Source organism: Accipiter gentilis, chromosome 8, assembly GCF_929443795.1.
Source record: "Accipiter gentilis chromosome 8, bAccGen1.1, whole genome shotgun sequence".
NCBI lineage: Eukaryota > Metazoa > Chordata > Aves > Accipitriformes > Accipitridae > Astur > Astur gentilis.
Window position 1 is genome coordinate 33,674,561 of NC_064887.1, and position 216,748 is coordinate 33,891,308.

General features: G+C 42.2%; 1 protein-coding gene across 7 annotated transcripts; it reads left to right on the forward strand.

The window, feature by feature from the left end:
• The first annotated feature begins 23,993 nt into the window (after positions 1-23,993).
• Positions 23,994-215,250, forward strand: RASAL2 (RAS protein activator like 2). 7 transcript variants are annotated; one of them, XM_049808232.1, is made up of 19 exons: positions 23,994-24,255; positions 110,724-110,851; positions 119,949-120,075; positions 159,160-159,266; positions 172,408-172,517; positions 182,661-182,814; positions 184,386-184,484; positions 185,315-185,869; positions 188,248-188,392; positions 191,585-191,729; positions 192,624-192,860; positions 193,571-193,772; positions 196,475-196,674; positions 197,644-198,505; positions 202,863-202,997; positions 204,396-204,598; positions 205,101-205,188; positions 207,930-207,960; positions 209,976-215,250. In XM_049808232.1, exons 1-19 carry the CDS (start codon positions 24,090-24,092, stop codon positions 210,116-210,118), a joined length of 3,837 nt encoding a protein of 1,278 aa, XP_049664189.1. In that variant the 5' UTR covers positions 23,994-24,089; the 3' UTR covers positions 210,119-215,250. The 7 variants fall into 7 exon arrangements, with proteins under 7 accessions (XP_049664189.1, XP_049664192.1, XP_049664191.1 ...); XM_049808235.1 differs by having other exon boundaries at positions 196,496-196,674; XM_049808234.1 differs by lacking the exon at positions 207,930-207,960.
• The last annotated feature ends 1,498 nt before the right edge of the window (positions 215,251-216,748 follow it).

Below are 216,748 nucleotides of genomic sequence, written 5' to 3' on the forward strand. Positions count from 1 at the left end.
CCTGGAAACATTTGCTGGGCGAATGCTGAAAACCAAGCAAAGGTAATTCTTCCACCTGCCCCACAGCACCCCCTGCTCAACCAGGAAAAATTAATTTTTAAGTGAGATGAATTCTGAAGCTATTTTTGTGGCATTAAGCAAAAAAAAAAAAAAAAAAAAAAAACAACAGGACGTTATTCTTCCTTGTCTAAAATCTCCTTGCTATATGAAATGTTCCTCTGGATCTGTGTCTGTTGGAAGATATGGATGGGACAGAAGGCAAAGAGGGGGATGCAGATGTCAAAACAAGCCCCAGAGGAAACACCAGCATCTACAACTGCTGCACCTCACAGGGTTATGCACCATGAATAAGCAGGGGAGCAACGCTGAGCTCTTGTCTGGATCGGAACATGCAGCCAGGACTACCAGTCCTGCTTGTGCTGATACCCTCAGAGATTTCCACCTCACCTCACACACCTTCAGGCTCCTTTACCGGTGGCCACAGAGGGAGCGAGCTGGACACAGACCCTTTCCCAGGGTCTCCAGCAAGCATTGCAGCAAGGAAAGCTGATAGCTTGGAAATCTTTAGCCCCGAGATATTCCAGGGTGTCCTTTTGAAAAGATTGCCATCTTGTGTCTTTTCAGACGCTAGAATGTTGGTTGCCTTCATATTTGAGACCATGGGTCTCATTCAGGAGCTTTATTACACCCAGGGACAATAAAGACCCTTGACAGTTACAGATGGCTTCACTGTGTCCTGTTCTTAGTGCTACCTTGTAAAGTTGGACAGTAATGTTTCCCTCATTTTTTCTCATCTCAATTTATGACTCCTCTACCATGAAAAGCCACTTATGCCCTCCATGGTTACATATACCATATCCTTCAAGGCCAGTAAATCACAGTCTCAAGTCATGTCAAATTTTGCGAAATAAAACTAAATTGCAGTTGTCCTCTAAGGCAAGAAGCTGCAAAATTGAGAGAAAACAAGCTCTGTTTAAAGCCAGCAACTTGGCCGGCAGCTTCCCATGGTGTGTGGGAGTAAGGATCACCAAAAACCTCTAAATGAAAGGGAAAAGCCTGATATCAGGGAGCCCAGGGGACCCTCTGTGCCACCCCAACAAGCTGCCTCCATAGGTCTTCTGTGGTCTAATATCAAAATAGTCCAAACTCGCAGGATTTCTCTACATAAGCTGAGCCTCCACTCCCCTGCAGTCAGCTGGGACCAGGACAGAGTCAGGCTCCAGCAGCATTTATTCATTGAGGCTTGGTCCCTGGGCTGGATTTGTGCTTGGGAAGAAAACTGGGGAACCGATGGGATCATAGCTTCTTGTTTTAAGGGGGTTTTATGCACACAAAAGTTAAGGAAGTACCAACACAGCAGGGTTTTGCTTGGCTGAGCCAGTCTGGGTTCACTCAAAGTGCTGGGCACCACACCAAGAACTAGGGAAACTGAGGACAAAGAGTACCAAAAAAGAACCATTGACCCCAAACCCACCCTTTACATTTTTCAGGGGCACAGTGGCTTGTCTTTTCCCTTCTGCAGAATTAAACTTTCATGACAGCTGAATTAACTTGGAGAAGAGCCAGCTCCAGGGACAGACAGCAGCGTGCTAGAATAAGAGCAGGGAAGACCCATACCACTGCTGTTCTTGCTAATTCCCCTCCCTACATCCCATGCAACTGATTTGCAGGGGACTCAAATTGTTCCATGCATTATAGATTCACCATCACACCACAGCACAGCAACCAGTCTGGCACAGACACCAGGGTAACTCTCACCACGTATGATGATCTCTCACAAAAGCCTTGCAATAAGCACCGCTATTTTGGAAAACCCTGTTTAAAAGTTTGTCCCATGATCTAAGCTCAGGAGGCTGCTTTGCTTCACAAGGTGACCTCGTACCACATTGCATGAGCTCGGAGCATAAGGTGCATACTCTTCACGTGGAAGAACACCTCCCTAGAAGCAGGAAAGATACAAACCACAAAAAAAAAAAAAAAAAAAAAAAAAAAAAGGAAAATTACAAGCAGCCATGACAGAGACAAGGAAAAACGCAAAACATCTCATGCCAGATCCTTAGCTGATAAAAACCCAACGTGCATAACATACAGCTTCGGGCTGGGATACACTTACCCCTCTCTGAATGTTTAATGGGAGCATATGCATCAGTTAATCAGCAGCACAAGACACAAAGTGTTTTGTACCTCCTCTCCACGTATTGTGCAATTAAAAGGCTTCTCATTCAGGCACAGAGAGAAAAGTCAAGGGACTTCGGCTGTGAAACATCTATTATTCAAAAGTGTATCCATTATTCAAAGTTTTTCTTAAAATCCTACTGTCAGCTTGAAAGGAAAAAGAAAATGAGTTTTTGAAAGCTGTGTTCCGTTGATATTCCGCTCCAATTTTTGCTGATTGTAAGTACTAAAACTCCAGACATTTTGAAAAGCTGAAGAAATCCTTCACAGTTCCTGAAAAAGGCAACACCCTGTGGGTGAACACAATTTTTCCCCCCTCACTTAACTCTACCTAGCAGAGATGTGATATACCCTGGCAAACAGCATGTTCCTTTCCCAAATTGCTCAGCTACCCCAGTGTGAGGATAACAAGCATCTATTCAGGAGAAGACAAGACCAAATTACTGAGCAAACAGTAGCAGATACCCACCATCGGCCTGACCAGCTTGTTGACACCCATAAGCTCCGCTGAATGAAGGTTGGATGGGATGCACAACCTTCTCGCAGCACCTGGGAGCTTCAGTGTAGGGTGCCAGGACCAGGCTGTAGAAGGTCACGTAGGAAACAAGTCCCAGGGGTGCCACCCACCACCTAGATGTGGGTGCAGAGGGGCAACAGGCCCCACAGAGCCATTGCAAGGGAAAGCCCAGCACTACCACAGCTCCTGCTGCAAAGAGAAGACACAGGAACAACAGAACGGTGCTGCTCCAGGAAAACTGTCATTCATACAGGAACCACCTGGATGGCAGAAGATCTTCAGCAAGAGCAACAATCAACTGCTAACACTAGGGTATAAAAACAAGTAACAAAAGAGGTTTTATCTCCTCTAGGTACTGGAGAACCTAGAGGGAAGAGTGTTGAACGCCCCCAGGTCCAGGTATCAGGTACCTCTGTAGGGATTAGATGGATCTAAAGTCCAGGTAGCCAGTCAACCCACAGCTCAGAGTCAGGTTCAGAGAAAGTACCCAGGACAAACACACTTTGCTAGGTCCAGAGCAGTAGGGTCTAAAGGCTAGCCTAGCTATGTTGAGCTATAGATTAGTGCTTCTACGATACAGTTCAAAAAAGAAGTCAAGTCCCCAGACTGAGCTTCCATAGGGCTCCAGGCCCACCGGTGGGGATGCTCAGGTGAGGCCAGTCAGGGCCACTAAAGGTTATTAAGGCACTCAGAGGCCCAGTAAAGACTTATGGGGAGGTAGAGCAGGAAAGGGTGGTTCTGCTGTAGGGCTAGCTGCTGGAGAAGCCCAAGGAGCTATAGGGTGAAATAAGTTTGAAGCTGTGTATCAGATCAAGAAATAGAGACTAGAACATAAAAAATTATTCAGAGCTACAGGGTAATAAAGATGCTTATTATTTTATCAAAACCAAATATTTGTAAGAAACAACATAAGCCTTTGAAAGGCTTCCTTGTTCTTGAAGAGGCAAGGCTGTAAGGTATTGGGGTCTCTAAAGGCCTGAAGGTTCTTCTACTTGGGCAAAGGAAGATCAAGAGAAGATGTGACAGAGGTAGGCAGCACTCAGTGGTGAGGGACTTGTTGTAATTGTAATATATATTAAAAAAATACTGCTGGGTAGACTTAAAATCAGTTTCTTTAGGTTTTCTGTACGTATAGTGCATAACTAAACTGTGGAACCTCCTGTGGTGTGACCTGAAGACACCAAAGATACTATTTCAACAAAGCAAACTGATGGAAGGATAATGATTGAAGACTAATAAATGCAGTAATCTAGGTGTAATGTATTAAGGTCCTTAAATACTGCTGGAAGCCTAGTAGGTACAACAGGGTAAGGGTCGTGCTCTTCCACCATCACACTAACTACTTTATCACCATCAGACTGCTAACCTAAGGTGTTGTCAGTAACTTAGGGGATAGCTTGAACATGTAAAATGAAACCATTGTTCAGTGGTCTATGCTGACTGCTATCTTTAAGCAGTGCATTTATCGAAAGTACGCTGATGCTTCAATAGCAGATACTTGTAGAGTGCTTCCAGGACACTAAAATGAGCTGGCTGTTATCCACAGGACAGCTATGGCTCACAGCTTATTTGGATAAATTCTTTGCTGCAATAGGCCATTTTCTGCTATTACCAGTGAAATAAGCTAAAACCCCGCTTCTTTTCTTCTGCAATGAGAAGCTGTGCTTAAGGTGATGAATTTGCAAAGCTTTTAAAGGATGGATGAGAGTTAAATAACTTCCTCCAGGGTCTAAGGCACTGCAAAGCAGGATTGGAGTCACTGCCAGGAGGGTATTGCAGCAGAAGAAGCACTTTGTAATCAGAGGCAATGCTAAAGCAGCTTGTGTAGCCAGTTTACGCAAAGCTGGAACAGTAGGGCACAGCACAGACAAATTTAAGTATTGTCACATGAAATGGTTCCACTATTCTGTCTCCACAGTTCATTGTAGTTCAAGTCTCTCTCGTTAAGCTTCAAAGAGTATAGCCAGCTTGTTACCAGAGTTTCGGGTTCCTTTTGTTTGCAGTGATGCTTATGAACGTAATAGCATCTGTAATCACCCCTCCTGGGACCAAGCTGGACTGATGCAGGGTCAAGAGCACACTCCTTCTCCCCAGGCGGGCAAGGTGGAAGGCAGGCAGTAGAGCAGTCTCCCTTCCTTGCTGGTCACTGCTGGAGGCAGGATGGGTCAGTGACTTCATTCCTTGTTCAAAACATACATGCAAACCCTTATCCATGCACCCATGTCTCTCTTATTTTGGTCCTCATTTCAGATCAAACCTTTTTGTCAAGCTGCTAATTGGGTGCCTGGTAGGGCTCTGCTCTAATGTCCTACAGCAGTGGCTCCCAAATGGAGATTGGTGGGACCCTGATTAGCTTCAGCTGCTCTTTGTACAGCTCAAACTGTAAAAAGAAGCTGCAAGTGAGCTACTTTCCTCTGCTCCTGTAACCAATAACCACAGCAAACACATGACATCAGGCTGTTGTCAATAAGGGAAAAGTGGTCAATAACCTATTGTTGAAGTTGGACAAGCAGTGAGCTTAATGCATGGACTACACATGTGACTCTACCACAGCGAAATGTTGTGGGATCAGATTTTGAGTGCTGTGTAAATTTATTCAAGATTTTGGGAGGCCAGGCAACTTGGTCAAAACTACTGCTCCTGCAGCTGTGGTGATAGAGGACACTCACAAGGTATGCTTGATGGTGCGGGATCCTCTGATTTGCTATACAGTAAGAAATGCGCGACAGAACTATAGGGTCCCTGTGTGAAGGCATGAAGCAAAGCATCAGCCCCACAACCGGATGGCGGCTGCAAAAGTTTCCCCTCTGATTTGGGCTGCAGAGCTCTCAGCCTTGGCAGGAGGCTTTCCAGCTGGTGGTTAAGCCCAGAAAGGGGACAGGCTAAAAGCACACAGACATCAACAGCTACCCCAGTTCAGCTGACATGCAGCAAATTCTTAAGCCACCGTAACCAAGTTGTGTCCCTGACTCATTTGGCTTGTCCACTGTTGGGGTGGGAGCTTGGGGAGTCTCCTCTTCAGGGCAGGGAAAGAGTGGGAGGCTGAGTCCTGGGGAAACTGCACATTTACTTCATGGAGATGATGACCTTTCCTGTGGCCTTGTGCTGGAGCACACGGTTGGAGGCTTCACTTACCTGCAAACTCAAAGCTACAGGTATTTAGGTGATGGCCATCAGGGCAGGGCTCTGCAGGGAAGGGAGGGGCAGAATGAGGATGCATGGGAGAAGCCTGCATCTGAGTCTGGGCTTTCCATCCCTGGGATCAACTGCTGGGATTGAAATAACTCAGGATCAGACCAGCTCCTGGGTATTCCTCTGCCTTACATCCCTGAATGTGCTGAATGGTGGCTATGTAAATATTTCTGAGGAATTGAGCCATTACTCAAGGATTAAAATACCATCAAATGAGGGGAAAAAAAGTGTTTTGAACACCTTCAGAGGTGCTCAGGGGGAAAAATGCAAATGAAGGCACATCAGGACCCACTAATTCACTTCTAAAATATTACCCCAGCACATTATTCTTTAAGAACACTAACTCTTTGGTATGTGAGCGAGTAGTTTTTATATGACTTTGCCATTGAGCACATTGCAATCCTGGCCTTGCAGTACCAAACCAGGAGTTAACGACTCCCTGGATCAAACCCAATGAAAGAAGATTAAAAAGGGTGAGGGGAAAATGGGATTTCTTGATTTAATATTTTTGTTTCTTAGAGAAGCAGGACTCTGGAGGCTCCTGTGCCAGGGGCCTAACTGCACATAAAAATCTGTTTCTGTCTACAAAAAAAGCTTTGCAAAAATAATCCTGAGGAATCTGCTCCATGCTTACCTCTTTCAGTTTGAAGAGTGCTCCAACACGGGGATGGATATTTCCCTCCTGGCAATGCTGGGGAATGGAGGAGATAGTAGAAGAAAAAAAAATGGGGAAAACATCTTCCTGGTACAGACTCGGTGTGCTCCCATTGCAGACACATTTGTTGGAAGCTGCAGATTAGTGGGAATTGAGGGGGGTTTTCCTCCAGCAAAATCCATCCCCACAATCCTGCTCCCCATGCCAACCTGCAAGGACAGGGAGGAAAGAAGATAGATCAAGTACTCGCACCTTGTCTTGAGGCAGTCCTTGCGTTCTCAGGAGGGCTGAAGAGCTGTGGGTGCCGAGTTTTCAGGTATGAAAAGCTCTGGGCTGGGCTGTTGTTCCTTAGTATTGGTTTTCAAACAATGTACTTTAAAACTTAAGAAAAAGGGGGGGGGGGGGGGGGCAACAAGCCAAGGTCCTGTCCTACCCACACCCCCTCTTGTGTGCACAGGGGCCTTAGGCACAAGCGCTGACCCTGGGAGGTGGTTGGCTGCATCTGGACCCTAAAACAGCCTCCCCCTGGCTGTATCTCTGCAAACACAGCCCCATGTGTTTGCTTAACCTTCCCCCAAAGGTCAGCAAAACCCTTAAACAGGTCAACAGCATCACCTGTGCTTGCACAGGTTTGTTATAAGGCGGAGCAAAGCAGGGCTTTTATTTCAGTGCATCTTTGCAGAGCTTCATTGAAGATGTCCCTGCTGATGGCCTCGATGGTCACATTGTCCCCTCTGCTACTTGTGAGCTTCTTCACCTCCTCTCTGTCTGCTCTGGCTGTAGTTCATGCCATGGCTTGTGCCGCTCTTCAGAGCCAGCTCGTATTTGGGGTCGCTTCCAGTTGTCACTGTCACCTGAGACCAAAGGAAAATGCACCACCCAGTGTGAAATCTGCTCTGCTCAGAGAAGCACAGAGCATCTCAGGCTGGAGGTACATTTCTTTTTTATTTTATTTATAGCAAATAAAAAGTTGGAGCCAGTGACCCAACTCTTTCTCTGTATGTGTTTAAGATGTGTATATGTATATGGCACAGCAGAAAAACACGTCCTTGATTTCCAAAAGGGACAATATGTTTCCAGGCCACAAGAATCTCCCCACCATCAGGGATGTGCTGGGTACCACAGCCGCTCAAGGAGTACCTCTGGAAAGGAGGTCTGTCCCCTCGCCTGGCTCAGCTGAACCTAAGGTGCTGCTGGCTCTGGCCCAGCACAAAGCTTTGATGTTGCAAAGTGAAATGATCTGCTAAGCGAGGATCAGTGTTTGCCATCTGACTTTACAAGCAGAAGTACATTAACTCCAGGCTGTAGAGAAAATGTCACTCCTGTACTGTTCAGACACACCATGTAATTGCCTCCGCTGTGGGGCGGGGGGAGGAAGATTGCATGAATCAAGATGTAGGCATGATTTCTGTAGGCTGTCCTCACCTGTGGTGTTGTCTCTCTGTATGAGCATCAGGAAGTTGCTTAATCTCTATGGCTTTGTCTAGTGACGTTTCCATGTTTCAGAGGAGCAGAGAACTCAGCATTTCACCTGCTACTGAAAATCCAGTGAGTTACAGCCATCCCCCAGTACAGCTCCCCAGCCCAGGCACAGAGGTATGACCCTGCTCCTCCAAACCAGAGCTGCTGCCCTAGAGCCCCATCAGGAGAGATGCACATGGACAGCAAGCTCGCCTTTGGTGAGACAGTTATGCAATGTTGCCTGCTCAGGATACTTCCCAGTGAGGGGAATGGGGAACGGATTCACCACTGCATGTGGCCTGTGGTTTATAAAGTCTTTCAGTGCTGAATGGGTTTACCAGGGACATCAAATTCTTTGTTGAAAGTTCATGTTGAACAGTTTTAAAGCTCGTGCTGTATCTGTGTATATGTAGTTTATAAGAGTTGCTTTTCCTGCAGGCTCTGACAACTTAATGCTGTTGAAATTCAAGAGGTCAGGGCTGCTGACCACATCTCTTGCTGGCTATATCCCACCTGGATGCTGTGCATTCCTCACCTCCATCAGATCTGCACACTTCCCCCCCACTTGGAGGGAGGGAAAATCAAGGCACAAACCTGAAAGGATCTGCCCCAGCTTATACAGGTGTGTATAAGAAGAGACAAGATGCCCCAACATTTCTGACAACTGAGATGTCCAGGTTTGGCATTGTGCTTCGTGTGCTGCCCTCTGAGCTGCCCGGCTGAAGCCATGCCCTGTGGTTGAGAACCAGTGAGGTTGTGCTGTAGGTGGTTGGCAATGCCACCACGTCCTCGTACAACACCTTCAGGGATGTGCCACAGCATCTGCGTACAAAGATCTGCAACACAAGTAATGCCAAGGAAGGATGAGGCTGAAACTCTGCTGAACTGAACCCACGGTAAGGCATCATGGGGGCCTGGTATGTGAAAAGGTTTGTTTTAACAGTTTTTACATCTTTTAACAGCCTGCTGTTTGGAAAAACTCCCCCCAAGTATCCCACTCTGCCAGTGGTGCCTGGGGAAGGGAAAAAAGTAATCAGAGGGTTGCAAGGCAGTGGTTCTGGCAGAACTAAAGCCCCAAACAAAGAGACAAAAGTCTTTTGCAATTTTGGAAAACAAGTGCTCTGTATCCTTACCTTCTGATCAGTGATGCACTCTGCTGCCATAGCTTTAGTGCCAGTCACACCAATTACTCTGTATCCCTGCCAAAAAAACCCCTTATTGGATGGGTGTCAGGGGAGAAGTCACACAGTCCTGCTGTTCTCTCCAAATTAAACATTTGACTTACCCATGTTTTCAGGAAGAACCGTGAGCAGCTCAAGCTGTATCTAATAACAGTCCACTTAGCAACTGCTCTAACTGCATGTATTTACCCCCTTCATCTTTTGAATGTGATTCCTTATGCAGAGCCTATGCCTTTTCTGTCCAGCAGAGCTCAGCACCCCTCCCTCATATCGACAACCACAAAGGCTTGAAGAGGACAACCTCCATGACACGCATCTTGATGTCCACGCACAGTGACCGATGAGGGACCATGAGGCCTTTCCTAAATTCTTACATTTCTGCATTTTTCTTATCTTCTTTACCTTGCACATGGGCAGGTCCCTGGGCGGAGGGCTGGGGAAGTTTTCAGCAGCAAAACACCAGGTGGGCAGAAGATGGCAGCATCAGCTCAGCAGATAGCAAACTCTTGCTTAACTAGGTAGGGATTTCTTTTAATTGGGAATATTGGTATGTTTTTGCAGAGGAAAGGAGATATTTTCTTGCCTTTGGACTTCAGAATTATGATCAAGGCACAAGATGCAACTCTCCTGGACTGGCAAAGCCAAAGGAGATGGCTCAGCCTGAAGGGCTTAGTGTGAGAAGGACCACACAAGCATCGCCTGTGCATTGAAAGATGCAGGGCCATGAGGGCCAGAGGGGTTTTTTGGGAGGGGCGAGGATGTGCCTTCAGCAGGGGAACAGTCCCTGTGTCCACAACGGGCTGAAGGGTGCCAGGGTGGTGTGCCTACCCGCAATGCTAGGCTGTCTCACATGCTTGTGTGAATTATTATAGCACTGAGGAGCTCTAGGCTTTGGACAGAAGAACCCAGCCCTGCCCCAAACCTCTCTATGCTTTGGTTTTCTTAGCTTTCAGATAAGGTTAATATTTACTGTAGCTCTCCCCAGACTAGCATGAGTGCTCTTTGCAAGCTACCTTGAAAATGCAAAATATTTTACATTGAGTATTTTCAGAAAGGACGTTAAAATGCGGTGGTCGTCTTGGCTTTAAGATGATGCCTTAAGTGAGCCTCTGCTTTACCTGTAGCGGCCTTCATTTCCCAAGGAGAATTTAATACTTTAGTTCATTTTAGTCACACTACGCTTTCTGCACAGACCAGTCACCTTCTCACCAGGAGTGAAGGGAAGAGCATGGTTTTCCAGATACAGTCCCTGGCAGGCCAAGATACCAGCAAAATTTAACCTGCAGTAATGGACACCCACTGGGACCTGCAAGAGAGAAGGGGACAAACATTAACTCCCTCCCATCCTACAGCAGCAGAAGAGTTTTAGAGACCCTGCCCTGAGTCTACAGCAAAGTTGGAATAACCAAATGCTGATCTCTCCTGTCGTCACACTGACCACTGTGCTGTCCCATCTCTCAGAAGACACTGGTGCTCTCTAAGTCATGGGGTCACAGCCTCCAGCAGATGAAACCAGGGACAGCAACTGTTTTTGCTGTGGCTGTGGGGATTCTCCCCGGGGATGTGGTCACACGGGACCTGGTGGAAAATGGACAGTGTGCATTGAGGAGTACCTACTGTACTGGGACAGTTTTGTGCTATGCTTCAAGTTGGGATGTTTATTCTTTCAGTCTATGTCAATTATTACAGAATTCTGTGGATTTTATCTCCTTGGTGCAGGTACATGAGGTCCTGTGGATTTTAAGCTTGTCATCTCCTTTCCCCAGTGCAAATAATTGGGCAAAATAAAACCCCACACTTCTGAGACCTCTGCTCTTTCAAGGACATGGCAAATATGTAATGAACACTCTACTACCATGGTAGGGGTGTACATTGGGATGGGCTGGCAGATACTGGAAATGACATGTGAGAGGGGGATGAGAACTGACCATCATGCTGCCTTGCATCCTGGATTTAACCTTCCTCTTTCCTTCTGTCTTCCATACCTTTTGCAACCTGCGCAAAACCTTTGTCTGTTTTTATGTCCTGTTCTTAGCCAACTTCACTGGGATGGGACTTAGGAGATCTTCCAGCTCTGCTGCTGCTTCTCTGCCTGAAGATCTTGTCCAAGTCACTTGTGTAAGTTCAGCATCCACACTTGTAAAAGGGAGGTAAAGACCCCTTCTCTTTAAAGAGCCTGGGGAGATGTCAGTGAGGAGAGGTTCTTGCTAATGTAGCATTTAAGGGGCTGATTTGAAAGCAGGTCTTATGCTGTTGTAAGGTGTTGCCCAAATACTACAAAAAGAGGCAGCCTCTTGTGTTGCAGAGGGCTTCAGGGCAAATAGACAGGGCAGAGCAAGTTGGGAGGGACCGGAGATACTGCCAAACTCGCAGAGCAGGGCTTTCTCTATGAAGCTGGTGCCCCCTGCACTGGCAATAGTGCCTGCAGAGGGGAAAAGGACAGCAGGAGAGATCCAAAGAGAAGAAGGTGCTGAGGCGATGATTGGAGCTGAAAGAGGGAAGCAGAGGAACAACAGATCCTGGAGATGAGAGCAGACCCGGCAGGGCAGGTACAAGCTCCCCTGAGGAACATGACTTGACCAGGGACTTTGCCAGCCTGGTAGCCCTGAGCACCTCCTCTCCAGGAGGTTTGTCCCAGGATTCCTATCCTGAAACACAAGAGCCTGCAGGAGGTATTACCCTGTGCCATCCTCTCACCAGGGCACTGTTTCATAAAGCCCTCCCAGCTAAAGCCAAGGAGTATCTCAGGGATGCTCCAGCAAGGTGGTGTGGGAGCAAAGATCTTCAGTGCTGGGCTTGGGGGGAAGCAAAGGAAATCCTGTCCTGGGGCTGAGCTGCAAGCAGGCCTGTGGGAGACAGTGGGTGCTGAAGGGGAGAAAGGAGGGGATGGAGAAAAAGAAAGGGTGCCTCAAGGCCTTCCAGGCCACCCTGTGCCCCATCCCACCTCGGGGTGGCTGGGGAGGCAGCAGGGTCCCTGCAGTCCCTGGCAGTCAGGCAGCAACAGCTCCCTGGGGCACGGCCACCCACGTGGCTGCACATCCCAAGGGGACTGGGCGTCAAGTGCTGGCTGACGCTTTCAATATTGGATAAATATTTAAATGCTGGGTAAATATTTAAATATCTAAGTAGACCTTCGCAGCTCCAGTGAACCACACCAGCGGAAAACCTTGTGGAGGAGCATTTTAGATCCTGAAAGCTCCATTTTTTTGCAGTTGAGAGAGTGTGCCTTTGCAGGAGCACATGGTGGTTCCCAGCAGCTATAAAATGCTGCGTGCTGCCATTGCAGTGTGTCATCAAACCGGTTTTCCAGATGGGGAAACTAAAAATGCATGAACCACACAGGGCCATGGGGTGAGTCAAAGCTCACAGAGCCAGGGGATGAGAAACCCTGATCTGCTGACTCTTCATCCCATGGTTTAACCACAAGCTCTTCCCTTCCCCTCGGGGAATCTCCTGCTCCAAAGCTGCACTGCTGTTTGCTCATGATTTTCAGAGAAAAGTATTTTCAGAGAAAATAATGTGCTGCTTGGGCTGAAACATCTTATAATAAGTCTGTCTGGAAGGCAGATGGGAAGGTATGTAGGGGAGGGAGTATGAGACAAGAAAGTTGGGTTTGGAGAAATCAGTGTGGCTATTTGTTGCAGTTATGACCCTAAGAGGAAGACCATGGTATGTCCAGCAGTTACTGATCCGTGTAGCAGTTACCCTGTGAAGGCACAGGGCTGTGCTGTGCCGCACATACAACACATCTGTCCAGCCCATGTTGTGCCACACATATCCCTTGGCATGGGGTAAACTTTGCTGGCTGATCGTATCGGCGGCAGCCCCTGCTTGGCACAAGCAATCACACCACTTGCATGTCCTTGTCTTTATCTTCAAGTGAAGCAGCACATTTGTGTGTGACCACCCTTTTCTTTGGCACTTGGGATGAGAAACAGAGTTGGTTTCTTCTAATAAAATCCTGCAAGAGCTCTGAAGACCAATGTGTCGGTGATAGGACTAATGGGTGGGATCTGTGCAGGGTGCCGAGCCCTGATCGGAGGTCCAGCTGATGCTGCAAAACAGTGCCCTGCATCTGAATGGATGTGAGATTTTTCTATGCTATCCCCTTTTTCCTTCTAGTATTATCTCCAATAAATGGTATTTTAATAGCTAAGGAAGAGAGTGCCTTTCTTACTGGGGCCATGACCACTAGTCCTGGTGAGTTATAGTGACATGAAGGAGAAGGGAACAGGCTTAAGCTGAATGCTGGTACCGTTTTCAGACATGCTGGGGCATGTTGTTACGAGATGTCGTATGCAACCTGGATTGGAGTCCTGCAAAAGGATCACATACTGGCTTTTCTCTGAGGCAAGAGGATTTTTAAATACCAGCTGTGGTCATAGAAGATATGGTGCTGAGACTACACTCTTCCATGGAAAATACAGAGGAGGGAGGAAAAATATCCCACGTATCTCCCAGATGCTCGCTATTTCTCAGACAAAAATTTGCACTCATGCACAGGGAGTCCTAAACATTTTGGACTGTACCTGCAGAGATGACTGGGCAGTGCATGTATGGAGAGCAGACGCTTGCAGGAGCATTAGCTGCAGTTTGGGAGTTCAGGCTCCTGAAATTAAAGCTGTATATCTGCAGGGCAGTCACAGCATGGGTGGTCTCGATATGTACTGTCCTTTACTTCTGCCCTTCCCGGGCATCAGCCCCTACCTGTGAGATGAAGTGGATGATTTGAAAAGCCTTTTGCTGCAATTTGCCAAGGGGAGTCTGTCAGCTCATTTCATCCATCAAATAAGCATATGTCCAGTAGTAATGACTTCTTGTCTCTGCGGTACGGGGCTGGTTTAAAAACCAGGAGCACAGACATGAAGTGTTATTGTTGTATTATTATCTGGCCAGAAATACAATCACTGCTTCCCAACAGCTTCAAGCTTCCCTCCCATAAGCCACGGAAAGTCTCACGTTAATGTACTTGCTATAAAGGCAGATGCAATCAAATGAAATGTATGTAAATGACAGTGCCCCTGCCCAGGATGACTGTCTGGGGAATGGACCAGTGTTTCTTGGCTAGCAGCATAGGAAACAAGATGGTCAGTGCTGCATTTTCCTCCTTGAAGCAGTTCAGATGCAATTCAAATGAATCCCTCGTGGAACCCTCCTGGCTCCTGCTGAACTATGACACAGATGGGTCTGGCTCATTGCACGCAGCAAAAGCCGCTTAATTAGAGCAGCAGCTCAATTTGTTTGTTTTGGATCATCTTTATTAGCCATCACTTAAGCTCGTAATTAAGGGCAGAATAGGGACTGTAAAAGTGGTACCATCCTATGCTGCTTGCCTTCTCCCTGTGCTGCAGCCGCTGAGCGTTGCTCCTGTCTGCTCAAGACCTTCAGGAGTCTCTCTTCTCCTGCATGGATGGCACTGCTGTCATCTGCACTCCAAACGCATGCTTTATTCCTGGCAAAGCAGAAAGGAAATGGCAGTATTTTTATCCTGGTACACTTTTAATTGACTAAGGTAGAACATCCAATGCCCCAAATGCCACGCAGGCACAGCGTGAGCAGCAGGTATGACTTCTGGAGGGATGTTGCTGCCCATCTCTTAATAAATACCCAAGTACTAACACCCAGTGCAAGAGAGCACCAAATCCATCCAGAGACTCTGGCAGGCAAAACAAAGGCAGAGGGATTGAGACCTGAGGCTCACATGGTAACTAAGGAAGGCTAGACCTTCTCCTCAGGAGAGAATGCTGCTCAGAAATGCAAAGCTACATCATTGCTCGGATTGTGGCTGTTATTATTGTCATGTGGTTATAACCTTGTGTTCATTTCTGTTCAGGTGTTCTGAAGTGCTTGATTTGTTTTTATGGTTTTTGGTCTGCCTCTGTACTACTCCAATGTCCTGAATCTCCTCCTTGCGACCCTAAATCCTGGTTGCACTCCTTGGGCTGAAGGGCTATTGTGACCAGTGCAGCCATTTTCCACCACAAGGCAATTCTTGTTCTCAGACTCAGTTTTCTTTTGTACAACCTAACTCTGGGATTCCTACATTTTATTTTAAATGCAGCTTAAACCAGGACAAGTACAGGCATGTAGCTTTAATGATCTCTGTATTTTTAACAGGGACTGAGTCCACAACAGCTACACTGGTATCTTAGTCGTGTCACCATGATGCCTAGTCTTGGACCAGGACCCACCATGGCCATCAACCCTATGGGGCTCTGCTCCCAGGAGATTTACAGGGTGCCCTCCCTGTGGGAGACAGGGCTGGACTTGTCTTTGAGAGCTAGCAGCTACAGTCACTGCTTCCATGTGCTCCACAAGGAAATTCCTCAAACAGGCATCCAGCCCCTGTGAAACCACAAGCAACTACTGTTTGTGGTGCAAGGTAATGTGTATCAACCATCTGGGTCTGCTCACAGGACAGGGGAGAAAGACAGACACTGTATATGCGTGTACATGAGCTGTTATGAAACAGCTGCTTTGTGCTCCAGAGCAGTGTTTTTTCCTTTATTTATTCAAACATCTAAAGGAACAATAGGTTAGAGAATTGGGAGGGGAGAGGAGGAGAGCTTATACGTTTTGCTCCTCCTTTCTTCTGAAATGTCAGCATCTTATAGCGCTCTTGATCAGTTCTGCTTTGGTGGATGCTGCCACAGCCGCCGCACTCGGCTCCAATAATAAATGTTGAAGGGCAGCGTGGGGGACCGCACGGCAGTATTTTTAATGAAGTGCATCTCCAGGCTACACCAAACGTGGCTATTTGTGTCCTGGTACAGGCTTTGTTTGCAAACAGCCGCCTCTCTAGGTAACCACACAACAGAGCACAAGTGCTATTCATTTGCATCTGTCTCTGGTCACAATAGCAAAGGAAGGGAACCCGTCTGTTCAGTCAATGCAGAACAAAAATTAGCAAAAAGAAGCTGGATAAATTAATAATATAGGCAGCCCAGAAAAAGAAGCCTGTATTCCTAGAGAGGTAGATAAATTTAGAGATCATTCTTTTCTCAAAGTTCCAGCCAAGTGATCTAACCTGGAGTCTGACAAGAAAAAGAGGGACAAATAAATCATTCCTTCCTTGTTGGCCTCATTTCTTGCCCAAAGATAAAACCCAAACCTCTTTGGCTGAGCACAGTCCAGTAAATGTACCCTTTCACTGACCCCATGTCCATCCCACAGCCTCCTCTGCACTGACTCATCACAGCCTCTGCTGTCATCACCTCCCCAATGTCCTGGGGACCAGCTTTATCACAAAAAAAGGACCAGTTCAAAGGCTACATTTTTAAATGCCAGTTCTGCACTCCTGAAGATGATCCAGTCTGTGAAGAGAAAGCCAGCAGGTTTGTCACAGTCTTGCCTTCGCTTGTTAGAGTCAGTTGGAGAGTTTTACAGATCTGTTCTGAAGGTTGCTGGAGGCTGGTTATTTTGTTTTGAAGTACGGGCAGCAGCAGACTATGAAAAACACAAATTAAAAATAAAAAAATGTGAGTCATTTGGGCTTTAAAGCCAGCTGACTGCTTTTGACAAGCTGAAGGATTTTTTGCATCTGGATATTCCTGACCTGCAAGGTGAGGGAACATGTTGCCAGAGCAGAGGATTTGAGCATCTCCAGCAGACAGAGAGGAACCTCCTACCTTCTTTAACAGGGGCCCTGCACCAACTTGTGAGTGAGTGCCTTTGATCAGACTTCAAGTGCCGCAGCAAGGCCACATCCAGCCATTCCTCAAGCTTTGTGTCCAGTCCTCACACCCCAGGGCCCAAAGAAAAGATATCCAAAATCAGAACTTCATATTCCAGCACCAGCCTTTCTTCATTTCCCTCTTCCCCAAATCCCATGGTGGTGGTGGTGGGGGGGAATCAGTCCTGCGCATGCTTCCGCATTTGCTGTTCATATAGGGAATGGGATGAAGACAGACTTCATTGTAAGAGCATCCTGTTGGCAGGATAAGGTGCTGTTGTCTCAAGCTGCTCACTTAGTCCTCTTTGCATAGTTTTGCTCAGGGCGAGAGAACATTTCTCAGCAATTGGACAGAAATTGGATGGTTTGGTGCACTTCTGACACATTTTGCAAAGGTACTCAATGTGCTGCAAAGCAACTGACTTAAATGAGGGGGAAAAAAAATTCCCAAACAGAAGAGTCGTGGAAGTGAAGAGCTCACATGGGCTCAAATGGTCACCCCTCCACCCCAAAGTGTCCACAGAATCACCAGGGTTTATATTTGGACCATGTTCTCTCAAGATTGAGTCACACTTCCTTCCTCAAGAGTTGCTCCTAAAGGGTGGTGTTTTGGGAAGGGTGCACGTTTCTGCCTGGTTCGTGCAATATGCAGGAGTGGCCCTTTCTGTTGCGTTCAGGTGGATTTGGATTAACAAGCACATGTGAAAATTAGACCCGATCTGAGTAAACAAATATTGATCTACCCAACCTCAGGTCACTGCTGAGAATAGTATTTTGAAGTAGTATATTGAAGGGGCAGGATCCCATCAGACGGTACAAACACAGGGTGAAATTCAATCCTGCTCCAGGGAGTTCGCAACCTCAGTACAATCAATAGTAGCATCTGAAAATGCTGGTCTCATTGGGATTACAAAAATCTGTGTCTCTGAGTGGCTCCTCCTTTCGTAGCAGTGTTAATAAATAGTCCAGATCTCCTGAAATGAAGAGAGGGAGTGATGCCAAAATAGCTATGTTTTGGGGGTACGCAGGGCTAGAAGTAGATTGGGATGTGAGGAGAGGAACAGCCCATTTGAGGGAAAAGCAGGGCATTGGGTAGACTTTCTCAAGATGATTAATGCCAACCTACACACCATCATCATTCAGGAGATCAGAGTTCATTTCATACAGTGACTTGTGCTGCTGAACGTGCTATCTGGTAATTTTCCAGGTACTCAGCTGTTTGACTTGAGGGTTCTTTCAACATGCCGTATGAGATGTGATGTCTCGTGAGTGCTGGAGTGGAGGCAGCAGAGCGGGTTTTTCCCCCCCATGGTGAATTAAGGAGGACATACTGCCTTTCCAAGCAGAGTCTCTGACCCTCCCACATGTCTACAGGGTCACCACTTAATTTGTTAACACCTTGTAGAGAAGAGCTGGGGCCAGCCGGTCTCTTCTCAATGGTCTGAATTTTCTTCTGAAATCCACAACTTGGATTTCAGAGGAAGATTCAGACTACTGAGGTCAGCTTATTCAGACTGATGAGGTTAGTTCATTTCAGGCCTGATCCCCAACTAGCAAAATCTCCGGGATTATTGAGCAAATTGCTATTATTTTCCTAGTCGGACAGGACAGGTTTTCCCCCAGGTTTTCTCTCCACCAGGGTGGAAGGAGAGGACCAACCCCTTCCATCGAGGCACATTGACACCAGCCCAGCAGACAGCAAGCACCAAGTGTTGAGAGGACACGTTCTCACAAGTCCCCATTTTTAGGACCGTTTTTTGTTTCACGTTGCAGCAGGCTGGCCTCGACCTGCTGCCTGCCCCAACGGAATGGGACACTACGGCTTGAAAGGAGATGTCAAGTGAAGAACAGCTGAGAGCTACAACAATCCTGGTGTGTGTATAAATAGAGACAGAGCTGTTATCCTGATGAAACGAGACCAGATGTTTTTCTGAAATCCCTCTTCTCCGCTAGTGAAAATTATAGTTTAGTTACAACGGGGCTAAGCAGGCAGCAAAATATTTCAGACCTACTAACACTGGGAAGTCAAAGGAAACACTGAAGGAGCAAAACGCTTTGCTGGCACAGGGGGTGCCGGGGTAGCCACCCTGTGATGCTGCAGGGATGGATTGGGCATGGTCAGAGCGGGTGCAAGCCAGAGGAGCCCCTCGCTGCCTTTGTTCTATTTTTCTGCTTCCTATCTCGGCATTAACGGCCTGAGTTTAAAGCCCATGCTGTGGCCACTTTTGAGAGGTAGAAATTCAGTGTCAGCATATGTATCCTGGAGGCAGTTGGCATGAGATGAAGGAGGGACGGCAGCAGCAGTTAAAACTGGGCCTTGGCTCTTTAATATTTAACTTTCCCTAGCGCTGGGGTTTTTTTAATCAGTTTGTGCATTATCTGCCATCCCCGTTCAAAGAAGGTTTTAGCACAGAGATTTCAGCGCTTAATCCCAGGGGCAGGGAAAGCGGAAGAGTCTCTCCGAAGGTTTCAGGGCTCAATCTGGCCTCAATTACACCAGCCTAAATCAGCAAAGGGTGGCCACAAAGGACTTTGCTGAGACCGCGTCGGGCTGGAGGCAACAAAATTAGGGGTCAGTCCCGTATCCGGCCAGGAGAGGCCTCTGGTCCCTAATGCTCCATCCATAGGTAGTTACCAGGAGGATATAAGCATTGCCAGGCTGGCTCAGAATAAATGTTCACCTTGGGCAATAACCAGCGCCTGACCGCGGCCAGCTCCAGATGCTTAGGAAGGGATATCGGAAGAGGGAGAATATAAAGTGATCCTTCCTCCGGCATACCCTCCTGGCTCCCGGTAATCAGCAGTTGAGAGACTTCCTGAGCCGGAGGTTGCATGAATTTGTCTAATCCTTTTTTTGAATTCATTTATACTTTTGGCCTCCATGACATCCTGTGGCAATAAGTTCCACAATGTAATTGTGTGTTGTGTGAAAAAGTACTTCCTTTTGTCTGCTTTAGACCTGGCTCCTGAACATTTCTCTCCATGCTCCTTCGCTCTCGTGTTGTGAGGAACAGGGAAAAATAATTCCAGGTCTGTACCAGACCTCTCTGACCTCTTCAGACTTCTCTGCACTTGCCCCAAGGTTTTATTCTTCCAAACTGGAGTCTCTTCATTTTTCTAGTTTTTCCTCCTCATATGGTATCTATCCCATCACTTCCACTGTCCTTACCACCCTCCTCCATGTCTGTTCTCATTTTGTTATTGCTTTTTTTTGAGATAAGATTACTGAAGTGAGACTTGCTCACTCCTGAAGACATGAATTTGTTCTCCTGGAAGAAGCTCAGCTCAAAAGCTTTATTTTCTCAAGTCAGACTGATGTAGTTCAATTTCTTCTACAACACATACAGTCTTTGGCTTAATGGAAATACACATGCAGCTCTCTTCAAACACTTTGATTTAACCTATTCTGAGTAAACCTCGAGACCTAATTTAACTAGAGCCTGTGGGTTAACATGACAGCCATGAGTAGATCAACTAATGGGGCTGTTTTACATGAAGGGAATTTCATGCATGTGCTTATATTACTGCTCATTTATGCCTGCATAAATCCCCTGTGCAGTACTGGCAGAGAAGACCCCCAGCCAGAACAGCTGAGCTGATGAGCATGAAACTCAGGAGTCTCTGATTTCCAGGACATCTTTATTTATAAAATATGTCTATTTTTGCTACTGTCATGCCTGCAAAACCAGCCTTCCTATTTTAGTCATCTCAGCTCTTTATTATTGTTTATATTGCACCAAACCCCACAAATAAAGGCACAAGAATGGATTTTGTTTTGTTTTCTGCTACTGTGTGAATTTCAGAAACCTCACTATCCAGTTGTTCCAGACCTTGCTGTTTAGGCTGGCTTCATCATACTTGCAGATACAACCTGTCCTCACTTGATGGGAACCAGTTGCTTGTGTCTTGCACCGCTCCTGTGTAATTGTCGTCCCAGGATTGTGCAGCAGCTTTTTTAAAACTCCACTATTACCCTTTTGGCAGTAGCTCAGCAGCCACATCCTTCCCTCGCAACACGCCAGCTCCTCTTCTCTTTCTCAAAGCAGCTTCATCCCCCTTTCCCCCTGCAGCTGCTTGTGGAAGCTGCCTGCAGCTGCAGCAGGTAAAGACCCCAGGCTTGTGTGAGGGACGGAAAAGTCTCTGGGAGGTTGATAGCAAGAAGGGGGCTGAGGGGAGAGTAAGAGGGGAAAACCTTAAGAGTTTATTGGATTGTGGCCACTAAATGATAAGCTTGGAGAATATGTACGTCATTATATTATCAGCAGCAGTGGGAATGAGCAGGGGTAGAGAGAACGTAGGAGGGAAAAAAAGGTTTTCCTACTGCTTTATGGTATTATTACGTCAATTTACGCAGATGCCTGCTCTGGAAGGAGTAGCCTGCACGCCCTCAGCTCCTAGTCCTTTGGAAACCATGGTGCAGAGCATGTTTTGGGGCAGGAAGGAGCCAGGAGAGCTTACTGGGTATCCCAGCTGTGCTGCTTCTGTCCAGAACTATGCAGAATCACCCCGTGCCTGTCACAGTGATGGAGGGATGAATCCTTGCCAGATTTCAGCCTGGTTTAACTCTTCTTGGTTATAAGGGTAATTTAAAAATCCTCATTTCCCAGAGAATTGAGGCTGATGCCATCAAGCTCACAGGATCTCTCTTTTCCCCTGATCCTGTGCCTCAACTTCTACAGCCTCAAGAAGCGTTGATCTCGCTGGTCTGTTTCAAACAAAACAAACAGAGGGATAAAGGTCCAAGAGCTAATTAAATCCCTGCAGGAATAATGAAAACTGGCAGCAAGGTAAAGCAGGGTGATCCTACAAGCCTCTCCACTGAGGGTGTCCACCCTCTGCTAGATACCAGGGGATTGACACTGAGACATAAAACTGTAGGAAACCAGGCCACACCAGTGCTGCCGATCACAAGATCACAAAACAACCAAACATTTTGCAGGTTTCTTTGTTTTCCATCTCAGCTTGGAAATCGCAGCAGGGTGCATATTCCCACCATACAACGGAAAAACTGCCACGCGAACTCATCCCATTTCAGAAAAGAGGGCTCCCAACTGGGTAGAGAATGACCCAATTGTAGGGCAAGATTCAGGTCAAGCTCTCAGTCAAGCATGAGACAGAAACCCACAGGAAATGAGATTTCATCAATTAATCATAGGGCTGGCAGGACTTTTTCTTTCTCCATTGAAATAGTTAATACATCTTCCACCGCAGAAAGAACCATACCAGTGTGGGGGTACTCCAATCCAGTTGGATCAGGAGGGCATCGTTTGCTGCCACTTTGCAAGTCCTCAGCTCCCAACAGGAACTTTTGGGAACTCCCAAGACAAACGTTCAGGTTCAGGTTCCGGCAGCTGATCGCAACCTGCCAAGCTGCAGAGCTTAGAGAGTTATAGCCCCTTCAGAGGGAAGTTACTGCTCTTCAGCAGAGCTGCAGTAACTCACTGCATGAACCCTCTTATTCTGTTGTAGTGCAAAATAAAACAAGGTGACAGAGCACGGTTAGAAAGTGGGGGAGCCGTTTCTAGTTTAAAGCAGCTTTATGGCAGTATAACTGCTATAGGTCCATGCTAATGCAATAGCTGTTTCAATAAAGAAAAAAAACGTTAGTCCCTTTATACTAATACAGAAGTTGTGTACAGAGATGAGCCTTTAGGAACAGCCCATGCTAAGCTTTAGCTTTCAGTGAGAAATGTTGAGGAGATGGCCGATTTGCTAAATCCTCTATGCACTATGGAGATAATCACTGAATCTACGCGCTTGGATGAATTTACCCAGTTTGTATTGATCATGGACAGGCGCGAACTCAGACCAAGAAGATTACAGGGATGGAACCCAAAGCAAACTGAAGCCCCTTGCCCACCCTCCCTGAAAATTCAACTTACAAGACCGTGATTTAAAAGACACTGTGGGATGCACGCTATATTCAGCTATTTTATACGGGATTTTTAGAGAGCAAGAACCTTAAGCACTGGGAGCTTCCCCAAAAAACAAAACAGACAATGAAAACCCAGGGTACTCAGGGAGGTCAGCAAACAGGCATTCAGAACAAACCAACCCGCAAATCTCCTAAATGAAATTGTTTTAATCAAGCCAGTTGTCCTCCTTTCTCCCCAGTGCATCTCCTTCCCATGTACCTGGAAGAAACGGACAGTGTAAGCGCCTGGAACATTTAACGGTCTCGATTAGGCAAGCCCTGAAGTGCAATGTGAATGCTGACAAAGGGTCTGAACCCGGGCAACCCCCATCTCATACTGCTTTTTGAGACTAAACCCATCATCATCGCATTCCTGTGATGTTATTGGCAGGTCGGAGAAAGGCCCGCTGTGAGATGCATGCGGCACATGCCCCCCAGCAGACCCCCAGCGGCCTTATCCCCCGATTTTTGCTTCTTTGGGATGCTTCCACCATGACACAAACTCCGCTCCCGGCCGCCTTTCCCGCCCACCCCGCCACCCACCCGACAGGCCGGCTCCAGCCGGGGAGGTGAACCCCTGCGGCGGGGAGCGCCGGCAAGGAAGGTGGGCACCGGGGCGGCGGCGGCGGGGCCGGCCTGCCGGGCCTGAGGGGAAACCCCCTCGGGGGCCATTTTGAGCCCCCTCAGAGGCCGGGATGAATCCCCTCGGGGGCCAGAACGAGAAGCCCCGGGTGGGGAAGCGGTCCCGGGCAGGAGGCGGGCGCGGGGTGGCGATGCGGGGAGCGGGGGAGAGCGCTGCCCGCTCCCCTGAGGGGGAGGAAGAGCTACGGCCGGCCCAGCGCCGCCCGCCATCTCCCGCCGCCGCCCCCCTCTCCCTCAGGGCAGGGGCGGGGGGGGTCCCGGCTCATTGCCTCGGCGGCCGATTACTCTGGCCTGGCCGAGCCCCGCCGTCCACCGCCTGCCCCGTCCGCGCGGGCGCTCGGCCCGCCACTGCTCGCGCCTGTTCGCCCGGGATGCCGCCGGCGCTGAGGGCGCGGCGGGACCGGGACCGCCGCCGCCGCCGCCGGGTGCTGGAGCGGGCCGGCAGCGGCCGCCGCCTCCTCTCGCGCTGACGCAGGGGGGCGGCGGGGCCGAGGGGCGGGGAAGGGAGGGACGGACGGACGGACGGAGGGAGGGAGGGATGGAGCCGCGCCGCGGCGCGCACTGAGGCGAAGCGAGGCGCGGCGCGGCCGGGGCGCAGCGCGGGCGGGCGGGCGGGCGGCGGTGCCTCGTCCGTCCCGTCCCGTTCCCCCCCCCCCCCCCCGCCGCCTCCCCGCCTCAGCATGGAGGCCCCCCCCGTAGCGACGGGCGAGCCGGCGGCCTGGGCGGCGGAGGCGTTCGCGGAGCCGGAGCTGGGCTCGGAGGAGCTGGAGGCGGCGGCGGGCGGCGCGCTGGACCGCGTCCTGCTGGAGTCGGTCTGCCAGCAGCAGGGCTGGGTCCGCGTCTACGGTAAGGGGGCGCCGGGGGGGCGGCCCGGGCTCCGGGCCGGGGCCGGGGCCGGGGCCCGTTGCCGGCTTGCGGCGGCAGGTTGGGAGCGGCGGAAAACTTCCCGACCCTAACTTTTTTCGTTCTCCTTTTCTTTTCTTTTCTTTTCTTTTTTTTCCCCCCACTGCCGAACCTCCCGGTTCCCCGAGTCTCCCACAGGGTGTGTGTGCCCCCCTCCCCTCCCCTCCCCTCCCCCGCCCACTTTCCCGGCGGCAGGAGCCCCCTCGTTCAGCCGCAGCCCGCCCCTCGGCAGCCCCTTTCCCGCCGGTCCCCCCCGGCGGGGTTGCAGGATGCCCCGCGTTAAGCGGTGCCGAAGCCGGCGGCGGCGGGGGTAGGGGGACGAGGCCGTGTTACCGGGCGGGGATCCGCAGCCGAACCTTTTGTGTCGCCGGGAGTCAAGTACAGGATGCGAGTGCACGCAGGGCTGAGCTCTCGCCGCCTGCCAGCGCCGGCTCTGATTAGTATTAATGAGGTACTGCAGGCCTGGGAGTACTGATACGGTGGGTCCCGTCGCCCCAGACTTACTGGTGTGTCTTAAATTGGCACCTTTATTATTTACAAAAAGGATGTTAAAATCTTTAGCAGTCTGGCCCGCGGACAGGACCCGGTGTTTTTTCCTCTTCTTTCTCTAACTCTCCCTGGTATGCAACCTTTTAAAATTAACTTGATTTATGTGGCCGGGCCTCTCGTTTGTTTAGGCTACCAACTGAAATGCAGTCAGGCTTAATCTCTCGATCAGCACTGAATTGTGGAAATTCTGTTTTATCTCTTCCATATCTTTCCCTCTTGTTTGTCTTGGTAATCTAGCGATAATTACTCCAATCTTTCAGAGTGAAGATCGCTGCAGACGGTATCTTGTTTGTAACAAATTTGATGGTCCATCCTTGAAAAGGCAGGAGTTGTGGCGCTTGCACCTGCAGTTACTACATTACCGTTGCCTAATATTATGGAGAACCGCTAAAAACACGTCCTTTTATTGGTAGTTTTTTACATCAGATCCTGTCACGCTGCTGGTTGTCCCTGTTGTCTTCCTCCCCTGCTCTGAATCCCAAAGAGATTCTCCAGGTTTTCCCTGCCCTGTAAAACTAGAAGCAAATGCTCTCTGTTACCTGTATCGTTGACCTGTTACTGGTTGCGTTATTGCTGAAACACAAAGATGACATAAATAAGTCATCTGCAAGAACTCTGCTGGATTTCTTGGCTGATGGCAGTTAATTATTGTGAGTACCACCAGCGTTAGCCTTTGCACATATCAAACGAGGAAGATCGGGCTGCAGGTTTGCTGGAGAGCACAGTCTGTGCAAAGACCTTTGTGTTTATTTTGGAAGCTTGAAAAGCTGGTGCAGTGGGATGAGGTTGTCTGTCTGCTTTCTGTCTGGTGCATCAATGAGCAAAGTTATACTTAGCACAATTAATTGTAATAGAAGTTCGGGATTTTTAGTAGTTTCCACTACGTCTAGCTTGCTGCTTCTTGTATGGCTTTCTTTTGTTACTCTAATCCTAATGCTGAGACTATAAAATGCAGCCTTCTAAAAAAATATATATCTGTCTGCTATTGTCAAGGGGAGCTCCGAAGAAAGCAGATCGCCTCCAGATTGTTTGTTTGTTTAGAATACTTTCCAAAGGTAAAATGAGAATGTATTTAAGAAGAGGATGTCTGGCACCAGCCTATCTGATTGTTACCCAAGGTTATATCTCGTATGAGTGGAAGCAGGAATGCGGTTTCAAAATTAGCCACAGCGAAAAACATTGCTTGTTGATAAAGTCATATGTTGTGATGTGTTTGTAGTCTGACACTAACATGTAGATAAATGGGAAAAAATTCCCTGTGACAGAGCAGCTAGCTCACAGGCTATAAAAATCAGCATAGAATTCAAGCATGTAAAAATACATCTTGTAGCCCAAGGACAATAACTAATTATTCCTAGTCTGTGTTTAAAAACAACTCATTATCTCTCTCCCTCATAAAGGATCTGATGTGGTAGTGTCTTCTCTCCTTCCCTATGAAATTGCAATCGGATTAGCTAGTATTTATTTATTTCCTCCTCCTTATTAGCCTTTTTTTCTTGCGTGAACACATCTGGAGAAGTTTGCAGACAATGAATCAAGCTGAAACTGTGCCATGTTTGTGCCCAACTAAATATGGGTTACAAACCTATGAGTGACAAGTGTTATTTATAGGATTCAAAGTAAAGCCTTGCACAGTTGTTTGAGGAACCACAGCAGCACAGGGAAGGAAAACAGGAGCAGAAGGCTTAGCCTTATTGTCTGTATTGTCTGATAAACAATGAGAACACTAACACTAATTATTTCACCATGAATGGCTGGGGGAGGGAGGGAATATCTAGCATTTGAAAAGTAGAGAAGCATTTTCTAGCATGGCAAGAAATGCAGCTTTTGATGTCGTAGCATTTTTTTTCTCCATGACCACTGTGTTGGGGTGTTGTTCCAAATGAAAGGTGACTGTCTGAAAAGTGGCTCAAGTAGTGAAAACACTTATTTTGAAGGAAGGGAGTTCAGCGGCCTTTAAAGGCAACTTTTTATTTCTCTGCATCTCTGTTCTGCAGTGGTGTGCCATCCACTTTGTCTCTATCCAAGGAGGTAATTACTTGCATGAGGGGAGCTGGTCTGGTTGCAGAGCCTGTAAAACTTCATCTGTAAGCATGGAGAAAAGAATTTAGTAGTAAAGTACCATCATTACTGGTCTCTGTGGCTTGCCAGCAGTATGACAGTGATGTGAATGCAGTAGGACTTTACAATATCTGGGATGTGATTTCAGTGCAACATTGAGGTCTTGTCTGACTTCACTATGAGATCTAAATCATAGTCTGGCTGTTTTTGCATTTCCTCTATTAGCTGCAGTAGTTCAAGTGTAGCTTTTTCATTCTGTGTTCTGGAGGTTCGGCAGCTTCTGGTTTAATGAATTAGCAATGACATTATCAAACCATGGGAATAGAATTTCTTTACTGAAGGACAGAGTTTGTAACATAAGTAATTTCTTCTAACCTGATGTTTGAATAGTGAACAGGAACAGCAAATTTGCTTGTCGGAGTGATAGATTTAATTGCTCGTGAAACACAGATCATGTGAGTGTTGTTAGATGATGTTTCCAAGAACTAGTTTTGACACACAACTAGTGCTTCTGTAAAATATGTATCAACATGTGTTCTGGAGGATGGCTTCCTTTCAGACTCGTGGCATGTGTGTAATGGGTAGGAGGGAAGAGGTATCTTGCCTGGATTAATGCTATGGGTTTTTTTCTCTGTACAAGGGGTAACTGACTTCTAAAAGTATGCACCAGTGTTTTGAGGTCTTTTTCTCTGCTCTTTGTAACAGACTTTGGGAGGAGGAGGCAGGGGAATAACTGAATTTACGGTGTTCTCAGTGCTCACTGTGAAAACAGCAATTATATTGCCTGGTGTGGCTGACTGAACATCCATGGATTTTGTAGCCATGAATTATAAAGCCAGCACTGCAGTGTTGGTGTTAAATGTTGCATGTGATGGGGGCAGAGTCAGATTTTGCCTGACTTACAGTCTGTGTCTAAATAGGTTGTAAACTTCTGTAACAGCGGTTGTCAAATTCATTTCCAATGTGCCTGCTCTAAGGTCGCTGCAAATGCTCACGTGCTACAATTCCAACATAGGAGTTGCTGAAATACATGGAAAATACCGTAGGGAAGAGTCTGTTCTTGAATGTTCATCCTGAGAATAGACATTGTTGCTCTGGGGCCTTATCCGGACTAGGAAATGTCTTTCTCTTCTAGCAGTGGTGCTAAAAGATGATAGTAGTTGCACCAGCTCGAGTGCAGATCGGACGTGGATATTTTCATCACCTTGTCCTCTAATCCTGCCGGCAGTCTGCATACATTCCTTACTGCTAGAATAAGCCTTCTCGCTCCCCTTTCTCCTGGCAGAAAGAAGGCTCCTCAAACACAGGCTTGAAGGTCTCCATGCTTTTTCATGGATATTGATCTACAGACAGAGCTTTGCTGGCTCTGACTCCAGAAAAAGCCTTAGACTCCATGCAACCAGACAGAAACATCTCTGGGCTGCCTCAAACCTGAGTTCCAGGCTTTGAATTTATTGACCCTCAGAAAATATTAGACTCATGCTCAGGACTAAAGCCACGGTAATGCACGTAGTATCATGTGGAGATTAAAAAATAGCTGTGGCTTGAGCACTGAACAGAAGCATCTCCTAATCACATGAAATTCAGTTCAAAAGCCCAACTTCTGTGAGTTATGCATTCCAGAAATCTGTTGTCTACCTTGCTCAACCCTTGTGTCAATGACTCCAACTCTATTCTCTGGGTTTTCTGGTTCTTTACAGTCTGCCTTGCTATGGCTTTGTAGGTAGCTTGATACCTACCTTTTGTTTTCTTTCTTTTTTTTTTCCCCCTCCTTCTTTTCTTCTGCTGCTTGCAGTTGTACCTAAAAATGCAAAGATTATCCATTTCCCAACCATCTCGCTTTGGATGAGCACCAACAGGCTTTCATCATGAAGAGCACCTTCTCGTTGTCAGCAAATCCTCTCCTTACAGCCCTGCTCATGCTGCTGGCCAGCCTCTTCCGAGATGCCCATGCGAGGACGGTGAGTGTGAGCCGCGACTCTCCCCGGGGGGGGAGTCTCCCCTCCCCGGGGTCCAGCGTGCCTCCCTCCCCCCCCCCCCCCCCCGCCTCCACCCGAGGCGGTGGAGATCCCACCAGGTGGCGGCATCTTCATTGCGGTGGTGTAAGAGCTGCTGAGGACGTCCGAGGCTGCCCGAAACAAGCCGGGGGATAGCGTCCTCTCCACTTCTGAACCTTATCGCTCATCTCCAGAAGCTCAATTAAAAAGTAATCTGGAGGCTGTATAACAAGGGGTAGGTAGGAAGGGTGTATTTAATGTTAACCAAAAAAACCCCCTCGCAACAAATTGAAGCGGTGAGGCAATCTGATAGTTGAGAGACAGCTGTGATAGCTGTAGAGGGTTTTCTTCTCCTTGAGATGTGTGCAGACAGTGTAGCTGGACTGTTTTGTATACTGCTGCATTTACGAGTACGTACGGAGCTGCGATTCCTTGCAGGAGATCATTTGCTGTTAGGAAGAACTTAACAGGAGATAAGCTAAAGGTGCGGATGAGGCCCTTGGAAAGCTGAAAGGGAGCTGAAGAGCTGCATGGCATGTCTGTGCAGGCAGTCTTGTATTGGGAAGCAGAGAAGGTCAGTGTTCATAAGCATTTCTTTCCCTTCTGATCAATAGCCTTATTTTTAACTCGCCTAGAAAGTTGGTGCAAAAGCAGGCTTGGAAGATAAACCTTGTTGGGCCAGGAAATGTCATTTCCTGTGTATTTGGACAATACCTACTATAGTGATATCTGACCTTATCGTGGCCTTCAGGTACTGCTGCAGTGTATTGGGTACAGACGTTAAATAGTGAAGGCATAAAGCTTTTTTGTGTTTTGTTTTGTTGAGATGATAAATAACAATGATTTCTAGTTGTTGCCCCTTTGTAAAAGGTAGAGTTTATCAAAAACAAGGTTTCAAGTGACTGCATTTGCTACAGATTAAAAACGGGCAAGTGTGCTGTTGGCAGAGACACTGCTTTCCCTTGCCAGCCAGCAGCGGGCAATATCAAAAGATGTGACTTAAGTGCTCTTACAGGTGATCTGCTCATACCTGTTGTATGACAGCTCCTCTGATAGCTCTTTTTGACTGCAGGGAATTCTTGCAAGCAGGTAGGTGGTGAATTATGGGTCCTCTGTGCTACTGCAGCTGTTGAATCTCTGTTCGCTTTCCTTTGTATTTGCAGTGGTGATTTGGAGTGGAGCTGAGTGCTGGATATAGCCTGTTTTCTTCTTGGTTGCCTCACTCCCAAACTTTATTGCAGAATTAGCCCCTTTGATGTTAAAACTGTTTGCCCTTCCTCTTTTTAAAGAATGTTGATGCTAATTTATACACAAATGGATTTTTTCACTTTTTTTTTAGGCATTTTTAGCTAGGGTCTTTCAGCTGAATCTGTTGCTGCAAGTGTTACCTAGGTTACTAATTTATTAAGTCACTTAAATATTTGGAGGCATCAACAATACTAGAGTGTGTTGGGGAAAATGAGTATGACATTATTTTAAAACATCAATTTCCTGGCTCCTGTATTTCAGTCACACAATTTATCTCTGGCCGAACATTTTCATGTGGTGCTGTTTCCTATTTTTAAACAATAGGAAAAAAAGGGAAGATAAGAGGAGCATAACTGTGACCCATTGACTTATTATGAGATCATGGGTTCCTTTCAACTGATATTTATAGATTTTTATAAAAAATAGCTAAGATTTCAGCATTTTCTGGCATATATGCTTTCTTAGCCCCAAGGTCACAGAGTTAAGCTCTCATCTGAATTCTTTCAAAATCCTCTGTAAAGGCACATAGTAATCATGGAAATACAATTTGTATCTGCAAGGAAAGTAACCAAGTGAAAAGAAAAATTACTGTCTTTTGGTTTGTAAACTTCTCATAAAGTCCTTTGTGTGTTTTGACACTCCCCTATCTTAGAAAGCCTTTATAAAAGTGATCAGGAGGGAATAACATTTGTTAATTCTCTTTAATAGGGTTTCAAAAGGTCACAAAACTGTAGAAAGACTCTTCTTCAAGAATTGTCATTATTTTTAATTATAAAGCAAGTTGGAGTAGTGTGAGTAATGAGCTCTTGGAGGTGAAGGGGGTCTTTGCATTTAAGAAAATGTAAAACCAAGTCCTGGATTTAGATCTCTTGTTATCTAAAGGGATTTTTATTTATTTTTTTTTTAACAGCTGGGAATACCCCATTAAAAATTAGCTGTTATACTGCAAGCACTGGCAGGCACTTAAACACATTAATTCTGCAAACTGTGGGAAAACGACACCCATTTCAGCAGATGTGCAGTGAGTCTAGTGTAGATTTGCATAAGAATGCATATGCTTCTCTGGTAGTTTCTGGCTTGATTAAAACTTGCAGGCACCTTTTCCCTTCCTGTAGTGCTGTGTCTGCATTCTTGGACATTAGTGGTTTAATTGAAAATGCCCTGTTTTCTTCTGTGTTAAGATAATTCATTTTATTTATACAGTACTGCACCGTAGATGTGCTTGGCGTTTTACAGACAGCAGCTGCTTTGCTTGCCCTTTGGAATTTGTAGCCTGGACCAGAGAAAAAAAGGAAATAGCAAAGATGAAAAATGGCAGATGCTTTTGGAGGTGGATGGAGGATTACACAGTAGAGTATCAGGAGATGGGAGGGGAGTGTGTCTACTTGGTCCTTGGTTCCAAGGAGGTGTGGGAATGGAAATCAGTACTGTGGTGAGAGGAAGAGAAGTGTTTAGAAACCTGTGACTAAAAATGATCACTCATCTCTTAGACTTAATCCCTACCGACATTAGGCTTTCATGTAATAGTCCAAAAGATTCAACAGAGTCTCTTCATCTCAGTCCTGTTCCCAGTCTGGATGGCATGAGAAAAGCATAGAGAATTCTTTCAGGTAGACCATAGATACTGTAGCATTAAGTCTGAGAGAGCTTTCAGTGCTCTGGGTAGTAGGGAATTGAATCATAGAATCATAGAATCATTTAGCTTGGAAAAGACGTTCAAGATCATCGAGTCCAACCATTAACCATGCCCAGTAAACCATGTCCTGAAGCACCCTATCCACTCGCTTTTTGAATACCTCCAGGGATGGTGACTCAACCACTTCCCTGGGCAGCCCATTCCAATGTTTGACAACCCTTTCAGTAAAAATTTTTTTCCTAATAATCTAACCTAAATCTCCCTTGCCTCAACTTGAGGCCATTTCCTCTTGTCCTATCTCCAGCGACCTGACAGAAGAGACCAGCACCCACCTCACTACAACCCCCCTCAGGTAGTTGTAGAGAGCTATAAGGTCTCCCCTCAGCCTCCTCTTCTCTAGACTAAACAGCCCCAGCTCCCTCAGCTGCTCCTCACAGGACTTGTGCTCCAGGCCCCTCACCAACTTGGTTGCCCTTCTCTGGACACACTCCAGCACCTCCATGTCTTTCTCATAGTGAGGGGCCCAAAACTGAACACAGGACTCGAGGTGCGGCCTCACCAGTGCCGAGTACAGGGGAACAACCACCTCCCTGCTCCTGCTGGCCACACTGTTTCTGATACAGGCCAGGATGCCGTTGGCCTTCTTGGCCACCTGGGCACACTGCTGGCTCATATTCAGCCGGCTGTCAACCAGCACCCCCAGGTCTTTCTCTGCCGGGCAGCTTTCCAGCCACTCTTCCCCAAGCCTGTAGCGACTGCATGGGGTTGCCGTGACCGAAGTGCAGGACCCAGCACTTGGCCTTGTTGAACTTCATACGATTGGCCTCAGCCCATTGATCCAGCCTGTCCAGATCTCTTTGTAGAGCCTCCCTACCCTCAAGCAGATCGACCCTGCCTCCCAACTTGGTGTCGACTGCAAACTTACTGAGGGTGCACTCAATTCCCTCATCCAAATCATCGATAAAGATGTTAAACAGAACAGGGCCCAACACCGAGCCCTGAGGAACGTCACTTGTGACCTGCCACCAACGGGGTTTCACCCCATTCACCACAACCCTCTGGGCTCATCCATCCATCCAGTTTTTTACTGGTAGCGAAGAGTACACTTGTCTAAGCCATGAGCCGCCAGCTTCTCAAGGAGTATGCCATGAGAGACAGTGTCAAAGGCCTTGCTGAAGTCAAGGTAGACAACAACCACAGCCTTTCCCTCATCCACTAGGTGGGTCACCTGGTCATAGAAGGAGATCAGGTTGGTCAAGCAGGACCTGCCTTTCGTAAACCCATGGTGAGTGGGCCTGATCCCCTGCTTGTCCTGGACTTGCCATGTGAGCGCTCTCGAGACAAACTGTTCCATAATCTTCCCTGATACCAAGTTCAGGCTGACAGGTCTGTAGTTCCCCAGATCTTGCCTCCGACCCTTCTTGTAAATGGGAGTCATGCTGGCACGCGTCCAGTCCTCTGGGACCTCCCCTGTTGACCAGGATCGCCGATAGATGATGGAGAGTGGCTTGGCAAGGACCTCCACCAGTTCCCTCAGTACTCTTGGATGAATCCCATCAGGTCCCATAGATTTGTGAGTGTCCAGATGGCATAGTAGGTCATGAACTATTTCCTCCTGGATTAAGGGGGGTATGTTCTGCTCTTCATCCTCACCTTCCAGCTCAGGGGGCGGAGTACCCTGAGGATAACTGGTCTCCCTATTAAAGACTGAGGCAAAGAAGGCATTAAGTACCTCGGCCTTTTTCTCATCTCTGCTGGCTATGTTCCCTTCTGTATCCATTAAAGGATAGATATTCTCCTTGGGATTCTTTTTACTGTTAACATATTGGTAAAAACATTTTTTGTTGTCCCTTACAATAGTGGCCAGATTTAGTTCTAGCTGAGCTTTTGCCTTTCTAATTTTCTCTCTCTGTGATCTAACAAGATCCCTGTACTCCTCCCAAGTTGCCCGCACTTTCTTCACCTTGTACCCTTAACAGCTTCAAGCTCTCTTGCAAGAGGAATGTTCCCCAACTCTAGAGTAGCAATGTTTATGTTTAGGCTGAATAAGTTGGAAAGCCTAGAAATTTATGTTATATCCATTTTTGGGGGATATCTTTCACAAAAGAACTTAAGGTGACTACACAGAATATAACAGCATAATATAAAAATTGCATTTTCCCTCTTGGGAAACACATTTCTTTTTGCCAGTGAGGGTTTAGAGGAAATATGGATAGAATTGGTATTTCTGAAGGGATTTCTTTTCCATGGTTGGTACTTGTATGGCAGATAGAGTTAAAAACCTGCTTGCTTTCTTCAGTTTCTCATTACTTGAGATAAGTAGAAGTAATTCACACCCTCATTTAGATGACTCTTTAGTGCACTGATAACATCTCAACAGGATAGGGTACAGATGCTGCACTATTCAGCACAATGGGTAGTATTAGGGTTCCAGGTGTGGAAAGTAGCAGTGTCTGGGAGGACTGAATCCAGCCCTTGAATCTCGTTAAGGAATGAAATGGTCACTTCAGTTTTGCGTACCATTTTGTCATGGCGAATGGTGACTACTTTATTAGCAATTCTTGTGCTGCCCATTGTGGTAAAAGGAGGAAGGATCAGTTTCACTTGCTTGCACCATTCATTGCCTTGCTATGTGAGTGCATCCAAAGCATTAACGGTTTTATTTGAGAGTGGTGCTGTGAGCTGGGAAGGTGAAGAAACAAGGCACAAATAGGTCAGACAACTTGCCCAAGGACATACAAGAAACTTGGCAACAGAAGTCAGATCTCCTGAGACCTCTGCAGTGCTTGGCTTGCACACTGACTTGCACTGCTTCATGTTTGGGATACCTTTAAGCCTGCTACTTTACTTGGATCCTTTTGTAACTGTTAATAATCCTCTCAAATACCCTATTAGCTGTCGTATCTGTAGGTTAGCAGGGCAAGATGCTCTCAGAGGGGAAACTTCCATTCAGGTGGTTATGTCTGCTTACATCTGCTGCCCCCCCCCCCCAAAAAAAAACCCCCAAACAACAACAAAAAAAACCAACCAAAGCTAAACTTCTGTTGACCTTCAAAATTTAATAAACTTGTCTCATTACAGTGATAGGCTGGACTGAAGGAGTTTGGATAGTTGGCACTGGTTAACTTATCTTAATTTGTGGACAGGGCCAGGTGTTTGACTATAAATCATTATTTCCAAGTAGGTGACTCTTCACTGTAGACTGGGGGAGGAAAATATATTGCAGATTGAGACTGGAAAACCACAGAGCAATGATTAAAACACCTGAAGCTCTAACATCCTTGCCATGGCATTTGAGACCCTGTGCCACTGTCTTAACACTTTTATGTTTTGTTGGCTTTGCCAACAGTTGACTGATCCATAGTAGTTTTCCATATTAGTTAGGTGTTTTATCTTGATGTGCAGGAGTACAGTGCAGTGCAGGCACTATGAAAGAAAAAGTGACAAAAAGCTTCCTGAAAAGATGCTTATTTACATTATGACGTTATATCTCAGGCTGTGCAGCCAAACTGCTACCTTTGCTGGGTTTCCTAGCTTGCTTGAGTATAGTGGAACACGTACATCACACACCAAAAGCACAATATGCTCACACTTGCTAGGAAATCATTAGACTTCCTCATCAACTGATATTAAGCATTTGGTATTTAGAGGTACATTTCTGTATTTATTTTCCATCTTTTTGTTCAAGATGGTGAGTAGTTGATAGGTCTTTTGGAAAATAAGAAATCGGGAAAAATGGAGTGGTATCACCAAAACAGAAATAGTGAGCTATGGCAAAAGGGTATTGTGGTTTTTTTTTTAACAAAAAGTCCTTTAAAACCTGATTTGAGAAGATTTATCTTCTAGATGGCATAGGCCTGTGGGGTCTCTTTCTCTATTGCTCTCTGGCATCACTTGCATAGGACGTCAGTGAGGTGTGGGGTGATTGATTACCCGATTGAATGGATTTCATGGGGTGCTTCCTTAACTCCTTCCATTAGCTAAGGCCTGAAGTTTTCAAATAGCCTAAAATCCTCAGAGGTAACGAGGTTTATATCCCATATAGTAAGGTAGCAAAAAATTTTTATGGTCTTGCCATAAATATTTATGTTTGTTTTCTTTCACATGCCCTGGGCTGGTGACTCCTCTGCTTAAAGAAGCCCCCATGGTTGTTCATGTCAAGTTCTGTAAGTAGTGGCAGAGCAGTGTGAACCAAGGCCATTTCAAACTCAACTATCCTAATTTTCTCATTTTGATTCCAGTGGTTGCTAATTTCTCAATTTATAACCATTAAATCATTATAACCATTAAATCAAATTGAGGAAGAAAACCTCTTTTTTTTTTTTTTGTTAGCCTAGACAAGCTTTATAGACGGAAGTTAAGCATTTTCTGCTCTAATTTTTTTTTTTTGACTTACTAATAGGGAAGTCAGGAGTGTGAAGTAAACAGCCTCTGTTTGCTGAAATGATGAATGTGTAGGAGAAAGGAAGTATGATAAAAAGGAAACAAATATTTTTGATTCCAGCCCAGTGCTGGAAAGGGGGAGTTTGCATGCTGTGAAAACGAAAATATGTCTGAAACTTTGGTGGAAAAAAAATTTGAGAGGAGCGCAATAATAATACTTAAACAGCTAAGTGGTATGAAAAGGCATTAATCTTCCCTATACTGGCACAACTTGCTTTCTGCTGTTTCTTTGTCAGAACACATTGCTTTTTCTGTGTTAGAAAAGGGTGAAAATAGAAAACTTTCTGAAAATGCAGTATGGCTATCAAGGATAAATATATGTTTAGTGTAAGAGCAGCATTCACCTGAAGTCTTGTGTCTCAAGGTTATCTGGATCCTGACTTCATCGGGGTGTTAGGCCAGTTATCTCAAATTGTACATTTGGGTAATTTGGGTTTAATAGCTCTCTTGGCACCTTTAACCTGATGCTCGAAAGGAGGAGGCAGCCAGTTACATATAATTTTTACACATATGAGCCAGTAAGCAACTGTGAATTATCCATAAGCAACTAGAAGGAGGTTATCTCCTTAGTCCTATATTCCGACTTAAACATTTTTTTTAAAAATATATTATAAGCCCTATCTATATGAAGAATTTGAAGTGCAATAGCTGTTACTATCAGGAGACAGTAACTCTTTTCCTTGCAATCGTCCAACTCTCTTCTCAGAATGGGTTTGAAACCAGATCAGCCCAGGTGCCCAGTACACAGCAAGTACTCTAATAGGAGTTAAGTTGGTTTCCTATATAAGTAGGTAGGTGTTCCTATAAACAGGTGCCAAGAATTAAATCGACCTACTTCTTCCTTGCTGAGAAACTACTTGCTATGATTGCAGGTTACATTAGCTTTGACTTTTCACTAACATTTTAGGAAAAAAGGTGAGAGTGGACTGATGGACCCTAGTTTTCCATGCATTCAGGCTGACGACCTTGGATAGCCGGCTCTGCAGGATTAGCAGAGGTATCTGCTGGCCTGCTGTCCAGGACATGAGATCTCTTGGCTGACATATCTATCCAGTTGTAGAACATAACTACCACATTTGTTTACAGATCGATCTGTACCTAGATGGCTCTAAGATAACTTTGGAATGAATCTTAAATTAAACCTATGGTGAGAGAGGTGTGTTGGGGAGTTGATAACTGATAACATAAACTTTTGTTGTCAAGATTGCTATTGTTGTTGATGGAGTTTGGAAGGGTTATCATGAGTTCAGTCTAAAAAGCATGCAATTATGTTTAAAACTTATAGTAGCTTTGCAGGAGGCTTACAAAGGAAACACTGTAGTGTATCACTTACTGTGTACTTATATTTCATCCATGAAATGGCTTAGCAGTCAAAATGTTCTAGCCGTACTTTTGATGTCCATTTATAATAACCACTCAATTCTATAGCTGACAGAGTATCCCTCCCTGTTTTGTTTCCAGACTTTATTGATGTGGCTTCTTGCTGACCTACTTTCACCAGTTTAAGGTTGCTTTTTTCATTCTCTTCCAAAAGGAAGTGCCTTCCATGAGAAATGTTGGAAGCTCACCAGTCAGTTTTTAATACTGGTAGATGGAAACTTGGACCTGGCTGAGTGGCCTTCCACTTACACCCAGTGTAGATGACACAACTAACTCTTAGGTACTTTCCTTACTAAGGCCTTTTGCTAAACATTTTGAGACCCTGGAGGTGGACGTTTGGAGAATTAGGGAAGGAAATGCCTGTATTTCCTTGGAGTTCGTATTACTCATGACTGAATTGGTTAGCCCTGTGACTCTAAGGGCATTACATTTGCCTCTTGTCCTTGCAAGGGGCCAGCAATATGTCATATGCTTATTACTTAAGTACTTGCACAGCTAGAAGAAGGAACATCCCAGTTCTTACTCCTTTTACTCATTCTGGGGTATTCTTCCTTTGCATTGTTCCATGTGGTTTTTTTCTGTAATTTCCACTGGTGGTGATTCAGTTCAAGGCTTAGCTGTATCTCTCTTCAATTAGTGGTGCTTTTGCTTTTTATCTGGGGCATGAAGTATGTGCTTACTTACTTGTGGGGACACTTAAAAACCGGTTAATGTGATGCAGATGTGCAGTTTTCAGCAGATACATAGCATTTAGCTAAGTCTTATGGAGGGATTAATACCTCAAGGTATTACATATTATTGGAAAAAATAATTCACTTCTGTAATTTCACAAAGTGGACGTAGCTTAGCATTTGTAATTGTCATCTCATAAGACTTGCTGCTTTCCTCCCACTCCGTTTCACTCAGGTGTCATGTTGGTATAAACACTGGTTACCCTAAATAAAAAATCCACAGCAGTCCTTTCCTGGAACCTTGATGGCGTTTTGGTTTACAGCAAAGAGTAGCCAGATCTTTATGTGTGCTTCTGTTATAAAATGAGCATGCTATTAATTGCAACTGTGAAGTTTTTGCTTGGAACAGAACCATGAGGAAATTAGTTTGTGTGTGTGTGTATAAATGTCAAAGGAATTTCAGTAAAGATGATGTCCAGCTCCCATTAGTATCTGGAGATAAACTTCTCTTCACTCCACTGGTGTTGGGTGTGCAGTGCAGTTTAAAACCTTCAGGTTTTAAACTAACCCTCTTAGGAAAACCTTTAGCAGAAGATGAACGAAGACCTTAAACTAGCAAGAGGTGTTCACCAGTGGTGCAGATAGCAAGGCATTTGAGGAGAAAGTTCTTCTTGTAGCCCTCCATTGTAAGTAGTCATCCTCACTCCCTTCTTTGTTGCCTTGTATCACGTTTAACTGGACATGGGCATGTGCGCTGGTATAGATGTGAGGTGGAGGTATGCTTGTAAATGGAGTGCTGGAAGAGTCTGAGGGGCTAAAAACGTAGCTAAAAGTAGTTGCATTTGAGTCACTTCCCTCAAAAGACAAGCCTAGGGTATTAGACCGAGCATTACCAGGGCTCTGAGGTTAAATGAACTGCATGTCATTGGTGAGAAAATGAAGACTTCAGCAAATGTTGTGAATGCCAGCTGCACTGTGGTGGCAAGCTGTGTTGCCCAGTAGATTGCTGGATAGACCAGCTATTTCTCCACATTTCTTGCCAGCAGGATATTGGGTGAAAGGGGGGTGGTGCTGTTTTTGTTGGAAGCAAGCTCGGTACAGGGGCTGTGCTAGTTCAGAGGCATGGCATGCTAAAGCTTTTAGTGGTTTGCAGGTTTTTTAGGATGTTCCTTTTCTCTGGTTGAAAAATCCAGTAAGGCAGGTGAAACACTGGCATCCATGAGGGAAAGCTACTGAGTTTTATACTTTTTTGTTGTTTTTTTTTAATCTTACCCTTCATCGCAGATAGGAAACAATGAATGCGAATCTCTTCCCCAACATGTGCAGATGCATTTTGTTGCTTGGAAGCTGAGCAGGAGCTCTGATGAATTATCAGCATCTGATTCCAGAGCTCTGACAATCTGCAATCTCCTTAATATTCTGATGAGCCATTGTGGGTATTAATCCTCTGCATTTTTCCCCCCCTTTGTATTCTTGAAACCCATATTGTAATCTGAATGCTGTTGGCTTAAGATTGAAAATGATACTGGCTGGCTCTATACTTTGATCAATTTTCCTTTGACAACAAAGGCGGGGAGAGTAGATAGTATGATTCTTCTCTCCCCGCCCCAGCAGTACAAATGCAGCCTGAATTAGAAGCAACTTTGAAAATGAAAATTTATCTCCTGTTCTGTTCATAATTGTGTCTCTCTAATACTAAGAGTATCAAGGCACATAAATTGTTCATGCCAGGAAGAAATCCTCAATAAACTTCTCTTAAGAACTCACAGCACTTCCCGGGAAAAAAAACTTTTTGCCTCTAAAGACTTTGAGCAACTCTGCTCCAGATTCTCTGGCAAGAGTATTATTCCAGTGACAGCTTATCTTTGGAAATAACTGCAGATTAATTTACATGTGTCTTTTAAAATGTAGCTTGCTTACTCAGATGGCAATTAGATTCAAGTTAATGGTAATGTAAACCAGCAGGGTTTAGAGTAGCTCTCCAGCCTAAGGGCTGACCATTTTTGCCATCCAGCTGTTTTCCAAATGATTTATTTCATTTTCCCACTTGGTTTCTTTGCCTCACCCCTCAGTTTGTCTTACTGCTTGCAGTACAGTGTGGGTGGCAAGACAGGGGAAGAACAGCTGCACTTAGCAGCTCCAATAAATGACTTTATTAGAATTAGAATTGTGTCAGCGTTACACTAATACCAAATGTTTTAGTTCATCTTGTAGCCTCTAAAATAGATTGTCATCATTTCCACCCTGTCTGCTTACCCTGGGGAAAGACAGCTCTGACTCGGCCCCCTGGATAAATGGGGATACAGTGAATTGCATGCTGCTGCAGGGCAATTTGTTCAGGCTTTGTCAGTGTCCAGAAATGTCTTTTTTCCCTACTTCTTGTATGTTGAACGTAATATGCAGGAGGAAGTATGTGCTTTCAAACAGTTCAGGAATAAGTATGAACTACCTTGCAGTCAAAATGATGTAAAAATGTCCTTATGCTGTGTTTCTAGCTTGAGGATTTGATGTAGAAATTTAGAGGGATGGTACAAATGTTATCTTAGGACAGAGCGAAACTGATGCTAGTCCTCCATCTCAGACCTGCATGCTCTTTGGCATTCCTTTCAGAGAGAGAGAAAATAAATGCAAAACCTTATGCTTTTCAAGTTTTCCAATGAAGAACAGGCTGCCTTTTATTTGTTGTGAAGTAGCTCATGCTTTGTATGGTAAGATGAGAAACAATTTCTTGCTGTTTCTCCTAATTCTATGAGCTTTACAGAAATCGAGGTACCTGCCAGACCCAGGAAAGCCGTACCTGCAGTGTCCTGGAGATGGAGCAGAGCAAGCCTTGGAGGCCAAACTGAACTCCAGGATCCACCTTGCCACTCTGAAGTCTGCATGAAAGGTCTGGAGGTGGTGGTGCTTACTGGTGCCTGGAGAGGGTTCCCCAACAGGCTCTCTTGCTTGGGAGGAGGATTCAGTTTGAAATACTGCCTCTGGGCTTCACATTGAGGCTTCTCATCTTTTCAGATCTGCTGGTTAAATGTGAGCTGCTGTTTGCATTTGTCTGGTCTTTGGATCAAGAGTGTTGCAAGCTTGCTGCAGAGCACTGAGGAGTTGCCACTGGGAGAAGCACTGTGTCCAAGTGGTGTTACTTCTGAGGGTAGTAGGAAAAAACATTTCCTATTCTGCATTTTCTAATTTCTTATATATTTTAACTGTAGCTAGTTATTTTTCCAAATTAGTCTTTGTCTGAAGTACACCTGTGTGGGCTCTTAAGCGCAATTTTGTCTGTTTTAGAAGTACAGCCCAAACAGTGTGTTAACACCATTCTAATCTATTTTGAGAAGGAAGGGCTAAAAAGGGAGTAATTCATGTTAGATGTCTTGTCAACCTTGTTTAACATCAGTAGTTAAAATATTTCACTGGAACACTTCCACCTTTATTGTGGAACGTTTTTCTGGCTGGTAGGCACAAGGTATGTGCTTCCATTCATGCATCTTTGCCAATGCTTTTTTCCCCTCGCTTCAAATACCAGTTGTTTCTTTTGAGTAGCTTGTAGTGGCAGAGTGGGTAGAAGAAATGGGATTTAATTTCATCTTTCCTAAGGTGTGCCCCTGTCTTGAAGAAAAGAGAAGTTGGTATTTATAAGGAAAATAATGTATTTTCAAATGCAGTGTGTGGGGTTTTGTTTTGGTTTTTAAGTGGAATTCTGTGGGTGAAGTGCTAGAATGAAACGCAGCAGCTGGATGCTATACACCCACTTTAATGATAAAGCAGAAAGAAAAATACCAAGAAAGCTGGGGAAATGGGCAGCAGCCCTAAAAATCTAAACTCTTCCTAATCCCTCCCTTATTCTATTGCGTTATTGCACTCTCAGGAGTTCACAGGCAGCCTGAAAGCAGAGACCGAAGTACTTCAAGGGTGCTTTGACAAATCCACCTGTCAGTGTCACCAGACAACTGATTTATCATCTTTGACAAGTAGAAAATGGCTTTGACTTGTCTGCAGGACAAGTAGAATTTAGTACTAGTGATGGGGTATTTTAAAAATTGTCACGATCATGTAAATCCTGTTATCTCTGTAACCGAACGCTAGCAAGTTCTGAACTGTAAAATGACATTAACATTCTTGAAAAAAGAAAAAGTCTAGTATTAACAGATAACTGGACATTTTCCCCCCTCAGTTAATTTTTAAATCCTGTTGCCTTTCAAAGGCTGACACTTTTGTCTCTTAGCCCTGCTTCTCTGGTAATAGAATGTTGAAGGAGATGTCGTTTAAAGAAAAAAAAAAAAAGCAGCATGTCGCTACTTCACATCATAAAATACAAAGGAAGCAAAGTATGCTTAATCTGACAAAACATCAGTGTTTAGGCTATAAGCTCATTATAAGGCTTGTGTAGTGGGAGCTAATTTTTTTTCAAATTAATTTCTATGTATTACCATAATAAACATTTCAATAATATCCTTTCCTTCTCTCATATCCTCAGCAGCTGAGTATTTCGGTAAGTTATCTGGTCTTTCATAGCAGCCTTTATCTCCATCATTCATGCATGATCTGTTTACAAGAATGCTTATAGGTATTTCCAGTTTAATTTAATGTTCCAGGTTATGCTGCTTCAGCAGTTTCTCTAATGCATTTATGATAGTATTTGGGATGTTTCCAGAAAATACTTGGGGAATATTGAGACTTTTTTATTTCTAATTTTATTTGGTAGTAAATGCAAAGAAGTCATATCTTACTCTATTTAAATCTTTCAAGTGTCTGGAAAATGACTTGCTGTAGCCAGCATCCAGCACCTCAAAAAACAAAGCTTGCACTGTAGCATTTTGTTTGGTATGTTTATTATTTGCTTACAATAATAAGTAAAGCCTCATGTTTTGCTGGCTGCTGTAGATGAAAGGTTGGGGAATCTGGACAGTAGGAGTAGGACACTGTTTAAAACTGCAGAAGTTGGTAGGGATTAGGGATCTGTGTGTAACCCAAAGCTACTTCTAGCTTCTTAGAAGCTGGTCAAGTTTCAGGTTGTAACACCACTTGGGTTTAGTCTTGCAGATCAGTATTCTGCTATTGCTTTTTTTCACTCACAGTTCATGAGCAACTCTCCTAGAAATGTCAAAAAAATACCTTACTGACCTAGGCATGGTCATAACATACATCCACTGGGATCCTTCATTTGCATCCAAGACCTGTCTTAGTTACTGGTTCAGTCTTCCATAACAATCTCATGGTCAGTATGTCATCCATGATTATTACCCCATCTCTTTCAGTGTTTCTGCTTCCTGAGTTTCTTTCCCGTCAGTAGCTTTGAATATTTGTCTTCTTGCCTCAAGTGTCTTTTTTGTGTCTCATGCTCTACCAAGCTAGTTGCCAGCAAGTAGACGAGATGCGTCACTCTGGCTAGAGATTGGGAAAGCTGTGTATGGGAAGACTAGATGAGCATTTGAAATCAAATTAAAATATCCCAGCAAAACACTAGCTTAATCATAAATTCTAGTATGTAAAATTGATTTATCTAACCTGTCTTTTTTCCACCCTCAGTTCCGCCTGCCTCCCATCCTTCATTTGGCCCTTCTGTTGCTTGCTGTTTGGGCTTGGGGGGGGGGGGCACACCTCTTTTTAAAATAAGATGTAAGTGCAGTAGCTAAGTTTGCTGACCTAAGAAAACTGCAGAAGAGTAACTTAATTGCCAAAATGTCCTACCAAAACCTCTGTAACAGGAATATAAAGCAGGGATAAAATGTGTGACATTTTTACAGTGATTACATCCGTGAGTACTGAGGATGGACAGCAAAATCTAGATATGCTTTGATTTCTTTTTTTGTTTGTTTGTTTTTTCAGAAACTCTGCTTGGTTTCTGGTAAGTTACAGTAATACTGCTGTCTTGAGGATTTCAATGGCAGCTTTTTAAGAAGTTATGTATTCCCAGAACTACACTATTTTAAAAATGGGGGGTGGAGGATTGTGTGCGAATGAGGAAGTAAACAAAAAGGCTTTGGAATTCCAGTTAGATGCAAAGAGGAACAGGTTCATTGCTGCAGGAAGAAATTGTTTCAAAGTTCTAAGAAACTTTTGAAAAAAGTAGGAAGAAAATAGCAACGCTTAAGCCTGTGACCTGGAACACACTTTAAAAGTGTTTCAACATTAACACGGATACAAGCAGTGAAGATGGAAGATAGGAGCTAAAAGCAGCTCTAATGAAAATACTGATAAGACCAGAAGAAACAGGTTTTGCTGTAAAGATGAAATGCTTCTTGCACTTGCATTTTAAGCAAGATTATGTTTTTTTAAAAGTGTTTGAGGAAGACAAAGATAAAGCAGTTGGAGACATGATAATTACACGAAGAAACTCCTTTACTTCTGACGTGTCATGCCAACCATTAAGTCATGAGATGTGACAAAAGCATGTTTAGAAGATTGTTTTGCTAAACTTGAGCTGTCATTGTTTTTCCACTTTATTTTAGCTGTAATTTTGTCATATAAAATCAGTAAAGGCATAAATACATACAGATATTACAGCCTTTTAAACTTGACCTGTTTCCTAACGGTTGGTGTAGGAAGCAGCTACTGCCTGTTGACCCTGTCCCTCTGGATGGTGTTATGTGCCTCGATGGCTGTCATGTGGAGTTGAGGTATGTGCTTTAAAAAGTCACTTTTTGTAATACCAATAGTAATGGGATTTTTTCCCCAATCTCAAATATTAAGTTGTTGCTTTCAGTATTTTTGACCTTCATTTCCTGTTGGAATGAGATGTCCTTTTTTTCTGATGTGTAAAAGTACCAGTGGCCACTGAAGACAAAAACTGTTTGCATTTGAAAATGACCACTTGAAGCAACTTTTTTTTTTTTTTTTTTGCTTATTTTAAGCTAGGCAACACATACTCATTCCATGCTTTTTCTGTCCTCACAGTTTCAACTTGTAATATCTCACCTTCCTCCCCATTTACTCCAAATACATCCACATTAAAAAAAAAAAAAAAAAAAAAAAAGGTTGTCGTTCCTTTTTTGCAAACTATAAGCCTTTAGTAATGCTGATGCTATTGTTATCACCAGGCTGAAGTTCACAGGGTGATGCTTAAGTGAGAACTGAGAAATAGACAGAGGGTAAAGGAATTACTTTGTTATTGTGCTTAAAGCTTTTTCTCAAGGGGGAAAATAAAATGCCCTTTCAGAAGTTCAGTAAGCATCTGATCATCGATGTCTGGTTTTAAAGATATATAATTAGGGAGCAGACTGACAGTGTGGTAGAAAGAAGATACAGCACCTGCTGCCATGCCTGAAATCGTACAGCTTCTAGTCAATAAACTCTGTTACTTGGGTTAAATTTGCCACAGTTTTACTTGTCCAGTTAAGCATTTTAAGTAAGTTTTGGCAGCTGCCTTAGTTAATATACATATGATTGGTTTCTTCATGTCTTCATTTTTGCCCTGCAGCCTTGTTAATGTGTCTTGTTAATCAGCATTCTTTTAAGTAGCATCATTGATACACGCGAGCTCATTATCAAAATGCCAGTTTTTAATGTCTTTTTAATATAGCCCGTGTGCATCTACTTTCTGTAGTAATGGTGTATGCAAGCTTGCCTTTTTTTCTTTTCTCCCCCTGCAGTGTATTATCAGCTGTCGTGACTGAACCAAGAGCAGGGACCCATGCAGTTCACTGTTGGGGCTCAAGACTTTAGTACTGACTTACTTGAAGCCTTGCCTGAGTAATGGCTCTGTCAACATTTGCTGAAGTGGATAAATTTTCTTCCTTGGTCACAGGGTACCAGGTCCACTTTTCTGTTAACACCCTTGACTCTTTCTTTGCTGGCATAAAAAACCCCTAACTCATCTACAGTAACCTGTAGCCAAGTTAGAGGCAGAGATACAATATGTTTTAATCCTGTCTTCATTTAAGCAGTATTTTGATTATATTAGATGGAAAAGCTTTAATTGCTCTGCATCTGCTTAGTATAGGGGGGTCACAAATGCACTGTATTGCAATTAATATGCTAAAGAAAAATATTCTTCAAAGTAAACTGTTTGAATACTTTTTTTCTTCTTTTTCTTGTGCTTGTGATCTGAGACATTGAGGTATTTTCTCTCCCACCGTCTCCCCAAACTCTCACTGTTTCTAGGCACTGAGAGATAAACAAGATATGTCAAAAACTTGTTTCAGGTTTGCTTGCAGTGACCTGCTGGACTCTGTGGATAGTGCTTTACAGAACAAGTACCTGGAAATCTGGGTGCCCTTTTTTAGGATTGACCCACTACCTCCAAACTGTTCTGGCTCACTGACCTTGAACAGTGTATTTGTAGAGCATTCACCTTCTTTATGAAGCAAATGCAAATCTACCAGATCCCACGTTTCCCAGCAAGAGGCTTTCTGTCACTCTAATTCCCTTATCATAAACACAGCAACTTCAGTTGTTCCCAAATCCTGGCCCATCTGTCTCGGATTTACTAGAATAGTATCATGGTTTAAATAACATTCCCTCCATCTGTGGAAGCAAACATTTATTGTTTTATCTGCAGGAGGAATTGATGAATATTAGTATTTGCAAAGATAAACAGCATTTTATCATGGACTCGTACCAATAGTCCACCTGGCTGCACCTGCTGTTTGAGACAAAGTGCAGGGAACAAATGAGCAAGTTGACTTACAAGCTCAGAGGAGAGCCAGCACTGCTTCATCTCTCAAAAGGACACGTTTATAAAGGATTTTTTTTCTTAATTTGAGGTATCTGTTTCAATTTTGAGTTTTATGTTTGTGATCAAATGCTTATCCTAACTCCTTTTCCCCACTTTTCTTGAGCAGTTTTTTTTCCCCCGTGAGGATTAAGAAATGATACCATGACTCAGCTTGGGGACACATATTTGTTCAAATGCTGTACTAGTTGATTAGGTGTCCTTGATGAACCAAACCTGCTGCTTTTTTAACCTAGCTAACATGGACCTGAGCTTCATTTCAGCTTGGGAAGGATTAGAGAGTCCTTGATACTTGTGCTGATTTCACAGATGGTGAAACTTTATTTCCCAATTTTACAAGCTGGTCTTACAAATATTAGGGAAAAAAATCATCCTACTCTGTAACTACCATGAGTAAGCATGAAACCTTTTCTGTAGTTTTTCAGTATCTTTTCTGCTGACAAGTTTTTTTTTTTGTTACAGTGATTTTTGCAATACTTTTATATCTACTTTATTGCTGGCTTGTAGCAACTGTGAGGAATCTTTTAAATAAGGACAGTTGTTGGTGTGTGTGTGTGTTTGAGAAGTTATTGATGCACAGCCACTTGCATGTGCAGGGAAAAATAGCTTACCCCCCCACTCTCAGTCATAAGTCATTTCCATGGCCATTTCATAGTGCTGGATCCCTCTGCATCCTCCAGGTATGGGCTAGTGCTGTCATTCTGAGCAGTACAGCCTGTGTTGGATCCTCTGGCCAGTTTGAGAAGATTGTAGGTCACCTTTGTAAGCAAGAGTTTATGCACGCGCTCTGCTGCATTGGAAAGCTTAGTTAATTAGAATCTTCTCATTTTTCTCTGGACAATGAGACAGAGCTGTGCACCGGCACACACCTGTGCATGCTGTAGGCGGCTGCTGTGTAGAGGTGCTTTCTGAGCCAGGGACTGCTCTCGCATCCCTTCTGTCGCTTGCCAATCCTGGGAGGAGATAGTTCCCCAAAGATACCTCCCAAGGCACAGCCAGTTGTGCTAGAAGGAAGGGTACTAACCCTGGTTTTAGTGCTGGGTGTTGTAAACTTTACTCCATTTATCGATTTGCCACTCCCAAAGAAACTAGTAGTCTGTCCTTGTTGGATCACCTGTTTACTAGCCAAAATTTAGGAATAGAAGGAAAAAAGTAGTATGTGTACTGTCAAAGTAGCTGTTAAACATTTGATTATAGGGTTAGAAAGAAAATCATAAGACAAGAAAATGCAAGTGCAGATTACACATGCAAATGAGATTCTTCTTCAGCAGCTTCATATGCCAGTGACTTTGGGAGCCTGGCAGCATGGTCTCCTCGCAGGGTTCACTGGCTTTAGGATTTCTTTCAGGTTTATAATTTACTTGCTTCTATTGCTAAAATTGTTGCTGAAGGCAGTCTTCTCCTTTAGCCTAAAATAAAATGGCCTAGTACCTGTCCTCTGTCCAGGCTGAGCTTTGAGAAGTTGGGCGCAAGTGTGGGAGCAGCATATTTTCCCCTTGTGCTCTCAGCTGGGATAAAAAAACAGGATGAGAAGCTTTCCTCAATTTCTCCACTTAATTTGCACATTTCCAAGACTTCTGTTGGTTTCTTGCATGTTGCAGCATTTGTGGGGCTTCAGTCTATCTTTGTTTCTCAGGGTTTGGGACTTTTGTTGTCCGTAGACCTTACATGCTTCCTACCTTTCCATCTCACTGCGAGCATTGCATGAAGGCTAAGTGTGACAGGCACATGACAGGTTTGCCATTCCCTGTTTTATTTTTTCCCTCTAAGCTACTTTCCTTCCTTTCCCACCACTTCTTTTTAGCATTTTTAGCCACTCTAATGTTTCTGCTATAATTAGCTCTGAACATGACTGTTGTTATCTTTACGGAGTTTAATTTTTAAAAGACAGTCTGGAGGAAGTAATGCTCATTTGGCTAAAATCCTTTTATTGTTCTAGCAGAGTGGCCAGCTTGGTGATCATAGCACACAACTGACTTTTAAAAAGTTATCTGCTTGTCCTCTTCAGTCTGGGTAAAAGAACTGATATACCTTGTGATGTGTAACTTAAAAGAAAAAAATTATACACACTCCACACCCACTTCCCCAATTCATACACTGGTTTATTTTTATTTAGTCTGGATTTGTATCAATATAATTTGTCTATCATATCCAGGTCATCAGTGAAAATAAGCTCAGGATATTATGCCAAACAGCCATTGGAGCTGTGTAAAGCAAATCTGATTTTTTACTTGCTCCTTACTGAAGAAGAGTTATATGTCAGTTGTAGATTTTGCAAAGGTTGGGGCTTGAATATATGGAGGAAAGAATTTTTCCTTGCTTTGCAGTTTGTGCCAATTGAGGCTGAGATGCACTGGGGAGACAGTGTGGTGGAAGCTCTGCTGAGGTGTTTCCCTGGGCTGCCATAGCCTGTGCCCTGTTAACTCGGAGAGTACACGGATCCCGAGGGACTCAACTCTTTCTCTTTTGCCTGCAGCTGCTCGTTGCTACTCATAAGCTCTGCTACTCTCCTTTTCAGTGTTATTTTGGGTTTTAATCAGTGGCTAGTATAGGATAACTTTTTACCCCTTTCACCCTTTTAGCATACGTATGAGTGAATTTTGTCTGTGTTTTTAATAGTGTGAAATTAAAAAAATAAATTAAACAGGATGTGGGATCGTTAACTTTGACTTCACCTTGCACCATCTTGCAAACAAATCAGCGGCTATCTTAGTGCCCTTCCCAGAACTGGGTGTGGTGGCTGAAATAAAACATGTCAGGAGTACAAAGAGAACAGAGTCCTATTGTTTCGGGGCAGGCAGAAAGATGACTTCTGAAGGCTAAAGTGTGGGTTTGGGGTTTGTGTGGTTTTTTGTTGTTGTTTTTTTTTTTTTAATAAAGTATGATATTTGTGCTGCTCTTGCCATTTTTTCTCTGGTCTTACTATTTTGTTGATTATCTAAATAAAGTAATTCTACGAGGAGTCTTCAGGGCCAATTTCTATAATTTGAAGCTCATTTCAAAGTATCTGCTCCAACTTAACTGAAGAATTTCAGGGAGTGGTAGCTTAGCTTTGAAGTGTTCCTCTGCACTGAGGAGGGCTTTCACCAAAGGAGAAACTCCCTCGACAGTTGCCTCAGTATTTAGCCTCAGAGAAATGTTCTTATCCCTTTCTTCTCCTCCTTGTCCTCATTGTTTTACACTCATGCTTACAACTATCTTGAATTTGATTTTTAGTTTTCAAGCCAGGATTTTCCTTCTGCACTTTATGAACACAATGCCATGCAGGATTCAGTCTTATACATTAAAACCATTCTAGATTTAGTGCCTAAATAGCAAACAAGACAAGAAGGCCTCCTGTATACCTGATTTGATTTTCCTTGCTGCATAAAACTGTTCTTATTATCATTTCTTAAGTGGCAGTAGTCCTGAAAGGTTTGTAGACTAGATGCTCATGCATGCCCATGTTCTACTTTGTGAATTTCACCCATGTAGGGGGTCTAAAGTGTATCTAGTATAAGCGTATTATGTACGTTCATCTTAGAGAGATGCTGTGTACTGAACAAAATAGCTGGACTTGGCACACGGATGACTAGCTGAAAGCTTGAGGATTTGTGTTATGCAGGAGGAAAGCCTTATGGACTGTAAGACAGTTCTTTGGATCTCGGAGCGTGAGTCTCCCAAAGAACCCTGGATGGTGATGCAGCATAACTAAAGATAAAAGGAAAATCATGCATAATAAAAGCATAATTTATGATTGTGGCTTCCTTGTGCCAAATAACTACGTGTGGGGATGGTCATCCTCAATAACATAAGGAGTGGTCTTTGTGTTATTTTATTTACTCAAAACAGTAGTTGAGACTGTGTTTGAAAGGATTTGATTTTAGGGTGGGTTTTCCCCCCTTAAAACACAAAGGAGTGAAGCACTAGCTTCTTCCTTTGCAAGCACCTACTTCCATGGTGCATTGGGGCATACAATGAGCACAGTCCCAAGTTTGGCATTTGAGCAGATCTCTTACTGATGTCAGTTTGCATAACGTAACACTTGACAGTGTATAGCAACATTTTTATTTTTTAAACTTTTGTTTTTATTTACAAACAGCATTGCTCAATGTGGGAAATAAAAATGTTTCCCTTTAAGACCTGTTGTTACTCCTTTCAGACCTGATCTTTCAAATGTATTCTTGTGTGGCTTTTCTGTCTACTCTATGTTTTCTTTTAGAGCAAATCTGATAAAAATGGTTGATTGGAAAAAAACGATTTATAGTTCAAGTATCCTGCTTTACTACAAACTCAATGATAAAAATTTCAGAAAGTTAACATCTTGTCAGAGCAATTGTTTCAGGTTGTTTACCACGGTGGACTAATGTTTGATCCTACAATCTCTTTTGGAAATATAAAAAAAATTTTTAAAAAACTTCCTCTCTATTTCAGACTGAAAGCTTAGACTGCATAAAATATAAGTATGCCAGAGCAACATGTGCTAGTCAAATGAGATAAATATTTGATGTCCTCTAGCTCTGGTAACAAAAGGACCATAGTCTGTGGAATCCCAAATGCCAGCTGTGTTGAAAGTTGCTGACTGTTGGCCTGTGGCTGGTCGCTGCTCATACAGTATTACACTTTCATAGATACAGTCCGAGCAGTGTGCAGGTTTGTTTTTTTTAAATAAATAAAGAAAAAACAAACATATACACAAATATAAGCAAAGAGGTATGAGAAAGATGCAAAATAAAAAGCAGGCAACAAAGCATGTTTATTTATGAGAGTTTCTTTGTGAGTAATCTTTTTTTTTGACTGTTGTTTGCCGCACCTTCATTTCTTCATCCCTTTTTCCTTTTGTTCATCTTCACAAGTGCTGCAGCTTTGCCTAATTCTTTGAAGAGAGGGGTAATAAAATGATAGTATTTCCAAGGAATGTAGTGTCACATCTCTGATTGTGTAGCCTTCCTCATATTTGCTCTTTGACTTCTTGGTCTCTGCTACATGCAAATAATCCTCCTCCTTCTTAAAGGGCTTTTCCTGTGAGTTGAATTGCATGTAATATAGATACAGCAGCTCGTGATAGGTGCTTTTTTTTTCTTTCTCCCTGTTGTAATGGGGAGAGGTGAGTAATGGAGAAGCGTTTCCCTTTTTCTAACCAGTGTTACAAAAGCAGAGCAATCTCCAACATGTCCAGGATGCAAGTAGGACTGCTGTTTGTGAAAAATCAGTATGCTGTGCCATAGAGTGTTTAAACAGAGATAACAGCCATGCATGGATTTGATGCTATCTACATACTGGCTACTCACAAAAAGAAGAAATTGTGATATTCTTTAGAAAAGTTAAATTTTTCCCCAAATATTTTCTGTTTTCCAGAATGATGGTTTTTAAGTGTAGGACTAAGATAACACTAAATTCATCTGAAGTTGTAGAAAACATGCAAATATTGACTACTTTCGGCAAGCTTGACCTGAGAAGGTAAATAACCTGTTTTACAGTGTCACTTACACAAGGAAACAGTTAGGAACACATGTTTCTGTGAAGAATGATTCTTTAGACTACAACAGAATTTTATTAGGGGGCTCTTCATGTTAGTTTGCTCTAAAAAATGCACTGCGCTCCAGTAGTAATTCTCCCCATGCGGAGGAGGATGGCAGGTAGGGTTAACGGTTGAAGGGCTCTTGGTCTGAGTAATTCACTGATACATCTTCCTTACTGCAGGAGATGCTGCCTTCTGAAGTCAGACTAATTTTCGCAAGAATAAAACTCTTCAGAAGTGCAGCGCTGTGATTTTTGCTTTGCTAATGCGGTTAGGAAACCCTTCGATTTAGATGCAAGCTGAGAATTTCTATCGCTAATCTGCTGTAGAAAGGCAAATTAGAGTTAACTGATGTACTTCTAAATGTGGCCTGTGTGAAATGAAGTTCTTTGTAGTGCAATTTATTTTTTTTTAAATAGCATGATTTATTATTCTATAAGTAGGTAATTTCTTGTTGCTGATAACTGCATGGCTAGTCTTCCCTTCTGCCATTGCAGTTCCCTTGCAATAGCAACATTTCCTTTCAAAATACCATTGATTGAGTTGTAGCCCCTTGGGGGCTGTATTTAGACTCACTGTTAATAGATCAGTTCATTCATGTAATTACTGAGCTCCAACAGAGTAGCTTCTGTAGCTCAGTGCACATTATCACTTTACATTTGCTTTCTGTGAATCACAGGACAACCCTTCATGTTTGGCAAGGAGTTTACGGCTCTAGAAAACGAAGAAACTCTTTTGTAGCTCCCAACAGACCTTTTAATAAGTTGTAGCAAGTTCCGTTTATCTGTGGGATAATAGGAAAATATTTTCCTGTCTGATTCTGTGTCATGACTTCATTGGCTTGAAATGACACGTTTTGCTGTAAGCCGAAGTGCCTCTCCTGCTGGGATGCGTGTGTTGCTGTCTTTGGCACTTGGAGTAATGAGTTTATTCCTGCCTGCGTTGGGAACAGGCTTCACCAAAAATCCTTGGTGAAAGATCATACGTGAAGCTGTATCCAGCTTTGTAGCCACTCTGTTCACTCGACTGCAGGGAATACTGATGGTGTTAGAGACAGGATCGTGAGCCTTTTTCTATGATTTTAGTTTTGTTTCAGCATTACGGAGTGGTATGAATGAGGTGGTGCAGAGAACGAGAGAAAGACTTTGTGGTTTTTATTAGCAGCAACTGTGCAAGCAAACTCAATTTGGCATTCTTAAGTCCATTGGTGTTTTTTCAACTTTATCCCTCAGCTGTTGCTAACTGCATTGCAGAGGACTGTGTAATCTAGCAATTTCTCATTGTCTCCAGTCCTTGCCATTTATAAGTGAGGGTTCAGATTGCATAGCCGATTAAGTGAGCATTCCCTTTTATTTTTAATTTTAATACAAGTATTTCCTCAAGTCCTTGGAAAAATATACCTGGCACTTACTAGCCTGAGGATATGTTCTTATTAACTGAGGTGGAAAATACCTGTATGATCTTGTCCCATATAGTTTTATAGGAAAGAAACAGTTATATACACTTCACTTATTACACTTGCTGTATTTCAACTCTTCTCCCACCCCCAAAACAACCAGTCTGGCTTTATTCTTTCTCTTCTTCTTCTTGTTTCCTTATTCTATAGTTTATGGTGTATCTCACCCTGTCTTTTTTGTCTGCATGCTTCCCTTCCTTACCACTGCCCCACATGGGGTGGTGTGCCATCTTGCCGATGTTCTACCAAAATTCATATCCTTTTATTAGCGATGTTCTTTGGGATGTCTTTTAGCTGTGCTCTTTTTCAGTGTATGGGAGAACTAGAAAGGTTTTCAGCAGCTGCCACTAAGAGGCCAAGCCACCTTGTCTCTCTGTGCAGAGGGGATAATCTCTCGTGTCCCCTCACTCAGAATGATCATTTTACATAAAACCATTTTGCACAAATGATTCTAGCTGGTTATTGACATGTCAGTGGTGAATTAGCATTTGAAACCATACTTTGGGAGTCCAAAGTGCCTCCTGCCTTTCGTGAAAATGGTATCACAGAGCTGTTTTACACGTTTGTGGGGAAGGCTTCTCTCTTGGTAAGTAAATTCTTGGCTGCATATTGCTTCTACTGGTTGCGGTCCAATAGCCTGTCAAATGTCTGACTTACTCCCTCTTAGAAAAACTTCAGCAACTTCGGCATAATGCTCAGCTGCACCCTGAAGTTTTTCAGCCGACTGTTGACTCACAGTTACAGTCACAAGAAAGCAATGAGTGGCCGAGTTAACTCCGCTTCAATAAACAAGGTAGCTGTTGCTCATGCATAAAGATATTTGTAACTCCTTCAGTAAAATGAGCATCTCTTTTATAAGTACTACCCCTGTTTCATGCTTTCACTGTCTCCAGACAAACTTTTGAAGAGGAGGAAGGAGGGGAAGGTCAGTGGGTTTTCTTTTTGCTAGGTAGCCACTAACTGTAGTTCAAGTAAAAGTCCAGGATTACAAGCACATAGAAGGGGAAAATTCACTAATTTTCATTTAGCAACACAGCTGGAATCTGGTGTGAAGATGTGATTTGCTTTTTTGGGCTACAATAGGGTTTTTTTTTCTCTCACCTCTTCTAAAATACAAGTGCCTGCCTCGTGGCAGAGGTGTGCATATGCTCACGTAAAGATCTCTTTGGGAAAGCAGATGAGGAAGAGTTGTGCAAAACAATTGAAAACAACTGCCTTTCTGTCCCACTGAAGGAAAAACAATTGCTTCATTAAACTATGCATTCAGACTTTCACACAGCAAATGTATAAATCCATGATTTTTCAAAAATGACAGTTTTGATTCCCATGATGACATGGGACTGAAATGCTCATTTGAGGTTTTGTGAGGAAAAATACATTCCTTTGCACGTGGATTGCCATGGGCCTTTAGGGTTATTTTGGAGAGCAAATTACAAGATTCTCATGTGGTTCTGAACTCTTCTGTTTTCCTTATGAATGTGCTCAAGTTTAGGGATTAAGAGTGGGTTTCTGGCAGCTGTCTGCTGACTGCAAAAGTGTACGTTCTCATATGTAGTCACAGCGATTAAAAATGTCTGGTCTGCGGTGGGGGAAGAGGGAGATCCTGGGGGAAGAAGGGCAGAGACTGGCCAGTTTCTCCTGCTGTCCTGGAGGAGGACCCAAGGAGCCCAGATTCTCTCACACTGCCAAATTCCTGCTGGGAGAATCGCTCTGGGTGAAGGGTGGCTCTGCACCATCCTCTCCTGCTAGCCCATGGTCACTTTTGGGGACTGCATCCTGAGCGTGGTTCTGGTTATTATGTGCTGGAGCGGTTTTATAATACACCTAAACCAGTATCACAGCTTGCTGTCACCAGAATTTTTCCCCCTCTTATACTGGCTCCAGAGCTCAGTAGCCCTCTTCTATTGACAGTTTGGGGATGGAGGGTAGAGGGATGCTCTGGTGCTGAGGAGTGACTTGATTCAGCTGGTTGGGTGCATGGAGCGTAGGACTCTCTCTTTCTGGAGGAGGCAAGCTGTTCAGTGGCCGTGAGCTGTCTCGAGGATGCAGTTGCCTGGAAAGGTGACAAGCGTGGGAGCTGGGGAGGCAAAAGCCTTGTACCTCTTGCATTTTTAGAACTTAACCGTAAGACTTAGGGAGTATTTTAATATTTTAAGAGCCATGAGAATTACTTTAAACAGGTGAGAGGGAGACAAATTGTCATGTGTTGAGAAAGGTTTTTGAAAAATGCTTGTTTTGGTTGGCTGACCTTCTTGGTAAAGACAACCTTTATGTTAAAGATTAATATCTGCATCCTCCTCTTAAGATACTGACACCTGCAATAAACCTATTCCAGACTTCAAGAGTTATCAATAAAGCTGCAAATGACTAAGTTTGATATCAGCGGGGTGTGACTGAGAATGAGGGAGATGGATACCTTTGAGTCTCTTCTACCTTGGAGAGTAGACAAAGCTCCAATTATTGTCAGTTACTTTCATAACTGCGTGTTTTGGTATTTATAAAGATAAGGTAGTTCACTAACATAGTAATAGCACTATCTTGTTATTTTAACTTGGCAACATCCTACAATAAAACAAGTAATTTATTAGCATACTAGTGAATTACGTACTCTTTATGCGGAGCACCAATAAGTAAAGTATGTGAGGAGGCACGTGTTGGTTTGTCTTTTTAGCACCCTTTGGCTGGAGATCCTCCTCTGAAATGAGGGGCACAGGGTAAGGCGAGGTCTGATGTGTTTTTCTTTACACTGGTGCTGACAACAAAATCATTAATCTTGCCCCCCAGCAGAGCCAGTGGCAAGAACCAGGAACAGTCCTGTGGTAACAGCGATCAGAAGCGAGATGGATGTTCTGCAGGTGCAAACAGCATTTTCTCCTTGTGCTGAACATAGGGTTACAGAAATACACTTCTGTCTTCTATATGCCCCCCAAAATTACTTCTAGAGAGATGCCATGTCCATTTCCATCTTGTGTACATCTGTTTACACTGGGTTAAGAGCTGCGAAGTCCTGTGTGAGGACCAGGAGAGTATGTAAATCAAAAACCTAAGTGCGCATTTTTTCTGTTTTCTGCCCATTTAATCTGTTGTAGATATCTGATCTTTTTTTAGCTTCCCATCCTCAGTCTCCCTGACTTCCCCCTCCCCTTCTTTCCTCCCTTGCATCTTTCAAATATGTGGTTTGATTAGGAAGCTGTAATCTCTTTGTTGTTCATTTCATTTAAAAGCACCTTAACCTGCAGAATGAACTGCTGGCTGTTTCTTGTTCAGTTTCCAATAAATTTCCTTTTTGTCTGGATTCCCCGTTATTCACTCAACAGTTAACGGAGGTAATTAGGCCGCTGAAAACTCCTTGCCACTGAGATCTGCCAGGCTGGCACACATGGCTGTGTGTCAGCCACAACGACTTTCACCCTTTACTGGCAACGGCATAATTTGTGCATTTCTTTTTCATCTTTCGTTTCAGATTTCCTGTCTTCTGAATTTAGCTTCTTGTCTTTCTCTCTCTCTCTCTCTCTCTTTTTTTTTTTTTTTTTTTTTTTTTTGGTCTGGCTCAAATTGCAGCTCAAAAGCAATCTTTAGCATGTCTTTCCCTGCATGTTTATGCAGAAAATTGTCTGTCTCCCAGGGGAGGCAGGGCAGTGGGAGAGGAGAGAACAATCTGCAAATTCTTCCTTATCAAAACCTTTTGTGGACAGAATTTTAAACCTTGCTCTTCTTTATAGACTTTTTGTTCAATGCATCTTAAAATACTGGATAAACTCCAGCAAAGCTAATTTATTCATCAAGAATGTTGTGCTAGAGGTAAGAAACACTTGTCACAGTGCAGTTTATATTTTGGGGGGAATTTTTTTGCCTTATCCTTGCAGGTTTTGTGTGTAGGCAGAGCAGGCACTTGCACACAGTAGCAGACTGCCTCTTCTGTTTTGTGACTACCTGTAGCTGCTGAAATTGCCCTGGAGATTATAACAACTGCTTCTCTAAGGACAGACACGAGATCCCGTCTTCTAGACTTGCTGTACTTGACCTCCACATCCCTCTATCGGAGAACCTGGCCTTGTATTCCTGTCCTATTCTTTTTTCCTTTTTCCTTCTCCTCTTTTCTGCTGTGAAGTGTGCAAGCATGGGTAAAAGAGGCTGCAGGGAAAAGGGGACTTCTTCCAGAGGAGGTAGTTTGCTGGGGAAGAAAGGGACAACTGTTTTGGGGAAGGAGCCTGAGGTTTGAAAAAAGTAGGAGACAAAACAGCTCTTGGAAACCTCAGTGGGGACTGTACCACATGTGTTCAGACCTCCACAGTCATGGTGAACTTGATTGTTGAGGGGAGCATGAACCTCAGCCGCGTACTGAGAACTTGCTGAGCTGCTGGTGGGAAGTTCAATTTTGCAGATTTTGCAGTAAAATGTAGATAAAATAATGGCTCTATTTTAGAGAATTCATGCTGCATGCAGAAAAGGGTGACTCCATGTTTGCTGCTTTTTTACAGTGTTTTTTTGTCCTATCAAGACTTATTAGAGACATGTGTTTTTGACATCCTGGATTCAAGAAGACAGTATGTCATTTTATCAGCACATTTTTGGAAGTGTATGTGGTTCTCCCCACCCACCCCTCTTGCTATAGATGTCTTCTAAAGCATTATTGTTGTATCAGTCACAGCAGCATTAATAATGCCTGCAGTTACTGATAATTTCCCTGTGTTTCAAATTTTGCTAAAGCAAACCAGAGACATGGAGCTGCTATTGGCATTTAGGCATAGAAAATAAATATACTTTTGCTCCCAAATAAAGACTGTCTTAGGCAACAAATTTATAGCAATCTCCCATGTAGTCTCAGTGTTCTTTTCCCTGGCTGTCTTCATTCCTAGTTAATGGGCAGAGAGACGTGGTACTGAAGAGTCTTATAAAGTTGAATTTTTCAATTAGATTACTTTTTCCAGATTGGGCACAATTTTCAGAGGTGGGAGTTGGGGAATTGGTGAATATCTGTAGAGATCAACTTTTAAAAAAAGGAACATATGAATGTGAATATTTTTTTTTTCTTTTTTAAATATTCCAGCAGGTCTCTTTTTTTTTTCTTTTTTTTTTTTTTTTTTTTTTAGGAAAGTCTTTGAATGTAGACTGTGTAAATACTTTGAGAATGATCAAAACTATTAATGCTTCATTGATTTCCTCCATTGACTTGTCCTTTAGATATTTAATCTCTTCTTTCTAAAAAGTGTGTATTTTTCTGTTTCAAAAGCAGCCTCCCACTGTCCTTTGCATAGCGGGAAGCATCTCCCGCTGGTTTTCTGTTGCTTTGCCAGCCTTGAGACTTTGCTTTCAAGGGCGGTTGAACGCTTTGGACTTTTCCTGTCCTTCTGCTGGCATCAGTGGAGTTGGGGAGCGGACTCCCCATTGCACACTCAACTTTGTGCCTGGCCTTGGCCATCCAAGCCATTTATTCTGTTTTGCCTGAAGAGTGCATGCTACAATCCCATGGCTTCATTGCTGAACCCATGGCAGGAGCTCACTGAAAGGAATCATAGAGGTCTCCTGGATACTCCCTGTCCTGCATGCTTTTTTCTGTACCTCGTTTCTCTTTACTTATGCTAGTTGTAATAATGTTTTTAGATGATCACTGGTGATGAGGGTTTTTTTGAAGTAACAGTTGCTCTAAAAAATTGCTTGAACTGCATCTGTTTTACAGAGTTCTGTAATAATTCTGGTTTTAATAATACATTTCACTTTAAAAGAAAAAAAAGATATAAAAATGAGAAATCGTCAGCTGTTCTAGGATCTGCACAGGGACTGTGTTTTTGAACTTCTGAAACAACTTGTTAAGTTGAACTCCTGAGAAACAAAGTGATTTGACTCATTACTTATATTTAGTATCATTACCTACTGCATTAGGTTCCGTTTTCTTCCGAGCATTAATGTTTTTGGTCAGGAAGGTTAACAGGGAAAACGCCCCGCAGAAGGCATTTTTGTGCTTATCAGGGGGCAAATGCATGGAAAACATCGCTTTGCTGGGTGTCAACTTTCTTCTTTTTTCTTTTTTTTTTTTTTTTTTTTTTTTAAAAAAAAGTCTGTAGAAGGACGGGTATTCAAGGGTGGGGAGAGGATGTCCTTCCTTTTTGGTAAAGCCTGTAAAATTGGAGGTGCTAGTAGATCCTTAGTGAAAATGTGACCTGAAATCACAAAACCCTCTTTATGTCTTGATGCAGAATTGCGTATCATAAGCATATTACACTTATATGAGATCCCAAGCTTAAAATAATTCCTGCTATCCTAGCTACCCAATGTGATAATTTCTCTGCTTTTGAGTATATTTGTTACTGAAGCAAAACTCTAATTATATGTAATATTAAAAATATGGTTGACCATGTATTTTTGTTAGGAACAAGCTTTTACTATGACTTTGTATAATCACATGGCAAACAAAGGAGAGATACCCAGCTTTAAGGTGCTGCTTGTGAAGCTTTAGACTAAAGCATTAAAGCTGTGAAGATTATTTGAAAGTCCTAGCTGCCAAGAGAGCCATAAACCTGGGCAGGCTCAGCTGGGGAAACTGTATGACTCCTTGCATTTCTGGAACCAGGTAAGGAGATGTAATCGGGTTTCACCGTAGAAGAGTAAAACATACCATTCAGTTTGGTGTGTAAAAGATGAAAGCTCCTTATACTGGGGAAATGGGGTTGAAAGTCAAAGTGAGTGGAAGAGTGTTTTGCTGGTCTGAAGCCTGTGTGCTGCTCTTCGTTGTCCCTGTATCCCGTCTCTGTGTGGTACAGCGTTGGTTTATCCCAGAAAACCTCTTCAAGGGGTTAACTGACCAGACTCTTCTTTTTATGTGACCTTAAATAGATACCACATTCAGGACCATTTTTCTTCTCATTATGGGATGTGAGAAGCAGCAGAGCTGCTATCGTGTTTTTCCCTTTCTGAAAACGTGAAGGGCTATGACTCCTCAGAGTGCAGTTGGTGGAAGCAGCAATGTTTTCTTTCCCTCGCTCCCAAGTGGTCTCATCCTGGGGCTTGTTATTTTTATTACGTGGAACTCCCTCCATAACCAGGCTGAGGAACCCCTGTTGCCTGAAGTAATCGCTCTTTAAATTGATAGAAATTTGAGGCATCGTGCAAAGTCTTGCAGCATCTCCTGAGATTCCCCATGATAATCGTATCATCCTGCCAAGGAACCCCTGTTAATATTCATGCAGTAATTGTTTCAGTACTTGGCAGGCGCGAGGGCGTTAATGTGAAGCCTTCTTCGGCTGACGCATATTAAAGAAATGATTTGTGTTTTGTACTGTAGCAGTGATTTCATTACACTTGAACAATGACATTCTGGATGTCTTTCGGTAGATGTGCACATAAACACTTGTATTGAGGCATTTAGCTGGCATATTGGACTACATGAGCCTCACGCTGTCATGTGCACAGATCAGTTTCCCAAACGGGACTCGCACAGTGTTAGTGCTGATTACGAGTGAGCTTCCTGACCTCTCAAGGACTACTCAAGAGATTGGGGATGGTCCCACACTGTCCGTGGGTGTGCGCATGTATATGCACGTATTGTGGCATGGTATATGTCTATGTGGCTGGGCAGTCTTAAGTCCAGTCCATGTGGACTCAATATTTTGTTGTTGGAGACAGTTAAGGTTTTGGGTTTGGTTTGGTTTTTTGAATCATCATGTTATAGACAGAGGTTGATCACAGGGCCCACTTGAAAGATTAACAGGGAAGAGTTTGGCAGAATAACAGCTTGCATGACCAGTTCCGTACCTGTATCTCAGAAGCTGTCAGGAGAGAAGACTGAGAGCCAGTATCTGGATGAAAACTTCTGGCAGGGCACGGGCCAGCTGCGGCACACAGGACGGCTGCTGCTGGTCAAGTGAAGGGGAGCAAGCATGGAGGGATGCTTTCGCAGTCAAACTCTTAGGTGCTAGCATGTTGTTTCTGGTTAAATGGAAATGAAGGTTTGAAACTGTGTCCAGTTCTTTCATAATGAAGTGTTGCTTTTTAAGTTTGGATAGCAGAACAAGGAGAAGCAGCCCTTTGGCAGAAGACTGATGGGCTTGCACACTGATTGCCCTGTGCTCCCCTGCTTGTCTGTAACTGGACTTCTCTCTCTTATGTGGATGGTTGTTGTGAGACTTGTCCCTTGTACCCTAGGAAGATTCATGTGAAGTCTCTGATTTTAAGAGCAGCTCTATCTCTTTTTTGACCCCAACCCCTTGATCTCGCAGTTACATGCCTTAAGGGATAGCAGCAATTTAATTTTACTTTGCTTTTATGAGAATTTGATTTGTGTTGAAAGACAGGGTGGAAAGAGGAGGGGAGGAGGTGGACTGTGGAATCTGCTGTTGCCATATTAAGACAGTAAGAAAAAATAGGGGGATCGTTTAGTAGCCAACTTTGCAAGGTGGTAATAAAAAGGATGTTTGTTGAATAGTTGCAGATCTTCCACTGTTTCAGCTTACATGTAATAAAGCTCTTTTGTGAGATAAGTGGTCTTTGATAGAAAGATAAATAACATGCATCTGTCTGAAAAGGCATAAGATGAAAGCTCTTTCAGACAGGCACTTCTTGTCATCTTGGGGCTAAGTATTGCCAAGCTGCCAGCTCCTCTTCACTCAGCCTTTTGTGCTAGCCACTGTGCGGCTTAGTTTGAGAAACCACACAGTGGTCAGGCACTGTTTCATTAGTGTTATCAATAAAGATACTGGCTGCTGAATGTCCCAGACCAAGAACTACTATAACTTTGGCATACTTTCAGAGGCGAGGAAAAGTTTCTAGTGCTGCAAAGGCACATGCATCTCAGTCTTTCATGCCGTAAACAGTTGGGGAGAAGTCCACCAGACTTGCATTTTCCAGCAGCTGGGCTGCTGCGAGCAGAAAGGCTACTATGGCTGTGTCCCAGACAAGGGTGAGGATGGTGACTGTTTGACTGATCCTTGGTGATGGACCAAAGCTGCCCTGTCCATCCTCCCTTTTCCCTTCTTCCAAGGATGCCTGGATGCAGCAGGCCTCCCTGATGGCAAGGCTTGCAGGTTTGGAGGGCTGCTGCTGCAGCCCGTTGCAACAGGAGAGGATGGGCAGTAGTCTGGTGTCTGGCTTGCTCCCTCCGCAGACCAGGCAGGACACTCTGCAGAGCCACCTGGCTTGGCACAGTGTGCAGGAGGGCACCTGTGAGGGAAGCAGTAGGCAGAAGTGGCTTCTGCTGTCTCTCTCCTGGGCTCTGCTTGCCCTTGCTCATCCTGCCTGCCAAGTGCATGGGCCTGCTGGAGATCCGGTGGAGTGGTCAAAGCCATCGTCGTCTTCCTTTGGAGCATTTTGGATCAGGAGAGCTTGACCTGCCTGCCCTCTTATCCATCAAGAGAGCGTTTTGTTGCCAGCAATGGGTCAAATGTTAGAGCCCTCTGGGTTTGTGCAAAAGGGGTTGGTGGCATGCCTGATGCATGCTGGTGGTGTGTTCTCCAGTTTGCTCAGAGGTGTGAGTTAAATGCCTCAAAATGGTGGAGAAAACCCACTGAAGACTAAAGGAGCCTGAAGCTATGTGGGGTGAGGTGGAGATCTCTCAAAACACAAGTTGGCTGTTTATGAAACACAGTTGGAGAGGATGCAGTTGACTCCTGCCTAATCCCTGCACACACAGTTGCTCCTGCCAGGCTGACCTTGTTCCTGAGAGCTGGTGGCTGGCTTGTAGAGCAGGGCTGGTAGCCCTGGCCATGTGGTCTGACCCAGACACAAGCTAAGCATCCCTCACCTGCTTGTTCGTGGCACCTATGCTGCAAGGTGCAGCAGTTGTAGCTGGTGGTGCCTCTTCTGGGGCTTGTTTCTGCATCTGCCTCCGCCTTCTTTGCCTTCTGTCCCCTGGAGTGACACAAACACTTCTCAAGTCTTTTCGTCCAGGCACTTGGAAAGCTTAAGGGACGCTTCGTACTGGAAATCCAGGAGACCTCTCCAGAGGAGGAAGCAGGGTCTCCTGTTTGTCTTGAGTTATTCTGTCACAACAATGGCTTCAGAATTTGCCTAATTTAAAAGCTAGTTTTAATCTGATGGGAAGATGTTTGTACATTTAAAATAGTTATTCCTTGCTGGAGCCACTCCCTTCTTTTGTCCTTCTCTGCTGGACTTTTCGGCTTTGCTTAGCTAATATGCAGTGCTTGTTTACAGCAGAGATATTGGAGCATGAAGAAGGAAGTCGGTACGTTTAATACTGATTTGGTTCCAAGCTTCCTGTGCGTGCACGTGTGTGTGTGTGTGTGTATGTGTTTTCAGCCTTATTCATCCAGACGCTGTACAGCCTCGGTAGAGAAAGTCAAGGGGCTGGTGGAGGCACAGAGACTAGATGCAGGCGGTTTGTTTTTTTTTTTTAACTCTTCCACGCAGTTTGGTCCTGAGCAGGTTTAGACAACGCGGGTAAAAATTCCAGTATGGCAAGCCTGGTAAGGAAGGTGCTAGTGCAGACAAAGCCGTTGAGTGGTGAGTATGAGAAACATTTTGCCTGATGGGAAAGATAACTGATCAGAAAGTGTTGGTTTAGGTGCCTAGGAGGAGAGACGCCGTAGTCGGCAGAGACCTGCTGGGTATTGTTGTTTTCGTCTTCCATTTCCAGTGTGAGATAGCTACCTGGAAATGCCAAAACCTTTGTCCATGGAGAAGATGGTTATCCACAGGAATGCACTCGTTATGGGGCATGGTCACATTTAAAGTCTGTTCCTTAGCCGGCCCAAGGATTTCTGCCTTAGCTTGGCTAAATAACAGCAGCAGTCTGTATAAGTAAGGTGGTTTTTAATTCAGGAGGTTTTGGGGGGAGTGGGGAGCTTGCAGGAGACAGGCATCTCGGGAGCATATAAACTGTTGTGTCAGTTGTGACTGTACCAAAAGATGGGATTGAGAAGAAAAGAATGCTAATAAACTGTAGGAGAAACAATTTTACTGCTTTATTTTTATTCTTTTAATTTGGTGGTAAGTACCTAACTGGATTTCAGTAAGGTGCTCTCGTGTTGCAGCGGTTACAGAAAGCAGCAGCAGCAGTGTTGTGTATTTTGGATTTTAAAATATTCCAGTAGCTGCACCAGCCTGTGCCTGGGGTTTTTCATTTAAATTTATGGTGTTTATTCAGCTCTTAATTGTGCAAATTAGAATAATTACAGAGTGTGATTATATGTGTACCTGGTGAGTGTTTTTAAGTGGCTGGCTCAAATTTCATGAATTTATTTTATTAGCCTTGTGTCTTTCTGGTGCAAGCGTCCTTTCTTCGTGCTGCTGTTCTGCAAAGCAAACATCATAAACTGCCACAGCAGGAAACAATTTTTGCAGCGGCATATCTGAGTGAATCAATCTTTAATATGGCAGAAGGCTCTTCAATAACTCGGGCTAATTAGGACTGATTCGGTGAGTTATGGGAGACTGAAACAACCCTCCCCAAGCACAGCAACTTCTTTCTGCTCCAGGATTTGGCAAGGACAGGAGGGCACAATTTGAGCCATGTGGGGTCAGGTTTGTGCAAGTGCCAATTTTATAAATGTATAAAATTTAATGAAAGGTTGCTCTTGGAAAATAGAACTTTTGTGTGAGTTACTGGCTGCTGCTCATCTTTCCCAAGGCTGCAACTGAGCCTGTATTTGTGGAGGAGATAGTTCAGACAGATGTAAGCAGTGTCTCCTGTGTAGAAGTTATGGACTGGATGTGCAAAGTACTGGTTTGGCCTTTGCTGGGAAAGAGATCTTGTTGGCAAATGCTATTGCCTTCTAGCCCAAATTTACTAGTCTCTCTTTGCTCACTCAATACTTCCCAGAAAACATGAATTTCTGCCTCTAGGAAAAAGGGAGGTATCACTTGAAACAGAGTAATCTCCTTGATTACGTTGTGACAGACATGGCATGACAAATACAGGAAGCTGAAGAGGAGAATTCCCTGATCTCTCTGTAAATAACTTGGGACTTTGGGTAAATTAACCAGTCTTTACAAAAAGAAACTGAGTGAAAATAAATAAATATATATATTTCCTTGCTTCAGAGATGAGGAGATTGGAATGATTCTAGTTGAAATTTCACTTGGAAAAAAGGCAGTCTGAGAATTAATAAAGAGGGGTTTTCTGTAGAGAAGTCTAGCAGTTATTAAATGACTAGAGCATACATCTACCTTGCATAGATTTCTTCAGAGAAGTTTTAGCCCATCAATGTTTGAAGGCACAATTCTTTGATGAGGGAAACATAGCCAATAGGGAAACATGTAATAAGCATTGGCTTGTTAACTTTCAGCATGATTTCAGAACCTCTGGAGAGATTTTTTTAGACTTAAATCTCATGATTTATGCTGTGGGGGTGTGTGTTAAATGTGGTTTTTTAAATACCTGCAGGATGTTAGGAAGTCCAGGATGCCAGGAGAATGGTATGAAATACAGCTGGCGGGAGGGTGACCCCAGAGGAGGCATACCCATTGGAAAACTACTTGGATGGGGTGTATAAATACGAGCACTCATTCTGCCCCATGGAAGGTGTGTGCTTGAAGCCAGTTTGGTTTCTTCATTTGGGGAGGTTGGGAGCTGAGACCTCAGTTCTATAATCCCAGTTTACCGCCCAGATCTTCGTACTAGTGCGTGGATAAAAGGAACACCGCAGTGAGTGGTCAGGTGGAAAAAGAAATGGCACGGGAAGGAAACAGTATAAAGAAGCATAAAGGACACTTACAGTATTTATTTTCCAGTGTTTAAAGTATGGGGATCAGCAAGAATATAGATCTACACCTTATTCTGTGTTACAACATGTAATTCTGGCAGAAGAAGAGTCTGCAGCAAAATAGGCTGATGAACATTTTGTCTTCGCTATGTAGGTTCTGTGTCTAATTACCACTCTTTTTTATTTAACTCTTCTCTTGCCATTAAAAATAAAATCTTTTCGTTCATTCTTAGTTCCTAGTGAGAGATTTACTTACAGGATATCTGAAAGTGATCTTGGGTTTGCGTATCCTGAATTTATGCATTTGCTTAGCCACCACAACTCGCAGCAGCTTTCAGGGATTGCAGGATTAATGAACTAAATGAAAGAACATCAGTCTTTAGAATGGACTTCTAAAGGGTGAGTTATGTGTAAGAATAGACATGGTCAGAGGCTATTTCAGCAGGAGTTATATTCCACTTTCTTTAAGACAGTTGGTTTTTTAATGACCCCTCTTTATGTTTAAGGTTGGTTATGGTAGAGGACTTGTGAACACTTCATGAAGTGGTGGTGAAACTGAACATCCTAAGGTTTTGATCTTTATTTAAAACAAAAGGTTATAAAAAGTCAAGATCAAAGTAGGCAAATGGCATTTTGACAGCTTAACAAATGCTATTGTATTTACTTCTCCTCTCCTGAGATCCCTGTTACTTTGAAAATACTGTGTAATTTGCCTGTCTGCTGGTCTACAACTGCAGGAGAAAATGCAAATCGTTTTTTAGATTTGAGATAAACTGAAATGAGCTTGAGCCATGCCCTACCTAAAGAAACATTTAAGTCAACTGAAATCGGCTGTTCTTTAACATCATTGTTTGCCTTGTAAAATACATAAATACAAACTGTGTGGAAAACTCGACACATTAAAGAACAGCAAAGTAGCAAAAACTGATAAAAAAGGATGTAGCTAAGCGGTATCCTTTTTCTAACTATATGCTGCGTTTCCTTTTAGTTAACATTTAAAATGATGCTCATTATTTCAGCTGCATTGCCACAAATGATGCTGCCATATCATCTGAAGATTGTGCAAGATGATGTTGTATGCAAGAAGTTGTTAAATGAAAGTTAAAGTTGTCACATCAAAGCTCTCAAATACCAGAAAAGTAACAGCCTTAATGATTGCAGCATCTTAACATTACTTTCTTTTGGCAGGTAAATAATGGTAGTCTAACAGGAATCTCCGGTACCTCAGAGAATTTTTTTTTAAGCATGAGGAATACCTTATATCTGAGACTGCTGAGGATGATACACTGGGGACCTTTACAGTAAATGGCCACAAATAAAACAGTATAACTTTTAAAGGTGGTGGCCACTAAGCTGTCATATCAGAATGCTGTGGCTAAGGGAGCTTCAGTATTAATCACCTGAGTGCAGTGACATTCATGCTGCCAGTTCAAGTGAGCATGCTGTAGAACATATTTACTAACAAAAGCATCTCACTTAATGAAAATCTTGCAGTATAGGTGTTGGAAATATTTGAAGTCTGGTTTGGATTTAGTAATGCTGTATTCTTCTGTCATGGAGCTGTCAGAATCCTCTCTTCAGAAAGTCTTTTAGTGTTCTTTTTAAAAAAAAAAACACAAAAAAACCCTGTTTAAAAATAACGTGGCATTACCTTGTGTATTCATTGTTCTTATAAACCTTCTAGCTAAGCACAGAATGTTGTGTGTTATTTCCTCTGCAGACAGATAATTGCACTAGGGAGGGGAAATTGAGCAGTGTAAAGTACAAAATCTTAAATAGTGTATATAATTTCCTATTTCTGTTTACTGGGAATTTAATATATCTTTTCTTTCTAATTATTTGAAATAATGAAAACACTTTAGCCTCTAAAAAGCAAAGTTGTCATTTGTAATAAATCACTTAATATTGTCTCTGAAGATACCTTATATTAAAAGTAAACTTTTTCCTGTTCTTTGTATCTTGGTATCTCCTCTTCGCTGCAAATAACCAATGGACTGCAATAAGGCTACTTGTACTGTTCCACAGTCGCTTTTCTTTGTGGAAGTAAATTTTCAGTCCCTTTCTGACATGACAAAATAGGGTATTTCTTTATTCCCGGAGTGCAAGTCGTACTCTCTGACAGTTCTGCAGACCAGGCTTTCCTTTCTAGCTCTGCAATAGATTCAGGCTTAGATTCTCCACAAGATAATTAAGAGTTCCACGTTGTAGTCTTTCCAGCTTTAAAAACTGGACTAGTAATACTCTTTAGTATCCTCTCCGTGGTTTTGCTCTGAGAGTTGCAGTAGACGGAGCACTCTGTCAAGTGTATTTCTGAGTTCTGGAGATCTCTGCATTCTCCATCACACGCTGTAGATACCTGACTGTTTTGAGACAGGCTTTTTTAGTGATCAATAGAATTTTTCCAAAGAATTAATTCCAAACTGAATTAAGCCATACCAGGGGAAAGCCACTGTTATTCTGAATGGGGGAGGTTTTTTTTAAGTGTTTCGTTATCTGTGTTAAATTATTTTAATTGCTGAACACAATCAGTTTTTTGATATCCCTGTGTTTATCCACCTAAGGTTCACAGAGGGTGGTCATAATATCATCTGTGACATGAAGCTATTTTGCCTCCTGTTAACCAGCTCCACTACTACCACTATGTAAATAAACACCAATTATTGCTGATGGTATAAACACTTAAAGCATTTGGGTTCACTTGTCAGTATCTTCTGCTATTATCATGATTAAATTTGCAATCCTGAGAGTTGTTATCAGATAACAGTAAGGGAGAGAATTAGTTTTGAAAATGAGATTTCCAGTCTTAGTAGGGCCTGGGAGGAGATAACAAATTAGATGATAGTTTAGGTAGAAGGAAGAGTGAATTTAAACTTTGAGTTCATTTAATACTGAAAGTTGCTCTAGGGCTGAAAGTGGTAATTAGGCTAGTCAGAAAAAGTACAAACATGAATTTCCTGCCTGTGTCTGTAGATTTTAAAGCTTTAAAAGTCCCTGTATGAATCTTTCAACTTTACCTGTTACTTTCTGGGACAATCACAGGCAGCAACTAGTTCTTCTCTGAGCTAAATTCAACTTTTTCCTGAGTAAGTGCTCAAAAATAACTACCCTTGCTAAATTACAGCTTTCTAGCTGTCAGATTTCAAGAGCTCTACATCAATCGTCAAATTTTTATGGCCAGGTAATGGCAGCATTAGACCTATGTACGTCAGAAGAAGCTGCAGTGGAATTTCTCTGCTGCTTCTTTAGTCCTTCTGGAATCCCTCAAGTTAAGAGCTTGAGATAATAAATACATGTTTCTTCCTTCTCTTCCCTTCCCCTTCCTCTCTATGTCATGTTTCTCGTCTTACTCCTGGCTCTAAATTTCTGAGCTTTAAATATACATTTATTCCTTCTTTTTCTTTAGTGAGAAATTGTGTTGTATGCCACTAATCTCTTTTGTATTGCTGCATTGGGTTTTCATTCTGCTTAATTTTCCCAGTAGTGTAGTTTGTGGTTATTGGCTTCAGTTGTTTCACCAGGAATCCTTGCATTTAATTATATTGCATTTAATAATGGAAAAAAGAATGTGAGAACAGTGATTCACCCACCCCCACCCCCCCAGCTTTGCTGGGATTACCCAGAAATTGCCACCTTCTCATTCATTCAGAAATTCCCTTAACTATCTAGTACAAAATTTAGAGATCTTAATGGTAAAGGAGCTGAAGCTCTCATTTTAATATTTGTCTCATTGCCAACTTTAAAAAGCAATAAAAAGAGAAAAATTAGTGTTGGAATAGATATTTTTTGCATTGTTAAATCTATTGAACTGTAATTCATTTGAGAGTCTAGAGTTGTGATTATGAGAAGGACTTTCAAAAATGAACTGAAAGCAGAGGTACAGGTGGGTGAACTCTCCTGTTAACTTCAGTGACATGCAATCTGTTAAAATCCCTATAGATTGGAATGGAATGGATATGGACTATTCAGCTGTGAAAAATACAGTGAATACAACAGGAAAACTTGTGTGATTTAATCCATCTGTTGGTTGTGTTTGATAATTGTTACGTGGGAAGAGCAGAGAGGACAGTGAGTGGAACAAGTAAGTGAAAAAAAACAGTAGGGTAGAAGAATGAAGGACAGGAATAAAACCAACTATTTTGCCAGTGAATGTGACAAAAAGATTCTGAATAAGGAGCTGATGTGCAATCATCTCTGTATAAATCTTGCAGTATTTCTGGAAAACTTTTTGTAGACTTGAAATTCCGCTGTAGACTGATTTCAGTAACAAAGTCAGTTTAAGAGGTATTTGTCTGTCTTCTCCCACCTTTGCTACAGGTTCCTTGGATGTGCTGCCTTAAACTGTGGAGTTGTAAACCCACAGTCACCAAAGTGAAAGGTTTTAAACAGCTCAGGACAACGAAATGCTCCCACAAGGTCACCTCATAGCCAGAACTTCTGCAGGGTACAACAGCAGCCTGGTGTGAGCAATGAGATTTGGATTTGTTTGTGTTTGCTTGTACTTCTGTGATCCAGGATACACAAGTAAATATCAAGTTGATTCTCTCTGGACTTGATGGTCATAACCATCCTCCTTCTGTCAAGATGACCATTGCAGCTTTGCAAACTTGGTCTCTCTGTACCTGAATTTCCACCCAAACCACTAAGACATGCTAAATTGGGTGTATGTTCTAAGATTTGAATGTGGTCTAATGGATTGGCAGGAAATGTGAATTTTTGTTCGCTTGACAAAAGAAACATTTAATTTAGGCACACTGAAAGTTTGCAAAATGGTTAGGATTTGGGGGGAAAGTGTGGGAGATCCCGTACCCCGTCTTGTGAGTATACAGTGAGTCATGGTATCTGCTCTGGGAACAGAGCATTCTACTTCTTAGCTGGTTGGGGAACTTCTTTCTGTGTATGGAACAAAGCAAGTAAGAAAATACAAAAAAAGAGTTTATGCCTTCTGTGCATGAGAAATAGAGCCCATATGTCAACTTCAGTGACCCAGAAAGGAAAGGCAAGGAAGCTAAAAGAAAGCTTGTTAAAATATTTTGTATCTAAAAAGTGTATAAAGTTTATTTTAAATATCAACAATTAAACCTGTCTTAAGTGTAAGAGCGACGGTGTGTTTACTGTAGGAAAGTAAATATCTATAGCATTATGAGCTCTTTCCAACACTTTGGTATCAAGAATTTCTTGTTGATCTGTGAGAGCCCAAGTCAAAAAGTTGGATGGCAGGATACTCAACTTCCCATGGTGATGTCGCTGCGTCTGGTAGATGAATATATTGCACTCTGCAGAAGTTCAGTGAAGTTATGAATGATAGAAGGTGAGACCTGAGACTTCTTGCAAGTTTAAGAATTAAATATTCTAAACCTCTTTATTGAAAACGTTATCTCAGTGGTCCTAGAAACTAACCTGTCTTGCACACTTTCTATTCTGGCTCCCATATTCATCAGTTGTGAGAAGTTCAGAAGTAGGTTTGACAGGTCAGTTTAAAACACTAATACATGCATTAAAAAATACCCCAAACCAAACCACAACTTATTAAACTTTTAAGGTGATTTGTTAAGGATTATCTTGAGGATTGTCTTTTTATATTTAATTGCAGCAAATTATATTCCATGAGGGGTTTATATTTTAAGAAGATAAGCTCTGATTTATCCCTGTTTTTTTATTTCTTGTGTTCTAGCTTATTCCAGAGTAATACTTGGTTTTCTTCTGTCAGTTTTTTAGATGGTCAACAAGATAAAAGAAGGACTTGATAGCTTGACAGCATTTCAGAGAGGTGAAACTTGGTTATTTTGGTTTTGTTTCAGCTGTCCTCATGTCCCTATGTGTATATTTACACAGGGAGGTGATTTTTGGCCTCTGTTGCTGGCAATCATGCCAACGGTGTGATGGTAAAACCATGCGACTTCTCCCTGAGCCTCAAAATTGTGTGTCAATCCTGTGCCACCTTTTAGCGTGAAGCTATTGGTGCCTCGCTCTGCCATTGGGATACAGGAGGGCACAGCCGCTCCTAAGCAGGAGCCCAAGGTATGGTTTGGAAAGGAGACTTTTAAGTGTGCTCCGCCACCTTTCCTACTTTTCCACGTCTGGTGGGAGCAGGAGCTAACTGGGTCCCTGTCCCCCTCACCCCCTCCTACAGTGGGGTTGCAAGTGGGGAGAGAGTTGTTCTGAACTTTGGGGTCTATTCCTTCCCTTTTAACCGTCTCTACCCCAAAATTCTTCTGGCTGGTGGTGGTAAGAAGAGAGACTCGGTTTTTGCAGGAGGCCTGGCCAGTTAGTCTTTGTTTTAGAGATGAGAAGTGTAGGAGGAGCTTTACTGACCCTAAGACCTGATCTGGGTTTTCATAGTGAAAAAAATGGAGGCACTGGTACGGGATAAGAATTTGCACATTACCCAAACAAGTAGTATAGCCCCAAGCTTGCGCAGAGTCAACCTACAGGGCTTTTTTTCTGTTGTAGCATTCCTGTGAGATCTGACGTCGGCATTGTCCTGTTCCATCCTCGCTTGCTGTGAAGTGAGAAGGGAACAGGAAACGAAGGCCTTGTATTCATCTCATGTGGTGGTGTTGGGAATGCCAAATTGGGAGGATTTCCTGGCCTTTCTTGTTTTTTTGGAAAGAAGAAAACAAAACTTTAAGGCAAAAAAAAAAAAAAAAAATCCTTGTTCTGTCTGTCTCTTCCCTTGCCACTCCCCACCACTTCTGCCTCGTGCATCGCCAGCCCAGGGCGGAATGTTTCCAGGCTCCTTTTTGAAGATATTTATAAATAAGTTGAGCTCCATATGTTTGGTTTTTTCCCAGATGATTTCTTTACTGTAAGTCATTGTATTTCTGTATAATTGATCTATGCATGGCAACTTGCATCTAGGGAGGGAAGTCACAAATGGGTTTGGCCTGTGCTGTGCAAGCATGGAGAAAGGAAATAAAAAAATAGTTTGACAATAACCCTAGCAATGATAGCTGGAGAGAGAAACTTGTTAAAACAATTACAACTTAGTTTTAACTTGTTTTGAAACAGTAAGAATAAATGTGCTACGTAACTGTTATGAACTAAAACAGAGGGGGGAATAGTAGGCACAGATTTCTCCCCGCTAGCCTCAGCCTGCCCAGCAAAATTGAGCTTTACTTTTATAAATATCAATAGATCAAGAACAGCAAAGCACTTTGTCATGAGTATTTTTAGCAAGAAGGAAAAGCATTTCAGTGGTGGTCCTTCCCATACGTTATGGTTATACATTGCATTACCTTGGTATGCTTCAGAACAAATCAAGATTTCAGGTTCAGTGTCCTCAGTATGTAGATTTTGTTTCCCAACACAAAAGGGGTGAATTCTACTTGTTCCTATGTGGTTTGGGGAAAGAGGGAATGTGTGGCTGGATGTGTGCTGCAGTCAGGAATATCTGTGGTGGAAAAATATCAGCTACAGCAGGACGGGGGGAACAAATGCCCTGCCGTATCCCATGTAAGAAGATTAGGTTAATACTTCAGCATGGATTTAGCAAAAATTAGAAAGGATAATGCTGGATTAATTCACACACGTCTAGTTTCTGTAGCACAATGACAAAACAAAACTGGTAATAGTCTAAAAATTTAACCCTGAGTAAAAGAACTTTCTCCTCCTCCTTTTTAGCTCGTTCCCCCTCCTCCCCTCATTTCCTGCTCAGGCACCCGAAGTTGGAAACTTAGAGTGGGTTTTGAATGGGATGATCCCCCCCGCCCCATACCTTCATTAAAAAAAAAAATAAAAATATATATATATACACACACACACACAAAAAATCCCTGTTTCTGTAGCTGTGACTCAGTCCTGCGGTGCCTATCTGCCTTGTGTCAGGCATGGGGCTGGCTGGGGGAAGCAGAGTATGCACATACCCAAACCGTGATGCAAGCTTTGAAATTGGACCAAGTGCACTCGTAGCATCAAATGTGCCGGATCACGCTGCGTTTCCAGTAACAGCCAGAGCTCTCTTGGCTCCGAGTGGGAAAGTGGTCAGGCAGGCTGAAAAGGGGGGAGAGGCCAAATTGCACATTCATTGGATAATTAGGTAAACAGTAAATATGAGAAGTCTGTCTCCTACTCAAAGTCCATTGTTTTTTCCTAAAAGTCTATATTTAGATTTGGCAGCCAGATTTATCACAATAATTGGTGCATTGTTTAAACAAGGTCACTGATGTGTGTGTATGTTTATCTCTGCTTAACTGAATTGCTTATTTGAAGTAGAAATACCTTCAAAAATATTATGCAGACCACTTGAAAACTTGCATGCTTGACTCCTGAGGCACATGGTCTTTATTAGAAAATAGATGCAATTATTCACATTCGGTTTTGCAGCTTGAAGTCCTGAGAGATTTGTACATAAAACTGTGGAGATTTGATTACATCCTGATTTCATGTCTCACTGGTATATGAGTGTTTCACACGTGTAAAAACGTTTTTATAAGGCATATATTATAATAAGTCACTAAGTGAAGCCATACGAGCGCTGTCCTGCCTATTGGAATTGGAATACACATGTTCTTTAATTTAGTCTGGCTTCGGTGGTTGCTTATGTATTTATAAAAGCCAACGTGGCTTTGTGTTTTATATTTAGAGCAAATACTTCTGGCTTGTTGGCAGGTTGGTTTGAAACTTCAGGATACAATTTCAAAGTCGGACCTTATTGTTCACAGCAGTTCTGCACCGCTCAGTGAGGATGCAGCAGAGTTTACTAATACTGCTAGGGTGGTCAAGGTAAAAATAGCAAATAACAGCTCATTTTCCCTTTCATTGACGAAGTGAGGAAACACGAAGGCCTTGAGGAAGAATGTTTTAATCAAGTAACTTTTTTGACAATAGTTGCACATCAAGAGAGGGTGGGACAAAAGTATCTTTACTGAAACCACTGCCTCCTATGACCTTGGTCGCAGCTGGGTATGGGCAGGTCATTTCACAGGACTGGCAGTAATTTGTTTTGTGGACAATTAGTGGTTTCTTTCTGAAAGCTAGTTTATTTGTTGGTGTGATTGCTGTGATGGTAGCACCCTAAAGAGGCTTGTGCTATCTGAGGGTTTAAATAAAAAGCGTTTAAGAAATACCAACTGGAGTGGATTTTGCTCTAAGCAAGAGGATGCAGCACGGGGCTTGTTTTTTGGGGGTTTTTTTTTCCCTAGTCCTGTTAAACCTTTTGGTTAAAATTTCCACTTTTGCAATGGAAATAATTGTGAATATTCTTTTAAGGAGCTTGGTGAACAGTGGCTGTCCTCTGGAAGTGCTGCTTGTGCAGACTTACAAATGGGACTTTGCACACTTAATTTGGAAAGGATTGACCTCAGAAATAGGCAGTTTTGTCATCTGGTAATCCAGCATTCACACCTAATGAAACAAAACCAAAGTCATTTTGGAATTTGAAAGAGACGTAGTCTCTGGTACAGTAATAATGAATGAAAAGACACAAAAGAAATGAAGTGCTTGTGTCGTTGGCATGGCTCACTGTTGAGTGCAGTTTGAGGACTGGGCTTTGGTCTCCCTGCCCAGCTGCCACACAGAGAGCGGTCCTCAGAAGGACAGTTTTAATGGCTGGGGACTCTGCCTGGGATGTTATGACTCGTGCTTTGTGTAAATCCTTTTTCATGTCCAGTTCTTTCTTTTTTGTTCTGTAGTGAGAAGGTGTGTGCATGTGTCAGAAATTTGTTCCGTAAATAGTCTCTGAAAGAGAAATTCTGTTCCCTCCTTCCTCTTTCTTCAAAGGTTGAAATTATTCTGTATCTTTCTTTTTTTGGGAGAGCCTCTTTTGTATGTGTTACCATCAAACATACTTTAATACTAACTTTTAAGGGTTTAATCTAAATTCTCAGTTCAGGCTCGGTGTTAGGATGTACAGGTTCATCTCTCAGAGATCACACGGTGTTATCGCAAGCAGTGTCCTGTACTGGACATCTTTAATCACAAACACAGTTACAAACACAGACTTAGATTTAGTCAAAGAGGTTGTGCTCCTTTCTTTCCTCTAGTCTTGGGCTGTTTCAGTGCCCGCAGGTCACCTTGCTTCATCTTTTGGCTCTGCACGCTGTTGTCAGTTGTGAAATCTCCTCCAGCCCTGGCGCCAGGCTTGTAGCTGGCTTGGGCTGGCAGAAAGTATGTCTTCCTTTCAGTGCTTCATCACTGTCCCTGACGTCTGGCTTTTGCACTTATTCAAGATTGTTTCTGACAGACAACCTGCGGAGAAAGAACTCTTCTGGTTGGAAGGTCATTTAAATTTAATAACTGCTCTTTTTTCTCCCCCTCATCTCTTTTTCCTTCACTTTTGGTTGTTTCTTTTACTACTTTTCTCCATGTGGTGTGTAAGTAGTTAGTGCTACAGTAACCAGAATTTTACATAGACCCTCTTTTCAAGCTAGTGATAAATGTTTTAATTCCAGACTTTGGGTATTTTGAGATACTGGCATGTTTCATATTTTCTCCCTGTGATCCATTTCTCCATTTAGATGAAGGTTTAATATTAAACTCCTACACGTCACCGATTTATTGTCAATCATTGCACTTTAATTTGCTAATATTAATACAACATTCTGGAGGGGCTGTGAGGTGGGTGTTGGGCTAGTTCTTGTACAGCTCAAGGAATTTCCCTGCCTAAATCACTCTGGATTTGTAAATTCTTCCTCCTGGTTGGTTGTATGCCCAGCTTCCAGTGCCCATCTCCATGGCTAATGTTTTAACGCTGTTGTGTATGCAGGTTCTCAAACCATGGCTGTTTGTAGTCCGGTCTAGCAGGCAGAAACACCGCTGGATATCAAAGCTGTCATGAGCTCCTTTGCAAACTGGATGTAGAACTAACCGGCAACTCAAGTGTGTCTTTGGTGATTTAAAAAATGAAGTTTGTTTGGTCATGTTCCTTCAGTTCACACACAGATTCCATGCATGTTAAACATCCTGGCTGTTAAATACTTCAGAAGTATGTTTTGGTTGTGTGAGCTAGTTGTTCACTTTCTTGTTACAGACTGGACTTTATAACAGTCTTGCTAGTTTGGCCATGGAAACCCCCAAGTCTCCCTGCTGACATTTTCTAGCAGTAAACCAGACTCCAGAATGGGGAAGTGTTGGGCACAGGGCATTGGGAAAACCCCTCTGCTGATGTCCTGTTGCTACCCATCATTCTACCCAAGCTACCACAAAGTCTTGCTACTTAACACGAATGCAGGATAAGAGATGTGACAACAGACAGAGTATTTCTATTACTTGTGGTGTTTATATGGTAAATGCAAGGATTATAATTATGGATGTTGCTGAATTTTGTTCCTTATTTATACTGTAAGAATACACTGATACACAATGGTTTTGGAGAGTATTGTCAATTAGTTGGTGGTTATCTTTTGTTGCTAGTTGGCTTTGCAGTGGGATTTCCAGTGTTTGAGAAGCTACATTTTAAAATATATTTACAAAGCTAGTATTGGGTGAAAGAGCTGTTTGAAATAAAGATAGTTTATTCACTCTGTCATAGGGAAGAGCAGGAAAAAATAAGGCGACCACAGTTAGAGCAATTAATTTTTAAAAAAATGTACAGGATGAAATTATAAACCCAATTCCCAACATCCTTGGTGGAGACTAGAGTTGGTAGGTCTTATTTTTGCAACAGTCTGCACTGAGGATGTGCTCCTTTACAGTCACATAAAAATGAAGGCTGGACAGTTCGAATATATGCACCTGCTATTTGGGCATAGTTACCAAGACCATTTTTTAGATGTTTATCCATTAGCATACCTTTATAACTATGACTATTTTTCCTTTCTTAGTAATGTTTAAGCTGCAATAGGTTTGATGCACACAGGGTTCACATCTAGCAATAAAACTGTGTTCTGCTGGTAAACCCCTGCTTTAAGATTGCAGGAATAATGTGTCTTGTATCCCCCAGTCCCTGCCTCGTCCCTCCCCCCCACCCCCCCAAAATCCAAACCACTTCAATTGGTAAAGGAGTGGGGTGATGGAAAAGTAATTTTGCCTGCTGAAAAACAGCGTCATATTTTAGATGGTACCAAGCCCAACCTTTAATCATAAAGAAATGGATGTCAGAGTGGGGAGAAGCACTTTTTTATTTATAGAGTTGAAGGACCGTCTTGCAGAAGTTGTCAGTGAAGTAGGTCGGTGCGCTTGTCTTTCTTCAGGGGCTGAAGTTGGTGATCTGTAGCTCCAGAGGTTTCCTCCCAGCTTGAGCCCCCTGTACGTGTCAGTGGCTTCATAGCTCAGCACAGTGGTAAGCCCATGGAGGAGCCAGACCTGCGGGAGCAGTTGTGTTGCAGGTCAGGGCTGAGAGCTTGCCTGCCTTACGGAAACCTGTAAATCTCTACAAATTTCTGAGGCAAGTGCCACCACTCACTACAAATGGGTCTTTTTACTGTTATGACTTTCCATGCTATGTGGTAGTTGCCAGAGTGTTTACCTTCAGGTTATACATTTGTTTATTTGCACCAGTGCATGTTGCTAGAGCACTTGGCTGGCTCAGGGTGGCGTGTCTCGCAGCTGTGTGTGGGCTCGCTTAGCCACTGCGTGCGCTTGGCTAGCTTCTAAATGTACGTTTTTATGGCCCTTGAAACTTGGCATGAGCTGTGTTTTGTCATCAACAACAACAACAAAAGATTGCTAGTGAAATTAAAATCTGGCATCACTGTTCTACAGGTTTATTCGCCATGTATTGAAATGGGATTGTCTTGCTAACTTTTCCTGGCGTCCATCCAAAACCCAGCATCTCATAAATTTATATTATCTCTGCTCTGCTCCGTTGACAGGGCTGTAGCAGTTTCTCATGCAGATCACGGGAACAGCATGGAAAAGTGAAGCCAGGGGACTTTCAAGTGGGGAGTTTGTATCAGCAGAGAAATTGTAGGAGAAGTTTTGCCACGGAATTAGAGGGCAGAAATCTTGAAGAGTTTTTCAGTACCTGCCTTCAGAAAATAGACCGTGGCAAACACAGAGCTGAGTCAGTCTGCATCACTGCAGCTTTGGCTACACTGAAAGGTAAAAGGCTTGGACACGCAAGGCAGTGACGGTGCAACAGTTACAGCACGCCTCAGCATGGAAATTTCAGATCAGGAAACTCAAGTGCTCTCTGGCACTTAAATGTGCTGGTATCACCATTTAGCTTGTTCTTAGATGCACTTCATTCTCAGCATAGTGATGGTGAAAACAACATACCTTGTTGATTTGGACAGGTGAGCTTTCTGTGTGGTCACTGATAGGCGTTGCCAGCTCAAAGCTTGTGAGATAAATGCGTGGCAGCTTTGCTCTCAGGAACTCGTAATTTCAGAGCGATAAGTTATCTGTGTTCCTGCCATGCTGATTCCAAACTCCAGCAAGCCTTGCTCTTCCAGTCACTCTAATCCCAAATGCAACAATTTTTAAGGTGCTATTTCATTTGTCCTCTGCATAACTTCATGCACTAAATATTAATCGGTCAAGTAAGTCAGGTGCACTGGTCTGCACTGAGCTGAGAAGTGATATCCACCTGCAGGAAATGTTGCAGGGGGAAACAGATGCATCTCGGTGATAGGAGATGGGAAGGGGATGTTAGGTCATTAATTACTTAGCCTTGCATAAACAAAACTTAATACTTCGAAAAGTCTCTAATTTAAAGGGAAGGAAGAATCTTTCATCTTCTATGGCTATTTAGCTACATGTCAAGTTGGGTCAGTGGGAAGATTTTTTTGTGATGGTTTCTGCTTTACGTATTGATTACTCCTTCATGAACTGTTCCAGTGCAGTGAGCATTGGATTAGTCTTGAAGGGAAAAATTGCTGAGGGGAGCTAGACTGCAAAACTGAGGATCCCTGTCTGACTGCATCCCTTCTGGTTTGTCTGGGGAGGATGCAGGGTGCAATTTGTTTTACTTTTCTACATATTAAAGAACTCATTTGAAAGCTGGTATCTGGGGACTTAACCTGGGATCTTCTCAGAAGTGCCGTTTTCTTAACCTGCTGTCTTTATGATTTAGAAGAGAGGACTTGGTTGAAAACACAATTGTGGTGAATAAATGTTCAGGGTTTGTTTTGGGTTTTGGTGGTTGTGTGGAGTTTGGTTTGGGTTTTTTGTTTGTTTTTGTTTGTTTGGTTTGGTTTTGGTTTGGGTTTTTTGTTGTTGGTTGGTTGGTTGGGGTTTTTAACTTTTTACTCCCCCCCCCCCCCCCCCCCCCCATGTCTTGGCAGATGGTTTAAAAATGAGAAACTGGTGTGTGCTTGATCCAAAACTAATTTCAAAGGACATAGTTCAGTCATGGGAGGTTTTAATTCATCTTCTTAATGTAAGCTATGCTAAAGATGAACTAAAATTTTACACGTTGTAGTGCCTTTACTCAAGCACTAGAGAGCTTTCAGAGAGCGAGTGAGCATTAAACATTAATTTTTATCATCAGAGACAGGTTCTCCCTCCAGCTGCTTGGCAATGATGCATTTGTTTTTTTGTGGTGTTGCCTTTTTTTTTTTTTTTTTTTTTTTAATTGGGTGGTAGTATTTATTAAACAACAGATACTCAGAGGAATTTCTGAAGCAGAGCTGAGTAGTTTTTTTGGAAAGCTCAGTGGTGGAGAGTGGCTTGCCCATGCAGGAGGCTGTTGCCAAAGAATTATCTTCATATGCTTGGTGAAAATGTAATGCTGCTTGTGTACATTTTCTGTGAAATGTTGTTATAAAGTTAAGAAAGATTGTTTTCCCAATATAATCCTAAAGCTGAAATATAGTTATATTCCAACATAGCAAATCTGCATTTTGTGCATAAATTACTTAAATATCTAGGAATAGTGAAATATATGCTGTTAAACATGTCAAATTGGATGATTAAGTGACTGGATTGTTAGGAAGAAAATAGTAATTTTCTGAAAAAGCTAAATGAATGATTTGGCACAATGAACTGCAAACATTGCCAAAAAAAACTTCTTCTGATGAAAACTTGCTAGCTGAGGATCACGTTTTTATGCAGTAGGTATTAAAACCAGGAGATATAAGTGAAAATATTCCAGATTTTCTCAAATTAATTGACAAGCTCCTTTCTTCCACTGAAATTATTTTACCTGCTGACAGCCGAGTGGGTGGCTCTGTACGGTTAGGGATCTCGCATAACCAATATGTTAGTAGTCACTGCTGTAAGCTGATTTCTTTGTGATAGTGAGACCGTGTCAATGCTTCCCAAGATAAACTGCAGCTCTGGAAGGACTTGAGTTTTCAAATGAGTAGCTGGACTACAGATCAAGGAGAAAGTTCTGCTACGTGAATTACTTTCTTGCATGTTATATGTACACAAGAACTGCTGGAGCCAAGTGAGACCAATTTTAACTCAGTGTCGTTGGATTAGTATAGACAAAGGGTTTGTCTGGGCATCATCTTTGCTACTGATAATGTGTATAAGGAAGAGAGTCCAGTTTGACTCAGAGCCCAGGCTAAAATTTTTGAGCTAGCAATTGAAAAGAATTGTCTTATTTGTAGACTAAGCGAACTTGTGTATCAGTGGTTTTATGTCAATAAACCTGTAAGCCTTTTATGCCTTTTTAGAAGCACTTTGAGAAAGACCATTTTACCCTCTGTAGAGTACACTGTGAAATCTCAGCTATGTCAAGGCAGCTGGATAACTGTTTTCTTTGATCACGAAACGCATTTGTCTGAGCAGTGGTAACATGAAATCAAAAGTGAAATCAGAAGTCAAAAGTAAAGACCCTTCTTAACATTATTCAAACTTAAACTCAACTGTGACTTTGATGTCTCTGGGCTTCATGTTGAGTGCTTATTGAAGCCTGTCTTTTTCTGTATTGTTAGTTCTGTACAGAACTGTGGTCCAACCCCTGACCGCACCAATAAAAATATTAAGTAGAAGTTAACCCATAACTGGTTTTGCACGTTGCTTCGTGCTGTAACTTGAGACATGGTTAATCTTTCTGTGTGTTCCCCTGTGTCACAACCTAGACTGGACAGACCAGGGAGTTGTGTTTAACTTGAAATTCCCTCGGGCTAAATTAAGGTGAAATGACACCAAACGATCAGTTAAAGATTTTATTCATGACAAAAGCAAACTGAACTGGGGAGGCGATCAGTTAAAGATTTTATTCATGACAAAAGCAAACTGAACTGGGGAGGCGTGGTAGTAGGTGGCAGGGTTTCTCACAACAGGAATTGGCATGAGACTAAACCATGTAACCATATACATCAATTCAGGGAATAAGGAGATCCCTCCCGTTGGGTCACAAAGTTCAGAGCAGACCCCCTTGCTTTCCAGACTCCTCCTCAGAGAAGGGCCCAGGGGCGGTTGGATCTACTCTTAGTCTCAGACTTGGCCAACGGTTTATATCTTGAAACAGATGAGGTGTAGGGATTGTGGAAAAGGAAAGAGAGAAGACAACAGAGAGAGAGAAAGGAAGAGAGAAAGATTTCACCGCTCCTGGGTCCAGTGTGGTTCAGTTAGCTTGAGGGGTCCAGTCCCGGTGGGTTTGCGTGCCTGGGGCTTCAGTTTGTGTCCTTTTATCATCCTTGCACCTCCTTCGGGTGGGCACCCGAACTCATCAGGTTAATGAGCAGTTTGTGAGCCTTTGGGCTTGGGGGTCGTTTGGGGAGTAACTTCTCCTTCCCTGCTTGTATCAGAACAGCTTATCGGAACAGGGAGCTGCGCATCCTCCAGCATACCCTCCCCCTCCTGTTGCTGATGTCTGAGCTGATGGGCTTTTCCCCTGGGTTCCTTGCTGTGCAGGGTTTGTCTTTAAGCAGAACTTGCCCCACCACAGTGTTTGAGACATTAACTCTTTCAGTCTCTCACACCCTGCTGAAAGGCATGGTCTGTGGAAGTCGGTGAGTGATGTAACACAAGCTGTATTGGGAAGGAGGTGAAATGATCGTTCCATACAATCAGGTGTCCACAGGATGGTGGCGAAAAAGAGAACAAGGATGAGAGTAGTCCTGGTGATCATCTCTGTCCTCATGCAAAGACCAGTGTCTTGCCTAAAGTTTCGTTCTGTCCAAAGTGCTGTTGTACTAAATCCCTGCTTCAGAATAATGTTGACGCAGATGGTGTCATGTTATCTGAGCTGAGTCATTCCTGTTGGTCATACGGAGTCCTCTGATATGGCAGATAAGTGCTTTCAAAACACTGTTTCAAAACATGGTTTGTATGGGTGCTCAGCTTGGTCACTGCATTTCAGCAGGAGTTAGAAAGCGTGCTAGAAATCTGCAGCAAGCAAATCCCAGGAGGACTTCAGCTACTGCACTGTCTGTCTCCATTTTCTGTCCTCTCCTGCCCTTCTGTGCTCCCAAAGCAAAAGTAGATCTAGATGTGCTAGCGGAAACTTGTACAAGCAAGGCTTGCAGAGCTGACCAGAAACCTACCTCACATTCTCAGTTTTCTCTGCCGATTATGGCTTGTGCCATTAGAGTGAACCACATCGTCATCTGCTGTATTTATTTATACTTATTTCTGAAGTTCCATAAAGCCTACTTTACCAGACTGGCTAATTCAAAGCATTTGTTCAAAGCACTACTGCCGCATTAGTAGTAAAAGGCTCAACAAGGAAAACGAGGACCCATTGCTGAAAGGGGTGGATGATCCAGTAACAGCAGACCCAGTTAAAGTTGGCATCCTCAATGCTGTGTTTGCTTCAGCCATCAGAAACAAGGGCTCCCAGGCCTCTGTGCTTGGTGAAAGGGACCAAGAAGGAGGAAAAACTACCAGCAGTAGTTGAGGGTCAAGTCAGGAATTACTTAGAAGAACTGAACCCATGCAAGTCCATAGGACCAGATAGGCTGCACCAAAGGGTGATCAGCAACCACAGCAATTAAGAAACAGAAGGTGAGAGCTAACTTTTTCCTGGTGAATTCTCCGTCTCGTTTTCATGATGGGAGTACTTGTATTTCTGCACATATTCACTGCTCCTCATGCTTCCTTGAGAGATCATTGCTCTGAGAAATTGTAGCAGAGTTCCAGTTTAGGTACATTCTGTCATTTAAGATTCGTGCTCTGAGCAGCATGACTTCCTGCAAAGCATGAGAGTCAGCATCATTATTTTTGATGCAGAACTTGCATTGCAATGTCCGAGCTGTTCTCAATTCTGAGCTTATTTGTTGTTACTTCTTAAACATGATGATTTTAGATAGTCGCTTCTGTTGCTTCTAATTGAAAAATGTAACTTGCTACTGAATAGAGAAATTATTTCTTGATGTGATGGAGGTCTTTGGGTAACTCCATCCCTATTGTAGGGAGCAGTGATACCCTTTTCCACATATACACATAAGTAGGGAAGTTTTTGCAACTGTCAGGAATGTGCTTTGGCTGATGAATGCAGCCTAGCTTAAAGGCGAGATCCCATAGTGGGTCAGTCAAGCTTTATTGGTCTGCCAGACCAGATTATCGTTTTATTTAACCAGAGAAGTAGTTTTCATTGTCACTTGATTGCCAAGGGTCTGTCAGCATTTCCATTATAAACCCCCTATTTTCAGGGATTTGAGTAGACTTGAGATTTAAGTGTTCTGGTCTAAAACTTGGCAAGCATGATCTGAGTTCACCAGCGGATATTTTCTTTATGAGATTTTAAAATAGTCAGCTGTTTCTTAAATTGTAGAGAAAGCAAAGTTGGGGGTTTTTTTTTCCCTCTTGGTTAAACAGATAGGACTATATTTTCCATCTCGCTTATTACAACTAGATTTATAAAAATAAAACCCTATTCTGTTGTTTAAAAAAAGGAGGGGGGAGGAGAAAAAGGAAAATCTGCCTGCTGTCCTTTTCTGTTTGCCAGAGGATCATGCCTCAAAACCTTCCCTTTGCTTTGGTCTGTGTTTGGTGAAGTCCCACCCACCCTCTCCGTCCCTTTTCTCCTCCCCTTTACTTATTTCCCTTCAGTGTATTTACACTCTCACTACATTAAGTCGCAGCGTTTCTTCTCCTTCCTCCATTCCTCCCCTTTGCCTTCCTCTTTGGGGCTTCCAGCGCTATTTTCTGATGAATCTGCCTATTTACCTGTCTCTAAAAGGCAACTTTGAGATATTCTTAAGTGATACAACATACCTGTGGTAAATATAAGCTCTAGGAATAGTCTTTATGTTGTATTTTTCTTTATACTTAACTATATATATAGTTATAAACTTTACTACTTAACTGAAGAATATAACATGCATTACTCTTGGTTGAGTATTGCAGTTTTTTAACGCTTTTCTGAGACTGTGCTGTCACTCTAGAGTGAAGCCTTTTTTTTTTTTTTTTTAAACCAAATCTTTAATGTAGACTGAAAAAAGTGAAGTGTGATTGGCTCAGAACACCACTGTGGGTTTTCATGGCTGGGCTCTTTTAGTCATTTCCTGAAAGCTTGGTGCAGAAATGTGACAGCGCAGGAAGCAGCAGCAAGCTTAGCAAGGCTTCATGTGCCATTAGAAGTCAGCTTGCTATAGGTGAGGGCACATCATTCTTCCTGAAATGCAGAAGTACCTGGTTCTGAGATTGATGCTGAAAATCTTCAGGAAGAACCTCTGCTGCCTTGCAGTTTGCAGCAGTGAACAAAGTGACTGGGGCTTTAAAATGGTGAGTGAGGAACTACAGCTACATGACTATTAAGCCACAAGGAATGTAAGTTAAGAGCTGAAATTCAAGGGGTATACAATGAGTGCTTTCAGAAAGCACTATAGTCTCTCTCCCAGGAGCTTCAGAAGATCGTTGTCGGAACAAGATGCTGGCCCTGCTGCCTTGAAGGACTATCATTGGTACCACCAAATGAAAAGCAAGAAGATGAATAAACAAATGAGTTCTGACCCAGAGAAACCTCTTGGAGCGTACAGGTGGCAGACACATCCTCGGCTCCCCTGGAGGATAAGCAAAAGAGAGGGCTCGTGCAGACTGAAAAGGGAATGCAATGATCCAAGTCTTGCCAAAAGTTCTGCAAGCGTGGATGCTACCAGTGCTGATCTCCATGAAGACCCAATGGAGATGCTTTTCCAGGCAAGGACTAGACCATTTCGGGTTCCCTTCAACCGCTCTCTGTCTGAACCTGTGCCACACGTTGGAAACAGGAGTGCAAAGCCATTTCTGCAAGCCATGCATTCAGTGGACTCTGAACAGCAGGGCTATTTCATCCGTGGCATTTTCTCCTCTCTCTCAAGTGGCTTTTCAAAGATAATGAGTCGAAAAGGGGAGCCTGGCAGCGAGTCAGTAAATGAAGGGAAGACAGATGATAATCAAATTGATTTGAGTACAGGTAATGAACTCATTTTTGTTTTGTTCTACTTCTCTTTGTGTAACAGTTGAGAGTAGTGAGACATTCTTTGGGACATGTGATAGTTCTTCAAACTGTTTTTTAACTTAGTTTTATTAACAAGACATTGGCAACCTTCTGATATTCTATGTTAACTTAAAAAAAGCAAGTGGAAAGGGGCCTTTCCTGATAAGGAAGTGGTGTGAGATGTTTTGGTGTGTGCTTAAAAACTTGGAGGTCCCTTTAGAACAAGCATCATCTGATGGAAGCAGTAGCATTTCGCTCTCAAATGCATCCTGTGTGCGCGGTGTATGCACTCCTGCAAGCACGGTAGCCTCTGCAGTGTTGTAGTGCCCTGATTGAGATACCAAGCCTGCTACTGTAAATGAAGTACTAGGAGACACAGGAATAAAGTTGTCTTTTAATCAGTGTTCAAGACAGTGGAACGTGTCTAGTTCCTCATACCAGATTCACCATTCTGTAATCAAACAGCTAAACTGATATCTGCTCTCTGGTAGATGCCAAGGACAGCAATGTTGCAAAGGTTTAGGCAGCTGGGATTGAGGTCAGCAAGATGCCAGTCCAAGGTTTCATTTAAATCTACCCTGCTGATGATAACACTTGTAAAGCAGGAAAAAAAAGGGGGGCTAGAAAAGGGAGAAATTTGCCTTCTGTTCTCTTCATCTTTCCTGTAACTTTCTAGTGGGCTACCCAGCCTGAACCAGGTAACTGAGGATGCTTTGAAAAAACCCATAAATTTTAAATTTGTGATAAAAACAAAAATAAACTTTCCTTCTCACCAAAACCTCAGCACTTTCCAGAGTCCTCCAGATTATTGTATTAAAAGCCTGATAACATCTGGATCCAGTTGAGACTGCTGGACGAGTCATCAGTATTCAAAAAACTCAGCTTAGTAGTAGTGGTAATGAAATAAGAATATACTCTGTCTGCAGGGGTATTCAGTCTTTCAGTCACAGTGGAATGTCCCTGACAGGCTTAATTTTGCTACTGGAAGTAGTTGCATTGCTTTAAAAGAAAAACAAATGGCCAAAAAGAAGAAATAACTAAGAAGGACTATATCTGTTCAAACCTAGTTATGTACAGTCGCTGATTTGTGTTTCTCCAAGACCTTTCTCAATTGGAATTTGGCTTGATGATGCTTGTTAAATTCCATGGAATACATAAAAAAACCCACCCCAAAACAAAAAACAAAACTGAATTACTTTTTTTTTTTTTTTTTTTTTAAGGTTTCTTGTTAAGGGCTTGGTTGGTTTAGTTTTTTCTCTCCTCTCTAGTCATTCACTTTAGAAACAAAGATTTGTACTGCAGGCTCCTACTGTTGCTAAGACCTCCTGGGAGACTGAATTACTATTGCAGACTGCTTGGAACAGTTTTTCTGTTTGGTCTCTTCTGCCCACCAATATACGTCAGCAAGCTATATTGGGAAGGTATTCTATGTGATATAAGCGTTTTGGATCAAAATCACGCAGTATATGAAGGGCAGAGCATGCTGTAGTTCCTCTTTTTCCTCTGTTGTGGTGCACTTTGATACCGAATGGTTCTCTTATAATTCAAAAGTATTGTCAGTCGACTAGGTTATTGAGATGCTTTGCTTTTAGTAGCGTGAAAAGTAAACAGAGGAAAAGGATTATTTGTGAGACACCACCACTTGGTAAATATTTCATGTCAGTTATGGGACAATGACGGAGCCTTTTGGGCTCTTTGGGGTCAGACAAACCTCCGTCTGAGCCTGCCAAAACTGGTTTTGCAAAGCGAGTCACAGTTCAGGAACTGAGAGAAAAACAATGGGACTCTAGATTAAAAGTCAAACTCTCTCGAGGGAGGAAGTCGTAGCTGGGAAAGTGTTTGGGGAAACAAGGTTGATGCAAGCACCCACAAAATCACCTCAAACAGCCAGGTTCTGCTTGGGCTGCTGTGGGACCACAGAGATTTTGGTGGGATGGACACCTCCGTGGAGTTTCTTTTCAGCCTTTGCCTTCTCAAAGGTTCAGCCTCTGATCTTCAAGTAGACAACAGCTTAGGTTTAAGAGAGTTAGTTCACCTGCTAAGACATGCTGCTATGTGGGATATATATAGCCGTAAGACAACTAATTGCTTACCACTGGTCTTATTTTTCCTTAAAGAAGAGCTGCTCTTGCCAGAGTTAGCTGAAGCTACTGAGTAGAGCCTCCTGCCCCACTGAGTACAGTAGGCTGAGACCTGATAAAACAGCGGCAAAACGTGTGAGCTTGTGGGGTTTAGATCTCAGGTCTGAGAGAGGTAACTTGCAGACAAAAGGGACAAGAGAAGAATACCTAGTCTGTTGTGTTCTTCAGCTGCAGTATAGACGCTCAGAAATGATCAAATCTTCTGTTCTCCTTCCAAATACCACATGAGTTTAGTTCTGGGAGATGGTCACCAAATTGTCCGCTGACAGTTTTGGTGTTTTGGCGGGTGGGAAGTATCTTCCCATGCGTACAGTCCTGTCTGCTGTTCAAGGAAAAATAAAAAAAAATTGGTTCTGTTTTTCTCTCCCAGAGAGACAGAATTTGGGAATCCTCAGGCAACTGAAGTCGGTGGTAATAGTGCTCAGACACTACTAGTCAAGAGATGGTGTGAGACATGGGGTTTCTTCAAAGTATGCAAACAGTTGAACTTGGAAAAGCTTGATCGAAAGTCTCCCAGGAAATATCTGGACATTTGGACAGAAATTCTTGCCACTATGATCTAAACCCAAGAGGACCTTTTCTGTGTTGTTAAACACACAGTGGGAGAGGTGTGCTCTGGAGTTCAACCAAGAGAACCTGGAAGCATGCTTTCTGCCTCTTTTCTGTCCAGCGAGCCAAGCCCTTCACTTCCACAAGCTCACTTCATTAGAAGTATTTCCACTTTCCTCTGAAATACTTGCAGATTATCAACTTTTAAAAAGATTATCTTCCTTCCAATGCTTGGCCTGGCCTCTTGTGTTTTGCTCCATCTCTGCACCAGAATCGCAGAGGCTGGGTCGTCTGCGTGGGTTTGCGTAGCTATTGGTAGAGTTTGCTACTGATCTTTGTAAGCCTAGGGAAGAGCAGTTCCCTCCTTCAAGAAATGGTTACCTCCCTAAAGACGATCAGTTGTTTTTTTGGCAACATGAAGAGGGAAGTGAGATTTAAAAAGGTGAGAAAAAAAAAAAAATTCTGAATAAATATTTTCCAGTTGGTCTCACAGTCTAGGAAGGATGTTCAGACACTGCTTCATCAGTTCTTGGCTGTAGGATTCCCTAATGGATGGACTCACTCATCCTCTTTGGTGATGAAAGGATGCTGAACCTCAGGAAGGCTGCCTCCTTCGGCTCTGCCCAGAGCTCGGACAAGATGCAGCAGCTCCCCGACGTGCGTGGCGTGCTTTCTGCGACACACTACAGCACGGGTTTTAGGAGGAAGAGGACAGACGGAGTGGACGGTCGGTGGGAAGAGCAGAGCTCTTTCCCGGTGTGCTGCGTGGGTCTTCGCAGGAGAAGCCTGGGCTGGGTTTGGGTGTGAATGAAGTGCTTTTGGTGCATATGTGCTGACTTGTAACCACTTCCAGAGCCAGGCATTTCAAACCAGCATTTACATTAGTATATGCAAAGCCTAAAGTAAAGGATTTATGCTCAGCATTAAGTTATTATTTAAAACTTAAGAAATCTAAGAACATTTAAATTTCTAGTAAATGTATCAACTTGAGGAAGGAAAGGTGTCATTCTGATAAACTTGTTGATTGCAAACTTACCATGATTTTGATAGAAACAAGATAAGGAAGGAGCTATGCAGACAAAGCCTTGGATCCAAGGGTTGTAGGTGAGCTGCTGCATCTTTTTTTATTATTTCTGAGTATTACCAGTGACCTCTTGTTGTGGTTTAAGCCCACCACACAAACCCAAAACACCCTTTAACACTGTTGAGAATGGATTTGTGAGAGAGTTCTCTGATAACATTTATTTCACTGTTCCTTCTTATCTAGATCTCAGGGCAGTGCAAGTTTAATTGTAGATTGATGGCAAAATAATTCTTCAGTAGAATCAATTATCTGTATCTTTCCTGGGTATCTCTGTTTTGGTTTGGGGGAGGGGAGAGAGGGTAAACACTGATTTCTTTTATTTAGTGTGCATTTAGCTTTCACAGTTGCTCTCTCTTGTGACAATTTTTATAAATACGCTTCTTCAGAATTATTTCCTTCTCTTTCCTCACCTGGATAAATATATGTTTCTTTGGTCTTTTAATTTTGATTTCATGCTTTAATTCATTTTATAGAGTTTTTTGTGCCTAGAGTGAGAGAGAATATTTTATATCCTTGCTTTTCTGGAATTGATTTTGGTTTTTCTATAATTCACTAAAGTTATTCAAACTCTGTGTTCTTTTTAATATCTTTATAGTCTAGATTCATTAAATTCTATTTTTTATATCTTTCCATATAAACTTTAGAGATTTGTATGTTCACATTTATAACCCAAATTAAAGCCAAGGCAGTGCCATGTTCAGTTTCTTTCAGCAATTCCCAAAATACAAAACTGTTTCTTCCTGTCTGAGATGGGAATTTAATATTTATTGCTCATTGGAGCAGCTTTTTATTTTCATGTTTTTAAAACTACTTCCTCATTTTAGAAGTCCTTCTACTGACTCCATGTTTCTCCACCCCCAAATCTCTTTTGCTCTTAAGTAGCTTATTTTTAGTGGGGTTTCTAGTAAGGAACTTTGACACAATCAAGCTTATTCTGTAATTGATGCGATCATTTAAGTGCTATGCAAATGTCAGTTTATATGCCTTCTGCTACAATCCCCTATGTTTCATTGCAGGGTGTAGTTTTAATGTTAAAACTCATTCACCTTTAATTGTCAGAACACATTCAAGATAGCTGCTTATACCTAATCCCTACATTGCATTAAAATGACTGTAGTTTTTTGTAGAATTATAACTATGAAAATAACAAATTACAGTCCAGTATCGGTCTTTCTTTTTTAAACTGTAGTGTGGCTTTGTGCTAGTAAATACCTTGTTATGTGGTGTATTGAAAATTACAGGGAGATGGGGATGCACAGGGGAGTATTTCTGGCATTTGACAGCTTTGAGTATCACTTAAACACCCCACCACCACACTGCTCCCCAAAGTATTTCCTTTTGCTGGTGAGCCATGCCTGGTTCATCCCAAGCATTGTAATGTTTAATTTGGGCAATAGGCTAATACTATTCAGCTGAATATCTATGAACACTACACAAAATAATTAACCATAGTATCTGAAGCTAATAAAATTACGCTTATCTAGTTTTAATTACACTTAACGAATGGTGTCTCTAAGCAGGTAGTTGTGCTCATTTCAGCATTGACTGTTGATTTTCATTTCTTTAATCCCCAGACCATTTTGTCTGAATCAAAAAAAATAACATTCAGTGGGGTGAATGAGGACATTTATATTTGTAAGAGCTATTTTCTCACTCATGAAATCACAGTGAGTGAATGGCAGAGTCTTGCATTCCAGGTGGTTTTTTGTTGTTTTTGTGGTCTGTATCCGTGGGACTGTTGGGATGTTGTACTTTGTACTGCTTGTGCAGAGGAGGCTGACAGCTGGTATGTGCAAGAATATTATCTGTGGTTACCTTGATCATGAGAAATTATTGCATGGCAATTATCTGAGGAGAGGGTAATTGTGTCCTAGAGATGTCTTGTCTCATGTAATTTCTTTACAAGGAGATAGGGGTTTGAAGAGATGCAGCTTTCTTAGAGGCAGCCAAAGAGTAAAAGTGTGGAGATTAGGAGAAAGAGCTCCCAGTGAAGTAAAGATTTGGGGTTTTAGTGGGAGAAGCTTTTCCTCTGATAACGGGCCAGACAGGGTCGAAAGGAAGTGGCTGGAGGAGGAAAAACAGCCTTTGTTTTCCAGAGGAGGAGCTATGTCTGGAGCAGTTGGATTTGGAGTCTTTGGCAAAGCTTCGTGTTTCGACTGTTGAGTCTCCGGAAAGAGAAGCTCCAGCCGTGAGACCCAACAGGGCAGGATCCCCGGGAGGGCAGCAGGAGATGCTCATGGTCTAGGGGTTGTCTGCGGCATGTCAGCACCTACGTCGCAGCCCCGCAGAGCAGCTAGGCAGCCGGTCCTTCCCGTTTTCCTTGAGGGGTAAACAAGCCCAGGCTTAGGAAGTATGAAAGAAACTGTGTTAGACTTTTCTCAAAATTCTGCGTTCTTCGTAAAGATAGGCCTAAACACAGCTGTTGGAGCGTGCAGAAAGGGGAACTGTACCCAGTGGTTCAGATATTCTTGAAGACTCAGTCCCTGCTAAGCTTATTCAACACTTGAAATGGGAACCTTAACTCTTGTAGATGTGTACGTAGCAAGAAGGTAAGTTTTGCCGTGGTAAAGTATTCTTCAGGCAAAGCTCCCTGGTTTGCATTTGCGCAAATGCTGCCCATAATGAAACTTGGCGCGAGATGTAAAGTGCCTGCATGCTTACACAACGAGTGCTTCCTAGGCATGTTGACTGTTTTTTCCTTAAAATAACAAACCCAAAGGAAAGTATTTGGTTTTTACATCTTTGGTTTTTTTTTTTTTTCCAAATAATGAGTGGTGTAGGTTTGTAATGCTAACAGTATGTGATTTAGGACTCAAAGCAATGGCGTTTTAGAAGTAAACAAACATGTACAATATTATCTCTGTGCCCTTATTTATACTATTGCTCTACCAGAGAGTTACTTGATCGCTTGCTTTAACTGATTAACTTGTATTATCGTTTAGCCTTATGCTTTCTCTGGTGATACTTTCTCTGTGGTGGTTACTCAAGAGACTCTTTAGACTCTTCTGAAATAAATACTTCATAATCCTGTAAAACATCACTTGTTTAAAGGAAGCTGTTTATGTAAACAACAAGATAATGCGTGAAACTCTTGACATGTTAGCATTGAAACCAACTGTCCCCTGCATGGTTTTGTTCTTACTATGAGAAAAGCTGAAGCTAGACATCTGGTCTTCTGTGGGCGAGGGAGCTCTTTACAAGTTACGGGACTGCTTGTTCAAATGAAGTTAAAAAATATTTTGTACAGAGAAGGTGAAAAAAAATACCGAAATAGCTAGTTTCTCAACGAAGCTTATGTTTTAGAGAGCAGGCAGTCTCTCTCCTTATTCCTTATGGGGAATATGCTGGTCATTTTGATGTGTGCAGTTGCTATAGGAGCATCCTTATCAAAAACCACTTCTCTGAAAACTGATGCAGAGAGGAGCCAGGTTATTAACAGTAGCATGTAAGAACGGGTAGTGAGCAAACACACTTTGTCAGCTCAGATGCATGTATTTCTGTCAGCTACCACCACACATTGCTATTGATGCTGTCTGTAGGTTTGAGACCTAGGGGATCAGAGTTATGTGTTGGTTTAATAGTTTCTTGTCTTTGTATTGTATGAGGTTTGAATTCTAGTTCTTGAGATTTGTTTATTTTGCAAAGCTCTCTGATTCTTCTTGTCCTCCCTCTCCCCTCGTCACAGACAAATCCCTCTTTCTAGAAGGTGAAATGCAAGAAAGTACACTGCCAAGTCCAATGGCAAGTTGTAAGCAGACCTGCTTATTCATTTTGTGTCTGACCTTAGCTGCTTTTGCATGTTTTATAGGAACTGACATGCTTTCCTGCATCCCATACTCTGGCTACTCCCAAGTAAAACCTTAAAATCTTCTGAGATTATTGCATGCTTCTGTGATGATGGTATGGTCAGACTGCTAGCTGCATCTCACTCATCCTAAGCTGAGTTACTGTAGATTTTCTTCTTCTTCTTACGTCTATGAGTTTACAATGCATTTTTGTGGAAAAAATAAAAGCCCTTTTAATGTAGTCACTCTTAAGAGCAATTTTCCTCTAACAGTCATTTAGTGACACAGATGTTTTGACAAGCAGTTTTGGTAAATTAGTACCAAAAAATCTGCCAAACTTTAAATTCTTGCAGTGTGTCTCCATCTACCTTATCACTCCTATTAGCTCTGACTGCAATTGTACATGAGGAGAGGCTTTGTCAGCAACACTGCTCCGGGTAGTGCCACTGAATGAGCTTCATGCAAGGGGTGGAAGGAAGGTGAATACACAGACCTGAAGAGCTCCCAGTTGCCTGCAGTCGTCTCCACTCAACCAGCACTTTTTTTACATTACTGATCAAGTGTATTGGCTGCATCCTGTATAAATAGCCTGTCTTAGTAACCAGTTCCTCTGTGTGCTTTATTAAGCAACAAAGACTTGTGTGCTTAATATACTAAGCTGCTAGTTTTTTCAGGCTGGGGTTGCTGAGCGTGGTGTGCTCAGTAAGGGCAGGCTTCTGGCTGCAGTGTGGTTGGAGGTAGGTTTCCTGTCAGCCCTCTTGTAGCTTGATAAAACGAGTGTGATTCAAGCCACTGGTGTCTGGAAATGACAGTCCTTTCCTTTTCTGAGGTAGTACTGAATGATACTGAGACTTATCAAAAATAGGATGAAGTTTTGAAAAGGAAGGGGAGAGGAAGGGATAATCGTTCAGAGTCTGCTGCAACAGAGCTGAATCATGTCTTGACATTGGTTTTCAGGATTTCTGACTGTGACTTCCACCCCGACTTGCACATGTAACTGTCATGTGAAGATTTGACTCTTATTGACGACGTCTCGGTGTTAGAGATGACCTGCATCAGTAAAAGCCTTTTAATCCGGAAGACTTGTAGAAAGCATGAGGGACCTAGGAAAGTGTTGAATACTCTGGCAGGGTGGGAGGTGAGGCCCTTGTGACTTTGTGGGGTTAGGCATTAAGAGGTTTATGTATCTTTTACTGTCAATACATAATCTCAAGGGAATAGCTGAGCCAGTTGCCCTGGTACTTTAGAAAACTCAGTGGGATAGCAGTGTACATAATTAACAATAATGAAAGAGCAAACCAATATATGTCAGTAAAAGATGGTGCAAAATTTTCTCTATCTCAGTCCTGCAGAGACAAATCCTGTACATGTCCAAAATCAGGCTGGTGCCCTCCTACGTGCTCGTTGGGTGCCGGTGAGCACAGGTCAGGGTTGGGCAGCTGCGGAGAGCTGAGACGGGCAGCCCTGTGCTGCCGATAACCATATATCTCTGCTCGGGCACTGCCACGTGCTGCTTCCAGGCTGGGCTAGTTCTTATACATGTATGGGCTAGCCCATATCCCATACAGCACTGCTAATGACTCCCCCCCCAAGATACATGACTGCTGCAGCCACTATTTTAGCTGTGCTAACAAGGTAGTTTTTAGCTGGCTTATCCGCAGCAGCAGGGAGCTCATTGCATGTTGCCACAAAACCTGCCGGAGGAGCTCGTTATAATGACAGATCATTAGCTCCTGCTTAGATATATTCTAATAGCTGCAAAAGGGGAACACTTCTTTCCAGGAAATACATTTTTCTTTCTTCATTGTGGAGTTTCTTCTGAGCTTTCTGTGGATACTACATGTCTATAAACAAAAGTGAAGGCCCTTAAATATAATTGTAAAATGGCATTGGGTTTGTCTGGGGGGAATTATATGTGTAGAGCAGGAGTTTTGAGTTACTCTAAGAAAAGACATGAATGGCTCAAATATACTAATTGAGAAATTTGTGTTTGCACAGCAACCAAAACAATTTATTGTATGCATATGTAGCATCTTGAATTTGGTGGATGCTGGTACTACAACAGCCTGTGCAGCATATTTGCCCAGACTTCTGAAACCTTCCTACTGTTACTGTGGAAACTATAATTTCTAACTCCAGACTTGTATATCCCTGAACGCGGGGCGGGGGGGGGGTGGTGTCTGCTAATGTAAAAGGGGACAAAGTCTGCAGATGAGAAGGAAGTACTCCTGTGCAGTATGAACCCAGCTGGTGCACTGACTGTATTTGATTTACATGGTTGTGCTTGATGGGGAATTGCATGTTCAAATGGATGTAGATACTTTTATTTTAATGGTGAAACTCCAGGTAGTCATGCTATATATGAACTTATGCGCAGGAACCTAAGGAGACCTATCCTCAGAAATGGAAACTATAGAATGCAAGGGAAGAAAAATCCTTACCGAGTCATATGTTTCTGAATCATCAGGTATGTGGAGGGGAAAAAAGTGACGGTGTAGAGCCGCATCAGTTGTACTAGATGAACATTGTAGGTCCTTCCAACTGAAATATTCTATGTTTCTGTTTCATCAGACTCCCACTCTGCCCCCAACAGGCCCAGGCTGAATTGAAAACACATATAGCAATCTCCGCTCTGAATAACTTCTGCATGGCTATATAATTTCAAAGAGAAATGCTTTCAGGGTGATGATAGGTTTTGTCTACATCTGTAATGTCTCATTTGTCTTTGGATACCCAACAGCCTTCACTTTGTTTATTCAGAGATGAGCAAACATGAAGCTGAATGTACTTTTCAATGATCAATGTAAATCAACATGAAAAATGGAGATCATTATAAAATATATACACACATATATATATTTAGCAAGGTTTACTAGATTGATTGCTCCTAAACCTAAAGCTTGACTCCTGTTATGTGCAGAGAATTCACAAAGAGACAGTCATAGCCCAGGGACAGTGAAGTGTGGTCACTGATGGATAAAATAAAATTCAAGCCTGTTTGCATTTTAATGGATTGTAATCACATGAGAGTTTGGGAAGGAAAAAATAGATTTATTTTTTTATTCCCCCCCCCCATCCCCCCCATCCCCCCCCCTTATCATGTCTGATTCCTTCGGGGCTAGCAAAACAGGTACCAAGATATCATTTTCAGGTCTTGTACTGTTATTAAAAGAGGCTTTTACAAAGACAAGGAATGTGCATGATACGATCATCATTAGTCACTGAGAGCAGAACAAATAGTACTGGTCTGTAGATGTGGCAAGGAAAGCAGAGCTTAAAGTTTTTGGCAAACTAAGTAGTAAGGAGGAAATGAACAAGATGCCATGCATGGTTTTTATCGCCAGAGATTTACAAAAATAAGTTTAACATCCGTCAGGGGCTGGGGGGTAGGGTACCATCCTGCTCTAATGATGTGGAAGCAGCGCCGTCTGTCTTTAACAAACTAAAACTCTTGAAAAAGGGGAGTTGCTACTTAATCTTTCACTCTCTGATTCTGCCTCTCATCTGTTTGTCATTTCTGCTGTCTGTGACAAGATCTTCATATGTATTTTAATTGTTCTTGCTTTGTACTGCTAGTGTGGACTAGCTCTGCCTGATTCGCCACTCCCTCCTGCTGCCTCTGCCGCTGCAGCCTCATTCATGCTTTATCGGCTGCTGCTTGTTTCATCTGAAACTCGATTCCCTCTGCGATAATATTGGGTAGAATTTATCCCTCAACCCGCAGAAATAATTTTTGTTTCAGAACACCATTGCAAAGACAGCTAAGCACAGTATTTTGTGATAATACTGCCACTTAAAAAAAAAAGGGGGGGCGGGGGGTGGAGCAGAGTATATTTAAAAATGCCAAGGCATTTTATAATGGGCAGAAAATAGAGAAGCTCAAGTTTTTTTCTTTTGTTATATCACTAAGTGGATGTTTGTGTCTGTTTATACTCTGATTTCATGTGTGTTTTGAAATCTCATTGTACTCAGTGGTGGAAAATTGGCTGCTTAAGTAAAGGCATGTTAAGGACAGCTATCTACAGTAGCTGGAAGGAAATGCTTCTCAAATGTATTGTCCAAGTTGGTTCTAGTTAATAGTCTCTTGGGTACATGAACTTTCCTTACCTTCTCCACCCATCTTCTGGCAGCAAACAGAATTCTTAGTATTTTGATTTAAAAATAAATTAATTAGTAAAAATCTGTGCTGCCCCTGTAAGTTGTTTCCCAATAGGAATGAAATGAATTTCAGTAATAACTCATAGAATCAGTTGTGTGGGTTGATTATTCCTACTGAGGGGGAACCCCACAAAACAGTAACATAAAGCAAATCTCTTCAAACTGGATGAAAACTATTACATTTATATAAAGATTTCTCTCTCCCTTTCCTCCTGGTCTGGTTGGATTTACTGTTACAAAATGGAGTTGTGCAGCGGGACTGCTAATTAGATGTTATCAGGCCTGTTTCTGTAAGGTTGTGACCTACAAATTTTTGTTCAGCATTGCTGTAGGAAAGACATTTTCTCTCCACTGGTTACTTATCTTTATTGGGTTCATTTGTTCTCCTTCTAGGATTTTGGAGCTGAGCACCTGTGACTTTGCCCTTTTGATAGAAGGAGGTTTGGATTCTCTGTTGGGGCTTCATGATGTCAGTTTGCAAAACATATGGCAGGGAAAACATTTGGGAAAAAGCGTATGTTTGCACTTAGGGGATTTGTGGCATTACCACTAAGCATCAGATAAATTGGCTGAAAAGGTTTGGTCCTCACAAGCTCTATATTTTGCAGGTTTTGGGGAACATAGCAGGTGTAAGGAGGAAAAACTAAGAAGGTGTGGGCTTCTAGGGTAGAGGGTGTTTGGGGTGAGGATGTGTGTTTGCCTTTATTCTTCATGGCCTAGCCTACTGGAGAGAGAAGGAAACATATTAAGTAGAGGGAAAACCCAGTTGAAGAATACTTGAAATACTGCACCCTAGCTACAGATCCTTTTAATTAGCTAGCCCATCATCAAAGGATACATTAATCACGCTTATTTGGGTTTGCCAAAAGTATAGTAAACGTGCTCCACCTGTTTTGGTGGTATCTCAGGAGCCTTGATCTCAGCATGGCTAAGATGTCCAAACTGAGCTGGCCTACAAGAATGTGTTTCCCCTGACACAGTGTTAGCTCAGCACTTGCAATTTCTCTGCCATGGCACTGTTACTTCTTCCCATGCTGCTTCTTTCTTTCACAGTTAAGTTTCCCTCAACATCATATAGAGTAGGCAAGAAGAAAGAAATTGCCTGCTGTATTCTGAAATTTCAGAACAAAATTGAGCTTTGATTTGCAAATATTGACATCATGTGGCAATAAGAAGAGCAAAAGTACTCTGAGTCAGGAGGCTCCTGAGCCTTGATCTGAGTCAGCAACTCGGTGTCCTGCCTTGACCAAATTGGTGGTGACCTCCTTATGCTTAACCAAAGTGGATTTTTCTCCTGAAGCCAGCTTTCCCTCCCTAGAACCAGATACAATAGCTGGGTTAAATTACAAAGGGAAACTAACCTCATATAACCTTTAACTAAAGGTTAAAGGGTAGAGCTGATGAAAGAGGTATTACAGGTTGTTACCTCATTGTACTGGATTAAATGTGGGATTCCGATTATTTGCAATAAGACATCTCTTTGCATAAATCTTAATATGGCTCAGAATCCCTATTGCATTTATGTAAGATCCAGTCTCCTTCCTCTAAAGTTTTGTGTTTGAACAATCTGTAAAGGATGAAAAAAGTCCAGTCCTTTGTGTATTAGCATTGCATTACTGAGATGCATGAAGACTTTTCAGACGTTAGGGAGAAAAATGGAATGAGGAGCGTTCTGGTGCTTTTGTATGGGGTTTTGTTTTTAAGTAGGTCAAATCAACAAATTGGTGTATAATAACTGGTTCCAGGTTCATCTGAAAACATTTTGAAGATGCCAGAAGGAAGCAAGACTAGGTCTTTTTAAATAGCATGGGGAATACTGGAGGGCTTCTTTTACATTATATTTGAATCCCTTGAGGTGGTCCCTAAGTCATTTGCTTTAAGTGGTTAAAATAAGAAAGCTAAGTTTAGCCTGAATGACCTGGATAATATGCAAAAAAAATGCACATTATTGTAGTAGATTTTAGTGTCCTGTGAGCTCTCTCTTAGGCAAGGGGAAATAAATTTGTCTGTCTGAGACATCAGCGGTGGTTGGAACTCCTATAGTCTCTTTTCCCAAAAATCTATCGAGGCAAAAAAAACAACCCAAAAGAAGCCCCTAATCACTCATGTATACTCAGGCTTTAAGAAACGTTCAGATTGGAAATAGCTTAGAGTACAGCAGCAACAGGCTGTGCAGTGATGGCAGGGTGACCGAGCATTTAAAACTCCTAGGTATGGGAGAGCATCACATGAGAGCTTTGTGATTTGTATATTTATTTATTTTTAATTCTTTATTTTTCCTTTCTTCTCTCTCACCATCTAAACCACCACACACGGGGAGGGTTGGTTTTTGAGACTACAGGGGCTGTGTTTCTGTAGAGGTAGGTTTAAGGGGAGGGGAATTCAGCAACCCTGCCATTGCTCTGAGAAATTAAGTTTGTGGGCTGAGGTTGTTAAGATCAGTGACAATTAAAATATCGGTTTTCTTGAAGAAAAGCCAAAGATGAAAGCTTGTAAAAGAAAGAGCCTGCTTGGTGTAATTCAAACTGCACATGAAAGCCTGAAAGACGGTGTGTTTGTTTTTCAGTTGTTCAACTTGAACTTGTGGTCACTATCTCATCACCTTGTCTGTTCCTGTGGCTCGTTTTTGTCTCCACAGAAATGCTTCTTTACCTTTGCTCTTCCCATACCTCCCTCCTTGGCAGAAGAAAGCAAAAGGGTCTTGCTCTCTTGAAAATGGTCTGTGACAGATGAATGTCAGCTGGTTGATGCCTTCTTGGCAAGGGTGGGGGGTAAAGCTGTCTGTGAACCTTTGGTAATGGTGCTTTTGCCAAGCTCTGCGCACTGCTTGTGGTACACGTATGTTTAGCTTTGACCACAAGTACACAAGTACAATTTTTATGCACAAAAAAGGTTCAGGAACTGAGCAGTGTTTGCTTTCAAATTGTTTTGGTTGTTTGTTTTTTTTCACAGCTGCCTTGGGCCAAGGTCCTTTTTAAGTTCAGGATGCTTTTCCTCTAGTCTTCTTCCTGCACTGCTTGCAAAGAATAAAGAATTAAGAGGGAACAGCCCAGTCTGGATGCTCTGTGCTGAAGAGGCTGTAAGATGGAGATTAGGGGTTGGTGAGAGCAAGCATTACAGAGAACAGGGGAAAGGGTATAGAACTGGGTAAGAAAAGGACCATGCATAAATTAAGAGGAAAAACTGCAGATTTTTTTCTCCTATGAATAATTAACTTTTCTTCTATTCTCCATTTTCCACTTCCTAAACCTCTCACTAAAGCCTCTCCTTGCTCTGGGGAGAAGTGTCACTTGAGAATCTTCTCAGAACTTGGCAGCTATGTAATAGGGGCATGTAATCTTTTATAATCCTCTCTACAAGTTTGTAATAACCATTTCTGTTTTGAGATTCCAAAGGGTTTTGTAGGCCAAGTGGGAATTTAACTGTGAGAGAAAAATGTGCTTAATATTCAGGAGCAAAGATGAGTGGTCCTGGGCAGGGAATGAGAGCTGAATAAGAAGGAAGGAAAACCCTGCTTAGCATTGTAGGAAGGGTCACAGCAATGGCTTTGAGCAACTGCGGGTTATTTGAAATCCTAGGTATCCTGGGAACCAAATTGGTTTTTACACAGATAGCAGCTTCTGTTGTGGTGATGTCATGAGATTTACAAGGCTGCACAATGAGCTGCGTGTTTGCAGGCGCGCATGGGAGGCTGGGCTGAGCATGAAGCGCACCTGCGTGTTTTGTAAGGTCCCCACCTTGATTGGGTTGTGTTTTCTGGTTCCGCTTGTTGAGCTACGAAGTGCACAGATGATTGCATGATTTGAGGTTGCTGGCACCGATCCATTCAAGAAGGTGCTGTTGTCTCCCCATAGACACATCTTTCACACTGTCTCTTGTGAACCTGGCTGGGTACAGACCATGAGAACAGGGACAGAGAAAGAGGCACAGCCGAGGGGAGCAAGGATCAATTACCCTTTGTAAGTTTAGCAATCGGCTACGCGGCACATAAGAAGCTTAGAGGAGCTCAGCAGTGTTCAAGCTAATTGGCAGCTTTAAACTGCTATTAAGAGCTCCCACACCTTTTGCTCAAAGAAGCTACACAGTGACAGCGAGCTGGTGCAACTTTCTGCTTTATAATCAGAATTACCCTGCCAGGCCAATTTTAGCTTTATGCCTAATTTTTGCTTCTGCTGCTAGCTCCTTAGCTCTCATTTTTCAGGACTTTGCAAGAAAGCTCGAGACTGTTGGCACACTCAGCATCTGCTCACTAAACTACTCGTAAGATTTTAAGACTTGCGGTTTCTTTTTTGGAGTGACTCCATGATTTTCCCTTTTGAAAAGAAAATCTCGGTGAAACTGCTTGCATGGTTGTGGCCTAACTGAATTTGTGCTCTTGAGCTTCCACAGGATGCTCGGGTACCAGGGAACACTGAAACCTTTTAGCAAATAGTAGGGGCTGAGGGTGGTAAATGTGTTATTAGCACAGGTCTTGGGAAAGGTTTGGTTTTGAATTGCATGTGTTATGGGGAAATGAGAGGGGAAATCTTGGCGGATCTCTACCATAGTCTCAGCCTTGGTGTGAAAACTGCTGAACTTTTGATAGGCAAAGTAGTGACGTTGCAAGTACAGGGCAGATGTACTGACTCAGGACCAAGTTAAATTGGCAGAGCCCTCCGGGAGCTCAGCTGGGGGAGCGAGCCTGCTGTACCTTGCTCACTGCTGGCCGTCTCCTGTACAAACAAGCCAAATCTCTCCTAGGGAAGGAATGAAGGGGTGGGAATGATGTCAGCAATGGAGAGGAGAGACAGCAAGAGCTCATTCTTCTGGGACATGCCAAGCTTGTTGAACAGTAGCATTCTGTATTTTGTCTCCCGCTGGTTGCAAAGGAGACAGCCCTTGGCTGGCTATTAGGTGTTCACTCATCTGATGATTTAGCTCTTCCCACATAAAAATTGCTTCTTACTTTTTTTTTTTTTTTTTTAATGCAGAAAATTAGGAAATCTAAGAATCTGGCTGGTACCTCTGGTAGTGGACAAAATGTTGTGCTCACTCTTTGAGCTTTAAAGGTGAATCTTGCTTTCTGTGTGTTGAGGTGAGACTGCTGCATGTGAGAAATTCAGAGCAGAAAGGCAACCCTTCTCCCACCCCATCACAGATCTCATCAAAGCTTTCCAGCAGGTGATGGAAAAAAGCTGTGCCCTTATCTGTTTGCGAAAGAGACATACAGTCCTCATTCAGAGGAGGGCAAGAACCTCAAAACCTTACCCGTAAGCAGTGAGCAGCAGATACGTTCAGACTTCTCATCTCTAAATTTTAAGAGATTCTTTCACCCAGAGTCGGCATACTGATGGTAGGGAAATGGAAGCACACACAATGAGCATAAAAATTGCCACAGTGATATTCTTATGAGGGTGCAGGGCATGAAAACTGCACCTGACTGAACAGTTTTTACATGAATCTGTCTGTGGCTTATGAGGTTCTCCACTGGGATAATGGAAAACCAGTTTTTAGACTATGCCTGATCACTGCCAGTCAATAAAAAAGTAGTGGAAAGTTAATAGGTTAGATTGGCAAGATTGGCCTATACTAGAAAAATTAATGATCTAGTGAAGAATTTGCATTGCAGTGCCAAATGCATTGGAATCTGAGAAAGTCATGGCGCTGATCATGGCTTCTACCAGCTTCTGAAATACCATTTTCACCTACTTAAACCTTTTATGGCTTTATTCTATGCGGAATGGATTTTCCAGGTTGCATTTTGGCTGTAAGCAGTTGGCATGAGAGCTTTTGAGATCTCTGAAATCTGATGGTTTGACTAAGCTTTCTTTACCTCCTACCCATGATATTAGGTTTCCATACAAGAATTTGGTTAATCGTTGCATGCAGCTGCCAGGGGAGAGCAACTGGATTCAGCTGAATTGAGGGCTAGTAGTTGGATGTGTAATGAAGTTTGTTGAGTGCAGCTATTGAATATAACAGGAAGAATTCACACTAGATACTTACCTCTGTAATAACATCCTACATAAACAGCATGGCTGTCATCCCAAAGGATCTGCTTATGCTTTCTACACTTAAAATAACACCTACTTCACCAGAGAGATCTGTTGCTGACCACAAAAATGTAGGTACCTCTTAAGTGAAATGGAGCCGTGCCACACAGTGATTTAGAAGGGCAAGTGAGCAATACCATATCTCACAGTAGCTACAAGAAGCTTCCTAGAAAATCTACAGGCATTGCCCATGTTGTGATTTGAAATAAAATGGCAGGATTAATGGTTTTATTTCTATATTTTGTACTGGACATACCTCTAAGTGTGTTGTGATTCAGAGAAGAATTAATCAGCCCTAAATGACATGTTTTCTCCGTAGCATGTGAGTCTCTGAATTGCCACACACAGTATGTGATGAATTTTCTTTATCGTATTATACAACTAGTCATGAGCGTTGTATGTTCTGTGGTGGGACATGGTGTTTGTTGTCTGTACAGACTTGAAGGATGACTGTCCCCTCCTTCTCCCAAGTGAATTTGTGCATCACGATAGGTTTTCTTTGAACAGTTGTTTCTGATAGTGTCTGTCTGCAGTTCTGCTTGGATCAGAAACCATTGCGTATGGCTGGGAGTTGGTTTGAGAACTAAGAACTGTAAACAAAAGCTATATATATCAGCATGAGAGAAAGTGGAAGTTGTCTTGATTGTGCTTTTCCGAGCAGACCTTCAGTAACTGACCTCTGTCGTCATCTGCTCTGTGTAAGTGTTGAGACATTGTCCCTCTTTTAGCTGAGCCAGGGTTGCTCCGACGTCTGTGTCTGCTCTCAGGGCAGTGGTGCTTGAATTCTCTTCTGTTTTAAATCCAGATCCTGCCGATCTTCATCTGAGCATCACACAGCTGTCTGAAATAGTTGCATATACACACACAGCTGTATGTCACATAACTCTGCTATTGCTGTTTATTTTCACTTGCATTAGTGACTTCTTTTGCGGAAATCCTGCCTTATTACAAGATGCAGATTTAAGGGAATGGAACATGTTGAGACAGAGTGTATTTCCCTTTCTGCCATATCTTTCCCTTGAATCATGAGCTTCATCAGCTTTTAGAGATGGTATAAGTTTAGTGAAGGACTTTTAACTGCTATTTGTCTTTGAAGCTTCCTGTCAATAATAAGGCTTGTTTCAGCTTCTGTTCAACTGCTTGATGAAGGTTCAATCTGATGATTATTTGAACTGGACTGCATGCTCGTGCACAGCTGGGTAGGCTTGGGGTAGTGACAAGGTCTCAGATGACAGCACTTACCTAAAGTTCTCTGAGTCCTGTCTCTATGGTAAGTACATAAAACACGATGGAAACATTGACATTGGGCAAGTAGACCTGTTGTCAAAAGGTGTTAGGGCTTATACTAATCTCTCTTCAGGGGAAAAAAATCCTCCCTGCATACAAACTTGGCCACTACATTAGTTACTCAGCTGCTTGGCAGCTCCTCATTGGAAATACTAGGAACAGAATACAGACTCTAATAAAGTTGATGAAAATTTGGCAAGTACTTCAGTAAGCCCGTGATTTCACCATAGGAAGAGTGTGGTTCAGAAAAGGAGCTTTGACACATGCCAGGGGTGTTCTTGTCATCACTGGGATGGAGGTTTATGTCTGTGTTTTTATTGATGGTAGGTAGAGAGTGCTTTTTGGCAAGGAGACTAAAGGCATGAATTTACCTTTAATGTAGTTTTGTTGCCGTGATTTCTGCTAATTCTGTCCTTCTCACTAGCTCTGAAGAGGAGAGAAGATGCTGCTCTTCTGGTTGTAGAAGAGCTGTTGGGGACTAAATGACACTGGAACACCTGTCATCTCTTGGAAATAATTCTCTGATTCTGCCCATTGCCTGCTTTTTGGAAAGTATTCTCCACTTGAAAATGCATTTGGAATTTAAAAAAAAAGAATTGTTGCATACTTGCAATGGAAGATTCAGAAATGTTCCCATCTGATAGCACTAGTACTACTCCCTAAATACTGCAAAACTGCTGTCAGTTTTCATAAAATCACTTAGCCTTTCTGTGGGGATCAGCTTGGCACTGGCTGCTTCTTTCCTTGCTCCCTTGCCCTGCACCAGTCAACACTTCTTTTTATTGTTATGTGGTTATGGCAGAACTTTTTTTCCTTACCCCCCCCCCCCTTTTTTTTTTTTTTTTTTTTTAAATAAGCTCTGTACTTAAAGAATAATAAGGTACAAGTTGTCATTTGGCTGACAGAAAGGGAGCTTTGTGGATATTTATAACATGCCTAATGACATTTCAGAGCCCTGAGGAAAAACAACGCAGTTTCCAATCTTCAGCTATGTCGGATGTGGCAGGCGAGCAGTGATGCTCTTCTCAGTTCAGCAGGGGAGGATACACCAAGAAGGGGATTTTTTCCAAGCTGTTATTTAACTGATATTAGCATTTGAAGGCGCATAAGGCATGACCTTTAATCCTGTGTGTAGACTAACTGATCTGCTTGCTTGAATGCCTCATTGTAATGATGCAGAATGGAAAGGATTGCATCAGACCAGAGAAAGAAGTCTTATGTCACCAGAACTTGCATATTTAGGTGTGTGGCTGCATGAGCCCATCCCACATGTAACATCTGCAAACTCAGAGCTTTCAGATACACTTCCCTGATCTCTCCTCCAACTCCTGTCTGAAACTGCATTCATCGGTGAGTTACCTCCCAAAGCACAAGCCTTCCTGTACAAGCTGATGGATAGTAGGCCCGAAGTGAAAAAGGACAGCCCTGACTTTTGGTCTTTCCAGAAGTGTAAGTGGTCCTAGTTACACATGGACTTTTGCCATTCACCTCCATAGCAATTCAAACAGTGGTGGTAAATTAGTTTTATGGGGCATTAGTGGAAGAGGTCAGTGGGTTTTATTACATTCATGTGAAAAGTTGGAGCCAAGAATGTAAAATGAAAACTGAAGATGAAGAGTACCAGAAAGCAGAACAGCGTTTGTGAAGCGACTGAGTGTGTATGTGATACTGTGTAAAGTCCCAAAGAGTCTTCACTTTAAACTGGTAACATACTTCAGAGTAAGTTTTGAAGTTACAGCTGTTGTGAGAGGCTCCAAAGGGGTCAACCATGCAAAAAGGCTAGCTGAGAAATAATTAAATAGGTGGGACAAATGCACCAAAGCTACACTGCAATTTTTGTGGCAGAGAGTTTTCTTGTAACATGTATTCAGCATCCACGTAGTTTGCAAGATGGGCTTTCAGCATCAGCCTCGGGGAGAAGACTGAAGTTACAGGATCTGATACATCAGAAAACCAGCTTGCAACTGCTGCTCTTTGTTGAAGAGAGCACTTGGTCAGCTTGCAGGGGTGGTGGAGCTGTGTCCTGACGTGTTCAAAAGGATACCAATACAAACACAAAATATTAATGCTGTGGTGTTCTCTTGTGGTGATTGACAGCTCCAAACACCGAGATGGCATGTTACTGCCAGCAGCCTGTGGAAAGCTGTTCTGACATAGCCAACCCACTTGGCAGCAGAGCCATGGCTGGCCCGCAGTGCCTGATGACTCACTTAAGTCCTGGAGTTGTTATTGCAGTGGAAGAAGTTGTTCTGTTCTTTAATTCCTTTGTGCAGCCTATAGATCTGTTGGATGGTACCCTGCCAAGGCTTGTAGTTAGTAGAAATTGTAATGCAAAAGTCTTTCAGTGCTGGGCGAGTTGTGACTGTAGATTCTGCATTGGAGCTAATGGTCCAGAAGGGTTTTCTGTTGCCATGAGAAAGTCTATTAGCAGTTCAAAATGTAGTTTACTTGGTTATCACTCAGCGTAGCAGCTGGAGGCACTCTCTTGCTGCTAGCCCACGCACATGAGCAGGATGGGGCACACCTTCATCCTTTTTTCCCCTTGGTGATTTATCATGTGCTTTCATTACTCAAGAGACTAGATCCCCAGAGCTCTGGTCTTCACATTTCTGTTGAACGCTCATGCTGGGAGCCCATGGCTTCCTCCTTCTTGCTCATTTTCCCTCTGTTAGCTCGTTGCTTGTAGGTTTGTCTTGCTTAGGTGTGGGTAGGGTTCATGTGCGGCTGTTTGGGAAACCAAGGTCTAAGCAGGAGCAACAGTGGTTTTATTTTGCATCTGGTTAGGTGTTTGGTTGGACACCATGATAAATGTGAGTTGAAGTTGTGCCAAAAATCTACCTGGAGGGTTAATTTCTATAAGAGGGACAAATACGTACCTTGTGAGAGAGTCTGTTGGGCTCCAGGAGTTTGCACAAGTGCACTTTTGCATCACAGAGATTATGCTTATGCCAAAGTAGAGTTTTGGGCAATTTTTAGACACACAGCATTGCTTGTCACTCTTGGAAACCAAGCTTTGTTAGGAGAGGTAACTGTGGAGCCTGATTCTGAATCTCAGCTTCTTCCCTGAATTATCTCACCTGAAATTAAGGGAGCAAAGATGCATTTATTATTCAGAGTAGTAGGAACCATGCAGTCGTCTTCTTTTTCTTGCTTAAAGGTATCAGATTGCCTGTTTCAAGCATTCTGCTGAACAATCACAAAAATCCTAATGCAACGTGAGATTGAACTAGGTACTGAAAGCCATTTTTCAAGTTAATTCTCCAGCTTCAGAAGTTGACATGTTCCGTTCAATGCGGAGGCAAAGGTGCTTATACGCAGGAAAAGAGCGTGAAGATGTTGCAGCTTTTTTAATAATTAGGTGGGATTTGGCATACACAGGGTCTGCAAGGAGTGAAGTCAATTGGAGGGGTTCATTACTCAACGTTTAATGCTTGTGTTTGGACTTGCACTGTTCCTTGCAGCTGGGAAGGTGCTGGGTGTTTGAGGATTCGCTGGCCTCTAGTGGTGAAGCTGGGTAGAAGCTACAAGAAGCATCTGTGCTTAGCTCTGTGCAAGCACTGGGTTATTAGTATGTGTACTAAAAGGAAGCTAACGTTACAAAACACTTTGGTTTTAAATGATCATTTTGCCTCATGGTCTCCTGAAACAGCTGAAGGAGGTCCTGGACTCCTATGCAGCAAGCCCCTGATGCAGTTTCTATTTTAGACCCCTTAGAGGTAGTTCAGGGACTTCAGGAATCTACAGTGTATACATTGAGAATGGCTGATTTTTTTGCAGGTAAAGTTGTATAAAACTAGAGTGCAAGGTAAACCCAAAACTTAATGTTATAAAGCAATGAGAACTTACTCTCAAAACTTTAGAAAGAGATGACTTGAAACTTTTCTAAGTTTGTATAAATTGGGCTACCCATGGCTCTGTTGTGTACATCCCTTTTTCTATTATTCATATAGCATTTCTGTCTCCTGTAGAGAGATTTTTGTAAGTTGACTGCACACTTAATTCCCAGGGCAGCCTTCTTTGCACCCAGTCTTCTTATAGCACTGACAGAGTACCTTGCTGCTCCACGGCTTTCTCTGCTTTTGAGCTTAGCTGCTTGGCAGCGAAGTCTGTCTGCTGCACTTGTTCGTGTGCTTTCCTTTCCAAGTCTCGGAGAAAAACTTAGTAGTAAAAGGCACAATGTGATATGTAGCTCAAGCCTGAGAGACTTAAGGGAAATTGATTTTAAAATAAATTTTAAAAGATCAGCACTGGGAGCCAAACAAGTTGGATTTTGGTTTGGTTTTGGGTTTGTTTGGTTGGATGTTTTTTTTGTTTGAGTTTTGGCACTATAGTGGCTGTGGCTAAATGAAAATGCTGGAAGACTCCTATTTGTCACAATTTAATCAAATAGCATCCCTACCAAAAGATGATAGTAAGCCCTTCTCCATTAAATGCCCATCCCTTTGAATTTTTCCCTCCCTTCTTAAAGCCTGCCTTCCTTGGTCCACATCTTCCTTCCTATGTCTTTCTATCCTTAGTCTCAAATAATCTAGTTTATTAAGATTTAAGGTACATTCAGGGCCCTACCCATTTAACCACGTTTTTGAGAAGGGAGTGGAGGGAAGATGAAGTTTGCATAGAGCTTTTGGTCTTTTCTTTTAATTATATTTCACTCTTTGACGAAGACATTTATATTCATCTTGGGTATTGCCATTTTTGTAAGTCATGCTATAGATAAATAAGTATTCATAGTGTATATGTAGCGTTCCACATGGGTGCATCCCAGGATTAGCATTTTGTCTTTTAATATCCTGAAACAGGCCCTGCTAAGTACAGATTGCAGTTTTGGTTCACATCTAGCTGCAGAACAGCAAAAGCAAAGAAGGTGGTTAATGACACATGCTAATCATTCTGGTGTCATGGTTTTCTCTTTGCAGATGTGAAAGGGCCACCAACACACAGACTGTCCTGCGGCCAGTCTCCCTACACTGAAACGACAACATGGGAGAGGAAATACTGCATCCTGACGGACAGCCAGCTGGTGCTGCTCAACAGGGAAAAAGAGGTGAGAGAAGCTCACGTTGGCCACTCAGGATTTACCTTTTGGCCTTTAGTGGTAAAACAGGAAGGCAGCTTTTTTCATCTCCCCTTTATTTTGTTCACAAGTTTAATGAAATGTGTGAAAGGCGGGGGCGGGGGGGGAAGGGGAGCTAACCTATTCTGCGTATGGATGGCATGGCACGCACAGTTATAATCCTGCTGGCCCAGATGCCAGTTGCATGGAAGAGGTGACAGCAAACTGTGTGCATCCAAAACTCCCTCTTGGAGTTTTACAGCCTGCATTTAAGTCTGCCACTACATCTTCCGATGTTATTGCTGCTTTTAATGGTAGTTAAAGCCACCACAGCTATGTAAACCTACCTCCTCATGTCAGTGCAGACATAAAGGTAGGGAAAAGTGCAGTAAAGGTGGGGGAAAAGGGGTTTTTTTGTGTCTGTATGGGAGCGCTGGGCACAGGACGTGTGTGCAACCTTCACACTGTACAATCAACCTTGCTGCAGTCACAAGGTAAGTTGTTTGAGACAGAGGTTTGCCCTCTCTTGCTAAATGCAGCAAGGAAGATTGGGTGCCCCTTGGCATGGATACTCAAAGCTATTGCAACCATCTTTGCTTTAATTATAAAATTAGTCTCTGTGTATATAGCATGTAGTACTTGGCATTGTGCCTTACCATGAAGGTAGTGTCAATATGGTAAAGAATAGGCATGTTTTAGTTGATTGAAATACTGAACAAGCAAATGCTGATAATTCCCTTCTCCTAGACTACACTACGATATGTTTTTTCTTGTGATCTTTGATGTCTATAGACTGTCACGAACACATGAGCTTTAGAAGCATTTGATAATGCTCCTGGGTTTGTTTGTTTAATTATTCTGGTGTAGATTTACCCTGCTTAAAAATAAGTATTTCAGGAGGAGCTATAAAATAGGAATGTTTTCAAATTACTAGGTTTTAACACATATAAATGCCCATGAATTTGAGTCTAATACCATGGTTTCCTACATTTGGAGAGGGCCTGAATTTTTGGGGGTTTTCTTGATTCTTTTGAAGCTTCTGTGCACGGCTGTGTACAGGCTGGGAGTATGAGACCTGTTTCTGATGTAGCACTAAATACTATTCATCTTCAGCTGTGATCAGGTTTATTTACAAGGGCTGAAATATTTCATTGCATAGGGAGTGTAGGAGAAAATGGTTTAGAGCAGGACTTGAGTTATTAGAAGGGAACAACATCAATGCTAATGCATGGGAGAGGTGATCAAACGCAGGGAAAATGGAAGGCCCATATCATGATGTTTGTTTACTATGTAGTTCTTTTTCTAGTCTGACAGGACTGTCACCTAAGGAATTAAAGTATATACTGAAGAAACTTAAGGACATGTGAGAATTATTCCTAAAACTATACTGTACCAGCACAGCTGGGCTAAAAGGATGCATCTCATTAAAGAAATGTAATTGAAAACAACACTGGTTTATATCACAAGTCATTTTCTGAAGGTGGTAATCATGCACTTATGGGTTCTTAATTTCTCCTACTGCATACAGTTAAAAGCATTTTACTGGGAGTAAGATGAGTCTTTTGCTTAGATCCTGAGGAGTAAATATGGGAAGTCTGATGTATCACTGGTGTATTAAGTCATTATATACTATGTTTAAATACACTCTTTTTTTTTTTGTCAGAAGCTGGAGAAATTCAGTATCAGGCTATACAGAGCCTGAGGTTTTAAATACAGCAGTAACCCCAAAAAATTGAGCAGCAGAGTAAATCTTTGCAGTGTGCTCTCAAAGGAGCCTGCCCGCACTATCACAATGAGAAATAACTTGTTTTGGGAAATGCTGCATGTAGATGGGCCGAGCAGACATGCCTTTGGTGCAGGTGTGACTCCACATGCTGATAATGTGATTTGTTTCAGGAGCTAGTAGCTGGAGTCAGATTTGCCATTCTGATTTTCAAGTAATTTGGGACTGCTGTTAAGTGAAAGGAAAAAGGGAACTCCTTGGAGAGTCGGTAGGAAAATAAAAGCTTGTTTAGCTTCTGAGTCTGTATACATGGCAGTGTACATAGAATCACTTGTAGAAACACGAAACATATAGGAGTAGAACAGCCAGTTAACAGAGAGACACAGAGCTGATGGTCCAGATTTGCACCTTCTTCTAATTTTTTTCTGAAATAGAAGTATCCATTGTAGCTTTCATGAGAAAGGGAAGGGGAGGCGACTTGGTTAAATTTTACTTGGCAAGTCATTCAGAGCCGAAAGAGGCTCTATGAGATGTGATCTAGAAGTAAGAGTGAACACAGGCCTAAGGCAGCAATGGGGAGAAATGCTTGGGAAGAGCATAATGATTGAAAAGTATGTAGGAGGGGAATCAAAAAAAGCCCATGGGTGGGACCACAGGTATAGGGAGCCTAAGCAAAAGACCAGGTGAATGAGGAAGAGGGAGGTTACTTAAAGAAGGTTGAAGATTATGTTTAGAGTAAAATTATTGGAAAGGTGATGCTGGAAGAGGTTTTTTATTAACCCAAAATGATGTGATAGGCAACAGGAGCTGAAGATGGAGAGGTTCCTGCTCTGAATATGGAAATTGCTGGTAGAGTGGGTAGGTCAGAATTTCTTCGGACAGCTGAAGAGGATCTTAGAAACAATGTGAGGGACAGAATGAATACCCATCAGTAAGGGGGTGGGTGTGGTGGAAGAGGGAAGAGATGTTAACAGAAGAGTGCCCTGGCAGCCGAAAGGGAGCACTCGCATCATCACAAGGCTGGTGTAATTTGAAAACTGTGAGTCTGAAGCATCTCATTTTATTCTTTGTGCATCTGCTTTGTTACTTCATGGAATAAAAATTCAAGAAGCTTAGCCTGTGTGAAATTAAAAGGGAACAGAAATGTTTGATGTTTATAATACTTTGTGAAATCATTATGCAAGTATGTATGTCAAAGCCAAAAAGTAGGAAAACATATACAAAATGCAAACAGGTAAATGAAAGATGTCTTAATTGTTTGGGGTATATTGCTAAGTTTGGTTTCTTTCAGTTAATGCTGTTAAAATAGAGCATTATGAATTGCACAGATTTTTAAGACTGAGGGAACAGTACAGAAATAAACAGAGTAGTAAGAAAACTCTTTTCTTATAACATGCCACCACTATGGAATTATTGTCAAGGCAGTTTGGATAGAGAACGTGCAAGAGAGATTTTGTGCTGTGCAAGCACAGGAGTAAGTTGGAAATCGGAGAAATTTTGAGGTACAACTTGATCCCAAAAGATCTGTAATTACTCAGACAAAAATGGTCTGATGGTATCACCTTGTGCAGTGTAGAAAAATCTTAATTACTTGACACCTTGTCAACCTCATAAAATGAAAATAGGTGAGACTGAAGAATGAAGATTATTAATGAAGGGAAGAGATTGGTGCCCAAAAAATAAGTAGAAAGGAAATGAATCCCTGTAGGGATGTGAGTGATGACTTAGCAAATAAGGAGTCATGAGTGACAGGAGATGTGCAATTACTACTACATATCATGGTGTGGTAATATCTAGCAGCATCTTCCAAGACTGGGACAACAGGTCTAGATTGATTCACTTACAAATCAGGTATTTTTTCTACGAGGAAAATAGTTCCCCACTGTCAGGAAGGTGTAGGTATTTTCATCATTTGTGAAACCTGTTCCATAGGGTAAGAGCACAGTAAAAGTGTCTGCAAAATCAGTGCCATTTAAACAGGGAAAGGGAATGAGTTAGTGTTTATGAAGAGCAGTTTCAGATAGATAATCCATTGCAGAGCACTTTCATGAGGGATGTGACAAATAGCTGCATCTGGTTTTGGGCTGCTTTTTAGTTAGTCTTTGTCTGTAACTTGGCTGCTGTCCTGCAGAATCTTCTAATTTTGTGTTCAGTTGGAAATGAAGATGAACAAAGCTTTTCACTGTGTTAGACATTTCCTTTTTCCTTCCTGCACCCAAAACCTCATCTTCCTTCTTGGATTTAGAGGTGGTTTTAATCACGGGCAAAGGATAGTAGAGACCTACATTCACTGTGACAAGATGTACTACTTATTGGTGCTGGTGACAGAGGCCAGTAGCAGGACATCTCTGATGTATTTTCCTACTCTTACATCTCCTGTGACTGACACCAATAGTGGAGGAACAGTGGTTATCCCAAGAGAAAATAGCAAAAGCAAACACTGCTGCTTGGGGGCCCCAGGGGAGGTTCTTCAGTAACACCCACTGCCATTCCCAAAAGACTTGTCACATTGGTATCTTACAGCAAATATATTTTACCTGTAAATAGGAGTTTGTCAAAGCTGAACCCAGTTGTAAGAAAAGATTTGCTTCAATTCTCAAATGACTTTAATTATTTATTTTCCAAAAGCCCAAAGAAATGTTAGTTGTCAACATGTTTAAAGTAGATTTCTCTGTCAGAATTTTAGCCAGCTTATAACTTTCTGGAGAAAGGTAGAAATTAAAATTAATTATTTAACTATTTTGTTGACATGATTCCAAACTTCCTGACTATTAGTTCAGAAGAGATTGCAAGTTCTCAAGTTTTTGTCCTGAATCAGTCTTTCCAATCTTGAAAAATCTATCTGCAATGAAGAAACCTTTTTTCCTGTCTCTTTTTTTAAAAGAGCCTAGCTCAGTTTGACTTTAAGAGGCATTAAATGCTTGTAAAGTTCTTACTCCTATTTCTTCTGAAATCTCTTCATTATCAAACTATTAGAAATCCCAAATACAGGCTTTTTATACTTAAAAAGCATGTTCAGTGGCAGGTGAGCTGTGATGCTTTTCAAGATTTTAGAGTCCGAGCTCTGAACCCGTCCTTGTTAAACTGTGAAATTTGCCATTGAAGGGTGGCATATGATCAAAATTGTTGAGGTTGCCAAAATTATCAGGATTTGGACTGTCCCTGCGTACCTTGTTATCCCACAGTTACACTGCTTGGAGTCCAGCCCTGAACCAGCAGCTTCAACACATCAGCTGAGGGTCGGACAATTCCCAGGTTGGTGAAAGTCTCAGCAGGGCAAAGAACAGGATAACAAAGCTGGATGGAGGGAAAAAAAAAAAAAAAAAAAAAAAAAGCTGAAAGCCGAAATTGCCATTAGAGTCCTGACTCTGCAAGACTTTGTCATTCTCTTCGATCCTTTGCTGAACTGCTTGCTGCAGTGGCAGGGGCTGGAGGAGGGTTGGGAAGATTGCTGATGTCTGGCTTGATGTTTATGTGATATTTACTTGTGTGCCTGCTTGTGTTCCAATGCCACCCAATCTTTGAATCCGTTTGAGCTACCACAGAGCAGTTTATATACCTTTCTAAAAACATGTCCAGCCCCAAGAGATGCAGAGCTGATGACCAAGCTCATTTTGCATGTTCATGAAGCTGTATTTTTTAAGAGCAGGCTGATCTTATGCTAAGAAATAAATACTGGTCCTGCAGTCCTGGATTTAGTTACTTTTTTGTCAGTATAGACTGAGACTATGGTTTTGGAGGATTGTTACTTAAAATAACACAGCACTTTTAAGTCAGAATTAAGGGGGGATCTTTTTTAGCTACTGTGCTACTTTAATCTTGTCCACAAAATTGTGGGATGTTTGTATATTCTCTGGTGTAGATCAAGCTATGTAGCATTAAAATGTTGTTCCTTACACAGTTTATGGAATTACTGAGTGAAACAAACAGCATAATTTTTTTCTCAAGCCACTGTAAATACTCTAACAAAAGCCAGTTTTTTGCTGGTGTGGACTGTACTGCACTAGAAGAACATAGCTACACCAATGAACCTTTTTTTAGTGTGCAGTCTAACTGTGTTTTCCTAGTCTGGACAAATGTTAAGTACAAAAGGCTAAGTGACCCAGAATTAGGACCTGAGCTCTCAGACAGTCTTCCTGTTAATGGCTCAGTTCCTCTTTGAAGATAAATCCTATCTCTGGTATGCAGAAGTAGATTTGTTTTTGACACCAACTCCGGTGTGCTGCAGCTTGTTTGCTTTTCCCAAGGACACAAAGGACAGCCTGGCCTCAATCATCATTCTCCTCCTCACCCTCAGCAGCAAGTCAGTACATCCATGGCATCCTCTTGGCTATCGTCACTGTTGTTATATACACTGTTATCAGGGTGGTAGTACTGCTTTTTTTCGCATCAGTGGATTAAAAGAATGTTTCTGTCATCCCATGTCTGAAAGCACACACAGATACTGAAGAGGTGTAATTGAAAGAAAAGGGGCTATATTAATTTCTCAGTTAAAAAAATCTAATAGTGGAGAAGTCTACCCTGCAGGAGCTGTATTGGTATAGAGCTAGCAGTTAGGTGTAGATACAAGAAGTTCACTGCGAACGGAGGATCACAGGGTCGTAGCTTGATGCTTTTAAGGTGTGCTGAAGCAGGTGTGTTGTGTGATTGGTAATAGCTGTTCTGGAAATACAGCTTGCAGCATCCCACCAAAAAATGCTCTGGAGGAAATCAGGAGAGGCAGAAGAGGCGGTGGAGCAGAAGAGCCTTTAGAAGGGAGTAAGACTAAATAGAGCCTCCAGGTGAAAACTGAAAATCTGTGAACTTGATTGAATGAACGTGACATAAACTAACAAAATTAGTCTCTGCTTAACTTCCTAATGTGTTCTCGCACGGAGATCGTTTGGCAAAGGACCTGCTGTAAAAATCTACCAGAAAAGAAAGTAGCCTTAACAGAATAACCACAAGGGATTTGGGATACTTGTTTTGAAAAATGAGCACTGTTTGAAGGAGACAAATAGACTAGCATAGTAACAAATAGCATTAAAAGAAATGACCTTAAGAGAATGCTAAGTGCTTAAAAGTCAGGAAGTGCCACAACTAGTTCGTGAGAGCCATTGTAGCACAGCCTGTTTCTAAAATAGTACAGTATCTTGTACATCTTTTACAACCTTCAGTACAAATTAATAATATCTTTTTGTTTGCTATTAATACTTTTCAGAGTATGATTGAAGATGCAAAGGGATAAGCAGCACAGGAAATATAACAGGGGCTTCTATTCCTTTAGCTGCAAGCTGTCTTTTACATAGCTATATGAAAATAAATTGCCATATTGTATGTATCAGAGTTGTACTGTTGAAGCCAATGTCCTCTTCAAAAGTGCACTGAGATGTTTTGGGCACTGAGGGGTTGTGCCTGCCTCAAGCCCCTTGATGCTCTCTCTCTCCCTCATCCCTGGGGTTTCTTCCAACTGCTGAATATAAGGGCTTAAGGTGGCCCCACAAAGTTACAGCTTCCAGATATGGTAACAGACACCAGACCAACAGCTTTAGGGATAAACAATTTATCTCTAAATAATGTTGCGGTAACAAAAAGAGATCAGGAGTACGATTATCTGGGTGGCTAACAACAAGAAATGCAGTAACTCAGTAGCACAATTATCCAGGTTGAAATGACAGCAAATCCGGTAATTCACCAACATGGAGCTAAACTTAATATCTGAGCATATAAAAACCTGCAAAACCGTAGTCATAACCATGTTTATCAGGCAGGCCAGCAGGACACAGGGCATGGCTTCCTCAGACAAGCGACTCAGACCAGCCAGCAGGCTCAGGGAATTCCTAGCTCCCCAGTTGGAGTATCCTCTTGTTGAGACACAGAAGCACTATCTGGACTTGTTAATCAACCGTCACATCTGCTCTCTGGCCCCCTTCTGTGCCAGTTCTTTGGGGCGCATGGGCCCCAGAAATACTCTATAAGGCACTACTGGCCCCAGGTGCCCACCCCTTGTTAGTGACTCAGTCAACGAAACAGTGGTTACCATGGGGCCAAGAGCCCGTGTAGCTTGGTTCTGGAGACGTGTTTTTCCCGCTCAGTCTCCATCTTTGGTGACCAGCCTTTCACCAGCTTGAAGGATCTCTGCTGTCTTTTAACCTCTTCAGATCAATGTGTATGTTCTTCAGAAGGGTAGAATGAAGGATGTCTTCCTCATACTGGAATCAATGTCTTCTTGTTGGAAGGATGTTTTGTGCAGGCTGTGGTAATCTGGATTGCACCTCTTGCGAGCAGGTAGCTGTCTGAAGGTTTTGTCTGTCTGCCTTTCTGTATGCAAAGTAACTGATGCTTGAATTAACCCATGCTGATCATGTAAACAAAACCAGGATGCACAAAGGTGTCTGTATAAATTCATGAAGTAGTTGGGTACTCATCCTCCAGATCCCTTTGTACATTTTGGGGGATTGGATTAGGAGTCCCTCAGGCTCGTTTCTTGTTCCCAGACATATGTGCTGTGGGGCAAGGAGACTGTATTGCTTAGGCTCTTTTAGAGCTCTTGGCTGTTGTCTAAATGCCCTGCAGCTGTAGTGATAGGTAGCATAACTTACCACTTTTTTTTCCAGCATAAGGCCCTCTCTAGCAAAATGCAGTTGTCCAGCCAAGTGTTTAAAGGCAAGCTTGGGGGGCGGGGGCAAACACTGAGGGGTCAAGTTCTGCCAATATTTCAGAAGAAAAACAAGATCTTTATACATTCAGTACTTTTAAAGAGAATTAGCATACAGAATTTTATTACTATGAAATAGTGAGGACCCCAAGCCTTTCTTAGAGCCTTCTGAGGTCCCACTTATAGGATGAGTTTGACTTAATGATAGAAGATATCCCCTTTCTCCATGTGCCCAATATGACCAGCAGAAAGTCCATTTTTCTCTGACATGCTGTAGCTGATCACTGAATGTGTGCTGAGACTGCAGAAATGCTTTTGTAATCTCAAAGTTTCGCATGTAACCATCTGACCAGCAGCCTCTGCCTGACTTTCCCAGCATGGAAGTGGACAAGGCTGTCTAGCAATGGGTCTGGCACTGGAGAAGCAGTTTGAAAAGGCAGGACCGCCTCGTTAGTCAGATGGGTCGGCTGTGTTATGACTTGATACCTCTGGAGCGCAGGCTGCTGCACACCTGCATGCAGCCCTCTCCGGGCTGCATGTGCACTAACGCTCCTCACCACTGCAGTGCTTGCCCGCAGAGCCTCAGGAATTGTGTGGTAAGGGCAGGCATTCTGAACTGCATCTGAAAGTTATTACCAGATGAGTAGATAATGGAGTCCTTATCAAGAGGCATATTAACAGCATAGCCCGGTGGCACATTAACAGCTGTCAGCTTTCTTTTTACGCAGGTGCCTATCGATGGGGTCCAGGAGCCACAGGTGGATGCTACCAAAGGGCGCTGCCTGCGCCGGACGGTGAGCGTCCCCTCCGAGGGCCAATTCCCCGAGTACCCGCCAGAGGGGGCCGCCAAACTAGGTAAGTGGAAACCTTGGCCACAATAAATTGATTTTAATTTATAGCTGCAAGCTGTTATCCAAGGGCACTGCTTTCCAGGCAGCATCCTTGCAAAGGAGCCTGCTGAGGTGGGTAGCGTCATAGCTAGGTGGTGGTGGAGGTCGTGTGACCGTGGAGTTGTTTGTAAATGCCTCCAGCAAAATGACTTGTAAACATTAGGATTTATCCAAGCCTCACTGAGGTTATTATGGGGGTACCAGAGAAGCTGGGCTGTTGCCACACACAGGAAGGTTTGTAGCCATGTTTCGAAGATTACTAGGCAGCCCTGGGATTTACAACTGAGAGCTGCTGAACGCAGGTCAGTACGAATGCAGCTTTTGCAGATAGCTGTAAGTGGTTCCTGCTGTTTTTTAGAACTGTTAGGTGGTTATGTTTTACCTCACTTTGAGTCGCTCTGGAATTTCCTTTGCTTCATATTTTCATAGCAAGTATTGGATAACAGGTTTTTCTGTAACTTACCTCATGCCTGTTCAGGGTGCAGTTCCTACCTAAAAGAACCAGCCAACTGCCTGCTGCTGTTGGCTATAATTATACATGTTGAAATCTAGGGAAAGCAAAAGAAAGGCCAGGTATTAAAAATGACAGACGAAAGCTCTGTTGCAGTAGTTTCCCAAGTCCAGATTTGGCCCAGTTCCCCCTCTTCATTCCACCCCACCTGTGGTTGCATAAAGAGCATCATTCCAACTCTTTCCAGAAGAAAGAGCAACCACGCACAAGTGAACTCTTCTTTCTATTCCCAACCTATGCAAGAAACTTTCCTTGGCATAGGCTGATAGGATCTAGGAGCAATTCTTTCTTAGTTCAGCTGTGAAAAATACCAGTCCTGGGAGAGGGTGAGCTATGAGGAAAAAAGTAACATGCATCTCTAAAAGGTAAAGCAGCCTTGATAACATTGTTATCAAAGGTGAAGAGCAGGTAAGGTATTTTTCATTTCACAGGCTCAGCTGGTTTATATGCCAAATAATTTTATTCTGTAAGTATATTGCACAAAAGTCATTAAAAACCCACTCCTCTAGATAGTTAAATAACACATTGCAAATATAGTACTTATTTATTTGTACTTGCCAATAGCACTATTTAACTCTTCCGTATTTGAGGAAATCAGATAGGGTTCTTGTTTTGGATTTGTTTGATTCCTGGATTAGAAGTCTGAAAAGAAGCAGGGCAGGTTGGGGATTTAGGAGGGAAAGCTGCAAAATACTTGGGGATGAGTGACATAAACAGAACCCCTATTGGATTTGTTTGTGGCATTTCAAATGCAGGTCTAAATGATAATCTTGTTTTGCCATATGAACAAATATTCGTTCTTGTTTGGAACTAAACCCAGTATTAAACATGTTTACACAGTATTATAGGCGAAGTACTTCTCCAGATGTGTGGCTAGTGGGATGAATGAAGAATCATATTTGCAACCAGTCTGCACTAGGCAATGAATATTATTTGCAGCTTTGCAAGCTAGAAAGACCTTTAAAATCTAGGATTTAAATGCCTTCTTTTTCTATACCATGTGCAAAGAATGTGTAGAAAAGTACCTAGAAGAACTTCTAGACTTCACTGAGCATCTGAATAGCTGGAAATCCCAGTGTTACATTTTTAAATGTAACCTTGTAACCTTCTTCATTTTTCTTGAATTGCTATTCTGTGCTATTTGGGTATATGCCCTACTATGTATTTTGCTACAATTTTAGATGCATGTGGCATCTTGTACTGTGCTATTTGATGTATGCCTGACAAGAACATACTAAAAGTACAAGAGAAACTCAGATCCACATGTCTTCTTCATATGAGAGCTGCAACTGTAGTGAATATAGATGTCACAAAGTGTGTAGCTAAAGGAAGTGGGCATACAGTGGGAGGGGAAGAAGACAGACATGAGCTGGAGAAAAACTTGAGCAATGCCCATACTGTGAGGAAGGATGAGAGTAAGTGGGAGGGAAGGTTATATATAATCTCTGATTGTAGCTCCCTTGGTAGTTCCCTTGTTTTCACATCCTGGTTAGAAACATCTCTTATCATGACTACAGAATGCCTGCTAATGGAAAAAAGTGGGTTGACAGCAAGCAGTAGGAATAGCTTTTTGTCAAGATGTTGAGCCAGAGGACAAACCAGTGAAGGAAACCATTGAACATCTTTATAAAGAGAAAGAAACGGATGGTGGCAGTCAGAATGTATCACCAGCAGTACAGATAACAACTGGACTAAAATAGCTTTGGAATGGACACCAAAAGCTGAAAAGCACAGCAGAGGCAGCTAAAATATCTTGTAGAGAAGTTGCTATGTAGAGCTGATAAGAATATCTAGCTTGTCATAGGGAAGCATGTGCATAACATGGCAACAGTAGGCATTGCATCTTATGATGATATCTGAAATAACTACTTGCAGAAGAGCTCCTTAGGGCTGCCTCTAGTGCAGAGGTTAAGGCATAGCAATGGCATTTGGTTTTTTCCCTAAGTAAGGTTGCCATACCTCTCTTGTTATTGATTGATTGATTGATTTTGAAAAAAAGGAAAATCAGGTGATGGAACTCTTTTTCATCTGTAGCACTGCAGTTACACCTTGTATGAAACCTTGAGAGTATTCTATGAGGTCAATCTTTTTTGTTAATGGAGCAACTGGAATGGTGTGTGTTCTTGAGGGGATCAGCATAATCAGCAGTAGTACCCATTCTGCAAATTTTTGTGGCATTCTTTATAGCATTATGCACACATCCTTTTAGCACCATTCCTAGGAAGTGTGGGGGAGAGAAACTACCCACATTACAGCTGAGAAGTTGAAGCAAGAGATGTGTAACTCGCCGGAGGTCAACATTAAGTCAAGTGTGCTTTACCCAAGGGCTGTTGTAGTCATTCTTGTCGTCTCTTTCATTTTTACCCTTGCTGCAGGGATGGCTCAGCTGTTCGTGAGGCAGCTGCTGAACCACCATGGTTTACAGTCCCGTGTACTAAGATAGACACCAATTTCCACATACTTCAGTACAGTAAGCTGTAATTTGTGATGGTTCAGCAGCTGCTAGAAGAGCAGCTGAGCCATCCTTTCTGTGCAGGCAGAAACCACTGTGGTCACTCTCGAATGAGAGCCGGAGGGGTGGACACAAAGATAAAACACAAGATAGAAAGTGACTTGTTTAAACAGTGAAAACTAATAAGATAATTTAAAAACTGTAACACCAGAGGACACTCACCATCTACTGCTAGCTTAGGAGCTTGCCCTCTGCTTGCAGACAGTGGAGAGGTTGTTTCTAATGTTGGAATTCTTAATTCCTATCTGGAAGGTACACCGTACAGAGTTGTGTCAACAAGCCATCCGTTAAATATATGCCATGAAATTTCCTTGGTACATAGTCTGTATCACTGTAGTAATTCCTCTGTGTGAGTGAATAGGCATACTCTAAATATGTCATTTTCTTGCTAGGATTTCATCTCGGCAGCACTTACCCAGAGGTGCTTCCATTCAAGGAAGCTAAAAATGTAGCTGTGATGTCTCCCTAACTCCAGCTTGACAGCCTCTTTCCTTCTTCTTTCAAGCATTACTTTCAATGGGCCAATTCTGTTATGAAGTGTGATATAGGCCCTGGAGACCAGCACCTAAATGTTATAGGAAGAGGTAAGATGAAGAAATCTCAAGCTGATACATCTCTGGATTGCCTTCATTTCTGCTTGAGATCCTGCTCTTTTTCTAACAGGTGTATTTTTTGCTGTTAGGGAGATTACATCCTTTGTAAAGGATCATTGTTTATCATAGCATATTGGAATTAACCATTCATACAGTAAAAGCATGATTCAGATTTCCACCATTCATACTGCTTGACAGACTAGTAACAGTTATTGCTTCCTTTCCCAAAATAATCCTCTTCTCTCTTACTCTGCTTCCTTCTGACCACCTGCTCACACTAAATGAAAGTTGTTAAGGAGAATACATAGCAAAAGTTTTGATTCTGGCATCTGGGTGCATCTTTGTGGCATTAATAAGGGATTTTTTGCCTGCATGTGTGAAAATATCAGGAGGGATTGAAAATGAGGAAATGGTTTGTTTTTTTTTTTTTTTTTAATTTATTTTTAAATTATTAGGAAAGAGCATCATCAAGGAGAGAGTTTTTCAAGATTCTCTGATGCTTAGGCTAGTGTTGATGCAAGTTGATTTTCTTTTTATATTTGGAGATAAAGTCATCTGAGAAGAAAATGAAGACTGTTTCACTAGTTGAAACAAGTTAACCCTACTTTTTTCTCAGTCGCATATATGACTACTGAATATGAAGGCTCTTGAGAAAAGGTTGCTGAAAGCAGGACAGAGGTGAAGATGCTCTTTGCAAATTTTCATTTTGTCCTCACCTTGAGTCACTAGCATTGAGAAATTTTGTTTTGTGTCCAGTCACTTGGACTAATCAATGGGAAAACATAGTTTGTACCCTCTACCCACACTAAATGCTAGGGTGCTTGCTGGTTGTAGCCTTTACTGATCTAATTGTTTTAAACAATATTAACACAGCATGTAGAAGAGGAGCTCTGGTGGAATGGTTCTGTGATACAAGGAAGCAGCCAAAGGTGAGAGGAGAGGAGGCCGGGACTCCTTAAACTACCTTTGTTGCTGGAAAAAGTGTCTGGAACCACACAAGTAAAGCAGCCTTTTTTTTTTCCTGAAAATATACTCCAGTTCCTTGGCTGGAGAGAGAATAGCCACCAAGATCAAGGACAATGTGCGTAAGCAAGCCTTACACCTTTTAGGAGCTTCTACACAGTCAGCTCTGCCTATACAATGTGTACTCATGTCAATGTCTGTTCACCCTTGCATAGCTCTCTAGCTCATCTTCCAAACTTTTGTGCTGGTGTAATCTTCGCTTCATCAGAGAACCAACTGGCCTTTAGTGCCCTAGCTCTCTCTGTAGAGCACTAATAGCTGTTTCTCAGCTGCTGACTCCCCTCCCAGCTCTGCAGCTCTTCTCCCTGTCCCTTGGTGCAATTCCATCCATGCAACCTACAGTTATCATCTGTTCTCCTTGGAACAAATCTCCCATGCCCTGATGAGTTTCCATTCTCTGAGCGTCTCTGTAAAGATTGCCTTTGCGACCACTAATGTGGCAATGGAAGAGCAGTCATGCTGATGCCCTGTACTCAGCGCTGCTGACATACTGGGAGTACTGGGTCCAGTGTTGGGCCCACCACTTGAAGAAGGATGTTAATCTGGAGGCGGTCCAGCAGAGATCTGTCAAGGTCATGTTGTTCAGGTGTATGCGACCCATGGAAAGAGGCTGAGAGAGCTAAGCTTGTTTAGGCTGGCCAAAAAAAGAGGCTAAGGGGTTGATCTTATAGACTATGGCTACTTGAGATTTAGCAGTAATGGAGTCAAAGCATTCTCCATAGTGGTGGGTGATAAAACAAGGGGGAATGGCCACAAGTTGCACTTTGGGAGATTCAGATTGAGAGATTAAGAGAAAGGTTGTAGGAACTTCATCCTTCAAGGCTTTAATGGCTCAGCTGGACAAAGTCACAGCTGACCTTGTCGGCTGTTGGCAAGGCCCTGCTCCAGGTGGAAAACAGGACTAGATAACCTCCAGAAGTTTCTTACAACCAGTGTTTCACTGGTTCTCTGTTTTACTTTCTGTCCCTTTTTGACTTTCTCTTCCTAGCACGTGTTTATCTGCCTGTTGACATAAAGCATTTGTAAATTGTCTCGTACAGAGACTTCTCTGATTGTTTTCAGCCTGTTTTTTGAATGAAGTAAAACTGATGCTGTATCTGTGTCCCCCCCTTTCTCCAATAATTTGTGTCTCCTGGCCAACAAACACTGAATTTGAGAGAGAGGTAAAGGTCTCAGAGGTACTGAGTTCCCACAACTTTTGTTAAAAACATGGCTAGTGGTCATATGGAAAGGAGACTGGACAACTTCTGATGAAAACAGTATTGCAGTGTGTACTTCGCTTGGGAGATAAGCACAAAAATGCAAATAGGTAGGAGACTAGGCACCCTTACTTTCCTGATGACATAACTGTTACATAGTAGGCACTTAATCTGGAATTCTAGCTCGGTGATAAATCACCTGAGTTGGATTTTTTCAAACCTGAATTTCCTCAAGTCAAGCACGTAAGTGAGTAGGCTGAGTTTCAAAGCAACTGCACCTTTTACAGAAAGACTGAGGCTGCTAAAATTGATTTTAGATCTCTAAACTTCAAGGGTATACCTTAGAGCTAATAAATAAAATCTACCTTCTGTATTGTGGTGAATTACATGTACAATTTTGAAACTTGGTGAAGATGGAATTTTGAGTTTCAAACATTACTTCTAACTTCCTGATCCTCTGGCTTAGTTGCACAGTTGATAGATTTTCATCTTAGTGATCACCCCCTTTGCATTCCCTCAAGCTCATTTTTTCAGTAAAAATTCCACTGGATTCAGAAAATTCTCTGATCATGCAAACAAGGGAAGAAGTGATAAAAATGAAGCACCGATCTGTTCTGGTGCCAGATCCATACTGCATTGCTATCAGGTGACCAGTTAGCTGTGCAGAAATCCTGTCTCCGTACTGTTCTAAAAGGTTATGTCCAGAGGCTTGGAAATGGAGTGAGCAACAGAAGATTAGTGAAGTGACGTCTGGTGTCATTGCTGCCTGGTATGTACCTCTTACAACATTTCCTGCAAGCGGCTGCTGAGCCCTCCTACGTGGGGATGATTGCACCAAGAAAATACACAGCCTGTGCTTCTTCCTTCAGGTAAAAACTTGGCAGGAGAGGACAGACATTAGCTAAAAAGATTTCTAGGGTTATTTCAATAACTGATGTTTCTAAGACAAGGTTGTCTGCAACTAGAACAATCAAAGCTGAGCCTTGCTCTCTGTATATTCCAGTTGGAATGAGTACTTTGTGATGAAAGAATAGATTTACTCTGTGCTCATCACATAATTACAATCCTTGTGCACTAAGGTTTAGGATGAATACCTGAAAATGGTTACTACTTTAGAGGGTGGGAGGGAGAGGGAGACAGTCTGTTTTGGAAGAAGAGAGATTGTTTGTGACCTGGTCAATGAAAGAATCTGCAATGCACCAATCTTTACATATCCAGTGAAGATTTACTTAGGAAAGATGCAGGAATTTGAAATAATGGACTTCCTGTAACTTCTAACAAAACTATGTGCCAAAAAGAGGGCTGTCCCTTCACCTTCCACCACTCAACTTTGCCTACGAAGAATATCTGTTAGCAAGTGAGGAAAAAAATGCAGTTTACAGCTCCCTGTATCTCAGCTGTAGGGATTTCTGATGTGTCTTGATGAAGTAATTTTCCTAATAGCACTGTCTGTTCTTACATCGTGTTGCTGTCTGCAAAATATCCCTCTTCTGTCAACTATTATGCATGGCAGGGATGCAAAACAGGGGTTTGGGTTTAGCCCTCGAATTGAGGGGTGTGTTATATAGCAGTATCTCTGGCAGAAAAATGGATTCAGATGTGCTGACTTGTTTGCAGCTCTTTGGGTTTGCCTGATCTGGGCTTGCATGAGCGTGTTTGTATATACATGCGCAAATACACATGTGAGAGATTCACATCCTCCTTTATGCAAACCCAGGAGTCTGAAGGGTCAGATGCGTTACTGTCCGTTGCCTTTTTCATTTAAATTAGCAACCCTCCATGAGTCGTTTGAAAATGATTTATTTTTTAAAAAAATTATTTTTTATTTTTTATTTTTGACCTGTAAGTGCTTTGTATCAAAAATCTAAATTGAAAGGTCCCCAACAGCTGAAAGGTGGTACACTAATGAGATCAGTGCAGAAAGCACCTTTCTGCACTTGTATAGTTTGACGCTGCTCAGTGGTGGCCAAAGAGCTGTCTGTGTTTCTGCAGGCTGTAGGTGGGTACTGTGCACGTTTAGCTGCACGGCTCTGTTCTTCACTGCACTTCAACCCTGACCTGGCAGTGTTGCCAGAACCCATGCGTGGGAGCCTTTTGTGAGCTGAGATCTGAAGCCTTTGGCTCATGTAATAGCACAAACAAGGGTTTGCTAAAGACTTTATCCTTTGCGTGCTTCGCCGTCTAGTGCATTGGGTCACGATCTCCTAGTGCTGTGACTGTTGGGTGTGATTAGTAGGGATTGTAGCTATGCGAAGATCAATTAAAATTCTAAAACCTATAACTGTCTTTAGATGACGTTGTTTACCCACCATGTTCTATCCCAAAATGCAAATACATGCAAACTGTGAGTTGCATTTTTAAAAATCTCCTGTGAAATACAGCTGCTTTGGGGCATGGTTAAAGAATCAACAGGCTACACAGGGCAACACCTACTGTGTAAAGTGTCCTGCTATCTTCTGCATCCACAGTGGAGGTTAGGAAATGTTGGGAAAAGCCCTGAAGTCATCTGAAATTTGGACAATGTACAGTGCAATTTGCCTGCCTTGGAAGGGTGAAGAATTTAGACAACTCTGCTTGAAATTAAAACTGACTCCAGGGAGGCTAGATGTAACAAACAGGATGGCTGGATCTCAGTGACATTCCCCCCGGGCAATTGGAGTTATTTGTATACAGAAAATTGCCAAGCTGCTATCTTTTTCTTCTTCTATAACGCAAGCGAAGCCAAAGGATTTTGTTTTGTTCTGAATGCTGCTGAAACTTTATTCCCTTGGACAAAGATCATCTGTGCTGAAAGCCAAGTTTCATCATGAAGCAAATTTTATCTGTTTAGATCTTAAACCTTTTAGAGCAGAGATTAACAGGGAAATGAACACATAATCTTAAGTTTCTAGTATTGACACATAATCCATTAGGGTGGGGTTTTTCCCCTGGAAATGTATTATTACATCCCTCCCCACGACTTACAGCACACACAAAAAATCGCTTTACAGATTTTAAAATTTTGTTATGTGATCATAAAGAATACTTTATAAGTAGAGCATGTTGTGCAATGGTAAGAACTGGTAGCTCTCAGACCATCTGGGGCAGATATGTTGACTGTGTTCTAACCAAACCTCAGTTTATTATGAAGGAAGCCATCGTTTTCCTTAGTTTTTCTCAACAACAACAATAAAAAGTTATTTATTAAATTCTTTAAAGAAATCTACCTTAAATCATGCATGAACTTACTGTGGATTGTTAAATTTTATAGGTTTTCTTTTATAGTTGTTTGATCTTGTGGCAAAAAGTAATTACACTTCACCCAACCATGTATACTTGCCTTTTTTCCTTCAGTAACAACCGGCTTAACACTTAATGGAAAATTAACCTTCCTTCCTACAGCCTGAATTTCCTTATCTTAAGTCTTACATAGAGTTAATTTGAACTGTTGAACTAAATTTAAAAATGTTGATGTAATTAAATCTTGTTCAGACTTTGGTATTAATTATGGAATTAGTTGCTGATCAGTTTATTGCTTTAGCATAAATTGATACTGCACAATGCAAATATTTATAAAATCGGATTAAGTGCATCTAGTTTGAAGTTTGTATGAAATAAAATATACAAAGTTGTCTCCAATGCACAGGGCTGTGCACACTCCTATCTCCCTGCTTTACCACCCTCTTTGGTGCCAGTTCTGTCACATGCCTGCCAGGTGAATCGACTGGACTTCATGCAGCAAAATCATGTTCACATACATGTTGTGTTGATGATTATCTTTGAATCTGATCTGGTAGATGTTCCAAATAACCCTGCAGCCATGTGGTGCCTCCAACACAGAGGAGATGGTGTTGCTTAAGGACAGTAGAGAGCCAAATTGTTTCCATTTCTGTGTTCCCCCCCTAGGAGCAGCCTGGAGTTATAGTGGCTTGGGTGTAATATGAAGCTGCTCTCTATGTTAGCTTTGATCTAGCCAGTGCACTTACGGTAACAGTGGAGCCAAGGCAGCAGAGATTTGAACAAGGGCCGTGCGAGATTTTCAGAAGAGCTTGTGTTACTTCCGCCACCGCTGAAGCCGGCGCTCTCACATTCTTACAGCTACTGTTACTTGAACTACTTCTGGTATGTCTTCGTGTATTGCAGTTAGGGCTCATAGTTGCAGCATAGTCATGCCTCGCTTTTGAAAACTGTTTCGTTAGGGTTGCACATTTTTCTGTCCTAGGCACAGCCTTAAGTTCTCTATCTCATGCTAGCTGTGCATACATCGTGTTACAAGTTCACCACTTCTGTAGCATTCATGTGTTTCTGTAACTTTTTATAGTCCAAACTTCAAAACAAGAAAAATACACACACAGTATTTGATGGACAAGCCTGTACAAACAGTGGAAAAAACGTGGAGTCCTTCTGGAGGACCATTGAAGTCATGCTTCCAGGAACTTTAAAGAAATAGATTTGTTTTAAATAAGTGCACTGTGCTGAGTAGTAAAACCATCACTTTTTTTTTATTTTAATGAAGCTTGGGACTGTCATTTCTGCTTTTTTTTTTTTTTTCCCTTGGTTTTGTGTTGTGTCTAGATTTCAACCAGTCTTTTCTGCTCTCATATGTCCCCCTTTCCTCAGTGTACTTTCTCTGTGTCATGGTATGTTGGATGTTCTCACAACAAGCGAATGTGGACAAGCAGGGTTGGTTGGTGTTGCGCTATGATAATCGGTGAGCTGCCCTGTATCTTATCTCTAGAGTGCTGAAAACCTGTGAATCCTTGTATTTTTGTTTTGGCATTATGGATTGTTGTTGTGGCCTTTGGCAGGTTTCCGTCTGTGCACCTGAGCTGCCCATGCTGAAATGTCTCTGAAGGTATCCCGTGAAAAGCTTTCCTATGTCTGCATTAAAAGTGCTGAAGAACTTCTTGTCATTGCTGCCCTAGGATCCAAAGTTTGGGGGGATTTTCCTCCTTATATTAGTTCTGGTTGAGGATGGCAGAACTTGCTAATAAAGCTACAGTGGGGCAAGAAATCCATTGCCAGTTGTATATTGGGTTTTTCCATGCAAGACCTCAGAAGATTTGTTTTCCATGAGGCAGTAATGTTCTTACATCTTCAAAATAGTCTGTGAACATGAACTAATTGATCTCCGCAATACCTTTGGGAAGTAGACAAGTGGAGATTTAAAAAAATAAATAAAAGAAGCAGAGTTTTCAGGATTTCCTGTGCCATCTAGTGATATTTATACTTCACTGGGGCAGTGACACACCTCCTGTGGGTGAACTACTTCTTATTGATGCATAAATAAAAGGGCTCATAATATATGAGGTGGCTTAGGTATTACGTTAGATTTACTCAAACATGTACTGGATATTTTGCTAACCTGCTGTCCCTTTTGTAAGTGATCACTCTTTCATAGCGCAAGGGGAGTGAAGAATTATATCCGTGATCTTTATCTGCAAAACAGATAAAAATGTTTTGGCAGTACAGCAGAGAGATAATTTACTTAAAAGAAAAATAATAAAGCCACAGAGGAAAAGTGGGCTATTGAACTCCACTGGAGTTCATCAGAAACTCTTCTAACAGGCACCTCTGTGTCGCAAACAAATCCCCGATTCCCAAAAGAAGCCTTGGAGATGGAGAGGACTTTACATTCTAGCAGTGATTAGTATCCATTAAGATTCAACTCGGTGTCCACTAAAGTGCTTTTGGCTACAAGCTAATAATTCTTGATGCATATTTGAGACTGCTTTATCTTGTGCATTACCCAGTGAAGAATTGAAGAGGTTTCTGCTTTCTTTTTTCTCATCTTGGATGGAACGGCAAATATTTACTTGACTAGCAACCTTTTTTTCACGAGTCAGATGTAGTTTAGGTGAGAATCTGACCATTGAAAACTCCAGTCATCTCACTTGTTCCTCACCAATGGTCTTTTCCCCACTGTTACATGGCATGTATGAGCTAAAATGGTAGCAGAAAAGTCCAGAGCATCAATCTTGCTGACCCAAAGATACCACTGTCGCGCAGATAACAAGTGCTTTGCTTTTGCAGTCAACTTCATTACCCTTTGGTTGCAGGTGAAATTGGGGATTGCTGGTCTAAAGGCTGAGAACCGTAATAGAGCTTCCAGAGCCTGGTCGCTTTTGATCACCGTTGAATTAGTGCTCCAGTCTTGCTTTGACGGTGAGGGTAAGGTGTTGACTGTTCCACCCAGGAGCAAACAGGAAGGATTTGAGGAATGTTTTTTGCTGGATTTCAGAGACTGAATTTGGAAGCAATGTTTTATTCCTGCTCCTGGTAAGCCATGTGGTGGTGGGTTGACTTGGCCAGCTGCTGGCTGCACCCACCCAGCTGCTCTCACCCCCTGCCTCAACCGAACAGGGAGAAAATAAGATGGACAAGCTCATGAGTCGAGAGAACAACAGGGAAACCACTTACCAATCACCATCACGGGCAAACCAGGCTTGACTTGGGGAAAAATTAATTTAATTCACTGCCAATTAAAATAAGTTTGGAGGAACAAAAGTTCAAACACCACCTTTCCCCACCCCTTTTTCCTACTTCACGCCTTCATTCCCAGCCCCTCGACTGACCCCAGCTGGAACCGGCTGGAACTGGTGCAGGGCAGCTGCGGCCTCTCCTCACAGAGAGCCTCCGGCTGCTGGCGCCTTGCTGCCAGCACTCCCCACAGGCACTTCAGAGGCGGCCGGGGCTCAGCGTGGCGTTTCTGGGTAGGTGGGCACATAGGGGAAGCACCGCTTTCCTCCGTGCTGCCGTCACTCCGGATATTTGTGGGAAAAAGAGTGTCCGCACCGAAATACCGTCCTCGTGTCGCATCGCGTCTCCCTCGTGCTCTTGGTGGTAACTCAGCCTATGAGCTGAGTTCGGTACTTTCCCCCAATAAAGACGCTATACTCAGCACATATTACAGTAGTATAAATTTATGCAGATTATCAGTGCTCTAAGATGTTAGAAAACCTAATGATGTTTCTTAGTTTTTAAATTAATTTCTGAGTCCTTTGCATCAGACGAAGTAATAGAAACTTTGCTGAATACAGACAACTGGTTTTTTAGATAAAGTATTCTGGAATATGCCGGATATATGAAGACAATGTTTTTTAAAACATTTTTCTAGTAGCTTCTCTCCCTGCGTAATTTGGCATTTTAAAAATCTTGTGCGAGCTGAGTGTTCCCATACGTATTTCTGATTTTAAGTAGTTCAGATAGATCGTAGGAAGACAGATCTTAAGTCAACATCTTGCCTTTAATTGTAAATGATTTATATGAAAAGAAATGGATTTACTTTTAAAATTTAGATTTTTTTAAAAAAGTTCCAACTTTGAGTTATTTTCTTTTTATCTATTCTGCTTTAGTGCTTCTGCTCTGCTAACAGGTTTCTTCAGCAGCTGCCTCCAGAGTCAGAAGCTGTAAACGTGCCTGGTCTGAACAGAGGCAGCGATGTTGGCCAGGAACTACTTAATTCATTGTATTGACATTTTTCTTGAGATACTGGGAAGCAACCTCCTGTTCTTCCAATTCAACAGGCCTTTTTTAATGAGAAATAGAATTGTTATATTTGTCAGAAGATTGGTTATTTGAACAAAAGTTGCGTAGTGAGGCACAGGTAATATCATTGGGGGTGGGGTGGTGGTGTTAATAATCTTTATAATCTTTATTCAGTGTCACAGTCTTCTGAAAACAACTTTTATTCCTAGACTTTGCAAATTGCATTTCAAATTCCTGAAACTGGGGGGCAGATGTCTAGAATACTTCAAAGTAATTGTATGGTTTGCCTTATTCCCCCCTGACTTTTTTTTTTTTTTTTTTTTAGTATCTTCCTAATTCACTGTCTTTCTAAGTCTTCAGCAGGTGTATTTGCGTGAGTCGGACAGCTCCTTCGGTGTATCAGAAATCTTTTTTTGAGATCAGTACAGCAAGTTTTAGGATTGACAAAAATAGATACCAGGACCAAACCTTCCCACATCACTAAAAATGGCTTCTTTGGAAGAAACAGGCAAATTATGGCCTTATTTCAGAGCTGGATCCAAAGTTTTAACCCTTCTGTTTGAACCTGATTTAGAAAACAGAGGATTCCTAAATGATGTGAAGTGAAAAAGCAAAACATGGAAGCAAAACCCAGAAATGTAATCAGACAAACTTTAAAAAAAAAAAAAAAAAAAAAAAGAAGAAAAGCCAGGATTTGCCCATAAAAGCATTAGAACTCTTTGAAGAGATGTACAGACTAACTTTAATGTCCCGGTTAGTTAATTTTTCCATCTTTTCTATCATGCCCTGTGGTATATGTGAATTGTCTGATGTTGCTCCACCCTCCAGAGAGATGCTTTTCTGTGGTGCTGTGAATGTAGTTGGTGCAGTGCTCTGGAATGAAGTGTTCTATATAATTACCATCGTATTTGTTTTTTTTATGGAGCAAGGGTGGTGAGGGAGAGGAGATTGCAATCACTTATAAGCTGTTACTGCTTTTTTGCAGAATCCGGCTCACCTGAAATCATGAGACCGTTTTGCCCTATCGTTTCCGGTAATTAGGCATTTTTAAGCAGCAGGTCAAACCAATTTGTCTTTTAGAGGGACTGTTTATTTTGTTATACTGCTGTTAGTGACAGGCTTTTTGGGGGGTGTCTGTTTTTTGAGCTGCTGTTCTCTTCTAGTGCTAATCTTGGTGCAAGATCCCTGGGTGTAGTTTAGTGATTGGCTTTAGAGGGCAAGGGAGCAATTGTAATTTTCTATTATTTATTTTGCAGTCAGTATTGTTTAAGCACACATTCAACAAGTTTCTTTCCCATGGGCTACCCTGTGCTTTTCACACAGATTTCTCACGTGAGCCTTGGCAGGGTGTAGGGTGACCGAAGTTACTGTTTCTTCCAGGGGAAATATTGTGAGGTAGTGGGAGGTTGTTGCCTAAGAGAACATATAGGAGATTGTTTCAAGTAATTCAGCGAGAAAAAAAGGAGATGGGTAGCATTAGTGGAAAAAAGGACTGAATTGGAGGAGAATATTGTGTTGCAAACAAGTGGCAAAATTAGAGTAAAATAGGTATGTTCACCCTCTGCCTGCCCCCCCCGCCAAGGACTGCAGAAGGTAGGAGAGCGCTGCTCTTCATGAGCAATTTTAGCCTGTTTAGCAACAGGCTGAACAACTTTGCATTCCTCTTGTGTGTGTGCTTGTCTGCTCTGGTCCCCGACTGGCAGGTGGGATCTGCTGGGAATCAAACCATGGACTTTTAAACTGATCCATCTTGACACGCTATTCTCAGCAGGGGCATTATAATGTATAAAGGACATTACGATGGCAGCAGTAACCAAACTGTGCAGGTTTTTGCTTCTGCGCCTTAAAGAGCAGCTTTTGTCTTTTTATTTTAGAGCAATGCTATACCTGGAAGTTCAGCTCTCAGCACTTTAAAATAAAAAAAGAACAGAGCTCAGGAAAAGGCTTTTGGTATCAGACTTCACCATTTTACTTCAAAAGCAATAGATCTGAGATTGCATTTAAAGAAAAAAAAAAAAAAAAAAAAACCAAAAAAAGGCAGTGCAGGAAACAAAAGAGGGGGGGAAAGTTCATTGTTTGTTTAAGTGACTCTCCAGGGCTTTTTTGGTGCTGTGTATTTCCTAAGCTGTAGAAACATTTGAAGTGGGGTAACATCTTCAAATAAAGTGCAGTTCTGTCAGACACATTCAGTCGTAGTTCCTTGTTCAGCTGGCAAAACGACGTTTTCATCTTGACTGGCTTCTTGTAATCCAGGCAGTGTATGCAGCGATATCAGCCTCTTAAGTTTCCCTGTAGCTGATTTTAGACTTGGAGTCAGCTGCTTGAAATCCCAGAATTTTCTCAGCATCGGACGTGGTTTTGCTTAACAGGAGTCTCCTCCTGCCCACACCCCCTTCCACCCCACCCTGAGTGCTTGCGCTGTCTCTCAGCTCTCCCACCCTCCCTTGGGACAGGAAAAATGAAGTGGCTACCCATCCTGGGTAGATTATGTTGCTGTTTGCAGGGAGGATGGCATGCATCCCATACGCTGCGAGGGAAGGCGAGCGACCGAAGGGCGGCTATTGTTCAACTCGAGCCAAGTTGCTGAATAGAGAGGCTTGCGTTTGACGGGCTTCAGCTCTGGCTTTTCTGCATTCCAAACCGTCTGAGGCAGAGAAAACAGAGTGCGGGAGAGAAGCGTGCAGAGGCTACGCTGACTTTCTGGTTGGCATGGTGGCAGGACCATGGTAGAGGTATTAGGATTACCGCAGAATGCAGTTCACAGGTGAGAGAGATCCCTCCTGACACCGTCCATGCAAATAGGGGACTGTATTGCTGCAATATTTACAGTGAGGCGGGATTGGGTAGGAGGCACATAGGTATTTTGCTGGAAATTTAAGGTGGCTAGACTTAAAGCAACCAGAGACTTTAAGGGGTTTTTTCCATGTTGCATGTATATATCAACTCTTTTCTTCATTATTTCAGTTTTATACACAGGTTTTTAAAGAGATTTTTACATGCATTTAATGTGATGAATGGAGAAGTGGATTATTGGTACTTTTCTGCTCACTAGTCCAGAAATTACATATTAGTATTCAAACAGCATGTAGATGCAAAGATGAAAAACAAGTTTTTGTAATGGCTTTCAAAGTTAAAAATCTAGTTTATTGCTACTTAAATAATTAGGTTTACTTTCCTCCCTCTCCCTGAAAGCCTTTACTTACCCAACATAAGTCAGTACATTTTTATATGACATTGGATTTCTGGATAAATCCAGACATCATTCTTCAAGGGCACACTGCGGGAATATGTTTCAGTGTTTACTGGTGGCTGGCATTGCGTGATGTTTTCAGCATATGAGGTTGCCAACCTTGCTTCCTGTCCTCCAGCAAGGGATGGTAAGTCAAAGCAGTTCAGGGAATCCTACAGGTTGCTCATAAAAACAAGAGGATTTGTTTTCTTTTCAATATAAAGGGCACTGCCTTAGTAATGCTGCTTGGTTTTCTAGCAGCTTTTGTCTTAAAATGTATTGTTAAGTGATAGCAAGCTGGAAAGGAGATTTCATACCTTTTGATATAGTTAAACATTTTTCAGTAGCTACAAAAGTGATAAATGTTGTCTAAGGAAACCAGGAATGGAACCTCCTGAGCTAAATTTTTTTCTACCTTGGAAACATCCTTTAATAGGTACTGATTATGAAGTCCTTCTTAGTCATTTTCCTCCTGATCTATAGACCAGGGAGAATACTAATTTGCTAACTTGGAGAGACTGTTTTTGTTAGCCTTGAACCAATGAGGTTGTTCTGCAGCTGGTTTTGAATTACATGATCAGAAAATGAAAACCTTCTGCCTTGGCTTTTTTTGGACGAATGTGTTTCTTTCAAAAACAAGCAAACTTTTGACAAACTAACCAGAAAAGCTCAAGACAACACAATCCTGGTCCCTTTTAAGTTTCATTTAGGTAATTTTGGGGTGGTTACCAGGAGGTACCCTTTAGAATTTCCTGTCTCTTTTGGGGGCTCTTTCAGTCGATTAACATGTTAATAGGGTAGTGAATTAAAAATACAATACTGGGGAGTTGTGGAAGGCAGACGTGAGCAGCAACTTACATTCCTGCGAATTCTTCATGTTGTGCCTAGCTTTATCTGATCTCTGTGAGTGCTCTCGCTCTTTCTCTCTCAAAAATCCGTGGGGAGGGGAAAATGGTGTAACTGTAACAAATACTTGAGGTGACTTCTGTCAGAAAGATCTGTCATGGCTCTTTAAAGCTCATGGGAACAAATCAGCTTCATTTGTATATAAGCAGGAGGAAGGGGTGTTCTGGTATGCTGAGGCTTGACCTGCTCCTTGCAGTTTTCTGATATCTGGGAGTAAGTATTGCACCAGTTATGTAATACTGGAAGTCAGAGAATTCTGTGATGCAGGAAAATACAGGGTATGGACAGCATTTGTAAATGTAAATTGTAAATGGATCGTTGGCGTCAAGAGACAGATTCATTTTCCAGTCTGTAGAGGTATGTACCTTTTCAAAGCTTTAATTCTCCACAAAGGGAATACTTCCTTTTATCTAGATTTCTTGGCTAATTGGCATCAGACAGCACAAATGTTTTTTTAGGAGAGCTAATAATGGTGGGATTTGAAACTGGGCCAATGGCAGAAGGGAGACCTAATGGTCCCCTTCCATTTAATTTTCTACATATATGGGTGACTGCTTCTAGTAAGGGAGAGGGAAATCTGCACAAGAGGTCAGCAAGCAAATGATGCAACTACAGTCAGTGCTTACAGTTTCAACAGTATCATCTCCACATGTTAAATGGTCAACAGATTTTGACTATATATGTTATGGATTTAATGGGAAATTGTGCCAAAGTTGTTGTGGTAAACATAACTGCAAAAATTGGGTTGCAGATTTGTGCAATAGCTGGTTATCTGAGCAGATGAAGGCAGCTACAAACAGCCATGGTGAGTCTGGACAGAGTTTCCTTCCATAGCTGAACAGTGCTGCTCCTTAGTCAGGCAGTGGATCCACTGTGATGACATGCAACACTGCATTTTTCTTCTCTTGCACCTGCAGCATGCTCAGCAGGGTCTTTAGGTGGGCAGTGTTGTGATGTGGACACCAGCCAGAGAAGTGAAACAGCTCCGCTGATGCGTTTGCTTGGAGTAGGCCCCTGGGCAACCTTCAAAAATGGCGCCAACCACAAGCATTCAGAAATGCAAGTCTGGCTTAGAAAAGAGGAGATTGAAAGTACTTTTTTTTTTTACTTTCATTTTCCTGCTTGTTTTGATCCCTTTTGGAGTAGGCTTCAGTCAGATTTTCAAGCTCAGTTGCACTCAAACTGTGAGGGCCAGGTCCTTTTTCTATAATAGAGGCTGTAATTGTCTCCACATTTGCTTGATTTCAGCGGCAATGGCTACAGAAAAAAATGCCAAATTTACAAAATACAGTGTAATTCTAATGCCAGCTTTCACAGCACTGATGCTCTTAAAGCCCTGTCCTGGTATGTCCTAAGGTCACTCCAAAATGTCAGCTATATTCTCCAGGGGAACTCTCGCCAGAGCGTCCAAGAAGAATCTCTAAGATACAGTGTCAGTCAGAAATTAAGTCCATGTCCACAAGATGGAGGACTTGGTATGTCCTTGTAAAAGTTTCCTAAACTATACAGTCTCTTACCTTGCTGTGTTTCCTTGCTTCACCACTAAATTTGGTCCCTAATTTGGAAACAGATTAAAAAAAACCCTCCAAGTACTGCCTTTCTTGTACTGATCTCTAGTGTTTGGAAAGGCCTTGGGCTTTGGCAGTTGCCTTATTTTGATGCTTACATAGAGATTAACATAGTATTCCTATAAACACAGGTGGAACTGGGTAGTAAAGAGGGAGGGAGACCACATGATTCATAGGCAGGGATAGGAAATCATATTGCTGGTCACAACCACTCGTTCTCCAGAATGCTCCTGCTTTTCTGCTGCATACCTGGTAAGTGCAAGCTGCACGCTTTCAGGCTACTAGACACTAAGAATTTTTTGTTGGTGTTTTTCTGTTTCTGGTGTTAGAAGTGCAGGTTATTGTGAATTAGTCTCTTTTTTTTTTTTTTTTTTGGTCTGTGCCAGACAAGGAGGGTTGAACTCCCACCTGATGATGTCAGCAAAGCTGCGGTTTCTTCACATATGAAGGGAGCAAGCAGTGACCTCAGGGTGGAGTAAAGCTCCCTATTGGCACAGCACCCTCAACCCTGCTCTGCAAGAATAGCTGGTGTTTAATTTGTGATGAAAACAAGCAAGTTGAACTTGTTGTGGGAGTGCTGCATAAAGCTGTTACCTTGTACTAAACCTTGTAGGAAGAGGGTAAATAATGTTTAAGTCGATGGGATGGTGTGGCAATTCCTACATGATCTGACCAGAGGCTTAAGAAGTTGTATGGTCAGTGGAATGTCATATACTGATCATGTTGAATCGCTTCCCAAAATACTTTGAAGCCATCTGTGTGGGTCTTACGCATTCTGATGGCACCAGAATGCTGCAGACTGAATGATAAAACATTTAGTTCTCTCTCATCTGAAACTGTTTTTCTCAAAATTGTAGTCCTCTATTATCTATGTGATCGTGTCTAGTCATAGAAGGCAAAAAAACCTGAACAAACCAACCACCACCCAAACCCCAGACCTCACTAAGTTGTTCTTTCATTTGTTTGCTTGTTGGAGATGTCATCCCAATAATTTTATCAAAATAAAAAAAATCATTCCTGGCTGTTTCCCTGCTCCAGCTGAGAGTATATGCCCAAGGAAAAACAGTAGGTCAGAAAGTAATAGGAGAGACCAACATGATTGATGGTAGTACTCCAACAAAACTGCCTTAATCAATTAGTTTTGCTTCTATTTTTTTCTGAATTTGGGCAAAATTCAGCACTTGTGAAGACATGAGTTGTACAAACTATGTGGTCTGCAGGGTGAGCAAGAAAAATTGTTTTCCTTTTCCATGCCTGACTGCAGCATTCATGGGGAAGTGCTTTGCTGTCCCAATACCAACTTGGAGGACAGCTTAGTGCAATGTGTCCCCTTTCCCCAAAAACCTGCTTGTTTTCTCTTTCTAAGAATTCGTAGCATGTAAGCATCTTGAAGTGCAAAGGATTGAGCAGTTGAGTCCTCAACGATAGTAATAACCTGTCAGATTGCCGACCCTTTGTACTGTACCCATCCCTATCAGTTACATTACAAGCATTGGGAAGAATTATTTAAAAGATTTCCATGGTGTTCCAATATAATTTCTGATAAATCCATCATATGTTAAGTGCTTCTCCTTGTCTGTCTGTCTAATAATGCTCCTTTATAATGATTTAGAACAGATAAAATATGAAGATCATCTGTAAAATAGCAGTGGTGCTGCACCTGAACTGCTTAAGCAAGACTTCTGCCTTTAGAGACATGGCAGGGAGGAGCGGGTGCTTCAGTTTACTTTCTGCCTGAGGTGTGGCTTCTGGGCAGTTACATATTTCTTTTTAATACCTGGGTGACTTGGAAGTGCAGCCAGCAAAGCTTCCTTGCTTGGAAAGCTTTATTTTTCTAGGACTACTACAAGGTGATGTAGGTCTTGGGGATAGAAGGAAAGAAGCTGTCCTCCTTTTTTTTTTCTTTTTTTTTTTTTTCCTTTTTTTTTGTCAGCAGATATGTGTATTTGGTTTTTGCTGTTTTCCTTCCAGTAGCTCTACAAAAATAGTGTTCTTTCTTCTTAAATTTTGTTTTGGTTATGTTTAAGCTGTACTTATATTTGAAGTTTGCATTTCTTGGAAATTCTTGCTGAGAAAAATAGTGTGATGCTGATACCTCTTGAGACACTGGCAATTTCAATCCTCACAGTATCAAAGTTTAAAAAAATCACTCCCCATTCTTCTTTCATACTACTTTAAATGATGGAAGAGCTCTTGAATTTCTGGGCTGGATATTCAGATGTGTGAAGCAGGTGATGTAACTGGGCTTAGTGGGCAGGGGATCAGACCCTTAATGTTGATCTTTTTCATGTTCTTCATCCATTCTTGAGGGTTGGCACCTCTCGGGGATTCTTAATTTTTCTTTCAGTCTTAGCATTAAAGTAACATTTCTAATGCTAAATAACTTTAGAACTAACATAACATTTCTAGCAAAGATGCTAGCTCTGAAATCCTCTTTTAAATTGAAGAGCTTGAGACTCAATTCATTTCAAGGTGTCACTCTCACAGTGTTACTGAGGCAAGGGCTTCCCTATCAATCTTTGTGCTTGGCAAATCCGGGAAAGTGTGGGGTTTGTTTTGTTTTTACAGCTCCATGTTTTCAGGACATTTTTAGTCTGCTCTTTGTTTTGAACACCCAATGTTTTTGGTCAGAGGGAAGGCGTATAGAAGGTATTCTTCATGAACACATTCTTGGGGAAAAAACTCATCACGTGAGTAGCAGCATCAGAAATTAAGTAGACTTTACATACTGCTCATGAAATACATAGCTGGATGTATTCATACTTTAAGACAAGATGTCTGTTTACATGAGGCATATGGCTCACAGTTTGGAAAAGCACTCCAGAGTAGATGACTCTGTAAATAATGTCTTGGCCCTAATTTGGAATTAAATTAGCTTAATGTTTTTAGAGTAGTCATTAATAAATACTTACAAACTACATACTGCTAGCAGCATAACTTAGCTGAATCCCTTGGCTATGCTGAGGATACCTGAAGTTGGACTGAGTACAAAAATGGAACTAAGTTGGTGTGGGAATGGGAAAAAAACCCCACATGGTTGCTTCATCAGTGAAGTACTGAAAATCCAGCAGTTCTCTCTAGCAGAAATACTTGTGTCAGAGCCCTTAGTACTTCTCGTTAGGTCACTGTTTTGTAATGTTGGTGAAGTGTTTTCCATGGGAAAGTGGACAATGGCAACAGAACAGTTTGACCTATAGTAGTAAAACATTCCTATTGCTAGTTCTTCTGATTTTTGGAACTGGCTTACTTAGGGTTAACGTGCCTAAGAACCAAAATCACAGTCATTTGCGTATTCTTCCATTACATTTATTTTTTAAAGATCTTTTAAGACTGCATCGTTCTTGCTGTGCATGAGCAGCGTGATAGTTCCTTCTGTGCTTACCTCCTCGGCTTCTAGATAGAACCAAGTTTCTTTCTTTATACAATGCTGGACATTCTCTGTGGTGTGGGTGCAGGCACATGTCTTGATCACTCTGTTGATCTTCAGTTGATGGTTTGACTCCCAGTCTTCCTGCTGTCCTCAAGCATCTCTTTAATAATACATCCTGGAGGAAAAAAGTATAGGGATGTATAGTCTTAGACTCAGCAACACGTAATTTTGTGGGCAGGTACAGTCAGCAGCATGAAGGATTCTCCTCCAACCCCTACAGCATTACAGTCTTGCATCAGTTTTGCCAGGAAAACACAGTACTGGGATCTAGAGAGGGAACTGGGGCAGATATCCTTCATAAATAAAGCTTTATGTTGTTTATGTTGTGTTAGAATGTGCAAGAGGAAAATATTATGAAAAAACTGAAGATGTGTTTTAAAAGTAGTTTAAAATTCAGCTCTGTAGCAAGTAGCTTCATAGGCTTCTGACAGCTTTTTTTCTTCAACCTGAAAAGCATGTCTATAATTCTAAGATATTGGCTATACTCAAAATAGTTCATATGCACCAAGGAAACACAATGTAATGGGAGGTCTCTTAAGGCATAGTGTGCTATTATGGAGAAGATTTTGAAGCATTGATTAGATTCATATGGGCAGTTAGATGTATCTTTATGTCGCAAGGGAGTTATAAGCCAACTTCTGTGCTGGTGTTCTTTGTGTCCAAGTAAACTGACTTAAGTGAATTTTGTCTGAGAGGCCCATGACTAGGCTTATGTATTTAGCCATTCTTGAAGTGTTTGTAGTAGGGGCTTGCTGCTCAGTTTCCAAAAAGATGAAGTATGAATAGTCAGCTAAGAGGCCAGATGATTTTGGAGGCTCAGTGGCATGGAAGAGCTTTATAAAGACTAGCCCCTTTGGGTTTAGTTTAAATTTTCATTTCAGTTGCTGACCTGTTTGTCTTCATTGCCCTGTCAAAACTAAGTGTGGAAGTAGCTTCCTGACTTTATTTAAAATGTTGCTTGTACAAGGGAGCTCTTGCTTGTATTACTATATACTAGAGAACTTCAAGGTTTGTTGTTTTTCTCACCTTCATTTTGAGCCTTTCTGTCCCTATTTATCTTTACAGGCTGTCAGCAAGCACAGCTTTCGCTGCCCCTGGATTCCTCACTGCTCCGGTAATTGTCATTTAGGAAATTCTTTGCTCTGCCTCCCTCCTGAGTAACCACTAGGTTAACGTCTCTGATCTCAGCTGGGTTTGGAAGGCTGGTGGTGTTCACTCTGGGAAGTAAGGGGAGCTATTACCCTGGTGAAAGATAATATTGCATCAGTGCTGGGGCATGTAGAGGTTGTCATCTTCAGCTGGATGAGAGCTGTTGAGAGTGAGTGCTAAAGATCACTGACTGAGCTAAAATCACTTTATTAAGCAATCTGAAAGGATAAAATACTAGACGATATTGTGTATGTGTGGGCTTGTACTTCATCAGCGCTGTTTCACTTTCCACAACAGAATAGTCTGGCTTAAAGAGAGACCTGAGTGTCCATCAGGGTTTTTTCTAATAGAAAGGGCTTTCTGTGTACTTTGCTGTGCTCCAACAGGGCTATCCACATCTTCTCATGTCTGACGTAAATCTGTTATTGATTTACATTGCCACAGAATGATTCTGTTCTACTGCTCGTAGCTTGTTCGTAGGATTGTGTCATGGTATTACACACTGGTTTTGCTTATGAAGCTTAAGCCAAAAAGTTATCCATGTCACAAAAGGATTGTGAATCCTTCCACCATGATTCCATAATACACAGTGAGTTACTCGGCCTTGTCCATCCGGATGGTCTTGAGCTAGATTATAGCATGGTTTGAAGGCTGTTATATTGTAATACCGCTTCTCAAAGCAAAATTACTTTCATTCTAGATAGGCATTTAAAATTATTTAATGCAGGAAACAGAGCCTTTTGCATATATAATTGACATTTTTAGATGTCTGGGAAACTTATTTTCAAGCTAGCTTGCTTGTTCTGTGCTATGGTATTGAATAGGATTGGAAAGTTATTAGTGCTTTGCATCTTTCTAGGGCAAAATGACTCGGATAAGTTTTCTTATTTCCTAATGGACAGGTGTAGAGGTGAGTAGTTTTGTCTGGTACATGTGACATTGATCCCGGAGTTAGAGAAGTGGATGTTTATTGTTTCTTGTGGATTAACTAGTGCTGCAACCTCAGCAAGCTATTTTATATGTCTCTGCCTGTCTGCTTTTTGTAAAAAAATTTGCCCTCTCCCTACCCATTGTGTCCCTGTTCTGAAGGGAGCATTTAATTTTTCAAGTGTGCAAATATCCTGACTTTATTCACTCCTAAATTAACTGTAAAACATTTTAATAAGAATGACTTGGGTGTACAATGTCTGATGTATATTGCTGTGAAGACATCATCTACTGACTATAGCAATATCCATCAATCAGTCCATCAGTCTGTCCCTAGTGCAAGAAAGATCCATTTTTCCTCTTCTTGTAAATGCCTCATGCAGAGAACATTAATACGTTATGATTTATAATACTACCGTGACTTTGTGCTTACAAAGCATCTGCATCAGAAGGCATCTGTGCTCTATTATTTGCATATATTATGAATTATCATTTCCTAAAATTCCTGTAGAAAAATCAGAGCACTCATGCTTCTGTGTAGTTTCAGTTATCAAGAATGCTAATTTTTAAATCCACGGGATGGCAAAGCTGCTTAGCTTCATAGGTTTCAAAATCATTACTGTAGGAGGGTGACATTTCTGACAACTGCAGAAAGGAGCAGAAGCTCGTTCACTGATGGTAATGCAAAGAATTACCAGCTGGGGATGATACAAGTTTTAAACGATTAGTTTATATAAGAGGTTCCAAAACATAAGGCCTTGGTTTAATTTTCAGCCATGTGGACTCGTCTGCTTTTGGAACTCTGGGGTGAGGGAGATGAACCCCAATACTTTGAAGGAGTTTTCTCATGTTTTCTCCTGCTATTCTGTATGGCTACCAGTGCTAATATTGGAGAGATTAGCTGCTTCTTACTCCTGGTTTGTTTGTTGGGGTTTTTTATTACTACTTTGCTGATCTCTCCTACCTGTCTGTATCATTCCAGTATAGGATATTTTCACATTTTGCACACTTCCACTCTGGTCAATAGAGCAATTCGTATCTGTATTTGCATTGGTTCAACAAACTTTTTTCCAATGTAGGTAGGTCTCACAGCATGAAAATAAGTTAGTCATGTTTTGAATGTTCCTCTCCTGCTTATTTGCAGCTTATCTCAAAACCTGGCTGTCCTGGAAAATTTGGACAAGGCTTTTTGAAAGCTTTTGGTAAGCTCTAGAGCACAAGACCTGCTTTAAGATGGAGAAAGACAAATTTAAGAAGCTATTCACAGTGTTTCTTCTGCCTGTGGCAAGCTTTAGTGCGAGACTGGCACTACATCCCTCCTGCAGTTGTAGAGCAAGTTTAGTCTCTGGTTTTCTTGAACAGCAAAAGTTTAAAAACAAAAATCATATTACAGAGGAGTTCCAAGATGTTTTTGAAGTGATTGTTTGAAACTGGGTATTCAAAGGATGTAAACAGTGAGGACATTTCTGATACCAGAGTTTGATAATGGAGAGTATCAAAGCATACAAATGTCAACCAGTGCCCAGTGGTTGGGAGATAAGGCTGGATAAATTCAATCTTGGAACTAAGGACCAAATTGCTAAGAACGAGTGGAGTTAACTGTTGGAACAGCTTACCAAAGGAACAGACTGGCTCTTTATGTCTCTGCAGTGTCTGTTTACAGTTGGATGTCCTTTTTTCTGGAAGACGTGTCTTTGTTCAACTAGAAATAATGAATGGACAAGAGTCACTGGGTGATGTTCTAAAGGTGTTTCAAATCAGGTTAGATGATTGTAATCATTATTTCTACTTTTAAATTTGATGGATTTGGTGTTTCTAAATGTCAGTGGTTGTTCTACATCTATTTATCGCTTTAAATTTCCTGGATTTCTAATGAGGGTGTGTTCATGACTTTCTTTCAAGGACTTTTCAATTCATGCTTTTTTTTTCTGATGCGTATCTCCACCTTCTGACAGTCCATTGCAGACAGGCTTCCTGCATGATATTGTGACCTGTTAAACCACACAAAATAGTAGGGAAGTATTTATGCAGGTTTTCCCCCACCACATTCTGTGTGTTGCCCCATGAATGTTAATGCACAGGACAGGTCTGCATATGAAAAAATTTAATGCTCTTTCAGTTCCTAGTTATGTCCTCCTGACTGAAGTCTTTGCCAGTACTGCCTCCATTTTTTACAAAGTTTTTAACGTTCCCATATTTTAAAATACTACAATAAGCCAGTTTCATATGTGATATTTAATATACTTTCCCTGTTACCATGAAGATTATAAAACATTGAAAGGGATGAATAAAGCTTAAATTATGATAAAAGATGAGGCAGCTAGGGAGGAAAACAGGATCTGTACGCAATCTCTACTCCTAGAAACGATGCAAAATTGGTAAGCATTCATGAGAAATCAATACTCTTAACTTTGTTTTCTCTAGAACCTATTATTTATGGAGTTGATCGTTAATATTGCAAATTAAACCAGTTTTTAATGGATGGACAGTCAGGTGGTTGTGGGCACAGTATTTGTTTCACAGAACACTGAAAGGTAGGAGGTGAAATTTTCGTTTCATATTGACCAATCAGATAGAAGAAAATAGCTATCTAATCCTTTCTCTATTTTTTTTTAATTCCATTCTTATTGCAATTAGATTTATGTCATCAGTTTGCACAGTCTTACCTCAAAGAAGATCCTACTTGTAGGAGTTGGACAAAATGTGATCCTCCCACACACACAGTAAAATTTCTTGGAAAAGCTCATTTTTTGCATATTTGGGAAATGTACCTGATGTCTTTCTATCATTGGATTTTATATTACATAGGAAATGTTTCCGGTTTTTTATCTCTGTTCATATTGGGGGTGGAGGCATGTGCTTTTTCAGTGTGAACAGGAGGACTCCTCGGCTACGTCTTCCATGCTGCTGTGGTACCTCACTCCTGAACTGTCTGTCCCATGTTCCCTCATTAATTGTGAATTCTGTATAGCATCTGCCCTGCTTGGCAGGTGTTTTATGAAAATGTCTGTCCTGCGCAAACAATACTTGCTACAGTTTGTCTTAGTAATTGGAATTTTCTTCCCTGCTGGGACTTGATAGCTCTTTTTTTCTTCATTTGTTGGTTGGTATCTAATTCTTCGCTTTGCTGATCTAATGGCTTTTCGTTGTTGCTGTTTTGGCTTGGGTTTTAGTCAGTGGTCAGCAAGTGTCCTAGTTTGTAATAGGGATTGGCAACTGTATAAATTATTTAAAATAAAGACAGGTTCAGAAAATGGTGAACAAAAGGCAGCTGTCTCTTTAAAGAGTGCAGTTTGATCAGCGCATCAGCTCCATCCCCTGAGGACAAAGGCAATTTTGATTTGTGGGGCCCAGGAGTCCCTCACTTACTGGGATTCGTCTCTGCTCGTGCATGTGTAAACCTGTAAAATGCTCTTTTGTGTAGAATAAATCATATGCTATAAATCCTGTACAATTAAATGTGACCCTTCATAAAGTCACAATGACAAGTCTTCATTGCAAAGCTGTGCAGAGCAAGCTTGCTGTCTAGACAGAGCAGAATTATTTCCCATTTATCTTTTTGTTGGTGGTGTTGTTGTTAAATAAATAACTGACCGTTAGTGCTGATGACTTCTTTGAACCCCCAAGAACACTGCTCTCTCCTTACCTCTTCCTCATTTGCCCTGTTGCAGTCGAGGCTGAAGCCCAGCAGGGCTGTGACTGCCTGCTTCGCGCTGATGAAGAGGAGCAGTTCCCCTCTCTCTAATGCTGCTGTTGGCAGTCAGAAGCAGATTCCATTATTGCCGATCAATGCCGCCGCCATGCAGGAGGAGGGGAGAGGGAGGGGTGGGAGCTTCCTATTCACAGATTGATCAACCTGCCATTGCATGAACAAAATCATTGTAAGAAAGGCTGGGATGCTGTTATAATAGCTGGAGCAGGAATGGGCTTGTAAACAGGGGAATGCAGGCTCTTCAGTAATGGGGAGGGTACTTAAATTGCCTCTAAGCTTGCTGTTTTTACTTTTAGCATAAAGCATAATACCTGAGCCTTCAAACAAAGCCAACAGTATAAGGAATGATAGGGATATACTACACTTAGCTGATGAGCTATTGTGCCGACTTATTTGAGCTTCTTCAGCACTGAGACCTATTTCATCTTTTTACTTAAACCGATTCTATCATAACCTGCTACCTCTTTTGGATTTTAAAACCTCGGTTTCCCCTGCTTCCCTTTTTTGCCTTCTTTCTGTTCCTGCTTGGACTGAAACCTGACACAAAGGGACAACAAGTACAGATCCCACTTACTGCTCCCACCCATGCCTGCTTTGTCAGTACGGGCTGTCAGATGTAGGGTTGAGAGAACAGGGCAGGATCACGCTCTCATGTTGTCAGTGTAGACAATAACTGGAGTACTGGAATCCCAAGAACATCAGCTCCTCCCCACCCTTCCTACCCTGCTTCGTTCACTTATTATTTTCTGTATGGAAAAGTTTTCTGGCTGGAGAATGAGTCTTCTTTCTCCTGGTGATGTGGCCGAATGGCTGGATAGCAGCACAGAAGATGAGAAAAGCCTTCTCTCGTTTCTTGGTACGGTAGGGTACTAACTGTATTTTTTTACTTTTTTTTTTTTTTTTTTTTTAACACTTTACTGGGAAGCCTTTACTACTTTCACTGGTGCTTAATTTCTTCAGTCCTTCAGTTACCTGACTTTATTTCTGTTTAAAAGCTTTTAAGTGGTATGCAATTGTTAATTAAACTTGGTTACAATCTGTTTGAAATAGTTGCAAACACATTGGGCAAAGGTCAAGTCATAAATGGGCATGTGCCAAGCAGAAAATCCTTTCTGAACTAAACAATGTTACTTACTGGTCTGTTTTTCTTCTCTGTGCCATTTTACCAGCTGATCACTGTGTTCAGTCTACTTCCACTCATTTTTGTCAGCTTGCCTACAACTTAACTTCTCAACTCTGATAGCAGTAAGGTAAATCAGAGGAGACTGCTGAAAGTTTTTCTTCTTAAAATAAATGTTTAGATGCATTTCGAATAAAAATTTCAGCTGTGGGATCAGTTACTTCTCTAGCCTAGAAGTTAAATCTAGGAAGCACAATCAAACAATCCTGTGCTCTGTTTCTGGATGCTTACACGTTAGTTTAATGGCATTCAGGTAGAATATTGAAACTATTCTTTTATTTGTAGGCCAGCATAAATACCAGTAAGGTTGAAAATATTTTAAACGGAATTCAGACATAGAAGTTGATTATTGTTTTGTCTTTCCCTTTGAGCTGTTGCTATCTCAAACTGTTGTTATTTGGTTTTGTTCTTTTAATCCCATCTCCACAAATCATTCCATCTCTCTCTTTAATGGTTTCTGTTGTTCTGAGGATGCAGTCTGTTTTCTTCCTATTTTGATAATTTCTAGGTACTGAGTTACTCAGACGGGCTGCTTGATATGTATGCCCCTTTTCCTTTCCATGGACTATTTAAAATAATGTTTGTTGTAATATCTGCTATAATACACCCCACCCCCCAACCCCCACCCCAAGGTACAATAGTCACCATTGTGGATCTTTGTCAGTCAAGTAGGTGACAGCCAATCCAGATACTATTTTTTCCCCAATTTTGTTGTCCTCCATCCAGACGACAGGCAGGTACCTGGTGTGGCTCTGCTCTTTTCAGTAGATACAGTTTACACTAGTCTTTCTGCGGTAAGCAGTTCTCTTACTTAGCAGGTCCAGAACAGTACAGAATGTGGGAGGAAAGTAAGGGTCTCCCACAGAGTCTATTTTGATTTGTTCGCACTTCATCACTATGTGCTCTGGCCTTCTTTGGGAATATCACACCAGACGTGAACAAGGACAGGAGTATGCATGGGCTGGGCACTGGGGCTGCTCTTCAAGAGACTGAGATTTTACCCCCCTTACACGTATGCCTGCATTCACATTTTGTTCCAAGACAAGAGATCCTCAAGATGTCTCCCAAATCTTACCCCAGAAACACCAGGAATTATTTGTTCAGACTGGAGTCTGAAGGGTGTCACAAAGCTGAGCTATTTAAGGTAGCAGTTTTTGCCTCCAAGTACATATTTTTACTTGAATTATCTTTTTTCTTTTATCTTAAAGAGATACCAATTCCCAAACGGTGTCTTAACTCTGGGGCCGTATTTCAGATTCAGTGACATCCCTCGGATGTCTACAGTACCTTGGGATTTTTTCTTTTTGTGTGACCATAACAATAATTCGTAATGCTTAGGGCAAAAATCCTGCCATAGTGAGCAAGAGGTACTGAAGCTTAGAGCTGCCTTCTGGCCCATTGAGAGGAGGAGGGAAGAGCTGTCGATCTTTGGTGCACCCAAGAGCCGTCACTTGTGGGAATATCCCAATAACCAGAGCAAAGGCTTGCTTTTTAGAGAATGGTTTGATTCACAGCCCTTTCGGAGAGAGTAAAAAGATCAGTTTTGAAAGCCATGGCTTAAGGCTGTTGTTTAATAATGAGGATAATAAATATTGATATCATAGTAATGCGTGTCTAAGTCATAAGCCTCTAAACAAATTACATTGCGGGAACAAGTTACCATGCATCAGCTGATCTGTGTTAATTGTCTGTGTGCAATCTCTCTGCAGCAAACACAAGGTAATTTGAATTAGCAGGGGCAGTCCAAGATCATTAGGAACTAACGAGGACATCAGCATCTCCAGGTCATGTGCAGTAGCTCCTTGTGTCTGCTTTTGTGTTGGCACAGTTGTCCAGGCAATTTGTGTTGCTGTGCGTGGAGTCAACCGTTAAAAGAGGCTTTAGAAGCTGATGCATGAGGAGGTTAAAAAGGGGCAACTATTCCAAATTTTGTATGGCCATGCACATCATGTAGAGGATATGTTGAACAGTTTAGGGACGTGCATCTGTTACATTTCTGATTCACATTTGCAGACCTGGAGAATTCGTTCCTCCACCTCAAAGCGAATGCATCAGTCTAGTAACAGCTGATGTTGTACTCACTAAATGCCACATACAGTTTCCTCAGAACATTCTGCAAAAAGAAATTGTGAGAGTCAGTACTTGAAAGCCAAAAATTATTCCCTCCTATGATATTCTTGCCCTTTCATCCAGCCTCCTCTGTGTATTCATCTGCTTTGCATGTTAGGTCTTGTCCTTCAGACTGTAAAGTCCTTTAGGAATCAATGACTTAAATGTCTTTTAAGTGACTTAAACTGTCATTTATGCACCTTCTGAACTGGGCACTGATTCAATTACGCATTTTTTATATGCCAGCACAACGCAAGTGTCTAACACCAACAGAATTACCTATCTGTAAATTAAAAATCTTTGATATTTACCTGGATCATCTTGCAAGACTTGGCTGATTGACTCAATCCCTACTAAAGCACAGTATCATCTTTTAAAATCCCTGCTAATGGACTGGGAGAGGTTTTGATCATAATTGGTATCTAGCAGTTGTTTGATGATGGAGTTCTATAGTTAGTGAGCTTTGCAGAATTTCCTTTGTATTTCCCTTTCCAGGCTTGGTAGCTTTTGTGCACTTCAGTACACTGTGACATGGTTGCATTCTCTCTGATGTGTATCTTCACGTGGCTTTTTCCCCCCTGTCTAGTTGTCTTGATAAATGTGGAAAAGCTATCACTGCAAATTTCAATTTTCTCCTTTAAGTTATACCTTCTAGAATTTGCATAATATATTTTAGTCAGAACAGGAACTTGGACTTCAGGACTTAAAACAGATCAGGTTTTTTGAGTTTGCTTTTACCCTAAGCTTCTTACATAGGCATTTAATTCAATTTTTATGACTGTCTGTGAATTGGGCCCATGTCTGAATTCTCCCCAAGTGAGTAAAATGAGAGAGAATGCTTACTCCAAGATAAAACATTAACATTTCTATTTATTTTTATATGTGTCGTCCTATTTCATTAGGAAATACTCATCTGAAAGATGCTGTTCAGACATTTCTCGTTGTTCCTTCTTACAGATCTCCTAACACTTTCTATCTTTCTGCCTTTTATTACTGTCACTCATTTTGTCAGCTGGTTTGTATTTTCACCAAGGTAGAAGAAACCATGAGTAAATACTGACTGCACCCAAAGAGATCTCTTTCTCATTACTGCTGTCACGTGAGCACTCTGAAACAACCCTAAAGAGATAATGAGACAAAAATAGTCTTTTCTGTCTTAACTAAATTGTGAGTGCCATAATGTTACTGAATGTATATGCTGTACTGATACATCATAAACTGCTTTGGAGCATGTTGAATTTTTATACTTGTTGAAATGCTTATTTATTTTTCAAAGGCTCTGAAAGTAACTAGATACTCCCTTTTCAATAGGCTCGACCCAGTAGTTTGTTTGGAATGAAAATACTTGAATTAGCAACCCATCTGAGTATTCCCACTTGATGAACATTCATTCATGCATATAAAACTTTTTTTTAAAATTACATATGTATGTATGTTGGGGTTTAATTTTTTTTTTAATATAAGCATATAGGAGGAGACCAAACCATCAGGGTGAAACAAGCACCTTCATTATTTATGCACTGTGATAGGTGGCCAGCAACTCACAATGAAAATAGTTAATAAAAATGTAGCAGAGTAGAAGGGCAGTATCTCTGTTGTGGTTTGTTTTCAAGCCCTACAAGCTAAAAGTTTTAGTGTATTGTCTTTGTAAACTAAGAAACAAGCTCTGTAGTTCCTGTGGCCCGTGAAACAAATCTTGAATCTCTGTCTCTGTAGTAAACCACTGAACTGGTAGTTACATCTATGAATAGCATCTTCAAAAACTAGCTGCCAATGGCAAACCTATAAGTGCTCCAACTATTCCAAGCTTAGATTTGAGCCTGTTATTTCTTTAAGTGTGTTTGTAAAAGAAATACTAAGTCACAAAAAGTCAAGTGCTGCAGGTTTTTATTCTGTATTTCTTTTGTAGTTAATCCGTAAGAGTAATTGGCCTTTTAACAGAGTAGAAAACAGTGCTGAAGGAGGCCTTGAAATCCTTTAGTCCTTTCTAGTCCATTGCTACATCCCCAGTAGGGTCTCTTCTGTCTGTCTTCTTTGAGAGAAACACTTGTCTTTCCTGTTCTTAGAAATGTTTGATAACTAAGATTTTTTTTCCCCAACTCTTTCTTCAAGATACTCTTATTTTCACCCCCCTAGAATTTGGTTATTTATCTGGGCATAATAACTTTAGTATAAGTTTATTTTAAGAATAAATAATCACACAGAGGCCCATGAAGGGTTATTTTCTTAACGTACTTCTTCCCTCCTGACTCCTGTGTAGGGTTTATCACACTCTAATAGAGCCTTGTTTCAAGTTAAGACTGTAAACTCTTTGGGGCAGAAATGGTGCCTGTTCGGTACTTAGTCTAGCCATGCTGCATTCTGGTAAGAGACCTCTAGGCATTACCATATTTGAAATGTGCAATAACCTGTCCAGGCAGATGAATTCCTAAAATTGCATAGCTAAAAAGTAAATATTTAGATTGTTTGTCCACTGTGGTAACTACTGCTGCATGAGTGCTACAACATTAAAAACAATGACAAATTTTGTTTAAAAAAATGGGGTATAGTATGTGTAGCTTATTGATCCTTCCTTCAGACAAGAGGCTAATTGCAGGATTGTTTGATTGTTCAGCTAATGCTCTGACCAGCAGCAATTACCATTTTCTCATGGGGAGTGCCAAGGCAGCTATATAAAGGGGGTGAAAATATTTGGGTGGGGTTTGGTTTTGTTTCAGCTGGGGATATTTTAATACAAGGGCACCTGAGAGGCAGTCTTTGGGAACGCTTGGTTCTGAATAGGTAATTGGTCGTATTGAACTGGGTTGGTATTTTGCAAATGCCTGCAATTAAGCTAGACTTGAGAGGCAGAATGAACTGATTCTTTTTATGAATCATACTCTCTATCCCCTCTAGTCGCAGACCAAGGTACCATCATATCAGGATGTGTGCAGACAAAATGAAAGGAAGTCCCAATCCCTGAAATCTTACTATAATATCTTTCTTTTATTTTCCTAACCAGTAGGTAATATAAACCAGCAGTCTGCCCCCTTCCTAGTAAAGGCAACACAAAGATACTAAAGAAAGATATCTGGAAAATGAATTTGAGGATGGATTTCCCCCCCCACCGCCAACAGAATCTGTGTCCTGGGAAATAAATATTAATTAGTTTTTTTGTCAGTAGTATAATTTTTATTTTCAGTGGATGGTAAATGTAGCTTTTCACAAATCCAAATCTTTCTCGCACATCAGAGCGAAGGGTGCGGTAGCAGATAATTGGTTAGTGCTAAGCGCCATGTGTTGTTATGAACCGCTAAAAGTCACCACTGATAAAAGGCTCATGTGCAGAATATGACCAGACTGAGAACTTTATTACAGAAGTGTGGGACCTGCCAGCCTGGAGTAGATGGTCTGATCTGTTGTTCACTGTGACAGAGACCAGTACCAGCCCCTTATGAGTAATGACAGGAGTTATGATTGCCAGCGTGCTTACCCCTTTTCCCATCTCCAGGTAGGTCTTAGGGACTGCTTTATAGTCACCTCCTGGACTCCATAAGCAGGAACTCAAATCTGGAGATGTTCTTGCCAGTCCTGGGAGGACACATGCCCAGTCTGGAAGGTGCCGCAGTCTTGATGCAAGTTCCACTGAAACTGTGCAGTACTTTCATTGCACTGCCCTTTGCAAAATCACGGACACCCCTGTAATCTTTGTTTCCGTGACCTTATTTGCAAGTTCAGTAACTTCATTCTTTTCATGCTAACCCCTGAGGATGTTTCTTTGTTCCTGATAGTTTACCCTGCCCCTCTCCAATCCATTTCTAATTCAGAAAAATGGAGATAGAGTAGCAAGCACTGTCCTGCAAAGCTGGGAGGTTTGTTTCATCTCTACTTCTCCCACCCTAAGAAAAAGCTCTTCAAGGTAGAATACAAATTCCCACAACAGCAAGGTTTCAGATTTCAAGTGGCCAGAGCACCCAGCAATAGGAAATTCAGATCAAATCCGAGAGCCGCAACCTAACTGGAGGTCATTGAGGCTATGCCGCTGTGGCCAAGATGGTTGCCTTCAAAGGAGGTCAATCATCACCACTATCATAGTAGTAAGTGGCACTTGTCTTACACAAACCTGCCTTCTGGCCAACAAAACAAGCTTTGGTGTTGCAGAGGGTAGAGTGGCGCAATATGAAGATGTAAAAAGAGACCTACCTTCATTGTATCCTTGGGCAGTTCCCTCTTCAGAGGCGTCTGCCATTGCTGAGTAATTGGCTCAGCTAATTTGTAACTGACTGTTTCTATGTAGTGTGTAAATATTTGCGTAAATATTTATTTACGTAAATATTACTGCATATCACCAATATATAAGGTGCTAATTTAGAAGTGTCCCGCAGGGATGTTTACAACTCATTTGTTTGATGGATTATTTTTTTAAGGTTGAAAGGGGAAAGATCTGTCTATCCTTTTTTCTTTTCTTTTTTTCCTCATTTTCTTTTCTTCCCACAAATTGAGAGTAGATGAAAAGGGTTTCACATTGTTTATCCATAGAAACAATGTGATTTATCTGTAGTGTTGGTCCCTGAGAGTGAGCAATGCAGAAAGCAGTTGTAATTTAATACTAAGCCGATGAGAGGTGCATTGATTTTTACAGCAGGTGAAGATTATGCAAGAGTAGCCTCTAGCATTACTTGTGGAGCAGGGGAGGGAACCGTCTCATTTTTTGCCTGGTGGTGACAGTATAGATTTTTTTTACACAACTCAGCAAAAACACCATTCTACGGGCATCATAGCAGGTTGCTTTAGCTTTTGATTTCCAGTTAACATATCTCGACAATTTTGCTATATCTAGGTCTTTTTCCTGGGGACTGAGCACGTTGTTTATTTGCTCATGTTTTTTTAGAAGGAGAAGAGAGAGAAAGGTAGTTTTATTTTTAGTTCATTGCAGGCACCTTGTGAATATTTCATTTTCCCTTTCCCATTTGGTACACTTCTGTGATGGTCTGAGAGTGGAAGAAACTCATTTTACCAGTGGAATCTCAGTGTTTTATTTGCAGAGAACTTGAATTGCTGCTGGGTGGATGTCGGGGGAAGAGGGAAGGCAAGGAGAGACAGGCATGTATGTTCCTTGTTGTAGCTTTGCAACTCCATTTGGTTTAAACTTAAACTTTTTCCTAAACTGCCACTCCTGCAGAACCTATTGTTGAAAATAGTGGGGGATTCAGGCTCCTGTTTTCATTCATGACTCAGCAAAGTTAACAGACTGTGTTAAATTGCTGAAGGAGCTTTGATGTGATTTCCTGTATGTGAGAAGTGGAGAAAGCCAAACCTATTACGTTACGCATTACTATTCAATGTAAAATAAAAGGTGCTCACTTTAGTGCCCAGTTGCAAGTGAATATATCACTCCCATTTGCTTTCATTACATTTACAGTGAGAACAGCAGAAGCAATCATTTAAATCCAATGTAATACAGCTCTCTTTGGGAGAGCAGTACTTACAGGTGCTGCAGAAAATAAGTTTCCCTTTGTGAAGGCCGGGGGAGGAGGCTGGCAGTATAAAAGAGCGCATCTTCAGATAAAACTAGCAACCTCTGCAAAGGCTCCTGCGATAGTGTGGCTGTGACCATTACTCAAAAACCTTGGTCTAGCACTGGCCCTGCTCTAAGCACAGTGTTCTCTAAAGGTGCCCTGACAGGGACTTACCCTCCAGCACTGGAACAGGCGATGCCTCCTTAGCTGTAAGAGAAAGTGCCCGATGCTGCTCATCAGCTGAAGGAGAAATCTCCCCGAGAGTGGTATTGCTCTATCACAGTTATTGCAAGCTTTGACAGACCGTGATTTACTTGGTCGGTGCGAGCAGGGCTTGTGCATCGTCCTCATGGTTGGCAGCGAGCAGCTGTGCCCTGCCCATTTTCCAGTGGTAGCTACATTGTGTGTTAGACTTTGTTTGCCCAGTTCAGGAGGCTGTTCTCCCCCTTAGCAGCTCTTTCCTCACGGTGGTTACAAGCAGATTGAGAGGCTGAATATTAGCAGTTTGGTTTTTTAAAAGATAAATATCTGCCGTGTGAGACACATACTGCAGGGTCCAGATTTCTTAGCCTCTCGTTCAATATGCTCCATTTTGTCATTCTTCAAGCATCCATGGGAGATACGTATTATAACTCTGGTGAAATCAAAATCCGGTATGCAAAGACATCACAAGTAATGTTATCCCTGAAGAAGGCTTTTCTCATTTTTTCTTCGGTTATTTTGAGGGAGACACTGCTCTCGTGGAACCAGCTGGCAGTCTATCTCTGTAAACCTTTTTTGCTGCTGTGAATCAGGATATACAGTGAAATTTTCTGTAGCGGAGGGAAGCCGGCAGTTGGGCGTCTGTTAATAGCCTGAAAGTAACTAATGAGGATGTGCAGTCGGAGCGATTGATTGAATAGCTGCAGTCCTGTGTGTTTCTTTTTCGCTTGCTCGCTTGCTCTCTGCAAGCTGTGGGAAGGGAGGGGGAACGGAGAGATCCAGCTTTCTCTTAAGTGGAAGTAGCACGGATCCCCAGGGCCAGGCGGCCAGAAATGGAAGTTTAAGCTGCATCTGTCTCTTGAAAGGAAAACGGCAGGAGTCAAAATGTCACTATCTGGAGTCACGGCTTACTCCTTTTCTTTAAGATTTGGAAGATAACAATGGACTTTCTGCTAGGAAGTGATTTTTTTCCCTCCCTGTGTTGGGGGATGTTTTGTGAAGCTGGATTCCTTTAAGTCTGGCAATTGAGCTGGAGATGGGCAGCAGTTGTGATAAAGGTATCTATATGTATGTGTATCTAGCTTTATATAAAAATGCATATATGTACAGTATATGTGTGTTTGTGTAGAGATTTTTAATAGTGTGTATGCTTTATTATGCTATTATTCTAATATTTATACTAGAAAAAGATAAGTGCGTCTTTTATGAATATTTGTGCTCGTCAGATCAGCCTGCATGGATTTAAGATGCCAAAGTCATATCTTAGTAAGGTCATATTGCCAGAATGAGGAGAAGTTGACCTATTTTTTTTTTATCTGCAGAGATATATGTGTCATATTACCTGGGCAGTTGATGAGTCTTCTGCTGGTTGCATGGTTTGAGCAAGTAGTGTGATCATATAAGACCGAACTTTGACCTTTCTCAAATTGTGTTCAGCTGTGACTAAAATTGAGCTTCCCTGTGTCTTGATTTTAGTTATCTCTTAATTACTGCATTGCTTATGTAAAAAAAAAAAAAAAATAAAAAAAAAAGTTCTCTGAATACTATCTCACAATCTAGTAATAGAGTACTAAATATGTTTGAGTATTGATCTTTACCAGCATTTTTTTATTTTTATTGCCTACAATCAAGTCAGATTCACAACCTTGAATCTGTCAGTGGCAATGCCATTGTGATTTAGTAAGTAAATAAGATGTAGAAAAATAAGTGAGTGTAATTCAGCAGTTTAGTAACGCACTTGAAACTTTGCTGAGGTGTCTGTCCTACAGAGCATAAAATCTGACTATTCCCCACCCCCCAGCATCCATTCACCTTCTTTTCCTTCTCTTCCTTAGAGGTCCCAGCAGAGAGATCTCCTCGCAGACGGAGCATCTCCGGGACCAGCACCTCTGAGAAAACCAACTCCATGGATGCTTCGAATACTTCTCCTTTTAAAGTGCCAGTAAGTGTGCCTTTCCTGCAAAGGAATTTTTCTCATTGAATAGGAAGAGGACATGAAAATATCACAGTGTACAACTAAGGCGGGGGGGGGGGGGGGTGGGGGGGTGGAGCGGGGAGCATTGCTATCAACTGTCATGTATTATCTCTGGTAGATCCATAACTTGCTTATTTTCCTTGCCTTGATCTAAAGTTGCAAATAGTGAAACTTATCAGTGTTAATGTGGGCAGTGACCTATATAAATACTTTTGAAGTCGCCACCAGGGATTGCATTACATATTCAATTTTGACTAGGAAAAAAGTTCGTTTAGGTTGGTGATAGCATGTTATTTTCCCTCATGCCACTGAAGTCCATAGAGAATTGAAATGGCTTTATAGTTTATTCGGAAGCTGATGAAATTTCTGCAGGTGTGTTCATTGCTCTTTAGCTATTCACTTTTTGTCGAGAGTTTGGTTGGCTGTGAGTCTGCATAAGACATTTTCAGCTAGAGTCCAGATTTTCTTGTTTGTATCAGTCTTTGGTCAGTGCATCCAAGAGCACAAAGGCCTTTCTATTATTAGACTGAGGGCAAATGCTTCAAGTTAAAATGAGGTGCTCTGTAATTTTTTTAACAATATTTGTTCATGTTTTAAAATGCCTAACTTTAATATTGCAAGTATTTTCATACCCCTCTATTTTTGGCAAGTAATCTGCCTACTTTAAAACCTGAGGAAAAACAGAAGAAGAATTATCTAGTGAATATCAAGTTTTTTGTATATTTCTCTATGGACATGAGTACCATTTTTGTACCTTGGTGTATATGTTCTTGCTTTGGTTTAGACAGCACGCATCCCTTTTAAGCACAGTTCCTAGCTCACTTTAGATCCATATGTGTGTGAAACTTGGGTTTTTATTAAATCCTACATTGTGTCATTTTAAAAATAAACCTGTAAACTCATGATTTATTGGAATTGAAAAAGGGACCAAGGAAGCAGTGAATATACTGGCTATCCATACTTGGTCCCTTTTCAGAGTCATAGAATAATATAGATCGGAAGGGACCTCTGGAAGTCTCTGATTTATCCCCCTCTTCAAAGCTGGACCAACTTATATCCAGTTGCTCAGGGCATTCTCCAATCAGGTGTTGAAAACCTTGAAGGATGCATACTGCACAGCCTTGCTGGACAACCTGTTCTGATATTTGACTATCCTCATTGTGAAGAATATTTCTTTTGTAAAGGCTTTGTTGTCAGAACAAAACTTGAACTTCCAATGTCTATTGAAAGACCATGAATTGCATTTTCCTCTAGTTCAAAAAATATCTGAAGTAGCAGTTAAAGCAGAATATATTGCTTAGCCTTGAGAAGAGAAAGCACTGAGGGAAATGTTAGCAATGTGTATAAAACCTGATGAAAGGAAATAAAGACAACGGAGCCAGGCTCTTTGGACAAGAGGCAGTAAGCACAAATTGAAATATAAGAAATTCCATTTAAACATAAGAAAAACCTTTTTTCACTGTGAGGACGATCAAACACTGGCACAGGTTGGCTGGAGAGGTTGTGGAGTCTCCATCATTGATGATACATTCAAAAGCAGACTGGCCACACAGTCCTCAGCATCTTGCTCTAGTTTACCATGCTTTGAGCAGGAGGGTTGGACTACACAATCTCCAGAGGAACCTTCCCACCTCAGCTATTCTGTGATTCTATGAACTATCCTTTATCACTTCAATGACCTGTTTTCTGGGTGGTCCTTGGGGAAAAAAGGGTCTTGGTCTAGTTCCATGTGAAGTTGTCACAAGAATATTCTGTTATGTCAAGTTCTGAGACTTCTATGCTGAACCCATGGTCCACACAGTTCCAGGAGGATTTCTGAACTCTGAGAGCCTTCAAAAGTCCTAGCTATTCTCATCTTCATATATAAGAAATTCTCTGTCTTCTTTGTGTTCATCTACAAGTAATTGCCCTAGCCTTTATGTATACATGCATTGTCATAGTCTTCGTCTAACAGCTGCAAGCTCCATATCAGAAGTGTTTGATTGCTATCTGTATTGTTTGTTCTATATGCCCCCTTTTTAGTTTGTTCCTCATTTTTGTACAGTTTTTTTTAATGTTGATCCTATCTTTTAAGTGATGTTTTAATGTTTGTCTAATTCTTCTGTAATAGTTCTCTAATACTTCTTAGCTCCTGCTCCCTTTCAAAACAAGAACATTGCAGAATGTTTCTCATTTCCCCTGGCAGGGTATTGGGCTTTTAGGACTCTGGCAAATAGGTTCAGGAAGCAATACATGGCTGCCTTTCTTGGGCATAAACCAGCAAAAAAACTAGAAGCTATTTGTGCCACATGTAGCTGGTATTATGCTTCTTTGTCTGCCTGGCCACCTGTATACCCAGGAGCATAATGCACCCTCCTGTCTTTCTCATAGGGACAAGGCTTCTGGCTTTGTAGGTTTTGCTCTGAATAGCCCATTTATATGCTGTTACTCCTTAGCAGGTTGTGGTGCAGGTGGGGGCTGAGATCATTCTGTTTTAAAACGTGCCAACTTCTGATCTCTTTAAAAGAGCAAGCTGCAATTAGAAGTCAGATTGCCTAAGAATACAGATGAGCTCAAGCCAAAACTACTGAAATAAAATACCCTGTTAACTTTGTGGATTGGCACACATCTAATAGGTGGATGATAAGATGGGGAGGAATCATGTTTCTTCCTTTGATTTATATTAAGAATTTCCCAGCTCTCAGAAGTAGGTGAGATGACTTGGGCACCTTGTGGAAGTCTCAGATCAGTGGTCTGAGCTTCAGGTGAAGTAAGGGGTGCTTATAATGGCTTCAAATTTGTGCATGTGTGTGTGTGAGGTCATCTTTATTTGATAGGGAGTTATTGTACATATAAAGGAGATTAATAATAAGAGAACTTACGTTTTTGTTTTTCCAAACATTGACACCTACAGTATAGGTTGGAAGGCTATAGGTAGCTGCAGTGTAGTGCTGTCTCAGTTATTCTTTCCATGGACCTGACTCTGTGCCATACCTCTTCTACTCACTGCTAGGATTTCTAACATAAAGCAGCTTAAGGCAGGGGACAGCTTAACCTTCTTCCATACTGATGGAAAATTATGCTGAGACTTTCATAATAAGTTGCTTTTACAGCTTTTTAAGTTTGCCTCTCAGAAAAGCTATTTAAAAGCTGTGTTCTCAATAGGACAGTGGCTTCCAGCATGTTCTGTGCAGTTTTTCTTCCTTTCCAACACCAGGCAGTGGTACTCACTCAGAACAGGGCATCTGTTTTTTTAATACTGCTAATTGGCATTTGTTTAGCATCTGGAATTTTGATTCATAACAGCATAATGGCCTTTAAGTGAACATTTCCTTGACGAGACATTTTTTAAGTAGTCTTTTCAGTGGCAGTGGTCAATGAAGGATTTATTTTAAGGGGCTGACGTGTAAAGTTCAGGAAATTAGCCATTGTACCTCCTGCGTGTGCACTGGAGGAAAAGACATATGTTTAAATTTACTATTGTGTGAAAAGCAGAATTTCAGTTCTTACAAACATACTTTTTCTCGGGACTAACCACTACATGGACCAGCATGTGCAACGTGTTTGTTCTGCTTATCTCCCACCAAGGGGAATAAAGTGAATTCTGCTAATGCTGACATTGCACAGCACAAGGCATATATAGAGATAGGAGCTCTTGGTGCTTGTCCTTTCTTTTTCTTCCACATTTCCCCAAATATTCTTGTCTGCAGTTAAAACATTAGTCTACATTTATGTTCTGTTGTGTTATTGCCGTTTGACAATTTCCAAGCATATCTGGGAGGAATATTGAGAGAGAACAGAAGGGCACAAAAGGTAGGAAAATTGAGATGAGGAAGCGTGTGTCTTCTCACATATAGACAGATGTGTGCTGTTTATAGATATGCATATATAGGAAAAGTCATATTTTTAATAATGAATATTATTTGACTGAACAAATAGGAAGGCATACGGAACTGGCTAGAAGTAGGCATCGTGACGCATAGGTGGGCGAGAAACCAGCTTTTCCCTTCCCACACACACTATGTCCTGGCAGAGTGTCTCAGTCTCAGTGCATCCCGTTCCCTACTGTTGCACTGTTGAGCCCCGGCAGCACTGCGGCAACTGACCATATTCTCTCATTGCTCTGGCATTGGAATTGAGGGACCAGGGTAAATATGAGATTATCAAAATCTTCAAACCTCCTGCAGTGGCAGGGTAGAGAGGAAATGCTAATCCACTCTTCAGACTCACATTGTGCTCTCCAATTTTTGCTTCTTTGGGGTAGGGTTGTTAGTGAGTTGTTATTACAAATAATACATGATTCATCCATGTCTTCTGGCTATTAGGAAAAAAGGCAAGAAAGAGGCGAAGAAACAAGTGCAAATGAGATAGGAAAGCCAGAACACAATCTTTGAACTAAATAAAATGATTTTTATAGGAACCCTGTGTGCATTTGATGGGAAGACTGATACTTACAGATTGCCTGCCTTGGTTTGTTTCTAGTCAAGAGTATAATTGGATCTATAGAAATACTGTCTGCCTCTTTGCTCTTTAAGAGTACTGCTAAATGGAACAGAAGACAATGCAGCCAGCCTAAGTGAAGGTCACAGCTTGATGAGATCTCACGGCTGCCCAGCCTCATCTTTTATGCAGTCAGCAAGATTGTTGCTTCTCCTGAGCACAGCTCCACTACCGTCATGCTGCCAGGTTAGAACAAGTCTGATCTTTTCTGGCCATGTGACCTGATGGCATACAAGTACATCTTTTTAATTCTGCGTCAGCGCCGATGCAGAGATGGAATTGTTGATTTACCTTAGTGTGAGGCATTGTGGCATCCTTCATGAAAAACTGGTTGTGCTCAAATCTGTCCTCCCTATTGTAAGATTAACATTTTTATTTCCACTTTCCACTCTTTTCTTACCGTAACACATTTGAATCTGCTTTCATTTTTTATCATTTGCCTGTGATGTGATGGCTTAGGTATGCCGGCTATTATTCTGTAGATGTTGCCGGAAGGCATAAATGGGTAATTTGCTATCTCTAGGTTGCTCACCAAGTTCTCATCCGTATCTTTATTCTGGGGTAATACTGTTCATAGGCTCTATAACCTTCACAATATCTTTCTGCCAAAGTGGATTTGTTCATTGCATCAAACTTCCAACATTGAGTCAGATGACGGATATATCCAGCCTGTGACACTGTCTGGTGGACCTCAAACAGCAGGAACATTTTTCTCATGTTTGGTGTAAAGACTTTATCTAATTCCCCTGCAATTAACGCAGGGGAACTATGAATGCATATAGCTATAAACACTGGTCACATTCCAGTTGTCCTTCGTTTAAGAGTGTTTAAATGTGCACCAACTCATTCTATTCTTTACCTCCAAACCATGGCTTAGTCAAGTCATGCAGAGTTTAATTAGTGCATCCTCTGCAAATCAGTCTTTCTGGCCCTTTTATCACTTTTCTTGCTCTTCTGGTTTTACTTCCTTTCAATTGATTCTCCAAGTTCTGGTACTAAAGTTCACAGGAATGTGTGTTATCAGTTTCTAATTGCTCACAACCCTTTGTGTTATTTCTCTGTCTTCCCTGGCCCTCGCTTCACCTCCTAATTTAATATAGCTCAGTGTAATTAATGTGCTGTTTAACTTTTCTTCCAGATCATTAACAAAGATGTTAAACAGAAGCAGTCATGCCACTATCCCCACCACATCCCATTGGATCCTTTCTTCTACCTTGATACCTCACCACTTGTCATAACCACTCTTTTTAGATATTCCTGCAGCCAGTTCTCAGGTTTGTGTTACTAGCTTTGACAAAGCTCATTTCCATTAATTCTTCTAATTAGTATGTATGTTGTATTATCAAAAGGTATTTTGAAGTGTTGGGCTGCTTACTGGCTGTGTGCCAGGGGACTAAAGAGCCAGGGTCACAAAAATTACTGCCTCCTTCCTGACGTGAGGGAAAGACAAAAATGCAGCTGCTCGAATCGTGGTGAGGTAGGCTGGAGGCCATCACTTCTCCACGTACTCCACTGGCTGCAGCTGATAACTCTTGTTTCATTAAACACTCCGATAGACTTGGGTGACCTGTTTCTTATTTATTGTTTATCACTGTTGTTTTCTTGTTCTCTAGATAGACTTCTGACCTCTATTCCTTAATTCCTGGATAGGGCCTTTTAAGGATGCTGTTGTGCTAGTGCCTGATGTGGACAGCTCCCATGAAGGCAGCCAGGCTCTGCTTCCAGTTGCGTCCATGCTAAACACCTTGCTGAACTGGGATCTGAAAAGCTGATGTAGCTGTCCACAGCTATTGGGTAGCTCTTGTTTCTTCATGAATTTTTTAGTATGATTCCCAGTGACTTGGAAATTTGATTCCTTTAGTACTTTTGACTGCATATCATGCAAAGTACATGCCGTCTTATGATACATTTTATTAATAGATGTATTATCAATGTATCCTTGTTGTGGTATCCTCTCCATTTCCTTGTTTTTATTATTATTGTTCTTAAACTTGTTCATCCTATTCTGCACCCCTCCTGTGACTGTAGACAATTTTTCATTGGAAAGTTGAAATTGTTATCTGGCCAAATCTGCAGTGCTGTCCCATCAGGGGAAAAATATCTTCCTGATCCTTGCTGTTGATCAGCTTGTGTCCTCAAGCATGATAATTGCTCACTCTTGTTATTTTTAAACCTGACTAATGCAGCTACATATGTTATTCTTCCTTATATAAACACATAATCCTTTTTTAATCTTGCTGAAAAAATTTGTCTGTATAATATCTTATGGCAGAGAATTCTACGGGTTGATTTATAGATAGCATTAGAAAAGGTCTCCTGACAATCAGTTAAATGTGCTGCCTCTCATGTTAAATTGCCCCTTGGTTTTCTTATGTAACAGGGTGCATGAGGAGCTTAGTTAATTTCCATTCTATTTGTTTTATACATCTATAATACCTTCTTGCTTTTGTTTCTAAAATAAATAGTCAGTCTTTAAAACATATCATTTGTAAATCCCCCTCTTGTCTGCCTTTAATCAGTTTATACTTCTGGAGTTTAGTTTTGTTCTAGTTTTCTTGCTGAGATGAGAAGATCAGAAGAGAGTGGTGCATTAGTGCGAAAGCTATGGCAGATTTACATAATACCACTTTACTTTTATTGTGCTTTATCCTTTGTTTATACATTCAAACATGCTTTTTATTGTTCTCCGCCTGTGCACAAACCACCTCTTCAGTGACACAGTGCCAGGCTTTATGGATGAGTTGATGGTGGAATCTGACTGTTGGAAGTCACGGTCTTGTTCTATATATTACCACCAAGATGTATGTAGAGTTGTTATCATCTGCTTTTCTACTGTGTGAGTAGCTGAGAGTGTTTTCAAAGGTAGTCACTGCTAATATTTTAATAATGATTGTTACTGGGCTCATAAGAAAATTTCTCCATCTCCTTGCTAGTTATATTGGCGCTTTGCTGTTGTTCTACAGGGGATAGTAAACTTCACCATGTTTGCTCCTAAACCCTGGAACTTCCTGCTAGTTGTATCTTTCCATTTTACAACCTGGCTATCTTCCCCTGCTTCTTTGCTTCCCATAGCTTTACAATGTTACTGGCACAGGAGAGCATTTTCACTTGGCTGCGACTTTTTTTTTTTCCTCCTTGATAGCTGCTTGTGAGCAGCTTAAGAAATAAAATCCTTCATGTGCTAACAACGCACAGTAGTTGGGAAGCAGTTCTGCTGTCGTCCATAGTCACTTGAGTGTTATCTTTGTATCCATTCAATCCTTCCCCTCAGAGGGAACAAGTCTCATCGCTCTGTAAATGAAGTTACCCACCTGCTGTTATTAATAATGCATTAGTGCTCCTCATCGAGAATTATAAATGTTCAAGATGCATTGCAAGCCTCCAAAAGGCAATGTGTTTGTCCCCAGAAATACCTAATGTAGGTAACGGTCCTGCAAACCACAGTATTGCATATAAGATGAACCTTTATTGTCACCCATTTTACCGTGGTTTTGGGGCTTTGAAACTTCCACTAATACTGTTGCATTCTATTGATGGATAATTCGTGTTATATATAGTTTTATTAGTTCATGGCTGAATTAACCTTTCACTTTCAAAACAACAAAGACAATCATTATTTATTATGCATGGGCTGTTCTCTCCAAAGTGAAGAATCAGTACGTCTATAGGGAGCAATAGTTAATGAGTTGAGTAGTTCATACTTGGGCTGCCTTTGAATTTGTTGGGCAGTTCATGTGCTGCTCTGCTGAGATTAGGGACAGACAGACAGTTGTCATCTTTGGCACGGAGTGAGCATTTCCTAAAGCCAAAGCTGCCCTAACCAACAACCATCCCTGAGTTTAAAATACTTGGGGTCAGAGTTTCTATGCTTTCCCTGTGCAGCTATGGAGGGAAGTTATAAAAGCCTGCTGAATTTATCACTTCTCCTATGGTGATTTCTTCTTGGCAGAGTGAGAGAGATGAGATGCTTAACTTCCAAATGAGATGAATAGAATTCTTAGTGGGATGGAATGATTTTTAGGTAATTTTTAAGAATTGGGAATTCTTAGCCCGGTGTTTGATGCTTTTGGCTGAGATGATGAACCTGCTCTGAACCTATTCCACATGCTCTATTGAGTATGTTCTTGTGCTCACTTGCGCTTGCTCTCTTCCCCCGGCTTGCTCGCACCCCCCTGCCCCGTTCCACTAAACATGTGGTTTTGAGGGGAATTTGTACTAAGCTTTGTCCCATTAGGTGTGGACCATCAAATCTGTCTCGAGAGATTAAGGGGTAATTCTTCTACAGTCATTCTCTCACTGGACTGACAGTACTGATCTTTTGCAATTGCATCCTAGCTAATTTATCCTACCAATGTTTTGCACTTTTTTAATTAAGAACATAGTCTTATAATTTCTGGCAGTTTGGGTAATAAGTTTGCATCTTTTTGTCTGAGGGTGTTTGTTTAAGCAGTAAAATTCCCACTGTTTTTAAAAAAGTTCCATGATGATTCCTAAAGCTCAGACACTTCATTATAAGGTGTAAGAACCAAACAGCAGTGTATTTTGTGTTGAAGTAAGTATTTAAGAGATATACCTAGACAATAAGAAAGGAAGTAAGGGTGGTTTTGTCTTTTTAATGGTACAAGCTACAGTCATTAGCATTGGCAATGATTTCTTCTCTGTAGAAGGAAAAGGAAAAAGAACTTTCAGTTAGGTGGTATTGTTGTAGATAGCAGTTTATTTTTCATCACTACATCTTTTTTATATCACATTCAGTATTTAAAAACATTTCCTTTGGCAAATGGAAGTTGCAAAGCTCTGCTCAGTTCTGGCACGTGTAAATTTTTCATGCTGCTCCCAGGTTGTCCATCTGTAAGCACTGGCCCTGCGTGAACTGCCAGCAAGGTACAGAGAGCAAATACTGCAAATGTTTTCAAGTCTTTTGAGGATGACCAATAAGTACACTCTTTGTTTGAATAATTTTTATCCTTAAGTATATTCTTCCCCTAATTTTTTTAATTATTTTTTTTTGTATAGTCAACTCTGGATAGGCTTATTCAACCCCAAATAGCATATTTATTTTGTTAGGGAATAGATTATGTTCAATTAAACCAAGAACATGTTTCACTAATGTTAAAGCAATGCCAATTTAAAATTGTGCATGCACACAAAAATTAATATTCATGGTCCCTCTCTGAGTGGGATTTGGAATGACTCAATAATAAATACTTTTGGACTCCTGCTGAATTGGGTCAGCTTTGTCTTATTTGCCCTTAAGGGGAGAAAAACATGTTATTTCGTGTTTGCAATTCGAGTAGCCTGAGAGGTACTGGAATGAAGCCAGGGTCCACCAGATCTGAATCCCTGTAGTTGGGTTTGTTACTTTTTATGCTGAGAGGTCAGAATATATGAAAGTGCCTTTGAAAGTGCTATACATCCTCTACTTGAATTCCAGCAATGGCCCCAAGAGAAGCCCAAGAACATCTATTGATTACAGGTTTTTTTCGAATGCACTTCTTTAATACCAGGACCAAGAAAAGTGCAGGAACATGGGTAGAGTTTGAGTGGCACACACAGCTAAAAACACTTCTTCCCTTTTGACAGTACCTTTTTCCCCAGCACACTATGCAGATATGGGGGAGGGGGGTGGTGGTGGGTGTTGCAGTATCTAGATATCAGGCCCTTTCTTTTCCACTTTATTTCCTATTTCAGGGGAATATAGCAGCTTTCACCCTCGAGGAGCCTGCTGGCTGGCAAGCCTCAGAAATTGAAGGGCAGTCTTAAATGTAGCACTACCTTCAGATGCAGAAAACAGATTCCCTCTTCCTTTGTCCCCTGCAGCACCATCCCACAGGGCATCCCAGTTTCTCTGTGCTGCCTGTGGAAAGGTGTGTGTCAGGCTCTGGTGTGTGTGAGTAGGTTGTTTCCTACACAAGTATTTGGGAGAGGATGATCTGCGTGTGCTGGAAAGATCCTACAGCCTGCATCAGGTATGGATAGGCTTTCAGTAATACAGCACCATCCAAATCTCAATGGAAGAGAAGAGACAGGCCATCTGGCTGTATTTGCTGAAGATGTCATGGGTGTGGACCTGAGGAACTGTGGATTTGGTGGGATTTTTTTTACACTTGACAACTGAGCAGGACTCACTTGGTTATTCGTCGAAAGAAGAAGAGTTAGAACAAGTGCGAGGAGAGAGACAACCCACCTACCAGTGTGTACGGAGAGGGGAATTGTGTGGTTTCAAGAAGGGTTAGGATACAGGAGTGAACTGTGTGGAGGAAGAGGGACAAACTGAATGTAAAGGGACCAAGAATAACAGAATGAGGAAAGGTAGAGAGGGGGGTTGAAGGGTGAGCTTGTTTAAAGGGAAGAGGATGTATTTTGTTTCAAAAGGAGTGCTGAAAGTATGGGAAGATAAAGGCAAATATGAGATGGGAAAATTAGTTTAGAGATGTTTGCAGTGTATGTCTTGAACCTGACCAAATGCGGGCTTTGCTGTTTGGAAGCAACTTCTTTTCCAACAGTTAACCTGGCATCCACTGATGAGAAGAGGGTGATAGCCCTTTCCTTTGAATACTGTAGAGCAGCCCAGGTTGGAAGGGACCTCAGAAGATCACCTGGTCCAACCTTTTGTGGGAAGGGGAGCCTAGATGAAATTATGTAGCACCCTGTCCAATCATAGATAAACCTCATTTTCTTCCTGAAGAGATCAAAGAGATGTGAGATTTTTCAGACTAAAAGATTACAGATAAACTCATCTCTGGTTGTGATGGCCTAATTCTTATGAGTCTGAGAGATGAACAAGTCACGTACTTCAGCCTAGCTGAGTCACCTGGAGCCAATAAAACACTCTTGCTTTGTAGGTGTTCTGCACAGGAAAGAACAGGAGACCTTGTTTGTCTCCAGTTTGCTGATTTCTGTATTACAGGAGGCAGCTGTGGGCAACATCTGTCACCTGTCCCAAATGCAGCTTGTGGAGGCTTGCATTGCGAATGTGTTCAAAATTAGCTGTACTCGACTTCTATCCAAGCAAAACATGGATGATGGAAGACAGGGCTGGCCCCAGTTGACTATCACTGTCACTAGACCATAACTAAAGTAAGGCTGTATATGTGCTGGTTCAATCCACACCAAAAGAACATTCACTTTGAGCAAATTCTACCAACCTATAACCAGTCTATAATATTTTTAACAAACGTGGTTTCACTCGCATCTGTTTGGTAAATCTCCCAACAGCAGTGCACAGGGTACGGTGGCTCTGCGCAGCTGTTCTGTGAAGGAGCAGAACAGATTCGGCCAGTGAAATGTTGTTTAATCCTACTGGATTAAGAACCTCTGTATTTGCTTTGATCATGCCAAAGAATGTATATGCATGTATGTCTGCAAGCCCTGGAAATATTTTGACACAATATGGTTTATTTTAAATGCATATTATGCTCAACGTAATTTAAAGGGCTATAGGAGAAAATCAAACTCGGAGGTGTTGAAATATTTCTGTGATTTCCCCACACATAGAGATGCACACGCCCCTTTGTGTATCAGTGGTCAGATGTACTCATGTTTCACTACTGATATCACAGCAGTAGCTCTTGATGGTATCAACAAGGAGAGAACTATGAGGAGAGGTTGAGGACTTGTTTACCTGGCAAAAAAAAGGCTAAGGGGTGATGTAAGGCAGCTTACTGCAATGGAGAGGGGAATTACAAATATGATAGAGCCAAACTTTTCCCCATAGTGGCAGATGCTATAATGAGGCAGCAGCTGCAGATTGCTGCTTGGGAGGGTTTTTTATTTTCTCACTGGAAGGGTAATGCAGCACTGGACTGAGTTGCCCAGAGAGGTGGTAAAATCTCCATCACCAGAGGTTTTCAAGACTTAGCTAGACAAAGTCAGAGTTAGACCAACCTAGTGTTGGCAGTATACCTACATGGAGCAGGAGGCTGGCTAGATGATCCCCAGAGGCTCCCTCCAACTAACGTGTCTTTCGTCAGTGATTGTTTGGTGAACAGTTGTAGTTCAGAAGACAGATTACTTGAAGATTTAGTATTTTTAGATCATAGGTAGATTTTGGGGTTGAGCTTTGCTTCAGAGCAATACCAGAACTGGTATCTGATGTCACTAGTATGTGAAATCTCTTGAAATTTTCAATTCTAGCTAGTGAGACTATTGAAATTACAAATTACTGTAAGACTTAATGTGCTATATCTAAATTAAAAAGGAAAACCCAGGTGCAACTGTGGGTGCAATAGAAGCTTATAATAAAAGACATCTTGTACTCTTAATCTGACCAAGAATTAAAAACATGGCATGTAAAGGGGAGGTAGGAACAAATACTGATATCTAAGACTACTCCTTATTAAATGGTAATTGTGGGATTTGGGGTCTCTTGTATAATAGTTGGAATTCATTGAAGTGCACCTGTAATGTGAGTAGTGCTAATTATGGCAATTTGAAGCTATCACATACTGGAACCGTCATTGGCTATCTAGCCCTGCCTTTCTTCCTGCTCAGAGGAATCCCAATAAAGCACGTTCTGTAATCATTGTCAGTGGGAATCACTGCTGAGTTTGGACTCAGTGACAGTGCATTGATTGATTTATTACTGGCATCAGTTTCCGTGTTTCACTTTTGCAACTTCTCGTTTTAGGGCTTCTTCAGTAAACGTCTGAAAGGGTCTATCAAGAGGACAAAGAGTCAGTCAAAGTTGGACAGGAACACAAGTTTCCGTCTCCCATCTCTCCGCAATGCTGATGACAGGTAAGGTTCAATGCATCTCCCAAAACAATCTCTCCTCATCCAGAAGCACGTCGCAAAATCTACATGTAGCATGCACAGAATGAGAGCAAGGAAGGGGATTTATTGTTAAACCGGCAGATGGGTGTTTTGGGGGGCTGACTCTAGTATGTTAAAGTTTAGTATACAGTGTACTGCTGACACAGGACTGAAAACTTTACTGCTCTTAACAGCTGACAAAAAGGTCAGGTTAAGCACATGGACTCAAATACCTTTTTCTGCATCAGTTTCAAATAAGCTGCAGACTTTAAATTTCATGATACAAAACCATTGGATTGATCAGCTTTAGAGAAACTTAGCTTGATGCATGCAATCCTTATCCACAGATCAGTGCACTGGCCAATATGAGGAATTGTGTTGGTGCAAGCAGATCAGTTCAGCTAGCACTTGCAAAGCCCAGAGATGTGCGGTGCAGTTCAGGCATGTTAAGAATCATTGCTAATGTCAGTCAATTGTATAGTTACTGCAGTGTTACTACAATGAACAAACGGTCTGTTTTTCAGAAAACTGGAAAATTCAGTGACTTCTGACCATCTTAGTGCTCCATTTGGTATATTTTTGCTTCTTTAGTTTTTGGCTGGCAATTCAGGCTGGGAATGGATTGTACATGAAGCAAGCAAAAGCTCTCACACATTTTTTTCCTAACTATTTGTAAAGTCTCTTGATTGTTTTTATTAAACATTACTCTGTGTTACATGCCACAGTAGCCCAGCAGGAGAACTGGATTGAGTGAAGAATAGGTTGCCCTGTACTTAAGGCCACGGCAGGCTTCTGTGATTTTATATTGTTTAGTGCATTTTCCCTTCTCCTTTAGCTGAGTTGAATTCATTAGTTGTATCTGTCATGCTGTGCTGCTTCAATCAATGGTGCTATCTTCTCCATCTGAAAGGCAGCACCATAAAATCATGGAGATAGCAAGGCTTCAGATGTTAAAGGTCTTGTTAACTTCACGAGTTACAGAAAAGACTGCTGCTTACCGAATGTGACTAATGGTGTGGATGATGTTGCTCCTATAGTCATAGCAATGGCCACCCAGTCTGCTTTGAGTCAAGTTTTGTTATAAATCCCTGTTTTCAGGCAGTTGCAACGTGGCTATAAAAAGCAACTCAGTGAGCGTAAGCATGTTAAATAATGCCACCATGTGATAAAGCACCTGTTATTTTTACCATTGTTTGTAACCAGCTTTGCTTGAAGTTTTGTAATGCAAAAAGCTCTTTGCTGTAAATAATATATGTTTCTTTCCCTAACTTGGTACTCATGCTGAATGTGGACTGATGATACTTCCTTTTGCAGTGTAAGGGAAATGCTGTCGTTCTGGGAAAGCCAATAAATTTAGCTATAATTAATCCTACAACTTCGGTTTAAGACATGATATTATGCACAGCAAAGCTGCGTTTTCTTTAAAACCGGACCCCCATCTACTCCCTGCCAGTATGGGCACAAATTGTCAACTAGACTTGAATGAAATGTGGATTTTCTCTGATGGCTTGCAAAGCATAAAATCCATTACATGCAGTGATGGCGTTAGGCATAGCTGGTGTCTTCAGTCAGTCCTCTTAAGTCTCCTTGGCATGGATTTAAAAAGGAGGATTCAGGAGCAAATTAACTGAGAAGTTCCAGTGGCAGAGTCCACACAGAGGTTTGGGGGACAGAGCCCTAGAGAGCCTGTGATGTGCAGGATGTTAGGGACAAGCCGGTGGTCGCTCTTTACTTTCCATCCAGTCACCCTCCTACTTTGGCCTTCTACACTAGCCTTATAGCAATGCATCTTGCATCTGTAGGGCAGGAGATGGGAGGGACAGTGTTTGGGGTTTTTTGTGACTTGGTACGATCATTTGCTACTAATGGAACGAAGCATTTTTGATACCAGTCCGTGTGATCTTCCTCCTTTCCGAGGTACGTGTGCTGAAGTGGACAGAGGGCAACAGTTTGGAGGCAAGGGCGATCATTTGAGAGCAGCCAAGCTATGTGGAAAGCAAGCTGAGATTAAGTTATTTGGAGATAAATCTTTGCACAAATGGGTATTGCTGTTCAAAAGCATAAGCCTCGCCTCAAGCCCTGTTTGAAGCTTCATGCTGCAGGTGAGGGTCACATATTGCTGACAAGTTCTTTTTGGAAGGAAAGCGTAACAGCACTGCTCAACCTTGTAGTTACCTTTTGTTGGAAAGATAGAAGGTTTAATGGAGTTCTCTTTGCATTTGTGGTCTAATCAGACAGTGCACCAATTGAATATACCAACTTTGAAAGTTTATGGTTAGAGCTATTACTTTTCTAATGGTATTTTATAAATAAAACCATAAAAGAAATTCAGTTCCACTGTGAAGTGAAACTTGCCAATAATTTCTCCCTTGCCTCCCATATGTTTCACTCTGTATCTAAGGGTGCCTGAAAAATGCAATTGGTGGGTAGAACAGCAGGAAAAACAACTCAGAAACTGTGTGGGAATGAAGCACTGAGGATGAGGAACAGATTAGTATACTGGGAGGAAAGAGGAGGCTAAGAAGATTGATATGTATTTAGAATTATGCTGTTGTTTGGGATTTTTTCCAATGGGACAAATCAGCAACAACTGTTTCTGCCTGAAAGAAGATAACACGTAGCAGCTGACTCTTAATTCATGAGAGGGAATTGCCATTCTCTCACCTTCTGCTCTCCCTGCTTTCTGTATGAGTCTCGATCTGTTGCAGTAAAAACTTTCCTGTCCTACCCGGGTGAGTCAGCCCTTTCCCATTTTAAGCAGGTGATGCTAGGTGATGTCATGGTGTTATACAGGTTTTCAGGGCCAGGTTGACTGATAGCATCTACCTTTTCTTGCTCTGACAGATACAAGAGCCCTGCCTTCAAAGAAAGTATTATATAGCTTTATGAATTAAAACCCTGCAAGGATTAGAAGGAAATAAAGGCTGCTCTCATGTTGCTTTCTCGTGCTTTTGAGGTGTTTGGGTCCTGTTAAGAAACAGGAGATGTTTATAGATAAATACCTATAAAATTCCAGAGTAAGGAAGATTAGTTATCCTGGTGCACATCAAGATTTGGGATACTGTAACACTGCATGCCATGCCAGATGGTGACAGAGGATGGATGCGGTTTGTTCAGAGTTGATTTAAAATAGAAAGGATTCAGGAATGCTGTAGGAAGGAGTGATGGAGATAAGTTGCAGATTTTTTCGTAATCAGATTTTCTGTTTCAGCGGAAAGCAATTGGCCAACCTACTTTTTCTGGCTTTTAACTTTGTTTCAGTGTGACTGGGTTCGTGGATGGGGAGAGGAGAGAGCTGCAGTGGTCCTCCAGAAACGAGCCCACTGTGGGTCACCATCCAGATGTCCTGTAGAAATCCACAACCTCTCAGTCCGTAATTCGCATCACTTCTATTACTCCAGGTTCAGGTCATTTGCTGGGTGGTCTGTTGTACTTGAAAACTTGTGTTTTGTCTTTACAAGGCATTAATGTGAGAACACTTAGACTCTGCTCGGTTGTGACCCATCCCAGATGTGAATGAAGCTCTTCAGACATGTGGCCAGTATGGCATCTCACCAGGTTATCAAAAGCTCTTGCCATAAGGCTATCTGGCACCGTATTACCATATCATCTTTCACAGCTTTTCTAGCCTGCTTCCCACTGCATTCTTTGAGCTCTTCAACCCACACATTTGTCTCTAACATTTTCTCAGTGTCAGTAATATATAAAACATATTAAAAAAGCATGAGAAAAGACTTAAGGAAAATTACATTTGAAAGGAGAGACCAAATTAATATTTTCAGTTTGCGGCCAGGAATTTGAGAGTATTTCCAAGTGGACCGACAGTTCTCTCCTCAGTTTTGATTGTGGTGAGGGAGTGAAGATGGTTGAGACTGGCTGCATATGGTCTCAGCGACTGCAATAAAGCTCTGCAGACAGCTGGGAGGGTTTTGCCCTGTTGGGATTTACTGCCACGTGGGAATCCTCCTGCTTTACTAAAAGTCATTTTATGGCATTATCAGATAGTCGTAGACGAGCGCAGGATCCGTTGTGTGCTTGCTCAGAATGGGCTCCAGCAGGTTGCAGGGAAGTGGGTAGCCATGGCTCTGGGGTTCATGGTGAAACGGTATCGCTGCTCAAACGACAGCTTTTTCTACTTTCGGTAAGTTCTCACCCCTCCCTCCTGGTTTCTTTGCAGTATGAAAATAGCACAGATCATATCAATAATAGAAGCAAATCTTGTTGTGTTTTTCGTATTCGTTCATTCTAATTTAAGGCTGTTTTTCAAAAAAAGGTGGGTGATTTTTATCCTGATTTAGATGTAAGGATAAAAATCTGTGTTACACAATGCGTTATTAAGGCTTGACTCACTCGGAGCTTGTATTCATTCAGAGTATCTGTTTCTATCTGCATATTGGAGTATGGGGAAAGGGGAGGAGTGGTTTGTTTCTGGAGAGACATCTCACTCCTGTTTTGGTGAACATATTTCTTTCAGCCAATTTTTTCAGTCCTCATGCAGTTGTTTGTTTTTCAGTGAAAACTGAACAAGATCTCAGTGTTAAACCTATTGTCGCAAACCTTAACCTTGGTGCTAGGCTGCTCTGTCTCACCCGCAAGCTCACTTGACCCCTTAATAAAAACATACTTCTTAATGGCTGATGCTTTTTCTGTAAACCCTGGGCTCCTCCGCATAGCATTCACCTATAAATCACTTAGCAGTGAAATGAAACTGAATCGGTTAAGCATCTCTGGTCCAGCAAAACAAAAGAATTTGAAACGTTAATAGCAGAGACCACAGTTACAGTAGAGTGAGGAGAACGCTACTCCTGTGAAATTCAGCAGCCTCTTTGGCTGCACCGTATGAGGTGTCTGTTAGACAAGCTGTGATCTGTAGGGAGAGCAGGTAGGCAGGGAAGGGCTTTGCAAATCCAGGATTCAAACAATGAGGCTTTGGGTAGGGCCTTGCAAGAAAGACTAGAATGTCAATGGAAGGCTGAAGCAATATGCTCAGAAAAAGCCAACGTTTAATTGCAGCTGACTAGAACTTGCATCTAAGCAAGTTACCCTGAGTTTCTGTTTTAAAAAAAAATATTAATAATGAAACTGGTTAGACTTGCAGAATTGTTGACCAAGTAATAGGATGTTCTGCTAATTGGCAGTTGGAAAACGAAGCGGGGTGTGGTGCCTACAAAATGAACACTTGCACGGGGAAACCTGATGCTGCAGCACGGGTAGAGTGCACCTGTGTTGCAGATGATGTTGCCGACATTAGGGTCCAGTACAGCAGGGCTGGGATTTCGAATAGCAGCGCTGAGCAGAAAGTTCACTGCATTACAGTCCAAGCTCTCTCCTGTGACTTTGCGAGTGGCTAAGTATTGAATTCAACTTTCTGATCTCGGGGACTGTCTCTAAACACACGGGTATTGTGCTGGAATTATTTGAAGCATGCAGACGTTCAGTTTCGTGTAAGACCAGTGGAGACATGGCTTTAGACGGGTGCTTAGGCTGAACAAAAAATGCTTTTCAGAATTCTTTGCCTTCACACCAGTTTGGTAAAGGAAACAGATTATGGGATTCTGGTCCTCGGTAGTTCATTTCTATACATTTATTTCTTATCTTTTGGATTATTGAAGTCCACAGGCTTGTTTTCCAAGTGCTCTCTCTGGTAAGCTCAGTAATTGAAAGTCTTTTGTGCTTTGTAGGTTGGCTTTTAAATAGGTCAAAATCAGCAGGAGAGCTTCATAACCAGAGCAATTAGGATTTTAACCCTTTATCCTACATGCCTTATAGATGGTAGAATATAATAGAAGTCAGTTAATAGGCTGGTGTGTGCCATGGGCGACCACTGAAAGCCAGAGCTTCTAGTTCCCGGCTTACAACTGAGACCTTCCTGTAGTGGAAAATTACTGAATTATGGTCTGCGAGGACAGAGGGTCAGCTTGGGGTTGGGCCAGCAAGATGGTGTTGTTGAAGAGGTCTTTCTCAGTAGCAGTCGCATGCTGCTGCCAGGTCAGTGGTTTGGGGCATTGGCTGGGCTCTGATTTAGAAGGAAATTATGCAGCTCTGAAGACCAGTTCTCCAAAACATGTGAAAAGTGGTGAGAAGTTTAAAATGTTCCCTGACATGCTCCTTCTCCACCTGCTTTTCCTGTTGGAAAGAAATTACGGAGAATACCTATGTGAGAATTGTTTGATGCTGCTGGTAACTATTTGCTCTGAACTTGTATGTTGTCCTTTGCAATTTTTTTGTTGTATGCAGAAGCAGATAGAAAAAGCAGCGCAGAAAAAAAAGCTGATCATTGGAGTTTAATTGTAATTTAAAACAGGATTTGTGTTGGTAATGGAGCTGTTTAACAGAAACAGATTTGTACAAACAACCCTTCCCCCATCTTTTGCATGTGCGATCTTCCTGTTTACAGTAATCTGCTTCTCTGGGATTACCTCTCTTTTAACAGAGACTTTAAGCAACAGTCGTTTTACCAGTAGCTTCCAACCTAATAGAGGAGAGACCCTGTTAATCCAGCCCCTTTGCTGGACATTGGGAAGTAAGTTAGTGGCCTCGGTTAATTAACTATGCCTCTGTGCAAAAGGGAAGCCAGCAAGCTATTTTCCTTCATTGTTACTTAAAGCTTCAGCATATCAGATGAGGCTTTAAAGCAGCAGAGAAGTATTATTGCTATATAATTATTGCCTGTATTGATTGGGATGCTGCTTATTTAGGGACAAGTCAATGATTTGCTTTGCAGATCTATTATACCTATACCTGTTATATCTAATATATACCATAGTGCTTATAAATGCATGTACTTGTGTTTGTAAATGCGTGTGGTTGCATTTAACCAGCAACTTTACAGCATTGCTGTGGTGTTTATGGAAGATAAAGTGCCAATTCTAAACCACTTAATCAGTTTTTTGAGCTGTTTTAAATATGGTAACTTCAAGGGATTGCTCGAACAGATAGATGTTCCTCTGCCCCAGGACCCTGAGTCAACAAAACTAACCATGCTCCAGCTGATCTGCAACAAAACAAAATGTTCAAAGCTAACTAGTTAGAAGAGCAATGAAGCAGAACAGATGCTACTAAAAGATTTAACTTGCAAGGTGGGATGTGGAGCCATGGAGTACAATTGCTGTGTGTACCTGCCTTTCTTCCTGCCCTGTCCCCAGAGGCTGTTGGGAGGCATTCTTGGAAGATGCCTCACTCTCTCCCACTGTCTTTAACTGTCCAGGTCTCATTAAACTCGTTGTAGGAAAGGAAGAGGAGGGACTTCTTTCTTTCTGGAAAGGTCACCTTTCCTCCCTCTGCAGAGCAGCCTCCCCGAGCTTGCTGCCTCTCCCGGCTGCCAGCCCCCCCTAATCTCCTTACAGGAGGCCGCACCATGGCAACCCACACCCAGGAGCCTCTTCGTGTCACCCACGGGGCCGGGTGGGAGCACAGCCGACGAGAAGAGAGATTTCTTTACTGGTGCGGCCGTGACTTTTCTTCTTGCCTCAGCGTATCTGCCTGGCATGATGCTCGTCTGAAATTTGTAACCTAAGGCCTGAGGAAGAACTCCTCCTGGATTTTTGTGCCTTTCTTCCTCGCCCGGCAGGATTTATTGTCTGAGATGTAGCCCAGAGAACGAAGTTTGAAAGGAAGGGCTGTGACATGTGGCACCGCTATGATTTGGGGATGCACTGCTAAGTGGTTGCACGATTGTTTCATGTAGGTGTGCTTGATTTGTCTTACTCCAAGTGCAGCCTCCACTTAACTGGGATTTGTAAAATCTGTTTTTCTTTCTCCTTTATTTGGTAATTATTTTTCTTTCCCTCCTCTTCTCCCTCTTTGTGACCACTCCATGCTTTCCTTCTCTGACAAGGAGCTAAGGCAGGAGTTGGCTGCAGGCTCTCAGCCAGCTCCCCTGCATCATGCACTGGAGTATTTTGTTAGGACTGGAATTGCTGAGAGTTTGGGACAGGGATGGAAGCCAAGTGACCTCAGCAGTGCTTTCTTGGGAGGAGAAATTAGAGAGGATTTTGCAGAGATGATATTAAAGTGGTTTATTGTGGTGTGTTTATTTTAGACTTGCCCTACCTTAACTGCAGCAAGTGTTCAATTATACATGGCTGAGGTTTTAGGTTTGCGTTGGTTCAGCTGCTGCTGTAACCTGTTATAACAAAGCATGCACAGGGCGGCCAACGCATTTGTACCAGTGCTGCTGTTTTGCATTTGAAATCAGTGTCTTTGTAATATCCCTCTGATGAAAGGTTTTTGCTGCCTGCACTTAGGTCATTCAATATATTAAATGGCAACAAACTTCTCCCTTACTGTTTAATAAATCTTATCGTACATGAATCTACTAGAATACCTTCAGTGTTTCATTTTGTACAAAAGAGCAGTAAGATGAACTCTGCTTGTTGCTTTACATGTATATTTTGTGATACCCAAGTTTTTGTTAAGCAGCCTTAGAAGTACTGAAGATACCTTTTCCAAGTGTTTTTGGGGCTGGGGGGGGGGGGGGGGTCCCTCTCTGTTTTGCCATAGAATTGCTCAAGGGTAGGAGGAATTTGATTTTGCTAAGGTTACAAAATATGAGGATTTCTTTGTATAAGATATGAGAGGAAAGTAAATAGAAACTATTTATTTTTCAAAATTAAGGAAGCCGTTAGAGTTAGCTGTGCTTTTCACTCTTCCATAAATACATTTTTTAAAACATTTTCCATTTGATACTGAGCCTTGCTGCTGGGAATTGAATAAAAGGAAATACTGTGAGGACAAACACAGGTGAGGAAGCATGGTTTCAGAGCATTGCTTTTTTCTGCATAAAGTGTAGACAACTGATGCCTTTCTACTTTCACATCTGTTCTTTGTGCTCAGTCACACTTGCTGGATGTGCAGCCATATTTATGGACGTACTTTCATGGATCACTGAACAGACATAGGGACCTGCACAAGCTTCAGTATCGTAACAAAATCTAGACCTGCCAGGTAAACAACTCCTTTTCTGCTAAGCTGTGACTCTGTGCGCTTCCTCCTTGTTGGTCGTCTGTGAAGGCTTTGACTGAGTTCCAGCTAGAGGAAAAATAAGATGTGTGTGCGCATAGCGTTTACCTTTTGAAGCAGAAATGCTAGTTGCGCCTAAAGTATCATATGACTTCATTGCAGAAGCTTGTAGTCCAGGTGTCAGTTTAAAGTTAGAAGCACAGGTGAAACCACTGTCACCTATAAATTGAGCACATTTTATAGTGCTGTTTGACAGCAGAGCTCCCTGCTATGCACATACGTTGCATTAAATCAAATTGGGAGAATTCAGAAAGCGTTAGAGCACATTTTATAACGTTGCTGTTGTTTGCAAAAAGCTGCAGCATAGTAGAGGGAGAGATATGTCTTTGAGAAGTATTCAGGAACTGGTGGGGGCAAAGAGAAGACTGCCTTGATAAAAAGGTACTGAGAATTTGGGAGGTGCCAGCTCTGGTAGAGCTCAGGGATTTACAGGAGAGTCAACTGAAGAAGAGAAGCAGTACATGTTAGTGAGGGGAAGTTAGAAGAGAATGGAGGTATCAAAAATATTGGAAACTGTTAAAACTGGAAGAAGCAGCTGAAGAAGAAAACGCAAAATTTAAATGTAGGTAACTGATTTGAGCATTGTGAAGTGGGAAATAATTTGCATATTTTACTTTAGTATAAAGGCCTTGTATATTAAGAAAAATCAAGTGTATTGGGGGGGTTATCTGCTCTAATGACAGTAGCTATCATTCTGCAATGATTTAGAGATTGGTGTGCTTTTTGCTGTTAATACACAACATTTATCTAGTGATCCAGATAGTTGTAAATATTTTCAGTAATATATCCAAACCTATCTATGGGTTTCTTTAAATTTCAGCAGTTAAGTTCTGAACTTTTTGTTTTGCTGTTGTTCTTTCACTGATGGCTTAGCAGCTACAATTTCTAGATCAGTGGGAATGGACTTCCTAGGCTTGTGTAGGTGGATATTTCCTTAGGAATCTGGGATTACTGAACTAATGTTATTTTCATAAGGTTTACAGACTAATTGTAGAAGTTGTTCTGAATAAACACCAACAAGCTTCAGCTTTCTCTGGGATCTTGCCAACTCTCTTTTTGTAATTGTGAGAAAAAATAAAGTTTCCTTTCCCCCTTGTTCACCTACAGGTCTCGTGGATTGCCAAAGCTGAAAGAGTCCCGTTCCCATGAGTCTTTATTGAGCCCAGGCAGCGCCGTGGAGGCCCTGGACCTTGGGTCAGAAGAAAAAGTCTTTGTCAAACCACTTCACAGCAGTATCCTTGGACAAGACTTCTGCTTTGAGGTAAAGAACGCTCTCCAAGCACGCAGCCGATTATATGCTGTCAGTCGGTTTGAACCCTTGCAGTATGCTGTTGTGTGACTTTGTAATTTGAGATCAAATCAGCAGCTGCTGCTATCCTGAGGTTTGGGTGGGGGCCATCTAACCAGCATGTGATTTTAAAGTCCTTGAGGCGAATGGCATCACTCACTCAATGGGAGAAATCTTTTTCAATTACTGTGTCTTCTAATTGAAAAATCTCTTTAATTTGATAAATATCTAAGCATTTGTAGTTTGCATGCAAACGTATGGTTGAAACATACTATTGTTCATAAGCTGTGTATTCATCCTCTCCAAATTTACCTAAAATTAAATTTAGAAAATACACTGTAATTGAGAAATGTGATTTCCAGTCAGAGCCCCCTTCCATTAGCTCAGCCCGTTTGCCAGTTGCTGAAGGAGAAGCTTCAGTAACTGCAGACGCGTCCGTTGCACCATGGAGCAGGATGCAAAGATCCTCTTGCTTTTTCAGCACAGGCTGCAGCACAGCACTAGGTGGCTCGTAGCTTTGCTTCGGGAACAGGCTGTTTGTGTGAGCACAGTCCTTACCTTGCAGGACCAACAGCGTATTCATGTGTGCTATTTGCATGCATCTAAGGCCATCGTCATCTGTCGTGGCAGGGGCGGATGACAGTCTGTCTTCAGCAGGATTAGTCAGATGTATCTAAACTTCTGGAACAAAGATCTGTTTACAACCTGGAAAACTGCTCTGGCAGAAAACCAGCGTATGGGGCCCATCTCCCTCGGGATGTATCCAGGAACTGTTCCTGTTCTCTTCAGTCTCAGTCTTCTGGTTGGAAGCACTTTTCAGCTTGCTTAGGTTTGGGGCGTTGAGTGAAAAAACTGGCAACAACTTAGCTCTGAGGCTGTTGCCTCAAACTGCTTTTTAATTGTATGCACAAATGAATGGAAAGAGTAAATGAAGCTTCTCAGGCCACGTAAAAGTGAAAGAAACCAAGGTGGTTCCCTCCTGCATGAAGCAGAGTTATGTATGGCATTGTGTCAGGGCTGGATCAGAGCACAGCTCCTTTGGTTTGTTTTAGAGTGTTGCTGTATACATGGAGTCTTGGAAATATTTTGTATTTACTGAAGACACCATTTCCAGTGTGTTTTGCCTTATATTAATACACTGTTAGTTCTGTTTGTCTTTACGCTGTTAGTAACCAAATCATTTGCCTCTAGAACTTAACGGGGAAAACTGCAAGCATTTAATTGCTATGGATCAATTAAGTGTTTTAAAAAATAATAAATTAACTGGTTGATTAAAGCTTTGTTTAGAAGTGTTTAAGAGGAGCCTCTGGTGCTCCTCATATGTTTCTTTAGTTTTTTATTAATTTGAACTGACTTTTTTTCTTTCCTCTCTACATTTTGTGGCCATTTTAACCTGTCTGCCTTCTAGGGTCCCATATTGTTTTCCTGCCTTTTTCGTGTTTACTTTGTTGCTTAAGCATTGCTTATCTTCTTCCTTGCTTTTTGCAGCCTCTTACATGTCTCCTAGGCTTGCCTGGACTCAGCCTGTTGTTTTTATGTTCCAGGTAACCTACTCCAGTGGCAGTAAATGTTTCAGTTGTTCCTCTGCAGCAGAGAGGGACAAGTGGATGGAAAATCTACGCAGAACAGTACAGCCGAATAAGGTAATAGAAACCGTGGAAATAAGATTAGCAGGGGAATGGAGGTGGTATGATTGGATTTTAGTCCAGCGTACCAGGGCTTCCCACAGATGGATCCTCAATTAATTTAGTCTGGGGAGAAGTCTGCTCATCAGTGTTATCAAAAGCTGCTGTGTACTATTCTAGTGAGTGCAGTAGGTCAAACCTTTAATGAACAAATACATGTCGGCATGCTTCCTGATCCCTGCCCCAGTGCCTGGTTATCATGTTTCACACTGGATTTCTGATACCATGCACCTCAGAAGGATGGGACATGGCTTCATAGGTTTCATGTTTTACTGTGGGGGCACAGTTTGGGGGGCAGGGGGAACCAACAAAAAAAAAGCCCAGAATTTGAACCAGAGTGAGAAGGGGAGTCAAGTTACTGATCAGCTGGAAATATTGCATGTCACCTCCATAGTTGGCATACCACCTTTGAGGGACAGGCTAACAGTGCTCTTGGAGTTATTCACAAGAGTAAACAATGCAGCGTGCCACACCAGTCTAGCAGCTTTTGAGGGGCTCCTGTGCAGAGTGTTTGTTTTCTAACCCATTTCAAGTACAGCTTTTTGAGAAGAAAAATGTTCTAGTCCCCACCTTTGACATACAAAAGACAGCCCTTTTCTTCTATTTTAGAAAACGTCTGATTTTCTAGAGATTCTGATTCTCTGAAGATCAGAGAATCTGATTCTGAATTCTGACTCTGTCCTTACCTTGGAAACAAAAGGCAGCCCTTCACTGCTGCTTTAGAAGACAGAATACTAAATTTTTAGGGATTTTGATTCAAAGCTGATTCAGAGCTTTCTTCTGCACAGGACAACTGCCGTCGAGCTGAAAATGTACTCCGTCTCTGGATCATTGAGGCAAAGGACCTGGCCCCCAAGAAGAAATACTTCTGTGAGCTGTGCCTTGATGACACTCTTTTTGCCCGCACCACCAGCAAAACAAAAGCAGATAACATTTTCTGGGGAGAGCACTTCGAGTTCTATGGTCTCCCGCCTCTTCACAGCATCACAGTTCACATCTACAAGGATGTGGAGAAGAAGAAGAAAAAGGACAAGAACAATTATGTAGGCCTGGTCAACATTCCCATGGCCACTGTAACTGGTCGCCAGTTTGTGGAAAAATGGTACCCAGTCAGCACGCCCACACCCAACAAAGGGAAATCGGGGGGACCTTCAATTCGGATAAAGTCCCGTTATCAGACCATCACCATCTTGCCCATGGAGCAATACAAAGAATTTGCAGAGTTTGTTACCAGCAACTATACTATGCTGTGCTCTGTGCTGGAACCTGTGATCAGCGTAAGGAATAAGGAAGAGATGGCCTGTGCTTTGGTGCACATTCTTCAGAGCACTGGGAGAGCTAAGGTAAGAACAGGTGGCTTCTGTCAAAAGGACTCCCTCTCGCTGCTGATACATGGTATCTTTTCAGCTAGAAAGTAGGAAGCCTGAGCTGGCATAACTGGAAGCAGCAGCAGAAGGTGCCTAATGGGGTAAGGCTGAGAAAAGGGCCTCAAAAATACTTGAAAAGATTTGGGCAATTGCATCTACCAGGAAGGCATGTAGATAGGCATTATACCAACAAGAGTTGATACAAGGATTAAAGACACTGGATGCAAAGTATAAGCAGGAGGACTACATAACTTCATGTTCTTCTGAAAAGTTAAGGCCTGCACTTGAGTGTTCAGGAACCTTTTCTGTATTTCTAAAATCATGATACACAATAAAAAATAAGTGAGCAATAGATTAGTAAATCAGAGAATTACTTCTATAAATAAGTGTCTGATACAATGAGCGGTAGGGTGCCATTGATGATTCAGTGCTAAGTCAGCTAATCAATGATAACATTGACTTGGTCAGCTTTTGAACAGCCATTTGGTGAATCTCTACAGGTGATCCTGCCTGCCCCAAGGATGTTGTTAGGACTTCTGGGTGCACACTGATGGTTCTCTGTGAGGCAGAAATTGGAGTGAGCCTCAATTTCTTGGAATAGATTGTAGGAGAATATCCTGTAGGTCTTGGGAAATTCTGAGAGGCATTAACAAGCATTGATTTATCTGGATGCTGCCTGCCAAGTGGGTGTGTGAGTAGTGCCAGGCTGCAGCCAGCTTCTTCCAGTAATGCCAGCTTGAGCAAGTTAAGCACGACCAAACACAAGTTAGAGGGTTGGAGATGTGGAAGGATGGCCGTAAGTAACATCCAAGGGACAGCCTAATTTACTGCTCCAAAAAGGTCTTTCTATGTTTGCGTAATCATACACCACATTCTACTGTCCTCCCCTTGACATACGTCTCTGAAAGGCTGGTGCTCTGTGACAGTGTGTGATAGGAACTCATTCCTTACCAAGCTGTTTGTCTGATCAAGAGAAGCTGGTAGCTGGGGTAGCTCCTGTAGGGTCGTGTTGAAATCCTGCTGGAAAGCAGCCTCTGGATTCCTGCAGTGCTAGCTGCAACAGGTAGATAAATTATTGTTATGAGTTTGCCTTCCTAGTGCCTGAACGTTTGAACCTCTGTTTACTGGAAGCATTGAGCAGCTTAGGCTGCCGTAACCTAAAGCTGCAAAGAGGGTGTGTTTCCAGTTCACACTTTGTTGGTGGTGATGCAGCTGGATGTTCCCAGTTTGCACCAGGTGAAAATAATTCTCTCAGATTTTGCTGAAGAGAAACAGCAGTAGTGGATTGAAAACCAAGAGTACTAAATGTATTTTTGATCTATATTTATCATATATAATTTGTTCCACATATTTTATATTCATATGCTAGTAGTGCGTTATGGCTTCTGTAGTTAATGGGGTTATAAAGCCTTACTACAGCACTCTGTACTGTTTGGAGGAGGATGCTGTTTGCAGCAGAACCAGCAAGTCACAGTTATCACTCAGCCCTAATTCAGGGTGGTGTTTTTGGTTTTGGGTGTTCTTTTTTTTTTTGGAACAGTTTAAAAAAAAAACCAAAACAAAACAAAAAAAAACAAACAAAAAAAAGGCGAAATATGCTTCCTCTCCTGGAGAACTTTACAGTGGCTGAAATTGGATCTTGTAAAATACCAAGTATTTCTTCTGAAATGCTGAGTGTCCTTGACTCACATAAAGTTATCACCTAAGGAAATAAGTATTACTGTAGAATTAGACCTTATATCAAGTGGTTACTCACTGTATCAAGACTTGCTGATAGTTCCTGCCTGGGCGTTTGAATACAGTTCAAGTTAAGCCATATAGATCCACAGCAAGTATGTTAACTTTTTTCCCAAATCCTGAACCACTTTTGGTTTGTGAATTTAATTTATATAAGCCATTCTTTGTATTTAAATTTCACCAAGCTGTAAGTGCTTGTGCCCAACGTCCATTTTGGATTTTTAAATCCAAGTTTGTGTGCAATATTCAGTATTAAAAGATAAATATAATATCACAGTTTCCTTCAGCAGACAAAGCCACTGATAAACTGGCAAGGGTTTCTGTTCAGGATCTGAAACACAAGCTTGGCTGTAAAGGTTTTCTTTGAGAGACTTTTGCTTCTCCCTTTATAATTTGTAATCTATATCATTTTATAAGTATAATAAACCCAAGAGGAGCCTTAGCCATTATCTTTGCCCATACTACATGTAGCATCTGCACCCCTTGTCCCAAGCTGGGCAATTATTTCAATAATCCTCTGGATCCTCTGTTTATCCTTCCTTCTCGGCTTCTGCAGTTAGCCCGGCATGACTGAGTCTGGTTAAAATAACCTCTTGCCACTTGACCTTTTTCTTCAGGACTTCTTGACAGATTTGGTGATGTCTGAGGTAGATCGTTGTGGGGAGCATGATGTCTTGATCTTCAGGGAGAACACACTTGCTACCAAAGCTATTGAGGAATACCTGAAGTTGGTAGGGCAGAAGTATCTTCACGATGCACTAGGTAAGAAAGTGCCTGTCTGTCACCTATTTGCATTGCAAGGGCTAACCCTGAACTGTCTGCAACATGACTGAAGCCTCGTGCACCTAGCAATGTGGAATGGGAAGGAACTGCGTCAGCACTCAGCTGGGGTGTCTAGTATTCAGATAGCAAAATACATGCTGTCTTACTCTTGATGCCCTTCCTCCACACAGAGGAAGATGCTCTTCGGTGCATGCAGAAGTAGCACCCAAGGCAAGGCAAACTTGATTTGATATAGCTGAGTCCCTCTTAAAGTTTGTATCACCGTGTTGTATTTCTGGCCAACAGTGATTGTTCCATCTATATACAAACAGGCTTAAAAAAGGGATTCTGACACATAGTTTAACAGTGGAAAGCGAGACCAGTACCTTGTGTTGTGGTGTCAGGAGTGAATTTGGTATCACATGCAATACAATTAGGTGGAGGTTTCAGAAAGGGTTATGAATGTGAAGCATATATTTCACTAACCTCCTTTTATGCTAAAGAACTCCTGCACTCACTTCAGGCTGAAGTGCCGCCACCTAGGGCGTTATACTCCGGGTTATCTGGTTGACGACCAAAGTTCTCATCCACAAGTGTGTATTGCTGGGTCATCTCCAGTCAGTCTCTTTCACTTGCCAGTTTACAGCAAATATTAGCTATGGTGTTAACAAGTGTTAAGCGCTTGGGTTGAATGCAGGTAGTACAAGAAAATTCATTTACAGATGCTTCAGCTGCAACTATTGGTAATGCTGACACATTCCACAGCAACCCTTGGAGTTGCTCAGCCCTTACGTTTGCCATGAGCAATTCATTCATAAACATTTGTGTTAACCTTTTAAAGCGGTACCTTGCCCCAACAAAAATCCTTAGACAAATATGGCTGGAGGGGGTGAGGCTGCAAGGCTACTGAGCAGCACAGGGCAGGAGATCAAGATGCAGACTGTCTAAGGAGGATCCTGCCTGTGTTTATCCAACATGCTCTTTATTTACCACCTCATTAAAACTGCCAGGCCGACCTGTGATATCGTACTCCATTCCCTCTGAGGGGTCTTAATGTCCACGATTATGTGCCAGGGTGGATTCTGATAATTGTATTATTGTCCCCTCTCCACCAAAAGGTTCTGCTGTAGTCATAAGCTACTGCCTTGGGAATTACTGTCCGCACAACTAATATTGCAATCAAGAGGACCAAAAACGTGCATGCTCTCTTCCACGGAAACTCACAGCCTCGCTGCAGTTAGCTTTTACCACTCCACACAGTCTTTGTTATCCACGATTGCACAATGAGCCACCCATCCCCCTGATGTTTCTTAGATGAGGAAAGCTTTGGAAATTGATACAAGAGAAACAAGATCAGGCCAAGCCAAGTCCCACACCACATCCTTTCACAAAAAAAAAAAAGAAAAGGCAGCTTGCTTTCCCAGCAATCTTGCTTGTCCTCAGCAATCCCAGACACTGGCAAGTCATCAAGGAGATAGTTGGCTAAATTAGTGCTCCAAGGGTCAGTATAGTCAGATCTGTGATTATATGCATTTTGTCTGTTTCTTAAGTGTAACGAGCCTGTTCTGGTAGTCTTATTCTCATGGGTGGAACCACTCAGCAGAAGTCACAGTCCTAGGCTCTTGCCTAGTAGGGAGAAATGAGCAGCATATTACTTTGTGCTATGCTTCTCAGCAGACTGAACAATCAGCTGTGGGACCAGTATATTACATTTGACTGTGAGGCCCTTAATGTGCAGTAATTACATAAAAATATTCTAAAATTAATGACTTCTAATACATCATTTATAGCTGAGCGATAAGATTGTAAATCATAGACATGAGAGATGGAAAATCCCCCTAAGGTCATCCAGCTTTTCTGTAGCTCAGGGCAAGGTTGCTGATGACAATATACCAATCTAATTCTTTGTCAAGTTTTAAATGTCATTTTGCTCAGATGCCATGTTCTTTGAAAGGATTAACAACGTTACACTTGGTGTTAGCTATTTAATACATCTGTAAGAGCATCTTAATAATATATGATTAAGGCAGGGTCTTGTGGACCATAAGGAGTAAGTTTCAAATGTGTTTAAGGAAAAAAAATATTATCCAGTAAACAATACTTAAAACAGAATTGGCTCAACAGAAGCGATGCCGAGAGTTTTGCAAATAAGTGATCTAGATGCCTTCAGCAGAAATTTTTTGGACCCCAACAAAAAAAAAGCTTAAGAAAATGTGCTGCCTGCTTTGCTTGCAAGAACACTGCTGACTTGAGATTTGGGGAGGGGGGGTTGGAAGGTGTTTAAGGGTTTTTATGAAAACAAAGACAAAAAAACAAAACCCTTTTGCACAAACAAGCCTTGTGGCATTAGCTCGGAGCCAGCAAGATCATCTGAGAAGATGAACTTAAAAAACATTGAATCATTAAATGAATTAATAAAAGAGTTTTTCCTAGTAAGCAACAATTTAAAAATCACTTGGTGTGCCAGCATATATAGGAGGAAAACTAGTAAGTAGGTCATTCCAGTATGTCAAACAAAAGAAACTTCATGTGGTTTTGTAAGTGTCCAGCTTCTGTTGTGATGACGTAAGAGAAGGATGACAGAAATGCAAAGGATTTTGAAAGATGCAGGCTATAAAAATGTTGTAAGATGTTGATAAAAGAGGTTGAGAAAATTAGCAGTATCTAGCTAGCACTCAGATGTTACTCTTATTCAAGAGCAAGGTGACACTTTTGAAAATTTAAAAAAAGGTAAATTTAGAAATAATAAAAATAAATAGCATTGTCAAGTGCATTTCCTGGGGAAATTATGAAGACAAATAGCACAGCTTAATTTCTAAGACTGTGGATAGTTTTATAGTTGATAATACAATTTGAATACAAAGTCAAATCCTATTCTTTAGGCTGTAAGTGAAGTGTCTGCAGGGGTTTTAAGCAAAGCCATCCTGTTATTGCACCTATATTTGGGGGCAGCAAGGGCACAGGAGGCTGAAGCATCAGAGCACCAGCCGTCTGATCTGGTACGCCAAGTGCTCTGCTCCGAAAGAGCTGGGAGGAGTCGTGTCCCCAACATCTGGTGTCTGGAGGCTGTATTGCAGACACCAGGAACAGAAGAGACAGTTGCCAAGGAAAGACATAAGCAGGATTTAAAGGTGTGTCAAGGAGGCTTTTCATGTAACTACCCTGGTTTGTCATCCTCTTCCCTTTGTCCAGGGGAGTTTATCAAGGCTTTGTATGAGTCAGATGAAAACTGTGAAGTGGATCCCAGCAAATGTTCATCCAGTGAATTAACAGATCATCAGAGCAACCTGAAAATGTGTTGTGAACTGGCCTTCTGCAAGATTATCAATTCTTACTGGTAAGGCATCTTCCCTGCCTTTCTCTCCCATTAGGTCATTTGCTTAGAAGGGTACCCGTTCCTCCTCTGAAGATGAGAAAACAGCAGTTGTATGGGGAAATAGCATAGACCCATCTGTCTTATGAGACTGCCTTTGCTTCCTTTCCTCACTGCCTTCCTACATGTGACACCATATTGCAGGTGGAACTTCTGCCCAAATTGAGGGGTTCCAGTCCCACACACCATACCTGACAAGAAATTCTGCTGAAATACACTGCCAAGGGAACACATACTGAGCTGTGGCTGAATAAAGTGAGAAGATAACAGCTTAGCTTGAACTTGGAATAAAAAGCTGAAAGTTCTGCCGTCTATAGAAGACTTTCAGACCCTTCAGATTGTGTAATTGAACAGGGGATCACGGGGAGGAAGCACTGGGAGAGAGGTTTCTATTAATCTCTGTTTCTGAGTAGTAGTAGTGAAAGAAGGGCCTTCTGCTTCAGAACAAAGCACATGCGAAATATTGAGACAGCTTAACAAGCAAAATAAAGGTTTCAGTTATGGAGACAAGTTCAGTTTGGTTCAGTTTGGTTTTAGTATTCTAACATCCTGTTTGCTCCAGGATAGCAATGGATAAGTAGTTCTTAGCTTGTAAATCAGTGTGTCTGAAAATGGCTTCACTTAACATATATGAACAAGGGATGCCTTAAAGACTACTTAAGTATCACCAGATTAAATGGGGGTCTAAGAATAGATGTCTAATGACATTTCCTAGCCTAGAGAGAGAAAACTGGGCACAGGGGGGGAAGCGCCGATGAAGTTTTCTCACAGATAATTATTTCAGGTGATTGGTCACCAGTTCAACTTGTTGCATCTCATCGCCCATGTGATTTTATTTCCTGGTTTCTTGTTTTTCAGCGTGTTCCCTCGTGAGCTGAAGGAGGTATTTGCATCTTGGAAGCAGCAGTGCCTGAGCAGGGGCAAGCAGGACATCAGTGAACGCCTGATCAGTGCCTCCCTCTTCCTCCGCTTCCTGTGCCCTGCTATCATGTCCCCCAGTCTCTTTAGCCTCATGCAGGAGTATCCTGATGACCGGACATCTCGCACACTCACACTTATTGCTAAAGTCATTCAGAATCTCGCCAATTTTGCTAAGTAGGTGGTGACAATAGAACTGAAAAAATCTGTGCCTGTAGGGGTGCAAGTCACTGCAGGTTACTATGGAGCAAGGAGAGGCCCGCTTGGTAGTCATGTTTGCAGGCAGCTGATTCTCTGTTAAATCGAGTCAGCTTTAGAAAAGGAGGAAACTTCTCACTTATATGTGAACGCTGTTCCCCTTAAGACACCTCAGTGTTGAGCTAGATAAATTCTCCTTTTCACATGCAGATTTGGGCTGTGTTGAATTCAGTAGAGGGGACACAGTATAAAACTAAGAAGAGCCATGCATTAGCATGTCAGTGCGTATGCTATTTCAAAAGAAAAAAAGCCTGTTCCCACCAAGGATCATGATTTTCCTCCTTTCTTCCTCCTAAATTCCCATCTGAATACTACAAAGGGCATGGCATGTCTCTTACAGGGGAGGGGATGCAGAGAAGGGGAGAAGAGAAAGGGTGTCTGTGGGAGGGAGGGGGGAGAGATGTGTTGAGCCCTTGATTATAATAGGAACGGTGAATTACTAATATTTAATTAAGTCCAAGAAAGCAGTGAATCTCTTAAATTGTCCTTTTTTTTTCTTTTTCTCCCAGACACATATTCAGGAAGGCAGGTCTGAAGTTAAGCATTTAAGTACTTGGCCATAAGCACTTGTACTCTGTATTTTTTGTGGAGGTTATTGACTGGGTTTCCCCTCCTCCCCTTTCTTGCAGGTTTGGTAATAAGGAAGAGTATATGGCCTTCATGAATGACTTTTTGGAACATGAGTGGGGAGGAATGAAGCGTTTTCTTGTGGAGATCTCTAATCCAGATACTATCTCAAACATGCCTGGATTTGAGGGCTACATCGACCTGGGCAGAGAGCTCTCAGTTTTGCATTCCCTCTTATGGGAGGTTGTGTCCCAACTTGATAAGGTAAAGCAGGCTGGAGGCCCGGGAGGGTGAATGTGGCGATTGTATCGTAGCAACAGTAAACACTAGGAAACATCAAGGGAGCAGCTGAAGCCTGCTTTGGGGAGAACTTATTCAACAGCTTTTGAGAGGAATGTTTGATATTGGTATTTCACAACTGTTCTTTCCGTGATTTCAGATTAAGGCCTGAAGCAGGGCATGTGAAGTGGTTGGGCTTCAGCAGTAGTGCAAACACTTTGCAGAGCCTTAAGTAAGGCCGGGTGTTCAATGGTGGAGAGGGTAGCACTTAAAATTATACCTGGAATTCCCTGAGCAGATGGTCCTTTCTCATAAGCGAGCTGGAAAAAAGGGAGGGTGTTTGGGCAGAAAATGAAAATGTTGCAGTGCCCTTTTTGATGCTAATGGAGGTGATTTGCTGCACACCAGGCCCTACCCTGCCCAGCTCTGATGGAGTAATGTGTTGGCCAGGCAGAACTATTCTCATTAAAGACCTCATCCAAAGCCTACTGAGATGCTCTCATTTCTGTAGTTTTTGGATTAGTTTTTAGTGTACAAGAGAAAGCCATGTAAAAACCTGGATCCACTCTCAGTTTTATCCTGTAACAAAAGCAAGATGCTTTCTGCCGTGTACTGTGCTGGGATCATTTGCATTGTCCATATTCTGTTCTGCTGATCGCAGTAGACATCACCAACAATAAGCGTTGCTTCCATTTAGCTATAGAAGGAGAAAAGGCAGTAGTTTGCTTTTCCTTAGCTAGGTGGCTTTGCAGGATCCAAAATCATTAAAACCTTGATAGCAAAGGTAGTTGATAAGACCCAGAAAAGCTGAGCTGTGAGTCTTTTTTTTTCATTTGCAAGTCCTTGGAACTGTTCCATATTTCAACTTCTAGAGGTGCATTATTTTGTCCATATTCCATTTGTATTATTCTTTCTTTTGAAACTGGAGAGGTGAGGTGAATTGCAATGCACTCTTAATATTTTTATTGCATTAAGGTTTGCCAAAATAGTTATTTGTTGGGTATCTATTTTCTCACAGTACATTATTTAAAACAGAAGACAAAAAAACTGAGCTTGTTGCGTCAGAGTAAATTGAAATGTCCTTGACTCAAAAAGGCAATATATATTAATCTTAGTTTGATAATAATTTATGGTCTTGTTTTTCCATTTTCCTCATACATGCACACAGTGTACATTCAAAATGTCAGAGGCAGCAAAGTCAGCTATAAAGACAGTTCAGCAGCCTCAGGAAAACAGGCAAAGTGAGCAGTCTAAAGACCAGATCCTCCATTTCTACACACTGGGGTAAACCCACCAGTGTAGGGAACACTGCCATCTCCCTCCAAGCTGGTCAGGGGTCAGATCAAGAGAAGCCCAGCTCCAGTCTTTAGAACTGCAAATGGATCTTTGGACTTGGCGTTAGTTACTGTGAGCTGCTCTCTGAATGCAGTGGTTGTAAATGTCTTGGGCAGCGAGGAAAGGGAGGAGCCAGACCTGGATAAACCGTCGAAGTGGATCTGCTTTGCCCTTTCTGTAGGTTAGACTCACAGATCTATCCCAACAGGCCCTTGGGAGCTGGTATAGTGCTTTGCTAAAAAGAGAATTAAGGGGTAAAGTTACATGCAATACTGCTTTACTGCAGGTAATGACTGGGAAATGATGAGAGAATTCACCTCAGAGATTTTAATAGACACAGAAGAAGTGCTACATGAAAGCGTCTGTAAAGAGACCTTTCTCTGGAGCCAAACTGACTGAATACCAGCTTACAGGAAAAATAAGGATATCTTTGAAAAAAGCATTGTCTTTGCAGAGGAGTTTTACTTCTTATAAACCTCCAGCACTTTCACCTTCTTCCTGCAGTCCCAAGAGCCCGAAGATGCCCTGTAGATGATATAACCAGCGGTGACCCAAAGGGGGGGAGAAATACAAAGAGCCTGAATGAGCAGCCTTCCTTGCTGGAAGGTCAGCTGCTCTTATCTAGGCCTGGAGAACACTGAGCTAACATGTAATTGAACAAGAAGCTACACATTTAATCCTGATGTGATAATGTTGGGATGAGGATCATTGATGTTTTCATGCAGTTATTTTTCACTTTTAGGTAGGGAAGAATGCCTTAATTTTTGATAACAGGGTGCTACAGAAGATGGCATCAGTGAAGGATGCCAAAAGCAAAAGGCTTATGAAATGAAAACCTTCCCTTTCCCCATCTCCCTCAACCCTTGCAATTCTCTCATGATCCCCCTGAATGCCGCATCCCCTTGTCTGTTGGCATGCATTTCCTTTACCACGTGACACCCTTTGCCTGGAAAGTTCCCCCACTAGCTGAATCTGTAGTCTTTGAATGCCCCTAATGAGTAGATAACCATAGTTTTCACTTTGACCTCACCCACCCTGGACTTAGTTTGCTTTGCATGATAGTTTTGCATTGGAATGGCAATAGTTTTGTTTTATTGAGCATGATTTTTATTTTTGGGGGTCAATCCTAATTTCTTTTCTATTTCCTTTTCTTTCCTCAATGTCTGCTGCACCCCGTTTCGTCTCCTCCATCCATCTCGTCGCCGTGGTTACGCTGCTCCGTAACACTGCATTATGGTCCTGGCACACCCGCACACAACCACCCACCCTCCTTCCTTCCACCTCCACCCCTCCGCCTCTGTGCATCGTTATCAAAAAACTGGCGGATGTCGCGGTGCTTGTTGTCCAATTAGGGTGAAAATTCCTTCCTACAGGCGACCGTGGCAAAACTGGGACCTCTTCCTCGTATTCTTGCCGATATCACCAAATCAATGACTAACCCTACGCCCATACAGCAGCAGCTGAGGCGTTTCACTGAGCACAGCTCTAGTCCAAACGTCAGTGGCAGTCTCTCCTCAGGGCTTCAGAAGATATTTGAGGACCCCACTGATGGGTATGTAACAGCCAGAGCTCAAGGGAAGATGTGGGATAAGGGGGTTGTTAAGTCTGTTAAGAGTTGAGTGCTTCATCATCTGAACTGTCTGCCCACATCAGCTGTAGGAGCGGGGAGCTTGGGCCTTTGTACGGGGAATACACAGTCCTAGTAAGAGGTGCACAAGGTGGCACTGGAGACCTGAAGCTTTTGACTTACCCAGGACTCAAAAGTGTCTCTGGGATTCACTGACTTCAGCTGCTAACAAACAGTTTTGCAATTTAGTGCCAGTCTAAGTGTCCAGATGCATAGTCAGCCGTAATGTTTCCTTCTGGCGATCACACCACTTATTTACTGCTGATGAAAAACTGGGATCTAGGTGGAACTTGTTACCAGTGAAATAGCAAAAATAGTCCCTCCTCTGTTTAGTGCAGCATTTCTCACACCATAATAGCTGTTAATCAGAAGCAAAAAGCTGTGACATGGCGGAACTGCCAAAGAGCTTGGATACTGTGGTCTCAGAGTAGTTTCTGTGCTGTCAGTTATGAGGGCCAGTTTTGTCACGTGGAAGTGTCTGCCATCTGAGCTTACATCTAGATCTACAGGAGCCTTCATGCAACTCCTGTTGAATTTTCAGACACCCACAATATGTAATGCTGGTGAAGGGTTAAACGGGATCTGAACTGCTCTGAAGTCTTGCTGGAGACAGAATTGTCTAAGCGGGGAGGATTTGGTGGGAATGGTTTCCATTTCACCTGTGAAAAAAATAAAGATGAAGCACTTCTTGAATCAAATGTAATTCTCAAAGATAAGTGGTAATTAAGGAAGAGTGTGTTCTGACTTGAACACAAAGAGCTCATAAAAGGAAATCTGGTTCCTTGAAGCTTTCAGTTGGGTGGGAGGTTAAATGAGGTAGAAAGACTTCTCGGGGACAGATCTCTCGGGGTCTTGGCTGCTTAAAAATTAACCAAATTCCTCTCCACTCCACAGTGACTTGCATAAGCTGAAGTCTCCAACACAGGAAAATGTAGATGGATATTTTAGGGGCAAGACCTTACTGTTGGTTCAGCAGGCATCCACCCAGAGCATGACTTACTCAGATAAGGATGAAAGGGAGAGCATCTTGCCCAACGGACGTAGCATCTCTCTCATGGACCTCCAAGATCCTCACACGGCTCACAGTGACCATGCTTCTATTATGCACGATGTGCCTTTGCGCTTGGCCGGCAGCCAGCTCTCCATCACACAGGTAGCAAACATCAAACAGCTGTGGGAAACTCAGAGCACACCCCAGAGTGCTCCCCAGGTGAGAAGGCCTCTGCACCCAGCTTTGAACCAACAGGGCAGCCTCCAGCCTCTGTCATTCCAGAACCCGGTTTACCATCTCAACAACCCAACCCCACCGATGCCAAAGGCCTCCGTGGACTCCAGCCTGGAGAACCTGAGCACTGCCAGCTCCCGGAGCCGAAGCAACAGTGAAGACTTCAAACTCAGTGGACCCAGCAACAGCAGCATGGAGGACTTCACCAAGCGCAGCACGCAGAGCGAGGACTTCTCCCGGCGCCACATGGCCCCAGACAAGCACGTCCCCATCGCGTTGCCCCGCCAGAACAGCAGCAGCCAAGCACAGATCCGCAAAATGGACCAAGCCGGGCTGGGCGCCAGGGCCAAAGCTCCGCAGTCCTTGCCGCACAGCGCATCCCTGCGGAGCACGGGCAGCATGTCTGGAGTGTCAGGAGCCATGGTGACTGAACCCATTCAGAATGGGAGCCGGTCCCGGCAGCAGTCCTCGTCCTCTAGAGAGAGCCCTGTCCCAAAAGTGAGGGCAATTCAGAGGCAACAAACACAGCAGGTAAGGAAAGCCTTTTTCCAGGTGCTTTCTGCTTTGGTGTTTAGCTGATGGCTGCATTGACCTTCAAAGCTTTTTGACCTTTGGGTTGAATTGAGTTGAATCAAGAGTACTGGCACTTAAGCAAGTGGCCAGTAGCAAGTGTAAAGAATAGTCATGCTTGTTACCCTTACAAGTTTGGCAAGCCTAGCTTACCTGTTATTTTTGGATGCTTCTGTATTAAATTTAAAAAAAAAAAAAGTTTTCTATTTACTAAGGTAGCAGCAAGCCTGCTGAAAGAAACAAAACTTGAACATTTCCCTGAATAAAAAATATAGAAGAAGCTTTGTTCCAAATTGTAGTTAAGATCGCCATGTGAGACTGCATTTGCCCTGTGGTGCTAATTTAAAAGCATAGCTACCTAAAAACAGAGAAATAAACAAAGGTAAAATATCATGGAATAAACTGCTGCCAAAATAATAAATAAGTACAGTTTTCTTAAGTGTGGAGAAATCTGTATTTCACCATGATGCAACAGTCTATTGCTGGTCCCCAAATAAATACTATTAATCATCCCAAACTATGAATAATGCAAACACTTTCTGGACGGGAGTGCTTATATGTACCAACTCCTAATGCACTTTATCAGTTGTTCATAGGCAACTGTAAATCAAGATATTCCTGTCAAAAAGCCAAAGTTCCATTACTTTAAAAAAAAAAGGAAGAAAAAAAAAATCCTGTTGTGATTTGTTGTGTATGAAAATCTTTTCCTAAATTAGTTTGATGCTAAAGAGAAAATGAGTATATAAATGTTTGGCACTACAGCAAAGGTAGAAAATGTGTCAATCTGCAGGTCAGAGAGAAGGTGGTTGTTTTTAGAAATGTCACACTGGTGCATACAGACTTATCAGCTGGGCAAGGTGAGGCTCTTGAAGGCAACACCTATGCTATTCCTTGAGGTTAAGTGTTTTCTTCTGTGGTCACTGTGAGGGTAAACATGGTCATGTTTGATTTACCTTACCTAGTACAGAAGGAAATTTTTTAAGCTCCTGCTTTCCACAAGACCTAGGAAAGATGCTATTGTGTTCACAGGCATCAGTGAAGACTTATCACTCCAGAAAGTTGTAACTCCTGAGGGTGATGCTGCTGGTGAAGCTACCTCCACAGGGAGCAGGTTATGGTGCTCCTTGCTGATGTAGCCCTGTTGGCAAAAGTGCTGGTGAAGACCTGGCTGTGCAGGGGGAAGGCTTTTGTCTTGTAAGGTAAAGCTGGCAGAAGAACTTAGTTGCCAGCGTGAGCTCCTGCTCTGCCAAGGGTTTCACTGGTATCCCTGTTGGTATAGCTTTCTTGGCAAACTCCTGAATGTTACAGTTGAAAGGAGGAAAATCTGGGTGATGCCTGGGAACCCAGGAGCAATCGGGCTTCAAAACTATTTTGATACCTCAAGTTCATTAAAGTACAAGGAGACCAGAGACACTGAATCACAAAGCAAAGCTTAATATGCCAAGTTAGTAATACCAAAAAAAGTAATTGCATATTATTTGAAGTGCATGTGTTTGTGTCCTCCTTTGGAGCGTGTGTTTTACATTTGGGCATAGAGGGGTTGATAGGTAAAGTAAATTGAATACAACTAAGCCTAGTGTGGAGGTGTAGGAAATTTTTAGACCAGTAATGAGGATAAATTTGAAGGAAAAACTCCCCTTGCAGTTCTCAGGCATCCAGTGTGAACCTGTATCGTATGATCTGCTGAGTTTTATTGTATGGTTCTGTGCAGTGTCCTAGCCAAAATCCCCGGGGAGCTGGTACCTTTCCTCAGGGCTTGTTACGAGAAGTGCCTACACAAATACGCAAAGAGGGCTTTACTTTGAAGGTGTTAGGATAAGGAAGAGAAAGTACAGGTGGTGTGTCTCCAGTCTTTGTGTGTACACCTTACATGGGTAGAAGCATTCAGTTGGCTGTTTGCAAACTCCTGGCACTGCTTATCTTAAATTGCTGACTACCCGACTGCCCCCAAGTACATCAGTCACCTGTGCTTGTTTAGCATCAAAGTGACTGTCTCAGACTTCCCTCTTCTCCAGTTACTTTTTACATTCAGCTTCACAGATGCCAACGACTATGACTGGCTTCAGCGCAGTCTCCTTCCCCCCCTCTTGTAGGCAATGTGAGTCTACTTACTTTTCCACTCTACTTTCCATACTAATTGTTTCCACTGGATTCATTAGAGTGCTTGCTCCTATTTTATTCATAGAAATCAATTTGTTCTTTCCTTCCCCACACCCTTGAGAAATGTCTTGAAGTGTGCCAGATCGAGTGGCCAAAATTTTTTTGAGGCAAATTCCGCTGTGTCCTTTTAATTGCAAATCGTGTTGTGGAATTCTGTTCTTATTTAAAAAAGAAAAAGAGAAAAGAGAAGTTGGGCATGTTCTTTCTGGGCATGTTCTTTCTAGGCATGCTTTGTGGGCGTTATAATTATTAGACTCTGTTCTCTACAAGTACCATTTGTTTCTGAATATAGAGCTAGGCCCTTTGTTTACTGGGAGAGGTCACTTTTTGCCTTCCATTTGCATTTAGTAGGTAGGTGGGAACAGAAATGTCAGTGTGTTCCTCTGGAAGAGAGGCAGAGAGGGGAATTAATACATGTTCCTAGCAGGCTTTTTCTTTTTTCCCCTTTATTAGAGTATAACTCATAACCCATTAGCATGTGAAGTGCTTGCCATCCACTTGGTCTTTGTAGGCTTTCTGAGTTTGGCTGCTGAAAATACTCTTCCTACAGCTTGCAAGGTTGTTTGTCAATGATTGCTGCTGATCAGCAGTCTGTTACAAGGCTGGTGATGTCGTTTATAGTCACTCTTCTGCTTTAGTCCTCCATAACTGCAATGAACAGTGACAGTGTTCATCCATAGCTATTCCTAATTCCTCCAGCAATTCCTACAGCCAAAGTATTTACCTCTGAGACGAGGCTGTTGGTGGCAGAGCCACACACAGTTCATAGCCTCCCTCACTGTGGCTGCCTGACAGCAAATACCATCAAAAAAAAAAAATCTAAGGAGCTTTGCCAAGCTTTCACACTGCACTTGAAAGAGGCTATTAGCCTTTCTGCTGTGAAGACTTCTTTCTAGCGAAAAGGCCTCTGCCTAAATCCGGAGATTTTTGCCTAATTCCTACTCCTTTCCTTTGCCTTTATACCCATCCTTGCTGAGGCTTCTTCCAGTGCTGGAGTCTTCATTGCTGTTCAGGACAGCTGAGCTGTTGCAGGCAGATCGTCTGGCCAGAGCTGGCATAAGACGTATGCAGCACTCGCCAGCCTTGTCCTCGTGAACAAGTGAAACAGAAATGGAGTTTGACATGATCCGTTGCCTGCCTCTTGTAGAGGAGCTGTTACTCCCCTATCAAGAGCTCCTGAGAAACTGAGACTTCAAAATCCCCCTGCCAGGGAGCACATTTCACTTTGATACGATGCTGAAACAAGGCAGTGTGATGAAAAGCTGCTTGAGTGCAAAAAGAAGCTACAGTTGGGGGGGGCGGTACGAGGGGGGAGTTGATCTTTTGCATTTCTCAAAAAGTTAAGACAGTGTTGCTCTTTCAGGGGTAATTATGCTAATTCCGGTGCTTATAAACTTGTCTTTGTCCATGAAAATTGCTTGGAATTTGTAGCAAGCCATATTTTCCCCAGCCAGGCGGAGAGTTTCTTGTTTCTTCTCTTGGCTTTCTTTTCAGATTCCCTTAGAGAGGGTAGCCTGTGATGATGTTTTACAGTTCTCCTAGTAAGCACTGCTGGCCCTGACCTCCTTTCACAGCCTTGTCTGGGTGTATATGCTACAATAGACCTTCTAAATCTGATAGTGATAATGTTACACCTCTTTGCAGCTTTTAAGCACTGCTGTACTGTCTTGTACAGCAAGCCATGCAGCCCCATCCTCCATTGCAAAGTCTGTCTGCAGCCTGGCTGAGAAAGCTGTGCTCCCAAGTTAAGCTCCTCAGTGCTCCAAAGAAACCAATCTGTCTTACCTGAACAGGCTGCAAGCGAAGCTTTGTTGCTGTGTTTTCTTTGTGAGAGAAATCACAGGTTGAGAAGGCCTTACTGAAAATCTGGCAAAGGGCAAAAGTGGATGTGAACAGGATTTGGAAACAAGAACTTTTCCAGAGAGAAGATTGCTGAGAGAGGAAGAAAAATTTCTCAAGTGCATTGGTTTTAGAGGGACTCAAGTCAGTGCTGTGGATCCAAAGTCAAGGGAGGGTAAAGTATCTCTGCAAGAGAGGTTTTAGGGATCCTTTGAGAGTGACAGATTCATGGTCATTTTTCTCCTCCAAATAAACTGGATTTTAGCGCTGATTTGTATGCAGTTTCTCTGAAAAATGCTTACAGGTATTTCTGCTCCAGGTTCAGTCGCCTGTGGACTCTGCCACAATGTCACCAGTGGAAAGGACAGCTGCATGGGTTCTTAATAATGGACAGTATGAAGAAGTAGAGGAGGATGCAGAGCAGAATCCAGATGAAGTCAAGCATGCTGAAAAGGTAGATTTTGCTCCATATACAGCCGACTTGACGGCTGCCAGTGAGTCCTGTCCACCCTACAGCTGAGTTCAGAGCAGCTTTCAGGCACTGCTGTGACAGAGTCATGCTTTCAAACTCAGGTTGTATTGGCATAACTTCCTGCTGCACATGCTGGCATAACTTCCTGCTGTACATGCTGTCACACATATCTGTAGTACAGTATCCCATACTACAGATTAACCCACGTACAGGCTGTAGCATGTCAAATGGGTGCAAACTGACATAGCTGAGGGTTTGTACATTACAGGCTGGTATTTGGCACTTATGTGCATCATGAGTCACACTACCTAAGTGTATTAGATCCTGCTCAAGTCATTATTTTTTATGACAACACTATAGCTACAACATACTGCCATTTTTCTATGCTTGCAAAATTTTTAGTGATCATTAAACTCCATTAAAAAAAAAAATCACTATCGTTAACCCAACTGAGTATAGCTTAGGATATGCTAAGTGATTGTACAAGGCTCTGTAAACACAATTCAGTCTTCATCAATATTTGCATTCAAATTTTGTCTTGGGCTTCGCCTGAGGCAAGTGCCTGTCATCTAGGTAGTAAAGTGTTTCTGGGCTACACAGAAATGTCCATGATCTTTTTTTAAAGTGTATTTATTTTCAAGAGTAGATACCATTTTTCCAAGTACAGTTACATCTATATGCTGCTATGGCAATGAAGTTTAGTAAGAGGTTTCGTGTTTTGAGAAGGCAGGGAGTGAGGAGGAGAACATTTGGTGGACAAGAAGCAGGAACATAGGATTATTAAGAAAGATGAATGAACCCAAACCAAAGTGGAATACATTGAGATTCATTGCACTACTGCAGAAGTGATTGTCCGCAGAGATAGTAAGTAGAAGAACAAAACCTCAGCCAAGTAAACTCACAGGCTTTATTTTGTAGTGAATGATTTGCTGTCTTCACATGTGTTTTCATGCCTTGATTAGGTCCTGAAGAATGAGTTATTTGGGTCCCACGCTGGTCAGTTTTGTAAGTTTGGTCACCCCAGGACATTTTTACAGTTGAGCACTATTAGCAGCTTCTGTCTGGGAAGTGCTTGAGTCTGGGGTAACTGGGGATGTTTGCCAGTCAGGGCTGAGGAGCCATGTCAGAGCCCTCTGCTTAAATCATGCTACAGAATGACATCCTACACTGTGGGAGTAGCTTAACGCTCAGTGGGAGCCTACATGCGCATTGTCTGTGGTTGCTCACAGTTGTTTGTTTGTTATTTGCTTTAGTTGTATCAATTTATTTTTCATGAAGAAAACAATGTCCTTCTCTGAACAGCAGCAGCAGATTATAATGATCTGATCTCTTCCTTTTTCCTTTGCATCTGATTCTTTCCTTCTTTCCTTCCACCTGCAGTACGAACAAGAGATAGCAAAGCTGAAGGAGCGCCTGAAGGTGTCAAGTCGCCGGCTGGAGGAGTATGAGCGGCGGCTTCTGGTGCAAGAGCAGCAAATGCAGAAGCTGCTGATGGAGTACAAGTCTAGGCTGGAAGACAGTGAGGAGAGACTGCGCAGGCAACAGGAGGAGAAGGACAGCCAGATGAAAAGTATCATCAGCAGGTGAGGCTTTAGAAGGTTTGTGACTGTGTAGGACAAGCAGCTCCCCTGTGTCATGTGTTCTCTTTGACACTAAAGAAGGTAGTTGCATGGGCTTCTTGACATCTCTGGACTGATACCATCCTGCCTTAGAGACGAAGAAATGGGGATGCAGGTGTGGAAACTTGCCTCAGATTGCCAGAAAGTGGCAGTGAAGGAGAAGATTTAGGAATTTTTAACACCGGTCTCTGTTTTACTTATAAGAGGTCTTTTTGCTTTGTTTGGAATCTGTACTCAAGGCGGGAGTTTTTCAGAGCAGTTGCATTTTTGGCAATGTCCGTTTTGAGAATAACAAGGTTAGGCAATTGGGAGTGTCAGATGGATAGATAAGCTTTTCTGAGCACAGCAGAATTCTTCTCTTGCAGAGCCAGGACAATCAGAGAAGTCAAACCAACAGGCCAGAGTACCTGAAACCCTCTGGAATAGTATTAAATGGTCCTAATTTGTACCTCTTTTTGCTAACCAGACTCATGGCAGTGGAAGAGGAGCTGAAGAAGGATCATGCAGAGATGCAAGCTGTCATCGATGCAAAGCAGAAAATTATTGATGCACAGGTAAGGAGCTCAGGATCTCCAAGAATCAAGTGTTCTGTGCGTAGAACCCATTATTCTCCCCTGTCCTCCTGCCCCAGTATTGTTATCTAGCTCCCAAGCCAATATTGGCCCATGGTATTGCACATGTGACTTACTGCCTTCTAGGAGAGAATTGGGTTTTTTAATTAATAAAGGCTGTACTGTTTGACAGTAGGCTTTGAGACAGCCTGACAACAAATCACAGGACTGATCACTTCTCCAAAACCTTTTCTACTTTGTGAGATCCCAAGCGGGTAAAGGAATAGCAGTGCATTGTGTAGACATTGTTCCAAATGTGGGCCTGGGAACTCTGGAAAAGCTGTGCCTCATACCAACATAGTTTAATTGCCATGTGCATGCATCTCAGCTATGCAAGCTAAAAGCATGGCTTTGAACATTCAAGTCAAGAAAAAAGAATGCTTGCAATGGAGCATTGCCCTGTATAATGTCATATGTGGCATTTCACCCCATCTGACTGTCCACGTCAGTCCTGGAGAAATGCCCACTTTGCCACAAACCTGCAGTGCTTGCCTCGGTCAACAAAAGTTAGCTGTGAAAAGTGGGACCCAGCAGGCAATGCATGTGGGTGTATTGTGTGGGATCATTTCAGCTTTTCTTCTGTGTCTGTGCTGATCCCAGATAGCAAAGCTTGTACAACAGAGCCTGAGACTGGTTTGATATCTGCCTGCCATGTTATGTTTGTGATATTTGCATTTGGAGGACATCTTTCCTGCTTCTGGGCTTTTCAGTAGTTCCAAATGTAAACTTTCCTTAACAGATAATCTTAAGAAGATGACCTGTTTCAGGAATAACCCAAGTTATTTCAGAAAGTTGTTTCCCTACACAAAGAGTGGTGAGGGGGGTAGCCTCAGTTGAACATTGTTAAAGATGGTACTGGTGTATTAGAATATCGGCATAAGTGAGCACAAAAGGGCATACCATGGCCATTTTTTTACCTGTTGAATGGTCAGCAATAATAGAAGTGTTTAAACTCACATGGAACTTTAGGAAAAATATAAAGTAGAAAAAAGCCATGGTTTTAAAAGCCCGGTAACACTAGGAGTGTATTTATAGCAGATTTCTTTTTGATAATTTGAAAAGTTCTGTTTTTCCTGCTGCCTCTGCCAGTTTTCCCACAGTTCTTCAGAAAGATTGTTCATGAAAGCTGGATTTTTGGGTCCGTGCCATCTAATCTGAATAAATCACTCATGTACAATAACATGGCACTTCTGTTACCTAGCCTTGCAGAATAAAAAGAAAATCCTACTGGAATTACAGCATATATAGGTCCTAGCTATTGTGCAAGATGCTCTTCATGGAGTCACCAGTGTAGTCACCCTTTCTAGATGCAGCTCAAGATTAAATCCCTTCTGTGAGAGCTTGCACTCAAAATGTGAAGTGGGAGAGTGCAGTGCTGGAGAATGAACAGGAATGTAGTCAGTCACTCTATTTTTTTATTTTCTTGGTGGTGAGGAAACCGTACAGCAGCCTCCAATCTGATCAAGGAGTATGACAAGTGGAAGCTGGGCTAGAAGTTGAACAGGCTGGGCCATTTTTTTGGAGATAGACACAGTCAGGGCATCTTGCAGTTACACTCTGACAGAACGGCAGCCCATCCAAACAGTAGCCTGGTTTTTGAAGGAGGTGATGCCTTTTTCATCTGCCTCGAGAAGGTGAAAGGGGCACTGAGAAAACTCATAAAAAGTGATTTTTGGAGGGGAGGATTTGAGAGATTGTGACTGAGTAAGAAACTTGCCCTTCCCTTTGTTACCTGTCTGTGCCAGTAGGCTCTCAGCCTTGGTGTGAGGTTATGGAATAGCACGGTGGAGAGTGGACCAGTCTGATCCCTCACTGTCACCAGTTGGCAGAGGGAACTGCTGCTGACTTGTGAAAGCTTCACACTCTCAGGGCTGGAAGGCTGTGGTCCTTGATCACACTTGATCAAATGATGCATCATTGATCACCTGCAGTGGAAGTTGTTGAAAAAAACAGTAGTAAAACAATAGCATTAATGATTCCTCTTTTAATCTGAGACTTTTTTTCTTCTGAAGTGCTGTTAGCTACTTAGGCAAGCAAGGTCGTCAGCAAACCTTAACTGCTTCAGTGTCAACTGCTTCATGGGGTGAGAAGCTTAGTTGTCATTGCCCTTTCATGGGTGCCTGAGCAGAAGAGGAAACTGATGAAAGATTCAGAACAGACACACCAGAGGAGCCAAGTGTTTTCTGAGTTCTGTAGCAATCCCTCTAAGTTGCACTTGGAAGATTTTTCTTAGTTTGTGATTGATTTGGCAAAGGGATATAGCAGTGGCTAGAAAAGAAAAAGTCTTTTTTTACGTGAGATTTATGGAGTGGACTTGGAACCTGGCTTAGCACACCTGTTTGAAGAATTAAATGGCCGCTAGGAAACAGCAGTAACCCAGGCTTCTTGTGCTTAGTTACATCGGCACAAGACGCTTTTCAGGATTTGCTCTTTTGTCTCGTGGTCAGGTGCAGCACCCGATACTGCACCAATGCACAAGGACAGTCTTGTTCTCAGGGTACATGCTGTTTGCACTGGCTCTGGGCAGCACCTCAAGTGCGCTGTGGTTCCAGAGGCTGTCTCTGGCCCTCCCTGACTCGGCAGGGGCTAGATCTGGCTAAACTCTCTCCTTGGAGCAGCGGAGCTGCAGAGAGTACTAGCCCAGTTGCTATTGCAAGTGACGTCTCCGCTGTGTTAAATTACAGGTCATAAATGGGGATGAGATAATTCAAACAGGCAAGTAAACCCAATCAGTTCTCTAGCTGAGCAGTACCCAGTCCTGGCCCAGTGCACTGACCTCCTACCCATTCCAGCTCCTCCCACTCCCTGTGCCCAATTATGTGTTTGTTAGATTGTATATTCCTTTGAGCGAAAAGATGCCTCTACTCACCAAGCTCATGCTTTTAAGATTGATTTTCCAAGTGTAGATTTCCAGCTGTTTCACAAACTGGCATAGTGAGCATTCATCAGTGCCAGAAAACTACCAGCCTTTCATTTTTAACTCTTTGGAAAGAAATTTTAATTTTAAGTTATGTATTCCAGGTGAAATTTAGTCCAAGGAGGAGGAGCTTTAACTTGCTGAAGAACACATTTCTGCTAAGGCAGTTGTGTTATACAGGATTTATTTCAGCGTGGGAGGAAAGGCTAAGGCCTTTAACTCCTCTATTGTCCGTTCTCCTTAATTAGGTTGACTGGACCAGGGCAAGTGCTAGGGCTGGCTATAGCCTGCCTTGCTGTTAGTCGATTTCTCATGCCTTCTCCTCCATTTGCTTTGCTATAGAGAGCTTGGTCTCCAGGGCTGTAATACAAGCAGTACTTAAAATTCTGCTTTGTTTTTTTCTCCCTAACACTTACCCCTGAGGGGAAACCCACTGAGAAAAGCAAACATTACTTGATTACTGATGTACCACACAGCTGATGTTCTGGGATCAAAATCTCAAGGGGCTCTTGTAGCACTTAGGTCTCCTGAGCAGTATGTCTGAACTATCCCTTAATGTTTGTGCCTTCTGTGCATCATTTTTCCTTCCATTTTGTTTCTCAATGGGCTGGACTGGGAAGAGTTCCTGCATGCAGCTTTTTTCATTCAAGTAAATTAGACATTTTTCCTTCTCAAGGAAAAAAAAGCCAATCAGCTGGTATCATGGAGAGCATATTTACCTTTTGCCGTCTCTGTTGCTGCTTTGTGTGGCTGCATTACTTTTTTTTTTTGAAGGAAGATGAAAACTCTCATTTCTAATTGTGCCACCAACTCTTTGGCTTGACCGTCCAGTGCTTTATCCCACTGCAGAGAATCTAGCTGGTTACTAGGCTGGGGTTTGTTGATGGGGTTTTTATTTTTTATAAATTTAGTACACATCCTTTAGCCTTCTGCTAGAAGTGGAGGCTAGCGCTTTCTGTGACAGAAGAATCAAAACTGGGATGTGGGAACCCTGGATTCGGCAGAGCCCGGGAGCCCCTCTGAGCTGGAATGGGTCTAGGAGCAGTGTGTTCAGTGTTTGTTCTTTGTGTTCTGTCGATGGCATCTCCCCCTCCACCCACAATGCCCTCTTCCCCTTCACCTCAAATAACCCCTTAGTTTTAGCTTTTGGCTGCTTCTTCTCTATGTTGCTATTGCACCCTCATTCCTGCTGGTGACTGCAGGCTGCCATTACCTGCTTTTTTTCCTTTATTTCAAGCATACCATGAGTTTACTCTGAGCACACTCCATCCAAAATACAGAGACAATGGCCATTAGATACCACTTGCACTTTTCTCTGCCAGTTGAAACCTCCACCACTTTTATTTTTCTGCTGCCTGTTTCTGTTTTTCTAACATAATTGAAAAAAATAATAATAATTGGCTATCGTTGTTATTAACACCAACACCCCACCCCCCCCCCACCCCCCCCCATGACAAAATACTGCATTTCCATCTGCCTCTGTTGGAGGCTGTCTGGATAAAGCCACCGTGACTGGATCAGTTCACCAATGTAACTTTGACTCACTGTCACCTTCCATCATGCAAAAAGGCCAGGAGGGCCAGACCAGCCTGTGAAAAGCCTGTGGCAAGCATGGGCCATGTTACCCCAAGAAAACAGAAAGAGGCAGACATCCCATCTTACCAGAGAATGTTAGCTAAACTGCCTCTGCCTAGAAATCATCTGAAGACACTGCCGCAGCCCCGCGTCCTGGAAGTTCCCCATAAAGCAGGCTTGTGGGGCAAAGGCATTTCATTTGTGAAGGAGCTCTGACTTTGTGGGGTGTTTGTTGCAGGAGAAGCGGATCGTGTCCCTGGACTCTGCCAACACGCGGCTGATGAGTGCCCTGACACAGGTGAAGGAGCGCTACAGCATGCAAGTCCGCAATGGCATCTCCCCCACCAATCCCACCAAGCTTTCCATCACGGAGAATGGTGAATTCAAAAACAGCAGCTGCTAACTGGGCAGATGCTGCCAGCCATCTCCCCAGAAGGGCAAGAGGGAGCAGACTCAAGAAACCTTCAAAATAGCCCCCCCTTCCCCTTACAAGTTTACATGATGCTGCTAATAAAATGGAAAAGAAAGAAGAACTCGGAAAGGTGGGCTTTAATTCCCCACTGAAGGCCAGGAGAACCAGGCTCCCAAGAACAAGTCCTTCCATATCACTGTGTAAATAGAGGGAGCTCTTGGGTCATGTACAGAAAATGCCAATGTAATATACCAAAAGGAAGTGAATACTGTAGATTTTTTTAATTATTGCTATTTTTATTATTATTATTTTTTTCTCTTGTTGAAAGCACTGCAGTCCTTGGAGGAGGAAGAGGGGAGTGTGAGTGCATGTGTGTTGTGGGTGAGAGAGAGAGATGAGCAGTGGGTTACATTAGACAGCAGCTGTATATATCAGGCTGACTGTTACAAGTACATGAGTGGAGTGAAATAGTAGTGAAATGAATTCTGTAAGAAAACTCATCTGCTGGTTTTATTCCCCTCTTCTCTAGCTGTTCTTTAACTGAATGCAAACTCAATAGCAAACATTTTAGCAAGAAAATCGGCTCTTGCTGGATCCTGTACTTACTTTTGGTAGGACTCTGGCAAGAAATTGTCAGTCTTTTTGAACAAGGTAAAAATTGGAGCAGCAAGCTTGTTTCCTTGCATTTGCACACAGTCAGGCTTCCCATCAAACAGACAGAGGGAATCTGCAGTTTTTCAAGGTAGGATTCTTTCTTTTTTACCCCAGTTCTAATGCAGTTTTATATTTTCTGTTTTAAGAATTTACAGACCTGTAAATACTTTTTTTCAAATTTCTATCCAATCCCCACTTTAGGCATCATGCAGTGGCACCCTGAATTCATTCTCTGCACTCCATCAGGAACAGTCAGGTTAATGCTCTGAGGAAAGGGCTAACCAAAGGGTGCCCGTGCCCAGCAAAGTAGATTTCCATATGCAAAATTTCATTTTTCCTAGAGGATTTCTACATTTTAACTCTTATTCAATTTCACTATTTCAGCCACTAGCTTAGCCAGTCTAGTTCCAATGAAAGATGCTTTCTGCCCATTTGTGTTAAAAGATCTTCCATTTCCACTAAATTTTTCTTTCTCTGGATGCTTTAAAGGGGTTTTTTTGAAGTTCTGTACACACCAGTTTTTTCCTAAGGAGTTTTGACTAAGCTTTCATCTCCAATTACTTACAGTTGTGTTTCACAGAAGCATACTTACTGGCTGTACGTGAATGCGTGCATAATTACAAAGTGACCTTCTCGTGGAAGATAATGACATTCACAAACTTAAAGATTAACAATAAATGACACAGTATTGTCAGTTCTCATGATTTCATCAAATGCCACAATATTTAGTCGGAGAGATTTTTCTCAAGCCCCATATTCTAGAGTCAAGTAATAGTATGTGAATCTTTGCTTTCACTTTTTTGGTATACATTTCCAGCCCCCACACTCTCAAAGTAAACAAAATTATTGCAACAGCAATTGAAATTGTGAATTATAGAAATATACTAACAACAGTGAGTGTGATTAACCATTCAAACATATTATGGAAATTAGAAATTGGAAAAGTTGACTTCAAAACGAGACAAAACCTCGAGAGGGTGCCCCGGTGTGGGGTGTGTTTAGCAAACTGTTCAGGCTGCAACAAGTTCATGAGGTGGCTATGGGGGTACCTGGCTGAAACCGTATAACTTGTGATACGGAGAAGGTCAAAGCTGATGATCTGATTATCCTTTCTGGCCTTAGTTTCTGAATCTCTGAAATTGTACTACATTAAAAATGTAGGCATTTCTGAGCCAATTTCTTGACCTCCTGAAAGTGACCCATGTTACCTTGAACATGAAGGACTGGCAATACTGAGGACCCAAATTCAGTGTCTGTTGTCAAGTTTGTTTGCTCTTTGGAAATGAATTAATCTCACCTCTGTGGGCAAATGCAGCTTGTGACAGAGCGCAGTATATGTTAACTATTCTGCCTGATTAATGTGTTATGATACTTCAGTTGACATCATCACATGTGTTGCATTACTAACTATGCACAAATACAGAGACCGCATCTCCTGCACTGTAGGACGTATAAGAAAAATGTGTATGAATCTCTCCTAGCAAGGTCTTTGCTGTTAATTTACGTTGAGAGAAGACCTGGCTGCAGCGAGTTGGGATTTATACGTAATGCTTAGTTCTTTCAGATCAAGGCTGCTCTGGCTGCTCAGATGTGACTTGGTACTACAGGCCAAGGAGCATCCCTGTCTTGTTCTTGGAGCATCCATAGCGAAGTCAGTGCTGTCTGACACACCCAGGGTTGTGCTCTGCATTTGCTCAGTAGTGATTTCTTTTCGGTACTTTCCAAACCATCTTCCAGCTCTGGGTCATTGCTGACCTCTGATATTTTCTTCCTCAAACTGTGCCTTTAAGTTCCTCCTTCTTTCCTTCTTCCTTCATGCGTCACAGCCATAGGCAGTCTATCGAGTTTGTATTAATCTGTCTTGTGAGTAGTTGTCTTAGAAGAAACCTTTACAAACCCCTTTTGGTTGAGTATTTTTGTGTGATCCGCATTTCCCCTTTGCTGTGTACTGTAATCACACAGCTGCATCGTGGGAAATGTGTTCCCCAAAGTAGCCTTTCCAGATGGGCATGTGCATCGCTCACATATCACACAGTGCAAATAGTGCGGCTGTTCTGTGACTGAGACGTGAGAGGAAGTGGTCGTAGGAATACATTGACTAGAACAAGGCAGAAGCAGGTACGTCATTCTGGTAGCGTTAACCTCGCATTAATTCAGGAAACACATTTCACTGGAGTTCCCCAGCTTTCTGGTAATCTATCAGAAATCACTGGCTGAGCTGTATGGTTTGATGCTGAAAGCGCCGAGGCGTCCACTTTGGTTTCTGCAGAGAAATGCAATGGGGGACAACTTTTCAGCCCTGATTTTTAGAGGGGAAATAATACCTGCCCCGTGATTGATATGTTTTGGTGACGTCTTCAGTAGGGTATCACTCTAATAATGTACCTTCTCCTGTGTATTTCTTAAGCTTGTTGAATGCTTGTAGAAAAAAGTTGCTATTCTAAGAGTCTGGCCCATCAGTATTGTCCTCACAGCTTATTGCTAGGCTGGTTGTTTCTCTTTGATTTCAGTTTCTAGCCTGAAGTGCAAAGTGTACTTCTCTAACTCCCGCTGTAGAGGACAAGCTGCCTTGACCCAAAAGGGGGTGAAGGTTGCAGACTCAAAATGCTGCAAGACTAAAATTGATTAGCTGCAGAACAAAACGTTATGCTCCCGAGTTCTGCAGGCAGCTGTCTCTCCTAGTTTGTTACCAAGCAGCTTTCTAGAGAAATTTTAAGCCGCCTCAAGCCGACAGCATGTGAAAATGCCAGCTTCTATTTTGTCCAGTCTGATAAAATTCAAGTGGCACTAAACCACGTGGCAGCCAAAAGGTCTGTCTATTTTGGAGCAAGAGCTCTAACTGGGCCCGATCACATTTGGTTTAAGACTAGTAGCCAGTGGGTTTCTGCAGCAATGATAGTAGTAGTAAATAGTGCAAAGTCTGATGGTGAGCTTTATAGACATGAGGTTTTGGTTCATACTTCGAGCAAATGCATCAGGCTGTGTCTAACGCCATTGCGAGGAACTGCCGCTCTTGTTTGGAAACAGCTGAAGTAGTGCAGGAAAAATTTAATCTCCTGTAGAAGTAATATTTGTGTATTCCAAAGACTGAAACAGAAAAGTTGCCCCATCCTGACATCTCAGTCCTTGCTGGCCACATTACTCAATACTGGTCTAGGATGATTCTTCCCAAACCGAAAAGCCACCGGGGCTTCCAAGTTCCTGGCAGCCAGCATGGCAGGGCAGGGAAGTGGAACAGCGTTTTGTAGCACCATGGCCTTTTGCCATGTGGCGTCTGCAGAGTGCGTGAATGACAGAGGTGACCAGAATGAGATGGGATAGGCACTAACAGAGAAGAGAGGGAGCACAGCCTAGGAGTGGCATCCTGTAAATGCCACTTGTTCTTTGCAGCAATAGGAATTCAGTCTATTTTTTTAAGGGCAATAGACAGGTTTCACATCCAGGAATTACCAACTGTTATTTCCCTGGTGTATTAGAAATGGGCAGCTATGCATAAAAGCACAGATTCATACAGCTACACGTTTTGCAACATGCCTCTCCAGTGGCATAACTCAGGCAGGGGATCCAGAGGAGCGTGGAAAGGAAAGTATATATTTGCTAGTTAGAGAATATGAGGTGTATCCAGTAATAAATTCTGTATCCATCTAATAAGTCATGCAAGAAATTGGTTTTATTTTATGTTTTTGCAATTGCTTTGGGTTGGCTTAGGCTTTTTTTCTTTTTTTACGTGATATATTAATTTCATGTTTTAATGCTTGCTTAAACCCGCCAGCTTTTAACTTCATCTGAAAACCCAATGACTGAAGTCCGTCAGTTTTACAGCGGTGCCCGTGGAATGTGTCAGCAATACTTATCTGCTAAGGTTACTGTCTATGTACAAATTCTGTTTGTGTTCTGCAAAAATGTCTGTGTTGTTCCTGCCCAGGTTGAACCATTAAATATATTTCCATCAGCGGTTAGCGTGGTCAGCCACAGGTATCCAGCTGAGTCTGACAGAGCAAAAAGGGTTAAATTTAGGCTGATGCTTTTAGGTATTTCCTTCTCCACAGTAAGTTAACTCCCATGAGAGTGAGCATGTCCTTACAGATCATGCCTGCCAGGAATCCTACCTGTAAAAATAGATTTTCTGTCTCAAGGGCCTTAATAAGAGTGTTACTACACAGAACTGTTTTACAATGATAGCTCTAAATAATTTATTTTTTATTTCAACAAAGTACACCTTAAAAAGTAATAAACTTGTTTTTCAAGCCGTATTTTTATGCTAGTAGCACTGGACTGTTTGGTCTCTGAGATCCATTTCTGCATTTCATTGCCTGGGTTTGTTCTAAAGAAGATTTATTTTTGTTCTGTGAATAATTTTTGAAGGTTCTTGTAATATGTACAGATATAGATACATTTGAGGTCTTTTATTGATATTCCTACAAAGAATACAAATAAACTTTAACTTTAAACAGTTTGGACTCAGTAAACCTATGCTGATTCAAAATTCTGCTCTTTATGCTCTCAGGTTGTGCTTGTGTTTTGTGTAACTTCGGAGGGCGGAGGAGGGAAACTCCGAGAGCATAACTTTGTGTTTGGGACAGAGTAGCTCCCGTTTGACACCTGGAGCTACCTGGGTAAACCAAGGGGTTCCGTGGCCGAGCGGAGCAGCAGAATTAATTCCTTTCTCTGGGTGTTCTGCTGAGGTGTGTGTCCAGCACAGGTCCCAGGGCTGCATCCCGGAGCAATGCCTCCCTGTGTGTACGGGTGACCTCTCGTTCTGAAGCCCTCCGCTTGCTGGCAGATAATCTGGCATTGCGGAGTGAGAGAGCGACAAGCTGTGGAGACACAGAGAATTGCTCTCTGCTTCTTTTAGACATGGGACCTGGGATAATAACAACATCCAAAGTGGTGAAAAGAGAGTCACCTTGTATTAATTAACATGTTCATTCCTCTCATGCCAGACCAGTGAATGTGATCAGCCCAGTTTTCTTGTGCAGTCAATTCCTAGTTTACAGGTTCTCATGCACCAGCCCAAAGCTGCAGTGTTTGAGGCATGGACATACAGAGGAATATTTATTTACAGGTGCTGGATTCCAAGCAATTTATGCTTATTCTTCATATGTGTGTGAAATCTTGTACATAATGAGTGGGAAAACCTTTTATATTCAACTTCCTGAGTGTAAAATCTGTACTCAAGGGGATGTTTCGCTACAAGTCTTTGTATTTTCGTTTCACATGCTTATTTTTTTCCATAGCTTTGAAGCCTCAAAAAACACACAGCAAACTCTTAGTTGCTACTGTGTGCCTCCACCCTGGCCCTCCACTTTGTTCTGTTCAAGTCCCCTGCGTGTTCTGCCTTGTTCTTGCTTAGGCTGTACGTTTTTCATGCCAAGAGTTGTCTTCCTGCGTGTTTGTACAGAACCCGAAACACCGGGCGCCTGCTGCTTCTGGGCACGAGAGCAGCACAAACAGCGTCTCTGAAGGAGGTGGATCTGTGATTTCCCACACCCGTGTCCTGTCCTGTCCGTTCTCGGCGCTCGCCCGGCAGAGTCGCCCGCTCCTCTGCGGCAATGTTAAGCGCTGCCCAGGGGAGGGGGCAGGCCCAGCTGCCCAGATGTGAACAGGCAAGGCAGAGGCAGATGAGAAGAGGACAGGGATGGGCTGGGATGTAGACCTAGCGGCAAAGGGATCTCAGTATGTGATTGCTGTCATGGGGGGGGGGGGGGGGGGGGCGGGGGTTGGAATCTAAATGGAAGAGGGATGGGCAGGGGAAAGCAGGGCTGGAGGGAGGAGGAGACAGCCGGAGGGTGTGCTGAGGGAAGCAGAGGGAGGAGAGGGAGGTAGAGCAGGAGCACTGCACAAATGCCAGTTAGGATGGCACTGGGATAATACAATTAAAAGTGTTGGAAGTCTGTGCTTTTCTGTGACTGTCCCAAAGCAGCTGATACTCAAGTGTTCTATCC

What these genes read in the sequence shown, in the direction of transcription:
- RASAL2 (XM_049808232.1), top strand. Translation starts at nt 24,090, where the DNA reads ATGGAGGCCCCCCCCGTAGCGACGGGCGAGCCGGCGGCCTGGGCGGCG. An exon ending in TTGTGTCCCAACTTGATAAG is followed by an intron (nt 193,773 to 196,474) that starts GTAAAGCAGGCT and finishes TTGTCCAATTAG; the next exon opens with GGTGAAAATTCCTTCCTACA. An exon ending in AGAAAATTATTGATGCACAG is followed by an intron (nt 205,189 to 207,929) that starts GTAAGGAGCTCA and finishes GTTAAATTACAG; the next exon opens with GTCATAAATGGGGATGAGAT.